The 251,327-nt window shown below is 40.8% G+C and overlaps 16 protein-coding genes and 1 long non-coding RNA gene across 48 annotated transcripts; 7 read left to right on the top strand and 10 right to left on the bottom strand.

Moving 5' to 3' along the window:
* Nucleotides 1–1,546: 1,546 nt before the first annotated feature.
* ndufa9a (NADH:ubiquinone oxidoreductase subunit A9a) lies at nt 1,547–6,706 on the top strand. Its single transcript, XM_044193445.1, has 11 exons — nt 1,547–1,701; nt 2,822–2,995; nt 3,484–3,581; nt 3,686–3,777; nt 3,961–4,102; nt 4,273–4,375; nt 4,722–4,792; nt 5,334–5,410; nt 5,810–5,905; nt 6,209–6,275; nt 6,427–6,706. The coding sequence occupies exons 1-11, from the start codon at nt 1,647–1,649 to the stop codon at nt 6,595–6,597; spliced, it is 1,146 nt and encodes a 381-aa protein (XP_044049380.1). The 5' UTR covers nt 1,547–1,646; the 3' UTR covers nt 6,598–6,706.
* A 2,459-nt stretch (nt 6,707–9,165) lies between these two features.
* Nucleotides 9,166–21,184, top strand: LOC122874909 (probable polypeptide N-acetylgalactosaminyltransferase 8). Of its 3 annotated transcripts, none has more exons than XM_044193432.1 (11): nt 9,166–9,368; nt 13,929–14,277; nt 14,474–14,640; nt 15,437–15,623; nt 16,917–17,114; nt 17,312–17,426; nt 18,594–18,779; nt 18,967–19,104; nt 19,269–19,361; nt 19,502–19,672; nt 20,655–21,184. In XM_044193432.1, the coding sequence occupies exons 1-11, from the start codon at nt 9,179–9,181 to the stop codon at nt 20,772–20,774; spliced, it is 1,914 nt and encodes a 637-aa protein (XP_044049367.1). In that variant the 5' UTR covers nt 9,166–9,178; the 3' UTR covers nt 20,775–21,184. The 3 variants fall into 3 exon arrangements, with proteins under 3 accessions (XP_044049367.1, XP_044049368.1, XP_044049369.1); XM_044193433.1 differs by lacking the exon at nt 9,166–9,368 and adding an exon at nt 12,654–13,136; XM_044193434.1 differs by lacking the exon at nt 9,166–9,368 and adding an exon at nt 13,181–13,361.
* Nucleotides 21,185–22,862: 1,678 nt separating this feature from the next.
* Nucleotides 22,863–26,291, bottom strand: LOC122874919. Its single transcript, XR_006377706.1, has 2 exons — nt 26,154–26,291; nt 22,863–23,980 (listed from the first exon to the last, which is right to left on the bottom strand). It is a non-coding gene; the product is annotated as an uncharacterized LOC122874919 (long non-coding RNA).
* Nucleotides 24,565–26,960, top strand: ribc2 (RIB43A domain with coiled-coils 2). Its single transcript, XM_044193446.1, has 7 exons — nt 24,565–24,980; nt 25,102–25,183; nt 25,467–25,787; nt 25,885–26,003; nt 26,181–26,390; nt 26,508–26,674; nt 26,786–26,960. The coding sequence occupies exons 1-7, from the start codon at nt 24,864–24,866 to the stop codon at nt 26,853–26,855; spliced, it is 1,086 nt and encodes a 361-aa protein (XP_044049381.1). The 5' UTR covers nt 24,565–24,863; the 3' UTR covers nt 26,856–26,960.
* Nucleotides 26,959–33,040, bottom strand: ada2a (adenosine deaminase 2a). Of its 3 annotated transcripts, none has more exons than XM_044193442.1 (10): nt 32,697–33,040; nt 32,053–32,376; nt 31,160–31,379; nt 29,620–29,833; nt 29,400–29,527; nt 29,207–29,297; nt 28,904–29,012; nt 28,252–28,409; nt 27,896–28,098; nt 26,959–27,786 (listed from the first exon to the last, which is right to left on the bottom strand). In XM_044193442.1, the coding sequence occupies exons 2-10, from the start codon at nt 32,354–32,356 to the stop codon at nt 27,696–27,698; spliced, it is 1,518 nt and encodes a 505-aa protein (XP_044049377.1). In that variant the 5' UTR covers nt 32,357–32,376; nt 32,697–33,040; the 3' UTR covers nt 26,959–27,695. The 3 variants fall into 3 exon arrangements, with proteins under 3 accessions (XP_044049377.1, XP_044049376.1, XP_044049378.1); XM_044193441.1 differs by having other exon boundaries at nt 32,053–32,380; nt 32,702–33,040; XM_044193443.1 differs by having other exon boundaries at nt 32,053–32,380; nt 32,746–33,040.
* A 2,036-nt stretch (nt 33,041–35,076) lies between these two features.
* LOC122874907 (cat eye syndrome critical region protein 2) lies at nt 35,077–72,912 on the bottom strand. 4 transcript variants are annotated; one of them, XM_044193423.1, is made up of 19 exons: nt 72,598–72,912; nt 55,852–55,946; nt 52,585–52,768; nt 51,610–51,737; nt 51,277–51,360; nt 50,421–50,488; nt 50,116–50,276; nt 46,606–46,695; nt 46,245–46,395; nt 45,157–45,286; nt 45,023–45,060; nt 44,839–44,930; nt 44,542–44,668; nt 43,376–43,749; nt 43,067–43,216; nt 42,040–42,844; nt 39,545–41,450; nt 38,213–38,280; nt 35,077–37,931 (listed from the first exon to the last, which is right to left on the bottom strand). In XM_044193423.1, exons 1-18 carry the CDS (start codon nt 72,715–72,717, stop codon nt 38,229–38,231), a joined length of 4,755 nt encoding a protein of 1,584 aa, XP_044049358.1. In that variant the 5' UTR covers nt 72,718–72,912; the 3' UTR covers nt 35,077–37,931; nt 38,213–38,228. The 4 variants fall into 4 exon arrangements, with proteins under 4 accessions (XP_044049358.1, XP_044049359.1, XP_044049361.1 ...); XM_044193424.1 differs by lacking the exon at nt 72,598–72,912 and adding an exon at nt 70,349–70,368; XM_044193426.1 differs by lacking the exon at nt 72,598–72,912 and adding an exon at nt 58,829–58,864.
* Nucleotides 72,913–78,878: 5,966 nt separating this feature from the next.
* Nucleotides 78,879–86,815, top strand: slc25a18 (solute carrier family 25 member 18). 3 transcript variants are annotated; one of them, XM_044193449.1, is made up of 11 exons: nt 78,880–79,036; nt 79,776–79,818; nt 80,132–80,447; nt 80,702–80,827; nt 82,009–82,064; nt 82,302–82,392; nt 82,973–83,088; nt 83,520–83,706; nt 84,301–84,464; nt 85,203–85,278; nt 85,386–86,815. In XM_044193449.1, the coding sequence occupies exons 3-11, from the start codon at nt 80,428–80,430 to the stop codon at nt 85,525–85,527; spliced, it is 978 nt and encodes a 325-aa protein (XP_044049384.1). In that variant the 5' UTR covers nt 78,880–79,036; nt 79,776–79,818; nt 80,132–80,427; the 3' UTR covers nt 85,528–86,815. The 3 variants fall into 3 exon arrangements, with proteins under 3 accessions (XP_044049385.1, XP_044049384.1, XP_044049383.1); XM_044193450.1 differs by lacking the exon at nt 79,776–79,818 and having other exon boundaries at nt 78,879–79,036; nt 80,705–80,827; XM_044193448.1 differs by lacking the exon at nt 79,776–79,818.
* On the bottom strand, nt 86,670–91,265 carry atp6v1e1a (ATPase H+ transporting V1 subunit E1a). Of its 2 annotated transcripts, XM_044193452.1 has the most exons (10): nt 91,074–91,265; nt 90,509–90,574; nt 90,312–90,421; nt 89,591–89,657; nt 89,052–89,141; nt 88,881–88,949; nt 88,633–88,727; nt 88,370–88,457; nt 87,362–87,472; nt 86,670–87,321 (listed from the first exon to the last, which is right to left on the bottom strand). In XM_044193452.1, the coding sequence occupies exons 1-9, from the start codon at nt 91,104–91,106 to the stop codon at nt 87,410–87,412; spliced, it is 681 nt and encodes a 226-aa protein (XP_044049387.1). In that variant the 5' UTR covers nt 91,107–91,265; the 3' UTR covers nt 86,670–87,321; nt 87,362–87,409. The 2 variants fall into 2 exon arrangements, with proteins under 2 accessions (XP_044049387.1, XP_044049386.1); XM_044193451.1 differs by having other exon boundaries at nt 86,670–87,472.
* Nucleotides 91,266–91,596: 331 nt separating this feature from the next.
* On the top strand, nt 91,597–107,071 carry bcl2l13 (BCL2 like 13). Of its 2 annotated transcripts, XM_044193435.1 has the most exons (8): nt 91,597–91,663; nt 91,921–92,063; nt 93,154–93,358; nt 95,144–95,233; nt 95,924–96,080; nt 97,156–97,228; nt 97,413–97,541; nt 103,911–107,071. In XM_044193435.1, exons 1-8 carry the CDS (start codon nt 91,612–91,614, stop codon nt 104,946–104,948), a joined length of 1,887 nt encoding a protein of 628 aa, XP_044049370.1. In that variant the 5' UTR covers nt 91,597–91,611; the 3' UTR covers nt 104,949–107,071. The 2 variants fall into 2 exon arrangements, with proteins under 2 accessions (XP_044049370.1, XP_044049371.1); XM_044193436.1 differs by lacking the exons at nt 91,597–91,663; nt 91,921–92,063 and adding an exon at nt 92,442–92,586.
* Nucleotides 107,072–107,205: 134 nt separating this feature from the next.
* bida (BH3 interacting domain death agonist) lies at nt 107,206–110,186 on the bottom strand. The gene is made up of 4 exons (XM_044193453.1): nt 110,025–110,186; nt 109,284–109,565; nt 108,926–109,059; nt 107,206–107,794 (listed from the first exon to the last, which is right to left on the bottom strand). The coding sequence occupies exons 2-4, from the start codon at nt 109,546–109,548 to the stop codon at nt 107,597–107,599; spliced, it is 597 nt and encodes a 198-aa protein (XP_044049388.1). The 5' UTR covers nt 109,549–109,565; nt 110,025–110,186; the 3' UTR covers nt 107,206–107,596.
* A 708-nt stretch (nt 110,187–110,894) lies between these two features.
* wee2 (WEE2 oocyte meiosis inhibiting kinase) lies at nt 110,895–115,248 on the bottom strand. 3 transcript variants are annotated; one of them, XM_044193437.1, is made up of 12 exons: nt 115,103–115,248; nt 114,383–114,661; nt 114,045–114,247; nt 113,621–113,678; nt 113,086–113,255; nt 112,844–112,965; nt 112,572–112,718; nt 112,373–112,477; nt 112,200–112,285; nt 111,870–112,040; nt 111,540–111,688; nt 110,895–111,391 (listed from the first exon to the last, which is right to left on the bottom strand). In XM_044193437.1, the coding sequence occupies exons 2-12, from the start codon at nt 114,650–114,652 to the stop codon at nt 111,226–111,228; spliced, it is 1,647 nt and encodes a 548-aa protein (XP_044049372.1). In that variant the 5' UTR covers nt 114,653–114,661; nt 115,103–115,248; the 3' UTR covers nt 110,895–111,225. The 3 variants fall into 3 exon arrangements, with proteins under 3 accessions (XP_044049372.1, XP_044049374.1, XP_044049375.1); XM_044193439.1 differs by lacking the exon at nt 115,103–115,248 and adding an exon at nt 115,047–115,063; XM_044193440.1 differs by lacking the exon at nt 115,103–115,248 and adding an exon at nt 114,972–114,988.
* Nucleotides 115,249–115,394: 146 nt separating this feature from the next.
* On the top strand, nt 115,395–122,154 carry dennd11 (DENN domain containing 11). The gene is made up of 9 exons (XM_044193444.1): nt 115,395–116,216; nt 116,877–116,976; nt 117,110–117,268; nt 117,980–118,133; nt 118,255–118,393; nt 118,578–118,709; nt 118,802–118,952; nt 119,158–119,226; nt 119,380–122,154. Exons 1-9 carry the CDS (start codon nt 115,781–115,783, stop codon nt 119,573–119,575), a joined length of 1,536 nt encoding a protein of 511 aa, XP_044049379.1. The 5' UTR covers nt 115,395–115,780; the 3' UTR covers nt 119,576–122,154.
* Nucleotides 122,155–124,064: 1,910 nt separating this feature from the next.
* agk (acylglycerol kinase) lies at nt 124,065–128,041 on the bottom strand. The gene is made up of 14 exons (XM_044193422.1): nt 127,789–128,041; nt 127,623–127,662; nt 127,436–127,515; nt 127,268–127,343; nt 127,053–127,178; nt 126,822–126,916; nt 126,580–126,649; nt 126,246–126,325; nt 126,094–126,151; nt 125,341–125,488; nt 125,126–125,223; nt 124,916–124,986; nt 124,712–124,796; nt 124,065–124,557 (listed from the first exon to the last, which is right to left on the bottom strand). The coding sequence occupies exons 1-14, from the start codon at nt 127,896–127,898 to the stop codon at nt 124,423–124,425; spliced, it is 1,272 nt and encodes a 423-aa protein (XP_044049357.1). The 5' UTR covers nt 127,899–128,041; the 3' UTR covers nt 124,065–124,422.
* A 316-nt stretch (nt 128,042–128,357) lies between these two features.
* On the top strand, nt 128,358–144,951 carry nup205 (nucleoporin 205). 2 transcript variants are annotated; one of them, XM_044193409.1, is made up of 42 exons: nt 128,358–128,529; nt 129,594–129,736; nt 129,881–130,052; nt 130,281–130,425; nt 130,581–130,740; nt 130,926–131,154; nt 131,299–131,463; nt 131,612–131,787; nt 131,921–132,037; nt 132,293–132,430; nt 132,571–132,721; nt 133,022–133,227; nt 133,371–133,553; nt 133,865–133,915; nt 134,264–134,473; nt 134,598–134,835; nt 134,926–135,115; nt 135,371–135,491; nt 136,033–136,114; nt 136,251–136,415; nt 136,562–136,686; nt 136,891–137,005; nt 137,340–137,489; nt 137,673–137,747; nt 137,939–138,096; nt 138,205–138,285; nt 138,551–138,742; nt 139,007–139,208; nt 139,325–139,423; nt 139,551–139,696; nt 140,010–140,201; nt 140,359–140,480; nt 140,920–141,052; nt 141,438–141,564; nt 141,684–141,757; nt 141,895–142,023; nt 142,315–142,441; nt 143,003–143,178; nt 143,397–143,526; nt 143,749–143,877; nt 144,132–144,208; nt 144,422–144,951. In XM_044193409.1, exons 1-42 carry the CDS (start codon nt 128,502–128,504, stop codon nt 144,572–144,574), a joined length of 5,982 nt encoding a protein of 1,993 aa, XP_044049344.1. In that variant the 5' UTR covers nt 128,358–128,501; the 3' UTR covers nt 144,575–144,951. The 2 variants fall into 2 exon arrangements, with proteins under 2 accessions (XP_044049344.1, XP_044049343.1); XM_044193408.1 differs by having other exon boundaries at nt 139,548–139,696.
* Nucleotides 144,952–145,456: 505 nt separating this feature from the next.
* fgd4a (FYVE, RhoGEF and PH domain containing 4a) lies at nt 145,457–204,815 on the bottom strand. 11 transcript variants are annotated; one of them, XM_044193412.1, is made up of 19 exons: nt 199,436–199,717; nt 199,220–199,309; nt 172,393–172,476; nt 160,605–160,757; nt 158,550–158,796; nt 155,635–156,052; nt 152,388–152,474; nt 152,024–152,169; nt 151,683–151,839; nt 151,308–151,446; nt 151,162–151,220; nt 150,914–151,060; nt 149,615–149,787; nt 149,257–149,287; nt 149,066–149,146; nt 148,852–148,977; nt 148,242–148,379; nt 147,944–148,084; nt 145,457–147,841 (listed from the first exon to the last, which is right to left on the bottom strand). In XM_044193412.1, exons 1-19 carry the CDS (start codon nt 199,488–199,490, stop codon nt 147,572–147,574), a joined length of 2,742 nt encoding a protein of 913 aa, XP_044049347.1. In that variant the 5' UTR covers nt 199,491–199,717; the 3' UTR covers nt 145,457–147,571. The 11 variants fall into 11 exon arrangements, with proteins under 11 accessions (XP_044049347.1, XP_044049345.1, XP_044049346.1 ...); XM_044193410.1 differs by having other exon boundaries at nt 152,388–152,477; nt 199,436–199,711; XM_044193411.1 differs by having other exon boundaries at nt 152,388–152,477; nt 155,635–156,049; nt 199,436–199,695.
* Nucleotides 204,816–205,885: 1,070 nt separating this feature from the next.
* On the bottom strand, nt 205,886–243,162 carry bicd1a (bicaudal D homolog 1a). Of its 8 annotated transcripts, none has more exons than XM_044193749.1 (11): nt 242,578–243,158; nt 240,193–240,537; nt 219,548–219,760; nt 216,305–216,457; nt 215,018–215,515; nt 213,510–213,902; nt 212,602–213,363; nt 212,290–212,441; nt 211,934–212,144; nt 209,760–209,845; nt 205,886–207,979 (listed from the first exon to the last, which is right to left on the bottom strand). In XM_044193749.1, exons 1-11 carry the CDS (start codon nt 242,608–242,610, stop codon nt 207,862–207,864), a joined length of 2,964 nt encoding a protein of 987 aa, XP_044049684.1. In that variant the 5' UTR covers nt 242,611–243,158; the 3' UTR covers nt 205,886–207,861. The 8 variants fall into 8 exon arrangements, with proteins under 8 accessions (XP_044049684.1, XP_044049685.1, XP_044049690.1 ...); XM_044193750.1 differs by having other exon boundaries at nt 212,602–213,360; nt 242,578–243,154; XM_044193751.1 differs by having other exon boundaries at nt 207,844–207,979; nt 209,760–209,835; nt 242,578–243,157.
* Nucleotides 243,163–243,742: 580 nt separating this feature from the next.
* LOC122875040 (homeobox protein aristaless-like 4) lies at nt 243,743–246,476 on the bottom strand. Its single transcript, XM_044193746.1, has 5 exons — nt 246,082–246,476; nt 245,919–245,975; nt 245,671–245,819; nt 244,956–245,069; nt 243,743–244,385 (listed from the first exon to the last, which is right to left on the bottom strand). The coding sequence occupies exons 1-5, from the start codon at nt 246,299–246,301 to the stop codon at nt 244,215–244,217; spliced, it is 711 nt and encodes a 236-aa protein (XP_044049681.1). The 5' UTR covers nt 246,302–246,476; the 3' UTR covers nt 243,743–244,214.
* Nucleotides 246,477–251,327: the final 4,851 nt, after the last annotated feature.

Here is a 251,327-nt window from a genome sequence, read left to right as displayed (position 1 = left end):
AATTTATCTTTATAATATTACATCTCACAATAAATGCATATCTTACTTTAACATTTTCAGTTTTCACTGCTCTCCATAATAAAGATATGTAAGCCACCCTCAGAACAGCAATATGGCCAGCTGCTACATGCATGTGCTGCACAGTGCTGCACAGTGCTGCCACCTTCTGCTGTGTTGTGTCATTGAGCCATTAAGAAAGTGTGGCCTGGACATAAAATGCAGTGAAATAACCTAAATAAAACAGCAAAGTGGCAATCCATGAGACACTTAGAATCGATTGAAATACATTTTAAGCTATTGTTTATTAATAAAAGGTAAAAACAAAAATGTATAACCCCCTCAACACTGATTAAGAAATGTATTTCAATGCTTAGCACAGTTTTTCTCAGTTGTTTACAGACCTTTTCTGAAAGCATACCTCATATTCTCAGAACTCTACACACAAATCACACAAAACACACACACAAAAGGCGAAACTCCATAAATCTCCTGCAAAATGAAACTCTGCATTCAAAACAATGTCTTCTCAAAATGCTATTTTGTGTTCAAATGATATACACACACACACACACACACACCATCATATGAATAGACATTTCTACGAACTAATTGAACACTGATGTGCTCAATGTAAAACACTACTATGAATGGAAAACACTAGTATGAATGCATTATCAGGAGACTTGTGCATGTTGCATGTTCAGTAACACTTACTACATATGTACAGTAGTCTGTTATAAATGTTTTTGTATAATGTTTTTATAGGTCATAGACCTTCCATCTCCAGGCCATAATCTGCTGCCTGGAGCAGCTCTCCTTGGTCTTGGTCTTGCTCTTCCTCTTCCTCTTCCTTGTCATCCTCCACTCTGTACTCCTCCTCTTAGTCTCGCTTCTGGCATCCATTGCTCCAAAACAGAGCTCACCGTTGCCCCTTTTATTGCTAAAGCTCTGTTTGCTAATTGAACAATTGTGCAAGATTTTATTCATGAAGATTGTGCCAAATGTAGAGAATTGTGTGTAATGTTTTGAAAAAAGTGTGGTTTAGACCTGCAATCTGCATGTAAAGCAGCAAATGTGCTTGTATTTTAGCAGAATTGGTTCAGGGGGTTGGCACATTAGTTACAGGCTGTGGTCACTGTGTCTCAAGTACCAGTGTCAGTGTGTAATCAACTGAGAAAAACTGTAATTTATATATCCGTGCCCTCAGTGGCAGAATCAAAACAGTCAGACAGCAGTAAAAACATCATGCAAACAAATGTCAAATCATAACATAATTATTTTTTGATCATGACAATTTGTTTTAATGGTCATAGCAGAATAAAACTAGATATGTCTCTGCCATGAAAAAAATAATTAATGTGATCACAAAAACTCAATTTCACACATGGCCTCTCAAATGCATGTTACCCTTTGACTATAATGTTGCCAGAGACATTTTCATTTCAAAGTGTTTTTAAAAAAACATTTCAAAGACTTATGTCTGCATGTTGACGTACACATGTTGGATACGTTTTGTATTGTTAGGACCATCTTTCAATTCAATGAGTTTTGCCTTGTGTGTGCGCGTTACGCTACAGCTGACGTTACTACTGTCGAGAATTGACGTGCACGTATTTTGGCCCACACGGTATGCTGTAGTCGGAAAGATGGCGACCGTGGCCCTGGTTAGCCGTCCTGCGAGTGTCCTTCCAAAGATTTCAAGTGAGTAATGTCTAAACAGTAGGCATTTGCTAATGATATAAACATCTGAGAGTATAATGTTGTGATTTCAGATCTTTACACGTATGTCATCCCAACACAGGCTCATAGTTAGACCACACACTCGGCTCGAGTGACCTTGCTAACAGGCTCGGCTAGTCACCTGCTAGCAAGGGTTTTAGCTAGCTAGTAGCTCACTTTGGACCTTTCAATAATTCTGTCATCAGCTACCTGACCATGTTACCACCCGCGTCGCTTTGTGCATTAGCGTTAGTAAATGAAGGATAATACGTTAAGTTAGGCTGCGCTTCAGCCATTATCCCTTCCAGCGGGCTACCTTGACGTGACTTATGTTATAATAGCTCAAACCACCTTGATGTTTTTATAAACACAAATTAACGCCACGATAGGTTGTTACTCTGGAAATACAACAACAGTTTTAGATGTCTCATTCTCATTTGTTGTTTTACAGTGACAAGCGTTGTAAATAACGATGATGACAAGAATATGCGTTTTGTACAGTGACACTGAGCTAGCATTAGGTCCTGTCTGCTCTATGGTATCAACTGATTTTCTTCATTATATAATGCCATATTCATCCACTCGCACAGTCGTATGGTTCCTGTTAAGAATTGTATTATTCGTAAGGAAGCATCCAGACTTTTAAGATGCCTTCTTGCTCATGTGTTGTTGATTTTCGTCCTGTCAGTGCATACAGCTGTTAACCATTTCTTCACCATAAGTCTACAGCTGGTTTGTAGTGTGTGGAGGTAGAGTAAAACACAATGTAATCATATAAAGGAATAGTGACATGCAATACCACTACAGTGCAATGCTCAGTGTCACATAGTAAGCATTAATAATATACAGTTTTAGAGGTGTTTCTATCTGTCCACCACATTTCTATCAACAAGGTTAAATTACAGTAAGCATTAGAAACACCTCTCAGTAAGTTTAATGCCATGCAATTTTAGAGCACCTCTATAAAATAACATTATACCTCCACGAAGGAAGGATTTATTGCTTAATTAGTTTCAGCAAGGTGTTCCTAATAAAGTGGCAAGTGAGTGTATGTTACCTCTTCATGCAGATCAAATTGCCTGTGTTCCTCTCCTCTCTACAGGTAGCTGCTCCCCTGCTGTGTTGTCAGCTGCCTCCGTCTCCACAGTCCAGCAGAGGAAGCTGCACCATGCTGTCATCCCCAAAGGGAAAGGAGGACGCTCCTCCTCCAGTGGAATAGCGGCAACGGTGTTTGGTGCCACAGGTTTTCTGGGTCGATATGTGGTCAATAGGCTGGGTGAGTTAAAAAATATATAGCGTAAATACTGATGCTAACTTCTATGCTCACTAATATTAGCTTTATATTCAGTGTTTCCTTTTATGAGCTAGTGCTTGTAAATGTCATATCCTGTGTCCAAATATCCCAGATAATATCTCATCACAGCTATGAGAACAGTTTTATATAGTATTGTTGTCTGAGATGCAACATTTTGTCCAATTAAAGAGGTCTTACTCTAACATTGTTTGAATGGTAGTCAGTACCACAGCAGGGATTTGTTGAACCTCAATGCCATAAAATTGTAAGAAAGTAGATTTCTACACAGTGTTGGACAAGTGAAGTGGCTGTGCAGTAGTGAGGTTGTGATATGGCATTGTCATTAGCTTACTTGGATTTGTATTGTGTAAATTATGGTTATTTATGGGTACACAGATACAATGATATTTGAGAGCATGTTAGCCAAGGTGAATCTGAACAGCCTGTTTTTATTTATTGATGATATGCAGGTCGGATTGGCTCTCAGATTATAATACCTCACCGCAGTGATCAGTATGACATCATGTACTTCAGGCCCATGGGCGATCTTGGACAAATCATTTTCATGGTAAGACACATACAGACACACAGGCACCTTGCAGAAATGTTGTAACTACATTTAGAGCCTTAAATGAAATGCAAATGTGTTGTCTCTGTTCTTTCTTGCTGCAGGAGTGGGATGCCAGGAACAAAGACTCCATCAAACGGGCTTTGGAGCACTCTAATGTTGTTATCAACCTAGTGGGTAGAGAGTGGGAGACAAGGTATACATGTAGGCTGGGAAAATGTCTTAAAGCATCTGATTTATGTTATATTATGTTGTTCACATGAAATAGAATTGTAATTTTAAGATGATGTAGGTATAGGTGAATGTTGGAGAACATTGCGGAATAGGCGTGTGAATTGTAGGTAAGCATTCACAGCATTTCTCCTCTTTTTGTGTAAAGGAACTATCGCTTTGAGGATGTCTTCGTCACCATCCCTCAGCAGATTGCCAAGGCAGCCAGAGAGGCCGGCATCACAAAGTTGGTCCACATGTCTCACCTCAACGCTGACATACGCAGCCCGTCCAAATACCTGAGGAACAAGGTAGGGCTGTTTCTCCACATACTGCACATCTCTCTCGCTCAGTCAAACTAGTGTGTCTATGTTTCTGTTGTACAGTATATACATGTTTAAGCCAGTGTATATTAAAGGGTAACGAAGGTTAGTCTGCATAAATGTAGTTGATCATTGTGTTTAATGTTCCTTTACCATAGGCTGTTGGAGAGACGGCAGTGAGAGATGAGTTTCCTGACGCCATCATCATGAAGCCCTCTGAGATCTTTGGGAGGGAGGACAGATTCTTCAACTATTATGCAAGTAAGACAGTCATTTGTGTGTGTGAAACAGACTGTGAAAGCAGCCACCGACTGTGATCTGCCAGTGTGCCGACGTCAATCTCTGAGTGATGGGAATGTGACACATAAGGTCATGTTTGTGAATGTTGTTATGCATTTAGTGCTCTGCCGTGGACACTCCAGCTTCACTTGTGCTGCATATTGACTGCATTGTTGTCGCCTCATCAACTTGTACAAGCACAAGTGGAATTTCCTGAATTTCTTTTGACCACTTCAGTGTTCCACAGTGTTAAAAATGTTCCCTTTGGTACTAACAGTTAGGCAGCTAACAAGTGAAAATTTCATGTGTGGCTCTAATCCTTTTTCAGACATGCGCTGGTTTGGCAATGCTATTCCACTCATATCCATGGGGAAGAAGACTGTGAAGCAGCCTGTTCATGTAAGTTTGTTGAAAAAGAAGCAGCTATTCTAATATTTCCTTTTTATAATGAATTCAAACTTCCAGAAATAATTTCTCAAATTTTAATAGGAGTGTGGCTGGTAGTAATTACATTCCATCACTTTGTGTGGTTGTTTACAATTAAGCCATCCGTGCCAGTACAACAGAAACCAATTATTAAGCAGCTCCACAGGGCTGATTCTGTGTTAGGTGCCTAACTGAAGGTTACGTTGGAAATGTTGACTTCAAGTGCCAACGTTTTTTGGACTTGTGCCTGCAAAAAAAAACCTGACTCTAAAACGTGCTTGCTTGCAACAGATTCATAGTTCATGGTTGTGACACCATCCAAGTTATATTGGTTACAGCAAATATTGTCCAGTCACAATGTACTTTGAAACAAACTGATTGTCTGATTAACTGTGGTTTCCAGTATTTCCACTTGTCCCATTTTGTCTAAAGTAAACAATACACACCTCACGTAATCACTCAGCTCACTGAATGTGACTATCAAATGAATCCAACTAACCCCACTCTCCCTCAGGTGGTGGATGTGGCCAAGGCCATTATCAATGCTGTCAGAGACCCTGATGCTAATGGAAAGACATATGCATTAGTTGGGTAGGTGGTCAGCACTTAAATAGCTTTGTTTGAAAACTGGGCCTCAGCAAATACTGACATAATTTTCCAATAATTTAGAGATTTAGATTTATAGCAAACACTGTCATAATTACCATAGTATGTACTGAGCAAGACAGTGAACTGTCGTACAGTGTGCAGTGCCATGGGTGCAATTTACAGAATTTTGCTTTTTCAGGCTTATCAGATATAAAAACTGCACACACACTAGATGTGTATTTTTTTTAAGTTAACTTACAAGAGTATGTGTGTACAGAAACCTTGTGTCAGCATGTGTTGGTCTGTGGTTCATGCCCTGGATTTGTATCACTTGTGAGCATAGATTTACATGATGAGAACTCTCCTAAATAACTTGTTTTTGTCCTGCTTTCTCTTGTCTAGTCCTAATCGTTACCTCCTTCATGACCTGGTAGAGTACATCTACGCAGTGGCACACAGACCTTTTGTGCCCTACCCCCTGCCCCGCCCACTTTATCAGTAAGTGCTTTATACATGTTTTTCAACATTCAGAGTCATCTTCTTTGTAACTGACTCAATCATTCAACTACACCGAAGACATGTTACAAAACAAAACAAAGGGGATGTTTCTCATAGATCCTATTTCACATTACCCCATGTTTGTGGTGTACATGTGTTGATTGAACACGTTATACAATCAAAACTCATCGAAATATCCCCCCACAGAGTCACTAGTAATCAAAAACTCTACAGGGCTCTGTTGGGTGCACTTGTTATATACTACTGTGCAATCAAGTGATAGTTTCTGTTTTTTATTTTCAGCCTTGCTGCTCAGTTTTTCGCAATGAACCCATTTGAGCCCTGGACAACCCCAGACAAAGTCGAAAGGGTAAGAACAACAAGGTTTTGGTATAACTTTAAACTTGTACCACCAACTGTGGAGCCTCTACAGTCAACACTAATTAGCAATTGTGCTTTTTCCAGATATTCAATAAGCAAATAATATAAGAAATAATTCTGTGCTGCGCTTTTATTTCCAGTTTCACGCAACAGACATGAAGTACCCAGGACTTCCTGGTCTGGAGGATCTTGGCATCACTCCTTCCACTGTAGAACAAAAGGCTATTGAGATTCTGCGTCGCCACCGTCGATTCCGTTACCTGGAAGCTGACCTGGATGAGACAAAGCCAGCCAAGACTGTCAGCTATTAAACTACCTTACAACTTCCCAACATCACTGGGGCAGTCAGAGGATTTCAGTACCTCCGATTACTTGGTCTTTAACTATATTCTGTACATAAATTAAAAAAATACCCTCGAAGGGTTTTCTTGTTTGTTGCATATTGTTTTCATTAGATATGACGTTACCATTACAGAGAGTATTCACCTCTTCTTCATGTTCACCCCATTGGACTTTTACATTTTATTGTTTTACTACACTTGAATCATGGTTGGTAATGAATCAGCAGAAACACGCCATCATGCTGTGACGATGCTAAACCATGCTGCAGTGTGCAAGAAAACTGCCATGTGGGAGAAGGTTTATTATATATTGGAGCTATTTAGCAGAGTTTCAGGAGCAGGACCACACCTCAATCACGCCACTTTCGGCATTCCCATAAATACCCACCCAACCCATCTCCAAACTGTAAGCCCAAAGCACATACACTGCTCCCAAATGAAAAAACACCTTTCGTGTATGCAGAGTTTTGCCTCACTTAGATTAATTAGGTGCTGGTCTTTTTCCCCTTCTAATCCCAATGAAGCACCTTAAAACAGCATGTAACAGTATGAGTAAACAAATGATATTGCCTGGAAATCATTATGTCCCAGCTTTTAGTACACCTTGGCAACAAACTGCAAATATCCTTGCAGCAACCTAGCTACATCTTAGAAACACACTTAGGTTGATATATATCTTACAAGCCAGATAATCTTTCAATGCAACATAACCAATATGTATTTTGGAGCTCAGTATCAGAATCAGAAATAATAAAATCTGATAAAAATCAGTAGCCAAAACATCATGCCATCTTGGTTATTTGCATCACTTTTCATTGTTGTGCACTTAATAAGATAATATGAAATGCAAATAGTGCACATGCGGTTTATTTATCAGGCCAGTCTAACATTAGCGTTTATTGATATAGGTGTAGATGTACTCAAGAGAAAGCAAATATTTTAACTTCTAACTGCTAAACAAACACTACCTGGAAATGCTCTCTTATGCCTGCCAGGTGCTTGCTAGGATTATACCAGTTTATTGTTAATGTAACCCCTGTAGTCTGCATTGTGATCACAGGGCAGGGAAATTAATATTGGACCAGTGTCTAGAGTCGCTAGTGATCCGGAGAGACGCTGTTGGCAGAAGAGCCGCAGCATGCATGGGAATGAAGCACCATATTATAATTGACTATATTTCTCGCCTTTTCACTGACGGTCTGAATAAGTCGCTAAATTTGTCGCTAGTCGCTTTTTAGAAATAAAGGCTCTAAGTTGGCAACACTGCGCGTACGTAGTGTCGAAAGTGCTTTCGGGATGGGGCGGGACTTAACTTAATTCCTCCAATAGATAACTTTCACTCCGCAATCTAACCAATAAAAGACCAAATGTAAACCAAATAAGTCTGTCAGGCAGATAGATCAGTAAACTATTCTTTTTGTCTTTAAAAAAACAATAAAACAACAGAAAATAATGTAACAGTATGTAACATTTTCTCTACTTGGTTATATTAACAAAAATTAAACCTGGGTCACTAATTAGGTAACCAGATGCACAAATATCATTTTATTTTCTCAGTAGGTTATTAGGTCTACTGACCTTTAGTTTGATTCCTGGTGTGAGGACTTTTAGGCTATATGATGAGACGTAGCTACTCCCCTAGTTTTTGATATGTATCTTATTGTGAGGATATTCATGTATTTTGGACTTTATTATATTTATGGTGTCTTCTGTATCTGCTCATTCTCTGTGGTGTTGGAGGTGGAGTAGCCAGTTTTGTACATTGGCATTGATATTGGTGTATCTCATTTTATGGAGACAGATGTGTAGTGTTTATATCTGATGTTATGTGGTGTAATTGTAGTTGCCTGTTGTTGACTTTTTGAAGTGTGTTTGTACTGAGGAGTATGAACCTGTTGGGCTCTCTGCTGATCAGCACCTGCTTATTTAACGGCACACCTTATGGCAATTAAACATAGAGTCAGTCTGATGAAGCAACATGCAAAACACATAGTTTGCTCCTTAATATGATTTATTAATAAAATAGTGTTAATCCTAGTATCCTGGTGTGCGCTGGAATATTTATTTTTTGGTTTACAGTAATATAATGTACTTTAGTAGTGCAATAGAGACTGAGCCACATAGAATCAAGGCTGTCCTTGATGCCGTGATACTATAGTAAAACAATAAATGTATATGGTTTGTAGGCACAGTAAACACTGAAGTGCACGTTGAAACCTCCATTAACTTGATAGTGTCAAATCAGTCCGCCTCTCCACCCTCAAATCAGTGAGGTACTATAAAGTTATATCTAGGTATTGTAGTTTATTTTAAAAGCAGTGTTTAAAAGCAGTGTATTGACTCCGTGTTCCTATGTCTGCCTCAGTAAATTACACTCTTTTGACTAGGCATTAAACAACTGTAAACTGAAATAGTAACTTAAGGTGCATAGGGTAGGAAAATGTTATCTTTAAGATAAGATGTTTATTGTACCTGAGCTGAGAGCTGAGCTGTAAAGTGTGGAGTGAAGAGGACCGAATTACATTGATTTGATCTTTCGTGAGAAACCACAATGAAGAAATATCTGAAGGCATATCTGCGAAGAGCCGGAATTATTGGATCCTGTTTATTCTTAATATACATCATCATCATCTACATGATTGTGAGTTGGAGATCAGGAAAATCTTTACCAGAAGGATTCACAGATCAAGAGGTTGTGAGGAGGAAGCTGGTCGGGATTGAACAGACCCTACACAAGCTGGGTGAGTACCAATTCAGAAGTAACCTTAAAAAGACATAAAGGTTGAGTGTAAAGTTCTGGCTTTGTAATCTTATTACAATGGATTAGGAATGACGTAAACCTATTACAGTATATTACCAAATATCTGATGTTTACGGGTAACAAGTAATTGAACAGGAGGACATTTCCATTGATAACTCCTGCACAAGCAAGAGTCATGCTAGCTGAAAGACATTGCTGAGCTTAAATAAATGAGATCCACATAGTAAATTCAGTTAACTGCAAGTAAATCACCTTAAAAATAAAGAAATTATAGATCTTTTCCATCTAGTTGTTACCATTTACAGCAATTTAACAGCTACTACATGTGTTGAGAGTCTTTATTTATAAAAAGGAGTAGTACCCATGGACTGTATATAAAGATGGTCGACATGACAGGTCCCCAAAAGTGAAGCCAAAACATCTCGATTGCCCCGCCCCCTGGTGGCTGGCAGCAGTATAGGTCATAAACCCCACTCCCTCCGTGTATGGAACATGAGCCAAACTAAAAACTCAAAGTACATGTCAAGTACATTTTTCCCAAAGATGGTTTCTGTCATTTTTTAGGTAGTTCTTATCACGCTGATGTATGCTCAAGTGTTCATTTTTTTGATAAGTTTGGTTTTAATTAGTTATCTAATGCTATAAAATGGAGGTTTCACGTCATGATTGACAGCTGCGGCCGACTTCAAAAAGAAATAAAATACTCTTTTTCAGAATAGAACTGTACAAACTGAAAATAAAACTCACACTGTTTAGTCTTCCCAGTCATTCAAATCAGGCCAAAGATTTTCATTCACACCACACGCACAGTAATATTCTCTCCGGGCTGACAAATCCAACTTAATGACGATGCAGTGAGACATGACATGGAGAACTCCATGTGACCTGAACACTGCATTGGAAAAGTTTACATTGCCAGACTGAAAAAAAATAAATCCTCACTGTCGATCAGGAATGCAAAGTATGGTGGAAGACCTACGTCTCACAGCTGCATTTCCTACACAATAAATGAGCCAACACGACATAAACAACAATGTTGACACCATTGTGTGATTTTGTTATAATAATAAATAAAACTTTATTTATAGAGCACTTATCAAAACAAAGTGCAAAGTGCTTCACAACAAGAGAAATAAAATATCACAGTGAATGATGAAATATAAAGAAATAAAATACATAAAATACACAAAAGCAATAAAATAAACAGCCAGTTCAGGTAAAATCAGGATATGCTTTCAGATAAAAATGTGTTTTGAGAAGAGACTTAAATAGGCAAGTTCTTCCAGAGCCTCGGGGCCCTGATGGCAAAAGCTCTGTCCCCCTTTGTTTTCATCCTGGACTCAGAAACAGACAGAAGACCCCTGCCTGAAGATCTCAAATTACACGATCGTTCATAAGGGATTAAAAAGTCTAAAATATAATCTGGAGCCAGCCCATGAAGAGCCTTAAAAGTAATCAATATGATCTTAAAATAAATCCTAAAATCCTAAAAGGGAGTCAATGTAAAGAGGCTAAAACATGTGATCATACCTCTTGATCCTGGTTAAAAGCCTAGCAGCTGAGTTCTGTACAGTCTGTAGTTGTTTCAAAGTTTTTTGATTAAGACAAATGAACAGGCTGTTACAGTAATCAAGGCGCGAAGAGATAAAAGCATGTACAACAGTTTCTGCATCACTAAGATTTAAAATAGATTGTATTTTTGCAGGTGATAAAACCATAATTGGACAAGCTTAGTGATATGTTGCTCAAAACATAAATTGCTATCAAAGAGGACACCAAGATTTCTTGCAACAGGCTTGATATGTTGTGACAGGAAACCAGTAGATGGCTGTATTTGTTTAGTGATGTGTTGGGGCCCAATAACAAGGATTTCAGTTTTATTTAAGTTGAGCTGTAGAAAATGTAAAAAATGTTATATGGAACATTTGTAGAACACACGCACATTTCAGCATACATTTACTTGTTTGCAAACTGCTTTTGTTGGGTGTGCCACCTATTATCAAAAACTGGCATTATTGTTTCTAATAATGGAGAACCAGACTGAAATATCCCAACAGCTATTGGACGGAATGCCTTTGACATTCATGGTCTCCAGAGGATGAATCTGACTGACTTTAGTGACCCACTGACTTTTGTTATTTGATGAAAAGTCTTGACAACCATTGGATGGATTGCCATTAAATCTGGTTCAGATATTTGTGGTACCCAGAGGATGAATCCTAATGACTTAAGTGATCCTCTGACTTTTCCTCTAGCGTGCTAATAAGCAAATGATAGCATGCTGACTAAGACAGCTGACATGGTAAACATTATACCTGCTACATATTAGCATGTTAGCATTGTCATTGCGAACGTGTTAGCATGCCTACGTTAGCATTTAGCTCAAAGCACTGCTGAGTTTTGACAACTGTCAGCGCGTTCGTTTATTTGCAAAAGAAAAGTCTGGAGAGAAGCTATTCCTTAATTTGGCATTTATTAAAGAATTGGAGGATCAAAAGCATCTTGTACAAGGATCTTTTCTATTCAGAAAACCACAGTCAGCAAGCTGTTAATCTGTAGCCATCATCCTAAAAAAGAATGCTATTCTTAACATTACACAGAGTTTTAAATGAAAATGTACAACTATCTGATAGGTTTCTACAGAGGTGGGGAGGAGCTGTGGTTTAGACTTAGCTCTCCCTGCGGTGGTGCACAGGCTGGTCCCAGCCTCTTGGCACACGATTCCACCCTTCGTGTGGAGACAGCACTCTAGTGGAGGAATCCTACACTTCCTCTGTTTGTAAGTTGCTAAAGTCTCTGCTTCGTTCCCCAAAACTGATACTTTTCCTCTCATGGTTATTACAATACATACTGTCCTCAGTGCATGATGTTCTTTCTGATATCCCTGTTTCTTTGTATAAATGTAGCCTGTTTGCAACAGCTAATCAACTTTTCCCTGCAGTCAGCAAGTCTGCAGGACAACACTTTGTTAATTGTTAAGCCTCATGCCCTGTGTGTGTGTATATATGTGTACAAAAGTTTCAACATGGTATTAATATAATAGGCAAGCAACCTTCATTAAAAAATTTTATTCTCACACAACCAATAACATGACTACATGAACATGCATTTACTGTCTAATGTACTGTGTTGTTAATGTCACCTGTTACATTAATTCTATTTCTAAACGGACACAAAAGCTTACCTTTTGTCTCTGTTCTCACAGCTCTCCCTAAAAAGTTGTCTTTATATTACCATTTCAATTTCTTGTAAGAATTTAGTTTTCTCCTTTTTCAGTGTTGGGGGTAGCCTACTGCGCAGGTCACGACGTCACGAAGACCACTAATTACGAACACCTGCCCCTTAAAAAAAAAAAATGGAACACCTGCGCCAAATATGGAACGCGGCAGAGGAAGGACAGGTCTCACCACACGTGTTCGCTCGCTTTTAAACTAATGAACATAACAATCCGAAAATAGCGTCATGTACAGGCTGGTTGAACCCGTCAGTCCGGTAACGTCCATCTAAGTGTGTGCCAGAGCCGTCTGAGGTTTTAGTTTCTTGCTGGGGGTCAGTAGGTGCGTTATCAATATGAGAGCAACGTGGTTAAAGCGGCCAGTCCTCTCATTAGGGGGGATTGGGCTCGTCTTCTGCATAGGCATGTATCTAAAGAGTGGATATGAGCACGCGACGGGGAATGACAAAGAGCTGGACACACCGCATATAGTCAGGAGTTTATCTGACCTGGAGGCAAGCGTCAGCAATCTCCGTGAGTTGAGACAATCATTCATCTTTCTCCTGTACTGGATGTGTACAAGTTACTCTTGATTGATTGGCACTTTTTTTTCTTCATCATCGTGTTCAGCCAATTCTTCACTACAAATGAAAATGACGAAATTGAAAGAAAATTAGGTTCAGTCCGGTTTAACTTCCCAGTGTAGGAAGTAAGTGGAGGGATTCAATCTCAGTTCACTACCAAACAAGTTCCTCAAAGGTAGGCTATTGTATGCTAATCTCATCTGCGTGTTTGGGGAAAAAAATACGACAAATGAGAATATTAGTGTGTCAGGAGTTTTATTCGTTTAGAGACAGAGGGAGGAAATGCTTGTTCGTGCAGGCTCCCTGATGTTGTAATATTAGATGAATGGCTTCTAATGGAACTTTTTTCTTATAGTTTGCTCCATTAAATTTGCTAAAATTTCAACAGAAGTGCAACATTTGAGTTATTAAATGAAAACAAGTCATCTATCTATATAATTTTATATTTAATAATAATTTAAAAAACAAACAATATAATCTATCTGGTTTGTCTGTTGTGCTGCTGTAACACCTAATTTCCACCTGGGTATAAATAAAATGTTATCTTTATGTAGAATCAATCATTCATCGCATGGAAAATGCTTAATTTTAATTTAGAAAACAATTCCTTGATTATTTTTTATTTTAATTTTAAACTTTTTTTTTTTACATCTAGTCCAGTATTTTCTTTGCAAAAAGTGATCATGTCTCTGGCTCATTTTGCCCTCTCCCTGTCATCCTTTTTTATCTCAAATTTGTCAAGACAATGTACTCCGAGCTTTTGAGCAAAAGCAGGATGCCATGCAGAAAATTCTCGAAGAGGACCGAGGCAGACAGAGAAAAGCTGCAGAGGTCGAACAGCCACCGGTCATGAAGCAGCCAGAGCAGAAAGAGCAACCTGAAGCAAAGATCCAGGACCAAAAGGAGCCCCCCAAAGAGAAAATGTCCAATAAACTGTTCCCTGACTCTGCCCTGTTCAAGGAGTGGGGGGAGAATCTGTCTGAGGATGACCAAAGAGAAGCACAGGGTTTGTTTGTGAAGTATGGATACAACGTTTTTCTCAGCGATCGCCTTCCTCTAGATCGAGTTCTTCCTGATACCAGAGATCCAAGGTGCAGCTTTCCCTTGATGTCAGACCTGTTACTCCACTTCATACACTCATTCAGAAATTGTCCCCTATAGACTACACCCAGTTCATTGTTTGCTGATAATTCTGTTGTCATGGCTTGTCTTTAGATAAAGCCTTTACGCACCTTACTGATGCAAAAGACATTGATTTTAGTTAAAAATCCTTCTGTTTCTGAATAGGTGTGCAAAAAAGAGTTACCCAAAGGACCTGCCTAGTCTCGGAGTGGTGCTGATCTACCTGAATGAAGCCCTGTCTATCATCAAAAGAGCCCTGCGTAGCATCATAGACCGCACACCTAAAAATCTGCTGAAGGAGATAATAATGGTGGATGACCACAGCTCTAATGGTTAGTTGGTTCCGAAAGTATCAGATTGTGCAAACAGACGCGTGACTCACAAAAGCAGTTACACAGATTACAGGGAGGCAGGCAGGGCTGTTAAAACCTGTTTTCATTGTGCAAATGCTACTGCCGCCCATATTGCCCAAGTTTTTGTTCAAAACAAAAACACTACAGTCTCCAGTCTCCTTTTGAAGGAGATAATGGCTAGCTTTAAAGCAATAGTTTGACATTGTACACATTTAATAAACGAGATAATGTATTCATTAGTGAGCTCTTGAGGTGCTAGTAGGCAGATTTTGTTACCTTTTGGACAGAGCCAGGCTAGCTGTTTCCCTCTATTTCTACTCTTTATGCCTAGCTAAGCTAACCAGGTGCTGGCGGTAGTCTTATATTTGAGACACACATTATAGTGATAACGATGTATTTCTCATTTGTTCTGTCCAGCCTAACTTGCATACATGGGTGAATAAAACATTAGAAACACATTTCAGTATAATGCAATGAGTACATCATCACTAACTACGACTTCAAATCAGACAATCGCAACATAAACTGAACATTTCACAAAAGTATTTATCACAGGACCATTGTATTGAAATGCATACTGTGAGGCATGTCTATGATCAGAACTGTGGCTCTTCTCAAAATTCAACATGCTTTGTGTCTGCTTTGCATTCTGGGTAATAAATGTGGAAACTGGTATCACTGCCTCATCTAAACTTGCTATAGTAAAAACTATATCTGTCAAGCTTGTATCTCCCCAAATCTCAAAATATATGCCCACATTCTCCTTTCAATACAGAAGACCTGATGGGGGACCTTGACATGTACGTGAAGTCGCTTGAGCAGCAGAACCCAAGTCTCCGTATTACAAGAGTGAAGCACAATGAGCAGAAGGGCCTTGCTTACGCCAGGGCTTCTGGGTGGAGGGCTGCTACTGCTGACGTGGTGGCCATCCTGGATGCACACATCGAAGTCCATGACATGTGGTAAGAACATGGCAAAAACAAAGCCTTTTTACACGCTGGTTTATGTGTAATACTTGATTACACTTTCAAAGGTGATGTACAGTAAGTTGAAGTCTTGTATAACGTTATATATTAGTTGCAGCCATGCTAACTCGTGTCTTCCTAAAGTTCAGGCTTTTTTCAGATGTTTTACTGAGATTAAAATCTTCAAGTTTACCACCAGCACTGACATTGCAATGTTTAGTGTATCTACAGAGTTATTACATTTTTACAAAAGTTCTACAGAAGTACAAACTGACTCTGGTGAGGTGATGCCAAAGTTAGCCTGCCTCACATTTTAGCCTTTGTTTAACCAGTATAGTTTTCCTGAGAGTAATAGTCTTTTTCAGGAACGCCCTGACACATTTTTTTGACACATTTTCCCAGTACAACCACGGTGGTGGTGTTTGTTATTATTATAAAAACTTTTTATTTTTAGAGCACTTATCAAAACAAAGTACAAAGTGCTTCACAACAAGAGAAATAAAATACCACAGTGAATGACGAAATATAAAGAAATAAAATACATAAAAGCAATAAAATAAACAGCCAGTTCAGGTAAAATCAGGATATGCTTTCAGATAAAAATGTGTTTTGAGAAGAGACTTAAACGAAGACACTGACTCAGACAACCTAATTTCTTCGGGCAAGTATGATCCCAGTACAACCACAGTATGATCTACTGCCCACTGAGGAGCTCCACTGGAGCAATCAGGGCTTAAAGGCCTTGCACAACGGCACTGCAGTGGTGGTAATGAGGGAAGGGCGAGTGCTGCTCAGACTGGCAACCGTCTAGTCAAAGACTCATTTGTAAAGGAGCGACCAAGTGCAATAGTGTGGCAAGCTGACTTGTAATTCTGCTTGAGAAAAATGAAAAACTGGCTTATGTGGGTAGTCTGAAGCTCCCTCCACCTTTTTTAAATGCCGCACCAAGCTTCACTTGGGTTGTGTAAAAATTAAACTTAAGTGCATGTGAGTTTAAGGCATTCAAAACAAACAGGCTTGGTGTGCTCTACCTGTTTGTGTAAGATTAATCTTAACAGCCACTGAGGTAATAAAGAAGTGACTGGCACTGATCCGCAACACAAGCCAGCTCTTATTCATAAGTTAGTCATTTTCCGCAAAGAGAGAAATATTGAATCAGCAGGCTCACTGGTAATTGTTCAGGAAAGGACAATGACACGTTGTGAGACACACAAACTGTGTGGAGCTTTAAATACAGGAAGTGTGTTGCAGTGATGTGTGAAGGCCCTCTCCTCCCTTCCCCTCATGCAGGGCTGAACCCCTGCTGACACAGATCAAAGCTGACCGAACAGTGGTGGTGTCCCCAGTGTTTGACAGAGTCAACTTTGACGACCTCAAGGTTATTGAATACCTTCCAGCATCACACGCCTTCGACTGGGCTTTATGGTGCATGTATGAGAGTTTTACGCCAGAGTATTACAAACTCAACGACAGCTCATTACCTGGAAAGTAAGTTAAAGTGAAATCAGTCATGTCTTGTTCTCATTTACATATGTCAAACAAATATAATGCTATGGTCTTTTCTAAATTGTATCTTGGATGAGGCATTGTTGATGATTTAACAGTTTTACTTTCATGGTAATGCTGATGTACTCTGTACAAGTTTGAAATTATACAGTCGTAACAGTTGTCGTCTTTCACTTCAGGAGTCCATCTGTCATGGGGATCTTTGTTGCTGACAGGAAGTTTCTAGGTGAAATTGGAGTCCTCGATGAAGGAATGAAAGTGTACGGTGGAGAAAACGTTGAGCTGGGAATTCGTGTAAGTAAGCCACACCTATCTAATATCAAATCCTACACCTGATGACGCAGTCCCAGGCCAACTTGCACCAGTACAGATCCTTGTTTCAGTACAATTACCCCTCTCACTTTGTTTACCTATTAAACACTGTGCAGTGTTTGCCATCTGAAACCCATGGATTACTCAAATGGACCTTCCAGGATTGTAATTTGTCTTGTCAGCGGTACCTGAAGTGGTGTTGCCTAATGCACACACTGTAACATAACCAAAACAAAGCATATATTCTAAATGATCATGGCTAATTCAATGTTCAGTGCCATTTGTCACACTCTGCAGCAGCTCACTGCTGCCACGGTGTCGGATGCTTCTCGTCACCAGCTCCCATTGAAAATGAATGACAGCCAGCCACTCTTGTAGTTCATGAAGCTTCTGGTGTGGGCGTACACACAGTGTAAACAGACTTTACTGCTGTCAGATCAGAGCCTGATGGATCTCAAAGCACCGGAGCACTGTAGTCTGAGCTAGCCTCTGCTAGAGCTGTTTGAAAGCCATACTCCCACAAAAGGAAAATGGGGGACTAATGTCCCTTTTTAAAGAAATAGTTTTAGAAATATGCTTATTCACTTTCTTGCTGACAGTTAGATGTGAAGATTGATACCACTTTGATGTCTGTATAGTAAGTATGAATCTACAGCTAGCAGTCAGTTAGCTTACTGGAAACGGGGAAAACAGCTAGCCCGGCTCTGTCCAAAGGTAACACAATCTGCCGGAACCATTAAAGTTAACTAATTTAACACATTATATCTACTTTGTTTATATCCATATTATAAACAACACATAATGGTTTTACAGAGGGTTATGTGCTGGACTATTTCTGTGAGAAGTAACTTCCTAAAGTTGGTAGCCTGGAAAATGATATATTGTAATTAACTTTTTTTTTTTTTTTAAATATAGTAATTTATGGGGCAGCCGCAGGGGTCTCCTAAGAAGAGATGGGGCCCTGCAAACAATGTGTCAAATGCGTATATGAAGTTCCCACAGATCTAAGTAGCTCTTAGCTACATTTGTTTTTACTCATGTTTTGCAATTGCACAGTTATCATTAGTGACTGATCAATGATTCAGTTTTATTGAGTAGTATAAAGTAAAGTGTGCTTTTTTTTTTTTTTTTTTTTTTTTTTGCTCACAGGTGTGGACATGTGGAGGCAGTGTTGAAGTAGTACCATGCTCCAAGATCGCCCACATCGAGAGATTCCACAAGCCCTACATGCCTGACCTGAGCCCGGCCATGAAGAGAAACTCCCTGAGGGTAGCAGAAATCTGGATGGATGAATACAAACACAACATCAACTTGGCTTGGAACTTGCCATTTGAGGTATTTAAAATGTAGTCAAGAACACAGGATGCAGGATGAACATTCAAGGCCTCACAATTAAGCTTTTCTTATGAGTAGATATTTAGTTATGAATGTATTTCTGTCTCTTAGCTCTTAAAACTAAAGTGGAGTTATTTGAATGGCAGAATATCACAAACAAATCATGGCAGTTTCTTTGCCTCTGCAGAATCACGGAATTGACATTGGGGATATCTCGGAGAGGAAAAAACTCAGGGAAAGGTTGAACTGTAAACCTTTCAAATGGTATCTGGAAAATGTGTATCCCAAGCTGGATCCCTGGGACAACCTACTTGCCTATGGAGGAGTAAGTTTCATTTTATCTAGTGCTTTGTATGTGTGGTAGAGGAAGTACTGCAGGGTGTGTGCAACATGCATTGACACATTTAATTGACTGACTCTTACCTGCCATAGTGTTTGATACATTTTCACTGGGTTTGATAAAATGATTGATTAACTCACCTCTTACAGATGAAGAATCTCGATGCTGACATGTGCATAGACCAAGGCCCAGTACCAGGTCACACACCCATCGCTTACAATTGCTACTACTATGGACCTCAAGTAAGTAAAGCAGCTAAATGCAGTTGTCAAGATTAATGATTAGTCTCTGAAAGTTAAAGGCCGTAATCGGAAATGTTGTTTGTTGCTGTCGGCTTATTTAACTGCCCCATCTGCTTGCCGAACTTTTTTTATATTTTTAGTTCACTTATTACCGCAAAAATGGTGAGCTCTACATCGGCGGCATCAAGTCCCACAAGTACAACGACAACCGGTGTTTGACTGACGTTGGCAAAAAAGAAGCTGACCCTGGCCTTTACAACTGCAAAGAAGCTATGCAGAAAGGAATGGGGATTTACTGGGACTTCACTCAGGTACTACTAAGAAACTATTATGAAAACAAGTATATGAAAGTCGGGGAAGAAATGTCGCTGGTTAGTAAAAGTTAGTGTGTCTCACCTTTTTTGGAAATTAGAGGGTGGATGAGTTTAGGGTAACTCATAGCTTAAAGTGGTCATATTGCTCATTTTCAGGTTCCAAATTTTTATTTTGGGGTTGTACCAGAATAGGCTTACATGGTTTAATTTAAAAAATAATAATAATAATAATTTTTTTTTTCTCATACTGCACATTGCTGCATCACCTCTTTTCACCATGTGTCTTGAACGCTCCGTTTTAGCTACCGAGTGAGGCATCTCACTTCTATTCGATCTTTGTTGGGAGTTGCACATGCACAGTGCCTAGGTAAGGACTACTAGCCAATCAGAAGCAGAGTAGGGCAGGTCCTGACGAGCAATGTAGTGTGATCCAAAACAAAGCCGGTAACTATGGCTTTGGTTCAGCCGTACATGTTCCAACAACATGAACCAGCTTCACAACTGAGACTGGAGCACGACATTTCAGAGTGATAAGATATTCATTTGTAACTAATTTATTTTTCATAGGTAACATTGTAACTGTGCATTGTCTCTACATCAGTCACAGCTTTGTCAATTGACTGCCTGGAGGGTATCTAACGTTATTTTAATCTCATATTTAGGTCTACTTGTGGAAACTGCTCAATTTGTGCATTATGACGCGCGTGACAGTGACGTAGATACGTTACGGAAGTGAAGGCCGGACTACAATCGAGCTGTTTTTTAGGCAGTTCAGGAGCAGTGTTTTCTGTGGGAGAGGGCAACTCCCTTTGGGCTTTTTCACTTGCAAACTTTATTACATGCACAAAAAAGATATCTAACACAAAGAAAAGGGGGGGGGGAGCATAATATGACCACTTTAAAATATTGACTGCAGTTGTCTGAATATTATGATGACATACCGTGCATCAGCATTTTTGACACTTATTCTCTTTTCTAGGGCAAAGAACTAAAGAACAGACAGACGAAAAGATGTTTGGAGATTAAAAATGGCAAACTTCGAATACAGGACTGCTCTGGCCAAAGATGGGAAATCCAAAACATAATCAAAGCCTTTTGAAGAGTGCGTGTGTGTGTGTGTGTGTGTGTCTTGCCAACAAGAAGTGTACTTCTCAGTCAGTGGATCATAACACCTGAATGTGTAAAATGTAAAAAGAAAAGTCAATGAAATCTGACTACTGCTATGACTCATAAAGAAAAAGTGAGTAACTGTTTTTGTAAATCTTATATGAAATGTATTGACTTTACCTTTTTAAAAACAGAATTTTGGAAATTTGCTCAACATCTTATGAATTGACTTTAAGGCTTTAATTATTTTTACCATTTATTAATCTGCAAATTATCAGCTGCTTGGTCCAAGTTATTTAGACGCATGCTAACCATACTAAACTGAAGTGTTAAAATTGATTTTTGGACCAGTTGTCAAAAAATACCAAGGCTTTCAATTTAAAGAGAGAATTGTGCAAATCACATATTATTTCAGTCTATTTCTTTCATGTTTCAAGATCCAAATTTGACTGTGTACCTACTGTGCTGTGCTTAAATATATAAAAGGGTTACTCGCAAGGTTATTTGATCATCTAACAATTTGGGAATAACAATCAGATCAGTGGATGTTACTAAAAACTTCTCTAAAACCCAGGAGACTGCTTCTCTTACATCATTTAATTAATCCATGCTAGTAATACTTGTGTTAGTTATTTTACAAATATTTATTCAGCAAACTTGGTTGGATTGACTTGTCAGGTTTTGTTACCTTGGATACAAACTCGATCCTGTTGTGAAACAAAAGTAGGTTTAGTGGAATTGATGCTGTAATGAGCGTTACTCTGGTTGGTGCTATGCACGCTGTTTCCCTGTATGTCTATATTACAGGTATTGTGTGGAAAAGAGCATTACTGGAGCCACACAGCATCTTACCTGCTTATAAAGGACATACCCGCCATTACGTAATTTAGTAAATGCAAGTTAATACTACTTCCTCCTTTCAATCTCTTCACTCCAGGATGCCAAATATATTTCTATATCATTAAAAGCTAATGCACATGTATGGATTTTCTTCATATTAAAACCTTCGGTATAGCAAAAATTAGGAGTTTAAGCTTTGCCTTGTTTTGATGTTTAAATGAAGTTTTGGCTATACTGACTTTTCACCATGGCAGCAGCTGCCATACAACAGTAAATACTGAGATCCAATTGCAATGACTGTCAAGCATTCAGATGGCTTTTGGGGAGAGGTCAGTGTAAGCTGAATGACAAATGAAGGTTTTAGTTCTATAACAATTTTGCAGCTATTACAAATGCTGCTACATTTAGAAACATTTTATGCAATACTTTTGGTGCTGTTGGGTGAATATCAGGTTTGTTATAAATGTTATACAAGTTATTGAGTCCCCTACTTCTACATGACTTTATTGTGCATTATCTGTTAGAGAAGTACCCTCCATGTAGAGAAATGCAGTAAGGCAAAAACAAATCATGTAGCAAGTAAATATGAGGAAAAAATGAGATTTCATAGGAGTCTAAACATCAGCATGCCTGAAGTGACATTCGACAGTACAGAGGTGTAACCAGTGTGCAGTGCAGAGCTCACTGGATTGAGTCGTGTAGAAGTGGATAACTAAAGCCCCCTTCTACAAAGACATTTGTCCTTTAGTTTTTTTTAAATGCTACTGTTTTAAACAGGATCGTTCAGACTTTTGTAAGAGTTAACTTGTTCTAAGGTAAATTAAGTTGTTTGTCCATTAGCACTATCAATTTAAAATGTAGAAATGCCTTTGTCATTAGTTCTTTTATGTTACAACAAGACCTCTAACCATTAGAGGTCTTGTAACATAACAAGTAAAGGTCATTGTTGTACAATTGACTAATATTTTGCAAAACAACACAATTGTACTTCAAGTACTTAACTCAGTGGTTATATAAAATGTATTGAGGTATCTATAAAAAAATATGTATTGTCTTTGTTCTTTCTCTTTGATCTGAAGTTTGAGAATCTGCACTACTTAAATAATTATTACTCTTGAAAATGTCACATAATTGTAAGAGGTGTGGCTGGGTGTTTTTAAACAGTGTCCTAATATCAATGGAGGTCCTATTTATGCAGAATTGGAAGTACCTTTTGAGGTACTATGTTAATTTGTGAGTGTATGCTGTGTATTTAATTTGTGTGTGTGTGTATATATAGGATTTTGGTGCTTCTAAAGACTTGTTAAATGATATAATAATCTATAGCCTTAATCTCTTGGAGAACCTTGGCACCTCTGTCAAGAAAAGGGTTAACCAAATTTGGGACTTAGTTCATGGATTTACAGACTATGGCGGTGGGCGGTTAGGTTAGTTCACAAGTATTCATTTACAGCACACCTCAATGGAGGCCAACAGTTTTGTTGTGCTGAGACAGAGGCCTATGTTTGAAATACTTTCAAATATTTAACAATGTGTTTTTTTGTTTTTTTTTTTATCCATTTTGACATAAAACAGTTAAAAAAAAAAACTGGTTGTGTGTTCCTTGGAAGTTTGAGAAGTTTGAGAAGAGATACCTGCACTGATCACCCTTGCAGGTTTTACCACCATAAAAAACACACTTTCAGGGTGTGAGGAATCATTTAGGAAAGGTCTAGTTTTTGATCTGGCTTTCTGGGCAGACATAGGAGACAGATAAGCCCTTTAAATCAGTGAGTGAGTGAAGTTCTAAACTGTATGATGTTAGGAGGGGGGTGCATAAAGCAAACAACGGCACGTTTCCCAGCAGCTTTTAAGGAATCCTCATACCTAAAGATGAAGGGCAATGTGCAGGAGAATTTTCATACACTAATCCTGATCAGGTTATAAATCTTTTCCAAGAGAGTAAGATCCACACTGTAGCTCACCACCTTTGCATTATGGCAATGAATGACCTTGAGTCATGTGTTGCTTTTGTTGGCCAGTTGTCCAGTTTCTTGAATGCTGGTGAAAAAACTGGATGCCTTTTGTTAGAAGCTTGGGCTGTTCCTATGAAATATGTGAAATAAGGTTCTATTTTGTTGTTCTTCAAGCCAATAATGTGGCTAAAAGTCAACATTAAGTCCTAAGGGTGAGCTAAAGGAAAAGCCAATGGAGCCATTTAAATTAAAACATGTAGAGCATGAATGTGGTCAGCTTATTTCATTGCAATTAATTCAGTTGACCACAACAGATTAGAAATATTTTGTGTGGAAACTTTTTTTCACCATACCTGGTAAAATCTCATGGAGTCTCAAATGGAAATGTGGCCTGATGTTGGCCCTATAGGAAAGGTCAGAAGTCACAAAGATGCACAGTCACTAAAAGTGGAAATTTTCACTTGACTATCAGGGGTTCACCAAAATCACTTAAGAATCCTTATATCAACGTTGCAGTAAAGAAATGCTAAAGATAGGTAACTTAAACCTGTTCACCAGAGAGCACTTGTAAGTTTTTAATGAAAAATTAGTACTGTACTAAGAACTTATCTTGGTCAGAATTTTTTAATTGCAAAATTGAAGGGATGCCAATCAAAAATGTCATCAAAATGTTGGACAAACCACCAATATCTCTATGTATGATAAAGGTTATCATGTTCTTATTTGCTTGTTATAGATCTTCTTCACAGCAGACATTTTGACTTGTATTCAACATTAAGATGCTCAGGTACATTAAGTGTCTCAGTAAGCTACTACAGTGAGCCAGCAAGCACAAAACCTGGCACCTCCTCTAAGTGGAATGCAGCCATAGATATTAACCACGCCTTTGCTTTTCCTGCAACATGTCAAGATGCTTGCCATGCCCTGCTCATGTTGAAGGTAGATAAAGCCATGGAATGATAAAGGGTTAATTGTCTCTTTTTTTGATAAATGTGTTTCAAAGCAGCAACCTTTTTTTACATTGCAAAGCAGAACCATGGCAGGTTTATTCAACTTTTGGTGTCAGGTATGTTTTTAATTGGCTATTTTACAGGGCGTCAATGTCATTCAGCCAATCCGAGACGTTTGGGTCGAATAACCCGGAAAAAGGCGACATCTTTCGAAGGCTCGCGACACTGGTTTCTTAGCAACCAGTGTGTTTGAAAGTTTCTCGGAGTAGTGGTCCGTTTTAACACGGCTGCATTGACAATTGTATAACTTATTTACAATACAAATTTTCAGTCAAAATGGACAATGTGGAATTACTTTCAGACCGCATTGCTAGGACAAGTCTACAGAGGCGTCGCAACAGAGAGACTAAAAGACAAGAAAGGATTTTTAATGACAAAGTGAGGACGATTGGGGTAAGTGGTGACTGTCTCTGTCTGTGGTCTGTAGCAGAGGATGCTAACCGCATGATGCTAATGCATAATGTAGCTCTAAATAAGCATTTGATGCCACGACCGTGGCCTGTTTTATAATTAGGTTGATAAGGAAGCCCTAGACATGCAGGTGAAGGAAAAGAAGAAACAAGCAGAAGCAGAAAAAGAGAAACAAAACGCACGCGGTGAGTTAAAGGTCGTTCCCTAATGTTACCTGACTCCAATGATTTTTATCAGTGAGCGTTAGGACAATGTATCATATAAAATAGCCTAGCAGTTAACAAAAATAAATGAAATATCATTCACTGATAGAAAACAGCACTACATGACACCTACATGAGGTCTTCACTTTGAACACCCATCATTATTGCCACTATGTCGTATATTATAATACTTGTCCACATTCATAATTTCTGATGAAGTGCATTGTGATGTCTGTGTGTGGGGGGTGATGTGTTCCCTATCTAGATGCCAATGTGCTCCATAATAGCAAAGTAGCTTGCCTTCTCCATAGCAGACAAGTGAAGGAGAAGTGTGCGATGGAAAAGGCCACTGTCAACTACCGGCATCAGCACCAGCAGCCTTGGAGCCAGCGGGAGTTTGACCTGAATGACCCAGACCGCTGTAGAAAAACAGACCTAGGTGATGTACAGGTGATGCTCCCTGGCCTGGTGGGCGAGGACCCGGACAGTAAAAGCAGACGGCAGAGACAGAGGGAGCAGCTCAGAGAGTGGCTCATCCAGCAGCAGAGTGAGCAAGCAGCAGAAAGGCATCAACGAAAACTGGAAGGTCGGTTTGTCTGATTCCATACAGGATACACATGCTGAGTTCACACACACAGACACAAGAAACACAAGCTCTCTACATCTTCTCTACTGTTCTTCAGAGCAGCGCTATGACCAAAGCAGAGTAGAAATGGATAACAAAGCTCTGCAGCTTCAGAGCCTTGACATGGAGAGGAGAAAAGCAGCAGCTATTGCCACTAAAGAGTACAATCTGGCCAAGGTAAGACTTTCTGGTATTTGCTCAGACTTCACCACCAGCCTTTGATAAAAAGTAAAAACATCATACATGTTTGTTTGTGTTTATAAGTCTTGTGGTGTTAAATATAACTCAACTATGAGGTGCAGTAATGACACTTTCTATCACCCTCACCTTTTTGCTTGGTCTGGATGGGCAAAGATTGAAGAGACGCGTCGCCAGGATGGGGAACGTAATGATGAGGACAATCGAGCAGACACCATGCAAGGACGGCTGACAGGTATAGATGCCGAACCCACCCTGGGCATGGTGAGGGTGCCTGGTCTTTGTCCCAGCACTGATAGGAGAGCCCCTCCGGAGAGCCTGCAGGAGATCATCCAGTTCCAGAAATATCAAATAGAAGAGAAAAAGGTAAAACAGGGAACAAATGACACTCAAAACACATGCTCTTTTTGATGATTCGATGAGCAGTGCTTGGGAAGCTGTTCACTAATGGCGTGTCTTTCTGTGTTATCTGTGCATGTGTAGAGGATGGAATTGGAGAAAAAGCAAGAAGAGGAGCAACATGATCGCATCCGCTTGGACTCTGCTCGTACAGCTCTGTTAATAGAGAGGCAGCAGGCAAGACTGAACAAGCAGCTGAGACGACACCTGGACAGCACCAACATCAAACTGGCCGAAACACACAAACAACAGTCAGTAACATTAAGAACACAGAACTCTTCACTCAGTTCTAGCACACATTACAGTCAAGTAAATAAAAAAACTTTTGTCTCACTCTGTTTCTAAACTGGTGTCATTTTAAGGAAACCAGACATTGAAAGAGGATGCATTGACGACAGCTTCTTCTCCAAATTCAACACCTGCAGCAGATGATGGATGACATGCTGCAGTGATGACTGGCTCATTACAGTGGCTAAGTACTGATAATAGTGCTACGTGAGAAGAACACTGAATAAACTGAACTACAAAGTAAATCAACAGTTTGTAATTATGTCAAATTTAATTTCTGCAGTTCACAACATTTATACATGTCTGGATGATGCTGACAATTGTTCATATGAATCTATTGCTTCAAAAAGTAGCCTAAGGAGGACATTTCAGTTTTTTCATAGATTACATAAAATGTGCCTGCATGAGCAAAGGTTAACTATGCCCTTTTATATATCCATGACAGCTAAAAAGCAAAAAAGTTAATTCAAGTAATAAACCTATAAAGCTGTCTACTACAGTCCACCCATTTTAACAAGCTACCTGTTACACTCTTACAAAGCACAAGCAAACCACAAACACACTACAAAAAGAAATCAAACAGCATTAACAATTATGACTGGCACTGTTACTGTTCCCCAAAACATAGGCAAACCTGAATCTTAAAGCGCAAATACATAAAAAAAATCCTTAATAAAATTAGACATTATAAGGTGCCTCTGACTGAAGCTATTTCATATGTGTAGTTCCAGTAATAGCCCTAAATTTTATGGGACATAGATCAGGTCGGTTTCACTCTGGCCAATTTATCTACTGGATACAGCCAACTCCACTTTGTGGCAACATGGAGCAATAGGTCTTTCTTTTTCACAGCAGACACAACTTGTTATAGTAGAAAAGACAGTTTTCCCATTCCCATTTATAATTTTCCTATTCTTTCTCAAAGGAAGCATGAAGGCATTTGAAGATTGCCCTACAGGTAATGTTAGAATTGCTAGTTTCTTTCTAAAAAGCATTTTCAGAGACAAACTTAGCCCATCTTATCTTCCACAGATCCAGGGCTTCCACCTTTTTCTTTGGAGTCAAAGAACTATACCTGAAAGATAGACAGGGAAATGTCAGTGAGCGGTTGAAGCATGTGAACACTCACACACATTTCAATTGTAATTTGTAAATCACATCTCGTCATCTCAGCTGAACCTCACCTAATAGAATTCATGGCCAGCTCTTTGATGGAGCCTATATGGGATTTAATCCCACCAAAACCCACAAAAGCTTCATAGAAGTCATAAGAGAGTCCAGAGGCACCAAACATGGCAGGGTCATCAGAACTGATGACCACTGGGTGGTTCTCTGATATCAGTGCAGCTGCCGGATGGTTTCGCATATCATTAACTAGCTTCAACACCTGAATGAGGGTAGGAAAAGAGATATTTGTGTACAAGATGCAAGATCAATTAAATTACAGCCTTGTTTCGTGGGATTTTAAGTAGTACAATCTAGTAGCTGGAAAACTTAAGTATTTTTATTGTATAGTATGGTTTACAGGATGAGAGAGTACCTGGTTGGAGATGGGGCACACCTCCACAGCCACCCCTCTCTTCCTGGATAGAGCTTTGGCCACTGGGTGGCGAAGCAGAGCAAATCCATGGCCAATACGAGAAGTGTTCAACAAAAGAGCATCCAACAAGTTCTGGTCCACCTCTGTGCCTTCAAGATCTAAATGTTGTAGAGAGAAATCAAAATGCATGTTATTCTGGGATGTTTTTATAACACAGTGTGTGTGATGGTTCTTAAATGACTTCCTCTCCCTGAATTCCACTCTTGGTACTACAAAGCATGGTAATCCTCAAAAACTACTGTGTAATAAACCATTCAAACACTAAAATTGATTCCATGAACTCTTTAACAAAGGAACTTTTCGACTATAAACAAACATTTATCTGATGATATATGTAACATTCCTATAGTAGCCTGTTTGTGTTAAGAACTTACCCGTTACACATTAACATGTGTTCACACGCAAGGAATGACAACCAGACAGTACTTATTTTACACACATTTATCTGGACAAAGTTGAATATCCCTAAACCTCATCCGTTTTACAGCATGTATGGAACTTCTGAGTCACATACTGCAGTATATAATGTGTAATACTGTAGCTGTACAAACTGAATGCTTAACTGTTATACATCAGGCACTGATGAGCTCACCAGTCTCTCCAGCATGGAAAAAGAAGGGAAGCGTCACCCCTCTCTCTACTGGCAGTGACAAGGCATCTCTGAAGTACCACAGGGGTCTGCCTCTGTCCTCGCGGCCCACCTGTACATGCAGAGAGAAAGTAAAAACGCTATAACATTAGACATGTTTGCTTTCACTGATTCAAAACAGTTATCCGCTGTTTATCAGCCTATCCGCAGTGTAAGTGAACTTAAAAATCAGTCCGAACAAACTATTCCCACTGTCACGTCTATTGGTGCTCAACTCTATTCATACAGTATGCTGTTGCCTCTCACCAAGTCAAAACCAGCCATGATATCTGGGAAGTCTCTCTGTAGCAACATAGCCTCCTCCACAGCTCCAGTCATCACGGATGTATTTACTCCCCTGAAACACAGTGTTGAAGTGTGATCAGTGTATATCAACAGTGAGCCAATGAGCAGTATGCACTTCCTACTAATAAGTAAAATCCATTGTGAGGGTGGTCACCTATGGACTGTGAAGATGATTCTTGTTCCAAAGAAGTCTGGGTGCTCTGCTTTGAACTGTCTGGTGACCTCCTGGTAGGTCTTCAGAGTCAAGGCTGTGTCATGAGTGCTGCCGTCCAACTCGTATATCTGAGTACCCCAAAAAACAACAACAAATGAATAATAATGATAAATTAAGACAAGTGAATGCACTGAACACACTAGGCACGACATGAGTGTACCTTTGGAAGTAAAGCCCGCAGTTCCAGATACATGACGTTGTCCATGTAGAATTGGGTGAGGCCTTGGTAGTAATAGTCTCTGAACACAGGAGCGTATGTGACCAGACCCCACACTGCAAGGAAGGCCTGTTCAAACCTATCCCATACCACATCCTGACTGGGGTACACTGTTTCTGGATCCTGATCAGTGAAGAGCGTCAGGTTGCCCATGATGCTGAGAGTGTAAATATGAAGACATGGTTGTGATCCGATTATCTGTGTCATTTTGGGTCCATTTATCACAGTTGACAACATTTATGTTAGAATAAACTGTACAGAAGTTATCACATTTTTATGTTTTATTCCTAGTAGCCTTTAAAGTTCACAGCAATGCAGTGTGTGTGTTATTAAACTTGTGTCTGTGAGAATAACAGGAACGGCACCCTGCTATCTCATGACTGGCAGGGCAGGCTGACACCGCACCAGATGGTCTCAAGAGTAGTGGCTGCTCCCAAGGCCGCTCTCACGAGATAGACCAGTCTCAATATGTCTTGTTGTTTATGAAGCATTATACACCTCCCTCACCCCTTAGAAAGCTATGTAACAGGGAATCTCCTTAAACTGAATAAAGAGAGGCAGCTGCATAGATGCACTTCAGAGTAAGTAGGAGATGTAACTGAATGCATCTATGCTTGCTCTCCTCATGAGTAAAACCAAATTAATGCCTTTGTCTTTCTTTCCTTGTATATGATTTAAATGTTCTAGGTGTTTGAACCTGACAATTTATTTCTTAACATTTCTGTGTAGAAGACCTTGACCTCGTGCTGTCCTAGTGGGTTTAACCAAAAAGTACAACCAATAAAGTAATCAAAAATGTTTTTAACAACCCAACCTTTCCCCGTCCTATCAAATCAAGATTTTGATATCCTGCCCCAACACCACATCATATTAAGGGAGTAACAGTATCACTTTATGTTAAACCTAGCTCCAAATTAAACTGCCATCCTGGCAAACAAAGATGTTCTAAACAGAGATTAATATAACAATAAAGTCAGTTTGGAGCCATTCAGACATTATTTCCTATAAGATACTTCCTCTTTTCCCTGTGGGTTTCGGGTAACTGACAGTAGTAGCAGGCAACAAGATACGGATAGAACAAAAAGCAATAAAAGATATGAAGGCATCAGTAGCAGGAAATGAATTCTTCATAAAGGAGGAAAACAAGCCCTGATATCTCTAACTACTTACTTTGTGTGGACATAATGATAAATTATAGGTGCACTTGAGGTCATTGGCACAAACTTAAAAGAAAACACTGATAATGTGCAATGCATTTTATAGTACAATACATCAGCTTGTGCTGTTAAACATTGACATAACACACACAGGACAGCATGTACAAATGCAAAAAAAATAAAAATAAAAAAAAAATAAAAAATTTCCTATATGGAGCTTCAAAGAAGAATGAAGAGCTGAATCATCGGGATGTGACGACATAAAAGAAAAAATATACAGTGTTGTGTGGCCTATTTTTCTTAAACTGCATCCTAGAGTAAGTCACCTGTTGTCTAGATCTGTGGTGTTGACCATCTTGGCCCTGAGGTTTTCCAGCAGGGTCCAGGGAGAGCAGTGCGGCAGAGCTTTGGGCCATCGGGAGGAGAAGATGAATCTGATGGACTGGTTGTCAGTGAAGCACATGTAGCAGTGGGGCCGGTACGTCACGTTCTTCACTAGCCACTCCACATCTACCATGGAGAAGTCGTGGACATGGAGAGCTCCCCCTGAAACAGTGAATTACAGAATTATAAAGAAATAAAGAACTGGGATACTTCATACAAATCTGATTCTGTGTTCATTTAAAAAAAGAAAATTCCTGAAAGAAGATATCCAAATTTTGTGATTTTCCAGCATCTTTTGAGAACACTGTGAAAGTAGAAACCTGCACCAGCATGACTGTCCTCTCCACACCCTTCTCCACTGAAACGAGATTAGGGCTGCAACTAATGATTGTTTTCTTAATCTGCCAATATTTGTCTCGATTAACTGATTCAATGTTTAGCCTATAAAATGTTGGCGATTATTTTTCTGTCAATCAACTTTTCGACTAGGAATATTCCTTCATTTCAAAAGAAGGGATTTCTGATTGATAAATAAGCCACCAAATCCGCTGCAATTTGATACTGAAAACAGATCATTTTTATTTTTATAGACGATGCCTAGAATTTTCAGAGAATAACATCATGACCAGGTTATTATGTTAAAAATCAAGCTCAACTGTGTCCTTTCATATATCCATGGCAGCTAAAATGTGGCAAATCATAAAGGTTTTGCAATTCAAAAAGCTACAGGTTATAACACACAGCTCTCGTGCAAACAACCAACACTCTACAAAGAGAACGGCAGATGTGTATAAACTTGTTATAAACACACTTTGAAGTGTGAGACTGAACACACCTTTAGGCATCTTCTGCAGCAGGCTGAAGATGGGGCTGGTCCTGATGAGGGGTCTGGCCTTGAAGAAGTGCATGGCTGGAGGAAAGTCTGCTCTCACTACCTCCTCCTGCTTCATTTTAAACAGTTTAGCGTCCAGCCGCTGCTCGGCATCGGTCAACACTATCTGCCCACCTGTCTGCATGCAGGCCTCCAGCTGTATAAGGGCCTCTCTCTGCCTGGGGTCTGGGATGGACAGGCCACCGCTCAAGCAGTACAAGAGCAGACAGGTGACAGCCGCGTGGAGGCGCTGTAGCACGGCTGCCATGGTCCGGAGAGTGTGTGGAGCTGGCTTTGAGGGAAAACATTAACAGGGATTAAAGCCTACCTCACAGAGAAGTCAGAAAAGCTTGTTCCGAGAACCTAAAACAGCTGAGGTAAAAATAAACCTTCAACCTCCAGCATCAGATGGAAGAGAAAAAAAGTGACCAGGTGTTTGTTCGTCAGCAGCCACTTCCACTATATTTACAAATTAACTACCGAGTGAAAAGAGAAGCACTGTTAACGTTAAGTAGCGTTAAGCTTTTTGTCTTATTTTGTTTTTAATACAATAAACAGACATTACAACAAGAAAGACAAGTAACGAAAAACGGTTGGAGTTACGTTACCTTACTTTAATCTTAGCTGTGTACAGTCTCATGAATGTATAATACTAACTAGAGCTGTATCTTTACGACTGGTTAGTGCACAGTAGGTAGCTGGTGCCTCGACAGCTGACGACGATTGTGTAAACAGTCCAGTTTAAAAACAGCGAAACAGCGACACAGGGAAAACTTGCTCGACGGTGTGCGCTGGAAATACGTGTATGCTTTTGTGAAATAGCTTGCTTTCTTTAATGCGACAGTGTCACAAAAATAAACAAGCTAGCAAAAAAACAGCGCTAAAGCTACGGTGGGTTACAGTGGGGTCCCTCTCTCCACTGTCTCCGAGTGCCTCCAAGACCCGCCCCCGTCCCGCTATGATTGCCTGAAATTGAACCCAGATAACATTTGATTGGTGGAGTGTGGAGATATAAATTACAATCTGCAAAACAGAGATTAGGGAATACGTTTCCAAATCTGCGATTCTATCTAGGACCATACTGCTTTAAGGCGCTTTTTTTGGCACTCTTTGCATCACTATTACACGTTCATCAAATAATAAAAATCTTAAAAAATACTGAGCTTTAGCAGTAATTTTCAAAAAAATGCAAATAGAAATAGATCATTTTTGGCATGGCATACTACATTTATCAACAAACAAATGATAATTAAGCATGTTTCTTTTTGAGACATGCACATATATTTAACTAGAGATTAAGATAAAGCATGATCTATAACCATCGTAGAAAAGGTTTCAGTCGTAGTCATCTGGACAACAGAGCAGAGAAGACACAGAGCAGAGAAGATTTGGAGAAGAAACCTGACCCAGATGCTTAGTGAAAGGATCGGGGAAAACATCTTAAGAATAGACAATTTGAAGAACAGAATAGAATTTTTGCAGAAGAAGTTAACTGTTCAGATGACTACGACTGAAACCTTTTCTACGATAGAACACTCCTGGACGAATGAGGGACTACACCATCATGATCTATAACCTATAAAGATATACATCTCTCCATTCACTCACGGTGATACATAGAGGCTCACCTGTTACCCATTGTTACAAATTGAAGGGACACTGCTAAGTATTCCACTCATGGAGGACCAACTATTAAACTTTAGATCTTAATGGAATAAACTAGCCTAATTCATATTAACAGACATGTGAAATATTTTAGATGGGATAATTCAGTGTTCAGTGTTTTGTTTCATCCAAATAAAACAGATTCATATGATAGAAGGCTGGATACAGAATACTTGACAAAGACTCAAATGAAGACATCCGTCAACAAATATTTTCAGTTGTTGGATGAGTATGCATATGGCACCTCCTGATAAACGTTTCCCTTACATGGAAACTAGCACCTTTCTTTTTGGTTTGATTTTGTTTTAATCATTCTAATACCTTTATAAAATACAAACATATTTTTGTCATTATCTTTCCACAGAAATGTAAGATTCTTACAGGTAAAGAGCATGAGTTGAATGCTGCATTAAAAAAATTGTAATAATTTAAATTTTAGTATATACTTTTTACTTTTAAGCAGTTTGTTTACAGCAGTGTTAATTAAAGAACGATTGTTACCTGAGAGAAAAATCCACTGATCTGTCGTTATGTGTTCTAGTAATGAAAGGTAAATTTAAAATATCATATCATTAGGGGGAAAAAAGACAATGTTAAAACTAACTCTTTCCACAGAAATGTAAGATTCTTACAGGTAAAGAGCATGAGTTGAATGCTGCATTAAAACAAATTGTAATAATTTAAATTTTAGTACATACTTTTTACTTTTAAGCAGTTTGTTTACTGATACATTGTCTTGTTTTCCCACTTTCAGAATTTAGTTATACAACTGGCTTACTTAGGCTCAATTAAAGTGCCTTAATTACATGCTTCATCTGCATTTTTCACTGCCAGGTTTGTCCTGAACAAAAGAATGTATTACATGGTTTACAAGGAGCTCCTTGAAGGAAGTCTGAGGAGCCACGCTGCTTCCTCTCACACTGACGTCACATCACATCACTCCTGCAGACATGAGGAGCGTCAAACGAAGCAGAATACAATCTGTGGAAGGTGTTCGTCAAGAGGATGAGCACTAATTGAAAGCGATGGTGTGAGGCGCTCCAGTAGATTAATGCATTGTCTTGTATTGGCCCTCTTATTTTGTCTTTTTGCATTTCATTACTTTTGGCCTTTCAGTTTCTTCCATGGATTATAAATACATGCCCGATTACTATGGAATGGCACGGTCTTGTTATATGTCTATTAATTCACAGCAGTGTTAATTAAAGAACGATTGTTACCTGAGAGAAAAATCCACTGATCTGTTGTTATGTGTTCTAGTAATGAAAGGTAAATTTAAAAAATCATATCATTAGGGGGAAAAAAGACAATGTTAAAACTAACTCTTGTTCAAGAAAGGTTATTTATTTCTAAGAAATGTACAGTATAGAAAATACTCCATTCCATTTCCAAAATAATCTATGTCAGTCAGATAAGAACTTGTAAACTTCACTTAAAATTGAAACGTACAGGTCTTTTTTCCCCCAATGCTACTGAGGTAAAAGACAACTGCTTAAAAACAACAAAAATGACGTCAAGAAAAAAAGAAACATACACCACATTTATATTAAAACAAGTCCAAAAATGTACAAAAATTCTTAGAAGAGCAAATAAATATGATTCACATTTGATCACGTCTAAATGGTTTTCACTAGTGCAGAGAGATGACAGCAGAGTAAAAGTGAGAGTTGAATGCAAACTTCCGATCATCTGGTGCCAATTCTACACACCAGAAACAAACACACACACACACACACACTATACGACAGTATCACAACCTCAGACCTTTAAAATCAATACTGTCCTTCATACATTAGACAGCACAAGTGTACAGACTACCTCCAAAGTGGTCCTGATAGGCCCACTAAATATTGAGACAATTCCCTATTTTGACAAAATAGCAAGTCATCCATGACAAGTCTTGCGTGACACATTTAGAAAATTGTCTCACAGCTTCTAGCACTTAACTATTCCATCATCCTTCCTCAAATATTTCCTTACAATGCCTTAGATACCTATTACTAAGAAACATAGTAAACCCATAATGCTGCCAAACTCTATGCAGTCTATTACAGACCCTAGGCTGGAATACTGCCTACTTTGTCTAGTTTCAACAATCTTTAGGCAGGAAGGCATGCAATCTGTACAACTAAAGAGACCAATTTACAGAGTCCCATTTCAGACATGTGATGTAATATTGTCCATCATACTCCAATGATGATGTTAAAAAAAAAAAAACAAAGAATGAAAGTGCTGTCCCATTAAAAAGATATAGTACACTTCCAAGGATTGTTTCTTTTATAGAACTTCTGTCAATGTCAAACTGACAGCATCTTGTTGAGACAGTCAGTCAGCACTATCACTTGACACAGCAACCTGACACATAAGCTAAGGTATTGTAAGGCCATTTTATTATCAGTTCTGTAAGCCTAAAAACTAAAAGTGGTGCTAAAATCATCAGCTGGTCATAAAATGTTGACCCACAGGAGGGAGTGGAGGGACTCTGTAGATGCCATTGACTGGTTCGATGAGGTAGATTGTGATCGTAATTGTGATGGCAAACAGTCTGACATCAGATTAACAGGAATGTAGAAAAACTCAAATTTTGATCCATCTCACTTCTAATCAACTTTGATAAAAATGAGAAAGGACGGAGTTTTGTCCAGGTTGGCAGTGTGCTAAGCCAACTATTATTAAGGACAATGAATACAGACCCTTTAAAGTTAAGTTCTTCACATGAGCTGGATTTATTTGCCACAGTTGCAGTCCCGTTTCCCTTATGCTGCTCCTCCTTCAAACAATGCAGAAAAATACCCGTATATAGAAACTGTACACCCTGAGGATACGTTTAGTATTGATATGGGAAAGAGAGGACGCACTCAAAGAAGCAACCATGCAAAGGACAGGGCCGTGAATGAACAAAGAACTAAAGCTACAAACTTGTAGGTGGACTGCAACAAATGTCACACTTAAAGAAATAAACAACAGCAGGATGTGATGTGTATGTGTTTGTTCTGTGTATGTGCATATACCAGCTAGAAGGACATGTCACCGTCTGAGAATTTTAGAATTCCCTCATCTGGGACAAGAGGTAAGGATATATTTTCATACATATATGTGTTTGACTAAAAATAAGACTATCCAAGGCCACTCAATTCCAGGATGTCTTGACCAACAAAATCCATAGTGCATAACAAGAGAGTTAGGTACAGTCGGTTAGAAATTGCACCATCTTTGCTAGTCACTCTCTGCTAGTCAAAGACATTCTTAACAATGAAGGCCGCTTTGAAAGATGCATATACTGTGTGTTTACTCCAGAACTAGAGAAACACTGTTAGAGTTGGGGTGCAAATAGACAGTAACTGGGCCTTTTTCAGGACAGTTTTTGCTTCAGACAAATGATCAGGGTCTTTTCACATGCAGCTAATCTGCTACACACACCTTATCGTCTACATATTCACTCATACATTCACAAAAGGAAACCAAGGCAATTGCAAGGGGCCTGTGAGTTGACTGGGAAAGGGTGACCGTCTCATAGTACCTCCTTTTCTACACCTGAGATTAAAGATATGGTTGGAACAGAAAATAGCAGTAAAAACAACAGTCCCTCTCGCCTTCATCACAGTCCTCCTCAGTTCTGTCAGTAGATTAACAGCTCCATCAAATACTACAGTCAATGAACAAGATAGGCAGGCTGCATTCAGTGGCCTTTAATCCATTCATATTTCGATTGTTCAAAGAGGAGAGAGCTGTCCAGTGGTCTTGAAGGCAGTGCCCCCTGTGTTTGGCAGGTTGGCTCAGTGGTTAAAAAGGATGTCCTGCTGAAGGATCATTGTTCAAACGCTCATTTTGGGAAGCAACCATTCTGGTGAAGTGTCCTTGAGCAAGTCAGTGAATTCCTACCAGCTCCATAGAGCTGTTCTGTAACTGACCCTGTGCTAAAAGAGAATTGTTCTCCAGGGCTCAATAACATTTCATAGTATTATTATCTTAGTAATACCAGCTGCCTGGTTGGATCTTCAAGTCCAGTGGTGGACAAAACAGAGCCAAAGGTTTTTTGTCCAGTGTAAGAAATTCAGTAAGAGATGTATGTGCAGCAAAGTGTCCCTTCTACAGTCTCTGTCAGCCCAGTCAGCGTGCCCACATGTTCTTACTTATGGCTCATGGATTTGTCCAGACGTTCTTTGATAATAACATGCCTGAAAGGAGAAGAAGAACAATTAGTTAAGCATCTACAATTTGAGCACATTTACGACTGACACGCAACACCAACATGGCTTGACTGCGTCATGGTATAATTACTGTATTTTGGTCCCTTCGGAGATGTATGAATGCATTTTGACAGCATGCTCATGTTCTTAGGAATAGATAACTAAAGTACTGTAAGTATCTACGGAAGGATGATGAAATAGGAAATTGCTAGAAGCTGTGAAAAAAGGTATTAATATAGTGTTAAGTGTCAAAAGTTATTTTTACTCACTCTGATATGGTACTTGTCACACTCCTTGTTTACTGCTAGGGCCGCCTGGAGCAGCCATCATTTGTTGCCTGTGACCACAAAGAAAGACAAAAACAATAAATAACATTAACACTTAAAAAGTCACCTTAAAGGTCAGGAGCTTCATAAAGGCTGTGTTACTGTTGTCAAATTTGATAAGAATTGCCAGTTTATGCACTTTGACTCTGCAAAGAACAATTATTTCTATTATTACTTAACATGAGTAATAATGAGAGCCCAAGGTGACATCTTCAAATTGTTTTAATACGGTACAACATTGACAAGAGGCAAATTATCACATTTAAGAAGCTGCAAATGTTTGGCATTTTCGCTTGATAAATTACTTAAATTAATTAATCAGGTGTCAAAATTGCTGTTGATTGAGCTCCTGTCAATCAATAAATCATATCAACACTACATGGGTTGAAGAAGAAACTTACAGCTAATCACATGACAACTACAGGTCACAGTGTATTAGGTGGGGATGATGAACAATGGTTCACTGGCTACAAATAGAAAAACCTTTCTCCAAAAACCTAGGCGTTATTTTTGACTACCAGCTGTAATTTGATAAACACATTATCCATGCTTTTGTGTCCTCTCGCTTAGACTCCTGTAATGCTCTGTATTCCTGTCAAGATGCAGTTGCCAGGTTACAGTTAGTCCAAAACTCAGCAGCTAGATTACTCACCAAGACCTCATATCGCTCTCACATCACACCGGTTCTGATGTCACTACATTGGCTTCTGATTAAATTTAGGATTTCAGTTCAAGATCCTCCTCCTCATTTATAAGGCTGTGAATAATCTTGCACCAGAGTCTATTAGTAAAGTACTAATGCCTTATATCCCTGAGGCCTCTCAGGTCCTCTGAACGAGGCCTGCTGGTTGGACCTTGACAAAACAAGGTGCTTGGGTCATGTACCCTATTCTGTTTTATGTGTGTTATTTTCTTTTAACCTTTTATCCTGTTGTAAAGCAATTTGTAACCTAAGTTTTGAAAGGTGCTACATAGATAAAAATTTTACTTACTTACGAGGCAGTGCAAAAAGTTTGACACATGTGGCTAGCCAAAATTAAGCCAAATGCTGTGCCTTTTTGGACATTGGACTTTGTTTGAAGGTTATTGCAAGCCTTACTTTCACTACAATGTCCCTTTTCAAAGAAATAAATACTAGTTGTAAATTATTGTCAGTTGGATTGATAGGTATTTTGACCATGAAACAGACAAAAGTAAGTGTATAAAAAGTATATAGCTCAAATAGAAAAATACTGACTAACTATAAACTACACTGGACTGGATTAATCATTTTACCCTGGGTGTAGGAAGTGTTCTGGTACCAGGCCTCTCTGCTGAATCATCATGCCCTGGAAGTGCCCTGCAGGCCGGGGGTGTCTGTACATGGCCATGCGTGTTTGACCTGGGGAGTAGGGTAGCTGCTGGGGCCGCTGCAGAGCCTCCATCAGGTGTGGGTGAGGTCTTTGGGCAGCATAGTGTCCTGGATCTGGGTATGGCTGGCCAGGGTAAGGGGCTCTATTGCCATTTCCACAGGCCTGAGACATCATGTGGGGTGGAGGAACGCCGCCTTGCTGCATGCCAGGGTGCACAGCACGAGGGTCGTACATGAAGCCAGACACAATGTGTGCAGCAGAGGCAGGAGGGTGTTGTCGTTGAGGTGGCTGGGTGCCACGGTGGCGAGCAGCAGCATTATGGCTGTCAAGGTCCAGGATTTCTTTAGGGCTTTCAGGTCGCTCTGAGCTCTCTGTACGAGCCTGCTTTGCTGGGCTGCCACCACTGCTGCTGCCTCCACTGGCCTGCTCCCTGCTTTCACACTTCCCCTCCTCTGGGCCTCCAGGGTGTGGCCCTACTTCAGGCACACGGCCAGGGGACACCAAACTAGCACCACTGGAGCCCTCAGAACCCAGTGGTGACACACTGCTCTCCTTCAAATGACCATTGCCTCTGGCACTAGCTACAGGTAGGTAGGCACTGGGCGGCATCGGTTGGCGAGGCTGATAATGAGACCGATGCCACTCCTCTGGAGGATAACTCCCTCTACTGTTGGCCTGGTTATGGGGCTGAGCTTGGGGATGGGGTTGGGAATAGTAGTGTTGCTGCTGGTACTGATGAGGTGGGTACATGTTGGGGTGGGCCTGAGGGTGCTGTTGGCCTGGCATGTGATAGGAGTAGGCAGTCCCTCCCTGCTGGTGGTAGGTGGGGTGGTGGGCAGGATTGTGGAGGGGGTTAATGGCCTGGTTGTGATAAGGGTGGTGAGCAGGCGGAGGCATGGGCCTGGTCATGTTTGTCTGGCTGTAGTGTGGATGTGGATGGTTCCCCATACCATATGGACCCATGGCTCCATTAGCCTGGCCTTGGGAGTGAGGAGGCATGGCTGGATTGAGAGCAGGTGCTGGCCCTCTCTGAGCCTGCATACCTGGGTTATTACCCACGAGCTGGGTTTGATGGCGATTGGGGCTGAAAGCCTGGTGTTTATAAATACCATTTGGAGTCCCAGATTTCATCATGGTGTGCTGTGAAGGAACGGCAGTGCCTTCTGTGTCCGGTCTACTTGTAGGCTCACTAGGTCTTTGATCTCCACGGTCTGCTGGGCTAGGCTGGGAGGGTAATAGTGGGGTAGGATGACTAGGTGGCAAAGAGGTGAGAGGGGCTGGCTGAGGGGGTGCAGGCTGGGCTCCTTGTGTGGCTCTCTGTGGCATCCCATGAATGGGGCTGTTCTGTGTAAGACGTAGTGGAGAGATATTTTGGGGGACATGATGAGGAGATAGCATGGAATTTTGTTGCTGTGTGTTCTGGGTCATCTGCTGGGGAGAGCCCTGAGGGTGGCATTGAGGAGGGGTACTCTGGGTTGCCTGAGGTTGCTGCTGCTGGTGTTCACTTTGCTGATGTGCATTCTGCATGTGTGGCAAGTTGTTCTCTGACATTTGTTGAGTGGAATTCGGAGATGCTGCAACATGCAGGGGCGGTACATTGTGGTGAATAAGTGCAGGGCTCTGAGCTTTTTGCTGTGGACTGTTCTGTGTATGCTGAGGGTGGTTGGGATCAGTGAAGCTGTTGCTCTGCATTCCCTCTGCTGCCCCAGTGTGGTGTCCTGTGGGGCTAGGGATGGACAGGTGCTCTTGGTTCATTGAAACAGTGTTTTTGTGTGATGAAGCTTCACTGGAAATGTTGTTGGCAGCCATCTTGTTCTCTGATGTTGAGTCTGTACAGAATAATGAAACAAAAGTTAGCATGAAAAGACTAATGAAAGGGAGGTTAGCATTCAAGATGAATTAACTATTATTACAAAAACATGGTTATGAGTAAATACTACTGCATTATGCTGTGTATTGTGTCAAGTAACATAAAAAAAAGATTAAATAGACAAGGCAACAATTAATGTTTGTGTCAATGTTACTGTTTATCCAAACCAATACAAAACTAGCAAATTAAAAAATTACCCATGTCCTGATCCATTCCTTTTAAGTGAGAATGCATACACATTTGTAAGCTTGCTAGAGAGACTTGCCATGACTTGCCATCTCTTTTGTACCCCTCAAAGCAACCAGTGAGAAATTTCACTAAACTAATGAATATTCAATTTGCCACTTACTGTGAAAAATAATTAAAATGAAATTGCAAAAAGCACTTGACACAGAGGAAGGGCAAAGATGGGGGCTGTGCTGATTGACAAATTCAGACACCAACGTCTAGAAAGAACATTTCTGTAGAAAAAGGTTAGACTATGCTTTGGTTCCTTTATGCAGAATACAGACAGCTGGTGAAATACTGAGAGAGAAGGTCAGGTCTACCTTTGGGCTGCATGTCTGTCTGTTGGGAAGGCTGTCTGTCTGGCCCATTGTCTCTAGCAGGACGCAGCAGCTGAACCTCAGGAGCAGGGGGAGGCTGTGGAGAGGGGTGAGCTGGGACGCTGCCAATTCCTGATGGGGGCCCAGGCTGCTGAAAGTTGTCCATGTGCTGATGAGGGGCACCAGCAGGGGGTACAGAAGAGGCTGACAGCTGCTGCAGGGCCAGCATCTCTGGGCTTTCCAGCATGGAGGCCAAGCGTGTCCTGCCAGAGGCGTCTGGGTGGGGAACAGGGGGACGTGAGGATATGGGCCCGGAGGAGCTGACCGCTGCAGACATTTGATACTGGGCATTGGGAGAAGGATGGGGGTATCCAGCAACTTCTGGCCATGGTTTATGCCCCACTGGAGGAGGGACTCCACCGTAACTAAAGTTGCGCTGGTTCACCATGTTGGGATCTTGCATGCGCATCCCATTGGGTCTCTCCTGGTGATTCATACCAGTCCACATGTTGGATAGGCCCATACCAGGAGGCCTCAAGCCTGGGTAGTTGTGCTGAGGTGGTCCTTCCAGCCTTGAGAATCTGTTGCCCATGGGGTGCACGTTGTGGCCCTCTGGACCATGGTGGGATGGGTACATACTAGCTTCTGGAGGAGGTCCTGGTTGGAGGGCCATGGGACGTGGGCCTAGAGACGGGCCATGAGTCGGACCCATGTAGGGGTGCTGCTGCTGGTGTGGAGGCTGCTGCTGGTTAGGATCTGGGCCGACTGGATACCTAGGACCCATGTGATGTCCTTCAACCATGCGATGCTGGGAAAAAAAGAAAAACAGAATCAAGTTAGGGGTTTTGATCAGTATACCTGTATTTCAGTCTGTTTTACCAGCATCAAGATACAAATTTGACCGGCCAAATTTCAGTAGACCACACACACATACACACACAATAAGGTGATCCTTTGGTAAAAAAACAGTAACTTAAACATTGTTACATTTACAATTACATTTATAAAAGGTGTAATTGGGTCTGTATACCTGCATGTTAAAGTTGTGGGGCAAGCGGTTCAAACTGGGGTCTCCATGCCTGGGAATGTGAGCTGGGTAAGCGAAGCGGGGATCCATGGCCATTCTTTGGGCATACATGTGTGGACCATGAGGACCAAGGGGACCAGGTGGACGACGGAGCTGGTAAGAAAATAGACACAATTCAATACTGCACTATTGAAGTTTTTCCTCCTACATTTCAGACAGAAATCAAGTGAACCCCAACCCCCCAAAAGATTACGGTGTTCATTTAAATAGCAGAGGAACTTTGACAAACAAGAAAAGTTATCCTGTGGATACCTGTTGCCCTGGGTGGTACATGCCCCTGATGTCTCCTTCATGGATGCGCTGCTGGCTTGGCAGGCTGTGGGGGTGAGGGGGGCCATTGGCCCAATGATGGGGAGGTGGTCGTGTTGGTTTGCAGTCCTCTTCCTCTGAGGGTGTGCTACCCTTGCCCCCCTGAGAGTTTCGCTTACGTTGGACTTGTTCAGTGGCCTTGATCAGACTTTCAGGTCCCAAATATTTACTGCCACGATTGCGCTTTTTGTCCTTGCGCTCCTTGTCTTCACTGTTGATGTGGAATTCCTCATCTGTGTCGCCATCCTCTGATGGAAAGTGTTTTAATAAGGCCCGGCTAAAACACCGTTCTAGAGACTCCGCCATGATAGTGTACTCTGGAGAAAAGCAGACATAAACATCAGCTATGTTCATATGATAAAACACATAAACGTATTATACAACCACATCTTCTGCACCCACATAAACACAGCCATACATATAAAAACACATACCTGTAGCACATCCACTCATGTACACTCAAATAATAGCTTTTCATCTGCATGCTGCAAGTCATTCCCTCCCTTTCACATGCACAATCACACACACTCCACAAACAACACCTCATTCCATCTCTCAGTCATTCCCTTACAATCAAACCAATATGGATGCCATGTACCCATAGACACACACTCGTTCCTCTGTTCTCAGCCCAGCACTGGCCGACTGACCAGGTCAGAGGGCATAGGTTGACCCCTGCTCCTCCAACCCCTTCCTCCTCCTCCACCCTGGGCCCTCTTACCACTCTCCTCCCCCCCTGCCCCTAGGAAGAGTATTCAGTTGGATGGATGGCTCCAGACAGGGGGCTTAAGGGCTGGAATGTTTCTCTGGCACTGCAGGGCTCAGATCCCCCTGAGCACTGGAGCACAGCTCAATCACTCCTCATTAATCACTGTCAAGGCTGCCCTGGCCCCGGCCCCAACACAGCACTAAGTCCGGCCCCCTTTCTTTTGCTCTCACTCCCACTCTCAACCCAAAAATTCACATATGCACTTCTTTCTCACAACATACATACACTAACTGAAATGGATTTTGATGCATTAGTCTTATACTGAGGGCAAATTCTTAATTGAGGAAGCAGGATTTTTGGGGTGGAGCTGATTTGTGTTTGTGCAACCGTGTTCATTTACCACTGTCTTCCCCATTGTACTCAAAGCAGTTTTCAAACATGAGCTTCACGTCGGTAACAAACTCCTCCTTAGCAACGTACTCCCCATCATTAAGCTTCTTTTCAATGGTGGACAGGTCCATGGGAGTCTGAGGGGATTGGAAGAACATAAAACAAAAACAATTAAAAATCTTGAGTAATACAATATTTGTGATTGAATACATTGGTTTGTATGTGTGCGATACACATCCTAACACAATATTACACAAACACCATTAACACTATTGCATGCCAGCTATTATTGTATTGTCTTTTGCACCTTGATTATCTCATGGTAATTGGGGGCATAGGAGTCATCCACAGGCTCCAAGAAAGGCCAAGCATCTTTATGGGCTTTCAAGGCCTCAAGCACTGTAGAAGAGAAATCAGATCAGACATTAGAACAAATATGAATGCTGATCGAGATAAAGCAACAGCCATGAGTAATTGCTCAGTAAGCATACCTTTGTATAGAGCAGTGTAGTCGTCATCAATTTCATAGCTGAAATGTCAAACATACAACAAGTTACAAATGATCAACCTTGAGTCATTCAAGTAGAAAAGTGAAATCTGAAGTCCAATTTACAAAGCCTCTTACAATTCTTTATTCTTGCGTGTTCTGTGAACAGGAGAGGAAGGCTCCAGATTCAGGAGTTCAGGTGGCAGGTCTTTTCCTTGAGACAGTAACCAGGCCCGTTCCTCTCGCATCTTCCGCCTCTTTGCTCGCTCTGAGAGAGAAGGATGAACACAGGTGGCAATTAGAGGCATAAACAATAAAAAACACCAGTCTCAGGAGGCTTCAGGCAAACAATGTTTTAATTGCTTTTTCAGGCTCTTGAGTTACAGTTTAAATTGCACTTGCTGCCAGTTGAGGCTGTCAGGGGAGTCAATGAAAACCAGGCCTTGCCCATCAGCGACAGCAGCAGCTCAGATAAGTAGAAACAGAATGATTTGTCAGCCATCTTTTCTTAGGCCCAGTTGATCAAAAGAGCAGAACAGAGCATAGAGAGTGCATATGTATCGATGCTTTATCTTTTAACTTGAGAGGTCTGTCAGCCCCCCTACTGTGTGGATTAAAGAGGTTTGAGGGAGGATTCCACATATGCAATCCACACAGAGAGCAGGCCAGGTCCTGCTGTTCATCTATAATACATTAATGAGGCTCCTCCACTGAAGCACAATCAGCAGTTCATTAACCCTTGACAGATGACATCAGAGGTAGGGAGAAAAGGAGAAGCGATCCTGTGATTAAAGGCCCTGCACATTCCCTCTCACAGTCTCTGTGTACTATACATAAATCACAAGGCTTCGAGTGCTGCTATGCTACTGCAGATTTTTGAACCATTAAGAGCCAATCCACAGCAATGGGGATGTGAAAGTCTGTGTGTGGGGTGCCCTTTACAATCCATTCTGCCCCTGATCCCTGAGTTGGAAGAAGAGTAGAAGAGCCCCATACCTGCTGCTGACAGGTCGCAGATGAAAGAATGTGAAATCATCGCTGCTCCTTGATAGTTGACTTTTGGCACTAGGCTTTATTTTTATTTTTTAACCTTTCTGCATATACTAGCAGATTTATGTCGGATATTAAGTATGTGCGCTTGCTGCAGTACTGCAAGGATATTATTTAGATCGGAAAATAAGGGTTCTTTCCATTTGTGTTCCATCCATCTACTTCATCTATCTTACCCTCCACAGCTTTGATCTTCTCCATCTTTTCTCTCTGTTGTTCTTCCTGCAGAAGCCTTTCCTCTTCTCGTCGCTGCTCGGCCAGCAGGACCTGCCTGTCCAGCTCTTCATCTTTCTTCTTCTCCTCCTCTGCTATGGCCTTCAGATTGTCCTGAGTAACATACACATAAGCCCATTAGTCTACTCTGGACTCATGGAAGGACAGATTGTAATGAATGTGTGGAGTTGAAAGTTGGATATCTTCTAACTATATCAATCACCTAAACACCTAATAGAACCAGAATGCATTACAGTAGCTAAAAACACATTAAATGCACAATATTTTGTGGAAAGAAGTATGTACACAGACAAACACACACACCTCCTCATCTTGGTTAATGTGTTTTTCAGAGAACCGTTGTGATGCGCGAACTGGGGTTGGGTCCATTAGCTTCTGTTTCTGCTCCCGCTCCTGAAGAAAGAAAAAAAAAAAGATGAATTTCAGCTTTGCTCCCTATAGCTGTTAAAAGGCACAATCTGTGATCCAAATGTAAACAAAAGTGAAATCATTAGAGGATTTTTTCTGATAATGATATATATCTTCAATTATTCTCATTTTTCATCTACAATTCCAACTTTTATTTACACTTTAGAATTACACATGTGGATATGTCTGTAATTCATATGGTGAACAAATTACTAATTGAGTCTTCAAGACAGAAAGATAGACAACCAAACATAAGCCACCACAATGACGTGCCCTGGGGATGTGTGGAGGAGCAGTGAGTATTGAGAGGTCACTAGCTCTGCTCGCCCCTCCCCGAAGTCACCCTCTCTTCTGCTGCCTGCATTCCCCCACCTTTCCCTAGGGGTGACAGCTAAACTTAGTCAATAAATAAATAGATAAATAAATCAAACCCAGTGTGTCTCCCATGATTCTACTAATCATATGTAATGATTAGCTCCACAAAAGAAACAGAGGAGGTAGTGTAAAGGCATGCTGTCCAGTTTGACAAATGCACTATACAGCAATAAGACGCCAGATAGCCAATCCTGCAACTTCTGAGCACGATATTTTCAATCCTTCAACATGCATCTTGAAAACACAGTCTACAATCCACATTTGAATCAACATCAATGACATATCAGTGATCCAGATATAGTACACAGTAAAAGGAGGGAAACACCAGCCAACAGAGAGCTCTTAGCAGATCCCTTGAAAGCCTGTCTATATCAGGGACTGGCCTCTGCAGCTCATGTCAGAGTTCATCAGGGAAGCCAGACTGTGAATAACTGTCAGCCTGGCGCAGCCAATATCACTGAGAGGTGTCACAGTCAGGCTTCTGGCCATCCATTAAACAACCACGGGAGGCCTAAAAATACATCACCAGCTGTATGAAGCCTGTGTATGTGGGCTGGTAAGGAGGCAAAAGGGGAAGGAAGATGTGGGTGGGGAATAAGATGAGAAAAAGACAGATGTTCATGATCTGATCTATAGTGCCCTCCACAACTCTTCTGTCCCCACTCCATCTCTGTCTTGTCTTTGTGTGAAGCACTGGCATATCCCGGGGCTCCACAATTCCTCCCTACATTACCACCAGCACTAAACCCTCCCCTCCATCCAACACACACAAGACAGAGTGCCTCTGGTGTCGACACTTTGAGAGGTCGAGAGAATCCTGCAGCGCAGTAGAGCTGTCATTCAAGAGGCTCCATCCTGCCTCAAGGTAAGCTCCCGCCTGCTGTCAGTGCCCAATGAAATGGCTGGTGACAGCAGCCTGAAACACGTGGAGGGAAGGATTCAGGAGGCTACACGCACTGTGTATTTGACACGCTTGTATGCACACACCCACATAAAGACAGATATATTTACGTAAAGTATACACACATGCTATGCTACACTATGACGAATTTGAAATTGATGATGAATTTTGGTAACTGTTAAATAGTTGAAGTCGTTGCTAAAATGCTAAAATAATCTTTAATGTGGGGAGTGGCTGCTTTTCTCTTTTCCATATTATTGTAAATTTAATAGTTTGAGCTTTTGGACTATTGGTGAAAAAAATCCAGCAATTTGAAGAAGTAGTTATCACTTCACAGCAGGAATATAAATTGGAGGATTATGGGAGGTTTAAAGTAGTTGAAAATAATGTCTTTATATTAATTAGACACAACTCAATAATGAACAGAAAAAAAGATAACTATGTTTTATAGAGCCCAGGTGTTAAGACTTAAGTGTTTCTCTTCTGGTTGCCTAAGATAAATTTAAGCAGCAAATCAAGGACAGACTCTGTACAGTACCACGGTGATGGTACTGTGGTGATGTAATGTACATATAATTAATACGCAGGATATTTCAATCTCCTGCTGTATGACATCAGTGGAATTTTTTTGCATATAAGATGAACAGGAGAATGCACTTCCCTTTAACTGAGTCTGTTCTTTGAGCAAAGTATAATTAAGCACATTTTTGTTTTCTCCACTGTGATCATGTCTGATAGAGACCATGTAAAGTGGAAAGAGCTGTTTTACATAAATCTGTCTCTTAAGGTCCAACGTGCTGTAGTGGAATTTCATGCTTTCAAAAATCAATGCAGATTAAATACAAAAACAAACAAACACATAAATCCTCCAAGATGCTCCTTTACTGACCAGCCCAAACCAAAAACAACATGTAGTCATACTTATTCTGCCACTTTCATTACAAAACCACCAGAATGCTTCACTAATATTCTGCATTGAGAAAAGCTATAGAGAGTCTTTTTGAATGCCATATATAATGCGAGTATGAGTATCACAGCTGAGTGTACAGTCGAAGGACAAGACCACATTCATCCACTGACCCACTGTGATAAGTGACTGACCGCTCTGCCAACATCAAACTGCCAGCAGGATTCTTTACTTCACTGTTGACGATGATGGAGAAAGGCTGAAAGGGTTTCTATAGCAACAGTCAGTGCTGGTTATTATATATATATATATATATATATATATATATATATCTATCTATCTCACACAGGAGTGGAAAGAGCCCAACCATCTTTATACAAACAGGTAGGATAAAACAGGGACCTACTTTAGTTTTGACTAGCTGTAGCATTTAAATGACTGAAATTAATTCCATTGCAAACTATTGAAATAAGTTGGAAGGGAAATTGAGTGGGTAGTGTTGCATTTGACTCATGCTTGCTATGAACAGGGCAAGAAGTATGTCTATATTCTCCCCCTGAGGTACTCCACACACATTCCAAGGAAGATACGATAGACAAATGAGCGTGACCTCAAGTATAGCCAAGCCCAGTAAAGCTGACTACAGAACGTGTGCCTTCATTCTACCAAACTAGCATGACAACATAGTTCTCCACAGCCAGGCTCAAGTTAAAGGCCTGGGGCAAACTTCATTACCCAGTTGGAGTAGAGAATTAAGGGCAAGCACAGACCGGCTTTCCTTCACTTCACCTGTCTTGCAGCTGGCCCAGCTAAAGTGTCTAGGATCATGAATAAATCTCCTGGAGGAGGACGGTGATCTGTGTCAGAACATAAAAGCACCTGAATGGAGATTGGGCTCAATCAATTATATTAACACTGAACCAAATGACTACATGTAAAGTGAAAAGGGGTTGCTTGTGGTGGACAAACCCCACAGAAAAGTATCACCCAGCACTTTAACACACTAACACATTAGCCCTGACATGGTGGTTTGAAACCCTGGGGGTCAGATTTTCAAGAATAGGGAGCAAAAATTCCATTCCCATTTTTAGATGTTAACACTGGCACATCTACCATGGTTGGACTTGTCGTTTATGAGCTGGTATTCGGTCATATTGCTCTGAATAGTAGCGGACTGCTGTAATGGGGGATTAATAGCAGTAGTGTCTCTTTGGTATCTGACCTTGTGCTCAATCATGCTGCTGATCTCAGGCAGGAAGTTCTGGCTGATGACACGGTAGAGGTGACGGTCCTGTGGGGAGGTTTTGTCCTTGATGCTTTCTGCCAGACAGACCCACTGTTCCTCTGTATCACACACAAGGGACCAAGTGCCTCGCTTACGGCCTGGTGGAAGCAAAGAGGAGAAACATTGGCTTATTGGTTCTAGGGAAAATATGTACAGACAATTACATCAGTGAAACTGGTCAAAGCTTCCTCGATGTAGTCAACATGAAAATGAAATTGCATATATTCATGAGATCCTCCCACCTGTGCTAGGGTGGAGATCTTCCAGCCCATTTTCTGTCTTCACTTCTGTCACTTCACTTTCCACCTCACTGAAAGGTAAAAAACATTGGAGAATAATAGATCCAAAACATTCCTACAAAGAACAGAGTGATTAAAACTAGCTGCAGATGCAATGGTTCTAATCTAAGAACCATCCCGCACTTTATGAATTAATTTTAGTTTCCATAACTAACAGGCTTTTTGGACATAGCTTAGACTCTTATGAATGTACAACTGGAGACATACATCTCAGTAAGATCAGGAGTTATATTGTGAAAGTGCCTTCTGCTAATCTTTCAGCTTCCTTTCACCTAAAGCCACATCTAAACTGTACAGTATACAGTAGCGAAGATGACAGGGTAGATTTAGGAATACAAAAACACATATTTATGCGACTGCTCTTCTATATCCATGATATTTTCCATGATCAACATGTTTTTCCCACAGAGCCAATTAAAATACAAGGGGTCTACAGTTGTGGTAAGAATGTGGTTGGAGAGTATGTGGCCAATAAATACTTTAATCATTTATTACATTTCAGATCTAGCAGTAGGCTACAGGTCAGTCAACAACTGATTGAGTGGAAAGGAAATGATAACACAAATGTAGCTTGTACAACTTTTAGTTTTTTGGGGTTTCTACATGATTGTACAAACCCTCACTAACACCTATGCACTGAAAGATGACATGGCAAATAGCCATGGCATCTGCTGTGACAGTTAAATGCATGCTTTTTTTAACATAACCAGTACATCTGTGCAACACAACTACACATGTCAGTATTTCTCTGCAATATGCAGTTGGAACTGACTACAAACAAAAATGTTTTTCTTCTCACCTTAGCTGAGGGTCTTCCAGTTTTTTCTTCTTTGGTGGTCTTCCCCTTTTCTTTTTCTCTGGTAATGTTAGTTCAGTTGTTTCACTGTTGGAAAAACAACATGAAGTAGAAGAGAACTCTTTAAAATTACAGCCTTTTAACAAGTGTAATTAGCAAAGGGAGACCTCTATAATTAACCCTTAACAGGCCTGTAAACAAATGTCAAACTACTGTTGCAATTACACACTTACCACATGACCTAGTTAACCACAGAATACATAACCAGTGACATAACATTAATTTTTGGTGTAGTGAACAGAGAAAGAAGATAAACAAGTGTCCAGTAGTATTTACCTGGTCATCTCTGCCTTCCTCTTGACTGGCTCTTCTTTGTACATACGAGTGCCATAAAAGTACCAGTAGAGGGCTCCATTTCCATCCTGCCCCAGCGGTTCCACCCTCAGGCTGTCTGCATCAAGCCCCTGGGTGGGGATGGGTGACATTACATTTATTAAATCATGTGTAGGACGGTGTTTTTAAATCATCAGTCATTAGTGGGTGATGTCATTCAGTCCTTTGAGCCTACACAGCTGTGAATCATACACAGACATGAAACGCTTTCAGTATCTTACTGAGTGCATTCATAAATTGAATCGGATAAATTATTTTAAAAAATCTTATCTCATGAGAAAACAATAAAATATATTAGAGGAAAAAGATTAACTGACAGACAGCATGGAGGTTAAACTGTCAGGTTATTAGTTGCACCTTAGTTAAAGCCAGGATTTACGTTGAGCCTCTGTCCAAGAGACTATCTTTGTCAGGTATAATAAAAAGCTACATTACTTGTAAATTCAGTTTGACTGCTAGCATTCTGTCACAAATGTAAGTGTTAATGTGAATAAAAATTTTACAGCTCCGCTTCAGACCACACTCTAGTAGTGTTGCCAAATGAATAAAAGAATAAAAATTCTTATGGTGCTTTAAAATTCACCAACCATTTTTGGGTTAGAGTGCACTCATGGGCTTTCACCTGTTCAAAAACCATCATGTTCTAAAATCAGGAACCTCCTCATGTATTACACACACACACACACACACACACACACACACTATCCATTAAAAGTACTTTCATTTAGTTTTTCATGTGCTAACCATAAGGTGTTGATGGGATACAATGCTTAAATGCTAGGTACCATCGCTAAACCTTGAACCTCAGTATTACTGCCCACAACCTCACGGCTTTGATTTCAATTCAGTTGCGGGAAAAAATAATGCATAAAAACAAATGTGTCCAGATTGTTTTAGCTGATCATAGTGGATGCGTACCTTAAGCAGGTCAAAGACATCAGCAGCATCCAGACGGTAGTCGCACAGCCGGTGCAGCAGTTCCACCTGAGTGCGAGGAGGGAGATTCTCAAAGGGGCCCTCTCGGAGAGGGTTGGGCTTCCCTTCTTCCAGTTCCCACCGGTAGCTGATGATGTCTTCCAGGTAACTACTAAATGCCTGGGGGCTAAAGGGCAAAGCAAAAGAACAGAAGAGAAACAGAGAGTGAGAGAGGCAAGCGCTATATGTTTATCAAGACCACATAAATGCATAACTTTCAATAGTATGAAAACATTTTCAACACCAGATCAAATCTCTGAAAATAAAAATATTGATAGATTATTTAGGCGTACATGGCAGCAGCATAAATTCATTAGAAATATTTAAAAAAGCCTTTGCACCCTCTCAGTCTTAACACAAGCACTATACCTATATATGAACCAGCAACTGACATTCTTGTGGCTGATGTACCATTAAATTATCACAAATACCTTGCGGTTGTCTCAATGTCATTGTGTCTGTTACTGTTCTATTCTACTGTTTAGTCTTTGCAGTATCTGCACAATTAGCCTCTGGTACAGAATCACTCTTTTATTCCTGCCACCTTAGACTTCCTTTAGCTTACTTTAGCTCCCAAGAAAGGTTAGTGATTAGTTAAACCTGCTGACATTTTTGATTCATTTATGTTAGATTCATTATTTTGTTGTGACTTGTTACAAAAGTTTACAAGACCATGAAGTTATAAAGAACATAATTATGTATCAAATACAAATAAAGATGTTTACAAACTCTCATGTGATGCTTATTATAACAAATAATACAAAACAAACCAGACAGAAGGTTTTTTTTGGTCCGCTGAGATCTGTCAGTATAGATAAATGTAACCAATTCAATTGCAAATGCTGTGTGCACATTGTAAAGCAAACATACCATGTTTCAATATCAACTAGCGTCCTTTTGTAATACATAGCTAAGGAAACAAACAAAGTTCAAACTACCCTTGTAGCTGGTGAGATGGAGGAGGTGGGCCTGAGAAAAAAAAAAAAAAACCTAGTTTCTTTGAATGGGAGAGGGGTTGTATCTCTGCTATGAGTGGGAGCTGGTAAATAAATGTTGGTTCCGGTTCAGGTCTAGCCGATTAATCTGTACCTTTCAGTTCCAACTCAGATGACCAGAACAAGGGCTTGGGGCAGGGGTAAGCATCTTTGCAACGGCACAGAGAAAGAGAGACAGAAAAAATGGCTTATCTTGAAAGAGCAGTGTGCACTTTTCACACAGCTGCAGGCTCCCCCCTCCTCACTACCCCATCTCTCTCCTACTTTCTGTCCTTCGTTCTCTCCAACATCCTCCCTCCCTCCTTTCCCCCGCTCCGGCATAGCGTTTAACGCGTGCGGATGAAAAGGGCAGCCCTGTGAAAGGCCAGTGCTGAGCAGCCACCCCCAGGATGCCAGCGCCTGTCCAGTCCAATAAAGCAGGTTGTCCTCCTGTTCCTGGTTGCCTGGGTGGAAAAACAGGATCATTCCTGCCTCTCTGCTTATCGGTTCACTGGTACCACTAAGCTACTTTCTAATGATGGGCTACAGCAGAAGGTGTATGAAGGGGGAAGCCCCGTGAGAGATTAAACATATCTGGGGATTTGAATAACTACCTCTGCTACATACTCACTTTCTCCCATCATTTGATCACAGGGGAGAGAAAAGTTTCAGTGGCTTTGCTGTTTTTATATATTGCGGTAATAGTAGAGCATGATTTCACCACAGACCTTAAATCACCATATGGTGAGAAAATTCTGACTTCTCAGCAAGTCATTGCACGGATGACTCAGAGTTCCTATGATGGCTTCTGGGTGCGATGACTAATTTGAAGTTGATGGAAATACTGGTTTTATTTTGACAACTACAAATCAAACTGGAAAAAAAACAAGGTTTTAGGTTGTTTTCCCACTGTGCCCCAAAGTCTGTAAAACCTAATTCAACAATACATTCTTTTATGAAAGCACTCTAACAAAGCCAAAACAGTGCCATACTATTTTTTTCAGTTGTTTTATGATAGAGGTGAGCATAATATAAAAAGCTAGTACAGCAACAAACTACATACAGTGAAAAACACTTTGAGAAACAATGACTATAGAGGTGTGTTGAAGAGTAGGGCTGGACCTTCTCAATACTTCTTTGCTGACTGAAATGTATGAAACTTTTAACTACTCAAAGCTAGCATTTAATTTCTAGTCAGATTCATAATCCATCCATCCATTTTCTACCGCTTGGTCCCGTTAGGGGTCGCGGGTGACTGGAGCCTATCCCAGTGACTTTGGGCCTTAGGCAGGGTACACCCTGGACAGTGGCCAACTCGTCGCAGGGCTAACACAGACACAGACAAGGACAGACAACCATTCACTCTCACATTCATTCAATACGGGCAATTTAGAGTAATCAATTAACCTACACATGCATGTCTTTGGACGGTGGGAGGAAGCCGGAGAGATTGTGTGATGTTAGTCTGGTCCGGGAATCGATCCCACGAACCCACGATCTCCTTATTGGGAGGCAGGAGCTTTAGCCGCTCTGCCACCGTGCACCCCTGAGAGATTCATAATCTTCCTTACTTATTATTTTATCAAATATTTTAAATTAGATTTAGATTAAAATGTTCCTAATTTAAGCTGTTTTACTTAAGCAAAGTTGTTCTATGGCTGCTTATGTTTAGACAACATTTAGAACTTTAGCTTCCTTTGTTAAATGACAAAGAGATTTTGTAGAGAAAGAAAGTGTATATTTCTCAAAGTAAGATATTAATAAAATACTTTTCTGTTATTGCAACCAAAAAGAAGGCATCATATTGGTATCTTATCACAAAATTTCAAATGATTCCCAGCACTATTAGAGAGAACACACAATGCTTGAATCCTGCTTCTTTTAGCTTACTGACGATATGCATCAGGAATTATGGCCCATGAGCCACTATTTAGTGGTGACACTTTTTTTTTTTTTTTTTTTAAAGGAAATTTCCTGACCGTGATCCCCAAAACCCAGGTATGTATAGATTGAATTATGAACTGCGTATCTCTATAACACTAGACTTCAGTGTCATTTGCAACTGGTCACATGTCATAGTTGCATTTTTTAACTACCAGTTTACAACAACTTTTCCCTCTCCCACCTCATCCACCTGTGGTGGATGCCATTAAACAAAAAGACATTAAGTTGCAGTGACATTAGTTTCAACAGCCTTTGCCAATATACCAGATTATTTTTTTCATTCTATACTTACGTGATGTCAGTGCGCTGGTAGCATCCCTGCAACAGGCAAGCAACGAGGTCCCCGAGGAAGTCCAAGTCTTGCTCTGACAGGGCTTTCTCCAGCTCCTGGACACACACACATGACACAGGAAACAGTAGGGTCAATGCATGCACGAAGAACTCTGCAAGTACTTTTACTTAACAGACCAGAGATATCGGTGCAAAGGTACAAATTTACATATATTACAGATATAACACCTTACTAAATGTTGCCACAGCTCAGCTGCATAATGATGGAACCAGAGGAATAAGAAAAAGACATAGTGAGCTTTCAGCATACATGTTTGACAGTGTTGTATCAGTGTAAGGTAAGCTGGCAGGAGTAGACAGCAGGAGGGATGGTTGGAATTTGCAAGCTGTCTGATTCAGGCTTCTTGGTTTGCCAGTGGTTGTTTGGCTGGAGCCCGGGTTCAAGTTCAGCCGTGACCCCTCTCCTGCCTGGCATTGTGTTTCAGCCATTGAGGTTTTATGAAGCGGCAGTAACCGGCAGAGCAAACTCTAAAAGACCTGAAAGCACCAAGGAGAGATGGCAGGCAGCAGGGGCCTAGAGTTGCAACACAGCCATGCCCCTTCCTCTCCTCTGCTGACCAACAAAGACACAGCACCCCACATGGCTTCCCAGCATGCACTGCTCTCCCCAACGATACCCAAAGGCTCTGGAGTAGAACAGGAGGGGAGAGAGAGAGGGAATAGGAGGCTGAGAGGGCAGAAATGCAAATGCAAAGTGCTCCGTCAGCCAAGTGTCCATTTCACTTAAAGCCCCCTTTTGCAGGATGCACAGTAGCCCCTTCAGGCTGAAAGCCAACCAGTCGCTCTTCAGAAAAAGAACATGACTGCTTGCAGCTGACCACTCCTCACTCCTCCTGGATATTCCTCTCTTGCAACAGATCCAAACTCTTTCTCTGTGTCACTCTTCCTCTCTCTCATAAACATGAACTGCAGGTTCAAGAGGAAAAAAAAAAGGTCCACAATTATCTCAAGGACGAGGAGGTGCTTTTAATTATCATGCACTCACTCGTCTCTTCTCAGTCTGCGTCTCTCTAGAGGAACCTGGTTGAGCTCAGGGGTCACCAAAGGTCAGCGAACACACCTCCCGGCCATGAAGAATGACGGAAGCCAGGAGCCAACAAGTCAGCGCGATGAAAAACAGAAGAGGAGGGGAGAGGCAGAAACGAGGTTGAGAAAGAAGTTGAAAAACCGGATAAGATTAATGTTTCTGCTTGAGGTTTTAAAAGAAAAGACTACAATGGAAAACTCAAGACAGCCTGCTCCTGCTTCTGATAGAAACGTACCAGGAGAGCAAGTTTGATGACCAGAGATAAAAATCAGCTATGTCTCATGACTCAAAAGGAGGAACAGTTCATTACATTTCACGAGGACATTCGATTGACCAATTTAAAAGCCTACAGATCAACATGCTCACAGTGGCAAATGAGACAGATTCTAATGGATTTAAAGAATAATTCAACTACAAGACTTAAACAGAAGGACCCTAAGGTTATGGAATTTGTGTGTGTGTGTGAGAGGAAGGCCAGGAGCACACCTGATGTCTTAAGGTCTTAAGGTTGCAGGGCATCTCATATTTACCAAACACAATTCCTGTCTTGCCATGGAACTGTCATGCCCTGTCAGACAATAGCACAGCAACTGGCTGAAAGGTTTGTGCCTTCATACATTCAGAGAAAACAGAGACTTTGGGCGTGCTGACGGTTGAGTGGTCAATACACTTTTAGATACCACTGATTTAGATTCAGACTACAGCTGCACTATTGCTTGTGCACACCCTGACAAGTGTGACAAATCACCTGGTTCAACATCTCACACTACAAGAGCAACATTGAATACAAACACAAACACACACACATTCTGGATCTGGACATCCCACACTGGAAAGAGAGAAGATAACAGAAATTTCCAGGTGTGTGCTGTCCTTCCTCACACTAATGTGAGCAGCAATGCTACTAAGGACACTGGTATTGTGCAGTTTTCCCTCAAATGTTGAGAATTTGGTTGGCACACCTACCTAAACTGTGATGCTATATAGTGTACATCTAACCATTAAGGAGGCAGAGCTTTGACAACAAAGAGACAGTTGTTCAAGAAAGCACGTGTCATGGCTTGTTCACATGTATGTATGCTATCCAGCTGCAGAACTCATAGCCATGAACTCTGATCATTAAAAGGATAGGAAGATAGTGTGTGTGTGTGTGTGTGTGTGTATGTATCTCTGTGTGTACAAGCACATGTGCATAGGATGCAGAGAGATCCTGTGTCACGCTCCCTCCACTTCCTGGTCCCCAGTCAGGCAGCCTCTGGGCCACAGTGAGCCCATCCATCAGAGACAGACTGCACTTTGATCACACTTCGAAAAAGCTGGGGGCCAGGGCCGGGGGAAGAGTGGAGAGTTGAGTACAGCACAGCAGAGTGGAGGGCTGCTACAGCGCCTGGATTAACACCACCCTGCTCCACCTTTGAAGTGCCACACGGCATCTCAGATGGCAGAGGGAAGGGGAATTAATGTGGTGTGCGTGCCCTTTCTTCAGCCATCCATCCAGCCAACCAATCCCTCTGTGGCCTGGTGCTAACAAACACTCAGCTTGATGAAGGGCTGCGAGGGACACTCTTCTGCAGCTGGACATGTCCTGTGGGAACCTTTCCCCTTGATAACCACAGACACACAAAAAGTAGTGACCAAACTAATACACTACAAGGACACAACCCACAACCTTTGCCAAACATAGTCAACAACAGAAACACACGCTTTTACCGACAGTCATTCATACACGTGTCTCAACAGAATAAACATAGTGCAGTACTTTGGTTGCTTCATATTAATGATCAATGGGAATCGAAAAGAGAGCTGGATAAGCAATAAAGAGTATAAATCATAGACCTAAACGTTCAGATTTATCACTAAGCTACTGCAGTGAACAAAACAAGCTACTCACATTCACGCTGAGACAAAGATTGGAGGGTGAGTCAAGGCTTAGTCAAAAGGTGTGTCATCACCACAGCCCCTCTGTAGGCCTGGCTTGCAATCAGCAATTCACCCTGAAGGTATTTGCCACTTCTCTCACCCCACTCCCCTGCTGTTTCTCTCTCTGCTTCTCTCACTGGCTTAACCTCTTATTCCTCTCTTCCACACCATTTTCCTCCCCCTGTCCTGCTGCCTGGTGTCTTTGAGGGCCTCTGAGGCATTCTATTATTCCCCTGACAACACCCTTGCTCCACTCTCCACCCCACTCTTTTCCCCTCTCTGTCTTCCTTATCTCTCCTCTCCTTTCTCTCATTGTTCCCCTCCAGCCAGTTGCTGGCACCACTGTAGCTGAGGACAGTGCAGACTCTTTATAGTAAAGGAGAATGTGATTTGCAGCAATTCTCCCAAAATTATTCATTGGCATGGTGGGAAAAACAAAGCAACATCCAGACTGAAAGTCTCCAGTCAAAAACAACTGTTTAAGGCACTGTCTCACCTATCCATCTATTCAACAGAATGGCAAACAGTTCAAGAAGTAACACCTGTGGTGTCAAAAAACTTGCCACTGGGCCTTTTCTCTTTCCCACAAGGCCCTGTCACACCTAATGTACCTTCACTAACATTAACAGAATAAAATGCCTGAACTTTCCCATTATGGATACTGGCTTTTGTCATTCACACAAGCAATGCCTTAATATTATTTTAACCCTATGTGACCATTCACACACACACACACACACACACACACACTAATGTATGTAATACTAAAACATAGTAGTATGGAACTTGAGCTGGATTTATACTTGACGCAAAGGGTTAACTGGAGTCTGGAGTAGCTGCAGCGTAGGTTTTTATTTATAGTTTTAAGTAGTATTTTACCAGTTGATGGTAACCCTGCAACACTAAACGGGTGTATCGTACATTATTGGGCTGTATCATGCTTTAATTATATTCCCCACAGTAACTGTGTTTACATTGTTTCTTTCAATTGTTAAATAAGCGCCATTGGGAACTATTGAACTATTCTGTACAGTTGCTGAATTTACGTTGTTTTATTCACTGTGATAGAGAGCAGCAAGCAGAAGGTTTACAGTGGAAATGGCTTTGCTAGATGTGTGTTGCTGAAAAGGAGAAGACTGCAGAGTATTTTTTCAACTTCCTTCATATTGTCTTCACCCTAAACAATCTCTACTGGCATCGAAAACTTGTAGGGAAAAACAAAAGCAGCCATTGCTTACCAATCACAGTTCTTGCGGTCCCCATATGTTATCTCAGTAGCCGCAGTAGCCCCGACATGTAGTAACTTCAGTGCCTACACACGCAACCACTACAGGTATGGTGTAACCCCTTGAAGAAGTAAAAACTAACTTCAAGCAGTAATGTAATGTAACTACTGCTGCCATTGTGATATTGGCTCTATTTTTACACATGACCCCTTTATGGTAAACTACTTGCAAAATTCCAGCCAAGCCCGCAGGTATAAAATGCACCTGTTTTCTCTTACCAGACCCCTCATCATGTAATATGCCATGGATATGTTCTGTTATGGGTGTAAAAAAATCTAAAGCCAACCACATGCAGATACACTTGAAAAGGCATCTTTTTTGTACCTTTTTTTTGTACCTCTAGCTACACTGAGCTGGCATTGATGACCTACCTAAAAAAGGTAATCAAATGGCTGTCTAGGATTGTTGTGAGGATGGGAAAAAAGAGCTTTCTGAAAAAGTATGACCGCTAAAAGCATTATTGTCATGTGACTTCAGGTGTCTCAAGGTCAAATTCAAGGTCATTGGGGGGCGAATTAAAACCACTCCTACTCAGCTATGCTTAGGCTGAACCCATGGTAAACGTTACAAAAACAAAAATGACAAGCAAAAATAACCTAAGTTGTCAAATTAAATTACTGTTCTGGTACCTCTCACATGATGTCGACAAGGGCAAGCCTCATATAGCCTCAGTATCTTATAGGTGTAGGTAAAATAGCAAATGGTTTCATTGGAGAAAACTGTATTTGTTTTACTGTTTGTAAAATGTGTGTGCATGAAACAATTCATATTTCAACAGCCCATGGAGACAATGAAAAGGTGGAGTTGTGCAGAGTCCCCTACTATCCAGTCCACAAACTACACACATGAAGTTTGTCAAATCAGGTAGGCTTGAAGCTGTCAAAAGAACTTGATCAGAATCAGAAATACTTTATTGATCCCCGAGGAGAAACTCTTTTGTTTCAGCAGCTCACTATCACGTCAGTGCACACAGGAATAGAAGTACTAAACAAAAAATATAATGACTAGAATGACTTCCGGATGGGAGCCGAAATGTCTTGATTCTGAAAACAGTGTCTAGATGACTACGACTGAAACCTTTTCTATGATAAAAAATATAATACACTATAATACACTATAACACAGGTCAGAAAAAAAATTAAGTACCAAGTGGGTATAAGTATAAAATTAAAATAGGTGTGAAGTACAAAGTGGGTTTACCGGTTGATGATAATAAAGCGGAGAGAAATAGAAAATGTGCACAGCAAGCAAGAGGAACATGCGTATGGACAAAAGAAAAGACGTGAAACTGAAACAACTTTTATTTAGTACTGATCCAATGTTATTCTGCTATTACATGATTTACCAGGGAAATGTATGGCACTACACAGCAGACGGGAGTCTCAAGTTAACAACCAGAGATTAACCTGTGACAGCTGTCTCATAAGCATGTGTCCAACATGGGTTGAACGTGCATTCAGAAAACCTGCATCATGCACACATCTGCTGTAAGAAAGGGGTTTAGCTGTACCAAGCTAAAGAGGAGTTTCCCCTTCGAGTACAAAACTCTAGGTCTCTGTTTGACATGAGAACCAGAACGGTAAATGTTATGAGACATGAATCAGCTGAGGGGAGGAGAGGCTTTTTAAAATAAAGGATCAAGGCTAAAGAAATCAAGGCTAAACTGACTTCAAGGCAGAACAGACTATCTGCATTTCAAGATAAAAATGAAATGTGCTTTTCTCAGCGGACACTAATGGCCCCATCATGTGTCCCAATTCATATCTGTAGAAAGAGAGGAAAAACTGAGATAAAATGAGTGTGTGTGTCTGGCCAATGCAAGCTGCAATTGAGAGAAAGAGAGAAAAGGGGTTGTGATAAGCAGAGCGGCAGCGTTTGTATCAGCAGCTCCAAGGTTGTGGCAGATCCACAGAGCCTGTAGTATCAGGGGGTTGGCCTCTCTGGCTACCCTCACAGCAGACACTTTCCATGCCACTGCTGTTAACAGCTCCTCTGGGGTCCATATCACCAACAGTTGGAGGACGTGTGCACAGCTAGCTGGAGGGGGAAGGGAGGCCTGTTTGTTGTGTAAAGGCTCCTCTCTTCCTCTCCTTTGCTTCTTTCTTTATTTTCTCCTCCCCCACTCCCCTCCCACTTTCAACTCACACTGTTCCTCCAGGAGCCATCATCTGACAACACCCTCCACCCCCACACGTAACCACCTCCTGCCACATGACAAACATGCACACACAGCCATAACACCGCAGGAAAACGCCCTCACATCCTCAGGATGTACCGTTCATCTGATCAGAGGAAAGCAACATCTTTGAGTTGCTGCCAGACACATCTGACTGATGCATCACAACAAGAACTCGTTGGCTAATTTGCCTGCGTAGTCAGTCTTGATTTACAACATGTCTGTTCGAGCCAGAGTGAAAAGTTGTGTCCTCCACACCTGCCTTAGCCAGCGTTTTGACTCATTCAAACAATTAGAGCCTCCAGGCGACGACACCATTTGTTCACGAAAATATGTGAACAGGAAGAACGACTACAGGTTGTTCTAAATGAGCTGCACTCCCACGTGGGAACAGTGACGAATATAGCTCTTGCACAACACAACTGTGAGGTCAGTTTCAACTTTCAACTGAGGTTTATTATAGCGTCAATGTTGGGGCCAGGTGGGCCAGGTGACTGGGCTGTATCGGGAGGGGGGCTGTGCCTTACTCGCAGGCTGTGTGGGAGAAGATCATTAAGCACAGGGGATAGGAGGCCACCCAGTGCAGCCCAGCGCCTCTCATACTTCCATTGCCTGCTCTGAAGAAACCACATCATCAACTTCCCTATATAAAATGGAGCTTCCTGCTTCAGCGGACATCCCTGTGGTCCAATTCTCTGACTACACAAACATGCATCAGCATATACGTGCACATGCACACACAAATAGCTCGTTAAAATTCAGCCTACTGGCCCTGAGAAGAAAAAAATAGTCCCCGACCAGTGTGGCTGTGGACGGCGGAGGGAGGAGTCTTGAAATGGAGAAAACAACATGAAGCAGATGGCTTGCAGCCTTGGAATTAAAACACACAGACATGAGGATAAACTGCTACTTGACAGGAGAGGAAAAATAGCCAAACAAAAGTAGCCTTTAGAGATTTTTTTTTATTCTGACATGTTAAGTGGCACACTGAGAACAGAAATGTATCACTTTCCAAAATTTAAGTGACATTTTGGAGACACTGCTCAGTGACAGAGACTCCTAAATATTGTGAACAGGTGGTGCAGAGGCAGCAACACCTCTGACTTTGTAGTGCTTTCCAACAAACAACTGGCTGTGTTTGCACGTGGAAAACCTGCACTAGTGACTAATACATATATCAGAGGAAGATGGAGAGTGTATACTGTTTGACTAGCTGTTCAGCCTACTGAATCAGTGATTATATTCTGAGAAATGGTTGTAGTCTTTGCACTGTGTTTAAATGCAACATTTAACAGAAGACGTGAGTACTCAACCAATCAGAAATGTTCAGTGCTGCAAGCCCCACGCCAAAGTTCCGGTACTTCTGAGCAGGGAGGTCCCTGCTCGGGGGGTAGTACAGGGGTACGGGGGTGCCAATGCAGAGGAATCCAGCAAAAATAAATAAATAAAATCATCCGGCAAAAAAGTAGAACCTGGCTCAACTTTGCTGGAACACAATGCAACATCATCTGGTAAGGCGCTGCGTTGGCTAATTAAATACATTCAAACATACATACATTCCAGGTTGATTACTTTGTAACATGTATTTCTACCATTTACTAGGCAATCACTGGATGCAAGATATAATCATTGTAACCTGCAAAATATAATGATTGTCACCTTGATAACTTTTTAAACGCAGGTCTAGCCTAACATTTCCAAATGACAGTGTAGGTCCGACAGTAACAGCAACAGGTGAGGAATAGCCTACATATTTTAGCAGTAGTTAATATTTTGAAAACAAACTGTGTAAAGAGATACATTGCGGTTGACAACACTCAGAGTGTGCCAACCAGAAATCTCTATTTCAGCCTGTGGCCTCCTGCTATCCACATAGTCAGCCAAGTGTGTGCCAGTCTGCACCCCACTAAAGCCTCACAGGTCCACTCCTATGTGTCCCCTTGTGCCAGCTCTCAGACAACTCTAGTCAGCATCCTCACTGTTTTCTATAGGAACAAACAGAAACAACAAACATGTTCCAGAATACAGAAACAGACACAAACAAACACTAACACAACACAAAACGCTGTTTCTCGGCAGGCTAAACACATATATTAACTAGTGACTCCAGTATGTTTTCCAGGGCTCCCACTGGCTGAGACCTGGTTTAGTGAACTTCTCATCACTTTGTTCCTCTCACTCTTCTCATCTCTGCTTCACAACCAGCCGCAAAGGCACAGAATGAGAAAGCAACACTGGAGGGACGCCGCCCCAGACTGGAGACAGAAAGAGGGAACCATGGGGAGCTGCAACAATGGAGCTGGCTGAAACAAACCCCGGTGTATGTGCTCCTCTAACTCCCCCTCTGTGCACACACTCCCCATGTGAAACCATCTGATGCATGTACTGCTGCTCTCACTTGTCAATCACAACTGGGGGAGGGGCAGCAGCCTCTTACAAAGCCCCCCCTCACAGTGCATGCAAGGGAGGGTATTAAAAAAGACATGAAAAAGGGTTCTTGATCTTTGAGGGGTACTGACAAAGTGTGAAAAAGTTTTGAAGGCTTTATGTGTAGCCTGATCTGGAAAGGAAAGTGTCAGAGGTTGGTGTCTGTGAGGCTGTAAGAAGGGCTGAGCTGGGGATGTGTCAGTGGGTGGTACAGAGGGAAAGAAAGAGATGCGAGGGATGAGTGAACAGTATCTGGGATGAGAACGGATCATTGTTGTTGTATGGGGGGCTCCAATCTCTTCTCTGGAATTGACAAAGGAGGTAAAGCAGCCCAAGGTTGAAGGTAAACATATTATCAATGATTTAAGTCACCAACCACTGATCCCTGATGATGATGGTGCCGATATCACACCCTCTTGGGTGCAGTGAAGATATAGAAAAAGAAAAATCACCAAATACCAATCTCAAAGCCCCCTAAATGAGGCGAGACTGGCAAGACTGATATCAGCAGTTATAATCCACAAAAACTGGGAATCAGCAAGAGTGTGTGTCTGTCTGAAGTTGGGCCACGATGGAGCAACACTTACGCCTAAGCCTTGATCCTGTTCTCCCTGTTAATCCATTTGCTTTCTAGACAACAGAAACAAGGACGTGCTCACAGGCAGCCTGCTCTCACTTATTTACCAGATCTAATAGGACTAAATCTTCTTTTACAATCACACTGGGAGCTTTACGAAAATAGGAGCCCCCTCCCTAGAAGGGCTGCAGAAGCAGCAGCAGCAGCTAGCACCCAGTCAGAGTGAAGAGCCTCCACCCTCCAGGGGGAAGGGAAAGAAAAAACCACCATCTGGGGTTTAGTCATGGTGATGCCAGGGGCAGGGGCTCAGGGGCAGGGGCTCAGGGACAGGGAGACTGCTGGGGCTCAAGAAGGGGACGGGATAGAAGGACTGCGATACAAGGACTGCTAATCGATATGGGGTAGTGGGACAAGTGATGGCAATGAGGATGGGGCTTGGGGAGGGGTTGCTGTAGATAAAGCTGGGTTCAGGAGCGAGAAGAATCAAGGACAGTCTGTACGCAAAAACTGTCTTGAGAGGTCGAATCAGGCAACGTAAATGAAAACACCTGTGTGGGGCGACTACTTAAAAGTTCAACAGATACTGAGGATCTGAGTCTGTCCACAACTTTAACAGGCTGCTTAATAGAATCAAGGTATGGTTGTGACCAAAACAACATAGGGATAGGAATAAAGGGATACATAAAAAAAAAAAAACTCAAACTGGCTATTAAAACTTGGTGCCATATGGACCAATGGTTAGACAGAGAAAAATGATTCTGTACCCAGTGTAGAGACAGAAGACAATTTTCTAAAGAGTTAGTTTCTGCTTGTTAAGTCTTTGTAGCAGGTATGACAACGACAATGGGAGGAAAAAACATACCATTGCAGTACACTGCACTTTATTAGCTCAGCTCTTTGCCTGATGCCATCATTCAAACATCACAAGTGATACAACAATCACACAAAATAAAGAGTTAGTGTTCCCAACACAGGCCAGGACAAATATTTCATGAGTTCCAACTAACCAGTCATGGTATCATTAATCAGACAATGGCAACCAGGTGGAAATAAAGACACAAATAATCCAATTAACCAATCACAAAAACATCCTTTGAAACATTAATATTGCCTACAACAACACAACTTAAATCTACAACATCACACTGAGAATAATAAATCGTTTAAGTTAACCGCCACTGGAGGTACAGTCATTTTCGTAAATACTGCTTTCCGTTTCCAAGTTGAACTTTAGGATGGGAATTTAATATGGGAAAAAAACCCTACAAAGCAAGAGAGATAATGTACATGTATGAATGAGATAGAGATAGCATTACATTACTTTATTTGGTCCCTTTGTCATTGTGGTTACTTACTAAAATAAAAATAGCTGCACGTACAATTCTCAGGATCCGTCATTCAGGTAACAGTACTGGTGACAGACGCTGCTGAAATTTCATTGACCAGAGTGAAACGATGAGCAAGATGTCTTATAAATATCAAGCATATTTAATATAGATGGAATGTGGCACTTAGGAACAGTGGGTTAGAAGACTTTAAGGTCAACCCCAGACCCAGCTTTTAAGTTTTAACATTTGAAACCTATGAATTCATGATCATATCAATCACAGAAACAAGCTACAGTTTTTTCCTACGATAAATCAGAGTAAAACTGAGAAGCACAGAGGTTGTTAATATTCAAGTAAGACTAAAAGTTGCACCTTAAGAGTCTACAGCCATGCTAGCAGCTCTGTGAGGCTGTTGGGCGTGGTGCTTTGACCTAAATGCTAACACCAGCATGCTAACATGCTCACAATGACATGCTGATGTTTTGCAGGTATTATGTTTACCATAATTACTGTTTAGTTTAGCGCGTTAGCATGCTAACATTTGCTAATTAGCATTAAACACAAAATACAGCTGAGGATGATGGAAATGTCCTGACTTTTGCGGGTATTTGGTCATAAGTATTGGAGAAATTAAACATTTTGCGTGCCGGTAGCGCTAGAGAAAAAGTCTGGGTCTCACCATAGTCATTAGGGTTCCATCCAATATTTGCTGAGATATTTATGAGATATATCTGGACCAAAGTGGTCGACAGAACAACAGACATCGCCATCTATAGAGCCACGTTGCCAGCATGGCTAAAAAGCTATTCCCTCTTTTTATGCCAATACTAGCCAGAACAAAAAGAGTCCCTTCAGTGTACAGTAGAAGTAGAAGTTTAACCTTGTTTCGCTAGGTGTCTCTTCATTTCCTGACCCAAACAAGGATGGCAATGGCTCTCATCTTGGTATGGGACAAGAAAGATTCTATCTCTAGCTTTGTCAGCCCACTACTGTGTAATTTCAGTTTTTCTTATCATTCTTGTCAAATTAAAAGTATAAACTAACCAATGTGTTTGTCGAAGTCTGAAGACTATCATGGGGGCTTTCACACCAACAATTTGTACAGGAAAAAATTAAATACAAACCACAAGTCCAATTTGAAGGCTTATAAATTTCCCATGTCTCTTAGCTCATCACTAGTTCGATAATGAACATCTCCAAAGAGGAGGCCAATTTAAGTCAGAGTTCACAACATAGATGATGACAGGCAGCTGATGAAGATACATAGAATAAATGCATGACGATGTGCCCAACAGGCTGCCAGCAGAGCATGGAGGGAAGATGGCAGGGACAGAGGTCCTTGGCATGAAGGGCTATGTCTGGCAATGAAGGGCACATTATTGAGGATCCAGCAACAGGGGCCTGCAGCGTCTGTTGGCTGTGGGATTTCAGGCATCACTTCACAGATACTGTATATAGCCAAGAAATCAAGCATACGCCACAGAGACAAAAAGCCAGCCAAAAGAGACAGGCATGTTGACCCTGGGCCTCCTTCCTGCAGATCACTCTCTCATTCTTTCATACTAATGTGCTTTTCATTTCCTCGCTTACTTGCTCTCCGTCTCTAGGACAATTTTCTCCACTTCCCCTCTTTCCCCTTCCCTCCCACCCACTCTTTCTTTCTTTCTTTCTTTCTTTCCTCTCCATCTCACCCACTCAACTCTCTCGTCCACACACACACACACACAGTTTTCCCAGTTCGCTGCCTGCAGTCTGAGGAAAGTGGAAACCAGCGACAGTGAAGTGTATCATCCAAAGAACAATGTGCAAGGGGCTGTTTTGTAAGGCTAGCCAAAGAGATTGGGGGGAGAGTACGTTATCACTGACCAGCACCGTATAAAGAAAAGAGCTGCGCCAACAGTACCACAGCAGTACTGTCAGTCTGAATCGTAGAGTTTGTCAATATCCACCCTGGCAGCAGTTTCACAGGGTACAAAACAGTGTGGTCTCATATATGGCAGTCATTATAAAAGTCTCCATTAAAGAGAAAAAGAAACAGGTGTTTCAGTGACATTATTACAGTAGACATTTAGTCAGTTGTCTCTGCCATGTTGAGTTCTCCATAATTATTATACCTCAGCTTGCACAGACCACTCCCCCCCACCAAAAAAATAACATACTCTACTTAACTACTAACTAGTTCGTAATGTTTTTAATGTGATGAAATAAGTAACAACACCTCAGACTAGTCACTCTTAACAATTGAGCTCCACAACAAACTAATACTGTGGAAGTATGCATCCCCACAGCCTTCTTACTCATCTTCCAAAGCTCACACCAGAGAGCAAAACAACAATAGATGTCTAATAAAAAAATACATAGAAATATTGTGATATGCAGAGTTGGTTGAGGCCCCCAGCAGTCACAATACTGACCCCTGGACAGGGTGGCAAAGACTGAAACGAAGACGACAGCAGCCAATATAAGACGCTATGTCCAAGGAAGGACTGATGGTATGTCAGAGAATGTTGACACTAAAGCCCAAGACAGCATGACATCACTCGACGCCACCCACTCTGTCATGACCAATGACAGCCACTTCCTGCCCCCTCTTCTACCCCTGATTCTTGAGTAATTCAACCCACACATCCAGAGATAGAATTGCCATTGGAGCTGACTGACATTACCCACATTATGCAAAAGCATCTCTTTTAATAGATGAACTTCGAGATGAAAGACTTGTGACTGTGAGCTGTCAGATTTATATTGATTGACTATTACATACAAGTGGCTCATCAGTTTTCATCAACCTTAACTATACAAGTCAAGACAAAGGCAACAGTAAATGAGAGTCAGGCCAAAGTGCTACACTCGTGACAGTGACCAGGCCAGCTTGTCTTGCTGGTTGCTGGTATGTGGCATTAAGCAAAACAAACTGCCTGACAGTTTCCTCTTATTTCTACAACACAAAGTCCTCACAAAGTAAACAGATTGGATCCAAGTGTCCAGACTCTGGAACAAGACTTTGCTGACTACTGTTTTACATTACCATGAGTGACAGAAGTTAGTGTGAATATTTGAGTTTGCAAAGCCACAGAGCAGCAAGAACTGGACTAAAAAGACAGGACTGTCAGCAGATATCTTAATATCATATCATAATGTCATATGTAAAGTGCACTAATTTATGTAGAGTCTTCCTGGTATTTGCGATCTAGAAGACAGAAGGTCAGACTAAGGTTGTCATGCAATTTATATAATTTCCTGACACTGAAATCTGTCTAAAAGCTTGCTTTACGCACCAAATGGCATGATGCACACAGGTGTAAAAGCAGAGCTCCAAACACTCTGCACAGTTGTTGCCAGGATAAGAGGTGATGCTTTCTGTGAAAAAACACACCACCTATGAAGGTACAATTTGGCATTTCAGCATTTTATACAATCTTGCCTGAAAGACCATATAGCTACATCTTAAGGCCACATTCAGACTCTCTCTCTCACACACACACACACACACACACACACACACTGGAGAACCATACATCACACACGCTTTAGTTGGTGACAATTTGTTACCTATATCTATTCAAATCTATTGATGTAAGACACACAACACTGGTTCAGTTCATTCAAACTTTTGCTATTAAATATAAAAAACATTGTCTGAGCTGAAAATAATAAAATAACAGCTAATCTATGTTTTTGAGTATCAAACACTCACCATGAGTAGGCTTAAAAAGGTTTTTTAAGGTTTTTTCGTTTGCTCTTGCACACAGAATTGCTGTAGTCCGCCTGGATTCACAACAGTTATAATGGATTCCACTGGTGTCGTCACTGCATAAAAAGGAGTATTCCATCCGAAAGCTTAGTTTCACTCACACACACACACACACACGTTAACCAAAATATGGTCACTTTTCAAGCCCAGAAGTGAGAATCTGACATTCAAATAATAGATTTGGGGTAGAGTATCACAAAATAGGATCCAAGAATGTCACATAGCCATTTTGATATCATTCAGAGTCATCCCATGTCCCAGTAGACCAACGTCAAAGTTCATTCAGTGAATTGGACTGAGTTCTGATATCATATGTAACAAGATGAGATTAACTCAGTGCCATGCACTCTAGTTTTCCCACCCAAAACAGTGTAATGTAGAGTGGAGATTTCAGCACTGACACTACATATGACAATATATACAATATTTCTTAAAGAAATGTAGGCCTACTTTCCACTGGTTTTCAATCAAAGACCTAAAGCAGTATACTTCTATTGCCATTTACTACCTAGCTATTATTGTAACTGCAACTGCAGATAATTGAGAACCAAAGAAGGTATGACCTTGAACACTTGTGTGTCTGATTGAGATGTCAAAGTATAAGACTACTACATCAATCTCAATATTTCCTCGAAATCCAGCTGGGGGGGTGTATCTGCACATGTGATCTGCTTAGTGATGCGGTTAAAGAAAAATAGATCATTTGCACTGGGCAGCAGCAGAAAGACCCGAGTGTTAAACTGAACGGCTCAAATCATGCTTAGTCTGCAGAAGCATTTGTTAAGAAACTCAAATGATCAGTTCTTTGCAACTGGATAACTCAGATATTACTCATATATAAGTCAGTTTAAGCTTCAACAATGTGTTCAATAATGTGTTTTTCGCGTAAATCCAAACCCATCTTAAGGAGAAACGCAACGGCACAAGACCCTCAACTTTCATGTAAACTAGGCGCAATGTGATCCCCCATCTGGCTTGCGCCTCGTTTAATAACAAAGCAATGTCTGCGTGTGTTTCTCTCCCGAAGGGGGTGGGGATGAATGACTGATGGAGACTGTTGATGCGTGATGTTGACCTTACCATTTTTTTAGGTGCAATCATTCCTCGATGGATTAAACAATCTCCATTAACTCTGATGTAATACTTGAATAGATACATGTTGGAATTAGCTGTTCTGTGAACTATACAATACATTTCAATGAACACGGGGGGTCGAATCGAGTGATAAAGTTGAATTATGTAATCGCAGTGTAATACATTTCGTTTATTCTGAGATAGAACAGAGAGCGGGCGGACGATCTTACCTCTATAACTTATCGTACTCAATTTATATCGGAAACAAACGTTTAAACCATCAAAAAACGGCACTTGGGGGAGCAAACAATGCCTGAACAGCATCTGCGTCCCTATGGCTACCCAAGCCAGATGGCTTGCAACTGCAAGACAATAAACCTGACGCCATGAACTTAACTTTATCTGACAGAAAAATAAACAAAACACAGCAGCATAGTCCACTCAGTAAGCAGGACAACAATTCAAGTTAGTGCGCGACTTTTCGCTCTATAAATATATTTCTACAGTGGCACAAATATCACGTACAAAAGGTAACCACTTAAATGTTCGCAAGTTTCGTATCGATTTGTCACTTTTTTCCTCCAAGCATATTCTCATCATCTTCTCACATTTACTTTTTGTTTAAATGACCTGGACTAAGGTCGCTCTTCAACATAAACACGAGGCTCTGGCTAAATGAAAACAAACGAGTGGCACATGGTTCTGTGAACGTTACAAGAGCACTTCTACCGAAAGTTACTCAGGAACAACCGGCCATCCTTGGATATAAAAGAAACACGTAACGTTACTATGGACATGTGACCATAAAACTGTATCATGAATGCTATACTTAGCTGACGCCTCTTATGACATTTTTCAACTTTGAGGACCAGCAATTAGCAATTAAAGCTAGCTTTTAGCTGTGCTAACGAGCTGGCTAGCTCGTTACCAAACAGGATCACCTTAGTAACGTTAACGAATGAGAAGTTCAGAGAACACTGCTAAGCTGGTTAACCAGATAGCTACATATACAAAAGCGCTCGACAGACCACATAGACAAAATAGCTGACACAAACAACTTTTCATTTCCGTAATTCAAGACATTCATAATACTGCAAGCAACTACAATTCTAATTTACCTCTATTTCAAAGTCAGGAAGGTTGAACGCTGTCCTGAACAGCGAGCAGAAGTGGGCTATGGCGGGGACTTCCCACCAAGATTGGATCTCTTCCACAGAAACTGTACATCCCTGGGACATTTTCGGACCGGATATATTGTGTAACGTTTGTTTCTCACATTAGAAAGTAGTTTCTTAAGCGACTTATAATGTCTCCGTAACATTACAAATACGACAAAAGTTGCTGCTGCCGTCCTGTCCGGACAGTTGCCATTGCGACCCGCGGAGCGCTACAATCTGTTTCAACCAGCGTCTCACCGGAGCTGAACAGATGGGAAGGGCGATACCACCGCACTGCGAGGAGGGTGGGGCGATTACTTAGCTCTATATGTTAAGCTGTATTTGAGCATAAGTAGTGTTTATAGTGTCGAGCATGGTGTTCTCTAACGATAATAACTTGTAATTGTTAACCATGTTTGCAATAGGATTTGTCTGTTCGTTATAGTAGCAAAAGTCTATAGTAATTAGTACCCCATCGGCTTGATAGTGCGGCCGCCGTTTAAAGGGAATACTTGTGAATGGTGAATGAATAAAAAACTAAAAAGTTAAAGCAGGTATGCGCCAGGTAACTTGTTTTAAGTCACATCAGTGTGCTTTTCGTGTGTGCGGAGCTAAGATTTTAGTTCCCATTATCTGTCATATTTTGTTATATTTTCTTTCATTTCCTATTTTTCAGTCAGCGTTTTTACATAGGCTACCATCCTTTTGATTTACTTACAGCAGCAACAGTTTTCAAACAATCCTAAATCTTTAAGGCTCGCTCAGCTGTTCATTACGTCGCGTACAGTACATTGCCAGTTACATTTAGTTTTTGTAAACAACGTCGGGAAGGAAGGTTTGGGCAATACACTACACAGGGGCTCCCCCCATCGCAATATGTGAAAAGTGCATGCTATGAGACAGCTGTGGCGCTCAGTGACAGAGTGACAAGCGGCCACTCTTTTATGCGGAAGCTCAATGCATTTACTTGAGAAAAAAACTATCTGCTCTGTTTTTGATGAAAACCTGATAATTATCTCAGAATTACGAGATAAGTTTTCATGGAAAAAGGATACCTCAAAATCCCAAGCGAAGCTCTCGTTTAGTTCGATTTCATGGACGCAGACATGTCCCGCCTGTTTAATTTAATCCCGGTTTATTTTGGTTTGAGTTTCAGACATTGGGAGATACTCTTGCCTTTAGGTAATATAGATGGAAGTGTTATCAGTTTGTCGACTTTGCACCTCAGGACTTCTGCCCTCTGCTGGACATTGCGGTGTTTTTCCAGGATCAGTTGAACCGATATGGCATGCTTCACGGATATAAGATGGTGCATCTGAAATGCATTCAGGCTGGCTACGTGGTGACTCAAGAGACAATCAGGCAATTGCTGAGAATACTGGATCCCCACGGAGTACACGTTTGTGTCTGAACCCAGGCTCGAACTTTTTATGGCATGTCGCATAAACTCAAATCATATGGGATCTGCACCAGTGGTGCAATAGACGGGTTTTCACGAATGGTGATACGGCTACATGCATACTCTACAGGTAGTGACCCCAAGGTGATCGCTGGACACCTTATTGATGAGGTGTTATCAAGGAATGGGACTGCTACCAGAATTCGATCAGACCTGGGGACAGAGAACTGTTATGTGGAGCAGATTGATTTATTAGGTCTAACTGTTCCATAACAGGAGAAAATGCCCTGGAAAGTGTCTTGATAAGATCCGACAGCTTCACAGTTACACAAATGGGAATCATTTTGCTGTAAGCTACTGACAAACAGTGGGCAATATGAGGGGGGATGCCACCCCCCTTGTTAGCAAAATTACCAAAATGAATCCCCTTAAGCCTGCCCCCCCCCCTCAATCCCAGAGAGAGAGCAGGGGAAGAGGGGTTGTTCAGTTGAATGTGTTAGTCTATTCTGCCGGACTCAGTGATGCCTTATCTTACTGAGGCTTGTGCGAGTAAGAATCTATGGCCCCGACCGCGGCTCTGAAATATCAGTAGTAGGCTATGTGTATTGATAAATCCACGGCGCTGTCCATGGTGCTGAAGACGGATTTGGACTTTTTCCTCTCAGTTCCGCCCTTCTGTCCGTTTTGTCTTGGATCTACAATATTCTCTAAACTATGTACTAAAATACTCAATTCTATACTATATTGTAGCCTATATACTCTATAAAGCAGTGTCACCTTCATGAGCAAAGTGATAAGTTAAAAATAAAAATTAAGCTAACATTTCGCGACTGCTGTTCAATTGCTGTATCCATGGCATTGGCAGGTAAGGTTAATTGTTGAATTTAAATCTTTGCAAGTTCTACCCACGCCTCTTTCTTGTTCAGGTTGTTGTTGAGCAAAATAAGTCAGCTCCCACTCTGCAAGATGGTTCCCGTTTTTACAATGTTCTTAAGTACTGTGGTTACAATTTAAAGGTACTTGTACTTTACTTGACTTACTTCCATTTTCTGCTGCTTTTTACTTGTACTCCACTACATTTTGGAGGTAAATATTGTACTTTTTACTCCACTACATTTATTTGACAACATTATCTACTTTGTAGATTCAGATTATTAATACAAAATATAAATCAACCAATACCTTTTGATATATTATTATGGATTAAGGTACCCAGTAGTATATAAAGTATTTAAATTTAGCCCCATCTTTACCATCTGGAACATCAGTGATGTACACATTAATGCATCACAAATTATAATCCAGTGATATATATTATTCTGATATGGGTCATTCTGCATAATGAGTACTTGTACTTTTGGTACTTTAAGTATATTTTGATGGTCTATAGTATCATACCGCCATACAAGGGCCATAAGCATTTACTCTGCCTGCAGTTGGTATTGCTACAGTGTGAACAAATTTTCTCACTTTCCCACCCTTTGTCTTTATATTTAAATATTTCTACAGCTGCAAAAGTTTTTTTTTTACACGTGCAAATTATATCTGTGTGCACAAAATGTTTCCTTTTTATAAAACACTGCTCATATACCTTGTATCGATTCAAAAACTTAGTATAATGTATGCATTTAAATGACAATTTCAACCTAAATAAATAAAGAAATATAAAAGCTCGACAAACTGTCTTATGCAAATATGAAGACTTAAAGTAAAAAACCCATTCAAGGGACCCTAGAAGCTGCAGTTTTATTTCACCCAATGATATTTGACCCAGTAGTTGGAATAGAGGAAAGGCCATGGGCTCCTTTAGATCAAAATGTTTTAATCTTCTTGGAAGCACGAGTGTGATCAGCAAATTTAATGGCATTAAATTAAATTATTAGATTTATGAGAAGTCCTGTGTGCAAGTTGACATTTTGCCTTAAGGTGGTGCAAGAGGAAAGCTCATGAATTCTCCAAAAGGTTAATTGTCTTGAGAGGCTAATATATACATATACTATACTTATATTATACTTATATTATTATATATACTGTATATATTATACATATACATACTGTATATTATACAATATGTACTGAGTAACTTCAGTGGTAATAATTTGCCACAAACACACACAAAGCACAATCTGATTTACTTGTCCTGTCAGTCCACTAGTTCAAACCCATCACTGTTTGAAAGAGAAGCATTATAAATGCTTGTTGCTGTAGCAGTGTTTGCTGGCAACAATTAAACCTGGACCCAAGCTGTTTCCATGGTAACACAATTCCAAAGAAACACCGTTGCATTTTAAGAAATGGTGGGTTTGAATTACAACACAGACAAACTATGTTGTGTAGACTTTAAAAGGTCAACATTTAAAAAAAAAAATCAATGAACAGCAGCTTTCATGTTTCCTGACAATTCCGATCACATTTACACCCTTGTAATACAGATGGGTGATAAATAAACATTTTAGTTTCAGTGCACCTTGGCATATATTCTACAAGACTCTGAACTCTGCTGGACGGGTGAACACCATTCTTCCAAAAGATATTCATTTGGTGTTTGATGATAGTGGTGGAAAGCGCTGTCTAACAGGTTGGTCAAAGATCTTCTACGGGTGTTCAGCTGGGCTGAGACGTGGTGACCAAGCAGACAGGTCAATCAATCAATCAATGTTTGCTTCTAAAGTGGATTTGATGGCATTATAGTAGTTCTAGAGGAAAGGTCATAGGATCAAATATAGTAGGCTTCATTCTCAGGTGACCATGAATACCCACAGCAAATATCATGACATTCTGAGATATTATGCTGTAGACCAAATAATATGTTGTAGTCTTTAGTTAAATTGTAAACCTGCACACTCTTAGCCTTCCATGGTCTACGGTGCTATAAGGTGACAGCAGTTGTCAGTGGGGCAGGGCAGTGGAGGTCAGCCATTACAGTGCTGTCAGTGCAGTGACAGCACACTCTTTGGGTCCCTTGGGAACATCAGGCCCATGTAAGGTTGTGATATTGCTGGGTAACAGAGCAATCCAGTGACTGTTAGTAAAACTGAGCTACATGCTACATGCTCAAACTCAAAACTCAGTGAGTCGGTAGCTGGGAAGAAATTTGGGACCCCAAAGAAGAACACAGGGAACCACCCCGGTCATTCCCAATTACAATTAATGATGCTCGAGGCTCCAGTAGACTGTACTTAAGTACAATATTGATGTACTTGTACTTTATTTCAGTATTTCCGTTTCATGCTATTTTATACATATAAAATATAAGATCACTTTATAAAGTATGATGCACTAATATTGATTATACTGGCAAACAGTGTAATAAGTCGTTATGTACAGCTACAACATCAAAATGCTGCTTATACTTTGATGCATCAGTAGTAACATATCGATGATATATAAAAATATAACATCAACAGGTTCCAGTGTGTATAACGAGTACTTTTACTTTTGATATCTTAAGTACATTTTTGTTATAATACTTCTGTACTTTTACCTACGCAAAATTTTCAATGCAGGACTTTTATTTTTGTACTTTGGTATTGCTACTTTTACTTAAGTAAAGCATCTGAATACTACTTCTATCACTTCAGGACACTTTTTATTTTGCAATAGAGCCACTCATGCCAAAAGTGTGCTATCATGGTATTGTAACACATTGAATACAATCATCAATGAAAAAGTATATGTGTATGCACACGTGACTGGGCAAGTTGGTCTATCTATCTGTTATGCTTTTCATTATATATTAACTTAGAGGCCACATTTTACCTAATAAAATTAATTTAAAAAAATCCTTTTGTTTCCTTACTTGGGATATTTAAATAGGCTGAGGTACTGTATAATGAGAGGAGATAACTGGTATCTCTGAACCACATATTAATATGTAGTGTAGAAGAGTTAGAGTTGTAGTGTAGTTATGTTTTATGTTTAAGAGTTTCCCCTTGGGGATCAATAAAGTATTTCTGTATTTCTGATTCATTTTTAAACAATTTCTCACTTTATACTCTAATAAAGAATTCTTTTCTTTATCCTCAGTCCAAATCTTAAGAATAGTCATCTGTTGCAAAAGAGGTAATCCTGTGCTGGCTGCTGACTCTCTTGGTTGGAAACAGAGACAGCCACTCTTTCACCAATGCTGCATAGTGATATAGAGGTCACAAGCAGTTTTCTATTTTCACCTCAAATAACTTTTTTAACGATATGGTGTAACAGCACTTGGGTACACCATTGTGTATGGTGTAACCAAGTGCTTTAAATGTGAAAGTCAACCTAGGAAATATCATCTTTAATCAAAGATTTTCCCTGCTGATGAGTTAAATGATCACTGACAGTAATTCTTTTTCCATTAACAGGAATCAATACATCAATCAATGCTTATGAAGAAATAGTTTAGGGGCAGTGAGTAGTTGCTGTGGTAGTCACATGCTCTTTTTCATGATGTCCTTACATAACCTTCTTGTCCTTTACTTACCTCCTTTTACTTATTCACCAATAATAAAAGTCCCAAAGAGTAATAATTGTGTTGGTATATCACTGTTACTTGGTAGTAGTCTGTGAACATTTGTGGAATTCCATGTGCCTAGCAGTATTATGTAATACCGGGACTGTTGAATAGAGAGCTCATTACTGATGGGCAGCCTTTTTTGTTGCTGTTCATGTTGTGCATATATATGTATATATATTCTGGGAAACAAGACACACTGAGTTATAATTGTGGGTATTTGTCCCTGCCGTGTCTGTTGCGTGTGTGCTGTGACAGCAGCTCCACAGGCATGAGTTTATGTCGAGTTGTGTTAGTGCAGAGCTGTGTTGCTGGGGCTGTGTCACACAGGGAGTCACCACAAGAGGGAGGGACTTAGGCAGCAGGACAATGCTGGTGTTTGTGCAACGGACCCTGAGTGGCGGCTGGCTCTCTCAGATCGCTCTCGCTTGACTACCATTGCTGCACACATTGTTGAAGTGAAAGGAAAGTGGACAGCTTGATCCTGTCTGTGGGATGCACCGACAGAGGTAAGACCCTCATTCCCCCATTGCTACGTCTCTGTGATGGAAGAAAATGAAGTTTTTTTGAAAGCTGTCTCGTGGGGCTTGTGCTGAGTGAACTGTGTGAGAGGGGAGTTCCAGTGCAGTTTTTAGGGGAAACAGAGGTCTGGGAGCTCGAGGTTGGCTTGGGGTGAGGCACCCTTGTCTGTGTTTTGGCAGGGTCACTACTGTGTGTGAATGGAACTGAGCTGAAAGAAAGTTTCACAGAAAGAGGCTCTGTGAAAGGCATGTGTAGAATGTGACTAGGATCCAGCAATGGAAAAGACAAGAGTATGAAGGGGACAGAAATAGATAAAATATTTGGACATGAAAAAGTTGAGGTGATGACATCAGAAGATACAAATTAAGATGAGAGGATGAACAAAGCAAAAACTGGTTGTTTCCGTCCACACAGGCGAGGATAGAGTGAAGGTTTACAGTGGTAAAAATAGAGGCGGAATGGAGGTGGAGAGATTAAGAGAGATTAATTAGGGAGCTGAAGGAAGGGGGAAGTCAGGAGGGGAAAAGGCAGAAAAAGATTGAAAGAAACAGAGAACATAGTATAGGAAAGCAAGCTGTGAACCCCAGATAAGGTTTCAACAGCATTTCTATTATCTGCGAAACACACTTCTTAGGCTACACTACAAACTATTGTACTTCCAAAACAAAAAAAAGAATAAACCTTGTCAAACAAATTTCCCACCTTCAATTCAAGTCTCCTTTTCAGTCCTTTGTAAATGCTGGATTCCAAATGCCGTAAAAGAATACTGGTAAGCCCCTCATTTTCAGTTCTGCCCTCCTTGCTAGATCAAATACTCTTATCCCTTTTAGCTGGCAGATTAGAGAGACTCAAGATGTTCTGTCTCAGTGGTAGTCCTGGGATATGCCGCTATTCACATTTATGAATGACTAAACCTGATTTTTATAGACCCTGAGGTGTGTAAATCCTCCATCACATCTATACGCTCCTACCAATTTACAAAGTCATCACAAAGAGAAAGACAATACCTATGTGTCATGTAGAATAAAGAAACATTGGTCTCACTTGAATCCATATTACCTGCATGTGTTTTGTGTTTCCAGACAGTGGGGGAGAGATTGGGTTTTGAAAAGGGTATCCACCCCTGCCGTACCAGGGAGAAGAAGAAGGCGGTCCAGTGCTGCCCCATTAAAAGAAGCAGCGAGCTGCTTTTGTGGCGTGGGTGGGCAGGTGAGGGTTAAGCTGTGGTGACAACTTTGGGCTGTGTGCCGAAGTGTGGGAGGGAAGAGGAAGAGGAAAAGGAAGACGAAGAGGAGGAGTAGGTGGTGGAGGAGGAGGAGGAGGAGGAGGAGGAGGAGAGGAGTAGCGGGCCTGGGCCTGGAGCCCAAACACAAGCAGGATGGCAGAGAAGAAAGTCAGGTAAGTTATCTTTACCTTGTTCGTTTAGCTCAATGAAGACTAAATGTATTCACTAAAAGGGGCAGCAGCAGCTGTGTTAATGTTTGTCTTTTGCACTCTCTCTGTGTGTGTGTGTCTGGTTGGGGAAACTCTGTATGGCCGCTTTATTTGCATCTTTGTCCACGAATGGATGCGCCATTTTCATGTCTTGTGTTGGTGACTACGTTTACATGGGTCTGTGCATGCATGTGTGCGTGTGTCTGTTGATCCCTTAGCAGCCTCCCTGCTAAGCTGATTAATGGGGGCGTGGCAGGCCTGGTTGGTGTGACATGTGTATTTCCTATTGACCTGGCTAAGACCCGCCTACAGAACCAGCAGGGCGTCCAAGTCTACAAAGGAATGTGAGTAGGGCTCCCCTGACTCAAAGTAACCCGACACTCATTGATCTGCCACATACTGTTCAAAGATAAGGGCTTTCACATTACTGCAATATTTTTGTCTTAGCATCCCTGATTGATTTTTTTTCTTCTTTTAAATAGTTTTTATTGAGAAAAGGCCTCTATATTCATCTTTATCTTTGAAGTTAAAAAATGCTACAGACATGCATGCAAATATAAACAATACCGAAAGTCTAAACTGTAAAACCTTTTCAAAACATCTGCTGGTGATGAATGGTGGTAAATGTGCTTTCTAGTTAACAGCACTCTTTAATTTGAGCTACAAACAAGCCAGAGTAATTTAGCTTATTCCAACTCACATACTTTTCCACTGAATCTCAAAGGGTGGAGCAGCACAGCTAAACACAACTCTTCCCATATTTGGTCCAGTTTTTTTGTTTTTGTTTTTTTTTTTCATCATGGGACTCATGGGACCATATTAGGAATGGCTGTATACAGCGTGTGTTTTGATGGACTGCCGTGATAACTTTGAATGGTGGATTGTATTCACTAATTTATCTAAAACCTGACAAATGTTCAAACAAATGCTCTAAAAACTATTTCACATTCCATTACCTCAGTTTGTGATGAAGTTTTAATCAAAAACAAAATCAAGAGATGCAGAGAAAAAGACAGTGTCCTTAAAAGACACACCAACCCTGAATTTTTAACTGCGCACATCTGGTGGGCATCAATACTGCTGGCTGACTGGGCGTGGCCATCCTGTGTTCACCAGCAGAGACATTTTAGACTGCTTTCCACTGTGAGTCAGAAATGGAAAAATAGCTTGGATGACTCCCCTCAAGGCCCAGTGAGGAGGTTGGATTTTTTCTGTTCTTTGCAAAGAAAAAAAAAGAGAGAATTTCGACAGAACTGCTCATACACTTCATTGACACCACTGGTCTCTGTCCAGTTTGTTGTTGTGACAGGATATAGGGTGATGGTATATTTGGGTAAAGGCCAGGCCGGTGATGACGCTTATAAATGAAGCATAATACTACTAATTTGACCTAAATGTCAGTGGAGTTAATGGTGAAAGATATGAACATTATTATGGTGTATTCTAGGACCTAATTACTTCACACAATATCCTATATATGAAAAACAGACAAAATGTCAATTGTTTTCTTTTTTGTCTTTAAAAGGCTGGACTGCCTGGCAAAGACGGTACGCTCAGAAGGCTATTTTGGATGTTATAGAGGTATTCTTTGCATTTCTAATCCCTGTGACAAGCGACACTTTAACTGTGCTTTACTATAAGCTTAATCTGGCCACCTACGCTGTTGTTTCTCCCATGAGATTTTTATCATGATAAACAGTGTCTACTGCTATAAGTCCACGGTGGTGAGCCATAAGCTGCTGTTTAGGTTTGTTCTGTTTGTGTACCTCAGTGGAAACTGTTGTGTGTCACTGTCATCAGCCTGTTTGTGTTTTCCAGGTGCAGCAGTGAACCTCACTCTTGTTACACCAGAAAAAGCCATCAAGCTGGCTGCCAATGACGTCTTCAGACAGAAGCTCTCTAAGGATGGGTACATTGATTTTCGTCCTTCAGTGATACATCATGACACATACAGTAATGAAGCTACAGAAAAATCACCTCAAGCTACGTTATATGTCAAACACAAATTAGATTAATTTTATGTTATGTTAAATAATATTGGTTTTGAAAAATTGGCCAAGGTTATTATAGTAAATTAAAACTACATTAATTAGTTAAAATAAGTAAAGAATTTGTTTTGTTTTAGAGACTTTTTGGTCACTTTTGCTGAATGCCATCACAGTGAGATGGTGCTTTCATGTTAAATGAAAAATATGTTTTTTCATTTGGAATTCTTTTAGCTAACTGGTACTAATTAAAATTGCTGTTGCATCTGTATTTTATTTGTGCAGCATGAAACCAAGCATGTCAATCTTTAACCTAGTTTTAAATAATCTAGTGTTAACTTTAGACCTGTAGACTGATTAGTGTAATTTACAAAATAAAATTGAAAGAGAATATAGGAATCCAGGAATTGTAAAAGTCAATAAATGGACACGTGGCCTGTTATCACAGAACCTTACTCTTGTTAATGCTGTATATCTGTTACCGACACTTTATTGTGTTTCCAGGCATTTGCCCCTGTGGGGGGAGATACTGGCAGGGTGTGGGGCTGGGACCTGTCAGGTGGTAGTCACCACTCCCATGGAGATGCTTAAGATCCAGCTGCAGGATGCAGGAAGGCTCGGTGAGTTGGTCACTGGATTCAATGCTTTTTTCCAAAGAGTTTTTTTCCCCTTTGTACAAATACCAAGATGCAGTGTGTCAAAATTAATGTCAGTGTAAAAGGATGCAATGCACTGGAATCTTGGAAATCCTACTCAGGAAGTAAATCGACTCCGAAAATTGCATTTTTTCTGATATGTATACTAAGATTGATTTGGTGTAAGTCTAGTCATATACTGTGGTTCACAATAAACAAGACCCAATGTGAGTGTTCACATATTGTTTATAAATGTGGCATCCATCTTTTGGCATGCTTCCCATTTACTTTTTTTGTCAAAAATGGGAAAACCAAAGGTTGGTAGCCCATCCTGTTCAGTAACAAAGTGATATCTGCAGGATTCCATTAGCCTGCATGTCTTTTCTAACCTGAGACAGTGTGTGTTTGACTATCAGCTGCCCAGAGGCCTGTTCCAACTCCAGCTCAGGCTGCTGCTCCTGGTCCAGCTCCATCGTTGGTGGCCCCCCCACCAGCGCAACAGAGCCTTCCACCACGGCCCTCAGCCACCGGCATCACTGTAGAGTTGTTGAAGACTCGTGGACTGGGAGGCCTCTACAGGGGGGCAGGAGCGACCTTAATGAGGTCATACACACAAAGACATAAACACACACACTCACTCACTTACTCACTATACATGAAATTTGTTTTACTTGTCTCTTTTTTACTTTTAATGAACATGTATGTAATTAATTACTATTTCACAACTAAAGTAAAAAGCCAGCCTGAGACAGAGGCCAACCATAGTTACATACTCTTAACATAAATACATAGCAGGAGAAAAGCACACTGTCAGTCATTTCCCATAATTTTGATTTGATGTTGGAAACCTTTAAAAATGTCACATAAACGACCATTCACAGTGTTCTCCAGCTCTGTCTCTCCTCTCATTCAACTCTGTCATCACTGCTTTAATGAGTTGACTTTACATTGCATAACGCACACTGCGTTTGTTGTATTTCCTGACACCTCTGTCAATCAACACTGATCAATAGAGTCCTGCAGCTATGTCTGGCTGCTATACTGCAGTTGGATGGGGCCATGTCTCTTTCTCTCTCCCTGCTTCTCACCCAATCCCATTTCTTTCTCCATGCCTTAACCTGTAATACAGACTCTCTCTCTCTCACTTTCCTTTTGTCTCATTTCATCTAACCCATTTTTTAAAATCATATTTTTCAGGGATGTCCCCTTCTCAATGATCTACTTCCCTCTGTTTGCCAACCTAAACGCGCTGGGCCGGGAAAGCCAGGGTGATGTGCAGGGCCGGGCGCCATTCTGGCAGTCCTTTTTGGCAGGCTGCACCGCAGGCTCAGTGGCAGCTGTGGCTGTAACGCCACTGGATGGTGAGTGGGAGAAAGAAACAAACAGAGAGATGGTAGGAGAGGAGGTGGGGTGTGAATGAGGACTTAAGCCTCTGCAACTCACAAAGATAGCAGGTGTATGTACAAGACCAACTTCCCTTTAATTAAAATTTTTAAAGCAAAACTATGTAACTTTTGAAAGATGAAATAACACAATCTTCCTCTTACAAATGAAAAGTTGAATTCATCAGCAATAAAACGCAACTCAAAGGTTTTGTCTCTATAGCCTCACTTGGTCTGGTATGACCAGTAGCTTATGGTCGCTAAGGTTAGCAAACTGTAGATAGATATTGGCTCTGTCCGAAATCACTCCCTTGTTCACTCATTCTCGGACACTTTGCGTCACCAATGATAATTTTCGAATCTATAAAATTCAATGCATTGCATCGTGGGATTATTCGCAGAAAGCAGCGTGCATGCCATGGACGCTGCTTTTTCTGTTGCATTGTGGAATTCAATATCAGAGAACAATATCGTGAATAAATGCCCTATAGTAAATAGGGAGTGATTTCAGACAGTCATTGTGTGTAAGTAACATTACTGAGTCAGTTCACTGAGTTTTTGACTTCTCTACTTGTGTTTCTGTTACACCCCGTTAGCCTTTATCATTATGATTATTGTTATTTGTGGCCACAGTGGCTGCTGTTTGCTTTAACTGACACTCAGTTATCTTTGAGTTGATGTAATGATGGCATTTCTGTGTTTTAAATCCCTGTACAGTCATAAAGACTCGTCTGCAGACCCTGCAAAAAGGTGTTGGTGAGGACACATACAGAGGAATTGTTGACTGCACACAGTAAGAGTTTAGTCTATGATTAAACATTTGTTGCCTTAATATTCATAAATGTAAAGAGTCTTGTAACATCTTCTTTCATTGTTTTTCTCCCGCCTGTACTTTTGCAGGCGCATCATGAGTCGGGAGGGCCCCGCAGCATTCCTGAAGGGCGCAACGTGTCGTGCTCTAGTCATCGCTCCTCTTTTCGGCATTGCGCAGGGTGTCTACTTTCTTGGGGTAGGGGAGACGGTGCTAGGTTTGCTGGGATAGCGGTGTTTGGCATTGGTGGCGGTGGTTGTTTTGTCTCTGTACAGATAATTTGCTGCTTTAATCTGCAGTGAATGCGGTGAATACAGACAGGGGGAAATACGGCCACTAACCAAAGGAAGAGGAATGGTCTGAGATATGAAGAGGCTCTATTTACTAATATGTGGACCAATGGGTTCACACTAATCATGTTTCTCTAGGTTTTTACATGCTGTCAACAGGATTCCGTAGGTTAAACACGGTCCTGTGAATGTGTATGACTAATCTGAGGGTATGTTCCCCAAGTTGTCTGGGTTATGCCTGTGTGCTTGTTGCAATATATCTGGGGCTTTTCCTTTCACCTGGGAGAGATTACTCTGTCTGGTTTGTTAAGAGAGAGCTGCTGCATGATGTTTGAGGCTGTTAACTAAAATGCCTACCAATCTGAACATTTGTACAGTCATGATGAAGAACTGTGCATCATCCAATGTTAAGGGACAAATTCCCCTTTCAATCTTTATCAAAAGCTAATACTGCATAGCGTTTGATGTCAGAGTCTGAAGTGGCTTGACTTCAGGAACTTGATCTCCTTCTGCCTACCCTGTTATGTGTCCCTCCCACTCCATCCGTGAAGTCTGAGTTGTAATCTTGGATTCCGTCACTGGATTGGGAGGTGCTGCCTGCCAGTGTCTCTAAAGTCATTTGTTAATCTGATGGTAATGATTTAATCCCTGTATTAGCATACAATATACCCAAACACACAGCTAACTCGCTGCCTAAAGGCCACAGGTTAGACTGTTTGGCCGCTGTCTCATAGCCTTGACTTCCTCTTCTCCACAGCTTGGAAGGATTTAAATAAAACCCGTAAGAAGCCTAGGGCTGATTTTACTGCTTAGTTACACATAAAAATATGTTGCTTCAAATGATGCGTGCACAATAACTAAAATAAAAGCAATTAAAGCCTTATCATTGCTGCTAGTTTCTAAAGTATCCAAACTATAAGTTTTAAATGAATTCAGTGGAATTGGCAGTGTCGAACCATTGATTTGGTACTCGAGTCTGATATAGCGAGGACAATTATATTTGTTGGACCCATGGAGGGAGTATGGCACCATGTCTTGCCAACTGTTTGCCATTACTTAAGTCCACTGGGTGGCACTAAAAGCTTTTTTTTTTTTTTTTTTTACATTTTTAATGCAACACACATTTTGATGTGGCTAGTGTACCTAGGCTACTACATTTTCCTCACTGTAGAATGAACATAGCCTGAGTAAACTGTTTGCTGTAAATAAAAATATCTCATACATGCTGATTTCTCTGTGTCACACACATTTATTTCTTTGGTTTTTGTATGTCAAGTGCTTCAGAACAATGGTAAATATGCTTTCTCTGCCCGCCCGCATGTGTGCGCGCGCGCACATGCACACACACACAGTCAAACAGTAAAGACAGTAAAAAAGTGATGTTTGGCAAACATAATCAACCTCATCATAGGCTGTAGTGTAGTCTACAGAAAATGTAGACTAAGTATGTGAAGTGAAAATGTGTATCTTTGGTGACCTAAATATGTAGCTTTGATTACTTTAATCAAGTAGTAAAGAGCAACAGATTTCCCAAAGCAACTGAAGGAAAACACATTTGTAATGCCATTGCAATTTAAAGCAGTCCTTTAGACAACCCCTGGAGAGGTAAAATAGAGGGCACTTAAACATAAGTGCATTAGTATTAGTACAAAAATAAAAAAAGATATATGAACACATCCGTAGCATCCTATTAAGTAAATCCGGGTTTTCGTTGACCCTGATGATTGGCAGGTGATTGTACAGACTCTTGATCACTATGATGATGGTCTGTGGTCACCTTATATGTTCCACCCGTGTCCGCACTGCTCTCTTCAAATCCACTGCTAATCCGTGAACCTGCGGTTGGGGTTGGCACCAAACAAGTTCACTCTGATCTCAGGCATCATCTGTCAGGTGTAAAGTCAAGATACAAATAAGTGCACACAAGAAACTACAAGGAAAAACCTGGATGATAAATTACTGAAATAATTTATCATCATCATTCATGGACATAAAGGGAAGTTAACTAACAATAGATCTAATAATAGTCTCTAATTTCCTAAAAGACAAACAAAAAAAAATACTAGGCATTTGTCAAATGTTTTGTCGATACAAACATGTTGCCTATCTACAAACAATACTGTCAACTACATTATCATGGACTGTAGTTGGCTGTACACATGGCCTTTGAGGGGCATGTGTCCTGGTTACTTCTTTGTATTTACATCTTCTATCCAAAGTTCCTTAGATTATTTCTAGTGTTAGAAGTCAAGTGCTAAAACTTAAAGACAAAAGAAAGCTTCTTGCTTGCAAATAGAGAAAAAATGTATTAAAGTTTCTGTGCATACATTTTGACAAGGATGTTTGTCTTTGCTTTGTGCACAAATAAGAACGCTTATTAAATAATTATTTTTCATAGGATTCCTATGTAGCAACAATGCTATTGCCTGAATCTGCAGCTGTGTGTAGGAAGCAGAAACCATTTGGGATGCATGCTCAAAACAAATTCCTCTGACCTCTCAGAGTTTATCTGCGACAAGAGCAGGTACTCTAAACACAAGGCTAGAATAAATAAAGTTTAATTAAGTATGGTAAATTTGTGTGTAGCATGACAGTCTTGCCTGAATGATCTAAATAATTTTTCACTTACAACTCTCCTACTCTCCTTAGGTAATTAGGCTCACTGGAAAACAAAGTGGGCTATGCTGCCCTCCACAGACAAACAGCAGAAACTACATTTAGTGTGTTATAAAAGGTCATAAATGATTATTTGGATTTTAGCTATATTATCAAAGTTACTCTACCTGATGTGCCGTAAGTTCTAGCCGGCTCTCCAAAGTGTTGGAAACCTTGATCTTCCCATTATCATTATATACTTCAACTCCGCCGCAGCTGTTAAAATAAACAGTAGAGACTTATTACAAATATGAGAGAACCAAACACAGCTTAAGTATATCTTTTCTTCACCTTTTTCAATCATATTCACAATAAGAAAAGTTAGTAACCTGACGATACATTTAAAATCAAAGAGTAGGAGCTGATGTTAAAGTACATTAAATCATCTTACAGCTGTGATGGAAGAAAACGTTCCAGGTCGATTTTGACGACTATGCTGCTCTTCACTGCCTCTTTGTAAATGGGGACACTTTTATTAACTGCAGCCTGTCAAGCAATAAAACAGACTTATTTAACACTACCAACTATCATGAATGCAACAAAAGATGCAGAGGCTCTTGCAATTAATTACCTGTGCTTTCCTAAATAACTTGTTACAATTATCATCAACATGCAACACTAAAGTGACGTCAACCTCACCTGAACCATTTCTACATCTTGCTGTCGGCAGCGAACAGTAACTTTAGGTTCCAGCAGTTGATAAAATGCCTGAAAAGTGAAATGCACAAACTCAGAAGACATAGAGAACCAACAAACCAATAAATTGTTGATTTACCTGTATCTTCCCATGAGAGCAGTTGGAGATTTTACCTGAAGCACCAGGCCCTCCAATAGGGTAGAGTACCTAGCAGGGTCCTTGGCAATCTCTCCAAGTCTTTGACGAGCCTCATTCAACAAATCCTGAGACAAGAGACACATATGTCTCATGAATGTCATGCTCATAAACACTCTTATTCAGATACTGTGGAATCAGACACATATAAAATAAAGTGTAGAGGCAGTGCTCCGTAAATGCTTGTCTGTGGTGACAGGTAAATATTATTTTTCAATGATCAGAGGACCATAAAAGAAAATCCATTCACCTTCATTGTATTAGGGTGGTGGAACCCAACTGAAATGTAGGAACTTAACTCAGGGGTGAATAGGACAAAACATAAGCACTCATGCACACTAATGGCATGTATAAATATGCACACAAAGCTAACTCATGAATGCAACCTAATAGTAGTTGTAAATAAGACACATTTTAATGTATTTTCAATATACTGAATGTAAATGTGAGAAATGTGGGTGTCAGTTGTGTAACATGAACTGAATATGTGTGTAAGATATGAGCATTGATCTCTAACCGTGATCATGTCATCACGGGCCTTCAGCACCTTCAGCCTCGCTTGGTTCATCATGTTGGACATCTGGCTGTGAGAGTGGAAGGAAAAGTCAATGAGTAAATTAGCTACTGACATAAACATGTAATACAGCATGCCTATTAAACAGCTGTTCTGCATGACACCCAGTTCTCACAACACATTGATTATAAGTCGCCTTTGCCACCGCAACTGGATTTGAAGAGGCAGATTTGGTAACGTTCGTGCTGAGAGTCTTCATGTAAAGAGTTCAGGAGCCAGGAAGGCGATGTAGTTACAAATATTTATTTACACTCAACTGTAATGAGGAACATTGAGTTTAACAAGGCAACCATAACAGGGGGGACATGAAGATAGCTCAGAAAGGAAAAACTCAGGACAAGAAGGTAACCGAGCACCAAAGTGACTGAAAGACTAATGTATCTGTTAAGAACTGATTCAATTTGTTGACGCGGCTAGTATATTAGTTCACCCGCTTGCCTCTCAATCCATCTGAAGACAAGTCAAGGCTGCCAAAGTCTCATAAAATGTAAGATTGTTAATACTCAAATCTGTATTTGAATATTATATTAAATATATTAAAATATTTGATTGAAGTGTGAGATAAACAATGACAAAAAATGACAGAAACAGACAAACCCATATGACAGCTGAGCTATAAACAAACAAACTTTCCTAAACTGCCAAAAAACGACCATCAACTCACATTTTCTTATGTTGTTCAATATGCTTTTCCTTCTTCTCATAGTATTCCATGATTTTCACCCGCTGAGTCTGCACCAGACGACCTTTCTCGATGTTGAACTCTTCCTCCGCCTGTAAACAGATGGGTATATGACATGGCCTATTACTGGTCACTGCAGCAAAAATCACAAGACTGACTGGCAGACACACTTCAATTACCTTTGCATCAATTTCCTCAACTTTCTCTTTGGCCTCTTGCTCAATGAAGGCCATCATGTGCTTGATCTGCAACAAGAGACAAACACAAAATAGTTTCTTTAAATTCAGCTGTCTCACAAAGTTCAACCTTTATGTATAACGTTATGTCAATTTTCTAAATGCAAGTACAAAGCACTTCTCAATTCATAACATAAAACAGAAACGTTAGTTTTATAAAGACTTTAAGAGATCAACATGACTATATGACAGGGGGTGTTAACGTTAACTTGTACCAATTACCGATAGTTTGTTTCAACTTTCCATGCGTGATAATGTGACACAATTCTGTCAAATGACCGAAGCCCAAACAAAATACATTTTAACTTTAGCGCGTTTAGTAACAAACTCAAAACTTAACGACAGATAGTGCGAAATAATGATTAAACAGCTACCATTACACGCAACGGTAGTTCAGGTTTTAGCCCGTTAGCTAGCGTTGATGTTTATTATGTTTAGCTATCTAAAGTTACACTGGGATAAACGTGGTTAAACTTAACAGTTACGAATCTAACATTGTCTACTTTACCTGTTTCTGAACGTCAGCATCGGTGAGCGCCATGTCTGTTCTTCAATATGTTTTGTTTATGTAAAGTCTATAAAGAAAAAACAAAACAAAGTATTCTCGACCACTTGCACAGTACAGTTAAACAGAATAACATACTTTCCCCGTTCTTGTTGGATTCACGTCGAGCTAGCGACACAAAACGGAACAGAACATCCGGTCATAACTTTCAAAATAAAACAAGTACTCACTAGGTCAAGTCCTTAAAATGGGAAGAGTGAGGAAAGGGCGCCTCTTCCCTCCCAATTTTTATATTAAATTTTCAAATAATTTAAGATATTTAACTGCAAGCAGAATACAAATAACATTATGTCAATAATGCTTATATTGAATAACTGTATTGCCAGGGCGCAGTGTATGGGGGAATCCAGGGTCAGGAAAAAGGTTAAGAGGGCGTCGCCTTCCTACTCGGACCGCACTGTTTCAGTCCGTTTTTGTGTCATTTTGACAGTCCCGTATGTCATATGTGATGGTATCTTCCATCTTTTAGGTTTATAAGCTTATGGATATTAGTGTCAAATTTCACTTTCTGGAAAGGCAATTTCAATTTTCATGTAAGCTTATAATTTTCATTTAAAATAAGTCACACGTCAACACGCCATTCTGTAGCTACAAAATTCCAAACTGCCAACCTTCAGGTGCGGTTGCTAGGATACACTGGAAAGCTTACTTAACGTTCAATCCGAGAAAATATCTTTCACTTTAATGTGAATCGTTACCTTTTCACTTGTACCTTTTCACAACTAATGAGATTATTATTTTGAAGGTTAAAACAGGAAAGTGTGCGTTGTATTCTCGCTTGCTTGTGTAGCTTCCAAAGCACACGGTGTGCTAGTGCTACTGCTGCCTGCCAGTGGTGGTCTACCCTCTCCAGCTACTCCTGCAGGGGACTGTGTCGTATATTTTACTTCAACCTGTCGTTTGTCAGCACCTGGTTGCCTTTGGACAAGGACGGTAAGAAATTAACTCCCGCTGGGCCTAACGTTAATATAAGTTCAAATTAAGTTTTGCGTCTCCGAAATAGCACCTAAAACGTGTAACGTTAAGCTAGCTATAGCTTACATGTGTGCTGAGATGTTCCAGCAACGGCTCATCTGACTATAAACGGACTTTCCAGTGTAGCAGACATTTATGTAATATGTCAGGCAATTATCTAAAGGGCTATATGTCTAGTTATTAATTGGGTATGGGCGTATAACGGTACATAGTAGTCTTTTGGAGCCATGCTGTCATTTAAAACAAAATAACCATAATGGCATTTACTTATATTCTAATTTCTATACTTGTTATGGTAATTTTATTTGAACTTTGGAACTTTGGTATTACTCGGTTTGGGAACTCCATAAGCCAGCAAGAGGTTTTATTTTGACAGTTTAAGCCGGAAGTTTTTCATCAATATCACTTTTAGTCCGCATTGTGTCACCTCATCTTTTGAGGACGATGAGTTGACAAGCTCGGACTCAAGATTTGCTGTTAAGTAAGTTTGTAAACGGTGATTTAATGTCGAGAAAACCCACAGGAGACTAAACCATGGGGTAAACAGTATAGCACGGCCATATTTAAGTGTCCTTTAAACATGTGTTGAGTGAAGGACTTTTCACGCCCCTCTGTCCACCACGTGTGTTATGTGACATAGATTGAATGGTGTCATGATGTAGTTACAAAACGTACTCATTTAAGAGATAGATATGTCTTGGGCCTATCTCCCTCTGTGTTTTCAGTTAGCAGCCATGCAGTCCCAGAGGCACCTAAAATTACATTTAATGATCACTTTTAGCCTCATCACCCATTTGCCAGATGGGAAAGTGAACATGTCCATGTCCAGTCTCATGCCCATGATGAGACTGAGTGGGACATTTGTTTTATGTCATACACCTAACTTTATAGCTTTATAGTTTGACAACAGATGTCATCATGACTTTTGTCCAGATGTGGATTCACTCATGTTTTGTTAATGGGTGTTTCTGGCCAGAATTGTACTGCAGCAATCATGATTGTCAAAATAAGAAGTTAATTTTCCTCCTCTGGCTGTCATTTTCTTCAGGTGAGACGTCCAGCTTTGACTGTAAGAGCTTATGTGCCTGAGAGTCTGACACACGTCTGTTCAATGGCTACCTTGGGCTCCACCTCTTCTGCCTTCATCACCGCCACTGTGCCTGAGGGTTTCCATTATGAAACCAAGTACATTTTGCTCAACTACCTGGGAATGCTGCCTGTTAATAGATCACAGGCACTAACCACAGCTCAAGGTGAGAAGAAAGACTTTAGATTAGTGTTCTCTGGTATTCACACGGCACACAAATAGAGTTGTGTGAAAAAAATGTTCAGGGTGTGTACGCAGGTTACCACCTGTTTACCAGCTCAATTTAGCCTTCTCTAACATTGGCGTAGAACACATCCAGAGACTGGTCTGCCCATTTAAACGTGACCGGTATGAAGTATTCAGTGCTTGTAAACAAATAAATGTCATCTGAGCCCAGCTACAATCCTTCCAATATGGTTTCCAAAGTAGCTGAAGACTGGTGTGTCTTTACAGAGGCTTTTATAGCAACCTTGTGCTACGACCTCAGGCTTGTAACATGCCTGTTTTTCATCTTATTCCCTATGTGCCTGGCATACAGAAAAACACACCGCAGTGTTTTTTCAACAGTTTTTGACCTATTTGCCACATACATATGTCACATTTGTAGTTTTTTTTATTTTTATAAATCTATGTGTGTTATGTGCTGTTAGAGAAATAATGTGTGAAACTAAACCCCACACTAACCACCAGTTTGTCTCTTACTTTACTTACTTTGCCACTACATGGCCACAGCATGTTAGTGGTGAAGGGGAGAGCGGGAGTTCTCTGTCCTCTGTCTTCCTGTCCTTCTTTATTGCTGTGTGCATGCTTGGAATGGGCGGAGAAGGGCAGAGGAGTGACTGATCCCTGGTTTACGCTTGACCCAGTCCAATTTCTGACAGCCTGTCATGTGTAATCACCGTAGGATTACTCACACGCCAACAGACCAAAGCAAAATAGTTGGCCGGCTAGCTGTCTGGCTAAATGCTGAAACAGCACCAAGCCCAGGAAAAGCCAACACTGGTCCTCAGGGCATTCATATATGAGCCGCAGGGACACAGACAGAATAGAAAAGGGGTTGACTGAGTGTCCTCTTCCTTCCTGTTAAAAAAAAGAAGTCAGTATTTGATTTCCGTCACGAAAACATCAATTGGAAGAATCCTATCACTCAGCTGTTAAATCAATGAAGAATGATATTTAAAGGTCAATTGTGTTTATTTTCTATTGGCTGCTAGTCCCCAGTCTAGCTGTGCTGTTTCAAAAAACAGAACTAATGGAGTCCACATGCAGTCATATTGAAATAAACAATGTGTTTGGGGTTGAGTGTGTGAACAGGAAAGAGTGTCACCCTGACCCTTCCTTATCAAATGACTGGTGGATGGCTTCATTCAGAATGTGATTTGTGTGAATTTGAAAACTCATGGTCATACTCCAAAGCAGCCTTTGTGTCAGTTTTGCCCCTTGCCTGGTTCATTATGCCCCCAGCAGTGTAGACTCAATCTTGTAAATAATTTACTTAAGCATGAGCTGTGTGTTGGTTCCTTGTATGCACGTGATGAGAGAGCACCATTCTCAGTTGTTTTCTTGTTTGAGTTCAGCAACATTATTTTATCCTAAATAATATAGCTGCACAGCTACATTTATATTAAAGCCCCCCCCCATTTAACCAGGTAAAAGATTTGCTGAGGTTAAAAATTTTCAAGAGAGAACTGGCCAAGAGGGCAGCATAAAAACATTGTTACAACAATAATACAAACAACATAAACAGACTAAGACAGCTGTCACACACTACAAAAGACTATACAAAATATCCAGTTAAGATGCATAAAGAGAAATTACGCTGCAAATTGCTTTTCTTTAGTGGTTTTGTGTAATATTTTGTATAGTAGTAGTATAGTGTGTGTGTGTGTGTGTGTGTGCGCGAGAAAGAGAGAGAGACTGTTGGTTCATGTCATGTGTTTATCTCTTTCAGGAGATGCCCAGAATGAGGGAGAGAGGACCACAATGATAAAAGGGCAGATAGCGGAAGAGCTGAGACAACTGGAAGATGAAATCGCTGCCTGTAAGTGGACACACATCATTATGCTGATGATACACAGATCTATTTCTCTGCCAAACCCATTAACCTAAATCAACTGTCCTCCCTCTATGATTGCTTAGCCGCCACCAAAAAATAGATGTCTCTTAATTTCCTTCACTTTGCCCCCAGTTACATTTCCGATCTTCTCATTCCACTTCCACCTCTTGTCACATTCTTTGTTCATGCAGACAGTTGGTCTGCCTGTGCAAAGGAATTCAGAAGTCAATATTTGTCAGTGTAAAACTTTAAATGTATGTTTTGAAAGAGAAACTTTGGTTTCTTTACATAACCACAGAGTAGCATGAGCGAGTGTCGCTCCATTGCTCATGTGTAGCAAGGGAGAGGCTTTTTGAATGACAGATGGTTTGGTGTAAGCCCAATTTATAAGGAGAGGATCTCTTCCCTCCCTGACAGCTTACATCCTTCAAATCCAAATCCAAAAACATCTGGATTTTATGAGTTATCACCAATATGTCTGAATATGCATTAGATTTTATGAAACGTTTTACAAATCCGGAGTCACCGCCTTCATAAAATGTGAAACGATTTTTTTTTGCCTTTCTCCAGTGTTACCGCCTTAGGTTTTCTTTTCTGGCAATGCGAAGAATTCCTAAAAATGAACTGCACTGCCTGTCTGAGATGTCATTCTGTCTCTGGTCTGTGTGTTTGCAGCCTTTTCCACAACAGGCTTCGACCGACACACATCGCTGGTGTTCAATCCGGCCAACCCAGAGACCTCTATTGAAGACTGCCTTGCTGCAGTGGGTGACCGGGTGGCCAGAGTACTTGACACACACTTGGCAGCAGCCGTACACACCCTCCTCGCAGGGTCAGTTTGCAGCTCTCTGACTTTCTTAATAGATTGTAGTTCTCATGGCAATACTGGTGTAGACTAACATGTTTATGTGAGATCCCCTTGACATCCCTTTTCAGATGGTCGCCGCTTTTCTTGGCTGCTTCCAAATGTTTAATACAAAATGTATATTTCACATGGAAACAGAATTATGGGGGTCAATACAGTAACTACACTATTCAGTGCTGATTGCTATTTTCCTTAATACACTATTTTCACACTATATATTCATACAGTATAAGGAAAATGTGTCTGGCCCCAGGGTGGGAGTTACAATCTCAAAGGAATGACAAAGTCAATATTTATATACTGCCACTTGGTTCATTTTCTCCTTAGTGAACTCCTGAACTTTAACAGTCATGCAGTCAAATTAGGGAATTGGCATAACATTGATTGAACTGTTTGCATTTAACTCTGAATGTATTAAGATTGGAAGTGTAAATTAAATTATATAAACTAAAATAGAAAACCAAGGCACACAAATTTGCGACTATAGTAAAAGCCTTTATTTTAAGCATGGCTGACATCCACATGTTAGAAAACAAACACATTTTGGTCTGTAGTACCGTATATAGCACGTAATGTAACACTAGTGAATTACAGGTGTGTGAATCTGACCTAGGAGGAAGGTGTGGCTTCACTGGCACAGAGGGGATCAGTTAGAAAACGTTGTATCAACCCAACATAGATCTGACTTCGTGAAAGCAGATAATAACAGAAATCATGGATATAAATAGAAACAATGCAACACATTCAAGAGAAGCAATAAGCCCTGGACAGCATGAACACATCTTCTATCTGACCACATTTGAAGTTTAAAACATCAGTTGTTACAGTCAAATAGGTAAGATCGAAGGCAAATCTAGTCTTGGAAACCAGATATGTTTTTTTAGCTTCTCTTGGCAGGTGAACAAAGATGTTAATGTGGAATACTGGGTATGATGTGTCTTCTTACAATACTTCTTGGATTCTAGGCACATTTTATTAGCTCCTGAACAGCTATATGTAGACCTTGTGTTTAACACCAATGATGATGTCTGTGTGTTTTTAGGCCTCTGGACTACCAGAGATTCCGAGACACAGCAGTGGATCTCTCAACACACACACAGGGAGGCTGGAACAAGGTGAGCCAGCCATGAGTTTTATTTGTCCTCTATACACTGTACAAAGGTCTGATTAAAAATATGACAGACTGCAAAGGACATGCAAAAGATGCAACATTTGATCTGCCCACTATTGCTTTTTCATACATTTGTTACCTATGCCCTCCTAATGTCTCTTACTTTTGTCTCCTCCCCTCTCTCCCAGGTGCTTGTGCCTTTGGTGCTGCTCCAGGCTTTACAAAGCGAGGGTCAGTCACTGACAACTCTGTTGCATCTGGGGTTGCGCTTCCTAGAGGAGGATGAAGCTGACTGCATCATCCAGCAAGGAGGATGGGTGAGTTTCTAAGCACGCGATGCAGGAAAACCATTATATGCTTATCCTTATGTAATGTACTCAGTCACCTAAAAGTTATTAGTTATTTATTACCTTATTAGTTATTAGTATAATCAAAGGCAGCAACTACTTGGTGCTTCTTAAATGCATTAATGACTAAATATTATACAAGGTTGTGCAGAGGTAGCATGGATGGAACACAAAGTTGGGATGTAGTACAAAGTGAACAGGAAAAATGCTTACACTGCACTGAAAATAGATGTACAGAATTCAAAATAGCCAGATGAGGGCATCAGTGAGCAACCTGTACAGATGCTTCATAACCCAAAATCCCTTCTCCTGTTCCCTACAACAACCACATTACCATACATGAGATTAAAATGTACATCATCCTGTAATAAGTATGTATGACCATAAGTCCTCAACAGATAATCTACATAAATAACTGGACAGTATTTAAGTGTAATGGCTGCATCTGTTCACAACATTCAATCATAGTATAGACCAAATGTTTAAAAGTATTTCTGTTACATAAGATGTTGCTTTTTCTTATAGAGAAAAATTAATTATTTCACAACATGAACTCTGATCATGTGAACTCTTCTGCAGGAGCCGAACAGTAATGTTGGCAGTTGCAGTTCAGCCGTGCAAGTTGTGACTGATATGTCCTCAGATGAGAACATCCTGCTATAAAGCAACTCCAGTGTGGTGTTTACTCACGCAAATGAAGGCATAGCAGGAATATGTCTTGCCATCTCAGCCATATGATTTTTTATTTTTATTTTCTCTATGCTCACACTTTCCCTGTTTTTGTATATTATCATAGACGTGCAACTTTTGCAACTACAACTTTTCTTGTGTTTTAGATTTGCATTTTTTTCCCAGTGATAACGTTGATGAGGGTTTCGTTTTCCAGTGTTGTAATAAGTGGAACACTGCGTCACAGATGGCTCCCTATGAAGGAGGTCATGCTGATGAAGGGTCACATGACTTGACACGTTAACCGCTGCTCTGGTCGCCATTACGTCATTGTCATGATGCTCTGCCTGGGTTGCGTGCAATGTAACGCGAAAATTGTGCGCTGGCTCCAAACAAAGCTACATTCTTTCTCTGCGTTATGTCACAGGGGATGAACAGATGAAAGGCTGGGCCAGGACCAGCAATGATGGGATGAAGAGAAAGGAGGAGAGAGAGATTGCACAAAGAGACTGGCCATAGGAAGGGAGGGAATACAAAGGAGGGGAGGGGTGAGAGATGAGGGAGAAAAGGGTTTGGCCATGGTGAGCCAGTGAGAGCAAAGTGAATTCTCCATTAGTTTGACAGCTGCCTGCATGCACACTTCTCTTTGACTGCCTTTCTACATCCACTCCATCTCTACGACTTGAATTTTGTCTAGGGGTTTCCAAGACTTCAGATTGAGGTAGGATGTTTTACTTGTGATGTTGAAGCAACTACAGAATGAGCTCATTGGTCTGGGTATGTGTGTGTGTGTGTGTGTGTGTGTGTGTGTGTGTATTTTTACTCTGTGAAACAGTGACTGTGCAGCAGTGACAAACTCTCGTCTTTCCTCCCTGGCAATATTTCCAATTGTTGTCATTGTTGAGTGGTTGCATGTAAACATACTGCACAGGTTGATTTTTTTATTATAGCACAATAGTCTCGTTCCTTGACACGTGAATTTTAGAAAAGAGAAGATGGAGAGTAGAAAGATGTTTTCTTAATTGTATTTATCATTTATTTATTCATCCGTTCCCACATTTTTTTTGTTGGAACGACACAAAAGAAATCTGAGATGCACAGATTTGTACCGGTCACTTTTCTGTGTTGTAAAGTAGAAGTCTCCTACTTGTCTTCTCCTCTTCCAGGACATTGGTGTGACTGTAGCGCAAGTGAGGCACCATGTTTGGGTGGCTCTCATAATGCCTTTGTTAGTTACATCAGAACACAATAAGGATTATTATGACCCTAATGTGGTGTACACTTCATTTGGCAGGAACAAAACCAGCAGCTGTCAGACAGCACACAGCCAGGGGTGGGTAGGAGGAGGACATGATTGGGGAGGGACGAGGAGGAAAGACAAAAAAAACCCAAACATGGTGTACATGGTGAAAGACATTCGAAAATATAGATGCACTACAAGCTCAAAACTGGAGAGTAGAATTTATGCTGAATAGGGATGGTTGTAGTTGAGTGCCTGTACACCAACCAACCTCTCTGCGTTGTCTCTAATAGTTTGTTCACAGCCTGTCTTCTGTCTGTCAGTCTGTATGCTTGGGTGCTTTAGTCAGTTAGACAACTGTCCTTCAGAGTTTGACTGAAAACTGCTGCATGAGACCTGAGTGTGCAAAACATCCATTTCATATTACAGTCCTACAGTGAGTGTGATGTAATGTGGTTTTAAAGCAGCAGACAATTGCACCTGACCTCTTAGCAAAGAGAAAGGGATAATGAAGACATACATTATTTTACTACAGCATATTTGATAGTAAATTGATAGTCAAAGCAGTATATCTTAAAAGGTAATAAAGCAACTTCTACAGGCCCTCAGTTTTACATTGATAATGGCTGCTGTAGCTTAGAAAAAGGGATGTTGTAGTGATGATATTTTAAAGGACAAGGTGCTGTAAGGGTCCCAGCCTGGGCAGTGTCATGTCAGGGCATGTCACGCTGCACCCTGCACAGTGTAACAGTGCTTCCTCATGTTATGTAAGCACCCTTTCACCAGTTCCAGGGTAAAATATGTGCATCACTGTGCCACTGCATCGACATGAGACTGGACTAGAGTAGAGTGCCTGTGCAGGCTGAGGAAGCCCCAAAAATAACTCTCATAATCCTCTAAAAACATCATCACCAGGGGTTTGACTGGCCCACTTGTAGGTTGCTGAAAAATGTGCTACAGCAGCAGCACACTACCAAAAACCATTACTCTGTCTTTCCGTCTATCCATCAGTCCCACTGCTGCCACAACACTGTTAATGATGACTGGCCGGCCAGAATATTTACTAATGCAAATTGTGTAGCTGCACATAATAGCAGACTTTTGCGTCAGTTTAAAAGGGAGCTTGACCAAGGCTCTCCCAAAGTTGGCAGATTCCATAAACACATTCAGTCCTCAACTTGTCTGGGCTCCTGTATGAAACTTAAGGTGATATAATGTGTCTAAACATAACGATAGAATATAAATAAATGCTATGAATTTATTTGCTATTGTTGGAGAAAGAGAATTTAATAGTTTGTTTGTATCACTTTTATTTGTGGTTTAAATAGTGAGATCGGTTGACAGTATTCTTCTATAACAAGGTGTTATCGCTTTGTTGTGGGTTGATGGAGAAACATGGGCACTCACAAGATTAAGTGTACAGTAGATATTGTAGTTAAGTATTTAAAACCTGGCCACAGCCAGCATAACCATTGTGGGTGATAAGTTAGTTTAATGACCATAGTCCAGCTAGTTTTTTAAATTTTTTTAAATTTAAATTAAAGGTATGATTAGGTGCTGATGAGCAGTCTAGCAGTCTTTCTCTGTCTGGGGTTTTACTTTACTGAGTCAGCTGTTGTGTGACTTGTGTGTGCGTTTTGTAACATCCCAGATCTAATGTTTGGATTTGCGAGTGGATGCAGCTTGTTGACAGTATGTGGCAGTCACGTGCCAATATAGCAAGTACTTGTAACTTTCACAAAAATGTGGCAGTTTTTTTTTCTTCTCCCAAAATCTCAGTGTGTTTAGGGATATTTTCCATATTTTAAGGGTCTTTCGGGCAGTGGCTATGTTACTCGGCCCTCCGATGTCAGGAATGCCTGACGGATTCAGTGTTTAATATCAGAGCAGTGTAATGTTGTGTTACAGTGAAGCACTAGCAGCTCAGTGAGAGGGAAAAGACAAAGCAATGACAGGTAGACTGTACACCCTTGGATCTACAACAGGAATGTGTACTTGCTTTATATAGTTTATGTTTGCCTTGGGGCGAGGGTGGAGAACTGTGGAACACACCTAACGAACAGAACACTTTAGTGTGTTTCCCAGCTTCAGCAGTGCTGGAGGACAACGACATGGAGCATTAAAGAAAGGATATAATAATAATAATAACAATATAAATATAGAGTGGATTCAGAGTGGATCGTCTCCTCAGGTGTGTTTTTGTCATTGTTCATTCTTTCGTGCAGGCTTAACAGTTGTTTGCAATAATTGTTGCTTATTCATAAATTTAGTTTGTTCATAAATCCTTCTGTGTTAAATTTTATTGTTATTTATACTGTCTCTGCCTTTGGACTTTACCTGGTTAGATAACGAATTTGTCCTGCGTAATTCACATACTTTAAGCTGTTTTGTATGACGACTACCACCAAACTGCATAAAAAGTTATGTAAGAAATGGTTTATGGTTGGTGCTTGTGCTCTACAGTGCAACTAAGGTTAGGACACTCAGTTGGTATTCTTTATTGACAACATAACTGTCCCTGTGGCACTCGGTCTAATTTCTTTTTGAGGTTTAAATTCAGTTTAGATTTTAGATCGGGGAGGACTTTGTAGCAGTAGAAACTTGAAACTACAAATGCAGGAGATGGATTGATTGTCATTGTTCCTGAATACAACCTTTACAACATTTTCTGTAGATTTTATACCACATGGCATCCCTGTCCTGTTCTGTCCAGCTGATTGGAAGCCTATATGCTGAGGGCGAGGGTTTTGTGAAACACTCTTGCTCTCCAACATGCAAATCAGCTTATGGAGAAAGCGAATGTTGGATAACGATGGAACGCTGTTAGATTTAATCTCTTTCCTGCCTCCCAGGATGCAGCTGCCAGGATGCAGAGTGTAAGAAAAATAACCTTCGCAGCTTGACCATGTCATTTAAAAATCAAATTTACATAGATCAGTAATAGTTTACATACTGTATGCTTCCTCAGAAGTTAAATGGTGTGTGGATCAGTGATCAGAGTCAAATTGTCGGTCAGGGTTGGTCTGTGAAGAACATAATGACATATTATCATGTTTTCAATTGAGACAGTGTTGCCGTGGGAGCTGGTCTCTGCTGTCAGAACCTTTCTGTCTGCTGCACACACACACAAACATACACCCTCCCTTTTAGACAAACACGTCTGTGCACACTGTCTGTTTGAGTCTCGTCCGTTCAGGTCACACCAATGTGACATACATAGAAATACAACAGAGAATCCTGCTTCAACCCAGTCAAGCTTGGTTAGTTATCTGTGAACCCAGATCAGTTGTTTATCATACACCTAGCCTACTTTCAGCACTTTTTTGTCTGTCATCTGCTAGATGCACCTGCTCAGACATGGCTCTGTGGATGGCAATGTTAGTCTGTTGGTATTGTAATGTGTCCAATACTTGGGTTTTTGACCAAATACCTAATTAGCAAATGTTAGCATGCTAAAACACTAAACATTATACCTGCTAAACATCAGCATGTTAGCATGCTGAAGTTAACATTCAGCTCAAAGCACTTGTCCTAAGTACAGCCAAAGATGCTCTATAACAAAAGATGACACATTACAAGCTGCACCAGTGGTATGAAATGGTATACACTTCCTGTCTCCTAGTAGGAACTATCGGTAGAAAGAAAATAGTTCCCACATGAAACTGCTCACAACAAATCTGTGGATTATCTTGAGTAACCGGGTCATGATTTCTGGAAAGAGACATTGCTGTTGAATTTTTCAGATGTATTTTTTGGTGCTTTGACCACCACCAGCCACATACTGTAGATCCTGCATCACATTACTGCACACTCAGCAAAATGTAAAGATATGGCTGGTATGGTCACTCTCTCATGCTACAATATTTCTTTGTTCTTTGCAGTTGCGTGAAATGTTGACATGGAAATCTAGCTTTGGGGGAAAAAGTTTTAATATCAGAGGTCAAATGTGTATATAGCTAAGCAGACTCCACAGTTTGATTTATCTCGACATATTTTGCTTCTGCGTCAGTCACTACCCACATGATCATACGATATGATTGTTACATAATAGGGAAGCTTTCCAGATGGCTCCTGATCTATTGGTTGTTAGTAGCTGCATACCACTAGGTGGCATACAAAGCTAACTTAAGGTGTAAAGCAGCACAGCATTATACTGTATGTATCATGTGTCCGTTTAAAATTTTTATTTTAATTTTCACTCAATGTTTTGCAGCATTGTCCTAATCAAAATTTGGTGCCAGTCTAAATTTGAACTATACTGTGATCTTGCATACTAAAAAGTGACCTGTGTGACTGAATCCACTATATATAAAATAATATTTTAACTTTTCCATCTATTACTCAGAATTCTTCAATATCACCTCGGCTTTTTTTACTCACCTAGTTTACAGAATGTTGATACCATCTCTGCCTCCATCTGTCTACCACAGGGCGAAATATTCAGCCTTGAGTCAGAGGAGGAGCGAGGTGAGACCATCGCTGAAGACAGCAACGACATTTACATCCTCTCAGGGGAGCAGCATCCTGACCAGCTCAGCCCCCCCTCCTCGCTGCTCTGCACTGGAGAAAACAGCAGTGGGCAGAGCTCCTGGCAGACGGAAAGCTTACCTGTGTCTCTGGCCGGCCACGAGTCTTGGGCACAGGTTTGTGCAATGGACCCTGAAGACGTCAAGAGCCTGGATAGCAATGAGGGCGTGGCTCTGGCTGAAGAGCGCAGCGAAAACAACTCCTCAAATTCGGACATTGTCCATGTGGAGCGCGAGGATGCTGAGCTGCTCGAGGAAGGCGGTGAAGTCGGAGCAATAGAAGAAAGCATGATGAGTGTTTTAGGCACAGAGAGCGAGCTGGCTGAGCTCAGGGAAGAATTTAGGGAACAGACTCCACTTGTTCCAGTGTCAGCTGAGGCAGACTCCACAGCCCCGACCTCCCTGCTTTCATTAGAGGAGCCAGTTGTAATAGAGACGCCTGCAATCTTGTCAGCAGAGCCTTCCCTCACCTCCTCAGAACCAGAGCTGCTTCCCCTGGTCCCAGAAGCTGCTGCTCCTGCTCCCTCTGAGCCAGAACCTGCAGCACCTTTATCTGTTCCTGCAGTAGAACCAGAGCCTGAGCCACAACCAGCTGCTGCCACTGTCCCAGTGCCTGCTGAGGTGGCACCCCCATCTCTGGCCAAGGAAACCCCAGCAGCATCAGCAAAGCCTGAAGGCACCTCAGAACCAGCTCCTGAATCAGAACAGGAACCGGAGCCTGTCACAGTGCCTCCCCAGCCAGAACCAGAGATCGTGGCAGAGTCAGAGGTCCCGCTGGCTGCACCCCCTGTCCTAGAGGCCCCTGCAGAAGCCCCAGCTGAGGAGTCCCCAGTGCAGCCAGAGCCAGAATCAGAGTTCCCAGTGCTGCTTTATGGAGGAGCTGCACTGGTGGTCCTCGCTGCTGTAATGGCATACGGTATCATAAGCTACAGGAGGAAGTAGAAAAGTATCTTTGTCAGGGGAGGAGCAAATTACAAGATGTTAAGGTAGAAATAAATGTAATATTACACAAATTGCGTTGGGTTTATCAAATGAGGCTGCATTTTTTTTGGTTTTTTTATCTGCGAAAATGGCCCCCCAGCAAACCAAAACCTCACCTCATCTACAAACTAACTGCTGGGAGTCCTGGCTGCTTCACCGCAACAGGTGCAAACACAGAAAGGGGAAAACAATGCACTCCACTGTTCTCCTTATTTTTGATGTATTTTTTTTCTCTCTCAATCCTTTTGGGTTAACTTAAAATTTTGTGTTTAAACTCCAGCCCTTTCATTGTGAAATTGTGTGGACTAACATCCCTCTTCTATCAGTTTTGGTTTCTGTAGTGTTCGTGGCTCACTGTTAGGCTTGTTTTGTGCCATTTGAGTCAGCGTAGCTCCATGGAAATTCACTGGCAACGCTCCCATAGCTAAAGTAAACCTCAAAGCCCACATTTACTGTTGCAGTGTGACTCAAGTTTTTCTAGCTGTCTCTCTTTTGCATTTATTTATATTTTTCCCCTCTGTGGTGAGTTAATCTGATACTTTCTCTGATAAACAACAAAAACATGAATTGCTGATGATATGGAAATGAAACCAGTAATTTGATTTTATGTCAGTTTGAAACTACTTCTGACACAGGCACATTAGGGTTAGATTTGTTCCATATTTCACAGGGGATTTGTATCACTGCATGTGCAGCATGTTTTAGTTTTTGTGTATTAAAACATTAAAGATTGTGCCCAAGAATGGATGAAAGTATTTAAATGTGTCCTGAGGTACAGTACTGCTGCTACATTTTGTAGAAATTATACATCAAGCATGCTGATGTACTTCAAGGTCCCGAGTCATTGTTTTTGCCATATATAAATCTGAATATACTGTGAAGGTCCAAAAAACCCAAACGGTTAAATACAGCAACATTCTTGTTGCAATGGATTTTCCCATTTTATTCATACAGTATAAGGTGTCAAGCAGTACCTTATGTATGAGTTGGCTACATTGTGTAAACTGTACTACACTGTGTTAGCATTAGCTAAACAGGAACATGTCAGCCACTGCCAAAGTGAGCAGTATTACTCCAGATAAGGAGAGTAGCAGGAATATGACTACAGCACATAAATTCAGTCATTCCTTTGATGTAAATGGATTTAATGATGTAATTTACTGAATGGGCAACAGGAACCACCTTTTCTCTGCAATTTATTTCCTGCCTTTACTTTTTCTGCCTGGTGTCTTTAGTCCCCAGTATTTTTCTCTGTACCCTTTTCTATTACTGCCCATAATGTAGTTACTCATGCCACAGCCTTCCAATGACAGTTGCAGCTGTCCCAGTGACTGTTTGTCCAGTTAGGATTTCAACTCCATACCCTCCCTGAGTAGAATGAGGTATTGAAGGCAAAAATGGGTTCTTCAGCGACAATCAATACAGTGTCAACCTGTGTGTATGGTTTCACATATGCATAGAAAGCAATGACAGTAACTGAAACTTGATAAAGATGCACTCGACCTCTTTTGTTGCTATGAAATTACATCTTTACATGAATATCATACAGCTTGCAAAATCGCCGCAGTTATTAGTGAGCCAATACACAGTGCAGAGTTCTTAAACAGAAAATGTGAACTGTTATGGGATCACGTCCAGTCTTCCCCCACATTCACTTTAGACAGAATATTTGCCTGCCCTTTGGGAATTCGTCATTGAGTCGTGTCGGACTTGATTGATTAAAAAGGTGACAAACTCTTTTTTTGCCCTCAGTGCTGCTGCCTCACCACTTAAATATTTTCTCTTTGAGAATCTAGGGATATTGTGGTAAGTTGTATCACTATGAAAATGTACGAATGGCTGTTAAAACATGGTGTTGGACAGATACCATCTTCTTTGATACAGAAAGGATGTTACCATGTATGTCAGTCGGTGTTACACGTAGTGTACTCATGGACTCAAACTACGCCTGCTTTCAAAGAGAAACTGTTAAAAGTACAGAGTAGGACAGATGTCAAAAGGCCACAAACATGACACTTTGTACCTTGAGTTTCCTACAATACACTGTTTGAGATGAGAATAATAAAATATGTTTGAGAACCTTTTCTGTGCTGGTTTGTTAAAATGCTTAAGTGTGTAAATTTCAATTTTGCATTGCCAAAGTTAAACACACTTAATGTTTAAAGAATATAAAAATACAATCTCAATATTTATTTAAGACTGAAATTAAACTCAAATCTCAGGAAAATATATTTATTTCAGTTACACAATATAATGGCCGCATAAGCCAAAAACAAAATAACTAAAAACAAAATAAATCATGTATTTCAAATATAAAATGAAAAGATACACTTTTAAGTAAAAGTAAACAATTAAGATTCAGAGTTCATAAAGTAATGAAAAAAATTCAAGTGTCACAAACTCAACCTATTTCCCATTTTCAAAATATGACCATAAACTCAAATGATTCTTTGTCACTTTCCTTTGTTTAAAAGGTGTTTTTACTACTGTTAAGTCAACGCAGCTCCTTTCACAGTCGACTGGTCATGAGGAGCAGGTGCCAGTTTCAGATTCAGCTGTCTTCCATCACACTTTCATCAGTTATTTCCTCTCAGCCTGCAGCTCAAAAGTCACCTCGCCATTGGAAGGCTGATGTACTGCAGTGCTGTGTTGAAGAGGTTTCTCAGCAGTCGTGGGGCCTGTTCGCACACTCCCTTCACCAGGGTGAGAGTGAGGGCCATGATAACTCGCTCCTGGGGTAGATGCTCCAGACCCACGCCCTGTCTAATCACCCTGTCCACCTCCCAGGTAAGGTGGTCTTTCCACTGCTGGAAAACAGAAACGATCAAAAGGATCAATAAGTACATAAAGACAATATTCTTGTTATTGCAACTGCAAAGATCGTACCTGTTAAGTAATTTTACTAAGTTGCAATGAGAGTAACACAAGCACAACTTGATGCATCTTATTACTAGAGTGTATACATCTTAGTCTCTAATATTTTGAAGTTTGATTCTGCACTTCATCATCACAAACAACATGGTGTAAACTGGATGCCAAGTGGTGTTTCTGAACAAAGAGGCTGGGAAATGTAACTGAATTCATTAATGCAGAAATCTATACACATTTTACTTCTCTTATTTTGCAGTGATAAAGCATTTGCTGTAGGCTATACATGTGGTCACTGATTTATCAAACAAATAAGGTTAGGCTATTAAGGAAATTGGTTACTGCAAACCATTTCAGTTCTTAATCTAACTAATCTCAGTATATTTGCATGTTTAAATATTACAGAACTCAAATGTGTAGTTCCTCTGACAAAAATACCATGTTCCATTTTGCACTGGACACATTTTTCCCCCAGTACCCTGGGGACGCTCGATTACTCATTTTGCATATCTTTCCCACCTAGTAGCAAGTATATCTTGCTCTGTTTTCTTGCAACAAAAACCATTAAGGAATATATCAATACCTACCAATAACACTAATAAAATATAATGCTTAGCATTAAATGAACCACTCAGGGTTTCCCATAGTGTTTTAGAGTGAAAACAAAGAATAAAGAGCAGAGTCACTATTAAACACAGTAAATGCTTACTACTTAATGAGTGTGGCCATCATCTACCAACTGACTTGATCACGAGACAAATTGTGTCAGTATACGTGGGTGGCCAGGTGACCACCTCAGCCAAACAATTTTCTTGGTGTAAACCCTGGACAAATTTAATAATAGATTAACAGTTCTAATCATTTTACCATTTTACCGCCAAAACATTGGCGAGTTATAGAATCTCAAGGTGATGATCTCCTCGTTGTATATCTCTGTACACAGTAGTTTGGGTTTGGTAATTTCAGGACATCAGTTTAGGCTAAAACTAAAGACTTTGTCCTATGTATCACAGACAATGACCATCAAAACATCAACAACTCAAAAATTCCCATGTTCAGTGCAGACTCACTTCAGAGGGGGAGTTTGATATGTTCCTGCTCAGGTTCTGGGTAGCCTGAGCCACAACATTGTGTTCAAGCTGGGCTGCAATTTCTCTCAGCCCTTCTGCAACCTGCTGAAGGGCTGCTGCCTCTGCATGGTTCCCTACAGGAAAACAAGATTGCCAGAACACCAGTACATCAGTCACCATAATGTTTGTTTCTGGATTCAACAGGAATGGACAGTGGAAGAAAAATATGTTAATATTTTATATTAATATTCTGAAATATCACACATTTGATCTCTGTAGCACATACAATTTGATGGTGTAGGATTGAAACACATACAGTAATCAAGTAAGAGATGTATGAACGAAATCAGTTACTCACAAGGCCGCTGCAGTTCCACTGAAGGCTGAATATCTTCCAAAGAAGGTGCCTTACAAATGGCCGGGTGACCATCAGTTTCAAGTTCTCCATCGTCCAGAGCGTTTTTCCTCGGGCCATTGCAACTGATGTCCCAGGTAAGATTTATTTCCTGCCCCAGGGAGAGAAGCTCCTTCCCGTACTCAGAATTTCTACAGTCCGCTTGAAGGAAGGCCAAAATGACCAGGGCGGCGTTTTGGCAACTGGTCAGATTCCCCAGGTCATCCATCGATAATCACCCTCGGCCTTTTTAATTTAGACAAGAAAAATGAGGAAAACGTTAGCAGTGCTGGCTCAATAAGGACACGTTGAAACATTGATGAATGTGATGAAACATATACTGCTAACGTTAACTCACTCAAAAAGTTACACCAAAAAAAGTGACTAAAGCAGCGCACTCGTTTGAGCCAAGAACATTTAAACAGGTAACATTATATCATGTAACTAGCTAATTACAACATAAACAACTACAAACTAGGAGAAACCAAAACAATTTCCTACATTTACGGAATTATTTCGGACAGTTGGCTGTCTAACGGGTAAGCTAGCTAAAAAGATACGCTAATGCTAACTTTGTTCAGTTAAGTTACATTAGCTCACATTAACTTTCGGGCATCAAAGTTAAAGTAAAGCAAAAGCAAAACTGACGACTATAGCTAATGTTAGCGTTAAATAACTTTCGAAAGAATGGCTCGTTTAACTCACATTCGTTTCTAAGGCCGGGTACGTCAGCTTCATACAAATAACGGTTCCTGGATCAGTGATGCGCCATAGAGCCTCATCGACCGCTGTACTGCTATGGTGGCTAGTCCAAGTCTGAGCAGCTGCAGCACAGCAGGCTCTAATAGGGCGAGTATCTGAAATTTTGGGGGTGGACCTCTAAATGCCTCATGATGCTTTCCCATACCGTCGGACATCCGTGAAGGTTGAAAATTAAATACTGTATTGGCATTTCAATGTAGCGGATAGGAAAACCGTCGTCTTGAGTCCACACAAAAAGATAAAATGCAGAAACCCCAGGACATTAGATAACCACACTGGAAACAAATTAGTCAATTGCAACAGAGATGTAACCATTAAAATTAAAATAGCCTAGTTGTCAAGACAAGGAATATTTAAAAAAAAAAAAAAAAAAAGAAGCCTACAGTGTGTTCAGTTTATCTTTGACTTATCTAGTAAGTTAATGCCTTCAACAACTTACTTTATGAATAAAACACTTATATAATTGATAGTCACTTTGGGTAGATGTGCCCTGTTGTAAAACACCTAAAATACTGCAGGTACAACCAAATACAAATGTTAAGCAAAGTATTGTCATAAACAGTGTGATCAAATGACCTGCAGAAAAAAAAAAAAAAAAAAATTACAGTATGATGGCTCATCATTCCTAAGTCCATTTCCTAGTCATTGTTCCTCATACAGTTGGCTGCAGTTATAGATAACAGGAGCAACACACCACTGGAAAGTCCCTGCTGTGGCTTTGTCCAACAGCCTTTTTTAATGTGCTTTTTGGATTACATAGTACACCATTGGGACAAGAGTTGCAGAGATAAATTAAATAAGAAAAAAAGGAAGTCCATCTGATTAAAATGTTTATTTACAGTTAAAAAAAAAAAAAAGACAAAAAACAAAAGTCCTTAATCGGTTAAGTACACTGGTCTGCAGCAGTTATAATCTGTTGAAAATCACTTGAACAGTGTTTCAATCAGATTAGTCCTTTGAAACCAATGCTGTCCAAGGCTCCCCAATCCTTCCGTTACACTGCGTCCACTTAGAAGACTCATATAGGATTCTTCATCCAGTTATTTCAAAATCAGTCCCAACAAAATCAGTGCTGTATTAGGAAAATCACATAACCACACTGCATCAGAGCAAAGGACAGGCATGTGGGCCTCACAATGTCCCATCAGACTCCATACCCTGGGCAACCAAAGCTCATGGATCGCACAGTCCTCCTACCAACAAGCCTCCTCCCTGTTCTGGGTAGAGACCCCATCTTAGCAGGGGGGTTTAGCCCAGGAGTGGGCATCTGCTTGGGTGACAAAGCTGCCTGACGAGCCTCCTGGAGCTCTCTGTGGAGAAAATGGAAATAAATGAATGCTTTTAATTGGCATCAGCATGCAAGTATTAAGCAGGACCAATTTATTAACTTGTCTTGAAGAAGACAGGGGCCTGAAACCCAGATGCTGGGTTAAATGATCCTTTCTCTTTAAATCTTACTTCTCCAGCATGGCCGTCCTGAACTTCTCAACATTGAGCTCTCTGCGTAGCTGAGCAGCCAGCCTCCCAGTCCTCTTCTCCCTTAGGACTGTGTGCTTGCAAAGCTCCCTGGCAGACGGCCGCTTCGTCAGGTCTGGATCCAGCAACAACTAAAAAAAAAAAAAAAAAAAAGGTATTTTCAACAAGCTATGCTAGTGACACGAGTGAATTTAAGTGCTTTTGTGACTACATAAAAATGCTGTGGCAGCTCAAAAATCAAATCTTTTTAATTATGTTAGATTTAAATATTCAAACACCGTAACAAAAACATCAGCCCAGAAATAACAATACCTGAAGTAGGCCTCTGAAGGGAGGTGATAGCTCCTTTGGCAGTTTGGGTAGCTGGCCCTCTCTAAGGCTGTGCCATTCATCTCCATTTTGGGGCAGAGGAGGAGCACCAGCTGCCAGCAGCACCGTGAGCCCCAGAGCAAAGATGTCTGCCTTGGGGAGGTGGCTGTAATCCTGGGGAGAGACGGCTGAAATGAACACTAGAAACGATGCAAATACAACTGGACCTCTGAATTGTTGATTTTTTTCCCTTTCAACCTACAATGAGGTGCAACCAACTCAGACCCCAAGACTACTTTTCCTTTAACACTAATGTTTACGCAACATTTTTACCTCATGCAAGACCTCACTGGCCAGAAAGCGGCTGTCCCCTTCCTCAACTTGAGGGCTGTTGGTTGATGCCACATGACCCAGATCCCCTGCAGAAAGACAACAAGAATCAGATTGGATAACCAACAAACATTTAAAAAATTTGTATAAATTTATCTAACATTTAATATTACTACCAATTTTGTAAATGACTCCTGCTGAAGTGCTTCCGTCATCTTCGTCCTCACTCTCCCCTTCACCCGCTGTATTTGTGCTGGGACGCTGGCAAATGAATATATTACCTATAAAGAGTTAAAACAAGAGGGTTTTAGGTACAAGAGACTTTGGGTTTAGACTGCACAATATAAGAAATGCAAACCACTCAATGAGACATACTTGGTTTGATGTCCAGGTGTACGAGGCCTAAGCTGTGGATGTATTTTAGCCCCATAGACACTTGTAAGAGCAGATCTTTCAACTCTGCCTCTGAAAACAGCTCACCCTGCACCTCCCTCTTCACGACGGCATCATTGAGACTTCCACCTAGCACACACACACATTTTGACGGTATTAAAGACCACATAATTAAATCTAGTTCACCTAAAGATTTCCTTTAATTCCATTTAAGTCTTCCTAAACTGTGCTTTTGATGGAAAGGGAAAACCTACCATCACAGTATTCATTCTGAATAATCATGTGGTCATCTTCTGCCCATGCTGAATAATAGCGAACAACATGTGGGTGGTGCCCAAGAACAGCATGCGCATACACTTCCTTTAGGGCCAACTGCCTGAGAGGACATAAGAAAGTGGTCACAGATACATTCGTTCAATTCATGAACAAAAAAAAACAAAACAAAAAAAAGTGGACAGATCTGTCTCTAGCAGAGAGCGACATGCTGCTGACTCACTCATTGGCAGAGCCTGCCAGGGGTCGGCGAGAGCGTTTTATGGCGTACAAGCAACCATCCAGCCTCTTCACACACTTGTAAACTGCCCCAAACTCGCCCACGCCAATGCACTCCAGCTCCAAGAACTCACTCTCATAGCGTGACAGCATTATGGCTTGGACAGCTCGCCTCTGCCAGATAAACAGACGGAGGGCCTTGTGGTAAAACCAAAGAAATTTCTAAAGAAGGAACACACGTCACAAAGCTCAGTCTTGAATTTGATTACAGCAAGGAGAACCGGGGGTTTTCTTTGATGCATCACCAAATATGGTAGTACTTCCACGAGGAAAGGGTTTTGTGAAGATTCTGACACTTTTTTTTTTGCTGGAGATTCCTTAGAGAAATCCCGGAAGTAGGACTGGCAGCATGTAATTTTGGACTCACAAGAAGTGAGGAGGCAGCCGAAGACGACAAAGCCTGATGATGAAATCATTATCAAAAGCATCTGAGAGGGAGGGTTACACCCACCAGAAAGCACCGATAAAAATAGTTGTACCTTTGGTGGGAGAAAGGCTTCATCATCCTCCTCAGATGACGTTAGGCTGTGTTTCAACCTGAAAGATGAAAAAGGGCCTTGAGACCCTTATATACTCCTGAAGAAAACTGCTTTAGTATGAGATTCAGTCAAGCCTGAAGTCAGGCCTATATTTCACCCTTAATGCACTGTGTGGGGACTCTACCAGACAACTAAGACATTCAAATGTTTGCGGTTTAAAAATAGCTCTGAAAGTGACACCTACACCATAGTAGAAGTGGACTAATTTCCCTGTGATGCAAAGAGTCATAAATTTTACATTTGGGTAGTTTTCCAAAAATTATCAAACAAATCCCCATCTGAGAGTGAAAAAGCTGAACTTACACACTGGTGTTTACAAGTCATACCCTTACAGATCTACAATACAGCATGAAGCAGTAGTTACCTGCGTCCATAATCATCATCATCATCACAACTGTTCCTCCACTGCTGCTCGTTGTTCCTGCGGACTGTGTCAGGGGTGAAAGGATTCACATTGACAGAAGGTGCATGGGTGAGGTTAGCAGCAATGGAGGAGAAACGCAGGGTCCTCTGATGGACACGTATCCTGGTGCTGGAGAAAGGCTGGGACGACTTCGATAGCAGGCTCTACAGAGAGAAAAACAGAGAAATGCAATTCATCCCACTGAAGTTAAACTAGTTTGACATTTGAGACACACTTTGACAAATCAGCCAGTACCACATGGGGCACACTAAGGACAATCAAGATAAATTATTCCACACCTTGGGCGTGCTGGGAGAGTCACAGAGCCTCAGTTTCCTCCAGGAAGCGTAAGGTATGGGGCTGGTGCACTGTAAAGGGGAAGATAAGGTGTTGCTTCTACTGCGGTGGCGTTGCACCCTGGGCGTCCTGCATGCAGAGCTGGGATTGCAGATCCTGGGACTTCGGATCCTGAACGTGCAGTCATCAGAGCTGTTGTCACTGCTGCACCCCTCCTCTCCACAGCTAGAGAAGTCCAGCTGCTGGCTGATCCCGTCAAACAACGTCACCATGCTTGGCGCCTGAGGTTTGGCAAAGGTTTCCTTTAAAATGCTTAATCCTGTATTTGACTGCCCTTAACAAAAATACTGTTTTAAATTTGGGATTGATGTTAAGCATTCGATTATTAGGCCTGCATGTAAGTCTCTTTAGGAAGATAATGAAGATATGAGGAAATAAAACATGTTGTTAATTATACTCTCAATCTCTACACCAGTAGGCCTACGTATCATATATTAATATGTCCGATAATTTAATCAATAAGTCAATATTACTTATTTTTTAAGATGTTCTGCCAACCAAATCATGTAGGACAACTGAAAAACAGCACACCAGTCAAGCTGTGACGTTATTTTCAGACTTATCTGAAAGCTCAACAGATGCTTCACATAATGGTCATAAACGTACACATCAGTTTGCCATTTAAGTTTGAGTAACTATATCTGCTTGTCATGTATACTCACGAACAAGTCGCCTTTTCCCAACACCACCACGCTTGAATTTAGCGCCTTGTATGTAAATGACTTCCTGTTTAAATGAACTATGCCACCGGGTTAACACATCTAGCGCTCTGATTGGCTGGATTGTTCATAAACCACACACCTGGCTTTAAAATGGCTGTTAATTGCATAAACAACTTTATACAGCGTTACCATAAAAACTATGAAAATCTACCCATTAAATGTATATGGGTGCATATGTATATGGATAATGTTACCATAAGAAAACTACAAATTCACATTTAAAGTAAAACTAAATAACATGAAGATACCTTAAATTAATATGTAATAGACTGGCGTACAACATGCACACTATAGCTGGATCTCTATATGAATGTTGTAAGAATATGAATTATTATGGGCAAAGTAAATAGCCCGTAAACAAAATTAGGTCACTGTATGAAATAGTAATATAGACACGTGGGCGGAAGTCAGCAACGTCATCAAAACAGTGAAGATAGGAGGAGGGAAAGCAGCCCGTCAGTGGATGTGACACGCTTACAAATACATAGAAAACAACCCAGCAAGCAGCAGGAAATCATGATCCGGCTCCAGCTCCGTGTTTAGTGTGCTTGAATCAACTGGACGCCGGAGTTTTGTAATATTTCTCTCCCTTCCCGAGTCCTCGGAGGCAGCAGCACCATGGTGAAGCAGTCGGACCGAGCCCCGCTGCTGGACTGGGAGGAGATCCCACCGCCCGATCCGAACCAGGCGGCCCAGCCGCCGCCTGCGCCGCCGCGGGAGGAAGACGCACCGCCCGAGAAAAGTTCGCATCCAGCTGGGCGGCGCACACCGACGGGCACCGCGGCTGGTACTGGGTGGAGCAGCAACAACAGCGGCACCGCCGCTACTACCACCATTACCTGCAGCCCGACGAGGAGTGTCACAGCTGTTGTTGCCAGCGGGGACAGAAGCCCGGGCCGTCCGCGAACAGAGCTCTCTGAGCACGGGTGGGATCGCCCGGAGCCTCTGGGTACAGATCGTCATGTTCCCTTCCCCGGCCTCTCGGTGAGGGATCAGTGGGAGGAAAAAGATCAGATCGTGGCTGTGTTTGTGGTTACCTTTGATACAAGATCAGGTAAGCAATCAGATTGTAGCAACAGCATCTGATCTTTTATCTCTCATGTTTTAAAATCCTCAGTTGTTGACTAGATAAACACATTTCCTGAAATTATAATCCTATGATGTCTTATCTTGGAATGTCAGTCTCCTCTGTCTGGTTGCTTTAGTGCATTTTACTGAGTCATGGCGGTGAAGGATATGTGCTATCAGCCTAGGCGGGGTTGTCAAACATTTAAAATGTCAAGACCCTACTAAATAGATTCCAAAAGAAATGAACCTCCTGGTCTGGCTTTCCAGCTTTTTGCAAGCTGTCAAACATACTGTAAACTCATGCAAGAGCTGAGTGACTGAAGCCCAAGCTGTTATAAAAGGAAAACCATCGAATTATATTTAGTATAGAATTGGATAGAAACGGATAAGATAACAAGATATACAATCAGTAGTTCATCAAACACAACAGAAAACAAGGCCAGGTTGTCAGTGCTTCACATATGGAAGAGGTCAGTTTATAGACAGTTACAGTAGCTGAGTCAGTGCTTTTCATTCTGTCTGACCTCTTGCTTCTCCATGACTGGCATAGGGGAAGTAGCCAGAATGAAAGTGGTATGTTCTAGCATGGTGGTAATTTTCTCTCTGTGTGTGTGTGTGTGTGTGTGTGTGTGTGTGTGAATGGCAGGGAATATGGTAGAGTGGTGTCTGCCTCACGACATCAACCTAGACGGAGTTGAATTCAAGTCAATAGCCAGTGGTTCCCACCGGATCACCAACGACTTCATGTACGTATTCACCCACTCACTCCCACCAATCAAGAAGCATGAAATCCACTCTTTAGAGCAACACAGGTTCAATCCCTGTCAGAAATCTGTCCCTCTGTGTTTACTCCTGATCTTTGTTTTTTCTTTCGGTTAGATATTTCCGTAAAGGCAGTTACTTCGGGCTGGCCTGTTTTGCTAACATGCCTGTGGAGAGTCAGCTGGAGCGAGGAGCGAGGATGAAGTCTGTGGGAATACTGTCTCCCTCCTACACTCTGCTTTACCGCTACATGCACTTCCTGGAGAACCAAGTCAGGTAAGACATGCTGTGTGTTGCATGCACGCGCGTGAGTCTTTGTCTTTCAGTCTTTCGTGTTTTTGTTTTCTTATTTCGTCACATTTGCACCACCCTACTTCTATTCAGTTTACCTTACTTATTTCTCACCCAACCGTGTTCGCAGGTTTCTCTTTATGTGCCCACCTCCTGTCCTTGCTCCTTTTTGTGAAAAATGTTCTCATCTATTAAACATGAACCCAGAGTCCCAGTTTTAGCTATCGTCACAAGATTCCATTTACATGCAGTTTTTGTATGAAGTCTAAACACGGAAGTGGAAGAAACCTTGACCGCCTCTCTTCTCTTCAGTAACTCTGCTCTTCTGCTTCAGTCCTCAGGAAACGCTTATCTCCTCATTGACTATGTATGAATATATGACATGGCCACAGTTTCGGGTTACAAATACAGATGGCTGAGGTTACCGCCAAATACAACCTGATCTGAATGGAGTGTGGTAATTTAGCCTCCAGTTTGGTCACTGTGGCTTTTTTACATGATAGCGGATTCAACAGAAACAGTTCCGCATCAGTGGCAGCCATCTTGGTTGTTTACAAAAATGTCTCAATGCCCAATAAGGTCGCTCTCCTCTGTACAGTCATCATATCAGATCCGCCCCATATTAGAGAAACGGTGGTGATTGGCCCGACCTGACATTATTCTTCTTTCCCTCTTCCTCCTGTCGTTGCCTTGTAGACACCAGTTGCAATGTCCAGGCCAGTACTCTCCACTGGAGGCCTTCTATGAGGATAAGAAGGCTGTCCTTCCCCCTGCTGGAAATGGTCTGGTCACCGCTTGCCCAACCTGGAGTGTTACCACCATCAACCGCTGTATGCACCCAGAAATGAAGGTCTGAAAGCAGCAGAACACACTGATATTGTCGGTGATAGCAGGGTTGCTCAGTCAGAAAACAACAACAAAAAAAACAACAAAAAAACCCAACATATTTGTCACTTTTTTGCTCCCTGCAGATCACCCACCCAGCTGGCTGCATGTCCCAGTTCATCCAGTTCTTCGGGGAGCAGATAATGGTGCTGTGGAAGTTTGCCCTGCTTAGGAAACGTCTCCTCATCTTCTCCCCTCCACCTGTGGGTGTGGTCTGCTACAGGGGTGAGAAGCTCAAACACACATGCTTGCCTTTTTAATTCCTAATTGCTGTAGTTAAGTGTTTGCCATTTGTCCTTGTTTCACTTTAACACAAACAGGTCAGGGTGAAGTAAATGTACTTAGTGTGGTCTTTTATTTTCTATTTCCATGGAGATGTTTAATTCACTGTGTTCTTGTCCACCCTCAGTGTATTGCTGCTGCTGCCTGGCCAACGTCTCTTTACCTGGAATTGGTGTCTCTGTGCCTGAATTACGGCCTTTCTTCTACATCAACATAGCCGACATTACTACCCTGGAAACAGAGATGTCATACGTGGCCTGTGAGTGAAGCTTTACTGTGCGTAAATTGACCACTATTTGTAATCTATGGAAATTAGCCCTTATATATGAGCATGTTTTCATCATTTTTAAGGCACCACGGAGAAGATTTTTGAGGAGAAGAAGGAGCTGTACGACATCTACATTGATAACCAGAATGTGAAAACGCACAGAAGCCATTTGCAGCCACTGCTCCGACTGAATGCAGCCGATAAGGAGAAGTACAGGAAACTGAGCGAACAGAGGTACGCTGCACACTGTAAAATACTGCTAAAATAGCATCATGGTAATTGCAAAATAAAAATAAATTACAGTTTAAAAATTTTATCTGATCTTCGAATGGGATACATGCACCAAAATGTTTAGAAATATCAAAAAATATGCTTCTAAATGAATAAATAATTATTTTTCAGATTTCAAAATGATAGACGGTGACTTTTTTCCCCCCAGGCAAATGTTGCTGTACTCTCAGGAGGTGGATGGAGACTGCACGTCAAACGAAGAGGATCTTTTCATTCTGTGAGTCCATTCTGTATTCACAGCTGCTAATGCACTTGAGTCATAATCACAGGCACTATGTTTAAGGAGATTAGTACTATTATGTTAGTTTTATCATTGTAATGTGATGTGGAGGGCCATGGCGTGATTCAGTTGTCTTTAATCCCATCCTAGCTTCTTCATGGAGCTGAATAACCGCATCTTCCAGACCCTGTCAGACGTAGCAGGGAGCACTGATCCCACCCTCACCACTGAGCACGTGAGAGCCATGGGGCTGGATCCCCAGGGCGATCGCTCCTTCCTGGTCGACCTGCTGGAAGTGTACGGTATTGACGTCACGCTGGTCATAGACAACCTCTGCTGCCCCTGAGCCCCCTCAGCCTGGGAAACTCAGAACGCCACTGGATATCTGTGCCTTCAAGGCACACACACACACCAAGACACTGAAGACACTGCCTCAACCCTGACTTCCATATGTTGCCTGCTGTCCCCTCCTGGGTGTCGTTTTTTTCCTCCCTCTGCGTGTGTCTCATCTGACCTGTGGAGACTGTTTCCAACCAGTGTGGATGATAAGGACACTTGGTGCACTGGTCCACAGTGGCTGATAGACAGTGCCGTTTGGCAGCAGTGTGCTCTTATAGACATTCACATCTTATGTCACTCAGTACTGTTTTGTTTTTTTTTGTCAGAAAATATTTGTTTGCTCGTGTGCTCTTCTTTGACTCTGATTCCGGCTTAAGGGGCCAGGGCTGAAGCACTGGATAAAGATATAAAAGTCTTTATTAGGTCTGATCATCACAGCAGGATGAATGGTTGTTCTCCACTGCACCAATCACAACGAAGAAGTCATTGAAACATTCACACTCCTGCAGCTTTGGTGTCCACTTATGGTTTGTCTGAAGAAAAGATTCAAGTTTTTACTGCTGGAGATGAATTTGTGTGCTTCAAATACATTTTGTAGGAGATTCTAGCTGTCATAATGTTCAACAAATGTAAACAGTACCATACTTGGATGATTGTTTCTTGTTCTGATACAGCTACTTTGGGAATTAGTAAATCAAATGCTTTTTGACCACTTTATTCGCCTTCAAAAAGGAAGCAATAGGAGTCTGTGTAGTAGTTGAAATTATCAACCTTCTTCACGTAAATGCTTTCCCCCCCATTTTTACTATTTCTTCACAACTGAAAGAAATATGTTTGTTAGTGAGTGTGATATCCTCTTTTTATAACCGGGATGGTTTATTATTACAAAGCTGACTGTGAAGGAAAAGGCTATTTCCTATACTAATACTTATCTTACTTTTTATGCACCTTCAACACGAGGTAGATCTGATAATGTCGCTGTGTTTGATCACAAGTGACGGAGGCGTTCCGGCAACTGTTTGTCGTGTTACATGTTTTACCTTCATATGTCGTGATCAGCTGAGGTCTTTGAATTGTCAATGAATGTGACTCTATAACACTAACTTATCATCAATGCTGCACCCTGTCCACCACTGGACTATTTCCTGATGCACACAGTGATCTTGCTTAACTGTACCTTTTTTTTTTTTTTTTTTTTTTTTTTTAATGCTATGTTTATGACTTACAGTCTGAGACAGTGGTTATGGAGTGGAGGGGCTTTGTGTGTGTGTGTGTGTGTGTTGTACTGTATACAGGCTTTCATTGTTTTCTTTTTTTCTACTCAAACCAGAGGCTGGTTCATCAGCGGAAGCCGATATATTTTCTGTGATGCTGTTGAATGAGGAGTCCTTGATGGGGCCATTTGTAGTTTACTTGTTGATCAGCTTCAAAGAGATTCTCTCTGCTTGTCTGTGTCCTTGACAAAGATCTCTTTGTGTTTTTGGAGATGTGCTGTCGGCCACAGTGAGGGCTGAGCAGAAGATTTAATTCCTCTTCTACAGGCAGATTCACTGAGACCCCCCTCCCCCTTCTGTTCCAGCTGAAGGTTTCTCTGTCTTTTCATCACAGTCCCATTGAGTGAATCCAGCTCTAGAGATGGGCCAACTGTGTCTTTTGAATTATCTTGGCAGACTGGTTTAGCTAATCCACCACGCTGCCAATGAGAGTGATAATTTGTTCCATGTTGGAACACATGTGGCTGATGCTCGCCTCGTTTAAATTTGGAGTAGTGATTCTCAACCTTCTCATAGCTAAAACAACAAACCATTTTTAAACATGTCTTTCTAACTCACTGGTCTACAAATATTAATTTTATTTCAGTCACATCTAGAAATGTATCTTTTGGGGGCTGATCCCCAAGCTGAGAACTGCTGTATAATAGCCTGTACTGTTTTGATATCCCCTCCAAGAAAAGTGCATTTCAAAGAGAAGGGAACTTTGTTTGAGCTTTGTTATTAAAAAGGGGCCTTAAGGAAATGTGATTTTTCTCAAACTTACTAGAGCAAAGTGGCCGCCTCATTTCTGTGCGTCAACAGTATTTGCGGAAAGATTAAGTACATTGTCCTTAACACTTCTGAATGATCTTACTGTCTCCAGTGAAACCTGTTGACTCTGACTGGTCTATTTACTTGTCAGCAGATGCGTAATGCCTCTGTCTTGCCTCTGACGGTGTTTGCTTTACAGATGTATGTTCAATGTGAAAGGGAATGTACACAACACACACCACTGTATAAAATGCCTTCTTTGTGGAGCTGTTCACATTTGTGTACCAGCATTAGCTAAATGAGTGGTTTGTACAGCGTGTCACTCTACTGAATGTCAAAGGCAGCAAAAGTATTGCACACGTGTAGCAACGCATCCAAGTAATGTTTTCTTCTTGATTGTAATGTAAATCAAGAGTATTCACAGAATAACATAAGTCTTCACCTTTACTAATGTGAAACACTGTAAGAGATGTCAGTAATGTACACATGAACTCAATAGCATGAGCAACTGTTAATTTCACTGTACTGCCATTGTAAAACAATAAAACATTCATACAGTTTAGGTGTTATCTAATCCTTTGCTTCTAACCCTGCATAACTATTTTCCTCTTATTTCTTTCATAAGCCTACTCCACCTACACCTCTCTCTTCCCTCTCTCACCAGGATCACTGCTTTCATTGCTTTCCAATACACATCTTAAGCACAAAACAACTTTCAGGACGATCTGGACAAGACAGACGTCCTCATGTTCCCTCACCATTACCCAGTGGTGTAGTATTTGGATCCTTCAAGTAAAAGCAGCAATATAACAGTGTAAAAATACTTTGTTACAAATAAAAGTCCTGTGTTCAAAATAATTCTTTAGTAAAAGTACAGAAGTGGTAGTGAAAGTACTCATTATGCAGAAAAATGCCCCCCCCACCTCCTACGAGTGTTGTATTATGTATTTTATTATTTAATATTTATTACTGATGCTTTAGCATATAAGCAGTATTTTACTTTTGTAGTTGGTTGAGGTGGTGCCAAGTTTAACTACTTTATAAACTGGTAGATTAAAGGGGCACTCCACTGCTTTTACAAATGAAGTTCAGTTTACTTGCCAAGAGGAGTACTACTTAGCCTGTGAAAACAGTTGTATTTCTTCTGTGGCTCTGGAGGAGCTTTCTAAAGTTGAAAAAAAACAAACAAAACAACCCTGATGACATCATCAGGGTTATTTTTTCTGCTTGGGCTTGAAACTTTTTAACCCAAAAAAAAAGCATCACTTCTGTTACAAACTGTGTGGGGGTTTGAAAGAAGTGACCATTAAGGGTCTAATTAAAGATGCTACCCAGTTGCATTATGGGAAATGTAGGATCCAGCACTTTTAAAGCTTGAAACATACTAGGGACTAAAAGTAAGGATATGTCGGCCTCTGCTGCTCCAATTTTGACCATTCTTTAGTTTTATATGTCTCTTGTGAATCCTCCAACTATATAGAAGTGTAATACTAAATCTCTGGGGTACCCCTATAACAGTTCACTATATTTATGTTAAAATTGAAATCAAGTTGATCATTGTACGTAGAATCTCAATATACAAAGTAACTAGTAACTAAAGCTGTCAAATAAATGTAGTGGAGTAAAAATCGTAGAAAAGGTTTCAGTCGTAGTCATCTGGACACTGTTTCAGAATCAAGACGTTTCGTGTGTGTGAATGACAATTGAGAATGACTTCCGGATGGGAGCCGAAACGTCTTGATTCTGATAACAGTGTCCAGATGACTACGACTGAAACCTTTTCTACGATAGAACACTCCTGGACGAATGAGGGACTACACCATCTTAGTGGAATAAAAAGTAAAACATGTCCCTTTAAAACGTAGTGGAGTAGAAGTACAAAGTAGCATTATAATTGTAAAGTATAAATACCTCAAAATTGTACTTAAATGTGCCACTGGAATTCCACCACGATTAACACGACCAAAATAAAACCGTGAGCCTCCCTTTGTGTTTTCCTAAACAAATATGATAAGAGGCCTGCGATGCAGCCACTTGCTTAATCCTGCAGATTTGCTATCTACACCATCTGTCAGATCAGACCCATCCTCACCACAGCCTAAATCCTGGTCCAAGATCTTAGGCATTTGCAACACATTCAGAATGCTGCAGCATCCCTATATTCTACCATAGTCATTCATCTATATACCTCCAAACATATCCATACTCTTCTGAGCCCCAGTAGCTAGTCACAGCCAGCTCAAAGCACTGACGTTCACCCGAGTGAAGTAGCTACACCACAACAACATATTATCCAATCCTACACTTCAGACTGTTCTTTGTGCTTGGCTTCTATTGATTTACTGTCCTTTACCTCTCTATGACAACTTAGTGGCCCCCTCACTCCTGTACTCCTTATCTAAACCAGGCATCTGCAAATGCTATACTACTGATACTAAATGTCAAACTGGTATAAAAACACTTTGTGACGAATTGGACAAACATTATTTTTATTGACCAAGTTCAAATGTGATGACAATAGTAAACTATTCAGTAAACATAAAGACCATTTGTAAGACAACCTGTACATGGGTTACTGGCTTAAAGAAACAAAGCCATGGTCCTTTCATTTACATCAACATGTAATGTACTCCTCATAATTGTAGCAACTTCAGTAAAACAGACAAACCAATAGTACTTCACGATCATTTAAAACTGCTGGCAAAGCAGACATCCATTTTCAGATTGACCTCAAAAGTTTCATGGCACCTGGTTCTTTGCTTTTGTATTTCTCGAGTCCAGTTTTTGTCTCGCTCTTCTAGTCTCCTTTCTGATTTAATGTTCTTTTTCATCACTGCATCTGTGAGAGGAACTGCTCTCTGCGCTCTGGACTGATGTAGAAGCGCAGTTTCCGTGGCAACAGCCTTACCTCTACAGGCATGGCTTCATACTCCTCGTTGTCGATGTTGTAGAAGCCGCTGGCACCCTGCGGGGTCAGGACATTAACGTTCAATGTCAAGACAAAAATGAATATACTGAGCTTTAGAAGGTAAAATGACTAATATTGGCACAATCCTAAAATTGTTTTGATTTGACGAGACACAATGAAATAGGACCAAGTCATATAAAGGGTTTCTGACCTCTGGCAGCTGCAGCCGGCAAGCACTGGCTTCCAGGCGTGTGGAGTTTTTAGTGAATACAGTGGGGTCCTCTTCTTTTTTATTTCTATAATGAAGAACATTTACATTCTTTTGAATTTACCGAAACATGAGCTTTCATATAATGTATATTGCCTTGACGGTGTTCTGTTTGCAGCAGACTAATAAAAAACTGAAACTACTAACCCGACAGTGATGAACTCGCCCACAGTGAAGTTGTCCGGTTCTGCACAGATCATCAGGGAGTCATTTAGCCGCTGCAAGTTCAAATAAATAGAAAAAACATATTTAAAAAAATCAAAGATTAAAACAAGGCAGATGGAGTTCAATGGGATCATGTCAGCATTCAAGTACTCAGGTACAAGGATTTTTAAATACAATTATTTTTGGACTGACCCTCTCCACTGGGTTTTTGTTGTGCGTTTGAATAAACAGCTCTAACGTCGACAGCTGCTGCTCCTTCCACTCCTCTGGCTCTTCCACTTTTGGAGGCTCTGAGCAAACACACACACACAAACCAAAAATACAACTCAATACAATATTTTACCGTTGGGATTTGGTGCCATGTTGCCATGCTGTGATCCAAATATCAACACAATAACATACACTACCTTCAACAGGAGGGTTCCAGTAGTTTTTGAGTCTGCGGGCGATGCGGTGGAGCAGGTTGGGTCTGGGGGGCTTGTGGGCGGCCAGGTCAGGGGGCCGAAGGCTGGGAGCCGAGTAGGACACTGAGACCTCACGGACCAGGGGCCACTCCTGAGAGATTTTACAACAGTGTAAGATTAAAATACAACAGCAGCCACAGAATTACAACAGTCATGGGTGACAGGGGGAGCCATGAAATATAGCAATAACCTCATGATGTCTACTGTATGTTATAGACTACTGATTCGATAAGATAATGATGTGTTTTACTGAGGTTGCTGATTGCCCAGATTTTGCGTAGATATTCAATATTTTAAACTTGACTAAAATGACGCCAATATGTTTTCAGGTATTCAGTGTCTTATTGACAAATTGACAATATATTGGATGGAAAACTTTGGACAACATTTGGATCTTTATAGTATAGTAGGATTACACTGAAACCTACACTTAAGACATTTTTTTCAGGTTAACAGATGTTTAAGGCAGAGTGATAGTAGAAAATAGGCGATACATGTCATGGACACCTCCTATGAGAGAAAATGTACTTAGCAAAGTCATAACTTAAGAGTTACACAAAAGAACCCAGGGAGCAATCTTTATCACATTGGCGGTAGCTGACGTGGCTTTCCAATATCAATATTTTATAAAAGGCCAAAACTGGTTCAATATATTGTTCTAACCCAACCATGTTAAGACAAAAAATACAGCCTTACCCGAAGAGTACTAAACCAATGTGCTGCATTTGTCTTCAGTGGTCCAAGGTACCAATATCTATGGGGAAATATGGTTAATTACTCTTTTGTATGGGGAATTATGTCATGGTTTACCCAGGGTTATAATCCGAGTGCCCGTTGTGTAATCTTACTTGCTGATTGTTGCAGCCACATCTCTAAACGCACCCCAACGTAGTCCCATCAGAGCGAAGACTGGCTGCTCTGTCTCCCCCTAGAAATAAGACAAAATTTAATTTCTGTCCAAGTGCTGACATATAATATCTTACTGCACTGCAAAAACAATAAACTATCATGACCATTTCAATTAATTATCCTATTTGATGAATTATTTCACAACAAATTCCTTAAATGATCGGTTAATTTGACCTGAAAACAAATACTGACAAAAGCAACCATCTGCATTCCAGATAAACACCAAATTCATAACTTTGAGGCTTTGTAATGGAAACAGAAGCAGTTTCTCACTTTGATTTGTAGCACATCCAGAGGTACAGTTTCTCCCTTCAGAATGGACAGTGTTGCTGATGTTATGTCTCTGGAAAATATATAAAAGGTAGAAAAATTTGTTTAAGTTACTTATGAGGAAACTCATACCATACCCATATGCGTATATTTACTTTGTGAGACACATCCAATACACAGTCTATCATGGGATTGTGTGATGATAAAATCTGCATCTTTAGGTATGATAAAGATGAGATACTTACTTGACCTTGTTGTCACTGAGGAGGTGAAGACTTGGACTCAGGGAATTGTGAGAGCCCAGTGGAATGAATCCAATCGGCGTGTTACTGAGTGTGTCCTGTAGTCATTACACACCCATCAGTGACATCATTAAAAGAAAAGTTTGGATTATGTTGTCCTCATCTCGTTTTGCAAATTAGCCGTAAACCAAACCCTGATGACAGCTCAAGACAATATAACTGTGTGACACCTACCTGATCTGGCCTTCGCAGTAAGCCTGTGATGACTTCCTGCAAGGTGCCATCCCCTCCGGCCACGATCAGCATGTCTGTCTGTTCCATGAGTTCCATCAGTTTTTTTGCCTGGCCTTCATAATCTGTCTGTAGAGGAATATATAATCATGGTGTCACACAAAGGGATCCTGACTTGAGCCACTAATAGCACTAATAGGGGGAAAAGCTAATTATACCTTTACTATTGTAATCTCCACACCAGCCAGGTGTAAAATAGGAGCAGCATTCTTTTCAAACAGGTTGTTGGCTTTCCTATAGAAGATTGAGACAGAAAGTTGTAAATATTCTGAGAAAAACTTATGTCTGAAATCCAGACAAAACTGTCAGTGAGAAGGTCTTCTTACCCACTGCAAGCTGCAGGGTTCAAGATCACTGTTGCTTTCCTCAGCCGCTCCTGTGGTGCTATCTGTTGACGCCCAAATTCCTAACAGAGATTGTGATGATGATGACTAATAGGTACTTTTATGAAGGGTTTGGTTTATATGATGTCTTTGGCTGGCAATTTATGTGCAAAAATAAGTGATGTCTTACCCTGGCCATCAGACAAGCCTCTCTCCGCAGAACATTGTCACTGATAATACAAGACACATAATGTAAGATAAACGAACAGGCATGTACTCTATCTAAAACTGGCTACCATATCATTATATTATTATAATAATTAATCCGTGGAAATAGCATAACCTGAGATACTCACCAGTGTTTACCATAGAGCCAGTGGCCCCCATAAGACAGGACGCACACTGCAAATGTGGACTTCTTCCAGTGATTTCGCAGAGTCCGAAACACTTTCACAACCCGAGCCATGGTTTTGATTAAAATGTCCCCAAACCCTCTATTTTAATGCGGTGCTACATTTACGGTGGCAATGATGTTTTAAAGTCATGAATGACAAATTTCCATCCCAGCGGTCACGGACCCACAACTGTCATACTAGCATAGCATGGACAAATTGGTGTAACGTCAAAACAGTACGGAAAGACACAGGGCGGAACCAATGTTCGTTCGTGCTACATGTGGCTCATTAACGCGTTTCAGCGGAACACAAATATTGCTTTATCATTATATATAGAAAATAATATTTGAAAGAGAACGTAATTTGTAAAATAAAAAATAAAATCCACAGGAAAGCCAATTAAATTACTTCTTGAGTTAATCTGCACTAATAAACTACAATTCCCATCCAGCTAGACGGCTCCAACGATCCGAGGACCTCGCCTGAAGATATTATACAAAATTATGTCAATGTTTAAACTACTTTTACAGATTGTATTACCCAATATAGACACTGAACTAGAACAGGCGATTTTTTGTTGAACAAATATGACCAAAGAAGTTTATAGAATTCATCATTTTAAATTTCACACCGGCACAAGCCCATAAGCTTCTGTCCAATTTTCTGAGCGTATCATGGCGGCGCAGATGGCGGTAAATTCGGGTATGAACGACATTTCTTTCACTAAGTGTAACTGAATTGTGTTCATTTCTAGCGGTTGCTAGTAATTGGTATTTCACAGATAAGCACGTACATATTTGTTTTTAGTGTCAGTTTTCTCGCATGTCATACGTTTTTACCGCATGGTAATGGTTCACTCAAGTTCAGGCTCGGGCTGCTAGGCTAACCTAGCCTAGCTTGCAAGTAAACGTAGGTTAGCTAACGTTGGTTAAACTAGTAATCGGTGGGCAAACACGTTTACATCTAATGTTAGCGTTAACACATTTTCACATTAGAACCAGTTCTATAGTTATGATTTCTCAGACGCAACACTCGACTGATGGGTCAGCAGACGAGTTTAACTACTTATTTGGATGTAAAACTCAAACAAACTGACTTGGCACAAGCAAATGTTTGGCATCACTACCTGGCACACTGCTGTCAGTGTCAATTGTTTACTGGTGACGTTGGTCAGATTTATTTGTACAGGCCTGATTGATGTTGCTTAGTGACAGCTAAGCATCCTGGGGGGTTTGTAATACGATAATCAGTAAACACTGTGTAATTGAATAATGAGGCTAAAGCTACAATAACAAACGTAGAAGGTAAAACACTTATATTAAAGAAGAATGTAAGTAATGTAATATTTAGGTAAGTTCACTGTATTGCCATTTACTGTCAATAACAGGACCATCTTTTAGCAGTCTTTATAAAACTGTAGGGTGTTTATACATCAGCATCATATTTGTACTTTATTACTCTTTGTTCACAATGTGAACAGCATGAAAAAAGTCACTTCCCAACATCGGTTTGTCTTTTACGTCAGATTATACAGGACTATTGCATAAAAGATGATTCACTGACATTATGTTGCCAGAATAGAATTTGACTCTTGCCAAAATCCAAGTGTGAGTGCAGTCATATGGGATACACAAAATGCATAAAGCAAGAGATACCAACGCTAGGTATGGTTTTGAAGAAGAAATTGGCACAGTAGGAGTGATATAAATCAGTTCTGTGCATGTGTGATGAGACAAGACCTTTTGAAAGCCTGTTTACCTACCTAGGAGCCAGTCTGTGGGGGCCGCTGAAGGAGTTGTGGGAAACAGTGGATGGGGCAGTGTTGAGGAGACAGCCAGAGAGCGTCCACCTCCTGGACCTGCAGTTGAAGAAACACAAAGCACACTTTCTCTCACTCTTTAGGAACCCGGTGAGACACATCCTTTGTAATGACTGTCATATCACTTTTGAATGTTACAATTGTATTCTTCCTGTGTAGTCTGCATTTTTTTATATGCAGTGTGTCTTCTGAGACTGTAATGATAATAACGCCAGGTCTTCTCTTAATTTTCAGCCAAAAAGTGCAGAACAGAGAGAGAAGGTGCGTAAAGCCAGCACAGAAGGCATCGCCATCCAAGGTCAGCAGGGGTCACGGCTCCTTCCAGAGCAGCTTCTCAAAGAGGCCTTCATCCTCAGTGATTTGTTTGATATTGGAGAGTTGGCAGCTTTGGAGCTTCTGTTAGCAGGTAAAGTGGACATAAGAAAAAGACTTGACTTGTAAGCAAATTTATATAGACAGTTATGTAGGAAGTTTGGTGACCGTGTATTATGTTGTATTTTGTGTTTATAAATACAGCACTCACACAATCCTTATCAAATCCATGGTTTGGAGACAAAGCCTTGCATAACTTTCAGTAGTAAAGACATTGACATTTCACACAATTGATTCTCTGAATATATTTTTCTTTGTCCAGGTGAGCACCAGCAGCCCCATTTTCCAGGTCTGACACGAGGTCTAGTAGCTGTGCTGCTCTACTGGGATGGAAAGCTTTGTGTGGCGAACTCCCTGCGCACACTTATCCAGTCACGCCATGGCAAGACCTTCACCCTGGATCTGAGGTAATAATGCTATCTACAAGTAGTACATTCAAATATTGACAGGTGCTTTTAAAGGTCCATGATGAGCATGTTATGGTCCTGTTGTTGTTGTTTTTTATCTTAATACTCGTGTGTTCTTGCTATTCACCTGTGCTGTTGTTGGTTTTCTCACTCAGTGGAGAGCTGGTGGCTTTGACGACGCGTTTTACAGATGACCTGATGAACCAGGGTCTGACCAAACGCATCCTAATCTTGGTGTCAGAGATAAGTGTGACGCGTGAGTTTGAACGGCTGCAGAAGGAGCGTGGACTGGGCAATGAAAAGCACAGGAAAGAGGTGGGAGCAAATTTTAAAAAGTTTATTTGAAATACAGAAAATCATTTTCGCAATATATTAATTTTCTATCATACTTGATTCGTGCAAAGCCAGTAGCTTTCTGTTGTAGCTGAAGTGGAAACATGGAGTGCAGGAATATACAGGGAGGAATACGGACAGCGTTTAACTCCCTTTCTCGTCCCCAGGTTTCTGACCTCATCAAAGAATCCCGACAGGCTCTGGCAGACAGCCTGTTTTCATGGACCTGCCAATCACCTTTGACTAAAGATGACACTCTGGCTCTTATTGGCCACCTGGAGACAGTGACAGCTCAAGCTGATGGCTCATTGGACAGTGTGAACCTGGCTCTGGTCATGGCACTGCTCTACTGCTTGGATGTCAGCTTCGTGGAACAGGGAACAGAAGATAGAGAAGGTGAGAACATGTTAAATACTTATGTCTATAATTTTAACTTTGATTGAACTTACTATGTGTTGCAATGCATAAGATTGCTATTAGTTTCAGTGTTTTGCTTTTACAGCTAGTGAAGGATTGTCTCTGTGTGTTGTGTTCTTCTAGATCTGCTCCAGACACTGCCGTTGCTGACTGAGAGGCAGTATGTGTCCGCAGTGCACAGTCGTCTGATGGACGGCCAGCCGTGGAAGCTTCCAGGCCTGCAGGCTGTGTGCCGATTGACCTGGGCTCTGTCTCTCAGGGTCCTTTCTCAGCTACCACAGGGATGTGGTAAGGGCCCCATTTCTTGCATGCATTAAATATGCCTTCTGGCTGTTTGAAGAATTTTTTTTGAAGGAATATGAGTTCTCAAAAATAGTAGCTTAAAGATAGTATCCATTTAAATGTAGTAATTTTTTTTTGTGTGTGTGTTTTGCAGCCCTGGTTGAGTTCACCGAGGCAGATGAGGCTCTGGCTGACCAGGCTCTACTCGGAGATGTCTTCCTGTTTATGAAGGAGGGCATGCTGGGATGTGAGAGTTTTGCCCAGGAAGAATTTTACATCCGCCGGCTCCATTCACTCATCACAGACTTCCTGGCACTCATGCCAATGAAGGTGAGAGAAGCCACAGGTGTCCACTACCAATGTTTATAGTTAAATAAGAGGCAGATTTGTATGGATATCATGTTTTAGTGTCAGCCTGTCAGGATTAGACATTTGATTAACATCTTTTTTGCTGTCTTTGTAGGTGAAACAGCTTCGTAACCGTGCTGATGAGGATGCCCGTCTGGTGCACATGTCCCTACAGATGGACAGTGAGCTTCCATCATCGTTACGCAAGGACTTAGACCACCTCATGATCCTCGTCAGTCTTTTTCACAAACACATGCACACATACATACACATATCAGCTAACATCACCTTTTTACATTTTTAGGGTTTAACTGATAATGTTTTGCAAAATGGAGGTACTGACAGAAGGAGTAGAATAAGCTTCAGTTCCTATATGAGCAACATTGAAAGCAAACAGTAGCAAAAGTGTGTGAGGAAAGTGTGTGCAGTGGCCTCACACTACAGGTATAAGTTTGTCACAGTGTTGGTTACTTCTTTGTCTTTCCAGATAGGAGAGTTTTACAGTAAGGACTCATTTGGGCTGGAGTTGGGTCTGGAGTTCTGGTGTCCCACAGAGTCTCTCCAACACACCTCCCTGCAGGGATCCTACCTGGGAATGGCACTGCAAAGGCCTCCACATAAACAGGTAAGAGCTGTATTTTCTGGACACTGGTTGCACAAAAAATCTGATTCTCCTCATGCCAAGAATTAAAGTGACTGGTACAGAAAAATTACAATTCCATTGACTTCTTTCTGTTGATCTTCTTTTCGTATGCTTTGTTGCAGGTGGTTCTGTCCAAGTTTGTGCGTCAGATGGGAGACCTTCTTCCCTCCACCCTATATATCTCCTATCTCCGTATGCTAAAAGGCCTCGCAAATGGTCCTCAGTGTGCCCACTACTGCTTCAGCCTGCTTAAAACCAACGGAGCTACACACAGTAAGAGCACATTCAGATTGATATCTGAAATTGAAACTGTTGAACATTTGACATGCAATTTGGCCTTTTGGCAAGGACAAATTGATTGGCTTTTGTGGTAATCTGGATTGGGAATTTCTGTCATTAGAATATTGAATGTTTTCCAGTAGTGAAAATGAAAAGAATGACGTAGAGACTGTCAAATCCTAATTCATTTAACTTTAAATTTAGGTGATATGAACATCAGACTCTAAAAGCCTATTGCTTTAGTTTAATACATATCCAAATGAATACCAACAAACTTCATGTACATATATGCAGGTGACAACATCCAGGGAGTTTCAGGAAGCCCGGTGTCTTGGGAACATTTTTTTCACTCCCTTATGCTCTACCATGAGAACCTGCGACGAGACTTTCCAAATCCAGATGCAGCACACTACCGCCAGCTACCACTAAGGGGCATCACCCAAAGAGAGCTGGACGGACTCACCTCATTTTTGCAGTTGCTCACCACCATCATTACATGGGTATGGATGATACAACATTTACTAGAAGGGTGGGAATTTTTGTTTACGTGCTAATATTACGTGGATTATAAAACAACATTAAGGTTGAGATTGTGTGATCAATTTATTTGGATTCCTTATATTGTTTTTGGGGCCCCCCCTAGAGTGAAAATGCACGACTGGCGTTGTGTGAGCATCCCCAGTGGACCCCAGTTGTAGTGATGTTGGGGTTGCTACAGTGCAGCGTACCTCCCGTCCTGAAGGCTGAGCTCATGTACTGCCTGGCAGCCTTTGGGAAGTCACCAGAGATCGCTGCTTCACTCTGGCAGTCACTGGAATACACACAGGTTAGCCATTATAAATGAATTGAACAAATTTAGTTGATGATTTTATAAGAAGGAGTTACTTCTGTCATATGAAGTATGAACATAATTACTGAACATTCGTCATTTGATATTTATATAAAGCTCAGGATTGAGTCTGTGAAGTGGTCTTATTTTGTCAATAATACCAGACTAACAACAACTGTAAACTGTCAGTCATCTTTATCTAAAACAATGTGTTATGACATTGTTTTGAGTTTTGCAGCTTGCTATCTTGTCAGATATTTTTTTTAATCAGATTTCAAGTTTTGTAACTTCTTGTTCTTTTCCTACAGATCCTTCAGACAGTACGAGCCCCAGGACAGAGGCAGGCAGCTGGAATTGAGGTGAGTCTTTTGTGGTTAGTGAATGTGATGCTGGATTTTTACTACTCAACCCAATCTGTCTCTCTCAACTTCAAGACAGGCAAATAAGATGTTTCATTAGTTGGTACAGAAGGATCGTTTTTAATTTGTCTGCATTAAGACATTTGACTGATGCCCAAAGGGAATGTTTTTCAGACCCAAATATGTTGTTGTGAAGCAAAATAGTGCAGACAGGAAGTGAGTGATGTCTTATCCTTAAATGTTATGTATGTCATCAGAGTAAAAAACATCTTGTTCAACTGTTATATAACCTGTAAGGTGATGCACATTTGGGTGGCAAACTTTCTGATTTGTTTTTTGGGCTCTCAGGTGGAGCTGAACGAGATCGAGTCAAGCTGTGAGGAGTATCCCCTGACACGAGGCTTCTGTCATCTGACCAGCACATTGGTCGAGAGCAGCCTGCCTGTTAATTTAGGTGCGGGGCTACGCGTGCCAGGCTTTCAGCCCTACCTGAACTTCTTGCGTGATGCTGTGTTCCTCCCCTTCCCCACCAGAGCATATCGGCGTCCAGCTGAGAAGGTAAAGAGCTGTGTAGTTCTCTCCCGGTGTCTTTACAAGGTGAAGACATGTACCTGCAACACGCATGTGTGCTCTTTGAACCACACATATATCTGTTCATATGTTTTCCTTTGCCATCTCTCAGTGGGAGGTTGCTGATGCTGTCCTGGAAGTGTTCCACAAGCTGCTGCGGGACTATGAGCCTCAGCCGTCAGACTTTGTCCAGGAGATGGTGGAGCTGCAGGGTGAGCAGGTCCCGGCCCACAAGCCCCCCGGCCACAGCATCGTGTTCCACCTGCTCAACGACTCGCCCATGCTGGCGCTCTGCCTCAGCCTGCTGGAAGAGGGTGTACGCCAGCTGGACAGCTATGCACCCTTCCCTGGTGAGAGAACATACGCTGCTGCTCTCAGGGAAAGAGAGATCGCTTGCGTGTATGTGTTTGTTCTTATTCTCTGTTACTCCTCCCCTACAGGTAAGAAGCACTTGGAGTCGGCAGTGCTGCACTGCCTGTGCCTGCTGGACTTAGCTCTGCAGAAGGAGGTGGTGTTCATGGACCTCCTCAGGGAGAGCCAGGCCTCCCTGCTGGTTTCGCCCTTGGAGCAGCTCCTCCAGGGGGTTAGTCCTCAAACTCGAAGGGCTGATCACATTGTCAATATTGCCAGGTAAGGGCATCCAGGTTCTCATACAAACTCTGGTATACAACAACCCCAATGGTTGTGATTTTTGTTGAGTCTGTTCTTGTTGAACTTGTCTGCCTTTCCTGTATCTCTCCATGCTTTACTAGTTAGTAGAGTTGTAATGTTGTAAAACCTCATCAGAAGTCATCATAGGTTATATTTAAGAAAAACTATTCTTTAAAGGGCTAATTTGTTCAGAATAGGTATAACTTCATGGTGACCTATGTTTGTCCCTTGCAGGTATCTGTACCACAGCAGCTCCAACCCAGAGGCTGCCTTCCAGAGTGCCAAGATCCTGCGTCGTATTGCCAACTACCCCAACATTCAGAATAGGCTGGTGGGAGATTTCACACACGACCAGGTATATAAGTCTCAAGTCTTAACAAATGAAATATACTACAATCATAATACTTTTCCCACAAATCTTCAGGATATTTCACAAAAATGATAAGCAGTAAGCAAAAGAAAAAGGTAATGAGAAAACACAAATATTGTACAGTAGTTTTATATATTATTTTAAGTAGAATATAATTAAATTCTGGAAGTCATTCTACTTTTTATTTAGACCTTTCAATGTGGATTACATAAACCCAAAATGTACTTTTATGAAAACTTTTTTTTCCTGAGACATAATTTGAATTTTAGTCTAAAACTGTAGCTATGTGTTAAGTCAAACATAAATACTGCCACTTGTTTTTGTTTCTAAAAAATGTATTGGTACATTATGCTAGTGTACCAATAATGTATAGTATAACATTATCTAAATTATAATGTAAAGCTATCTGATTGTGTTTTTAACTTGATTCATTGAAGTGCATCTGTGTTCGTTATTTTCACTGTGGTAATGTGTGAACCTTTTGTTCTGTTTGAAGTTGAGAACACTGTTTGTCTCCGTCTCTCAGGCTGTGAGTGACAAGCTTATGGCAGGCTTTGTGGAGTGTCTGGACAATGAAGAGGCAGAGGAGGGAACAGAGAAAGAAGATGGTGAGAGAGACGTCCTTTTGTCTGCAAAATCTTTCATCAGCCTAAAATTTTAATTTAAATCCTGCTGTTTTAATACTGTGAAAGCTAAACCTGTGTATCATAACTGTCACCTACTTTATTACCCTCAAACATCCAGACTCTGACCCACAAAAGAAGGTTGCAAGAATCCGACATGAAACACAGATCCATATCCTGAACCTGCTCATCACCTCCTTGGAGCTGAAGACGCCCAATCTGGCCCTGTATCTTTTGGGCTATGAAGTCAAGAAGCCCGTGTCCTCCACCAACCTCCAGGACCCAGGTCAGACCACAGCTTTAGCTGTTGGCATGTTCATTTTGGTGGCTATTGTGATTTTAGCAATATTAATGGGGTTCTGGTTTGGATGTAAAAGGGATCAGATGTCCTGAGTGTTATCTATTAGTTGACGGTACATTCGTGTGTTACAGGTGTGTTGGGATGTCCGCGGAGCTGCTTGCACGCCATCCTGAGTCTGCTGCAGAGAGGCACTGAGAAGAGATCAGGACCTGTACTCACACAGCAGGCCCCACACCTAGCTGAGCTTTGCTACCAGGTACTCTTCATCCTCTACTCAAAATGCCCAGAAATGAGGCACTTGGACGTGGAGATCAGTCTCTGTGGTGAGAGATGTAGCACAGTAGCACCTCCATTTTTGCATTTTATGCCAAGTAGGTTGAATGTATTTGTGTGTGGGCTGACTGGCTGATTAATCAGAATTATTCTTGCTTGTGTGTCTGTCATTGTCTCCCTCTCTCAGGTGATCTACCAGCTGTGTGCCTGCCCAGACACATCAGGACCCACCATGCGTTATTTGAGGACCAGCCAGGACTTCCTGTTCTCTCACCTGCAGCACCTACCCTTCATCCTGCCTAGTGAGTACAGGACCCCTGCGGATCTCCTTTCCCTAAAATATATAATAACAAAAGCATTAGGGATGTGATAAATGAAAAGCATGAAACAAAGAGACAGGAAATAGGAAAGCAGGAAATGTAGAACATTAATAGAAATTAGTGGTTGTTTTGTATTGCTGATGAAAGGAAACGATTGAATGATTTAATAATTTTTAAATTACTTTTATTAATATTACAAAGCTATCTACAGTATGTCAGATAAAATGTGAATGTGGGTGTGTGTTGATTTAAAGTACAATCAACGTACATTGTCTTTTCTTTTCATTGCCTCTATTCTACTTTCTGCTCTCATCAGGTAATCAGATCGCTGCCCTCTCCCAGATGTCTTGGCTCATGAAAACAGCTGCAATTGAGCTGAGAGTGACGTCACTAAACCGCCAGCGTTCACACACACAACACCTTGTCAGCCTCCTGTTGGATGACCAGCCACACACTCAGCATACAGGTATATCTGTCATCTGTTTTTGTAGGTCTAAAAGTCTTTAAATTCTCCAAATATTATGCCTCAATAGCTATTTTTGTGACAAATTATAATGCTCAAATTTCAATTTGCCAAAGCCAGCTGATACTCTGATAAATATACAAAAGTAATGATCACACAAACTCACATGCATGCGTGTCTTTTTAGCTGATGGGGAATCAGGCATGGAGCAAGAAACCAGATCAGTCAGCAGTTTCCTGCATTTTGACACAGTTTCTAAAGGTTTGTGCCACCATAGTACACATTTAAATCAAATATTGTTGGCTAAATACAATCAAAATTTATGGACTCTTAACACACTTAATGTTTTGAGTAATTTATTCAAGCTGTCATTTAAGGCTCTTGTTCTTTTACAATTATAACAGATTGGTTTTGACTTTTACTCTCATCTTGTCCTCCTTTCATGCCATCAGTGCGAAGGAAGTTGCTGAGTGTGCTGGATGCCATCGACTTCAGTCAGGACATGCCTGAGCTGCTGCAGCTGGACTTCTTCGAGCGCACTCAGATAGAACAGGTGATCTCCAACTGTGAGCATGTCAATGAGCAAGGACACACTGTGTGCAACGTTAAGGTGAGTCAACAGGTTGAACGTGTAATCTTCTCTGTTGTGTTGTTTCAACTATGTTTTGTGTTTGATCTTCCACTGTTGTGTCATATTTTGTTTTAATTGTCCTCACAGTTGCTACATAGAGTGCTGGTCGCTGAGGTAAATGCACTGCAAGGAATGGCAGCCATTGGACAGAGGCCCCTGTTAATGGAGGTGAGTGAACTAAAACTAATGGGACTTTTGTGTAATTTAGCGACATGTTGTGGGGCAGGAATAACCAAAAGTTACAGTCCACTGCTTGATGGCTCCTCTTTGAAATGTGGTTTCCAACTATTATTAAAATTTTAAAATTACTCCCTTTGACCAATGCTGTGATTGAAAATGCTCCAGCATTTCCCATCGCTAATGCTGTGAATTTTTTTAGAGATAAAAAATGTTTTGCCCACATTCATTTTTGTCCCTTGGTGTATTCTTCTAGGAGGTGAACTCCATCCTGCAGCAGGTGGTGGAACGCAATCGCGTCCGTAGGAGTTTGAGTGCAAAGCGACATGCGCTGCGGTCCTGGAGGAGCCTGGTAGAGACACTGTTGACCGCCTGTCCTTCTGATCTCATACCTGCTGATGACAGGCAGCTCATCATCAGAGACCTGCTGCTAGACCTGCATGATAAGGTCAGTGAGGGTGTTTGTCACATGGAAGGTGAAAGTAGTGTAGCAGTAATATCCAAAAAAGGTTTGGCTAGGACAATTTTAATCATCCCATATTAAGGAACATCTTCAATGTTGTCATGGCTTTAATCCAGTGCTCATCATTACATATGTATTGAATGAATCGAAGAGAAAAACCTGAAAAATTGCTAATTAGTTCCTGTGAGAGCTGACAAATCTCCAGGCTGTCATAACAACTAAATGTAAACGTTGCCACCCCTTGTCCAGGTGTTATCTGAGGATGCAGCAGGAGAACTGATGCCCATTGTTGCTGGGGCAGTCTTCACGCTGACAGCCCACCTCAGCCAATCAGTCCTGTCTGAGCAGCAGCAGGGGGTGGGATTAGAAGCATCCTCCGGCTTTGCCTCCATCGCCAACTCCGCCCTGCACCTGATTCTCCGCAAGCTGCTGGACTTCATCCTTTGTACTGGTTAGTGAGGACTTAAAACTGCTTTCACTCATAAATCCACATTTCTCACATGGGATTTGTTTCATGATAACCCTTGGTCAGGTTAGATTTTATAATATTGTCTTTTACTCTTTAAGGAGGTGGATACCAACGTCTGCGTGCTCACTTGTATGGCTCTCTGCTGTACTACCTTCAAATCGCCCAGAAACCTGAAGAACCAGACACTCTGCAGTCAGGTACAACACAGAAACATGAACACAGATAGTCTGGAAGTAAGTCCCTTATCTGGTATTATTTGAAAAGGACAATGTACAGAAGTTGTCTGGTTATCTGAGAAAATCTCCCTCTTCATCCCTCCAGCAGGAAAGGCAATGTGGGAGCGCCTCACAGCCCCTGAAGATGGTTTCTCCAAACTGCAAAGAGAGAACCTCGCTATCATTGAGAGTTATGGCAAGTCTCTCATGGAGGTGGTGTGTCGGGATGCCTGTGACGGCCATGAAATTAGCAGGGTAAGACAATAACAACCAAACAACAACAATATGACTCATGTACTTACTCTGACATTTTCAGCATCATACTGACATGATGTTAACACGGTGTAGTTGGATTCCAAAAATGTAGTAAAATAAACTTTTGAAACTGAAGGACTAAAATAAACTTTAATGCATGTGAAATTACAGAGGTCTGTTCAGAGGCTAAATATACATGAGAGAAATTCAGTCTAAATAGCTGAGACAAATACCTCTATATTTTATAGCCAGTCTCTTTGATTTATTCCTAGTGCTTGCTTTGTCATCCTTATCTCCTCTCCATGTCTGTCAGATGTTGGCTCTGGCGGTGCTGGACCGGATCCTGTCCATAGACCGTCAGAATCAGTGGCTGGTTTACGTCTGCAACAGTGGCTACCTGCGGTCACTAGTGGAGAGCCTGAGACAGGATGATGTCGCCCTGCAGAGCCTGCTCACACCTCAGCCACCCCTCCTCAAACCACTCTACATCTATGAGAGCAAGATGGTGAGGAGATGTGCACTTCAAGAGACACACAATGTTTTTGCACTGGTTTTTCCAAAGTCTGACTCCACAAGCCCCATAGGACCAGTAGCCTCTGCCTGAAGCATGTGGAAGTGCAGCATTATGAAGGTACAAACTCTGTTGCGCTTTGTGTTTTCAGGCTCTGCTGACTCGTGTGGCTAAGACAGGTCAGGGAGCTGTGGAGCTTCTGCGCTGTGGGCTCGTGGCACAGCTGATAGAGTGTCAGGTGTTTGACATGATACCTGACAGCGATGCACACAGGTACAGATGTGGAAGGGGAAGGAAAGAGGTGGTGGAGTGACTTCCAAGTTTGTTTGTATTATTATGAAATTGTGATATCATTGTGATATCGTTTTTGAATTGGTCATTTTGAATGAAATATACTCAGATGTCAATTTCTTACACTCAGACCTGACTTCTCAATTGATTGATTTTACCTAATTAGTGTAAAGAATTAGATACTGTGTTGGGATGGTAATTCCTCACTAAAGCAACACAATTAAAAGCTTCTGAGTTTAAAGTAGAAAAGTCAGGCATTTTTAGAATTGAACAGGTTGTTACAGTGAATCAGCAATTTTTCAAGGAGAATCTTGAATTTGATTTTTTTATTTAGCTTTCTCTCTTGTCCAAATGACCTCTGTTCTAAAGGTGTTTTATTATATTATTACCTAAGTCTGTGTCTGTTCCCCGTGGTCTGCAGGGGGATGAGGGACCCATCAGGCTTCATCCCCAGCCCTATGGACCGCTACAGGCAGATTCTCTTACCGACCTTGAGGCTCTTTCAGGTGATCCTGACCTCTACCACCATGAATCACCAGCAGGGGGCGGCACAGGTAAGCACACAACTAGTGATATTCCATACAGCTCTTATTTTTGGTGGATTTTTTTTATCTTACTTTGAAAATCCTAAAAGTCAGTATGTTATTAATGAGTCCGTTATGTCATAAATTGTTGTGCCTGTACTGACTCTGTAGACCTTAGTTGGGGGTTAATGCATCAGATATTTATCTGTGATCAGCTGGATAGCAAATAGAAAGCAGGACTTGAAATGAGTGTATCTTGGACACTTCATCTTGAATTTGCACTGCATCAGAGTGCCAAGAAAAACATTTCAGTGTGTGCAAATTACTATTTTGTTAAACATCATGGTAGTGTTTGTGAAAATTACAGCTTTATAAACATTACACTTACATTCTAACTTTCTCTTTGTGTGTCTAGGTTCTCCAGTGGCTGATAGTCCACGCAGACACCATTCAGTCCCTGTTGCGCTGTCAGGAACTCAGTATGGGAGCTTTGCAGGAGCTCTCTTTGCTTACTGGCATCATCAGTAAGACGGCTCTGCCAGGTACAATAATAAACAATCTATCTTCTGTGTTTTTTTTCCCATTTTCACTGTGCAAACCACATACTCACATATCAGAGGCTCAGTGAATGGTGGTGTTCATGTACTGCTTGGTCTCTCAGGTGCCCTTGAGATGGGTGGGGAGGTCAACAGTGCTGCTCTTCTGGAGTTCCAGGGTCACATCAACAGATTCCAGGTTAGATAGCTGTTATTGTTTTTATCATGTATAGTATTTATGTGTTTTTGTTGTCGTCTTGTGTGTCCCTGCTAATGCACATCTTTTCCAATGTGTGAATTGTACAGTTGGTAATATGTCTCTTCTGTTCTTTTTAGCGTCTCTGTCTGTCCCTGCTTGGCCATCTGGCGGGGAGCGAGCGGGAGAGGTTGCTAAAGCAGGCGGAGATTGCTTCACCTGGAGACTCAGCAGAAAGACGAGAGGAGATGGAGGTTGCCATGCAACAGGTCTGACAAAAAGCATTCTATAAATGGAGTAGTAAGAGATATGGTCAGGGTGGTGATGCTTGTGAATACTTGGTATTTTGTAATTTCTACAGCAGTGTAGTTTATAAGAGCTTGTCTCCCTGAAATGTAAGTAGTGTTTTCCTGGTAAGTTATCAAGAATACTTTTCACATATTCTATTAGGGATAAAAATTACACTGAAACAATGTGCATGGAGGCTTGTATCCATAGTCATGATTATTCATTAGTACTCCATTGTCAGTGACCTGAGAGGTGCTGTCCTTTGTACCCAGGTGTGTGCTAACATCATGGAGTACTGCCAAACCCTGCTGCTGCAGAGCTCAACCCAGGCCCAGTTCAGCATCTGTCTCTTCAGCCCGTCAGGCAGCGAGCCAGCTGGCAGGGACGGAGGACGCACAGGTCAGTTATATTCTGCCCATACTCAAGAAGAGGAAAAAGAGATTTGACTCATGTCACTGTATACTGTATGAACAAGCCATACTTTCTACTTTTTTACAGTATTAGTCCTTTTCAGTGTCTGATGGGCAGCAAGATATGCCTGTCTCCTTCTCCTAGGAGTATTTTTAATTTTGAGGTCATTTAGCGCTTGTTGAGTTGAACTTGTTAAAGTAAATGTTCCTTATTCCAGTGAATGTTTACATTGTAGGAGGAAGTGCATCTCCATCTCAATCTCATCTGTCGAACAATGACCACATATTCTGTTTTCTTTTGGTTGGTCTTCCTTTTTCGATTGCCAGTTTGTGGTCACTGAGCCTGTACTTGGTTAGGATCTGTCTCTGCTTTCTATCTCTGACAGTAGATGCCAATTCAAAATCTCTTTTTAGGGCCAGATAATTTAGAAATCCAGAATCTCTTGAGGCCCTTTTAGCTTTTACCAGCTAGCTTAAGTTAGCTTTTAATTTTCAGTAGCACTTATCCATTTTCAAGTATGAGACTGAACTGTGGCTCTTATTTTTTAAGATCTGCCATCATCCACTCTGCCATCAATGGCTTACTCCCGGGCCCCGAGCCTGGGTCTGGTCATGTACCTGCTGAAGAACAGTGCTGCAGAATTCTTCCGGTTCCACCAGAGTCACAGACAAAGCCTGGGCAAGCTGCAGAGCCTGGATCAGCTGCCTCCCGAGGAGCTCAAGGAGGTAACCAATGGAGAGGATGGACCAATACACTAATTTGTCTCACACTCACCACACTGCTGTACACATTGAGCAAACTGTTCATTTCCCTTTATGAATAGTTCATTTTAAAAGCTCAGGTAAACCAAGGTTTGAATAAAAAGTAACTATTCTTTATTTTATGCACCTTATTGGCTCCAGCATGCATTGTCTTCAGTTCTAACCACAGATCTTCTCTGTAGTTGTGCCAAGGCCTGGTGTCAGGCCCAGGAGGGGTGGAGAAAATCTCATCAGTCCAGAGAAGCTTGCTGGCCAAGAGACGACTGGTCCAGCTTATCAACAACAGAGCCAAGCTGCTGGCCCTGAGCTCCTGTATCCTTGGGCCCCTTGCAGGCACAGTTGTAGTCAGAGGACTTCAGCATTAAACTAAGAGTTTTTCTGCACACCAGAATTAAAAATCAACTCACATACTCTCCATCACTAGGTTATTGTATATTTGTCTTTGGGAGTTCTCTTTAGTAAGTTGGAATAACACCATATAGAAATGCCACATAATGAGTTGCTGTGAAATCCCTTGACCTGCCTCTTCCTCAGATGTTATCGAGACCTGTTTGTTTGTGTTGTGGCGCCACCTTGAGTACTACCTGTTGCACTGTACACCCACAGACCCCAAGGACTCCCTGTTGCCTGGAGCCAGTTTGTATAGATCACGCCTCACAGACGGTGAGAAAAGATGTAACAGATATGTGCACATTTAAGCCATGGTTGGATTCAGTATTAATTAGGAAGCAAATTAAAAACAAAAACATTTATTACATTTTTATTTTATTTTTTTTAAAGCAGACCTGACAGTTACCAGTTTGCAGACCTAGTTAGGAAAACTCACCTGAAAAGCTATTGTTTCTATTCCCTGGGTGTGGAATTAAGTGAATGTAGCTTGATTGCAATCAATTAATTTAAATATTTATTTTCTTCAGACTCGTTTGGCGGACTGCAGGCAAGTGGAGGTCGTGGCCTTGGTCTGTCCCGAGTCAGCCAGCAAGACCTAGACCAGGTAAGAAATGGCTTGTAAGCTGGCAACCAGCTGCGGACATGTACATGTCGCACACATGGGCATGAGCATAATGTTCTTTACACTCTGAATGCTGCTCTGATAAACATCATGTTGTGCCAATGTCCGTTGTACCTGCTTACATATACTGTGGGTATGTTACCACCTACATCATTCCTGATCCCTCTGTCTTGTCTTCTGTTTGTGTGAGTGCAGCTGAAGAGCGACATGGCCGCAGGTTTCGGAGAGGCTCTGCAGAGGAAGCTGCTGGAGGTGGAGGGTTTGTACAGCCAGGTCCGCTCCCGCTACACCTTCATCCAGGCCCTGGTTCGCAGGATCCGTGGCCTGCTCAGACAGCCCAAAAGCTGAGATAGAGGCACACAAATACAAAGACTGGCCAAGACCCAAATTCTCAGTTTCTTATTGAATGAAAACCTCTGCCAAGCAACACCAGAAAACTACCAAGGACTCCAATTTTCTGTCTGTTTGTCTTTTCACCGACCTGTTGCAGCGCCTTTCTTGAGTGTTGTGGGATGTTAATACCATCACAACACGTGGTGAATTCTGTGTGACCAATCCTAATTATGTTTGGCTAACGCTGTGCAAGGAGCGTTCCTTAAAGAAGAGAGAAAAAGTAACTTGCACAAAACAATTTTTACTCATTAAGAGAATTTGATATTCTTTTGGTTGTTCTGATTTCTCTCTTTTTCCTTTTGTGAAAATAAACTTTTTCTAAATCTGTGAAATATTTGTATAGTTCACACACACATCACCCAACAAAGCACTTAAACCACACCAGTAATTAGCAAAATTAATTTTGTTGGTAATGGCAAACTGGAGTCGCTCTGCTAACATGCATTCTGGTGTGTATGAATAGTAAAGTGTTTACAGTGATTCTTTGTTTCAGTGACATTCTCACTTTGCTGGTACTTTTCAGACAAAGCTACAGATGTCACTTTTTTTTTTTTTTTTTGGGCTTCACTTATCACATACATCTTCAGACTCACTTCTGACAAACCGCAAGTACTGACTTCACCTATTTTTACATTCATGGGTGACTCATTGTGGAAGAACTCGTTATCAGGAGAAGCAAAACAAGGAACCAAAACTGGACGTTTCTTTGTGAAAGTAGCATCACAATGACTGATGTGACCATAAGTGTCAGACTGGTTTGAATTGCGATGATAACACATTGTAGGTCAAGTCATTCAAGCATAATATAACATTACAAAAAAGCTAGATCCACATCAATCCTACTTAATCTCATTTTATTTTTCTTTTAAGGTACACTTTATAAGTCTGTAAAGTGCGTAGATTCTCAAACCTTTGGGGAGACGACACATAAAAATCTGGATATACATCAGATCTTACAGACATGGAAGTTTTGTGCTCTTGTTTTTTATTTGAATACTGATGAGGGGTGAGACTCAGGTGAGCACCAGCATCGAGCACAGGGGGGAACTCCGCAACATAGAACCATGTGAATGAGCACAGTCCGTCCAGCGCTATGACCGGTCGCTGTCACACTGAAGAACCGAGGTGACAACGTTTGATGAGTTAGTGGAAAAACATCTGCTCTCAAGGAAAAAAAATAGCATACTTACTGCACTTCTTAGTTGACAGTGAGGGAACGACTGTGCTACTTTTATCAGATCATGCTTTGTCATACTCTATAAATTACATTAAATAATACAATTAATTACAGTATTAAAAACACATTTACATTTCTCACAGCAGCTTGCTATATCTGTGATTGTGCTGCATTTGAAATTTTAAATAGAAAACCCTGCCACAAAAAGACAACGATGATCACTCACCATCTCGCTCCACACGAATTAAGGTCAATGACTGTCCTGTAGTTAAACATGTATTTACCACTCAGTTTTGCACATGAATGACTATCATCCATCAGTTATTATGCCTGCAGTGTGCCATTTTAATACAAACAGCACTGTCCGGGCCATAGGGTTGGGTGATGTATGACGATATATATTGTGAGACCCTAGAGATTTGTGACCCTTTGAAATTGTTTTTACCAATGTGGCTATACATTTAAAGGGGAACTCCACTCATTTTACACATAAAGGTCAGTTTACTTGGAGAGTGAAAACAGTTGTGTGGCTCTAAAGCTTGAGAAAATAACCCTGATGATGTCGTAGTGATGTCATCAGGGTTTTGAGTCAGGCTTGAGACTTCAAATACTTGACAGAAAACCTGTGGATTTCACAGGCAGGGAAGGTCTAATGTAAGTCGTTACTGAGTTGCATCAAGGGAAATGTAGGATCCAGCGTTTTTTTTAAGCTTGGCCATTTTTAAACATTCACATTTGGTTATTTTATCTATAAATGGTTTCTCAACTGTTTTTTTGGAAAATGTACTATATCACAACATGTATTGCCATTACAATATATAAAATAACATACTGTGAGAAGATTTTATCCATATCGCCCACCCATATAGTGCCACATGATGCTGGTATTTTAGACTCAACCAACTCTATTTCTCCTATGGTCAGCCCAGCCGTCTATATATTTAAAACTGGTTTGATTTGAGTATAGGACAGGTGCAACCAGTTGCAAAGCAGACAGATCAGCTGACGTGCATCCAGAGTTTGATTAGATTATTGATGAATGTTCTCTGAGGGATGAGGGAGTGAGATAAAACCATCATTATCCAACCACATGATGGTTTTCCCAGTTTTGGAACCATCTTCTCAAGCAAAGGCAAGGGGGATTACCGTAAATACTTTATATCATACTTAGATATTTTCTATGTTATCAAAACAAAGTTTGGGATTGATTTCTGTACATAAAAACACAAATGTTCCTTTTTGAAAAAAACAAACAAAAAAAACCCCATTTATACTGTACAGGTTGTGTACCTGTACAGAGAGAGAAAGTTGAGTTACAGCACCAGCAGACTTAGTTTGGGCTGTCCTTTAGCTTTAATTCACATCCTGTACAGGACTGTGGTAGTCCACTGGCTCAAGAGGAGTTCACACAGGTTAAGAGTCCATGAAAACTGACTGAGCTGTTTTACTAGTGCCTGTTTGAGGGAAGTCAATCAGTCCTGAGGCCCCCCTGCTCTAGTGTTGATTGTACCAGACATGTTCTTTAGTAATCCAGCACAGCTCTAGCAGTGAATCAAAAGTTCTTGTGTGGGTTTATGAGAGAAAGAAACTGAGAGACAGCAGAGTGGCAAGGAAAGGCAGCTTATCCAGCACTGAGTTTTCCACTTTGTCTTTAAGATTTAGATTCAAGGACAGCATGGAGAGTGTGCATTTGTATTTTGTGCATGCAGTACACATGTGTACGTCCTGTCTTTCTTGAGCAATCCAACAGCGGTTTGCTTATAGAAAACATACCCTTATGTGCTATCAGTACCCGCGTCTTGTGTGTTGTTGTTGTCCATCATGTTAGCATTGCTGCCGTTGGTCTGAGGGCATTCTGGCATCTCACCCGTCACTGCTACCCGAATCACTTTCAGCCAGCGCTGCTTAAGCTCATCGGTTTCAGCAGCGAAATTGTGGATAGACTTGGACTGAGAGAGGCGGAAGCTGGCCGGGGGGTCTGTGGGCCGGGCGCTGTCATCCACAGAATAGCCCAGGAGAGGGATAGTACACTGGGCCTTCACGTCCTGAGGAGAGTGGTCAGGGGAAGAAGAGAATGTAATCTGTATGGATGGATTTTAAATGAATATGGGAGATCAAAGTTTTGCTTCATGTTCTTGGTGTTTTACCTGCGGAGCTCCGTACAGATAGAGCACCAGACACTCTTTCTCGGGGATGATGCACCACACCTTCTGCCAAGGTTTGTTCTTCTCACAGTACTGCAGGAAGCCACACATGATGCTGCTGCCTGTGAACTGAGCTGCCTCGATCTGCACGGGGGAAGACGACCGCAAATTAGTGCAAATACAATAAAGCAACGCTAGTTCGCCTCGTCTGTATTTCTATGGCAATTATCTCTTTATTTAGAAAATCCTAATGGGGATCCCAGAATGTGTATGTATTTATGTATCAATACATTCTCTTCACCTCCAGGATGCCCTTCTTCTTGCCTTCGGCTATCCTTTCTCCAGTCAGGATGGAGTAGCAGTCTTTGCAGACTTTGTTCGTCTTGTTGCCATCATACTCAAGCGCCACCTTATTGTCTGAACATTTCCAGCACACCACCTGTAAGAGCGAGGAAGAGAAGATCTTCGTCACTCTCACAGTTAATATCCTAATATATCACATTTTTACCAAAACTATCACTACTTTTCAAAAGTTAGAATCTTTGAGCACCATTTAGTTATTCAAGAACTATTTTAAGCCACTAGGCACTATTATTATTTCATTATATATTAAAGTATATTTTGGGGGCATTTTGTTGTTGATTGGTAGCAGACAGTTGGGTGTGTCATTCAAGGGTGAAAAGGGGTTGGTAAAAAGTAATCAGGGTAGAAAAATATGAGTGTACAGTGTTTATTTCACTGACATCATATAATTTCTTGATGTTTAAAATCAACATTTTCTCACATTTGAACAGCATTTGTGAGCTCTGAATGTGTCCCCGTTGCACTAAGCTATCCTTATGGATGCTCTCTCTCTCATCCACCTACTGTACATGCATTATGCATGACATGACATCATTAAGATTACTCACGTAGCCGCAGGCTCTGCAGTGGTGTCTCCGCCGTGTCAGAGCATTGAAAGGCTCTTTACACTTCATACACATTGTCACTTCATTGTCGCGGATCCAGCGAGGGGCACGCTTCCCCAGCTCCGCATTCTATATGAAAATAAAAACACACTCAGTGTGACGGGGCAGAAAGGTGTCAACAGTCTAACTGTGTGAACAACTCTGATGTGACACTGACCGACACTTCCTCCACATCTTTCAGTGCATTCTTGAATGACTCATTTTTTTGCTGGAAGATCTCAATGGTCTCCTGGAAAGCCTGAAGGGTAAAAAAACAAAACAGCATTAAATGTGGGACTCACGCTACATTACATTCAAACACATATAATCAAATAAGAAAATAATCTGAAAATGATTGCCATTGTGTACCTTAATCCAGCCTGCCTTGTCCTGCTCTGAGCTGAGGAGGAAAAATAAAGCCAGAATAAGCATTAAATGAAAATGTATAACCATAACTTCCTGTTCCTTTTATAACACCAACATAGCAGTTAGCTGAGTTTATTTAGAGATTTACAGGATTTAAATATGGAGCTTGGGTGTGCTCATTTAGGTAGTCTTCCACATATATATGTGAAATTACACTGTATGGGGTACAAATTACATATAATTATATACTTCAATGTGGGAGGAGCTGGGATCTTTTTGCACCTTTTTACAGGGTTTGCAAAAAGGAGTTTTTTTAAATGACCTCATCGTATTATGTGTGATATTTCTGCATAAAATGTACCTGGCCTGTAGCTCTAGTGTCCTCTCCTTCCCTGACACCTGGAAGGTATGAGGGTAGTCCTCGTTGGACGTTTCCAGGACCTTCATGCCGTCGATGCCGATCCGCGTCCTCACTATGTACTTAGGCCCTCCCAGACTGAATTTGGGCACGCAGTACAACAGCATGTTGTTGAACTGGCAGAAGAAGAAACACAAAACGTTGCACTGATGGCAGAGTATGGATCAGCGCTATTCTAGTTTAGGTTTCTGGCATCGTTTTCTTCCAAAAGGGGGCCGTTTTAAAAACTGCAGGTAACCTGAATTATACAGATGGGAGACATTCACCCTGAAGTTAATAAGAAACAGCCAGAACATAATCACATCATCTGGCAATCTCAGTAATTGAGAGATTTGTTCATGTGCCCCCGATGTAATAATAATAATAATAATAATAATACAACTTTATTTATAGAGCACTTATCAAAACAAATTACAAAGTGCTTCACAACAAGAGAAATAAAATACCACAGTGAATGATGAAATATAAAGAAATATAATACATAAAATACACAAAAGCAATAAAATAAACAGCCAGTTCAGGTAAAATCAGGATATGCTTTCTGATAAAAATGTGTTTTGAGAAGAGACATAAACAAAGACACTGACTCAGATAACCTAATTTCTTCGGGCAAGTTCTTCCAGAGCCTCGGGGCCCTGATGGCAAAAGCTCTGTCCCCCTTAGTTTTCATCCTGGACTCAGAAACAGACAGAAGACCCCTGCCTGAAGATCTCAAACTACATGAAGGTTCATAAGGGATTACAAGGTCTAAAATGTAATCTGGAACCAGGCCATGAAGAGCCTTAAAAATAATCAACAAGATCTTAAAATCAATCCTGAAACAAACAGGGAGCCAATGTAAAGAGGCTAAAACAGGTGTGATGTGGTCATTCTTCTTGGTGCTGGTTAAAAGCCTAGCAGCTGAGTTCTGTACAGTCTGCAATCGTGTCAAAGTTTTTTGATTTCGACAAGTGAACAGGCTGTTACAATAATCGAGGCGTGAGGAGATAAAAGCATGTACAACAGTTTCTGCATCAGTAAGATTTAAAATAGATTTTTCAGATTTTTGCAATGTTTCTGAGGTGATAGAAACATGATTGGACAAGCTTTGGGATATGTTGCTCAAAACATAAATTGCTCACACAAGAGAGGATCCTGGCTTGAAATGATTCACTAGTTTCAATTGACTTGAGTCTGGCCTCGGCATATTTCCCTGCAGTGCCCTTCATTAGATAAGAAGATGTGCTCGACGGTTTCTCTCACCAGGTAGAGGTATCGCTCCATGGCCGAGGTGTTCCGGGCTGCCAGCTTCAAGATGTGGCCCTCTTTGATGAACTCGTTAGAGGGGTTAACAATGTCCTCCTCCTCTCCCAGCATCTCGTATATCTCCATCAGTTTCTTCAGATTCTCCTAAATGAGGATGGGATATTTATTTTAGTTGGATGTTGATGCGTCGGACAGATTGTGTCTTATTAAGTCTAAAGAAAAGCGTTTAAAACATCCGAACTTACAGATTTTCGTATGGCACTGTTGGAGTGAGTAGCTGCTGTGGCGATAATTTCTAATGATTCTGAAAAAAAAGATGGGTTACCTTAATATAGCTGAAGTGAAATAAAAATGACTCCTTGGTGTGGGAATTTTAGGTATTTCGACTTACTTTCTGCATTTTGTCGGTCAGGGTCGTCCTGAGGCAGCTTCTTCAGATAGTCTTTAAGCAGCATCTCGTAGCGAGGGACTCTCTGCACGGGCTCCAACATGTGATGCTGAAGCGTCAGGCAGCCACAGGCCTCTTGACTCTGTCCACAAATAACCAAACAAACATCAACAAAAAACACTTGAATTTTACATCACTTTCTATGTTTTGCAGCATATTTGTGTGTGTGAAATATGCTTATCCAAAGCTTATTAGATGTTGACTAATGCTTTTCACATTAGTACAACACTTCAGCACGAGTCTGTGTTCTTTCAGTAACTCGATCCTCTTTCGAAAATAAAAGCGCTTTTTCTCGGACTGGATTTTGGTTGGCAGTACCTGTATCTCCTGAATGATGGCCTTGAATTGAGGTGAACGATCGGTCCACTGTTTCAGCAGCTCCATGGCCTTGTCAAAATTCTTCACATACTCTGCGTACATCTTGAGGAAGGGTGTGAGTTTCTGCAGGATGTCTCCGATGCGAGGTGTGGACGCCCTGCAGGGAGGGAGAGAACAAGGTAAGTATATATATATATATATATATAAATAGAGTAAATTTACAGGTAAAGAAGTCTGGCACCGCCTCCTGTAGTTTGCATTTGTTGTGCCATTTATTTTTATTAGGCCTGATACAGAGCCATACTGCATTTATTATCATTTCATTGCAGACTGAAGCTCACCATTCTCCCATGCGTTTCTCCAGATCTGGCAGCAGAAACTGGCTGTGAAAGGCGTTGATGGAGGAGATGTTGGAGAAGATGTTCTTCACTACGTCCACAGGGAATGTCCCTTTATTTGCCTCCTCCATTAGCTTAGCACAGAAAACCTGAAGAGCCGCATACAACATAGAACTGATAAGTGACAAATAACTGAAAAGTGAAAAAGTACATTTAGTCTCACTTGAAGGCATTTCAAATCCATTTGTAAACTTAACCTGCCTTGCCGTTTTAACATCAAGGTTTCTCTACTGTGTACTGTAAACCCTTTACTATGTGACATGGTCAAAAAACAGAAGTGACCTGGAGCTTTCACTGAGTTCCTCACCTGGTCCAGCAGGTTAAGTCGCGCTACGTAGGCCTTCTCCGTATGCAAGAGCTCGCTGGCGATCTTAAACAGCTTCTGTTCATTTGTCTCCTGAAAACAGAGGGTACACTAATGCATGGTGATCTTAAATAACTTCTGATCATTAATGAATTAGCGAAGTGTGACGATCTTATTCTGTTGAGCTAGAAAGTCAATTGCACGGCCATACAGTTCGTCTTCTGCACAATGACCGTTTCAGTCTAACGCTTCTCTAATGATGAGTAATGTCACTATCATCTAAGGCTTAAAGGAAAATGGGGCCTTATAAGCTTTTCAACAGAGCGCGTTAATCTGAGCTGACTGAAAATAATGCAGAAGTGTGAGACAAATTGTCTGTAGCTCATGAATTCAGTTCTACTCAATATTCATTCCCACATCATTGTCATTTGCAAGTGTAGTTCCTGCTTGGTTCTGGTCTCTGATTTCATTTTAAGGCTGGATTCACGCTACATAAACAGCCGTCAGAGAGTGAACAGCCGAGGAACTACATGTTGCATTTTCTCCATTTCATTGCACATCGTGTATTTTTTGCACTGATTCAGGTTTAGCGCCTCAGTGACTCGTCTGCCGTTCGAGTGCAGCCTTGTGTTATTAAATGCTGCATACAGCGGCATGTTGCACCGGTGTGTGTGTGTCCTTAACACTGGGCTGATGGTGGGCTGGGCTGTGGTGTAGCAGGGGCCCTCAGAACAGGAAATGAAAATATGGAAGACAGGAAATGACACCAAATCAAACAAAGACACAAAATGTCCAACAGAGCTTTGTGTGAGAGGCCAAAAAGTGTGACAAACAATAATTGTAGCCTCAATATGTGCTCAACAAAACATCCCACACGCATACTGATACGATGAAATGTTGCATGCCAGGACAGATTACCCTCACAAAGACCATGGCGGCAAAATATTTCACACAATGCATAACCACAAGGAAGCAGTATCTTCCTCTCAAGTGTTGGACTGAGTGGCCCGAGAGCAATCAGCCTCACATTTCCATATAATTCATTTGTCTAGATTTCCACAATGTAGCTAATTCTTTGGTGAGTTTCTGAGAAATATTTTTTCTCGAGGTGAAGCTCTTTCATGTTATTGAATTTGTTTTCCAAGCGTACTATGCTTCAGAGTAAGATGAATTCAATTCATTATGTTTTTCAAATAGACACTGGTCAATGGAGAATTATGTGGAATGCATTTGAGTGCACAAAAGACCAGTCAAGTACTGTACTTACGCAAAATTATGTGGCACTTATACTTATTTAAGTAATTAAGGGAAATATTGTACTTTTTGCTCCACTACTATTTGTTGGACAGCTATTAGTTGCCAGTTTCAGATTAAGATTTGAATAAAACAGCAACATATGATAAGCAATGCATCTTTAAAGATTAAACCAGTTGTGTCCGTTTAGAGAAAAGCAGTGTGTAACTGGGGCCCCTTGTCACGTTTCAGATGTCTATGAGCTGTTAGCAGTTCCACCAAAGAGTGAAACTTCTTACATGGTTTCATTTAAATAACTACTCGAGGCCAAAGAGGTAAAACTTTTCAGTAGTTCACAAAATTGCAAATATTCCGAAAAAATACCAAATAAGTAAAATAAACTGTAGCAGAGCTTTGTTTTTTCTTCTCTCCACTCAGATTAATCATCTCACGACCCCCCAGATTTATCTTATCTTCCTTGTGTTAGGAACCACTGGACAAAAATACCTAACAGGATATAAAGTAGTTAAAATGAGCTCCGCCTTGACCAGCTACAGCAGTAAAATGCTACTTACAGTACGCACTAATGCATCAGCATTAACAATTAGATAATGTTATATATCGCTCACTGGGGCCATTTGTCTGCAGAACACATAATTTTACTTTTGATACTTTAAAAAGGGAACTCAACTGATTCATCTAAGTCTGTTTATAGTCATGAGGGTACTACTGCATGTGTGAAAAGAAAAGTTGTTCAGAGTCTTTTGTGGCTCCAGAGGGAGCTGAGTGAAGTCTGATCAATTGCCTCACGTGATGTCACTCGAGTCAGCATTGGCTGGATCTGAAGACTACAAAAAAAATTACGTTTCGAGGCCAAACAGTCGGCGGTTGGGTTTAATTTTGGGTAATGTAGGCACCAAGTTTTGGCAAGGAAGAAGACTGCATGGAATAAAAAAGACTGATATGTGTGGTTCTGCTGCATCGATTATTTTTAACTGAGTCTGACAATGTTATAGTAGTGCAATGATAAATCAGTGGAGAGCTCTTTTAAGTACATTTTGCTGCTAATACTTCAGTGCTTTTACTGAAGTAAAATTTTGAATGCAGGGCTTCTACTTGTAGTGGAGTTTTTTTTTTATGGTTTTATCGGTTCTTTTACTGAAAAAAATCTGAGTACACATAAAGGCCAATAACCTGGCTGAATGGAAGTATTTAAAGTGTGGTTTTGTACCAACCAACACAAAGAGAAGCTATACTGTATGTTAGCTCAAGATAATTCCACATTCAGCACAAACAAATCTGATTAGAAATCCAATAATTAGAACAAAGCCACTCAAAACTGAATCCAGATTGAACTGAGCCTTGACTGGCTACATTTGACTAGAGAACATACAACGGCTCAAGTCCAAACAGAAGAATCGAGTCCGTCACCAAAGTTAAGTTTCAAATTGACAAAGCTCTCTCTCAGGTCAAAAACACCAGTAAAAATATGCGTTGTTTTGACTGTGGCCGTGGAGCGATTGATAGCACACATGACTATTGTTTTGGCGCTGCTCCTGGCTCTTCCTCTCACATACCAGCGAGACTGCGTGGTTGTTTTCAGCAGTGAGAAGACAGAGATCGATCTGAACCTGAGATATTTTGAATCTGTAGACAACAACAGGCATCATAAGGGGGAGGTCGCTGAGGCATGAACTCAGCTGCTCAAGCCTTTGACATCTGTTCGGCCTTCGCAGAAAATAACCCCTCTAGACACACACACACACACACACACACACACACACTCCCTTGTAACTCTACCCTTACAATGTTAAAGTATCCTGGAGCTGAATTAGTTCAGAAGATTTATTTGTCCTGAAAGCCCAGAACATAAATAAATGCTGACGGTTTTCCTATTAGAGACTGCAGAGTCAGAGCAACCAGACAGGCTGTAAATACATGACACAAAGGATGTAAATACTTGGGTGCAAGGGCAACAAAGTAAACGGGAAAAATCAACCAGCAGATAGGCACGTACCTTATGGTCTGTGCTCACTTCTTCAATCCTGTGCTCACTCTCTGTTGTAGTCCCACTGTCCTCATTCTCAGTGTGGCTTTCTGTGCCAGTCCTGTCTATGTGTGGAGGTGAATGATCATCACTCTGTTCCGTGCTCCCGTCCCCCTTATCTCCGTTTACCAGCCCGGCAGTCTCTATGCTCACACTTTCATTGTTCCTTTCCTGTTTGTCCTCCTTCTCCTTGTCCTGCTCCATCTGCGCTAGCACCCCGTTAGCCGCCGGTATGTGGGCATCCTGCGGTGAGGCCGGTACGGAGGAGTGCTTCTCCTGAGTCCCGCCGGTCTCCGTCTGCCTCTGGTGTTCGTGGTGAGCTGGGCTGCAGTTGGATGACTTTGTGATCTGTTTGAGTGGCGAGCCGTCTCTCTTATTCTCTGTGCTGCTGGAGGAACAGATGAAAAGGCAAAAGAGGAAGTTGGTCAGTCCGGTATCCACACAGAAAGAGAGAGAGAAAGAGAAAAAAGAGGAGAGGAAAAGGGGGGGAGAAGAAGAATGATTACAAGAGTCTGTTCAGTAGCTGCTCAAGTCGTTGATCAGGGAGTGTGGGACACGACGGTAAGCTTTTTGCTTGTGAGTGTGAGAGTTAAAAATAAAACTGTGGTGATGCACAAACTTCCTTCTGTCTTATGAGGCTGCTGAGAGCTGGTGTGATGCAGAGGAAGTGTATGTGTGTAAGAGAGCAAAGGAAGAATGGAGGTATAGTAATGAGGAGGACAGGAGGAGGGGGAGAGGTACAACACTACTCCCCAGAGATAGATGCTGTTCTACTTCCAAGGAGAACCCACATTATATATTGTCTCTTTCATTCTTTGCTTGAACATGAATGAAATGGAAAAAAAAAATCTGACAATTTGAAATACAGCGCAGGAATGAAAGCTAGATTAGCACAGAAACACACACACACACACACACACGCACGCACGCATGCTTGTACAAAGTCACCATTCATCTGCTTGACATCCTGTACCGGCAGTCAGTCCAGCTGTTTTCCTGTAAAATACCCTCCAGACTTCTGGTCTTACAGCAAGCAGCAACCTACAGTAGCTACTGTATCTTTGCTCAATTTTGCTGATCTTACTTCTGTTGTAGAACTGGCCACAAATCAGATCTAGGAAAAACTGCTCGCACTTAGAGCATCACCATTTCTAGCAGAAAAGAAACAAGAGATATTATGTCTGTAATCTAACCTTTACTGATGCAAAAAAACAGGTGATTTTTAGTCTTCACGGCTGCGCTGAATTTCACTGTCCGGTAGGAACAGGAAGTGTGTATAAATAGAGGAACAACAACAGGCTGTTGAAACACTCACATCACACACATCACTTATGGGTTGTCGGCCACCTGAGGTGTTCGTAGGTGAAACAATATCGTCCATACCCTTCCGAGGAACACTGAATAATACCACGATTAGCTGGTGAGAGATACTGTTTCAGACTGTTTTCAGAAAAAAAACACACAGCTTCAGTTTGTAGTGTGATGGTGTACACAGCAGTTCCTTGTTGCATATAAATAGCACAGTAAGTCTTCCAGTACATGACAGTGTTTTGAAACAGGCTGAACTAGACCAGAATTAAGAACAGCTTCACTTTCCATGTGGTAGTCCTTTAAGGTGCCTTTAAGGCAGCCAAGTGCCATGTGAACCAGATTAGTATATTAGTAGGCTAATTCTGTTCTCAGAAGCTGCAGGCTTCTTTCTCTTCTTTCTGTTCCAGGGCCACTAGAGGGCTAATCCCCACAGCCCCACAGAGTCTGAATGAAAAAGATACACCCGATCACTCCGATTAACCTCACTTCAACACTAGAAAATGTGATGAAAGGTGTGGAGAAAGCCTGGGATTCTGCTTAGATTTCGTAATTCTGTTTTCAGAGATCCAGGCCAGAGATGCGTTGGAATATGAGGCTACAGAGTGAAATCTTAGTGGGCATGCTACTGCTGCAGACTGAATATTTTTGGGCTCTACTGTATGAGAAGATTGGACAAGGGCACCATTGTTGTGCCTCTCACCACTTTCAATGGGCCTCCCTCACATAGACAAGGCTACAGCTACAATCCAAACTTGCATGACTTGTAATAAAAGATTATTACAAAACGAGATTTAATGGGCAAAAAAAAAAGGGGGGGGGGGGGCATTGGTAAGCCGTGTAGATACTTTTCACTTATTCCTGCTTTAGAACTGGTAAATTCAGCTGGTAAGAGTTTGTGTAAAAGCACAGCCAACAGAATACTTAAATCAGCATGTAACTATGAGGCAACAAGATCAGAGTAGAGACATTAAAGTTGAGATAGTTGAACAGATCCTACCTCATTCTCCTGGGCTTCATCTCGCAATGCTGAGTCCTGTCCTACAACTGAATGAGGAGCTGTGTTTCCCCTCGCCTGTACAAATCTCCTTTCATCCCCTTGCTAACGCTTGGCTTGTGAGGCATGGGCTAATCTCTGCTTGTTCTGTCTACGGCCCTCGCCTGTGCTACTATCAGTGAGTCAGGCTGAAGACTTTAATCGAGGGACTTCTGCTTTTCATCCTTGAAATAATCAGGGTAGGAAGTGTTAGGAAAGACAAAGTTTTCCGTCACTGTGATTACAACAGCCCGAATGAGGTCGTTTTGTTACAAGAGCTATTAAGTGACGTAGATGGAATTATTCATCCGGAAAACAATGTATCATCGTAAGAAAGTGCTATGCCGGTCACAGACTGTGTGATAAATTCTCAAGTGAGAGCAATATTGAAGAGCTGCTTTCACTGAATGATATTACACAATAGATTGGCATCGGATGAAATGAGCAATTCCTCACACAAATCCTCCTGTCCCATACTCTCTCTCATATTCTCTCTGTGAAGGGAAACTACACACAACACCAGAGAGTACAGAGCCCCTACCTGTTCTCCTCAAAGTGGCTGATGAGGTCTGAGACTTTGGAGTGTTTCTCCCTGGCTCTCTCCCGGTTCACAGCCCCTCTTCCTCCTCCTCCTCCTCCTCCTCCTCCTCCGCCTCCTCCTCCTCCTCCTCCTCCTCCTCCTCCTCCTCCCTCCTCCATGCCCGGTCTAAGTGGTAGTTTCTGGATGTGGCCCAGCGGGGACGAGAGCACCGTCACCGGGCTCTGGAGATGTGGTGGCTTTGGAGGCACTGGAGAGAAGACAGAGGAAACATTTGAACATTAGTGACTATCTTGGATGCTGGTAGATGAGATTTTTCTCACCAGGGAATATGTCACTGCAATGTCGATTTGGACCTGAAGGGGGCAGTATAGGCTATCCCAATGATAAACTGTATAATGATCCCAACTGACACGCACACAGGACCCTGTATTAAACATCCTAAATGTAACAAAAACATAACCCAGCTCAGTGTAACTGAACAGTTTAATGTTTCTCACAAATGATGTGTTAGGAATCAATTTCCTTTATGATTTACAGCGGCAGAAAGAGTGGAGCTCTGTCTCTTGTCTTATCTGAGTATGATGATTAACTCAAGCTCAAATAAAAGAGGAACAAGGCTCAGGGTTCACTGATCTCAGGCCAACTAACATAACTCTATTCCTGTTTTCACTGTTTCCCTGCGGTGACCTGAGCATGTGTAGAGCCATATACTGCAGTGGTGGAATGTAACTTTTACATTTACTCAAGTACTGTAATTAAGTACAAATTTGAGATACTTGTCTTGTGTGAGTCTTTTCTTTTCATGCCACTTCTACTATACTACAATTTAGAGGGAAATATTGTACTTTTTTCTCCACTTCAATTATTATTATTATTATTAATTATTAGTTATTACCTAAGTATTATCAGAATCAGAATCAGAAATACTTTATTGATCCCCGTAGGGAAACTCTTTGTTACAGTAGCTCGTCTTTACGTCAGTGCACACAGGAGAAAGTACTAGAAAAAATAAACACTATAAAACAGGTCAGAAATAAATTAAGTATCCTGTCGGTATAAGTATAAGATAAACTAAGTGTCAAGTACCAAGTGGGTTTACTGGTTGGTGATGAAAGTACAGTTTAAAATACAATGTAACTCCATAAGGAGTTACATTGTATAATATTTGACAGCTTTAGTTGCCAGTTACTTTACAAATTAAGATTTGTGCATACAAAACATACAATGAGCTTATAAAATATGTTTTGTTATAAATGAAACTACCCAATAGTTTATACAAGTACAGCTGAAATGATAAGTCGACTAATCAATGAGTCGATTGACAGAAAATTTATTATTATTATTACTATTTTGATTATCGTTTAAGTCATTTTTAATGCAAAGATGCCAAACATTTCATGGTACCAGGTCCTCAAATGTGAGGATTTGCTACTTTTCCTTTTAATAATTTTAATTTATTTTATCTATTGGTTGAACAAAACATTGTGAAGGGGTCACTTTGGGCTCTGGGTAATTGGCATTTCTCACTATTTTCCAAATTTTTACAAACCAAACAATCAATCGATTAATTGAAAAATAATCAGCAGACTAATCCATAATGAAAACAATCATTAGTTGCAGTTCTATACAACATGGTTAAACATTAGCTCAACCTCACCCAACTACAACAGTACTACTGCTTAATGTATGAGTAATAATAATACAATGATATAATATATAATAGTATAACAGTCAGCTGAGACATTTTTCTGCATTGAGCACTTTTACTTTCAATACTTAAAGTACATTTTCCTGATTATACTTTTACTTAAGTAACATTTTCAATGCAGGACTTGTACTTGTACCAGAGTAAGTCTAGTGTTTCTAGAGAATTACACAGCAAACAAGCATAGAGGACAGTACTAAAGCAGGAGAAAGGTCACTCTGAGACATTTAGCGTGTGCGTGTCAATACTTTCTCACTGACTTCACATGTGGATCATAGACCGATAAAATTATGTCAGTTGACCCCTGCCACTCTGCAGTGTTTGGCTGAATTGTTGTGATGATTATGTACCTTGCGGTTTAGACTGCAGCCGAGGCCTGCTGCCAGGGCCTCTTCCATTGACCCCTCCCCTGCTCTTGTCAGTCGTCCCAGCGCTCGCCCGATTCAGACACGCCTGCACACTGGGTGGGTTGCTGTGCTTGCACGCCGGGCTACTGCCTTGACCTGAAGGACACAGAGACAGAGAGACAGAGAGAAAGCATGTCCATTAAAACAAGAACATCTCAACATCTACTGTTCACAGTCAATGAAATGAGAGTGATGATACAGATTGGTAAAACAAAAACTAAATGTAATGCTTCATGTAAATGTTGACAACATTCTTTTTTCCCCTTTAGACTGAAGACAGTATAGAGGTGGCAGGAAATGAAAGGAGAGAGATGAATGACACGCAAATGCAATGCAAAAATAAAGGTCCCCTGTCGGACTCAAACCAGGACCACCCAGACACCCAACAACATTCACTTTAACCACAAAATACTTTGGCAGATCCATCGTTACAGACGCCTGTGTCACAATTGACAGTACTGATATACTGAAGCCTCTTGATGAATTCAGTGCTACAATTTAGAACTTTACTTTGAAAGCTATGAATTGTTATCAGAAACTTTCAGAGCCTTGTTTTGCTTTATTAAAATTCAAAACAGGTCGAAACATTTCAAGGCCTTAGGGATCACTGTAGCTTTCCAAAAACAAACTAGCCATCACACTCTACCATAAGCCTCAGTGTGTCCCATACACTGAGAGATAATTCCTCCCATACCACATCCCATACTGACAATCACAGGATATTTATACACAGGGCATACTGTATATATTCATTGCTGCAAATACGTTTATGATAAACAGCTGCAGGCTAAATATTAGAGAGTGTCAGACAGTTCAGTTGATTATCCAGCTAATGATCCAGTTGATGATCAGCTCCATCGAGGCTTTTACCCAACCAGCTGGCCACAGATGGCACAGCATCAGTGTTTAGATAGAGAAGACCAACTGATTTAATGGAGCGACAGACAGAGACTGACAGTGTTTACAGTAGTCTAAATCTACCTCTCTCTGACCTCACACAGCACACACACACACACACACACACACACACACACACACACACACACACACACGGAACACGTGTAGCCTAGTAAGGCAAATGCCCATATATGGTACTACATTTCCAGGAGCCAGTAGGTGCTCTCAATATTTTAAAAGCTATTAGTCCATTAGTTTCCATTTAAGGTGGTCACTTAAATGGGTACGTGTGATTTAAGACTGATGTATGGGTTGGATGCAGAAATCAATGTAGCTTTGCGCTTGGCTAACTTGTATGGATAAACGGTGTGTGTAGTGGAGCTTAAAGGATACAGACTTACACTTTCGCAAACTAGAACTTCTGACTACTTTTACTTGTATCTGTTCTGTTTTCACTCATGAAAGTCTACAGTACACATACAGAAAACTCGTGCCCTGGTAGCTCACCTGGTAGAACGCGCACCATGTATCAAGGCTGAGTCCTTACCGCAGTGGCCTGGGCTCACGCCAAAAAAATCATCTTTAAAAAAAAAAAAAAGTCTGGTCCTCTTCAGGGTCTCACTGATACTGAGAAGAGAAATTTTTCATCCCTGTGATATAATTCATTGACTTGAGGTCTTTCTTAGAAGAATACATAATCTTTCAGAAAATTATCTTCCACCCTGCTTGATAAATACATAATACGAGCTGAAATGATTGGTCGATTGACAGAAAATTCATCTGCAACTATTCTCATGATTGATTAATTGTTTAAGCCATTTTTTCAAGCAACACCACAGGGGTCCACAGTCTACAGCCATGCTAGCAGCTCGGTGGTACTTTATCTAAACGCTAACATCAGCATGCTAACATGCTCACAGTGACGCTAACATGTTGATGTTTAGCAGGTAATAATAAGTAGCAGGTTCACCATTTAAGTTTATCCTGTTAGCATACTAAAATTTGATAATTAGCACTAAACTGAAAGTACAGCTGAGGCTGATGGGAATGTCATTAGTTTTGCAGGTATTTGGTCATGAACCAAAGTATTGCACAATTTTTGACCTGATGGTGGCGCTAGATGAAAAGTCAGTAGGTTTTATCCTCTGGGGACCATGAATGTCTGCACAAAATTTCATGACAATGCATCAAGTAGTTTTTGAGATATTTCAGTCTGAATTTAAGTGATGGACCAACGAATAAAAATGGAAAACATTACCAAGGTCCGGCCTCTCAATTGTGCTGCTTTTCTTTGTCTTATGTGATAGTAAATTGATAGTTTGGGGGTTTTGGACTGTTGGATGACTATTTGAAGATGCCACCTTGGGTTAATTGGGAAAATAAACGGTAGTTTAATTGACAATGAAATATTTGTTAGTTGCAGCCCTAAAGTATATGAACATCTGGTATTAGAGTGAAAAACGTATGTACTACATATGTGGTGTACCCTTCCAGATGCAGTTTGTTTACAAAAATGCTGTGCCAAAATGTTGCTTTGGGCCCTTATTACCTTTCCTACAGTGATCTATATCTTACTAATCCTAAAGCAGAAAGAGAAAAAAAACCCCCACAGAATCATATAGTCACAGTTTCTATTTTTACAGCCTGACCATAATTAAAGACAACAGCTCAAGCAACTGTCTGGCTGGAAATACTCCCACGCTGTGTTTGGGAGAGCAAACTTTCTAAACATGGCCCCAAAATTACCAATCAATTCTGAAAGCGGCCCCAGGAATTTCTCTTGATTATGCGCTTGGCTTCCCCTCGTGACCACATTAAGAGATCATAAGAAAACATCCAGCAATAAGTTATGCAGCATATTATACATGTATGGCTCAAAATTAAGTCTCTGCCTGCAGATTGTACTCCACATATGGCATTTATCCTGGAAGATTGCAGGGGGTCCACTCTCCACAGCCTGGCTCTGTCTCCTAGGGATGTTATTAACTGTGTCAAACACCAGTCCCTCAGCTGTAAATCACCTCTGTGCTGTAGGCTTTTACTGAACCCGAACATGTTGTGCAGGTATTTTTAATGTACAAGATAAGACAAGAGCGATGTAAATATATGTCTGGAAATACAAACATATCTGGATTGGACATGAATACCAATTCTACTGTCAATTGCGTAGAAAACGATTTCAAGTTAGGATTACATCAACATCTGAAACATTAGGGCAATGAAACACAGACAGTTCTGTTACAGTAAAAATAGGATGAACTCTACTTCCTTTCTCAGAAACGGAGTGCTTGGCAGAAACTGCTGCTCCTGGTAACACACTCATTCTGGCATCTTCTCATTAAAGCTGGGCTCGCTCAAGTGACAGACCAACATGCACAGTAAATTAGTAGCAGCCAGACACCACCCGAAACACTTTGATTCTCCTCCTCCATGTGTGTGACGGGGGAAGGAGCCCCGATGTCTGGATCTGACACTAACAAAAGAGGAACTGTTGGACAAGGACTCAGCTAAGTGAGTTTTGTAACACCAAAGCGGTACTATATGCAATGTCATGTAATTTCTTTGTATCCTAACTGGTGGTATGACAACTGCTTTTACTCTACATAGGTAACCTGCTTTGCATAGAAACACACTTGGAGCACTGCTGTAATACAGGAAGTGAGGAGTTGACAAGTCAAACTGAGACTCGACCCTTGCCTCTGTCCTTGGTGGAGGATGGTGAGACTTGCTGCCATGGCAACTAGCCTGTTACCTTCTGAAGATGCAACATTTATTTCACTACAGAGTTGACTGAGCCTGAAGGCATCTGCTTCTATCTCAATAAATCCAAAACTGCTCAGCGAGTGCGAGAAATGAAATGCTCTCATAAAAGGTCAGGTGTCAGTAGCAGTGTAGATGAGAAAGAACAACTTGTGCTGGTTTGCAATAACACCCAGTGTCTTTTGCTTTCATTGATATCCTCTACACTTATCTAAAAACAGCTTTTTTTTCCCTATAGTGTGTGAGTCTATCAGTAAGACGGAGCTATGTCACATCTCTCCAATAACTCGTTTTTCAAAGAGAATGAGTAGACATAATCTACTTTCTGAGGTTTACCTGAGTTCAGTGGGTTATGTGCAGATATGTATGTGTGTGGTCAATGTTGTGGTGGCACTACATAATTAAGGACATCACTCCTCCCCTCCACACACACAAACATAACAGCAGCAGAGGAATGAGTTTACTGCAAGCCAGCAAAGGAGGCTGAAGGAATGTATCACTCCGACACAAATATCTTTCTCTGCAACAAAAAAACAAACAGTGGCCGAAAATAGTGAACCATCCTAAATAGTACCTAAAATAGTTTGGCTCTAGGGATGGCAAGGTCTGTTGGTTTGTTGGTCAAACACTTTGGTCCTGAGAAAAACAACTATTGGGTGGATTGCCATGATATTTTGTACAATCTTGTGCAATCATAGTGACCAGAAGATGACTTTTGAACTTCAGTTCCTACACCTACTGTATGATAATTAGGCTGATTCTATTAGCCTGATTTAGAGAAAGTTATTTGAATACAGACGGTGTAGCCCCTCATTCGTTCAGGAGTGTTCTATTGTAGAAAAGGTTTCAGTCGTAGTCATCTGGACACTGTTTTCAGAATCAAGACGTTTCGGCTCCCATCCGGAAGTCATTCTCAATTGTGAAAAAATGGGACGGAAACTAGAAATTTAAGCTATTCTGTGTTACATAAGCCCTGACCTCAGGAAGGAGTCTACCTGAGTATCTGTTGATTAGCTAGTTTTTCCTGAAACTGACCTAATTGTTTCCATGATGGCCCAGTAATCAGTAATCAAACCTATTGTTTTCTGGCTGCACCTACCTCATCACTGTTAAGTACCTGATTAGCATATGATTGGCGTGACCAAGGTGCTAATACACTGTGATAGACTTTGGGCAGATTGAATCTCAGACCGCCATTTCTGTTCGAAGAGGGATTTTCTTTTTTCACAAAAATGGCTTTGAGATGACAGATGACAGAAACTCGTTCACCCTAAGGACAAGATGCCCACACAAAAACAGAGCAATGTAGTTTACTCCATTCAATGCAGTGAGGAAAACTGCAAAGAACGGTACATAGGTGAGACCAAACAGCCACTTCACAAGACTTTATCAGCACAGACGACATGCTAACTCAGGGTTACAGAGCGCTGTGCATTTGCATCTAAAAGCTACAAACCACACATTTGAAGACAGCGAGGTGAAGATTTTATGTAGAGAGAAGAGTTGGTTTGAATGGGGCGTCAAGGAAGCCATTTTTGTGAAAACAGAAAACCCCTCTTTGAACAGAAATGGTGGTCTGAGATTCAATCTGCCCAAAGTCTATCACAGTGTATTAGCACCTTGGTTACGCCAATCGTATGCTAATCACGTATTTAACAGTGATGAGGTAGGTGCAGCCAGAAAACAATAGGCCTGATTACTGATTACTGGGCCATCATGGAAACAATTACGTCAGTTTCAGGTGAAACTAGCTAATCAACAGATACTCAGGTATATTCCTTCCTGAGGGCAGGGCTTATGTAACACAGAATAGCTTAAATTTCTAGTTCCCGTCCCATTTTTTCACAATTGAGAATGACTTCCGGATGGGAGCCGAAACATCTTGATTCTGAAAACAGTGTCCAGATGACTATGACTGAAACCTTTTCTACGTTATTTGAATACACATTTAAGAAATTTGAGGCAACAAATGAATCACTTGCAGCTAGACTACCTGTAACAATTTAAAGATGACTAAGAGTCTACAGTCATGCTAGAGGCTCTGTGGGGCTGTACGTATGCACAGCTTTGAGCAGAATGCTAACGTCAGCATGCTAACATGCTCACAGTGACAATGCTAACATGCTAATGTTATGCAGGTACCATGTTTACCATCTTAGTTTAGCACGTTAGCTTGCTAACATTTGCTGATTAGCACTAAACACAAAGTACAGCTGATGCTGATGGGAATGTCATTAGTTTTGCAGGTATTTGGTCAAGTACTGAACAAATTAAATAAATATCATGAATATCTGTAATCCATCCATTATTTGTCAAGACATTTCATTAAAAACAAAAAATGTTATCCTCATGGTGGTGCTAGGGGAAAAGTCAGTAGGATCTGGGGACCATGAATGTCTGTACAAAATTTTATGGCAATCCATCTTATAGTTGTTGAGTGGTGGACCGACAGACCGACATTGCTAAAAACATTGCTAATGCACTTAAAAACAGCACCATGAGACCAGTGCATGCAGCTAAGTCTGAGATACTTTCTTGTCCTTTAAGCACAGAAACAAACTGCGATCCTCGTGGCTTTGCAGGTGGGCAGGTGTGCCAGTCGGTTAATCTCCACTCAGCCTCTAAGTCAAACACTATTAAGAGAATGTTCAAGATATTTCTACCATGCGCTCATCATGTCACCACCTCCCTGAAGCGTTGTCACCTGACAGTAAGCCTGCCTGACCTGTCTTTTATGTGTCTCACTCTTTCTGGCCCCCCTGCCAAACCCCCACTGGCAAAATGAGTGCCGATACTTCAGTGTGAGAGCTCCTAGGTTAAAAAAACAAACAAAAGGCACACCTGTGTGTGTGATGCAGTGTGTTCCCTCCTGCCAGCAGCTAAAGACACCAGGCAAAGGAGTGTCACAGCTTGAAACTAAGGCTTTGTCTTCTCGCCTCATGGCCCCAAGGGTACACCATTCATTTAAAAAGCAATGTCTGAGAGGACTTTTATTTATTTATTTATTTTTTTTTTTACAAATTCTGCTTCTTCTTAATGAATGGGTTGCATGTTAAACATCGTCTGGGTGGTTTCTACACAGCTACAGCAACGTCAGGAAACATGAGAGAAAAAGATGGATAGAAGAAATATGAGTGAGTTGAAGTAGACAGCCCTTTCCAGAATATCTTCTCAAAAATCCTTCACATACACGTCTTCAGCTGGCCATAAATCAGCTTGCAACTGTTAGATTTTGGTTGAAGTACAAAACGGTGGAAATTATGGAGTGCAGTGATCTGTCTGAGCCTGTTTACATATGTAAGCTATTTATTATATCAAAAGCTCAGCCAGTTTTAGAGTGTAAACATTGTGCAAATATTGTCACATTCTCATAAATCAGCAGATAAACGAGCAGATCAACATGACAGCATGCATGTTTGTTCTAGCCATGTGACCGTGTGATCTAAAATCAAAGGTTAAAAGTACATCTAACAAGTAGCGAGAGAACCACACAGGAGAGACAATCCAAGAGGAATCCAACAGAGAGATTAGAAATAAAATATTCTGTCAAGTTAAAAATCCCAGTCAATGAACTCACCCTATGCTTGAGACAGAAGAGGAAAACAGTCGTTGTAGAGTGTATTCTCAGTGAGGGACCATGCTGTGTGTGTGAGAGATTTTTTTGTCCCTGAAGAGCACTAAGTTTAGGTTAGTTGCAATCTTCCCAGTGACTCAGTTTAGAGAAGTACAAGGCTCCTCCTTCACTCATGCTCACACACCCACTATTTAAGTGGCTTTAAAAAAATACAGAGGAACACAAACTGAGACACACACAAGTACACGAGTACACACACACACACACACACACACACACACAGGTTCACAACACACAACTCTGCAACTCTGAACAGACAGGATCTGCACATTCAGACTTCTACAAACAGCACCATTGAAAGTCAGTACTAAATCAATGAAAGAATATGAAATTTGGATTTCTGGCAAATTAAATTTAGCATGCACAGCCCTTGTGGGTACAACATATTTAAAGTGCTCTCCAGCGTGATCTCACTTGCTGGTCTCATTTGTTTTAATCTGATCCTAAAAGAAGCAAACAAATAAAGCCTATTGCCGAGAGTGTTGGTGTGAAACAGGACAACTAGTAGAGAACAGGTCTGCTTGTATAACAGCCAGAGCACTTCTCGTTCTGTGTGCGCCAGGCATCAGTCAGTTAGTCTGATCAATGATTAACAAACACCACAGTAAAGCAGCCTGGAGCGCCACGCACCAGTTCTCTCAACTGAATCTAAATGAAGCCCAAAGCCTCTAATGTATTATTTCTAACCACCATCCCGTCAACTACTCCTCCTCAGGCACATGCCTTGTGCAAATATTTAAGACATAAAAACAAGACAACTGAGAAAAACCAGTCAACAAACTGAGCGAACGACACAAACGAGTCTAACGTAAAATGCGGATCTGGTAAAATCCACTAACAGCATATGAGTTTTAATCTAGATGAACATATATGAAAATGAAAGAAAGATCCCAGGAGCAGGCTTCTTATTACCATGAACGAGATGTACCTTTTGCAGAAGTCAGCACAGGGAACTGCGACTCGAGCTTCTCCATGTTCTGTATCTATCCTGTGTGCAGAGCTGCTCTCTGGTGTCTGTAACAGTACTTGCTCTTTTGAGAAATTGCTGAGCTAAAGTGTTATATATCAACTTTGAGCCATCACATGGTCACCAAAAAACCAAACACAGGAAGCCTTAATTTAAGTCATGCTAACGGCTATGACATGGCATAAATAAGTCTTATTTTGCTATCCATGAAGATGTGAAATATGTGTGTGTGTGTGCTTATTTTGCATATATATATATATATATATATATATATGTGTGCGTTATGTGTCAGCAGATTAGAAGGAATGACAGTAAACCAGTTTAAACAGTAGAAATTCCCTCTAAATTACTTTTACTCTACTTACACTTACACTGCAGTAGTTCAGGCACAGCCTGTATATGATCAAAATCTTAACATTTCATTTAAATGAAGCAAACATCTATGTTTTAAGTGCTAAACATTAATCTTCCCACCCTGAATAATTGTGCAATAGTGACCAAAACTGCACTCTCATGCTCACATCTCAGTGGTGCAACCATAAGTTGGTGCCAAATACTTGATGCAGCCAACCTCTGCAGTCTCACACAGGCAGGATTGACTGCTGTCAGTAGAGATGCTGCCAATGAGTGATTTTCAGATATTTGATGCTGAATTGGTTATAGTTGGTTAAATTTCACCATTAACCATCTGTTTAGCTGCAGAATTGGCTTATTTAGTCTAATTCATTTTAGCGGGACTTTGGATTCATCTATGTTAGACACAAGAACACATCGTTTCTTTTTCACATTTTCCTTTCCTCCCTCTGTTCTGTTGTTACAGTGATACTTTCCCTGTCTGAATTCTTCATCATGAACATGCACAACTGTGAAAATGCATACATGGAAAAAGATATCAGGTTTCTCCAGCAGTGTTAACCTGGTTATCTCACCTCAATTAAGGACACCTGGTTTCTCATTGACATTAAGTTTAAGAAATGAGGTTATTGCCAAAAGACAGGAAAAAACAGGTTACTCAAGAGATGTAAACACACTAAATGTTAACGTTTTAAATGTATGTTTCAGTGGTATGTTTTATGCTTTGATGTTGTGGATTTATCCCACAATATATTTGCTTTTCTATATTTCATCTGTCAAATACAGAAAAATAAGGTTTCTGTAGATTCCCTACATTTAAATGCTTTGCTGACACAGTAAAAGTGGGAAACATACTTTCTGAGGCACATGCAAGATACCGAGACAAAGTGACACTAACTGCTGCTTCCCACCTTCACACACAAGGACCACATGAACCCAGTTTCTAACAATTTCTGGTGCCCTACATCACTCAGTGAGATTAGAGTGTGTAGTTACAGTATGTGTCTGGCTCTATTCTGGTACACGAAGTGTTTATTGTGTCCATCATGCTGTCACGCTGTGCGTGTGTGTGTGTGTGTGTGTGTCTGTGTGTGTGAGCCTGTGCGACAGACAGGGTGACAGATAACCATTACCACCAGGCATGGAGGATTAACTGTTTCTGTTCAACTACCCAGACTTTCTTCAGATTAACCCTGCCTCATTCCCTAATCCAAGAGCCAGTTTGAGATTAGAACCACAGTCTGCTCTGAACCAGGAGGTCTGGGGGGACAAAACTGTCTGTGTCTGTGGGGGGGTTGTGATGAAAAAGAGGAGGAGAGTGGGGAGGTGAAAGAGATGGGGAAAAAAAGAGGTGGAGACTGAGAATCGGAGAGAGAACTGGACACAGTGGTATTATTTCAAAGGGTGCACATGATGACAGAAAGGCAAAAAGGTGAGGAAAAAGCTTCAGCAGTGCTGAAGAAAAATAGGATGAAACAGACAGGATGGAAGGAAGAGTGAGGGCATGATGAAAATAGACAAGCAGAGAGAAGATGGACAGATGAAAAGCCAGATGGAAGCGGGGTGAAAGGATAGAAGGATTTACGGGAGAGAATGAGATGGTACACATGAAAAAAAGAGAAAATGAGAAAAAGTGAAAAATAGGAACACACTGGGGGCTGGAGGAAAGCACCCATTCATCACACAGACTGAGAGCCACACACACACGTTTGATATAAAAATAGAGCAGAGACCAGCAGCTTTCTTCACACCCATGCATAGCTGTGAGCTGCAGGGAGGAGTGTTCATACTGCCCTTCACAGCATCACCCTGCACCCACTCTCTGCATATCAACCTGGTCTCACGTCACTGCAGCCAACTTGCTTAAAAGAAGTAAAACATCTTGTTAGATTTGGTCGAGTTTAGAAAGGACTCAAAGCCTTGAAACTCTCTCTATGTGATATTGATTTCAAATGCAAACATGTGCAGCCCTCCTGCTGTGAATCAGAGGTGGTGACTGACAAGTAACAAAGCTTTGCATCTTAATTCGGCTTGCGGCAGCACTACCTCCCACACATCACAAGATGATGATCAAGAAGAGGTAAAAAAAATAAATAATCAACACTAGCACAAATACAGACTGGAAACCACAGGAAATGAACATCATCACATCTATGCACAAGTGAGCTAAATAGCTATACATAGACACACATATTATATGTATATATATATATATATATATATATATATATATATATATATATATATATAGAGTGGTGTGAAAAAGTGTTTGCCCCTTCCTGATTTCTTATTTTTTTGCATGTTTGTCACACTTAAATGTTTCAGATCATCAAACAAATTAAAAAATTTGTCAGAGATAACACAAGTAAACACAAGATGCAGTTTTTAAATGAAGGTTGTTATTATTAAAGGAAAACAAAATCCAAACCTACATGGCCCTGTGTGAAATAGTGATTGCCCCCTAAACCTAATAACTTGTTGGGCCACCCTTAGCAGCAACAACTGCAATCAAGCGTTTGCAATAACTTTGCACTCTTCGTCTTTTACAGCGCTGTGGAGGAATTTTGGCCCACTCATCTTTGCAGAATTGTTGTAATTCAGCCACATTGGAGCGTTTTCGAGCATGAATTGCCTTTTTAAGGTCATGCCACAGCATCTCAATGGGATTCAGGTCAGGACTTTGACTTTGACTTTGCCACTCCAAAATCTTCATTTTGTTCTTCTTCTGCAATTCAGAGACCCCACAACAACATCCAAAGAACTGCAGTCCTCACTTGCCTCAGTTAAGGTCAGTATTCATAACTCCACCATAATAATAAAAACCTTCATTTAAAAACTGCATTTTGTATTCACTTGTGTTATCTTTGACTAATATTTAAATTTGTTTGATGATCTGAAACATTTAAGTGTGACAAACATGCAAAAAATAAGTAATCAGGCAAACACTTTTTCACACCACTATATATATATATATATATATATATATATATATATATATATATATATATATATATATATATATATATATATATAAGCCAGAGGAGCTTTCTGCAACAAAGTCATCAAAAAAGCTACATTCAAAAGAAAGTTGTGTGAAGAGTGAAGGTGATGCTGACTACCTCTGGAGTGTTCGATTTTCACTGCAACGCAGGCCTCCTCATCAGCGTTCTTGGACCGGAAACAGTCAGCTTTGCCTTTCTTCTCTGCAACAACAAAACACATGGTTCACTATAAAAAGAAATACGAGCAAACTAGGGAACAGGAGGATATTTTAATACTAGATATTTTAATCTGAGGCAGGAGCTTCAAGCTGTTCCAGGCAATGCCATGTTTTATTTAAGAGGAGCACCGACTGGGTAGTACAGTGAGAGGACATGAAAATGAGGAATAGAGGAAGAAGAGGCAGGAGGACGAAGCATGCCACACTATTTTATATTTTCCAACAGGCTTTCTGGATTAAACAGCAGCTGAGACAATAAGCTGGACATGCATGGAAGTGAAGATATTCAAATTTGGGGCAAAAGCTGCAAGAGTTTTAGAGCGCTCTTCTGGTAGCTGCATTTATCAAGATCAGGAGTAGACTTGTGTTTGTTTTGAGAATGAAAAGGAATACACCGCCCCTTGGAGATAGAAACCCTAATTAGTCTGTCTGTGATATGTAGGGCATCGTCTGTGGGGAGAGCTAACACTCTTTCAACACAGCCGTTTAATATGCACATAAAAGATTAAAGAGAAAATAGCAACGGTCGTAAAAACAATGATGGGCTCACATGAGTATTAGTAAGCCCCCTCCAAACACACACACACACAGACACACACACGCATATAACTCAGGCACATGTATGCTCAAGACATGCTCTGTCTGATCTAATATGAAGCATCAAAGCTACGGGATGATCAGTGCAGTTGTTGACATGCAGCAACATGTGCAAGTGACACAAGTGAACAGCTGTACAACAGAACAAATTAAAGTTGAGCGGACTTCATCCAACTTTTTTGTCACTCAATCTGCTGGCAGTGACATCGCAGTGATGATGACACCTACCAATCACAACAACGAGAAACACCAGCTGACCAATACACCTGCAGGACAATATAATCAGCTGATATTGGGTTATCACAGATATATCGGCAACATCTGTATGTTGATCGATATGCAAAATTAAATTGCAGAATTTTTTTCTCAATTATATTTAATATTATATATTTATATTATTTATATATTTAAGATTTCAATGACATTTACTGTTAAAAAATGTACTGTAAATGTTATCTTATTTTTAGCCATGCTACTGGCAGTCGGTCCACCACTTTGGTCCAGACTGAAATATCTCAATTATTATAACTGACTGCCATGAACATTGGTACAATGATTCATGGTCCCCAGAGGATGAATCTCAAAGACTTTGAGACATTTTTATGTTGTGTTTTTTTACATCAAAATCAGACATATCTTTATCACAAAATGTGTGTACTGTATTTGTGAAACAAAAACATTTTCAGAGTATCAGATTATTCAAATGCTTACTTTTCTCAATTATCAAAAATCCAGTCATGCTATAATGTTTTCACAATGTAAGGAAACAATATGCATAACAATTCATACAGATCCCATACAGAAGAAAGCATGACAGGGTAATTCTATGAGTCTAGTCACACACATTTTCATCTGAATTCATCTTTTAATAGAATGTACACACATCACTTGTCATTTTTTCCCTTCATGCACCAAACTATATTTATTAATTACAGCTGCTCACTATTGACGTGATAGTGATATTGAGTGAGTATTTCTGATTTCTGATTTAGCACAGTATCCATTGGGATAATATCAACACAACAGACCTTTACTGAGACCGACATAATGGAGTGTGGATAATGTTACGTAAAAAGAAAAGTGGACAAACTCAGTGTGGGGGCGTGCAAACAGTCAAGAGGAGGTACAAATGACTGTGTGTGTGTGTGTGTGTGTGTGTGTGTGTGTGTGTGTGTGTGTGTGTGTGTGTGTGTGTGTGAAGGGGGGTATAATGTCCTGGCTCAGGGATTAAAGAAGGGCTTTCTCCACCCACCATCTGGACTCCTCATGACAGGCCTGCCTGCTGTTCACACACACACACACACACACACACACACTCACACACACATATAACCTGTAAAGTTCATATGTGTGTCTGTACAGTACATACAGTAAACTGAACCCCAATCTGTTATATAAGTTCCCTATTCAGAATACAACGCACGTAAGCAGCTTATGAAAAGCATTACATAAATATCAGACACATCTCTATAGAGACAACCCACCGACTCAACTGTGACCCCCCTCCAGAAGTCTCTCGGCCATGTGACATCAGAGTCATCATACGCCCATTGTTTTCTGAAGTGGGGGATGTGTTACTATGTCAGCACTGAAAACACAAACACATACTCGGAACAAGAAAATGTCACACGCTCTGCCAGAACACAAGTGACAACGTCCATAAAGGATATAAAGGTTTCTGATATTTGAGATGTGGGTGTGATGAAAAGCTACTGATGTATGATGGGATGATTATATTGGTCCAGCTTCTGGCCTGACTCAAAACTTCCTCTTCCTGTCTATCAACTTCCTGTTTTTCATATTCTGCAATTGCAAATTGCATACCAATACTGACCATGACACAAAAGAGAAACTGCAAGAAATAACATGCACATATCGGCACGCACAGTGGAAAATGGTTATTGCTCAGGCAGGATTTTGGAAGTGATGTAAAACAAAGTTCACAATAAGGTCTGAATACTGAAAATGAAACTCTGCAGCTGCATCCATCCTTGAAGCAGCGATAATGACACATTTTTGAAAGTGACCGACAAGAGACTCTTGCAAAAGATGCCTCAAACTTTGTGACCTACAGTAACTGTGAAAAAAATGAGCCCAAACGAAATTACTGATCCTTTAAGAGAAATTGAGGAACTGAGAAAGCTGGGCTGTTTTTCTTCATTGATGTCTGCATGTTTTACCAGCTTAGTGTCAGTTACAGTAAACACAAAATGCACAGGTGAAAGTGAATATGAAGGTATTAACGCATTTCTGTCTGGTCAGATTTATACTGAACACAACCAGCCAACTAAGAAAAAAATATTACATCTGCCTGAATGCCTTCTGTATGTCTTCGGGCTTCAGTTCCTTCGAATTAGCATCATGAATTAAACACGCACCAACGCAGGTGGCAAACTGCAGCAAATTCTTCAATGATGGCAGTCAAGGAAAATAAAAATCTGATTTAGCAGTTACATTCACAGCAATCCAATCAGCTCTCCGAATGAAAGCTTTTGCTTCTCCTGAAACAACCTGAATATTACATAAGCCATGATTCCAATACCACTATGAATTGGTGTTTTTTTTTTTATATAAAGCTGTAATGATAGCAGTTGATCAAAAGTACAGTGGTGACTTCTCTTTGGCAGATTTATCAAATCTGTGTGTGTGTATAAGCAGTATCTCACTATCAACAAGTGGCGTAAACAAACCTATTATCACATAAATCGATCCCTCAGCTGTTGACAGCAGCTCTGTCTCTGTTTTCATTAACCTGCTCTGTAGCAACAAGAAGACTCTAACAGACGACTGCGGTGTCGAACACTGAATGAGTTATGAACCAAGTCTGACCTTCAGTCAACACACAAAATGACATCCTAGTCTCTCGCTGCCACTGCTCGCAATCTCTCTACTCTTCAACCTCAGAAAATGTGGAGTTGGTAGGTAGACAGACAGGTACTGTAGGTGAGGCTTATTACAGGCCTGTGACAGCCACAGATACCGGATTTTTTTCATTCCTCCCCGAGAATTTGATTTATGGATTCCTGTCGGGATGTAAAAAGAATTTCAACAATTATAACAAAACAATACTTCTGAAATACATTACCTACGCTAGCTTTAACCATAGAAAAAAACCCCACGAGAAACATAACTTATCTGAACTAAACTCAAACATATTGTAAAAGATAAGGCTGATTTTTCTTGTAGTCAACAAATAGTCCCCAACAAATGCACTATTTACTCCTGTTTGAGTAACATTTGTTAAAAAGTACAGTGCCCAGCTGTTTTAGGAAATTATTTAGCATTTAAAAAATGTAACTACACATTTGTTACACGTTTTTAAAGATTTATATCTTCAGAAGGAACAAGTGGGCAATACTTAGTTAGTAGGATCAATTCATTGCTGGTTATGGTCTTTTCATAAGATTTGTTGACAGTAAAAAATTGAGCATAACGTGGAAACGAAAACTAAACGCATACAAAAAAAGAATTTCCAAAATGAAGCATTTTTAAACATTAAACAGAAAGAACAAATCATTGTCTATTCCAACCAAAGGATAATTTTCCCAAATGTAAAAAATACCAGTTTACCAGTACACTATGTGCAGATAGCATATTCGCATATGGTACTTTAACATGTCACACAGGCTGATATAAAAATAGTTGTAGTTGTAGTCACCAGGTCTTTAAAATAGACTCTGTTCAATTCACCTTTCAACAAGTCATGACTAATTATCTACATGGTTTCCCCACAAGAGACAACCTACGTACTTAAAATGTTTGGAATGTGACTGCACCCACGCTGATGTATCCACTTGTCTGGCAGCACCTGTGTGTGGGTTTCTGTGTTAAAACCAGCACTTCCTCCAGTTTTTTTCACAGTGGTTCACTGACGGCTCATCTCTAATCTCTTTACTGAAACCAACACAAACTGTATTATACTACTGTTTTTGAACTGACAGGCTGTTTAACGGAACAAAACATGTCTACAGTACCTTTGAGCACTCCTCTCCAGTACAGCTGGGTTTTCCCCGTCCTGTCAACCACCCAATGTTTATCCATCTCAGAATGTCTCTTTAACTCAGTTTTATTAGCATCTATAAGGAAATTACTGTCCTTTCTTCAGACACAAGTTTCCCCGTCAGCTGGTTACTTCATGTGTGTATACCCTTCAAACCTTCAGAGTACCTGCCTCGTTACTGTACAAACCGGTTCTCTAGGAAACTAGAGTCACCAGGTGTGGAAGAGAATGGGAGGAGTCCTTCAAGAGGTTAGTAATGTTTATTTTTTTAAAGATTATTTTTGGGGGCTTTTAGCCTTTATTTGATAGGAACAGACAAGAAATATGGGAGAGAGAGAGTGGATGACATGCAGCAAAGTGCCGCGGGCTGAATTCGAACCCGGGATGCTGCGGTGCGCACTCTACCATGCGAGCTACCGGGGCGCCCCAGTAGTAATGTTTTGAGGGTTAGCCAGCACTCAAGGACAAAGTCACCCCAGGGTGGGAGGAGCGAACGGGAAAAGATGAGAAACCAAAGGAGGGGGTGGAAACACTGTAAATCACTGGTGAGGAAAGGTGAAGGAAGGAGGGAGAGGAATGGAAACGTGAGAAAGATGAAAATGAACCAGTCGTAACAGTTAATATTTAACCATCTGCAGTCAAGCCAAATAATCTAACTGTATTTTTCACATGCTAACTGTATTACACAAATCTGACTGCGCAAACCCCCCCAAAGCCCAATTTTAACCTAATCTCAGCCCTCATATACTGCAGCAGAAATGAATGTTACACACAAAGATTCTGAAATTAAATTCTGCACTTATCATCCAATAATGATGAGAAATAGATACTATTAAATATAAAAAAAGACAGTTTCCGACCATAAGGACACAAGAATGCAAAATAACCTCAGCTTCATTTGCATGGCTGCCCTAGATTGAGATAACTACCATTCAAATATAACTCATAAATAATGGAAAAGAAGAACGTATTAATATGCTAAGTCACACCCCTTTAATCATAGTGAGGTTCATGCTGGTGATAATGTGTGTGTCTCTGCGTGTGTGTGTGAGCACATGTCTGAGGTCTTCATGCTTGACACAGAAGAGATTGGCTATTGAATGGGACCAGATGCGTCTGTCTCCCTTCTGTCCTGTGCCTCCATAATGGACAATTACGAAAGAGTTATGGTTTTCTGCCACAAACATAATAGAGTGAAAATTAAAAGGCCTTGTAAAGCCTTTATGTGGTCAAGGCAACCAGATGAGACCACCATCTACAGCACAGGGAGCAAACATGGAAATATGATGTAGTTTACTCTCCATATAAGCCAATCAGCAAAGTCTTATGGTGATCTACTTCAGTGGTTCCCACCTGGCAAATATAAGTCCAATATTTACTCTCTTTTTAGCTTTGTTTTGGTCTCCACTAACTCCAGAGGGAAATATCTGGCTCTTTCGCTGCTTAATGCTTTACTATGTTCATCAGCTAGTCGCTAACTTTGTGTGTCTGCTGTTTGGTAGTGGGTAGGTAGCGTACAGTGGGTTGTTAGAGCTTTTTAGCTGAAAACAGCTGCCTGCTGTGGCTGAAAACGATGCAAGAGTTCCGTAAGTGTGAACCAAAATATTAAAGTTGTGCACCGGAATATGCAAACAATAATCTGCAGAGTCAGATAATAATTGTCTGTGGCTTCATCACTACGACCAACCCCTTTTGCATACTAGTAGCCATGTGATCCGTTGATAATAAAAAATATTGATTGTAGTCGCTTCAAAGCAGAAGTAATTGATTTTTTTGCCACTTGGGGGCAGCACAACAAGCTTGAAATATTATCACACTGCAAATTGCCTAACAGTTGCCTATTTACACATGCCGCAAACACGGAGCAAGAATAGCATTGTGGGCAAGTCCAATATTCACTTTCTTTGTAGCTCTGTTTTGGTCTGTACCAACTCCCAATGGAAATAGCTGGGTCTTTAGCTGCTAAATGCTCCACCATGTTCACCAGCTAGTGGCTCACTGTGTCTGTCTGCCGTTTGATGCTTTAACTCCTTTTCAGGCCTCTAATGATCTTTTGAAGAATGCTCTCAGTTCATCTCCACATTAAGGCCACAACTTGTAATGAGTAGTCACAAGCCTATAAGGTTGGAAACCACTGATCTAGTGGTATGGTATTGTGTAAACTGCAGATCTAATTAGTTGTTAGTAAATTTGAGCAGTGGATTGTGGGTCTTCCTGAGCAAATACAACAGAGTGTCTTTCAGAAACTCTTTCTTTTCAGCTACAGAATTGTCTGTACACTTTCCCTCCCTCACATTCCACTAACTTAAACATGTGCCTCATAAAATTCATACATCGTCTGCTGACGCTCCATCTACTTTCTGGTTCCCAGCATGCTCCCTACATGGCCCCAGCATGTGAAGATAAGCTTTTAGCATGATCTGAACATGCTCTCTGGCCCATGTCTAATGAGGGCTGGCCAAGTGGGCAAATGGGCGTGCTGTGATCCTGAACCTGAATGGCGCCCCCCCTGTTTAACACTTCCTGTCCTTACTTTAAAGAGAACACATACAGAAAGTAGGAGAGGGAAAGAAAGACTGATGTTTTTTGGTTGCCACTGCAGTGATAATCATCATCCAGAGAAGGATGACCATAAGTGAATATTTAAACATGCTCTGGATATCAGATGGCAGACACATTAAGTTCCATAACTGTTCTAAGCAGGTATGAAACCTTGAGTGAATTTGTACAAAAAATAGAGATAGTAGCAGAGAGAAAGAGCTTGATCAGAGTCCCATGACTGAGATCCAAACAACAATGTAGAGATAGTGGACTCTGATCACTGGGTACTGAGAAAGGGATCGATTGTTGGAACTGGAGTATGCGATAACATCGACAGGCAACAGTCATTCTCTCTTCCACTATCTCTCTTACTTCCTCCCTTTCACTGTACCTCTTTTCAGCCTGTTGTCTCTTTCTCTATCACCTTCTACTCCCTCCATCTCCTCCTCCAAACCCTTGTGACCTGCCTGTCTACCTTGGAAAACAGATCACAGCTGCTGGGCAGGAGCTCCCAAATGTGTCAATCAATATCTTGTCCACCCAATCACCACGTCTGACTGGGCCCCAGCAGACCAGCCTGTTCATAAATGGACAACAGTGCTTATTCACAGCATGCACTTTTATGATAAGACTAAACCAAATGGGTTTGAAATGTCTTACAGATTAAGCGCAGATATGTGAAAGTGACCTATATCCAGCATAAAAGACCATTACTCTGTGTGTAAAGAACACACAAAAAAGCAAACAGAATGTGTCTATAAAAAGCAATATACTATAGTAAACTCAAGCACACCAGCTGCACTCTGATATTTGTATTAATTCAGTGAAGTTGAACCCTGCAGAGCCACATGCCCCGAGGGTATTTTTTCCTACAATCTAGCTATGTTTTCATTAGATGTTCATGCAACCCATTTTAAGCAAAACGTTTACAAATAACCATTAAAATTTCCATCTGCTCGGCAAAAGTAAATGACTTCCTGAACTTAAAAGTACAGCTCCATTTCCAAAAATAAACCCATGAGAAATTCTCACAAACTGATGCTAATGAGTAAGTTGTTATTACTCATCTGATGACGGCTACAACTCATGCTGTCCGATGATGAAAACAAAGACATGCACTAGGCAATATTCTTATGCACTGAGTAAGAGGCATAGAGACACAACAGAAGGAGTGTACACATGAGGAGTGGCAGCACATGACATTTTGTGAAAGGTCGTGGTGGACAGATATTTTGTATTTTAAAGCTGATTTCTGTTATACAGTGACTGAATCATTTGCAGGGATGATTATGCCTAGAGTATTTTACTGTTTACCCTGAAAAACAGCAAAAACTTTGACTGAATCTGTTCTGTTATAAAACTTTAACCTAACTGACCTTTCGCTAAGCCCCTCCCCCGAACAATGATTGTCCAATCATGGCTTAGCAACGATAACTAGACCTGTTAAACTCTGGATTTCTGCACGTTGAGCAAAAGTGTACGAAATGGATTAAGCAGTATGTTTATCAGCTCTAATGTAAGCTGCAAATGTTAGCGTGTCCTGCTAACTAGCTTACTACCAACAATTGTAACTCAGCGTCACTTCAAGACCAAGGAGTATTTCATATTTTGTGTGGTTAGAGGTTACATAAAAATAAATAAAAGCTCAGTTCACGATAGCACATCCCGTTTGTAGTATTTCCCACTGTGTGGAAATTGCTACTATATTAGAGTTTTGGGTAATGTTAGCAACTCTGTCCTGCTCTTTATTTTGGGAAGTGTATAATCCAGCAACTCCAGCAAAACTTGTTATCCAAGGTAGTGTTACATTCGCCAAACACATTGGTTTTGGTTGTATAGTCCTCATCCTAACAGACTTTTGTAACATTAAAATTGAAACATACTGTTTGAAAAAACAAACAATGAAGACTACATCTAATCTAGTAGCCTATGCTAAGCATTCAAACAGAGCTATGTTAGACCACTCTTCAGCCCTGTCGTGATTTTGTGTGAAACCAACTGCATACCGGCCATTGGAACCATGCCTCTGGTGACCTTCCCAAAAGAGGACATGTATGCCAGTGTGATATATCGCATGGTGTGTTATTGCGTCTTTCACCAACCAAATAGGCAGGGCGTTTGTTGTTTATTATAAGCTTTAAAGGACCGGTGTGTGGGATTTAGTGGCATCTAGTGGAAATTGCCATTTGCAACCATTTGAATACCGCTCTCCTCACCCTCTCCTTCCGGCCGTGTAGGAGAAACTAAGGTGGCTGTGAAGCTCGTGTAAAAACGTGTAAGGTCCTATCTAGAGCCAGTGTTTGGTTTGTCCATTCTGGGCAACTGTAGAAACATGGCGGTGCAACATGGTGGGACCCGCACCTATGTAGATAAAAACGGCTTATTCTAAGGTAAAGAAAAAGACAACAATTCTTATTTTCAGGTGATTATACACTAATGAAAACATACTTATGAATATTATCACTATATTCTGCAAATAGAGCCCCATAAATCTTACACACTGGTCCTTTGAAGCACTGTTACGTTTGTTGCCATGGGTCTTAATTTTCATCTTGACCACCAATGGCCTTTATGTTGTTTTTGTATCTGCCCATATGCAGCCTCTGAAGTACTTAATAAAGTGAAAAGAAATGTATTGAGATTCATTTCTTTCTTTAAGCAAGCCAATCTCATTTCCAGTAGTAGTACAAGTACATTTATCTTACTATCTTACTTATCTACTTATTTTAAGCACAACATGCTATTTTTCTCTGTAAATTCCAGGGTATATAGCCTTATTTCAGGATGATTGCAATTGCACTGGAGGCTAAATTTAAGCACATTTTCCTACATATAGAGAAAATAATTCTTAAATATTTTCTTTGTATCTAGACAAATGTACTTGTTTTTATTGTAACTGTACTGGTTTTAAAATATATTTCCTAAACATATAGATTTATTTCAAGACGATGGCACTAGTATTTGCTAAATTTAAGCACATTTTCTTACATATTGAGAAAATGATTCTTAAACCTTTTCTTTCTTTAACAAATGTACTTGTTTTTAGTCTGGCCACACTAGTTTTAAGATATCTGTGGGTTCTTTGAGACTAGATATTTTTACTTGTTTTAAAAATCTTGGCAAGTGAAATTTTCCTGTTCTGTTGGCAGATAATTTTGCTTATTTTAAGTAATATTTCCCCCATTTTATTGCTTTTTTTCTTGTTTCTTGTCATAATACTAGGACTAACTACACTGCAAAACAAAAACAAAGCTCTTTCTTTATTGCTCTTTCTTTATTTCCATGTCTTCTTACATGGATCATCAGCTGGTGAGGATGCTGACTTTTTCCCTCGCACATGCAGCTTTATCCTCAGTCTTTTAGCTCGATATCATGTGTGTAGCCATCAAATGCATATTTACAGGGATCTTGTTTTAAAATGAATCACCTTGAAACATTAAAAAGTCAGCCGGAGATGATGTTTTCAACCATGGAGCTAGTGTTAGCTTAATTAGCTAACTAGCAACAACTGATTAAATCTGCAAGGGACAGTGTTATTTCAATCTGCAAATCCCATGGTTACCAGCTAGAAATGAGAAGCTTGCTTTTATCTATCTCTTTCTGAAATCAAGGACCCAAAAGGTTAAAAAATTACTATTAATTTTGAGTGGTAAATCTGCCACTGTTATTATTGTAAAATGCATATGTGCCATCCGAGAATGAAAAGCTTGACAGGCATGGCAACAATAACAAAGGCAGGTGTTGCTTAGTGAACAGTCAATTAATTTAACACATAGTTCAAATTAAAATACTTCTGATGAATTCTTTATTTCAATGTCCTCTCTGTTTATCTCCTATTGATTCCAATGCATTGAGGAAACAGTAAGCAACAGAGATTCATTAATGCTAAGCAGATTTGACTCAATGCATTATGGATGAAGTAAATAGATGCTGAATATAATGCCAATCAAACAGCATGGGTAAAAACTTGTGGCTCAAACAGGATCATTGTGCTCAGTATGAATGAGCCCCTCTGACTGGAGGCACTGGAGCCCATATTCTCATATGCACAGAAAACCCTGCAATCCTGAAAGCAAGCCTGCAGGCAAGCCTGAAGCCAAGGCTGAGGCACTAATGAGGCAGAAAGAACAAGAGACAAACATTGACAAACTTCCTCTTTAACTGATCATACTTAAGGTGAAATGATGTTGTCTCTTCCTCATTTTTGACACAAATCTTCTCTTCCACCAGATCAGCACAGTCCATATTTAAACCCACAGTGTAGATGAACTGAGTCACCTGCTACACACACACACACACACGTACAGCACTTAATCTGACATGTGCCAAACAGTATCAGCATTTCTGGTCTGTGTCATGGGAGACTCAGCAGAAAGTCAAACCACTGTACACAAAGAGGACAAAACGACAAGATGATTGGCTGCCACAAACTGAACCATTGAAGCCTGTGCAGGGAAATGACACTGCGTTTTTACTTTAGCATTTAGAGAAAGAGAAGATGAAGAAATACACAAAATAATCCAAGAAGTAAAGGGGAGAGAAAGGAAGCAGGGAAGATGAGGAGTACGAATCCCACGATGATGCAGCTGCTGACTGAGCATGGCACGGCGGGACTTATGTACACTCGTACACACTCATACACAGATACTGCTAAAAAATGCAAGAACAAGCCATAATGTGAGGATATGGGTTTTTTTTAGAAGCAGACTGTAAAGATTGTGTCCTTCTGTGTACATTAGTATTCACTGTGAAAAGCACTACTTCCTCCTTTTAGCTTCTCTTTAGAAACAACACGCTCTCTCTCCTTTTTAATTCCTTGTTTGGTCACATCACATACCTGTACCCTGCTGCCTACACAACAGGTTCTCTTCCCCATGATCAGTGATACTGCAAGCTAAGATGTAAACTCTGTATCTCAGATATTTATCACATTTCCACTACATTCGACATTATAAGGTAGAAGATGACGAGGATAGGACATGTTGTAGATCATTAAACCTACAAATCTGCATAGATAGATAATAGATAAGTACAATATAATGCAATACCAAACCCCAGCGCCCCATGACAACTTTTACAGTGACAACAACAAGTCTCTCCTTAAAATGCTCCTTACTGATTAATATTTGAGCCACAGAAGCCTCTCCTAACCACCCTTTGTCTCCACCTGAGATCTTGTATTTGTTGCAGGGACTTCCTTGATCCTGGAGGAACCCCCTCAGTGGGATCACACACAGACCCAGCGTTGTTAGAATAAGAGCCGCTGATGGTTACCTCCATGGCAGCACAAACAGCAGGATCTGATAACACCTTGCCACTGCCTGCCTGTATGAGAAGCCAGGCTTAGAGAGTATAGGAAGCACTACAGAAAATATATTGCTGCAGATAAAGTTAATGGTTTCAACTGCAGAGATAGCTAGACAAATGAGTTACAGTGAGTGCACACAGCAGGGAGTGGGGAGATTGAGCTGAAACAGAAAAAAAGCATGAGGCATATTTTCTCTTTCATTTGTCGGATAATAAAAAAAATAATTATTGCAACAATTTATTATGTTATAAATAATATTTACAAACCCATTTTTCTTTGTTGATGTTAGGAATCAAGACAGAGTGCAGCAACTGCGAGCAGTTAGGATTACATATATCATCAAGAGATTGATGAGATTTATTTCAGCCGTAATGACAAAGTGACTTAAAATAGTTTTCTTTGCAGAAGGTTCAGGAACAGCAAGCCACAATATACAGATACATGCACACACACATACAAGCATCCACACACACACAGACTTGCATATTTTCCCACAGCTCACTGTGGACAGCTGAGACACATTATGCCAATCATGGCAGAGTTAAGTCAGTAGCAGTAGCCTCTACTTGCACAAGCATGTGTGTGTGTGTGCGCGCACATATGTGATTTGCAGATCTGTAGTGCATATCTTGAGACAGCCTGCAGCTGAGAGGCTCAGTAAATAATGCCTTAAAGAAAATTAATAGTCCCCTCCATTCAATATAGCTCCCACTGCTTAGAGTACCCACAGCTCCCTCACATACACACACACACACACACCCACACGCACACACACACACAAAATCACCGTTACGATACTTAGCTACAGCACCAGAGGAACATCCTGTGGTGAGATCTAGGGTTTATCTTTTGCGATGTGTGCTCCCCCCTTTGTTAACCATCAGCCTCAGCAGGCGACAACGTGTGTCTGTGTGTGTAGAATAGCAAACAGCGTTTCAGTTTCTCTGTGGTCATGAACCACCCACATTTTGTCTATCAGTTCTCTTAACCCAACGCCCCAAGGCTGCATTGTGCCCTGGATGGATAGGGCACTCCGGTGCTGGTTGGTAAACCAGTCTAAAAAGAGAGAAGCACTAACCTGAGTGGAGGTTGTGTCCTGTGAGAGCAGCGAGGTGGAGTCCAGTGAAGAAATTAAAATCCACTGCCAGACTGAAGTGAAAAGACCTCTCCCTCCTCTCTCTCTGCGCTCTGTCGCTCGCACTGGTAGGTTCAGGCTCGAGTGAAAACCTTGCTGCATTGATTGCAACCTCCCTTCCTTCCCTCTCTCGCTCTCTCTCTCATACATACACACACATACACACACACACACACACACACACACACACACTTGCAGTGACAGACTGATTCGCCCCTTTCACTCAACCTCCCGTCTTATCTTCTCTGATGCTTCTCTCTTCTTTTACCCTGTCCTCATTCCTCTCTATGGCTAGTGAAGATAATCACATTCCAGCGGAGATGGGGCATATGGCGGGGGAGCGGCACTCAGCCCCAGAGTAAAGCCCCCTCTGTGTGTGTGCCTGTGTGTGTCGCATGGACAATCAGTCCCATTGTGTTGGATGAGGGGAGGGCCAGTGAGAGGGGAAGAAGCCAATGGTTGTACTCATCTGCTGTCCCTGCTGCTGCTGGTGGCTACAGCAGATATATAGGTGCTGAGCGTGACACAAAACAACCCCCTCCAGGAAGAGAGATGAGGGGGTGACACAAGAAAGACAAGGCATCTGGAGAGAGAGAGAGATGATGAAGAATTGATCCGTGTGTAATAAAGTACAAGCCTAAAGTAAAGGTTTATAGAATCTCAGTTAACATTTGTGATCTTCAGTGTCTCTCAGTGGCTCGTGTGATGTGTTTTGGACTCCTTCCTTCCAGGGTTCGCACAGAGTAGCACAATGTAGGTTGGAGGTAGTGGGAGAAGTGGCCACCCACTCTTTTCCCTTGACAACCAAATCAGTGGTTACACACTCCAAAGAGGAAGTACATGGATAAATATTTACAAAAAGAACAAAAAAATGTAGATATTCTTTATGTCCAATTCCATGTTGTGAAAACTAAAGCTGTCTATAGAGGTCTTTTGGGGCAAGTCCAAGTCAATTCCCAAGTCAATCCAAGTCAAGTCTTAGTCAAGTCTAAGTGTTATCAAAACAAGTCTCAAGTCCTTAAAGAGTAACTAAGACCCCAAACCACTTTTTTTCAGCTGAAACCCAATATAAATCTTGACATTTTAGTGCAAAGTATTTGAATTCTATATATTGTGTTATAAATGTGCATAGCGACTGCCCCCTACAGGTTGAAACCTGGCTAATGCAATTGAATTTTGCTATTGGCTGATCTGGAGGCTGGTGACGTATAGTGGTAGCTTTCGTCACCAACCAACCCCCCCATCTATTTGAAAAGTCACGTCACACGTTTCGCTGCTCTGATTGGTTGTAGGTCTGCGCTTGCGTCCAGTCTGCAAGTCTGTCCACCAGGCTCACGAAACATAGATCAAACTGTCAAACTAGGCAGTGCTGATCAAATATGAATTAGGATTCTGTTACTGCATTGCCTATTTCCCTCCTCAAATGTTTGTGACCAGGCCGCCATTTTTTTCCTGCTTTAAAAACGGACCAAGCACCGACTCGTCGCTCAGAGCTACGTAACGTCACATGTTTTGTTGCTCTGATTGGTTGTAGATCTATCCAACTGTGCCCCCTCCCAGCGCTGCCCATGTCGATACTTTTGTTCATGTTCTAGAGACATTTTTTCAGGGTAGAGGCACTTCAGCCAAAACTTTGGGGTTTAGTTAAATAACATGTCTTCATAGGCCAATTACGACTCATTGTTAAATCTTTTAGATTTTTGAAAACATGAAAACATGAAAGCAGCATGGCTCTATGGATGGTCCCCTGACTTTTCCTCTAGCGCCACCATGAGGTTGACATTTTTGGTTTTGAGTAAAATGTCATCACAACTGTTAAATGGATTTCCATGAATATATAATATTTCACTTTTCTGAACATGAATGTTTCTGTCATGAAACATGAAAGTCTCACAGCAGTCAAGTCCCATCTCAAGCCTGAAGTATTGTATGAGTCAAGTTCAAATGTACAGTTTACAGCTCTTGTGAAATGTCTCCATTTCAGGAACTAACACATTTTTTTTAGCTTGATGACAATGCGTGTTTTTAAAATTTGGGTTTTTTATCTGATTTCATAAGCCTAAGTAGTCAGATAATGTCACCAACCCATAGAGAACCACTTAAAGGTTTTATTGATAACATTTTTATGTAGACAAATGTAAAAAAAACAAAACATCCACAGATCTGTTAGAAAGGTGCTGAATAAAAGTATCACTTTTCCTAAAAAAAAATTATGATCACAACACTGTGACTGAGTCTGTCTGAGTCTCACTCCACTCGACCATGAAATATGCAGGTTGTGCAACGAACTGGCAACCACTGGAAAATAATGGAAGGGGGGAGGGGGACTGCGTCATCTAGTGGCTGAATGTTATCAGTAGCACCTTTAAGGCTCCAGCTGAGGTGAAAGAATAAGAAAATACCAAAAATGAATTTCACGTAAATACCTTGTTGAGACTGCTAGAGCGCCTTTTCATAAATAGATGCAGTAGATGTATTGCTGTTTTTTTTTGCTTTTGTGTCTTCTACCTTATTAGTCCACTGTCACTCACAACTGTGCTCATCAGCAGAATACAGCAGACTACAGAGCAGGCAGATCTCTGTTGTGGTTGGCTGGAGTGTTGACATGGTGAGACAGTTGTTCTAATATTGTCAGACCTGTCTGCGAAAATGATCTACAGGCACAGGTAAGTGTTACAGTGGCACATAGAGAGAAGTGTTGCTTTCACAAGTTGTGTGAAGAAACATGCTTTTGGTTGAATACGAAGCACACACAGTCACACCTCGGGCATTCAACTGAGAAGAAACTGTCAGAGTTTCACTTTGTCCTTCTTTTCTAATTCAGACTGGCAGCCATCACAGTCCTGATCTCCTTTCTATTCTCCTCTGTCATTGCATCTATCTTTCCCCCCTTTCTTTTTCTCCTTTTAACCTTACCTTATACTTTCATCATCCCTTTTTTTAAGCCAGTTCTTCCTAACTGATCTCCTTCTCTCACTTTTTCATCTCACTTCCCAATTTCTAATGTTTCACCACAGCTGGAAATTCAGCCTGGGGCTGTATAATGACTCAATGCACCCTTTATTGTTAACCCTTTATAACCAGTGCCGGACATGGATGCTCATTAAAACGAAATCCTTTTAGCAGTTACATGAAATGACCTGCCGCAGCCAACACATATATACATATACACACACATATAAAAAACTTTGTCCTTCACCCTCCGCGGGTGGTCTCATCCTTCGAGCTCGGGTCCTCTACCAGAGGCCTGGGAGCTTGAGGGTTCTGCGCAGTATCTTTGCTGTTCCTAGTACTGCACTCTTTTGGACCAAGATGTCTGGTGTTCTTCCAGGGATCTGCTGTAGCCACTCCTCCAGTTTGGGGGTCACTGCCCTGAGTGCTCCGATGACCACGGGCACCACTATTGCCTTCACCTTCCAGGCCTTCTCCAGCTCTTCTCTGAGCCCTTGGTATTTCTCTAGTTTCTCATGTTCCTTTTTCCTGATGTTGCCATCACTTGGTATTGTCACGTCAACCACAACGGCTTTCCTCTGCTTTTTGTCCACCACCACGATGTCAGTTTGTTTCGCCATTACCATTCTGTCAGTCTGTATCTGGAAGTCCCACAGGATCTTGGACCGGTCATTCTCTACCACCTTTGGAGGTGTTTCCCACTTTGACCTCAGGGTTTCCAGTCTATACTCAGTGCAGATGTTCCTGTACACTATGCCAGCCACTTGGTTGTAGCCAAGCTACAGCTGCCAGCTTGCAGCCATGCATGCACACATGCACACTCTGAGGCTATAGGGTCCATCTAGCTCATTTTTAGGACCTATAACAGCAACAGTTAAAAACCTGACATTAATAAGCAACAGGAGAGTAAAGGAATTCAAACAAAAGGCAGAAAAATCTAAAAGACTCCTTGCTGGACTGAGTTAGTCAGTCAGAGTTTCTTCAGTATTAGAAGACAAGGTGCAGCTATCAATTTGATTCCATGGTAAACACAGACATGACATGCAGCACTTCTGTTGCGTTTTAATGAGTGGTGTAATAGTGTTAGGAAAGTTACTTGAGAAACTTGTAATAAAGGATTAATTACATATTTCTCATTAACTCATTTGACTTTACTAATTACTCAACAGCAAAAGTAAACTTGTTTGTCACATATTTAACACATGTAGAAATAGAAAACAAGACATTCTGATTTAACATAGCCGGCAGCCTATGGTTAGGAGGTATTTACTGACCGTCAACAGCTAACGTTAGCTTAGCCATGCAGGACTTTAAAAGTCCTGAAGGCGCACCAACTGAATGTATAGCAAAGCTACCAGTGACTAGCTGGAAGCTAAGATGACACAACATGTAACAAATAAGACAGCATTTGAGTTACCGGGAGGCACATTTTTCCTCTTCTGGTAGAGGATAAAAGTCTCTCCACACCTCCAGCCCCAAGCTTACTCGTCCAGCAGCAGTCTGTCCTGGAACGCACAAACTCCCAGTAAGACAGCAGACAAGCCACGCCCAAATTAACTGTGCTTTTCCTGGGATTAGTATGTGTAATATAATTACAGAATTTCACCATTTATTACTAACAAAAGTAATCACATAGCACTGCGTTACTGTAGAACACTGGTCAGGGTACGCAGATACGTCATAAACCGTTAAGGAATGTTTGGTCAGGAACACAATTGGTTTCATTTTAATAAACCCTACGGACCAAATAATGACATTCTTATTCATTTAGTACTGTGTAGTTAAAGTCTAAATCTAGCTATGTGCGAAAAATACAAAAGTGCAAGTTCCAAAAAGAAAATTTTAGAAGTATGCCATGTAAATCATGCTAGTCAGATTAGCAAATTTATGCAGCTTAGTCATCATTATGGAGAACACAAACGAAAAGAATGAGCCCCTGATGCCATGTTTGGGATCATATGGTTTCCCAGTAAATTGCAACATTGGATGAAGAGTAATAGATCAGATGAAAATTGTATCTAAAAACTGTTCAACCGAAGTCGGGTAATGTAACGTCTCTGGAAATATCTACATCACACACTAACTAATTTTCAACAGCATCACCTGAGTGTTTCTGTTACTAGAGGTAGGCTAAAACACACTAAGGTGCAAGTCCTTCATGTGGCCAAAACAACAACCTACATGTGTAGACACAGATATGTGATGATATTCTTGAGCCCTGCTATAATGTTCCTGTAAGTGCACATAGTTTTGTAATAAAGTTTGAGCGACACTGATATTGCTTTTGTTTTCTTTTAGATTACGTACTGTCTCTATGCAAAAGTTTGACTGCCTTGATAATTACAAGCAGGAATTATTGCCAATATCTAGATCCAGTATTAATGCTTTTCAAATTAAATGAAAAATGAATGTATCTTTTGTTTTCTTTACCCAAAACAGATCAAACCAAACTGTGAATGTTTTGTAGCATTACAGCGACAGATCTCTTTAAATAATTTTAAGTATCCAGTTTTACATGGTTGTTTGCATGCATAGAATTTTGCTGGCTCCATAAAAGTAATTTTAAGAGAATAATCAGAGGGTTCAAGAGGTTAGGCGAACATAAACTTAAAACTGGAGGAAATCTATGAATGTAATATGGTGATGTTAGCATCTAAGGCTAGACACAGTGGTTTGGGACCTAGATAAGGAATGCAGTTACTGTCCTAACCAAAAGTGACAATTTGGGATATAAAAGAAACCTGCTCACAAACTCAGTGTTACATTTAGTCTAATGTACTGTCCCTGTCAGCTTTCAACCTAATTGGTGCTAACTCTGTTAAAAACTTGCAGGATTTGTGTAACTTTAGTGAGACTGTTGCACAGTAGGAGCTGAGAGTAAATGTGACAGCACATGACCCAGCAATGTTCAGCCTCATTTTGGTTATTTGGGAAAAAAATGTTAATAATGTGACGGTATGTAGAGAAATATCACAACTGATGTGAAAATTACAGACTTACATCTGGCTTTTTTTGACAGTGGTTGCACGTGGAGAGCTGAGCACTATGTAACTAGGAAATGACTCTCATAAGAATGTCAGGCATCTGGGGTGTGGTGAACATTTGAACATTATATTAGCCAGTCAAACCACTTCTGAGCCAACACATTCATTGATTATTATCAGCAGGATGGCAGAGGTATTGTCACACTCTGCTTCTTAGTTCCCCTCGGGCCCTGTCTCCATCCCCTGCTCACTTCTCCCAGGCAATGTTTTCATCTAGATGTCCACCAGATGTCCTCAGACTTTCCCTCCTTTTCTCATTACCTCCACATACCTGTTCTGATTTCTCATCAGCCATGCAGTCACCTGAGCTTTCGCACTTATCTCCCCACCTGCACCTCATTCCCTAATGACCCTTCACTACATATACCAGTTCCCTTCCTTTGTTCCTTGCCAGTTTGTAACGTTATGTTGCCGTGTGCTTCATGTCTTGGTTCTCTGTTTCTCCCTGCTTTATCTGCGTTTTGACCCTTTGCCTGTTTATTGGACTTTCAAATCCAGTAAGGCGCAGGATTTGTTTGCTTGTATTTGACTGCTCTATGGATTTGACGTTTGCCTGCCTCACCATCCTGTAAGCTTTTGTACCGTTTTGTGTGAATAAAATCACTGAACCGCACTAGTTTGGCCTCTGGCGTCTACATTTGGGTCCCATCCCCTGTGTTCCTTTTACCTTGCTAGCGCCAGCAGTGACAAATATTGGTTTTTCAGACAGTAAGCAATGGGCCTGCTTAAGTATTCTCTATACAATATGCAATCTGAAATGAGTGCACAGGCATATATACGGGCATTACCGTCATGATGACAACCCACAAATACATAGATTTTATTTACACTAGGTTCATGCACAAAGCGTGTACACACACACGCACACGCACACACACACACACACACACACACACACACACACACACACACACACACACGAGAAGGCAGACAAATGAATGCGGAAAAAGGCACTAACTCTCAAATACACACCGCTTGGTATGAGAAATGCAATCAAACACTTGCACAATGCACACTCTGCTTGGTGGTAGATAAGCCCTTCCTTGCTGCTTTGCAACCACAGATGAATCTGTTGTCACACACTGAACGTCAAAGAACGTTAAAGAATCCTTTCTGTATCTCTCCACACACATGCACAAACTCATTTAAACTCCCTCTGTTGGTAGCCAGTTAAAATTCAAAAGTAATGAAACACATCATGTAAGACCACCGTGTCGGACATTTTGTGCACCTTATTTCCCCCAGAATCAAACTCTCCTCTTCACACTTGGGTGACCCTGAAGCTCTTACATGCCCCCACATGCAGACATCATTAAACGAGAAACAGTCCAATAAATTGTGTAAATTGAGTCTCATTGTGGGATCAAGCTTGAGGGACAACGTAATAGCAGTTATTTAATTGAGACTTATGGTCTCTTTTCTACCTCCCTCTCTCTCACACTCAAGTGTTTTTATTATTTCCACACAAGTTCATTTTCAATGGCTTCCACCTATTGATTTAATACTGTATTGTACACATATACTTAATAATGGAGGTGTAATAAGTCAAAACAATATTGCTTCAATTCTGTTTGTACTGCGCTGATATTGGCTTTCATAACGTTAAGGAGTTAATACAATTAGCTGATTCTTTAAGTAGATTCTGTGCATCAAATCTCACATTGTGCCCACAATCCATTTAAATAAAATCTGATTATTGCTAAAAGTATTACAATTCTAAAAAGGTAAACTCTAAAAAGGAACAAAACAACAACACCCAACACACAACTGCAGCTGCATTCATTGATTTGTTTTGGCCACTTGGGGGCAGTGGACCAAGCTGTAAACACAACATTGACATATTATCACTGAATAAAGTTGATATGGCGAATGTGTCTGTAAAATTTGCCTGATTGCAGATCCAGCAGAAGCAGAGCAACATTAGTGTGAATTTGGAGTTGTGTTTCTACGCATTCAATGAACCTAAATCCAATATTTACTCTGCTTTTAGCTCTGATTTGCTCTCCATCAAGACAAAATATTTGGCTCTTTAGTAGGTAAATGCTCCACTATGCTCACCAGCTAGTTGCTGACTTTGTCTGTCTGCTGTTTAGTGCTGTGCAGGTAGCATTCAGCTTTTTTGCTGAAAACATCTGCCTGCCACAGCTGAACGGGGATGAGAATACTTAAAGTGAACCAAAACACTAAAGTTGTGGGCCGGAAAACCAAAACAACAAGCTGACAGGCACTAAAATGCTCCATAGAGATAAGGGCAACTGCAGGGTAGGGTGATGGCTTCATCACTATGAGCAACCCCTTTAACACAAAATAATTTGATCCATTTTTAGTATAAAAATAATTAGTGCAGCTTTAAGGCACTAGTCCAAAGAATGACTTTTATTTTCAAGTGAAAACTAAAGCCTCAAATGACAACAGCTCAGTGTGTGTATGTAAGATTTTTTGAGAATTTCCTCCGGGATACACTCTTTCCTCCTGTTTGGCTCTGCAGAATGGAGAGCACATCAACATTTTTTGACATTCAACTTGTCAAAACCACTCAGCTTTTTAAATATTTCTTAGCTGTGTCTGTAGGGTTTAAATGAAAAGAACAGTCTTCAGTTCATTTTGAGTTTGAAGGATTCAAATTTGATTGATTCAGTTAGCTTTTAAACCTCATCTCGATGCATTGCAAATGGTCTATTTTATTTTTGTAAACCCACTTTCAAGCATGTAACATGATATATGTGCATATATTTTCCTCTTTCCTTTCCTTCCTTATGCCTCACTACCTTCCTCCCACTCATCACAGACATACACACTGCCCACCTCATACTTCTCTCTACCTTCTTTACACTGCAGCTGGCATTTCCCTCCCCCCTCGCAAACTCCCCTGCCTCTGTATCACATCCACCTACCACTCTAGTCCACCTCTCTTTCCACCATCCATCTTTCTTCTCTCTTTGGCCTTAGAAGAGAGGAGAAGGGAGGAGAGCAGCATGGCTCCGGGCGGGCCATTACCCACCACATCTCTTAAAGCACAGAACCATGGGCCTCACACACACACATCATTAATTAAACCCCCATCATTTAAAATGCATGCACAAGTGCATGTTCACCAGCAAACACACACACACACACACACACACACACATACATTTGCCATGCACACACTGCATTTGAACCCTCGCTGTTTTCATTGACTCTCTCCTCCTGTACCACGCACATTATGAAGGTCAATGATGAATGATGGGTATTGTCTGCAGACACACACACACACACACACACACACACACACACACACACACACACACACACACAAGAACAAAAGCTACAAAACAAGGTACAGAGGCTAAATCTCCATCTCTACAGCAGCAGGGCACATACGTCATGAGGGCATGGCAGGCAACGGGTCAGCATCTGCCCCCACATCACAGGAACAACCCACCTTGGATTGGCTCCCATAATCAGCCTGGCACACACACCATCGTGCCATCCCTGCTGTCAATCTGCCCCTGAAAAAACCCAACAACCTGCTAAAATCAATGCTGACTGTGCAGAGTCTGTCCTGAGCAGCGCTGCGAGATGTATAATAACACGGCCAGACAACAGTGTTTATCTGAAGACCAAATTGATTAAACAATTAGTTTACTGAGAGTGTTTGAAAACCATCTTAGCATAGAAGATGCTTGGTTGCTTTCATTATCCACCTTATCTTTCTCATCTTTCCTCGCAGTAAACACAGAATAAATCCCACTATAATCCACCCTGAATTAACAATAAGAGTTGAGAGAGATCACTGAGAGTGATAAGTACTTTATTATTTTCATGTGACAGTATCTGTGTGTCTGTGAGCATGTGAGCACAGCACACACACACACACACACACGAAGGATCAAAGGATTTTAGCAAGATGACGTTATTTTAATACTGTTTTTGCTGACCTTATCAGAGACTGGTTTATCAAGTCAAGTGCCATAGCAATCATGTAGATTATGACAATTATCTATTATTGATTCACCTGTGTTGGTCAAAAAAGTGCACTGGTAAAATACTGTACTGTGTAAAGATTGCTACCTCCCTCTGCCTGCTTGAATGAATATTCTACGCAGGCTTTACAAATCACAGCTAACAGCATTGACTACCATCCCCTTTACATCATGTAACTCTCTAACAGGGCAATCTCACTTCAGCAGACCGGGCTGATCAGGTGCTTGGTTCTGACTGATAACAGGCAACGTCGGAGTCTTAGATTTAATTTATGTACTGACTGAAGCCACAACATTATGAACCAGCAAGTCATACATTTGTACTCCACTGACCATGGCTTTCATAATGTTAGGGAGTTAATACAGTTACCTGGTAAGCGTTGATAATTTGCAGTATCATTACTTGCTGTACTGAGACACTCATTTAGCATTTGATAGTTGGAACAACAAGAAAGCACACTGTTCTGGTGGCTCATGGGTGCCTTTGATCAGCTGATAAACATGTTGACTGCAAGCCCTCAGGTGGCCACAGTCGAAAATTATAGGTCACATGATGACCAGAGAGCCCTTTTTTTCTTTCAATGTCCTATACATCATACAATGGTAAATTGTCATCAATTTTAATTGCTAAATTATTTATAGATATAATAACCAGGTGGCAATGTCTGCCTCTGGCTAATCCAGTGAATTAAATACCTGAGAAATCGAGGTACGTCCACACATTGTTATACACAATGGCCAAATACAACCTGAGATATTAAAGGGATAGCTGCATCGGCATGAATGGTATGGTAATATCTTATATGGTTGACAAATATCTATTGTCTCCCAGTATGGTCATATTTTCTAAACCTATATCCAATATATATTTAAAAAACAACAACATTTCCATATAACATTTGTGTTGTGTCAGGCAGAGCCAGAGAAAGAATCCAATTTGAATGCCATCTAAAGTATGCCTATAAACCTTTTTTGGTGTATGCACTGGGTGAGTATGTTTCATTGGAATGAACAGGCTGCCATCTTAGAACACTATGCCCAGCTCTTACAGTACATCCATTGCTAACATTCCACACATCTGGTCAATTTTTCTGATCGCTCAGCTCTGTAGGAAATGAATGAGCTCTGGTGACTTCTCTTTGCTTGCAGAGAAGTTCACCATATTAATGCAATGCATTTGTCCTCTCACTGCACAATAACACTATGTGTTGTTATTCATTTGTATGTTAGTCTGGAATGTCAATAGTTCGTAAATCTTTTCTTGGATGTGTATGGTTGCACATACAGGAGACGTTTTGCCTGCTTATGTGTTAGAAAATATAAATATATGATATATGCATGAACGTATGTCGTAAGTGTATCTCTGTGACAAATACAGTTCTTAAGAATCATTTCTTCAAAAATCTGAGCATGTCAGGATTCAGGCATGCCAGGAGGAATGTGGATCAATGTAGAGGGAGAAAGTCCTGAGGCACTGCAGCTAGCAGAGAAAACATATAGAATATCTAAAAGTATTGTGGTCATTAGTAGTAAAGAATTACAAATAATAAGAGACAGTCCATTATTTTGATTAAATATTGTATGAAAGCACAAATAGTTAAAATATTCTCAGAGTATAATTATTGTATAATATACGGTATACATATATATAAAGAGATGATATATATATATATATATATATATATATATATATATATATATATATATATAAATTCGTTTTTTTAAATAATCTGTGTTTTCTGTCAGTGCTCTCTGGTGGACAAACTATGTAATAGTGACAGTTTCAACACAACCTCAATCATATCTTTGGCATTTCTGCACTGCAATTCCTTGTTATTTATTGGCTGATATATACATATCTGAGATAAGCTAATATTGATTGATTATTGGTAAAGCTCTAATTGTGTTATTCTATTTTGTCAGTGCTTATTACTGCTAACAGAAGCTATTAACCCCCCATACTGACCATAATCCATTTTAAAGGAACAAAATTAAAATTAAATCATTATCTGCAAGACCACCAAACACTCTCAACCTTTTCCCAAACTGATGAAACTACCTTTTGAAGGCTTATATAAAACTACACAAAAACCTAATCCAAACATATAAGTGTTTACGCGCTGTCACTGACAAGTTGCGTAACTATTGCTTGTGGCACCCTCTCCCACGTTGAAACAATGAGTGTGGGGAAAGGACCCTTGCCTGCTGTTGTTCCCAGCCTTTTCCTTCCTGCCAATCAGAATAAAAGCAGTATGCCTCACAGTGTTTCCTCTCCTCCGCTATTAAATATGGGTGACTCACCCCAGCTCACCAACAATACACACCACCATAGGAAAGGTGCGTAATTGAGGGGTTGCAATCTTACAACACAAACATACACTTTCATTGCCTTACTATGCTGCATAGAAACACACCAAACAACACAAACGCAGTTGGGTAATGGGCCATCAGGGACGTTGCCAAAAGGCCAGAGTGGTTGGAAGAGGGGTCTTAAGAGGGGGAAACGGTTCCCAGGCCTCTGAGAACAAAACTGTCTTTTTTTCCAGCATGGTAAATTTAAATGCTCCCTCACACTCTGTTGTATTGCTCCACAGCAGCAGGCCGGTCCACATGGAGACCAATGCTGCAGCTCAGTGAATCAACACGCTCACTCCAAGTATGTTCACTGTCTGACAAGTAATACTGAAACAAATTGGCAGTTACCAAACACTCAAGTTGGTAAACCACTGTGTGCTAACAAAACCTGATCAAAATAAGATTTACAGATGTACGTATACTGCAGACAGGAGGAACCTTTTCAGATAATTTATTCTTGTTTTGTGCAGCCGGAGCATATCTAGAAACCACATTGTCAGAGGGAACAGCAACACATCAGCAGAGTGGAAAATAAATGGTCTATGTGAGAGAGCAGCCACATGATAATATTTTGAAAATGGATCCTGCTCACCAGTAGAAAACAGATTAGTTAAATGCCAGTCAAAAAAGGATAAGAGAGCAGCAGGGATGAAACAAGTCAAGGCAATGTTTTATGGTAATAAGAGATGAGTCACAGATGATGTTTGTGAAAGGATTGGCAGAAAACAATACACTTTTCTTCACTTATTCACAATCATTTTCCACATTTAACATAAACTTGTCCTTGAGTTTTCAGTGTAAAGCCAAATATGGAGTCGCCAAATCTTACCATAACAGCAGAGCAGACACATCTTTGCGTTTTTACCTTTCCGGCTCCAAAACCAGTATTTGCGTCGTCGTTTCATTGTCAGTCCAGTGTCTTTTATTTTGAAAAAGAAAAAAATCAAATAACAACCCAAGATCTCCTCCTAACAAATACTGTATATTCAACTAATGATAGTGTTCATCCTCACTGTGTTGTCTAACCTGTAAGGATATCACCTACCCGAGGCAACATGTCTGAGACGGGACCTCCAGTAACCAGCAATCAGGCGGTCCATACTGTGTCCGAGCCAGTGTAGGGGGAGAAAGTGAGGTGTATGAAAAGATGAGGTCAAGCACAAGTATTAACAACTAGCTCTAAAGTTTCACGTCCTATGTGGAAACGGTAAAATACACCTCTATTTAGCACTTTCTCCCCTTCCTTCCTCTACCTCTGCCAGTGACAGGACGCTATGCTGAGACCTACGGTACTCTACTGCTTAAGAATAGACAGACAGCTCTGCAGAGGAAGACGAGTCATCCAACCACCAACACCTTCACATCTCTCTGTCCTCTTGCAAGTGGGATGTCCTTAATTTCGCAAAGGTGAGGAAAAAAAGTTGGGTTGCACAATTGCCTCACATCTTCCTCTCTGTAAAGTTACTTCCTCAAAGTCCCTCTTGGTCCCTTAGTTTGCTGCGGGTCTGAATTCGCCTATTCTGAGCTCAGACTGAGCTTGTAAGGTAACAGAGAGTACAGTAGGTTCCTGGGAAGAACCACACAGGCTAACAATGCCAGTCAGGAGGGGGAAATGACACACACTGCAGTCAGGAAGCCCTGGCTGGGCCATGGATAGAAAAACAGTGTGTCTTGCCTGAAACAGAGCAGATCTTTAGGCTCATATTGACTAGGCATATTGGGATTCAGACTACTAAGCACAGACCGTGTTTCATGTTTGCCCTGACTCAGTGTATCAAACCCAGCTGATAAGGTTTGGATGAAACCTAAAAACAATGTCCTGAGAGTGGCACTAAAGCAGAAATTTTAAGGATTTTCCCCCTTGGGTGCATGAATGCCCTCAACAAATTACTGCATATTGCCTCATGAGATATATTAAGTTTTTGTTCATTTTGGCCTGAATACAGTGCAAGAGGAAATCTCATGGAAAGAGTTACAGTAAATTAAAGATTCCATTAGAGAACAATCTGGCCTTGGATGGTGTGTGACACATAAAGGTGCACACGCACAAACATGGTTACTAATAAAGGAAGTGTCAACAGACTTGGTTCTTATGCACACATTTTTTCTAGAGACATGTGTAAACATTTCTCTAAAAGCAGTCTAAAAGTAGCTCATTGTTAGTTTCCTCTCTCCAACTCATTGTTTTTCCTGCAGGCCATCTGTGAGAAACCCTGGGAGCAGTATCATGTATCATGCCAGGATATAGTGTGTACGGATGGTTGCTTTGTAAAGGTGACTCTGCGTGTGTCCTCATCACACACTGCAGCTGCTGGTTGGTGGGTGAAACATTTCTGAGCATTTACCTCCACCTACTGGAACATTTGCAAACTAGAGTACCTCAAACTTGATCCTACAGTAAACGTTTGTGAGTGCATGTGTGTGCAACTGCTGAGGAATATTACACAAACACACACATGTATTAGCCCTTTCCTGCTGAGTGCAGCCCACACCCACTGTAATTATCAACTGAGCAAACCAATAACCTCCTCCACACCTCCACAAAAAATCATGTCCAGTCTGAGACCTCTCTACCAGACACAGAATAAACTCAGGGAAAATACTTAAATCAGGAAATGAATTGATTCTGCATTAATGCAATAAGAAATTATGTATTAACAAAGATTGATATCTACTAAGGTGAAGTGTTGAATTTTTCGTTATGGCCTTTGCCTTTGTGCACCTGAAGATAGAAAAAAATACTTTGACAACTACATTAGTCAACTTGGAAAATTCCCAGGCACATATGACAACAATATACACCATGATCATTTATGATATGTCATAAAGTGAGGAAGATCAATACACTGATAGCTTCACTTGAAGCCCATTGACTTCTTCTCACAGTCTCATGTCTGGATCAATGTGCAAAGAACAAAGAGAGAACAGGATCTTGTAGGAAAACACGGCTAACAGGAAACAAAAAGCTTTCAAAAACAAATCTGTACAAAAATGGAATTCCTGAGGCACAGTTTAAGAAATACATAAACCTGAATGCAATATTGAATTGAAGCTTTAACTGTAATTTCAAAGACAACATTCTTAAATAAGACTGAGCTGTTTGAGACACAGCCAGGGGCTTGAAACTCTAGCATGTTGTTTCAGTTTATCTAATTTTCCATTGTTCTTTCACAAGCAAAAAAGAGCCAAGAAGACCAAGAGCATTTCCATATAACTTCTACTCTGAGAAGATGAACCTTCTGTTCTGTTCATTGGTTATTTACAAGACTGTAACTCTGGTATAACCACAAAGCAAGGTGAAAAGGAAATACTTTCCAATTGACCTTTTAGAATTCAAATACCAATCACACATGAAGCAATGCCTCTACATACCCAGAGTTGTGATTTATGGGTTTCATATTGATGCGGTACAACGATGCACAGCATATAAAAAGTAATCATCCTTAAGCCATCATGAACTTAGCTGCACTAATAGGGAACATGAGCTGGGTTTAGACCGCCGTGAGACAGGTTAGTTTTACCCTACTGATGATGTGTTGCTGCAGTAGTAATTCTGCTATCTACCATTAATCTGTAGAGTAAAATTAGCATTCAAGTCAAACAGGGATCTTGCATGATCTGTGGAGCAGTAAAACATCCTTAAAATTGTTTCTATTGCCTGTCGTGAGTTAAAGCCAGTAGAGGACAGTGAGAGGGTTCAGTTCAGGATGACAGGGCATCAGTGCAGCAAAACAATACCAAAAGCAGTAGGCTAGCAGGCCACACAGCATCTGATTCATACAGTCCCACTGCGTCTATCTTAGCAGACAGAAAACAAACGGCTTCATTGTTGGAGACTGATACAGCTGCCTTCACAGTAGCACCAGCTCAAACCTACATGTCCCCAAGCTGTTTGTGCTTTAAACACAAAATAAATTTCACTCCAGGTGTGAGCTATAATAAGACAGATACTTGGGCACTGCGAGAGACACATAAACAAACAGACTGCTTTGAAGTGTATGATGGTATCCAAAGAGAGCATAGCGTTGATATTCATATGGCACATTTGTGCAGCCCAACTCTGTTACACAAGAGCTGACAGGATAACAATGTATTGCAGCTAACATTCAACGATGACTGGGCTGAAAGGACAACAAACTTAAAAACTTAATGATTTGCTACTTCCTAACCATTTGTCCAGGAGGAATGGATCAAAACAGACAAATGATAACAAATCATCTTCTTCAGCATTAATAGGATGGCCTAAAATCTTCTAAAACAGATCCAGACATATAGAGTCCAAAATAACAGAGCATGATAGATCATTGTAAGTTTAATACTGTCTCTCCATTAAAATCTTATCCGTGGTCCAAGAAATGCGTGATTGGCCAGCCACAATAAAACTGCTGGATCATTAAAAGTTATATTGAACCAAGTCAAATGGAAGAAATTTAACTGTAGCAGGGGATATCAACCACAGTTCATGTCAAGGTCAGTGGAATCTCTACAAAAACAGCATGACAGATATGTTTACAATAGCTCAGTAATGAGACAGTGGGACTACCATTAAGACTGGGAAGCAAAAACAAAGGGATGACAAGAGGAAATGGTTTCTGTGAGGAAGGTAGAAGCTGTACATCTATGATAGAAAACACAAATCTAATGGTTAATGGTGAATGGACTGTACTTGTATAACTCCTTTCTAGTCTTCCGACCACTCAAAGCGCTTTGCGCTACATGTCACATTCACCCCATTCACACACTGATGGCACAGCCTTCAGGAGCAATTTGTCTTGGATTTAGTGCTGCATACTTTCTTTTTATCTATTAGCCAAAGCAGATGTGTATAAAGCATAATGCATTCAATATATTGTAGAGTATAATAACCAAACTGGTAACATTGTGCAATACTGGGGGCAGATGATGATGAACAGAATGTATATAAATCTGACTCAAGATTTGCTAACACACAGTGATTCACTCACTGACAGATAATATCTGTGGGTATTCTAGTATTCACCTCACTTCCTGACATACAGCTCATTACCTGAGACTTGTGACTGGGGGCTGACTGCTGACAGACAAACTATGAGCTGAAGACACCTTGCCTGATCTTAACAGTGGCACTATCAACCACAGAGTAAAGTTCACATTAAACTGCAAGTACACACAGTATCCTCAGCTGCATGTTTGCACAAGCACTCCGCAGAGTTGCAAGATAAGATGAAGCCATGTGAGTGCCTCCTGTCTGAGTGGCTCATGCCCAGACAGTGCACACTGCATGAGCACAGACATGTATTTGGATCCCAGTTTTCTGAGAAATACAGACTGCTTTATCGGAAACTGAAAGCAAACTTTCAGTTACAGCTGCAAAGATCCATCTGGACACCTACATGGAGACAGATCCCAAGACTTGTTTTTGGTCAGCCTTTAAAACGGAGATACAGAACTGCACAGGGACCTGTCAGATAATGTATCTTTTCATGTTCCTGAGAGTTGCATCCTGAGCAGACAAAGTTCTGGGACTTCCAATAAAGTGGTGTTCTCAATCTCCAGAATGAAAATAAATCTGCCCTCCACATTGTACATGGTTACACAACAGGCTGGGGCTTGCCTTTGAAACCTTCATACCTGCTGAGCAGCCAGCAAGTCAGCAGTGGTGTGTAAACAAGGGCTATAATGTAGGTGTGTTACAGTCTGGCCATTCCATGCTTTCTCAACTAGACTGACAAAAACACATGATGGCTAATAGAAGACCTGTAATAGTCATAACACTGAGTCACTAGCAAGCCAGTTAAAGACTTTACAACCTGTAATAATTCTTCAGATTTTGACTAATGCTCTAAGATGTAACTGCACAGGAGAGTGCACAAGGAAGTTTCCATAAGGATTCCTATAAAATATACAATAATATGTAATAACAGGGCAAATAAGTCCAGGCAAGATGTACAGTATGATTTACAAAAAAAAAAAAAAACAGCAGTTGAGAAATGATATCTTATTGGTATTAAGCACAGGGTTTTACAATAGGTTGTAAAAGGCCATTACGTGCTGTACGGGAGGATCACTTTGCAATCTCTTGCAATAGTTTTGGGACAGTTTAGTTATGTTTTCGTTGTGAAAATGGTCTCCCAGCATTCCTTAAAAACTCACCTGGCTCCACAGTGTCCATACTTGGTTGTTTCCTGCGAAAAGCGACTCTGCTAAAGCCATCCATTGTTTTGCGAGGCAACGACCGCTCCAGCATTGGGATAATAAAGTGAAACGCAAAGTGACCGCAAATGAACTGTTAAGAGTTTAAGAAACGCGGTCCCCTCCTGGCAGCAAACTCATTAGCTACCGCGTCCAGCTGCGCGCGGCGGAAGCCCATGTGCGCCTGTGCAGATCAATAATGCAAGTAACATCGCAGAAACAGCTGTACACATGTATGAGCTGGGTCGACATAGTCCGCGTTTCTCTAGACAATGTCACCTTGAAGACGGTGTTTTCTTAAACCCCGCCCTTCTGTCCCCTCAGTGAGTACTGGTGGTGCAGACCTACTTATTATTACACCCAGACAATGTCCACATTGTTGGCCATATCGCGCACACACACACACACACACACACAAAGAAAAATAAAAGACTATTTTGGATTGATGAGAATGAAAATGATTATCTTCTATAATTATGATAATGTTGTATCCTTGTACTAGCAGTTGGAGATAATAAATTAAGATTTTAAATAAAATATGACATAATCTGACTTTATGAGATACATCAATTCTTATTTATGACATTCTCAGATTAATGAGATAGTAAGCCATAATTATGATATACTAATTGGATATTGTAAGATGCTAAATACTGATGAGATACAAAATTGTGAATTACACGTAGGTATGTCTATATTATGACATACTCAGTCAAAATATTATATATTACAAGATATTAGGTCAGGAAGTTATCAAGATTATGAGATAATCATTGTGATTGGTCAAAATTATAACACTAAGAAACACTATTTATGAATAGTTGTAGTTGTCAAAAAATCTAATGAAAAGAAGTTTATATACCAATATCAATCAAAACCATGATTATGTTAATATAACTCATAATTAAGCCTAATAGTTTAGGCATTCAAGGAATGAAAAAGGACAAGGAAATTAAAGAGAGACAGAGAAGAAAACAGCCAACTTGGCCATGACTTACCAAGCATACACTACAGTCAGTAACAAAACCTTGATGACCTTCTTATTGTCAGGTGAGCTGACCATCTCTGCTGATGTCTCAAACTCCAATTACCTTATCCTCTGTCTGCAACAGATTGCTTTATTTCTCTGTATCACAGCCCTTTGCGCTTTAAAAAAAGTACTCTGTTAAGGGTGATGCAGAGAAAAATGTCTAATCTGGTGTGTATTTTATTTTTAACATTTTAACTTATTGTGTGCTGTCTACGTGAATGCAAGACGTATCAAGTTAATTCTCGTTTAGTTCATTAAAATGATGACACAGAGAAACAAACACAAAGTCACAAATCCAAGGACAGGTATTTTATTTACTTGTGAAACCAATGAAACACTGTTTTAAATGGAGGAGAAATTGTAAAACCCACTGAAGTACAGCACAGAGCTATCGTTCTTTTTAATCCAGGTTTTTTTTCTTTCATTGGATTAGTCTCTCTCCATCCACTTTGCTATATTGTGCAAACAAACCAAGAGAGTTAGGTCACCAATGAGCCTGCAGGGGTTCAGAAGCCAACACTCTGTAGTTGCTAAAGTAACAATCTACACAACAAAGACAAATCCAACAAATGTACACACAGAGAACAGAAAACGTCCACTCATTCATGGCTGATGTAACAGAAATGCTTTTATCTGTCATTACAACACTATACTGGCTATGTAGTTTCAGTTTATCCATTTCATATCAATCTGGTAAAAGTATGTATTCAGTGCAGTGAGGAGAACATTAACATTAAAGACATTATGAGACAGAGAGATGGGACTTCAATTATGCAGCAAAAACAAGATCTTGATTGTGTCAAAGGAAATTGACAGTAGTGCTGTAACTGTGTCCCCATTTTTTTGAGAAAGTTGGGGACACTACTGCTGTCTTGCCTTTCTTGTCAGCCTGCTGGTTAGTTCATCGTGACAGAAATGGTTTAAGTAAATCTTATTCTCATCAGTCTATGACTGGTGCTACCGTATTGCTATAATGCATAGTGCATAATTGTGCTTGGACAGTACTGTATACTGTTTGTAGGAAGCATAAGACAGCTAAACATGGAGATGTTACGATGACAGACAAGCGTAGCTTGGGATAGTGAAAATGTCAATTTGATTGACATTTCTGTCACTGTCATTGAAGGAGAAACTAAGGGTGATTTTCTGGGGTTGTGACCAATACAGAGAAAGAACTCACAGAGAATACTTTATGGTGAGAATACTATGATGGCATGACAGAGAGAGTAACTCTAGAAGAGGCACACCTTTGGGGAATTTACATTTCTTAACTAATGTTAAAAAGATGGAGGTCAGTTCACTCCATGGTCACTTAAACCTGTGCAATTCAAAAGGCAAAAACCCAGGCCAACAGCCCTAGTCCTGATCTCAAACACTCTTGTCTATCCCAGTCTCCGAAGAGATCTGAGCTACATAACAGACACAACCATGTCACTAGAGTCTGCTGTAAAAATAAATAAAAACAATAGGAGGTATAAAATAGTCTTTATGCACATGATTTGCAAAAAAAATCTTTGTATAAAAAAACACAAGCATCCCAAGAAAGACTAGTGACGTTAGAAAGGTAGTTGAAATCCACCCATCACCACCACAAGAAACAATTTTTTTCTGTAATAAAATGTTTACCTTCATTAGTCTGTTTGCAATGTCAAACCCAATGTACTCTCACACTCCTATGTAAAAATGCATACATATTTTTCGATTATTATACTGACAGAATCTAACATTTTAAATGCCGTATAGTATGGTTAGGTAAGTTTTTAACCTGTTAACCTGTTACTAGATCAGAAAGAACTTTTGCAATGACCAAGTTCTGCTTTTGGTTGTCTTCACCACAGCAGTGAAACACGTCTTGATTTCCATCTTGAAGAATGACTAACAAACACAGAAAAAAACATTCCAGTAATAAATATCTCATATGTAAATAAACAATCAATAGAGTAAATAAATTAGAAATAAATACTAATACGAATAAGGGAAAAGATTCCCTTGATTTGTCACTCTGGCATTTTGCGCTTCAGTTCAGTCCTTTCCAAGACACGATGTCACTTCCAGAGAAGAAGGGAGCGTCCTGCTCTTCTTCTGCTGCGACCCAGGTAACCAGCCGGACCATGTAGAGCTTGGGGAGGGGGGGACACAGAGTCCATTAAGCACCAGGTTGGACTGCTAGGTTGGGGGGAGTTAATCTGAGGGACCCCCCATCCAGAGTGTCTCTGTCTCTGCATGACTCCTACCAGGCCGAGGCCAGGGCCTGGGCTGGAACAGCTAGGTTAGGTGCCGGGGGGCTGGGGTTGCTGGGCCAGACAGTTATGAGGGTCGCAGGGGGAGAGGCTACTGCTGCTGGACAGGAGAGTTTGGTGTTCCTGGAGGTCTGCCAAAAATTTAGCACTGTAGGAATGCAGAAAGACAGGAGAAGAGAATAAATAACAGTGAGAAAAGCTGGTAATTTAAGGGCTACAAACAGTTGTTGGAAGAATAAGGTTACACCAAATCAACAAACAAAAATGCAACATGTGACAAGGGCAAAAATACTGACATGGTTTTAAGTTAAACCTTTTGGGAAAAACACTTATTTGCTTTATTGCTGGTTGAAATGGGAAGATTGATACCACTCTTATGTCTGTACGCTAAAAATAAAGCTATTGTGAGCAGCCAGTTAGCTTAGCTTAGCACAAAGACTGGAAACAGGGGGATACAGCTAGCCACAACTTCATCAAAAGGTAATAAAAAGTTCACCTCCTCCTGTAGTCTTGTCGTCATTGTGAGACCCCAGGAAGTTACTGCGCCCAGAAATATTCCAGCATATAACCCCCATAAAACCACACTGCATCGTTTTTACACTTTGGTTTTGTACAGACTACCCAATCCAGATATAATGTGTTAATTAGTGAACTTTTGAGGTGCTGGTAGGTGGATTTTGTTATCTTTGGACAGAGTTGTCGTAGCTGTTAGCCTCAGTTTCCAATCTTTGTGCGAAGCTAAGCTAACCAGCTGCTAGCAGCAGCTTCATATTTAGCGTACAGATATGAGAGTGGTATCAATCTCCCCATCTAATGCTTGTCAAGAAAGCATACAAGTAAACATATTTCTCAAAAAGGCAAACTATTCCTTTAAAACCACCCTAGAGACAAGGGAAGGTCTGTTCATATATTCATACTTCAAGACAAAGCATTTGATGAGAACATCTACAGAATAAAACAGGGTTGGAGAGAAAGGCTAACCAGCACAACCAAAAATGGCCAAGCTCTATCAGCAGTTTCCTAGTTGCCTTGTATAAATGTCTCAGTTCATTGACAAAAATAAAGATGCACAACTTGTTGCCCAGTCTGTTGGTAAACTCACACTTTATTGGCAACATGTTAGTGACTGAATGCAGTGCTTAAAGGTAATAGATCTTCTTCACAGTGGACGTCTTGACTTGTCAAACACATTTGTAACTAAGGATGCTAATTATCACTACTGGCTAACTGGCATGACTTCATGTGACACTTCCATCGTTATTAATCACACCTGTGCTTTTCCTTCTATGGGAAGTCAAAATGTCTACCAACGTCTACAAGAGAGAAAACAGTGCACATCCAAAGTTTTTAAATTACAAGTACAAAAAGGAAAATCGACATTAAATATATGAAGTATATACAATATATACAAACATGTATATATATGCATACAAAACCGCCATGCAAAACTGTACATGCAAAGTGAAAAACAATTCCTTCACTCCCTCGTCCCATGAGAAGTGTTAATTATTTATGCAATACAAGGGTCTCAGCCATAGCCTGTTCATAACTACTGTAGTTAATGTAAAGTGTGAAAACTGAGAGCATGCAGGATCATTTGTACAGATGCAGATACTATAAAACGATCTAAGATAAAGATATAAAAAGTCTATGTGCATTAAATAGAATGTGTTTGGCTGCAACTGAGATCTTGTAGTGTGTAATAAATATAATAATAATAATAATAATAATAATAATAATAAATAGACAGACAGACAGACAGACAGATAGATAGATAGATAGATAGATAGATAGATAGATAGATAGATAGATAGATAGATAGATAGATAGATAGATAGATAGATAGATAGATAGATAGATAGATAGATAGATAGATAGATAGATAGATGTCAATGAGCCGACTACTAGCAGGTTCTACAGCTGGTTACCTGCGGGCTAGGGAGACTCTCCCTCGCCTTAGTTGTGGGGAGAGTGATGGTACTGAGGCAGCAGGCTGCTGACAATCTACAAGAAACTGATAAATTAGACAGATATACAGAGTGGTGACACTCAGGGTTAGACAATAGGACAGAGAAAACACGGAGGACAAGACAGGCGAAGGCCTTGTCAGAGACAAAGAGACTACTACTGGCTTTGATTTCTATACTGTTGAACCAGTCTGACCCTGGTCTATATACAGCTGTTCTCATGACACTGCTATAGCACAATGCTATTTATTTACATAATAACTTATTATTTTTCATAATGTTGGGGATAATCATCCTCTTGCAGTTTGACCTGAATTTGTTTTTCTTAGCTTGGAAATCCCTGTTTCACAATGTAAATGAATGGAAAAAGCCCCCAGAGAAAAGTGAGCAAGGGGAGAGATATGAGCAGAAGAAGCAGAAGAAAATACTTGAAGCCAGGCTGAGTATAACCTAAGTGACTGCTTCCACTGGAGTATATGCTTGCATGGTGTGATTGTAACTAATACTGTAAACCAGTCTCATCTGACTGGATCAGCAATGGAGGTAGAAAACACAGAACACCCTAAGAGACAGAGACATGGACACAATTTACACACACACACACACTTCCAAATCCAATATTGTATTGATTTGTACAGCACAAAAATGGGGAAGGGCAGACACAGTGGGGCTAATGCTGAACAATCCAATCCTGCTCAACTCCAGAATACCTGCTGCTAATGGCTCAGTTATATTCATGAACTTCATTTTAAGTCCACACCAGCCATGCATGTCCATTTCACTTAAAAGTTGTTTGTTTATAGGATGTCTTATCTTAAAATTGTGTTTAAGCCGTTTCACTTATGATATATACTGTATATGATTATCTGAGGTAAGATCACGGAAGAGCGAGAGAGAGAGAGGGAGAGTGCTCAAACAGCATTTGACAGGAAAGAGAGTGGAAATGTGTTCAGACACTGCCATCTGGTGGAAGAAACTGGGAGTACTGAGAGCGAGGTTTGTCAAGACATTGGCCATCAGTGGGGGAATACATGTATTTAGTTTACTACATGTCGGGTAAGAGTAGAGGAGAAGTGAACTGAAGACAATCAAATAGGAGGTTGAGGCACAGAGAGGAGGTCTGACTGGTTTCCATACTACTCTGGACAACACATTAACCAAGTAACACACTTTAAGCCTGTCAAATGCTTTTTGACATATCTATAAATAAAGAAATATCATTTTACAACATATAATAGTTTAAAAAATATCATAGGCTTAATAGAATAGATTAGATGAATTACATTTAATAAAAATGCAAAAAAACAATTCTAACATGTAATTCATGGAGTCTGGCACAGGGAGGTGCTCTGAGTCACTGTATGAAAAAAACAAATCCTGCAGCCATTTTTTGTTTGGTTTTCACTTTGAAACACCTCTCAGTACTCCATGAGAGTGATACACAATGTCACATTTTATGGTAGCAGCTATTCAGATGCCAAGAAAGATGCCTGATGTCAAATTGTTAAGGATGTTTCTATGCAGTCCAACTTTCACTCAACCTTAACAATAACAAAAAGGCTGTTCAGTGCTGTTTTGAAGGCGTTTTGAAGATGGAGCGAGCTGTCGGGGGCTCCTTCTTCCTGAGTGTCGCTTCATGTTCAAACCATAGACATGTGAAACCAGTTTTTCCTCCTCTCTGTATCCCACTAATCTTGAGGCTTCTGGGAACTGTGTACATAGTGGATATTGGTGCTGGCTGCGGAGATGATGATGAATCATCGCCTTCGCCGAAGGTGAGGAGATACTGTGGCCGGGCTACTGGTGCTGTTAGATGGGGACAGTTGACTTTTGTCTTGTCTTGAATAAATGAGTCGTCTGCACTCTAAGGTTAGCCACTCAGGGTCTATAATGATGGGCTGGGTGCCCAGAGACCAATTAGGGTAACGGATGTTAGGCGGAGTTGAAGTTGAGGTGTGGATTGTTTCAGAAAGTGTGTCTGAGGTCCATGCAGACATGGACAGACAGGTGGTTAGCTCTACAGAGCGAGGATTACTGAGGGTCAGGGAGGTGTTCAGGGTGTGGGTGGGGATAATGGAGGGGTTGAGGAGCCTGGTGGGGCTGGAGGGAGCTGTGAAGGCGCCTCTGCGACTTACTTTGGGCGGGCTGCTTTTTATCTTGGGCACTTTAGCGCCTCGGCCACGGTGGCTCTGCTCGTGGTCAAACTCCAGATCCTCCAGGCGTTGGGTCAAGGCCAGTTTCTGCTGGATGGCCATACGGAGGAGGGAGTTCAACGTCTTTTTCTCATCCTCTGCTGCCGCGAGCTGCCTCTGCATCTCATCCAGCTGGGTAACATACTCATCACATCTACAGAGAGAGAGGTAAAAGGACAGAGGGAAGAAACAAAGATTTAGTGGGAGATTTCTGTAACACAAGCAAATTCTATTTATTTTTTAAACAAAGTTAAAATTGTCACTTTCCCATCTTAGTGGCCTCATATTTCCCCTCTCACCTTGTGGCAAACATGGCCCTAAGAGACGAGAAGGTGGCGGCATCTTCTTTCAAAGCCTTCAGCTCGTTCCTCAGCTTCATCATGGTCTCTGTCACCATCGCCTTTTCATTCTCGTACTTGCTCTTCAAATTTGCCAGTGCAACCTCTGCTGTCTGCAATGTGGATAATTTAACATTTGATTACAACATGTAGGTCTAATTCGGATAGTGTCTGGATTGTATCTCCAACACAAAAAGGACAAATGATTTTCTTTCAGTTCGCATGGATATATTTTTCATGGTATAGTACGTACAAAGAAAAATCCTTTTTCACCTGTTTATTGGCTTTCAGCACCAGCCTGAGTGTGGCTATCTGCTCTCTCTTGGTACTGAGCAGGGACTTCAGCTTGAGTATCTCCTCCATGCACAACTCCTTGTCCTTGTCAAGCATAGGCGCCAGCTCCCTGGCTGCAGCCCTCTGCCTGGACAGCTGCAGTGAGCGGTCAACAGCCCTCTGGAGGTGTTTGATCTGGTCTCTGATGATGGCGTTCAGGTTGTAGATATTCATGGGCTCCTTCCGCAGGTCCCCACCTGCCTCTGAGGGCACTGGTGATGGGCAAGGAGAGATGCTGATGACTGGGGAGCCCGTGGGGTTGCGGGTGGGGCTGCTATGGCAGGATGGAGAGTCCATTGTGTTGGCTGTTGTCTCACCATGATGGGGGTCTTTGGATGGGGAATCCAAGGGACTGCGCAGGGACTCGGAGGAGCAGGCTGCAGATGCTGCAGCGAGGCGTCGTGCCAGACGAGGCGAGAGCAAAGCTCGAGGGTCATCTGAGCCTTTCAGGCTGCCACTGCGTGTGACGCGGCTCTGGCGGTAGTAGTCCAGCATGACGCGGTTGGGTGTCTCGTTGTTGCACAGACAGACGTGGTGGTAGAGCTGCGCCAGTTCCTCACTGAAGGTTACCAGCTCATCCTGTGCTGCATTCAGCATGCCCTGGCTCTCTGTGGCTGTGCTCGCGGCTGCTCGAAGCTCTGCCTCCAGGCTCGCCACCCTCTCCCGGCTCTCACGATAACTACGCTCCAAATGAGTTACCTGCTTGGAAGAAATCATGACAGGATGCAAAATAGAATTGAGTGAAGTTAATATTGTCCAATAAAAAAGATATTTGTTTGCAAAAGTCAAGGTTACAATTGATGTGGCAATAAAAACATAAATATACGCTGCATGCAACAATGACAAACCTGTTCACTCAATGCCTGGACCCTGTCGTCACTGTGGCCGTCTCCCTGCCCCTCCACAGCCTGGTTGTACTTCTCCTTCAGCGCTTTGAGCTCTGCTTTCAGGTCGATCACCTCCGTCACCGCTACCTTGTACTTACACTCCAGGATCTCAAACCCATGGATATCGGGATCATGGTGACCATTGGTTGGTGGTGATAAGGAGCCACCGTCGGGTTTCTCACTCTCCTGTGGGTCGTCAAGCTCTTTGTCTCCATTGAGACATTTCATGGCATTGACGTGCTCCGTGAGGCGATGGACTCGCTCATTCTGCTCAGTCAGGGCGCCCTGTGTGTGCTGCAGCTGGGTCTGTGACTCCTGCAGGTTCATGAGCAGCGCTGCCTTCTCACGCTCCACCTGCAGGACGGGAGGATACACTACCACATGAGAGGCAAGACAGTGAGGGAAAATGCTGCATATGTGTTTAATGATATATATATTCATAAAACCCTGGACAGTGTTTAAAGTTCAAGGCCTTTAACTTGTATCACATTATATATTTGTATTAAATACTCTGCATGGATGTGTTACGCCATGTTAACAGATAATAAATGTGTGACTTCCAAGTTCTGACAACCAACTACTGGCAAACATAATTTAACCTATGAATGTAGGGCATTTTCCAACAATAATATTAACATAGAAATAGCAGCAATATTCAGAGGCAGCTAATGAAAGCTACATTATAGCAGGCTAAGTTTCGCAAATGCATAATCAGTATGACCTGCACAACGCCATAACATTAAGGGGCTAATAAAGATAAAAACAATGCAACCGTCATCACTAAGCAGCAAGTGAACACAAGAACATCATGGACAGCAACGTGTCATATCAGTTGACCTGTATTTCTGACTGTACAAAGGTGTATAATGACATGTGGTGCAGCTTGCTTGTCTCAAAACCTGTTGTTAAGGACAATGGGAATTGAAATTAAGTGCTGTTCAATTGCTTCTCTTGACAATCGCTGAAGGAAGCTAAAGAAATAGACACATCTAAAAAATGTAAATGATAATTAATGCCTTGGTGATACCTAAAATGAAATTGCAAATGTTTTTTAACAGTGTCCATACTGAGAAAGACAAAATAGATTTTACAAAATTCTACTGGCAATTAGAAGCCCGGTGCTGCTGGCGTTTACATCTTTCCCAGAATAATCAACTCAAAAGAGAAAATTGATTAGTGAGTAATTGTGTTTACAGAGAAAGGCACACTGCTAATATAGCAGCCACTGATCTAATTTTCTATTTCCCTGAGGAGCTCAGCTAGGGCAAAAATGTGCAGTAATGACTTAACTAGATTTTAGCATGAATCTAATCTACCTGTGATTTCAAGCCGTTCAACATACTGTATGTATTCCTCCTGTAAGGGCTTTCTAGCAGCTGCAAGTCAACACTGGTGTTTTACTTGGGTTATTATGGGTATTTACTGTGGGATTTACTGACCCTGCTATAAGGCCTTTTCTTATGACCCACCTGTAGCAGCTGCTGTTTGAGCTTCTGCATCTCTGACAGGTTGAGCTCACTGAACAGGTCCGGCACAGGGTGCAGGCCTTCTCCTTTCCGCCCTGGTCGGTAATCCCCATTCATCTTAGCCAATCCGGTGCCTGCGTGAAGGTGGCCGTTACGGCGGTTGCTGTCCTCATTGTTGCCATTAGCAGCAGGGATGGCGCTGCCGTTGGTGCCGTTTGTTCCATTGGTCTCCTCAGGGAACTTGAGGCCCTCAACGCCAGTGACAGTGAGCGCCAGATGGGCCCCTGCTCCATAGACACTGTCACTCAGGCTGATGTGGTGGGCCAGCTCCTTTCTCAGAGTGTTCTTCTGCTCACGCTCACTCTTGAGGGCATCCAGGGCCTCCTCCAACTGACCCTCAGAAATTTCCTTCAGACGTAGTGCATCTTCCAGCTGACTGTTGAGAAGAACAGTCTCCTCCTCGAGTACCTTGATTTCATGTTTCAGTCCCTCATACTCCACCTGAGGAGAAGCAGAAAGGACAGGCGGGAACAGGAAAATTAAGGAGTAGAAAACATTTAATTACTTAATTAGATTCTAAAAAAATGCTAATCCTATTTGTTAAGGATTGGGTGGCCCAATCCCAGGTCAAAATAGAGAGGACATAAGGAAGGTGTGAGTAAAACAAAAAAATACCAGCAGACAAGTTAAGAAAAAGCACACTTTAGACATGAATGTTTTCCCCTTTGATCTTTGATGCTTTCATTCACTATTTATTCGAACAATACGCCAGGATGATGTGGTAAAAAAAAAGCCTTAGTCATTTGGATTTGATTACAAAGCAGGTAAAGACATTCATTTTTATTTCACTTCAAAAGAATTCACTGTGACGTAACCTTTACAGTAAGACCGGCAATAGTCTTACATCACACAAGAGTGATTTCATGTTTATTTATGACCTTAATCTATTCCAGCCCAGCACAGGTATTAGAAATTGTCCAGTGTCCAGTTGTGTAATTGGACAGGGGATACTGTAGCTTCTTTAGGGAAATAAAGGAGGATGAGTAACTAGATGAGAGCACTGTTTGATCCAGTGCATCCTGGAACTGATACTGAAAACATAAAGGAGTGTGAGTCATCATCTCAACTGGTGTCATTAAAAGCAATGACAAATCTGTATGGGACAAAATTAGATGGTGAGTGATGTAACTGAGAAATTAGCTGATTGAGTAAATGTGTGAGTGAAATGTTCCATTGTAATAATGTTCACATTTATTAAGGTACTTAAATGGTGAAGGCCTTCACACTGACCTGGCTCTGCTTGAGCGTAGACACTAGTTTCTGCAGCGTGATGTTCTCCTCCTCCAGCTCTGTGTAATCCTGGAGCAGCCTGGTCTCTCTGAACTTGTACTCTTTGATCTCTTCCCTCATCCTGCTCCTTTGTAGCTCCAGTGTCTCGTTACTCTGGAGCAGAGGAAAAAAAAAAGATATGAGAGAGAAAGATGGGAGCAATGAGGAGAGGAGGAGAAGGGAATTCAGTTCCTAACCTAAATCCATGCCAGACAATATTTCAAACTCTCCCGTCATCTTACAATTGGATGATATGCACAGTCTCATAATGCTGATCAATGTAACTGACACGACTTTGAACGCAGGAAGTAATATTAGTAATACATACTTATTTTCGACACTCTCAGACTCATGCTGGATGAGAAAGTTTATCAGACACTTTCATTACCTTAAATGCAATGAGTCAGCACCATCAGACTCCCAGACAGATCATTATTTCAGGTCACCTGCTGTGCACTGCTAAAAACATGAGCATATGCTGGACCAGAAAAAACTGTCGATGAGAAAAATGCACCAGATACAAAAGTCATAACTCTAAGTACAGTAGACGGCAATATATTGAGACCTCAGCAAAATCCTACTACTACTACTAATGGTAAATTTTATTCCAAAGAATACTTGGACTGTTACTTGTTATTTTTTAGTTACTTGTTGGTAGTGGTGGTATAAGACGGGTAATTTCTTGCTCAGTCCAGGCCACTTAAAATGCATTACTTTGTTTGTAGACAGTAGCAGACAGTAAACAATTGTTCTCCTGTATTTCCCAAAGATTAACTACACAGTATTTTCAAGTCAGAAATGACAAGCAGAATAGGAATGAGGTTCTCATCTTTAAACACAGGCATATAGTGCAGTGCAACTACTACTGGACTGAAGCATTTGATTAACTATGGAATACAAAATAATAATGAACAGTTTACAGTATATGTGCGTATGCGTGTACTTCTCTCACTGCAGAGCTGCCTGCAGCTCCCCTGCAGCTCTCTGTGCATATGGCAGAAGTGCTGACCCAGAGACAGTGTCAGGAGTGGGTGGGTACACACACAGGAGGAAGAAACTCAGAGAACTGCGACACATATGGCCTCTTAAGTGCTTTGAATCTCCAGAACCTCAGTATATGTGTGTGTGTGTTTAGGGGTGGATGACAATGGTGCTTTTAGAACTGGCAACTGGACTGAAACTAAAGACCATCATGATACACTGAACCTTTTGATTTGTACAGTGGCTGACAGCAGCTCCTATACTCTTGAAGCTAATGGAGCATCAACTGCAAATTACATAGAAGTACAGTAGGACTGCTTTTGCAGCTGCACTGAAAATACTAATATACTAATCCAGGAAAAGATAACAGAAACCAAATGACCTTTTAAGAACAAACCGTATTACCATAAATAACGAATCATACAATAACACATTTTTGGATGCGTATTATTGATTATAATGACCTTTCCTTGGTACATGCTGTCCAATTACATATTCATGACAACGCGGGGAATTACACTGAGCTGGATATGAAGTGCACAGGATTAGAGGCCAATTATCAGTTAGTGAGGCTCTACAGAAGCGTAGCTGATCAGGGGCTATAGTGGCCAGGGTCAGGGACAGTGTGGCACACAACACTGCCAATTAGCCCACCACAGGGCAGAGCTGGGCAACTCACCCCTGATATGGAGTTCACAGCACAGACTGCGACTGTGACAGCTTTATTGGATTCATGATACAATGGCCAATATGGCAGAAGTTCAGCTATCTTGTATTCATTCATCATTCCCACCACTGTTGCTATAGTAATGGGGAATAAATACAAAATGTTAACAAGGATGGAGAATAAGTATACAGTAATGTGACTTTTTTTTGGAAAGTTTAGACATTTTTTGTAAGTTTAGGCAGAAGTCAAGATAAGCTGTAGGTGACTGTCTTCTACATTGGGGGAAGTGGGGTGCTGTGAATTCATAAAAATACACTATTGAAATTGAAATTTCCTGTTTGTATGAAAAGAGATACACTGTGATTTCCACCCATTTCTTAATTATTTCATGTTCTGATTTACAACTGCAGACTAAAAACAGCAAAAGCAAACTTTATCTGGCTAAAGTAAACTTTTCCCATAAGTTTTTTTTCTTTATGAATCTGCACGTTAATAGTGTTTGTGAAAGGTTTCTTGGAACCTGCAAAAACCTTTTGATTTGACGCGACTTGTGAATGAAGCCGCCCCAGTGTGGCTACAACACCTGCCTCTCATGATGAAAAGGTGACTCCTCCTCCTCATTAATGGGCATCACACATGCAAATGAGGATTTCAAAGAGAGCCAAAAGCCATTTGATGAACGCATCATCAAAGAGCCACAACCATGATGCAAACACATAACAGGGGTTTATGTGAAGAGTAACAACTCATCGTGAATATATCAGGTAGTCAGCTTCCCAATCTGAAATATTGATTTTGTTCAATATGCTCCATAATGTGGAATATCTGGACTAATTGACTTGTTGTGTATGACTTTACTCTGCTTACATTCACACTGAGATATGACATATTTGTCATTGTCTGAGACATGTTCAGAAAATAACACAGAGCGTAACAACTCACAACACTCCCTGATGAATATAGTGAATGAGAGTGTGTGTGCCCTGTTAGTATAGTGCTGCTGTGTGATGAGAGCAGCGTGGCTCACTCTGTCCCTCCACATGTGCCGAGCTCAGGGCATTTCACTTATTCCCCAGCTTAGCACCGGATTTGCCCCCCACAATGGGGTCGTGGCCACGGCGTCTGACCCCAGCTTGAACTCTTACGCTGCCCGACACAGTGGCTGCAGACATGTATGAATGCGTAAACGCACGCTTTACACGTACGCACATGCATATTGCTTTCTCTGTGTGAGTTTTATACTTTTCTCACAATCCTGAGTTACCTTTATCCACAGTTTTTTCCCATTTCAGTTGAAGTCTTCCCAAGGGATTTTACAATTTTTCTTTATTACTATTTCTACAAAAAACATCTTAATTAATACAAGTAAAAAACATGAAAGTATGAGAGAATTTTATAGTATTACTTAAATGAGTATATATCCAAAAGCACGAGTTCTACTGTCAGGTAATGCGATGCTGTTTCCTCACATATATCCTGATTTCCTGGGTAGTCCTTCTCTAGCATGAAATGATAAATCACCTGTTTGCAGCCTCTGTAACTGTTGACCAGCTCACCTCTCGTAGCTCCTGCACGACTGCGTTGAGCCTCTCGTTCTCAGCCTGGGCGTTGGACGCCACAGAACGGCTTAGCGTCACATCCGTCTGCAGCCCCAACAGACGGCCCATGTAGTAGGCCTCCTTAGAGGCTGACTCCTGCAGCAACGTCTCCTCATTGGTCTCCCCATCCTCTGCCACCTTACGCTGGTTGGTGTAAGCCTGGCCGAACGCCTGGTGAGGAAGAAAAGGAGGGATGGTCAGAGGAAAGAGGACAGAGTAAAAGCAATGCAATGCAAAAATAATAACAATAATACATATAAAACAAGATTAAAACAACAAACAACTTTTGCGAAGTCAAAATTTAAGTGACACTGATCCAAATCCTGTCATATAACATCCTAATCCATGTGAGGGATTTGCACCCACTGGCATGTAGAGTAAATCTAACACATCTTTCACTCCTATGGCCACTAGGCATACTCCTGATGTACTTTTGACCACAGACAGCACTGACAGCATGCATGCAGGGGCTGTCCCTCAAGGATACCTGCTTTCTGTCTATGTGGGATGATGTTTCATTGTGATCAATAGACACACTGTTCCCATTTTCCTGACACAGGTTTTCACGGCACTGAGAGCTGACTTGTCGTGATAAAGGAGCCAAGGCTTGATTGAGAAAATTAAAGCATGAATCAACAATAAAACAGGCCTACCATACTAGACCTACTGTACCAACCTAGTGCTGTAACAAATGCACCAAAGCTCAGTAGACTGCATGGACCAACAACATTTTTGCCAAAGTGAAATTTAGAGATATATAGTTACTTTGTGCAAGGTTAAGGGAATAACATATTTATATTCTATGAACATAAAATCCTGCACTATTTCCCTGACAAGGCTGCCTGAATGTAGACTTAATTTCATGACTTGTAACTGCACACTCCTCGACACACATGCAGCAGCTGCATTAGTGGTTCAATAAATACTATGAACCGTCTTTCACATTCTCAGCATATCAGCAGGAAAAATGGGTTTGTTGCCTGCAGTGGCCTCTATGAGAGACAATGGATCAATATGGAAAAATATTTTATGGTTTACAATTGCCACACGAAACTGTAAACAATACAGCACGTAGAGTTATTGCAGTCTTCAGGATGCAGTTCGTGGACAGAGTTACCTGCGAAATTGACAACGCAGCCTAAATCATAAGGGAGCCATCTTGGACTAGAGTATTAATAATTCACAGAGTCTTCCCAATCCCAACATTTTCTGTGTTTGGTACGAGCATTCATTATTTGGAGACATGAGCTCCAGTATGCAGCTGTTTTTTCTTCCCACCGCACTGGTCATTTTTCATTTTTATATTTACTTCATGAGCTAACAGGTTAAGTAAGCAGTGTGCAGTGTGCTGAGGTCCTACTGTTAGACAAGTGCAATTTATTACAGTCAGAAATCTACTTTAGTACAGATCTTGGAGTATATAGAGCACTGGCACAGAAAGGAGTGGTTGTCTTGTAGATGTTGGTATAAGTTATGAGTTCCCACTGCTGTGAAATTGGTGTGTAGTTGCATGTGAGTGAATGAGAAGAGCCAATTTACTGGCAGAGAGATTTGAATGTCACCTAATTAACTTAATTGACTCCCTGTGTCACATCTAACCTGCTGTTTGAATACTCATCACCAGCCAGCAGAGCAACGGTAAACGCTGGTTAAACAAAAGATCCAGTCACTGTCAACACTGTCCTGCCATAATGATTGCAGTCATGGCCAAACAGCTCAAAATAAATTTAAATGATACACACACTTTTCCATTTCTGTCAATATAAACTCACAATTCATCAACGGTACATGCTGCCAATCAGGTCAATAAAGCACTATTCATTCAGAAAGGCACTGATTCCCTCGGTAGGCATATTTATTCTAATTCAATTGACCCTTTTGTTTTCCCTGTGATTTACAAATGTAACAGTTAGCATATGAATAAAAGCCAGTAATAATCAGTCCAGTAAAATGTCTGTAAATACACAGAACATTTAGCCACTCAACCACAAAAACTGCCCTCAAGGATTTGCTTTGTAGTGACCAGAAAAAACTCATGCAAAAAATACTGTATTATAACTTTCTCTCATTTTCCCTCTAAATCTCACACTGCACCTATTTTATTTCTCGCTCTTTTTCACACTCTCTTGTTCACTTGCCCTCGTGCCCTCTCTTGCTCTCTGGGGAGGCACGGTGTGATTGTAGTGAATGATTAAGAGGGAGGGCCTCAGGAACAAAACAGCTGATTAATTCTAAGCACAGTGTGACTGAATGAGCTGGCATTCTCGCTTCAGAGGAGAGGCTGTCAATTTCCGAGCAGGCCTCACAGCAACAGCTGAGGACGAGCAAAAACTCTGGACCCGCTGTTGGACTTCTGGTATCATGAAGTCAAAGGGAGAGAGCAATTATATGTCTTAAAGCAATAGTTCAACATGTTGGGAAATTTCTTTCTTTCTTTCTTGCCGAGAGTTAGATGAGAAGATTGATACCACGCTAAATATGAAGCTTCAGTCAGCAGACAGTTAGCTTAGCTTAGCATAAAAACTGGAAGCAGGGGAAAACAGCTAGCCTGGCTCTGTCCAAAGGTAACAAAATACACCTACCAGCACCTCTAAAGCTCACTCATTAACATGTTAAATCTTGTGTGTTTAATCCGTACAAAAACCAAAGTGTATGTGTGGGATTATTTCTTTGCTGGCAGGAATGACTTCCTGAAGTGAGTTTGCCAGTTACAGGCGGAGACTTCATGAAGTTACTGCTCCTGACCAAGAAATAGTCTGGCACATAACCCTCTGTAAAATCAGAACTTCTTGTTTTTACACTTTGGTTTTTGTACAGAGTAAACAAATGTTTAGTGTTGCCTTAGGACAGAGCCAAGCTAGCTGTTTCCCCCGTTTCCTCGTTTAACTAAGTTAAGCTAACTGGCCGCTGACTGTAGCCTTACATTTAACGGACAGATATGAGAGTGACATCGAATCTCTCATCTAATTCTCGGCGAAAAAGCAAATAAGTGTATTTCCCAAAATCTCGTAGTAGATTATAGTTTTAACAGAAGCAGCTGTACAAAAACTTTGCCTGAATAAAATATATTAAAAAAAGCCTTAATGTATGACTTAGATCAGGAAATATTTTATCAAAGAATAAGTGAAGGACAATCTGGTCAAGCACTTTATGTCAACTTTCGATACTTACGCCTAATAAACATGCCAACATGTTGCAGGCAGTGATTCAGCAGCAACTCATCCACGGAGAATTGGTGGGTCTTGGATGCGTAACTAGAGACAGATGGTTTCATAAGAACCCTCCTTCATGGGCTTCACGTGCTCCTCGAAGTCCGCCCGCTCCATCTGCCTACTGCTCCTCTTAAAGGAAATGACACTGATGGCTGAGGCTCAACATTTACACATAAAGGAGCACAGTATGCTCCTGCCCTCCTGATGCTGTTGCACCTGGTGGGCTAAAAATAACACTGTGAAAGCTCTGTATCTTTCAGGCTAATTACATGTGGGTCTCTGACAATACTGCATGCTGTATCATTACAGTGATGGATTAGGAGGGGCCCTGTATCTGTGTCCTAATTGGCAAACATAACAGTTATTCAAGCCAGATAACATGTGAAGAACAGTGTGGAAGATTAATGTTTGATACCAGTTCCTCAGGATGATATTTATATGGAGACACTGATTGTCAGCCTGTTCGGTTTTGTGTACTGAAAACCCCATAATGCATTCAGCCTTGAGGCTCCTCGGCCTTCTGGGCCTCAGTGGATAAAGTCCAGACAATAGAGTCCCTTTCTATAGATATTCATCCCTGGGGCCATGGAAAGAGGAGCAGACAGAGGGAACAAACCAACCACTGCACCAGTGTGAGAGGAGGAGCGTGTGCAACCTTAAAACCCTTCCCTGTCTGTTGCAACCTCTAATGAGGAGTCAGGGGAGGACCTGTGGGTGTGTGATTTTGTATGTGTGTGTATATTCTATTTTTACACCCAGGAGAAGAGTAAACTAGAGAATTTCTACAACAGCAATTAATTAATTGCCACCAAACTTTCATGCCTCAGTGGACGTATACAGCATACACTGTAAAACCAAGTTTATTTATAGACAGTAATGTAAAAATAGCAATCTAATCTAGACTTGATTACATTTTCAAGGTCACAGAGCAAAGCTTAGAGCTAAATGCACATGCTACAAACTGGAGTTTAACAGTGCAGAAATATGGACACAGGAAAGAATAACAACCATTTTTAAAAATCTATTAATGTGTCCTTGTGTATTTAAACTCGAATTAATGTGGATTTTAATTCGATGATCTGGATTACCTAATATATTAATAATGACGGTGACACATCCTTAATGAATGGTTAATCACTGTACAGTCAGAAATTAATTGATGCATGATGTGACAAAGCGAAAATAAAATAAGGTTGAGGATTTAAACTGTACCATGATAGATGTAGATTAAAGATTAAAATAAATTAGTTGTACTAACCCATTTATATTTTATGAGAGTACAAGATGAGAAATGTACCACTTTTATTGCTCAATCTGAGACAGGACAGCCTTAAATTTGAATCACGAGAATAATTTAAAATTTGTATCAACCAAAAGACAGCTTGTTGAGCTCTAATCTCTGTCTGCCTACTACAACATGTGGATAAGTTATGAGGAAGCAGAAATCAGGGTATTAGACAACTCATAAGAAGGAAAATTCTTAGGAATAACGCACACACACTTATAGACATATACACAGAAAGAGACACACACACACACACACGTTGTTGTGTCCTGTCCAGATGGTTGGCCCAGCCAACCACATCAGGGATTTCAGTACCATGGAGAGAGACATGCAGGACTGCTGCTGAGAAAACACGCAGCTGTCGGCATCATGAAGAGAACTGTGTGTGTGGAATGTGTGTGTGTGTGTGTGTGTGTGTGTGTGTGTGTGTGTGTGTGTGTGTGTGAGAGAGAGAGAGAGTGAGATCAGACAGAGTGAGATAGATAGATAAAGAGAGAGAGAGAGAGAGAGAGAGAGAGAGAGAGAGAAAGAGAGAGAGAGATTATTTCTTGCTGCAACATGTGTACCTGGAAATTTGTGGGTTCATTTATTTATATTTATCAGTTGTAAGAGTGTTTGAGACAAGAAAAAAAGACAAGCAGGAACAAAACAACTGCTCAAAATCTCATAAATCACAGAAGAACAGCATCGAGAGCATAACAAATGGAAGAGACTTAAGTCAGAAGCAGCATGCAATGTGTCAACCTCCAGTCACAACAAGACAACACACACAAACACACATAAGCCTCAGGTGAGTGAACAGAACACAAACAACAAGATTTATTCGTGACTCACTCAGTCCTTTTGACAAATGCATGTTTGACTGCAGTACACGCGTCTGAGGAGGTAAACAGCACAGGAGAACGGGAAGAAAAAGTTTCCACTTCACAAATTGCTGAGTGTCTCTATGAAACTGATGATGCAGTTTCCCCAGTTTGGTTAATTAACAACCCTTTACATAATTTTGCAAACTTTAGTTATGTCAATGGCTCTAAACAGTACTTTACTTTTGCATGATTATTCATAGAAATATTCACTCCATATTGGTAATCTAGAACTTCAATTTCACTGCTGCTGTTGCTCTGACTAAGAACAGCTTCAAGGCATTATCCAGCGATTTAGAATTGCACGTCACTAAAGTTGGGGGACTCACCAGAGACAGATTAAAAAAAGAACGGTCAAAATCAAAGCAACAGAGACCGACATATCCTGAACTTTAGTCTCTAGTATGGGTGAAACAAACAAAAAAAACCCCACTGGATCCTACATTTTCCATAATGCAACCCAATAGCAAAAGCCCACTTTTTAAAAACAACACACCTCCTGTGTGTAACTCAGGCTTTCTGTTAAAAATGTTCTCAAGCCCAAGCTGAGATAACCCTGATGACATTACAATGACATCACCAGGGTCATTTTTTTCAAATCTTAGAAAGTTCCCTTCTTGGCCAGAGAAGACATTACACAACTGTTTGCACAGGTTGAGTAGTACTCTTCATGACGAGTAAACTCGATGTGTAAAATCTGAGGAGTGCCCCTTTAAATGGAAGTTATTAAGCATCACACAAAAGTTAGGCAGACACCCACTCAGTGAGGCTAAAGAAAGTTTAATACATACAATTTCTTTTCAGTTTAGTTTGGTATCCTAAAAAAACTCTGATGTACTTAAAACCCATATTCATGATGAGCCACTGGAGTAGATTTATGGGACCCAGCATACTTCGCCCTTTAACAAGGACACAGACGCGTACCCATGTGCATCTCAGCCACAGGGAAAAGTGCCAAGTCAAGAGATCTGTCATCTATAAAAACACACAAGCACATTTTCACAAGCGAGGGGAAGCTGGGTAATCACAGCCCAGCAAGAATGGAGGTCAGTCACACTAACAAAATGAACAAATAAAACAAGATGATTAGAAGTAATTACGTTATTAAGCGTATTGTCCTTTGTGAAGTTGAAATTACATAATGATCACTAGATACTGTAATGCATACAATTAGCCTACTAAAAGTAAAGTTTAAAAGTGGAAGCTACAGTACAGGAATTGCTTTGGGTGTGTTTTTGTGCTTTAAGCCACCAGGAGTCCTCTGAATTAACAGGGATGTTTATAGTTTATTATTATCATGCTAAGTGCCTAGGCATGCTCTGCTGCACCATTTAAGCATTGTAAGCAGGGTAAATGTGAATCACCCTGCTTTCTGCTCCTCCCTACTGAAATGCTATTTAGTGCAGTGAGGCCTATTATTCATCTGATAACAATATGCTATTATGCTGACCCTTGAATAAAAAAAAATATCTATAATGCAGGATAACAGCTGAAAGAAATGCCTTAATGTGCTTTATAGTGGAAAATCCCTGCCAGTTACATTAAATCCACGATAGTGTCACATCTGTCGCTTTCTCACCAACACAATGTGCGCAGTACGTGCTATGTGAAGCTTAAAAGTCTGCCAGAGGACAGGCTGTGTTTAGTTAAAGAGATGCAGTTTGTTAAAGTGATTCAATTTGGCTCAAGTCTGCTCATGATAAGAAAGATGCCTGGATTATTTCCCAGACTGCCTATCACTTGGTGTATGTGTGCTCAGTGTGGGGCTGGCTGAACGGACATTGAACTGGTAGACAGAGAGGCAGCTGGGCGTAAGATTTGTTTGCTGGATCCCAAATGACTCTTTATTTCCTATTCTTTCTCCTCAAATCCATCCTTACATTCTCCTCTCCTCTCCTCCTGTTGCCATTGCTGCGTCGATGACAAGCCATTATGTCTTCTACGATGTTAATTTTTTTCTGCATCTGATCTAAAAGACATTTTGTAAGATAGGGGTCACAATATAAAAAGGATTTTATGCTTTACCAATAAAAAGGAAGCTCTGTTCAATGTGAGCAGAGATAAAAACAAACAAACATTAGAGCACTAACAAACTGTGCCAGCTGTAACTGTGTCATATGTAGCTTTCTCCCTGCTTTGTAATGTGCCCTGCAGGAGTTCCTGAGCAAGTCAACCACAAAAACACATGGCCTACCCTTTAGGCCATTCCAGCACACAAATACATATTCAAAAAACATGGCTACAGGCACACTTGAACATGCACTTCACTGGTATTACGACTCCTGCCATTCATTTGTAGAGAGAACAAGTGCCACCAGGCTGGAATGGAAAATAAAAAACGCACTGAGAGGGAGGAGACGAGGATTTAATGCAGAGTGCCCTGTGAGTGTTGTGACACAGACAGACAGAAGGAAGGAAGAAATAAAAGAAAGAAACAAAGAAGGAAAGACAGACAGAAAGCAAGCAAGAAAGAAAGACTTGATTAATTAATCAGAATCAGCTTTATTGCCAAGTAGGTTTACACATACAAGGAATTTGCTTTGGTATTTTGGTGCAAAACGATAAACATAGCAGAAATATAAAAGACAGATAAAGCAAAGTACTGCAGGTCAAGAAATGTTTCCCAAACCCCGTGTTGACATATTTGAATGTCTTGTTTAGTCTGATTAATATTTCAAAACCCAAAAATATCCAGTTTACTATAGGATATAGATATAATCTACCCATTGTTTTTACATGAGCTGAAAAGGAAAATCAGCTTCCAAAGTTCAGCCTAACTGTGAGAGATACAGCATCTGATGTGCATCGTCCTCTACTTTACACTCTCAGCCACACATACTTTAACATTTACTGTCAGTGTGTCCTCAGTGTTACAGCCTTTCACGCTATCTCATGGCAGGTGTGCTGCAGCCAAATAACAATTTAAAGACACTGCAGCCCAGAGTGGGTATTTTTGTGTCTGAAGGTGTGTAACTATATGAGTGAGTAAATGTGCCTCTGCAATACGGTAAAGCTGTGTCCCAGACATATTCTCTCCCTCAGGGTACAACCTGATAAACACAGTGATTCACTGAGGCTCACAGATCTGAACACTAAATTAACTGAACAAACAAGGCTAAGTGAAAGATTTCAGTGATCATGATCCCTTAGGTCTAACATAGCAGTACAAATGGCCTATTTTACTATTTTAGTAACTTCCTCTATTCTTGAATCTTTTCCTATTTATTTCTGCTCTTTCTACTAATCTCTCAAAGGTCAAATGTTTTCATTTTTATCCATCTGTGTCCAGAATCCTTTAAGTGGTTTCTCCCTCTATCATAATCCTCCTAAATGACAATAGACCATTTCCATTCTGATCCTTAACTATGCTCTGAGTTTCCTCAGTCAGTCAAGTGTTCAGGGACTTGCCTGGGGTGAAGAAGAATTAGAGCGCTAATGTAGGAAGTGTGGAGCTCAACCCACTCACCTCCCTCCCTCCCTCCCTCCCTCCTTCCTCTAGTCCTCCATCCCTTTGTTTGACTAAGTGGGAGAAGTATTCCATGGGACAAGGAATTTAAGATTAAAGAAAAAAATTCATGAGGGACACTGAGCTTGGACGAGTGTAATGAGGAAGGCACTGATTAATAAAAAGACAGAGGTGTTTGAAAGCTCACAGGCTGATTGGTATTCTGAGGCACACGAGAGAGAGAGAGAGAGAGGGAGAGAGAGGAGACAGATTCAACTGATAACATTGTCTCCCCTCTCTGTTGTGGGTCTCTGCTGATAAAGAGGACTTAGCCACACCAGACAAACACAGGCTACAATGGAAAGGCTAGCCAGCACGCAGTGACCCTCTTGGTATTGACACATGGGGCCCCTGGGTGACTCAGTGCTTTTGTGCAGCCACAGGACAGCCTCCATGCCAAGCCCGCAGACCTGTGGGAATCTTTGTACAGTATACTGCCGGGCAAACTGCCGTTGAAACAGGCTACTAATAAGGCAACGTCAGCGGTAGCACTTCATCAGGCACATGGAAGTCTTTACTATGCTCTCTCCTCTCTGTTTTTATCCTTTTTTTTATGTCCAAACGTTTTTGTTCCTTCTCATCATACTTTTTCTCTAGCTCTAGCTCTTCTCTAGCTAGAATTCTAAGTATTTCTTCTCAAAAGAAATGATGTTGTTTAAGTCATTTATCAAACAACAAGACTGAGAGTCTACACCTATGCTAGTGGTTCTGTGAGACTGTACTTAGGCACAGTGGTGCGTTGAGCTAAATGGTAACATCAGTATGTTAACATGCTCAAAATGACAATATGAACTTATTAACTGATGTTTAAAAGGTATAATGTTTACCATGTTCACCATCTTAGTTCAGCATGTTAGCATGCTAACATTTGCTAATTAGGTGGTGCTAGAGTCAGGGGATTAGGAAATACATTAGGATTCAACCTCTGGGGACCATGAATATCTGTACAAAATGCCATGGCAACCCATATAATAATTGTTGAGATATTTTCATCTGGACCAAACTGGTGGACTGAACAACCGAACGACCGACAGACCTACATTGCTATCCCTCTCAGCGTGGCTAAACATTTGCCGATTCCAACTCTCAAATCTGAGGATTTGCTGCATTTCTGTCTTATATTATTGTAAATTGAATATATGTGGGCTCTGGGACATAGTAATGGAAAATTTCTCTATTTTCTTGCTTCTTTTTTCTTTTATAGAATAAAAGATTAATTGATAAATAAAAGAAAAAATAATTGACTAAGTGATAATGAAATTAATTGCTCTGTGGATCATACAACAAAAATGACAGGCCCCTTTGTCACTTTAATTCTCTGGTCTATTACATTCTTTTTCAGCATTTTTCAGAAACTTCTAGGCCCACAACAACATATATATATATATATATATATATATATATATATATATATATATATATATATATATATGATGAGGAAGGCACTGATTAATAAAAAGACAGAGTATATATATATATATATATATGTGTGTGTGTCCCCACTGCTGTTCTGCATAGGTCTGAACCCCCTCAGCCAAATAATCAACAAGACTGGCTATGGATACCGACTCAGGAACGGGGCCACCATCAGTCACCTCCTCTACATGGATGACATCAAGCTATACGCTAAGAGCGAGCGGGACATCAACTCACTGATCCACACCACCAGGATCTACAGCTCTGACATTGGGATGTCATTCGGGCTTGAGAAGTGCAGTCGAATGGTGACAAAGAGAGGGAAGGTAGTCCACACAGAAGGGGTCTCACTCCCAGAAGGAACAATAGCAGACATTGAGGACGGTTACAAGTACCTTGGAATACCACAGGCAAATGGCAACCTCGAAGAGGCAACAAGGAAGACGGCAACGGCCAAATACCTCCAACGAGTAAGGCAAGTCCTAAGAAGTCAGCTCAATGGCAAGAACAAGGCCCAGGCAATAAACAGCTACGCCCTGCCAGTGATCAGATACCCTGCGGGAATAATAAGGTGGCCAAAGGAAGAGATACAGACCACAGACGTTAAGACGCAAAGCTCCTCACCATGCATGGAGGGTTCCATCCCAAATCCAGCACCCTGAGACTGTGCGCTAGCCGTAAGGAAAGCGGCCGTGGACTAGTGAGTGTGAGAGCCACTATCCAGGATGAAACATCCAAGATCCACAAGTACATCCAAGATAAGGCCCCAACAGATGCCGTGCTCAGGGAATGTCTCAGGCAATGGGGAACAGAGGAAGACGTGCTGGAGGAAGGACCATCATGGGAGGACAAACCCTACACGGGATGTACCACCGGAACATAACTGAAGTGGCTGATATCAAGAAGTCCTACCAATGGCTAGAGCGGGCTGGATTGAAGGACAGCACAGAGGCACTCATCATGGCTGCACAGGAGCAGGCCCTGAGAGGCCCAGATCTACCACACCAGACAAGACCCAAGGTGTAGGCTGTGCAAAGAGGCCCCTGAGACAATCCAGCACATAACTGCAGGGTGTAAGATGCTGGCAGGAAAAGCATACATGGAGCGCCATAACCAAGTAGCTGGCATAGTGTACAGGAACATCTGCACTGGGTATGGACTGGAAACCCCAAGGTCAAAGTGGGAAACACCTCCAAAGGTGGTAGAGAATGACAGAGCCAAAATCCTGTGGGACTTCCAGATCCAGACTGACAGAATGGTAATGGCGAACCAGCCTGACATCGTGGTGGTTGACAAACAGCAGAGGAAAGCTGTTGTGGTTGACGTGGCGATACCAAGTGATGGCAACATCAGGAAAAAGGAACATGAGAAATTAGAGAAGTACCAAGGGCTCAGAGAAGAGCTGGAGAAGGCCTGAAAGGTGAAGGCAACAGTGGTACCCGTGGTCATCGGAGCACTCGGGGCAGTGACCCCCAAACTGGAGGAGTGGCTACAGCAGATCCCTGGAAGAACACCAGACATCTCGGTCCAGAAGAGCGCAGTACTGGGAACAGCAAAGATACTGCGCAGAACCCTCAAGCTCCCAGGCCTCTGGTAGAGGACCCGAGCTCGAAGGATGAGACCACCCGGAGGGTGAAGGGCGAAGTTTTTTTTTTTTTTTTTATGTAGTTAGTAATATAATATATATAGTTTCATGACCTAACTTGACATCAGCTCTCTTGTGATGGAGGATAGGGTTAATTAAGTGGGTTAACTAGGGGATGATTTAATACCTGCCTAATCCTATGCATCCCCCAACAGAGTAGAAGTGACAAAGACAGATCCTCTGACCCTGATTCTGTGTTACACAGCCATTATAAGTGCATGTTTGGGTGTACACATGCTCATGAATGCCAGTGAGTATGTGCACTGTAATTGTGATGAGGGGGGGGATAGGCAGGAACTTCAGAAGATCATGCTCGTTCTTGCTCTACATCGTTACTGGATATGATGGCCTCTGGTCATCTAGATAGGAGGCTTCTCTTGCCCTGGCATGCAGAGATGATAAGCATGAGAGAAGACTGGAGCTGAAACTAAATTGCTCTGTCTAGACACAACCAAGGCAGAAAAACTGAAGTCAGTGATGCTTTAAAATACTGATTTGTGAGAAAAAAATCAATTCATGTGAACAGTAACAATAAATATAGACAGCAAATGGCACAACCATAGTTCTTAAATTCACACAAGGAAGACATTTGGGTTGTAAAAACTAAAGTTTTCCTTGTGAGAGGACAGGCTGCTTCTTTTGCTATGCTTTCAGTGTTTGCAGCACACACAGCTAAAGTAGACGACTAATCAATATAGCAGCCTGCAGGCAGGGGAGTCCTGTTCCCTCTTCCCTCTCACCAACTACTGTATTTCACTGCAGCAAAAAGGAGCTTTCTGAAAAACAGAATCTATGCAGGGCTGGGCTGGCCTGAAGGGTCTATGCAGAGAGAACAGCTTCATTAAGTTCTGTTCTCTTTCATGAGAGGATCATGAGGTTTCACAAACAGGGACAAAAGAAAAGAATAAGGCTCATATTTAAATTACTTGGCCAAATCATGTAGTCTTTTTCTGTTGACACATTCTAAATCATTCTATATACAGAGACCATTCCCCACTTTCCCTCTTCCTTCTCTCTTCTCCAACAAATCAACACGACCATAAAAACCTGAAACAATAAAGAGACCATCCTGCCGCCCCTCTCTCTCTGGTCTCAATCACAACATCGGCACACCCAACCCCCCCGCCAAACCTCCCCTGCTACACATACAGACACAGGAGACAGATGCAGGAAAAGTGGTCCTGATGTGTGACTCAACTACAAAGACAAATGACCTTCGCTTCAGGTCAAAAACACACAAATATCAACCACCCCCATATAAAACACCAGAGGCCAATCACAAGGGCAGGCAGGTCCTTATCTATATGCTCGACTGCATCCATGAGCCTTTTGCTGGGGTCACAGGTCAACACCACCAAACCTACAGCGTGAAATGTATTATGATCATCAGCAGAGCATACGTTCTTTCCTCCAAACACCAATATCATTTAAACTGAAGGAACAATACATTAATTAATGGCTACACTCCAGATGACACAACAAAGACACCATTCTTTCATTTTCGTTTCTTATAAAAGCTTTGTACGTGACTGATTCAACAGCTGTTCTGTATGATCCACTTTGAAGAAATGACATGGAATCTGTCAGATGTGTTTCACCAACATGCACGGATTTCCACAAAGCACACTACAGTACACACAATAGTGCGCAGTGTTGCTCAGACATGATACATTTTCACCACACAGAGCAGCAATCGATGCATAAGGCCCACTTCACTCCAGGAAGTGATCATGAGGGGGAGCGCAACAGGAGATGAGGAGGGGGATGGTGAGCTCATGGTGTAGAGCACAACCGAAAGAAGGGAACAACACCATCTCATGAGCTATTGATTCAGCCACTCCATCCATGTTTACTGCCCTTCCTCGAACCCCAGCTCATGTAAAAGAGGAGCAAAAAGGAGGGGAAGGAGGAGGAGAGGGGAGAGAAACCTGTAAAGTGTTCTTTCTCCCAACTCAGGACAGATTGATTTACAACCACAGCTGCTCTCTTTCGTGAACATTGTCCCTGAATCGGACACCCGGTCAAACACACCAGGGAGCTTTTTTAAAGAAGTTAATAAGTATTCAAGTTTTGCTAATCCTTATATTCAATGTTGATTCACCACCTCAAAGAAAAAACGCCAGATGTGTCCTGCCTAACACCTAACATTAGCAACTGTGCTGCTTCATAGTCTTGTGTGCTACAATTCACTAGTAATGTAACTGCAGCAGTTAACAGTTGGTGAGGAAAATATGTTAAACACTTTTGAAAATGTAATGCCTCATCTCTAATATATTCTGGTTGTGCTGCTCCTTGTTGTATGAGACACAGAAGGTTTGTGAACCAGTGTGACTTTGCACAGGTCCTTCACTGGTCTTCATAATTCATTCTGAAGGAGGATTGTCATGGTTTTGGGCTTGTGTTCTGTTATTTCCTGTTTTATTTTGAACCTTGCCTGTCTGTGGATTTTGGATTTTGCCTGCTCACCGTTGGACTTGTGTTTCTGTTTTGGACTGCTTACCTGCTGAGAGTTGCTTTTGCCTGCCAATTCAGTGTAAGGCTTCTTTTGTTAATAAAATTACTGATCTACACCAGCTCTACCTGCTAATCTTCGTTTGAGTCATATTCCATTGAATTTTCCTGTTTGACACACCATAACAAGGATAAGTCAAGCAACAGCTTCACACCCTCATCACTGGTCCCTGATGACCGAGCAGTCGCATGATATCAGCTTGACTTATGCAGATAGTTACTGTGGAGGAAATCCCAGAGGGAATGGACTGACAGCAAATCAATCACCTACAGTAATTTAAGTGTGTGTGAATTTGACAGCTGGCCCTTGAGAATAATGCACTATTATAACATACTTACATGCCACATGAGAAAATATGTTATTTTGACAACGCACCAGGACCAGACCAGGCTTTCCAAAAGCAAAGAACACTTGCAGTGTCATCTGTTTCAAGTTTTTAAGAAATAATTTTTAACATAAAGTTTGTGTTGGTGACACAATCGTAATATTGTCCTTGTTATTATTGTCCTGGCTAAGGAAGGTACCCTTAAAGTATGACATTTTGGGAATATGCTTTTTAGAGTCATATGAGAAGATTGATGCTACTCTCATGTTTGTACGCTAAACATGACGCTAGAGGCAGCAGGGGTAAGCTTAGCTTAGCATAAAGACTGGAAGCAGGGGGAAACAGCTAGCCTGGTTCTGTCTAAACGTACAAAAATCCACCTCACAGAACCTCTAAAGCTCACTAAGTAACACATCTTATTTGTTGTGTAAGTGACTCCAAGAAGTCATTCCTCACGCCTGAGAAAGTCTTTATGCTAAGCTAAGCTAACATGCTGCTGGCTCTAGCTTCAAATTTAGCAAAAAGACATGAAAGTGGTTTCAATCTTCTCACCTAACTCTCAGCAAGAAAGCGAATGAGTGTATTTCCTAAAGTGCCAAACTATTCCTTTAACATAAAGACAATAATGTTTGTAAAACTCACTTTGAGGGATTACAGTATTTCCTGTCAGAGGCATCCATTTCTCCCTATGGGTGTCAAGTGATTGACCATAAGCAGAGCGTAACAATGTGTGCTCTTGTGCTTTGCACAGCAGACACACTAAATAAAACCAAATCTCTGACAAAACCAAAAAATGTTTTATGTTTACTGCAATTTTCAAGTTCAATGGCAGCAAATACTCTAAGTCATACATGGTGAATGCCTGCAGACACTGCCAAGAATAGTGTAAAGGAGAGGGATGACTACACAGCTGCAAGAAACATAGAAACGCAGTCTTGAAGCTGAAGATTTCATGCTAACCTGATGAATCATGAGTGAATCTTTCTTTTTAGGTATTTCAAGTTGCCATGTGAAGAATCTGATGTAGATTTATTTTGGCATCTTTCACAGACTAAAGCCTTGAGAACAGAACTGACCTGAGAATTGCCTGTTCACATCTTATCCCAAATGTCAATTCTTCTGCAGACTTGTAATTTAAAAGAGCTGAAAGGATGAGTTATGACAGTAGCTGAAATGACTTAACCTATTTTTCACTCTCCTCCTCAGACCTATGAGTTGCAGAGATGTTCAAAGTGAAAAGATTTTTTTCTTTGTATGAATGACTCAAGAGACTAACTTCCAAATTAGTGGGTACAGGGTCATTTTCAGAAAAATAATCAAATCATTTAATTGAACAAAAATAATGGGAATGGCATAAAATGACTTTATCCAGTGCTCTTAATCTACAGTCGATTTCAAGTCTTCAAGTTGACAGTGTGATGAAAACATCACTGTAAGCCATATGAACACACTGCTCTTCCCACTCTACAGTGGTGGCATCCTCCTCCTTTCGCCTCTTCCTGTGTCCTATCTGAGGTGGATCTGCCCAGAGACAGCACTAACAAGCCAGAACCATGGGGTAATGGTGTCTCCGTCACTGCTTGGGCAGCTGTCCAGAGATACAGTACATGCACAGGCAGGGGTACAAAGAAGGAGAGAGTGATCGGGCCAGCAGGCAGAGAGAAAGGCGGGGAAGGGAAAATACATAGGAGAGAAAGGGACAAGCAAACACTTCTTGCTTTCAGAGCCAAAACACGCTTTTAGCATCCAATTTCTGCTGGGGCCCTGCAGACAGCAAAGAGATGCATGCAGCTTTTTCTGAAGAATGTACTGTGCAAATAATAAGAGAAACACTGCACTGATGACCAGCACCAACTTTGAATTTACTTGCAAAAGCTTTAAGATCAACAGAAAACCATTTCATGTCAAGGAAATATTAGTTTGCCATGTTTTTTTTTCATTTATGAATTGAGAATACTACCAAAGAGGCCATGAGGAATTTTTAGACACATCTTTGTCTGTATTTTAGATTTGCAGTGCCATATTTCCACTAGAGCTGAAACAATTAGTTGATTATTCGATTAGTTGATTAACAGAAAATTATTCGACAACTATTTTAATAATCGATTAATAGTTTAAGTAATTTTTCATGCAAGAATGCCAAAAAAATTCAAGTGGGAGAATTTGCAGAAATGAATCTCAATGGGTTTTGGGCAGCTGGTCGAACAAAATAAGCTATTTGAAAATGTCACCTTAGGTTCTGGGAAATTGTGAGAGGAGAAAATAATCGGAGGATTAATCAATAATGAAAATAACCGTTAGTTGCAGCCCAAATTTCCACTGGAGGATGTTGGTCTGTTTGCTCTTATAATCATCATCATGGCCTTGTGTTTTCATTGTGGCTGCTATTAAATATAGCCAGATACAAATGTGCCAAATTTGGTACAGCAAGATTAAATTAGTCCAGTATTACAGCCGCTGAGGCACCAGTATCTTGCATGGATTTTGTGTGTAGTCTGTGAGTTGTGTGTGAGAGAGTGTGTAGTACAAGCAGTGCTTTAGTCAGTTGTTCTCCACCAGCTGGGACTTGGACTGAGGGCAGACAACCCGTGCATATGTGTCACCACAGAACATATGCAAACACGCATTGCAAATCTGGCCAGTTTGCACATAACACACCTGCACACACAATGGCATATACTCAATGTAATCTCTATATGGTCTGTTGTCTGTTATGAGCATATAGATATAAGTCAATATCAGTTGAAAGCTTTTGAAAACTGAACACTGACTGGATGAAACAGAAGATAAAATCTATTCTCAAAAAAAAAAAGGATGGTGAGACTGTGTAATGGATTTTTGGTCTTTCATAAGAATAAACAACCGCTATGAGATAGTTAGGCCACTCAGTCCCAGAAGCAATGATGTGATGTGATGTTATTGTAGTGGCAGGTTTGCACTCACTCGGTCTCATATTCATAGGGGTGTGCGACCGACAGATAGGAACCGGGACGTGTTTTTCTGTGGAAGCAATATTACCTCCGGAAAATGTTCCCTTTGTCAGGCGAGAGCAGAGACAGACAGACAGGCAGGCAGGTAGGGAAGCAGAGAATACGATGGATGCAGATGTGAACGGTTGACAGATCAATACAAAGATTAGCTGACATTTTTAGCAATATGAAAATCTGAGTTTTACTACACAGGATTTACAAATGATGCAATGGTAAGTGGGCTGTTAACAAAGAGGCACAAACACAAAAGCACCATATTGCCTGTTAATTGACTACATGATCCTCTGATACTGAGAAATAACCAGAAACTGTTATAGCAAGCACATCCACCCTTCTGGTAATTGTGTAATAGGCCTATTGTGTCTTAAAGTTTAGAAGGAATATGAGACTGTAAAGCGCTCTTCAAAGTCTGACTCTTTGCTCTTTGTCTTTGTTTCCTGTTCTGGCGTCTAAATACTTTGTTTTCATTCGACTAATATCTCTCACTTTCATTGTCTTCCTTCCCTCTGCTCTCTCCAACTCATCCCTTCCACCTGATCCCCTCTCCTACACAGCCAACATTTCTATCTCTCTGCTTCTTTCTCTTTGTCTCGTCATATTCTCCGCCACATCACCCACCATCCAATAATACATAAGTGCGAGATATCAGCTGGACGGCGCTCTGCTGCCGGCTGCATCGGGCTGTCTCTTCATTTTAACTTTCTGCTGTAATCTGCACAAAGATTATTCGGGTTCTGCATGCAAGTCAAAACAAAATGCTCAACTAGTCAAGCAGTGGAATAAAAGGGCACTGGGAAGAAAGTGGGAGATGTAAATACATTATATAACCATGCATGCATAACGAGTTCTGCCAGTCATATAGGCAGAGCGATGGTTTCATTATTTTTTTATTTGACTATATATATATATGATGAGCCACCTGTACAAGAAATGCCCACTTATGGAGTCTAATTTTACATCTCTGACATGACTGTTTTCAATGCTCCTATTTCCTGCATCTGTCTTTTTATGTTTTTTTCATCTTATTGTGTTGTAATTTTTGCATAAAATGTGCTATATAAGTTAAATATAAGTTTTATTTGTATTTCTGTTATTATTAATATTATTGTTATTATGACTTACAGACTAAGATAGGGATTAATCGTTTCCCCTGGATAAATTGGTATGTTTTTCCACTTTCACGCAGATGTAATGTAATTCGTATATACAGTATGGGGAAAATGTGCTTAGATTGCTCTACATGTGAGCCAGAGTTAACACAGGTCTTAACTGTCTGATCTAGCAGGTAACCGATAATCCTGATACCCTGATAATACTTGACATAAAGTATGACTATACTTTCTAAATTCAGTTGACAGAGGTAATGAAGCTAGTCATTTGGATTTTATAACATGGATTTCACACATTTTGAGGTATTGATAAGGACAACAGACACTGTATAAAGGGCTTTTTTTCTTGATTAATCGATAATCAGTGATCATCACAATATCCTAAAGCCCAATGTAACATCATCAAGTCTTTTTTTTTGTCGGATGAACAGTCCAAAACCCATAAATATTTCATTTACTGTAATGTAAGACCAGGAAAATCTGCAAATTCTTATATTTGAGAACCTAGAACCATAAAATATTTGGCATTTTTGGCTTAAACGATAAATCAATTGCAAAAATAGTTGCCAATTAATTTTCATGTAGATCGACTAATCGACCGAATTGTTGCAGTTCTAATTTACTTTATACTTTCTTAAGCATTTTCTTCTGACTGCGCGACTTTGATCTTAGACCAAACTGTCTGGTGTACTCATGATTAGAGATGACACTGTTTAAATAATGACCAGGCTTTCTAAGTTGGCAGCAAAGAGCTAACATCCCTCTTCTTTGTCTCTCACACGCACCTGCACATAAACATAGCCTTCAGCTCCTCCGCTGGCTCCCTAGCATCTCCATAAGCGACCTTGAGCAGTGAAGCCTTGTCAGCATCTGCTTCTTTTTGCTATATGCATGTATGCATTAATGACTAAATGTATGAACACAGTCAGCATTCATTATTCAGTCTGGTTCACACAGCACTTCTCTCCACTTTAAATCTTTGGAATGTGGACTTTTTAAGTCCAAGAAACGTGAACAATAACAACAAAGCATTTTGTGTGTGTGTGTGTGTGTGTGTGTGTGTGTGATCTAAGAACTGAGCATCTTCACAGTAAGTCTTGATGTCCTTGTATCTTTGCACATTCTTTATGAGATCCTTATCTTGACATTTAGATCAATGGACAACTGATCAACCACACAAACTGTAGTGGACAACTCTGAAGATCCAATTAGGCTACTGGGGGATTTCTGAGACAAAATCATAGCAAAAAAAAAAAAAAAAAGACTGTTGCTATGCAGGGGAGGAATCTTGAAACAATGAACTACAGTGGTGTGGGAGGTGGAGTGGGATGTTATTGTGTGCAATGTCCAGTAGTCATTCACTGCACAGAAACAGCATCAATTATTCACATTTTCAGATTATAACTTATTCATACAGGATGGAACCTTTAGCATTATGGAAATAGACACTGTTATATGTCTCAAAATTGGAGGATTTTCAATTAAATAAAATTGTATGTGATGGCAAACTAGTCCTCATTTTGCCCTGGAGACCACATAACGACCCCTGCTGGTTCCTACTCCCCTCTGGTTGGCAATCGAGTCCACAGAACCGCTGAATGCATATTAACACCAACAAACAAGACATCACTCATATTAACGTTAGGTGGAGCGATGCAGCTGATCACACACACACACACACACACCTGACTGCAGTGCGTTTGCCACGGTGTCAGAAAGCAACAGAAGCCTCTTCGCCTACCTCCTGTAATTGTTCCAACTCCTTCCTGAGAGTCTCTTGCTCGTTCTCCAGGTCTACATACTTCTGCTTCAGCGCCTGGTTCTCCTCCAGGACGACCAGACCGCACTCAGCAGCCCTGATCTTCTCCCGGTTCGCCTCAGCCAGTTCCTGGGTGAGCCGCTCCAACTCGGCCCGGTACTGATCCACCGATTCCCCGCATCCTCCATCGGCGGCCATCGCCCCTCTCTCTCCGTGTCTCTGTCTGTCCCCCTTTCGGTCTGCGGTTCCCACCGTGTCTCCACCGCTTTGGACAGAGCCACAGAGGCGGGCGGAGGCTGCGAGATTCTCAATATCCGGCCCCCTCTCCTGAGAGCCAGTGCAGGCAGGCAATGGAAATATAAAACGAAATAAAGAATATTTACATTTACCTCAACGGCACCTAACAGCAGGTAAATAACACTGAAACGAGCATAATGGCTGATAGATAGAAGCCTTGCGTTTTAAAACCAGGTCAGTGTTGCCTTCTGTGTGACACTCAGCAAAACATCATTTCTGCTTATTCATGGGTGCAAGGGCGCCATCTGTCCGCTGCTTAGAGGCACAGCTTCTTTCTGTCTATGCAAATTGTACACGTCTCAAAATCCTAGTTGCAGCCAATCACATCCTATTGAATGAACACAGACTTTTGCACATCCTTTAATAGTAGCACACCCGCATCTGTACAAGATAAATGCTCTTGCTGAGACATGTGAAGGAACTGCTTTTACTTCGCATGCACAGTTTTCACACAGTAGACTCTGCTTGCAGGCCTCCATGCTGTTACTGTATATATTTACAGTCCACTTTCCTTTTCGTTCTTGCAGTTTAAAAAAACATGCACAGTATATTAGTAAAGTATGTCTTTCACAGCAAACACTGACTTGTGATAACAGGAAAAACACAGGTGTTCAGGTGTTACTAATAACAGTAACAACTGCTAAATGGAATGCAGCTATAATAAATGTTACTAGTTACACCTGTGTCTGACAAGGCAAGATGTTAGTCATGAGAAAGGTCTACTGAGTTCAGGGTGTAATCTCCATGTTGTCTACTGTAGCCATCTAGCTCTGTTTGTTGTACTGAATATATTTGGTACAATAAACAGACAGTATATGTTGAAATAAACAGACATAGACACACAGTCATATTGCAAATTTCTGCTAGCAATCGAAAAAGAAAAACAGAAAGAAAACCTAAACTCAAAATTAGAATAATGGTGGTGACATCAGTCCAACATTACTCCTGTTTGTAAATGTATGGCTTTTGTACAGCTCAGTAATGCATTTTAAAACGTTATTGTCTGTGATATAGTTTTTTAAAAAACTGTTAGATTTATAATTCCATATTTTGACCTACCAAGTGACAACTGAGACTGCTTTGACATTCATTTGGTCACACTAGTTTTAAGAAACTGATATTCTAATTGAATTTAATCATTTTGAGTTTATAAGTTAATCCTTTTTTTGATGTTCACAAATGGATGATGGGGAGCTTTAGTTGCTCACCTGTTGGCGAATACCTAAGGTCATCTCTGCCTAGTTTAATTCTGAATATATTTTCAACTGATATGTTAGAAAAACAAATGTGTTGAGAAACTTAAAGTGGTTATAATCAATATTTTTACAATAACAATGTATCACATAAAAATGTGAAAACAGTGTGAAAGGGGTCGCTCTGAACCTACAGAGAATAATCAACTGAATCTGCAGCTCCCTTCATCTATATGGAGCTTTACAGTGAGTTTCAGCTCTTTGTTTAGCTGCCTGGCCCACAACTTTGTTTTGGTTTGCTCTCACCGCTCTCATAGTGTCGTTTTCAGCAAAAAAAGCTCTAAAAACCCTCTGTACACTACCTGCTCAGCACCAAATGGCAGACAGACAGAGTTAATATTTAGCAGCTAAAGAGCCAGATATTTTTTCTCAGGAGCTGGTGGAGACCAAAAACAGAGCTAAAAGAGAGTAAATATTGGACTTAATATTCACCAGGTGGCCAGAAACACAACTCCAAATGAAGGCGAATGTTGCTCCATAACTGCTGGATGTGTAAATAAGCAACTGTTCACCATATCAACTTAAAAGGAGATGATAATATTGTGTTCCCAACTTGTTTCCGCTGCCCCCAAGTGGACAAACCCCCCACAGACAAACCTGTGCTTCATATACTTTTAAAGATAAAAGTATATGAAGCACTCAAACAAAACATCTTATTCATCCAGTATGTGAGTCAACTTTCTATGTCAGACTACAACATTAGAAAACAATCTGTATATACTTATTTTATACTGTATTTCCATCATTATCATTAGTAAAATATCTAAATGCATTACTGACCACTAGAAATACAGACATAAAATAACAACAGACTTACTCTTGAGGTAGTATTTACTCTGCAGAAGTCCATTACTGATCTCTGTGAATCTTTTATATTCAAATTGAGCTCATATTAGCACAGCTCAATGAGGTGCTCGTTGTTTCACTGTCATGGCATCAACATGCTTTTCATACGTGAAGAGAGTCCTGTCAATGTGAGTTCCTCTTTCACTCTCAAAGCCAGTCCGGTACTTAACATAATGTAACTTACATTATGATAAAATGATGGTTACACAAGCGTGGTCAAGGTTTTTTGTTTGATGCTCTCCACCAACTATTTTTGTCCTTTAACCCCGCCCCTGCAGCCAAGCTTAAGATAAAGTATCTCACAGCAAACAGATGCAATAAAAGAACATATGACCGGGGTGAGAAGTTTACTCAGAGGCTTGTTAAATTTAATCAGTTATGGTGTTGATAGTGAAGGCGATGCTGTGTTATCTTTTGTATAATTGCTAATTATTTGAAAAATTACCTATATAACACTTCTTGGAAAGAAGGGGATGTGAGCGGTTCATGTCATTGTTTGAGCCTTTTCACAGAACAATATCACTATTTAAGGTGAATGGAAGCAACAGAAACAGTTAAAGTACGTAAAGTGGCAACATTATTACAGAGAAGGTTGTGAAATACATTTACAGTAGCCTAATGTGTAATATCAGTTTAACAAAATAAATAAAGAAGAATAAAGACATCCATATACACGTGGTATTTTGTACGTTTTTCATTTAAGTCACAATTATTTACATATATCTACAGTAATTGTCTATACCTTCAGCTGGTATTTCCACTTTGATCCTATATAACATGTGCTCTAAATTTCCCCGGCTGACCTGCCAATAACCCCGACTTACGAGGCTAAATTAAGGACAGGTTGTCAGAAAGTCAAACAGATGAACAGTCTATGGCAGCTGTGTATCTTATCTCTGACAAGGAAGTGTGGTGTCATGAAAAAATCCAAATGCTCTCCTGCACAATAACACAGCACAAACACAGCTCTTGTATACCGCAGTACCGTGTGCCCTCAAACCTTGGTTTGTACAAATACATCAGTACAGACTTATCACAATGGCTTTTATTACAAAGAAAGCCAACTGAATGCTTTCAGTAGCCAGCCTGGATATTCATTTTGAAGGTCAACTTTATTGGTAAATGAAAAAAAATTGTTCAGTTGTTAACATGCAAACTTTATTTCAGGGTGACAACACAGTATATACAACACATCTGACAACTTATTTCTTTATCGTTTATTTAGCAGGGATAATGCTATCTGCTATCTGTAGTCCCTGGGCGGAGGCCACTAGTGCTGCGCATGTTACAGAGATAAAAGATCAGTAAATCAAAACCTTCCACTTCCAAAAAATAACATATGAAAAACTAAGAAACAAAACAAAAAATAGCAACAATACTAAATTCCCTCTAGGGAGCACCCCATCAGCAATCCCAACACCATTAAAAACACAGTTCATCGGAACATTAAAGTATATCGGTATACTAAAGCAAACATGTCAATTAAACAGTTATTAGTTTATATATTACATAGTAGTTTTGTGTATCACCAGAAACTCATTATGATCTTTGTCCAATTTAAAAAACTTTAACACAATAGTGTTATCATTTGTAAGAATACTGAAGGTGCTATCTGTCTGTCCCCAGTGGGTCAAAATACAGAGTCCTGTGATCTGGGGGATGCATGTCGGTCAGCGAGGCTGGTGGTGATGTCGCTCTGAGGAACAGCCTTGATTGAAGGGGTTCAGGTGAGCAGCATGGCAGCCAGGACACTGCCTGCAGCTGGGGCTTCTGTAAGACCTGGGAGAGAGAAGTTATGTCAAAGAAACAACAAAGAAATCCCTGATTTAACCTGTGATGGCCATACAGTATGATCACTTTTGATTAGATACCTGCTTTAGCCACTTTTCCAGTGTCCAAACATATTGTTTTATTTGATGTATTGCAATACAAAATGTCAACTATCTTTTTAAATGTTTTTATTTTTTATATATGATTATGCACTCTACTGGTTTACAGTTATTAAGTTGAGGATGATGGTAAAAGTGGTCATGGTAATGATTAGTGCTGTTGTTGCTGTTATACACACACATTTATTATTACTGTTTTACTTTAATTAAAACATTTTTATTTTATTGTATTTTATTTTTTAAACTGTTCTTATTGTTTTACGTCATTCCTCTTTTTAAAAGTATTTGCGTATTTGTACTGCTGTTGAAATTGTTAGCTCTCTAAAGCACTTTTCGCTGCATTTTGTGTTTGAAAGATGCTATATTGGACTATAATGGAGATGAACAAATATATGGTGCATTTAAACAAATTATTCTTATATCATATGTACTATTTACAAAGTGAATGGTCTTGTATTACCTCATAATAAAGCAGGGGATGACTGGCTGACTGTATGTGCTGACTGGTCATCAGCTCTATATCCTTCAGTGTTTCAGCCTTCCTCCATTTGGCTCTGCGGTTCTGGAACCAAATCTAAAGCACAAACAACACGTGAAACAAATCAATATTACACACTTTTATCCTGTACTGTGTCATTTATCATTTGGGAGGTCATGCCTTTTGTAAGCCAAAGACCATTCCTATTGTTCCACTGATGACTATTTAGTATAATTTAGTCTATTGTTCGAGGACATTCACTGAATTGTTAGTAACCCCAGTTTTTACAATTAAATAGCAATGTCAGCAATAAATTAGGTGTGTGGTCAGTGTTTGTTGATTTGACCAAAGTTCATCATAAAAGGAATAAAATGATGATGCAGGTTTGACAAGGAAAACTAAATTGTTACTGTTGTATCACAATAATATCACATAAATATTGCTTAATTTTAATATGCTGAAAATTGCAACATTTAAACAAACCAACCATTAATGTGTTATTGAATATTGCCATGATAGTTCTTGGTAAAATCATATAAACAAAAATTGTCACTCATTGACACCAGTGTGCATACGTGCTCATTTCTAAAGTCTGGCAAACAACTGCAGACAAGTCAAACAAATACACTCAAACCACCAATTGTCATTATCATTATTAATTATCATAAATGACAAATGATCGCTGCATGTGTCCTACCTGTATTCGGCCCTCAGTGAGGTGCAGGCGAGAGGCTAACTGGTCTCTGGAGTTGGCGTCTGGATAGTGAGTCTGCTGGAAGACTTTCTCCATCTCCTGCACCTGGAACTGTGTGAAAGTGACCCTCGTTTGCCTCTTCTTCCTCTGACCTGTGAACAAATGACTGTCACTGTCATCTTCATCATCAGCATCATTTAAACATGCACCTAAACAACTCTTCCTTCTATTTTCTAAATTATAATACTCACTCATGCAGTCTGCGGTGGCTTTTGGAGACTCTTCAAGTGGTCTGATTTGTGGAGTTTCTTTTGGTGGAGAGAAAATTCCAACATTAACAGGAATATTTTTATGATAACTGTGTTGTAGCAACTCCTCTTGGGAGAATAAAAAAAGAGTAATAAAAAAACATACCCGCACATGAAAGCTGATTAGATATTCTGGTGTTTTCCTTGATAACAGACCAGTTATGATGAAGTCTTTTCTGTTTTCTGACACATGTGGGCCTCCTCAGTATTTCTTCAATCGAATGGGCTAATTTATTGCGTGGCTGAGATTCCCTTTCTTGATCCATGCAGGACTTTTTCTCTGTGTCTCCTCTATTCCACATTTCCAGTAGTTTATCCCCCACCATCCGATGTCTCTTTATAGTACAGACATTATTCACCAGGAGTTCAAAATATGCCAAACTCCTCTTACGCACACTTCTCAGGCTAACAGTTGTTCTCTGACTTCTCCTCTCAGGTATCTTTGTTGCACTCTACTCTCTGCAAGGTGAGGAAGGTAAGGTTGTCCTCCCTCTCCTGTCAGCCTGTGTTTAACCTGCATCACATGGTCATTATTAGGGAGGAGCGACTGACAGTCTGTAACTGCATACTTCTAGGAAAAGCAATCAGCATCCATTGATGTCAACGTTTTTTTGTTCAGTGTCCCTAAAGAACTTTTAATTTAAGGCGTGCTCATTGTAAATGTGTAAAGTTTTACTCCTGATATTATTATCTGCCCTTATCACTCTTTCACACACACCATTTAAAGAACTGAGTTGTTACATTTACTCTGAGCTTTTATTGCCTTCAATGTAACCAGCATAAAAACAAATTCTTGCATTGTAGGGCCAAGCTCCGACAAAATCTCTGTGGTTCTGCAGTTTGATTAACACCTAGATAATAGTCAACTATAAAACATATTTAAATTTTTGCTTCTCTTTCTTATCACCAGATTTATTGGAAGGCTAATCTTTATCACCTTGGCCTCATTATGACCTCTCAAACTTCAGTTCACCTTTCAGAAACACTGGGAACACAAGCCGTTAGTGACTCCTTGAGGTGTGTGGGAGATCATGTCTATGTGTTCAGTAGCCTGTGTCTTCATCTAGTGGTGTTGGCGCTTCAGCGCATTCATTTTTGATTCTCTGACAATTAGAATGTACCATTATGATAGTGGTGGAGGAAGTATTCAGATCCTTTACTTAAACAAAAGTACTAATACCACACTGTAAAAATACTCTGTTACAAGAAAAAGTCATGCATTGAAAATGTTACTTGAGTAAAAGTATGCAAGTAAAATCAGGAAAAGGTACTTAAAATATTAAAAGTATTAAAAGTAAGCTGACTTCGACAATTAATTCATCTAAGCCATCAACCTGTCTCTTAGACCCCATTCCAACTAGACTGCTTAAAGACGTTTTACCCTTAATTAGCACTTCTTTACTGGATATGATCAATCTGTCATTATTAACAGGCTATGTACCACAATCTTTTAAAGTAGCTGTAATTAAACCGCTTCTTAAAAAGCCCACTCTTGATCCTGGGGTTTTAGCCAACTATAGACCTATATCTAACCTTCCCTTTCTTTCTAAGATCCTTGAGAAAGCAGTCACCAATCAGTCGAGTGACTTTCTAAATAACAATAGTTTATTTGAGAATTTTCACTCAAGAGGTTTAGAGTGCATCATAGCACAGAGACAGTACTGGTGAAAATTACAAATTACCTTTTAACTGCTTGTAATATTATATGACCAAAGCCGTCATGTCTGAAAGCAGGGTTAATCTTTCGAGTACACTTGAGTTTTATTTCTATTCAGCAGCAATGGTGTATTTTCAAATATGGAAATAAAAATGAAAATGTGACTTTTTTAAATTTTGTCACACACAATGCATGGACAGCTATAGATGCAGTCATGTAATAATTTATCAATTTTCCCTCTCTGATCCAGTATGGTTTGTAACAGGAATGTGAGCCCTGTAGGTGGTGCTGTTTTCTACCTCTTCAGTCACTTGTGAGTCACAAAATGTGACCCACACGCCTCTTGTGGACTGTAGGTTGATCTAGTGTGCAGAATGTCGAGTCAGACAAAACATAGAACAGAATTCATAACTTCTGTTATGAATTGGCGCTATAGAAATAAAATTGAATTGAAGTGAATTGAAAACCTGCAGTCTTTGTAAAATTAGCAGGGTTACGGGATGCAATGAGACACTGGATTGCATACTCCTCCAGTTCATCAGTGAGAAACAATACTATACCTCTAAGGTCAGACTGATTCTTTATGCTGTGAAAAATATAGAATTTTCTTTCTTTAAGTAGACTCAAGACAATGCCATCTAATTAGCTCAGTAATACTGTAGCAGAATCTTCTCATATCTCATCCAAAGCAACCAATGTATCCTTTTATAATGAGAGTCTGAGAAGTTTCTGGTATCATAAATTAAAATGATCTGTTATGGCAAAATACACCTCTTCTTAAAATAAATAAGTTGATATTTAGTAATACTGTAAATAATATCTTGTTATAATGAAAATAAAAATTCTGTTTCTGGGGAATATTGTAGAGACAACCTTCATCTATCATTACCAAAATATTGGTTTATATGCTCTAATATTCCAGATGTTAACAGTGATCAAAACTTAAGAATTTTTTATCCAATGCTCACAGAAGCTGAAAACTAATCTTGAGATGGAGAAAATGCTTTTCAGTCTGTCCTTGTTTTTTAGCTTTCAGTTCACATTTGAATTTGACATTAGATCTTTAAATGAAAACAATATTCATTATCTACTTTTAACTTGCAACACATTATTCCCTGTCCACTCAACGATGAATTGCACACTGCCCCTACCCAGTTTGATTATGGAACAGTCTCTCAGACACACATTTAAAAAGTGCACGGTCTCTGTGGCTTGATGTGATCATGTGCCTCTGATGCAAAAACTCATGTGAATGACACAAACAACAGAAGTTTTTGGTTCAATCCAGATAGCAAAAAAGAAAGATCTTCCGCCTTTCTTCACAAAATTGGCTGTGCTTTGGTGATAGGACATGCATTCACAAAAGATGAGTCATGTTAAGGTAGTCAGAGCATTGATTAGCAAGCTCTAATGAGCAGATAGAATAGCTTAGCTGCTTATTACTCTCAATTCAACCACTAGCTGTGAGACTGAATTACATTTAATACCATGGCTCACATTTAACATACACATTTATAATATGATTCTGGCTTAATTCGACCTTCATAAAAGTAACTTCAAAGAACAGTGGTGCCTTCATTTCCTGACATGTGATGGAGCCTTACTGCACACAGTCACATGCACACAGAGCAGAAGACCTCATGATGTCCCAGCACTGCTTCTCTCAGTGCTTTGCAAGTTTCATGTGCACATGGGGAAAAAAGAGCTTTCTAGTATGAAGTCTTGAAGGCAAACTATCCCTGTGACTTTCATGTGAGCTCAATTTCCTTCAGCTATTCTTATTTGGTGCGTTTTTTTCAAGCCCCCATTCCTACTATTTGAACAGTTCGTAACAGTTAAGACAAAAGTTCTCTCATCATACTCTGTAACTTGCCTGCTTTTTGAATCCTGCTCACTTTTGGAGAGCATTAAATTATCAGATGTTACAGATAATTATCAGTTCCAATTTCCTACAGTATGAAGGTCTCATATGCAGGTTATTTGCTGGTTTTCTGTCAGTTTTTTTCCACTATGCTAGCAGCATGGTTCTACGGATGGCTGTTGGTTGCCTGGTTGGTCCACCTGTCGAGTTCAGTGCCGAGAAAGGGAAAAAGAGAAAACGATGGAGTGGACCCAATTGCAGACACAGGAGGCAGAGGTAGTACTGGTACAGTGCAATGGTTTAATAAAGTCAGTGAACAAAGGCTTGCAAAGGGTGGTCAAACAGGCAGAGATCAGGCAAAATCAGGAAACAACAGTCCAAACACACACAACAAATCCAATGAGGAGCAGGCAGAAAAATCCAAAGACACAGGTGACTCTAATTAGGTTGGGGCAAACAATCAAAACTGGAGGGAAAAGCAAACAATGACAGGAAGTAAAACTGCACAAGACACGTGAAGCAAAATAAAACAGGAAACAACAAAACCCAAGACCCAAAAGCATGACACCACCACTTTGGTCCAGACTGAAATATCTTGATAACTACTGGATGGGTTGCCATGAAATGTTGTACCAACATTCATGGTCCCCAGGCCATGAAGCCTGCTGACTCTGGTGATCCACTGACTTTTCCTTCAGTGCCACCATGAGGTTGACATTTGTGGTTTTGAGTGAAAAACAATTAAATGGATTGCCATGACATACAGGCATGTCCACCTCAGGATGAATCGTAATCAGGTCAGTACTTTGGTTTATGACTAAATTTGGAAACCTAAAGGCATTTCCATCAGCCTCAGCTGCACTTTGTGCCAGAAATAATGGACATGCTAAACATTATAGCATATCTGCTTAACATTAGCATGTTAGCACGCTGACTCTCAGAGCTGCTAGCCTGGCAGCTGACTCTAGTCTTGTTTTACACACAATCCTCAGCAGTCTTAATAGGTTTACAAGGTATGATTTGCTGCAAAAAATTATGTTGCTAGAATTTTGCATATTGTGCTAGTTCTACCACAAATTCTACTATGGAAAGTAAGTGCCGTAAAAACACATTTTTAAAGAATGAAGTTTATTGACCCATGACAATGTGACATACTGTACTAGCAAATATTATAAAGTAGCAATTCTGTATTTCCTGAAACTGATGAAAAACAATGACATTCATGAAACGTTTATCATACTAACGACATAGTATTACATACATTACATACATAGTTACATTTCTTGTAACGCCAGATGCTGAAAATTGGTGTAATGTAGGTGTAATGTATGCACTTTTAATATATGAAAGTATTAAAAAAGCATCCAATAAATTGTGTCTAGACATTATGTGAGATAGGCATGTGTCTGGGAATAAGCTGCTGAGGTGTTCCTTTGAGGAGTTTTGTTCTTGAATAGCCTATTGCTTGCTTTTTCTTCCTCCTGAAACAAGAAGAGCAGATGAAAAATCCTGTGACAGAGGATGTAAAAATACACCCACATATGGATTCCAACAGTGTGAGAATCTGAGCTTCCTCTGCTGGCATATAATAAACGCCCTTTTTTGAACCTTCTTAATTAAGCAGATGTGGGCTGCAATCAAACTCTTAATTTAGACTAATAATCTCATTTAATATAATATAATTTTAGGGGAAATAGAGCTGTACGGTAAATTAGGAAATTAAGTTAAGATTTACTTCACAATTAGGCCTACCCATCATCAATAACAGCTTTGTACTATGTGATAGTTTGGCAACATGTGATAGTTATGAAGGTTTGCCCTCCCAAAACAAATA

Source organism: Siniperca chuatsi, linkage group LG4 (assembly GCF_020085105.1).
Source record: "Siniperca chuatsi isolate FFG_IHB_CAS linkage group LG4, ASM2008510v1, whole genome shotgun sequence".
Lineage (NCBI taxonomy): Eukaryota > Metazoa > Chordata > Actinopteri > Centrarchiformes > Sinipercidae > Siniperca > Siniperca chuatsi.
This window is presented reverse-complemented; position numbering and strand designations above follow the sequence as displayed.

Excerpts from the sequence above, each read along its gene's own strand:
- ndufa9a (XM_044193445.1), top strand. The coding sequence starts at position 1,647 with ATGGCGACCGTGGCCCTGGTTAGCCGTCCTGCGAGTGTCCTTCCAAAG. Across the intron at positions 3,778-3,960 it reads GGTAGAGAGTGGGAGACAAG|GAACTATCGCTTTGAGGATG; the intron begins GTATACATGTAG and ends TTTTGTGTAAAG. Across the intron at positions 4,793-5,333 it reads CTGTGAAGCAGCCTGTTCAT|GTGGTGGATGTGGCCAAGGC; the intron begins GTAAGTTTGTTG and ends ACTCTCCCTCAG.
- LOC122874909 (XM_044193432.1), top strand. The coding sequence starts at position 9,179 with ATGAAGAAATATCTGAAGGCATATCTGCGAAGAGCCGGAATTATTGGA. Across the intron at positions 14,278-14,473 it reads CCTGATACCAGAGATCCAAG|GTGTGCAAAAAAGAGTTACC; the intron begins GTGCAGCTTTCC and ends GTTTCTGAATAG. Across the intron at positions 15,624-16,916 it reads ATCGAAGTCCATGACATGTG|GGCTGAACCCCTGCTGACAC; the intron begins GTAAGAACATGG and ends CCCCTCATGCAG.
- ribc2 (XM_044193446.1), top strand. The coding sequence starts at position 24,864 with ATGGACAATGTGGAATTACTTTCAGACCGCATTGCTAGGACAAGTCTA. Across the intron at positions 24,981-25,101 it reads ACAAAGTGAGGACGATTGGG|GTTGATAAGGAAGCCCTAGA; the intron begins GTAAGTGGTGAC and ends TTTTATAATTAG. Across the intron at positions 26,391-26,507 it reads ATCAAATAGAAGAGAAAAAG|AGGATGGAATTGGAGAAAAA; the intron begins GTAAAACAGGGA and ends GTGCATGTGTAG.
- ada2a (XM_044193441.1), bottom strand. The coding sequence starts at position 32,728 with ATGAGACTGTACACAGCTAAGATTAAA. Across the intron at positions 31,380-32,052 it reads GCTGCAGAAGATGCCTAAAG|GGGGAGCTCTCCATGTCCAC; the intron begins GTGTGTTCAGTC and ends TCACTGTTTCAG. Across the intron at positions 29,013-29,206 it reads TCATGGCTGGTTTTGACTTG|GTGGGCCGCGAGGACAGAGG; the intron begins GTGAGAGGCAAC and ends CTGCATGTACAG.
- LOC122874907 (XM_044193423.1), bottom strand. The coding sequence starts at position 72,717 with ATGTCCCAGGGATGTACAGTTTCTGTGGAAGAGATCCAATCTTGGTGG. Across the intron at positions 46,696-50,115 it reads GCAGCATGATTGAGCACAAG|GAGCGGGAGCAGAAACAGAA; the intron begins GTCAGATACCAA and ends TTCTTTCTTCAG. Across the intron at positions 38,281-39,544 it reads GAACACTTCCTACACCCAGG|GCAACAAATGATGGCTGCTC; the intron begins GTAAAATGATTA and ends TTGTGGTCACAG.
- slc25a18 (XM_044193448.1), top strand. The coding sequence starts at position 80,428 with ATGGCAGAGAAGAAAGTCAG. Across the intron at positions 80,448-80,701 it reads ATGGCAGAGAAGAAAGTCAG|CAGCCTCCCTGCTAAGCTGA; the intron begins GTAAGTTATCTT and ends TTGATCCCTTAG. Across the intron at positions 85,279-85,385 it reads GGAATTGTTGACTGCACACA|GCGCATCATGAGTCGGGAGG; the intron begins GTAAGAGTTTAG and ends GTACTTTTGCAG.
- atp6v1e1a (XM_044193451.1), bottom strand. The coding sequence starts at position 91,106 with ATGGCGCTCACCGATGCTGACGTTCAGAAACAG. Across the intron at positions 90,422-90,508 it reads TTGAGGAAATTGATGCAAAG|GCGGAGGAAGAGTTCAACAT; the intron begins GTAATTGAAGTG and ends ATCTGTTTACAG. Across the intron at positions 88,728-88,880 it reads AAGATGTAGAAATGGTTCAG|GCTGCAGTTAATAAAAGTGT; the intron begins GTGAGGTTGACG and ends ATTGCTTGACAG.
- bcl2l13 (XM_044193435.1), top strand. The coding sequence starts at position 91,612 with ATGGATATTAGTGTCAAATTTCACTTTCTGGAAAGGCAATTTCAATTT. Across the intron at positions 91,664-91,920 it reads AAGGCAATTTCAATTTTCAT|CTTCCAAAGCACACGGTGTG; the intron begins GTAAGCTTATAA and ends TTGCTTGTGTAG. Across the intron at positions 97,229-97,412 it reads CACAGGGAGGCTGGAACAAG|GTGCTTGTGCCTTTGGTGCT; the intron begins GTGAGCCAGCCA and ends CCTCTCTCCCAG.
- bida (XM_044193453.1), bottom strand. The coding sequence starts at position 109,548 with ATGGATGACCTGGGGAATCTGACCAGTTGCCAAAACGCCGCCCTGGTC. Across the intron at positions 109,060-109,283 it reads AGTGGAACTGCAGCGGCCTT|GGAACCATGCAGAGGCAGCA; the intron begins GTGAGTAACTGA and ends GTTTTCCTGTAG. Across the intron at positions 107,795-108,925 it reads TATCAAACTCCCCCTCTGAA|CAGTGGAAAGACCACCTTAC; the intron begins GTGAGTCTGCAC and ends TCTGTTTTCCAG.
- wee2 (XM_044193437.1), bottom strand. The coding sequence starts at position 114,652 with ATGGTGACGTTGTTTGACGGGATCAGCCAGCAGCTGGACTTCTCTAGC. Across the intron at positions 113,679-114,044 it reads GATGATGATTATGGACGCAG|GTTGAAACACAGCCTAACGT; the intron begins GTAACTACTGCT and ends TTCATCTTTCAG. Across the intron at positions 111,392-111,539 it reads AGGACGGCCATGCTGGAGAA|AGAGCTCCAGGAGGCTCGTC; the intron begins GTAAGATTTAAA and ends TTTTCTCCACAG.
- dennd11 (XM_044193444.1), top strand. The coding sequence starts at position 115,781 with ATGGTGAAGCAGTCGGACCGAGCCCCGCTGCTGGACTGGGAGGAGATC. Across the intron at positions 118,134-118,254 it reads GTATGCACCCAGAAATGAAG|ATCACCCACCCAGCTGGCTG; the intron begins GTCTGAAAGCAG and ends TGCTCCCTGCAG. Across the intron at positions 118,394-118,577 it reads GGGTGTGGTCTGCTACAGGG|TGTATTGCTGCTGCTGCCTG; the intron begins GTGAGAAGCTCA and ends GTCCACCCTCAG.
- agk (XM_044193422.1), bottom strand. The coding sequence starts at position 127,898 with ATGGCTCGGGTTGTGAAAGTGTTTCGGACTCTGCGAAATCACTGGAAG. Across the intron at positions 125,489-126,093 it reads ATTGGTTTAGTACTCTTCGG|GAGTGGCCCCTGGTCCGTGA; the intron begins GTAAGGCTGTAT and ends AAAATCTCTCAG. Across the intron at positions 125,224-125,340 it reads CTGGAACCCTCCTGTTGAAG|AGCCTCCAAAAGTGGAAGAG; the intron begins GTAGTGTATGTT and ends GTGTTTGCTCAG.
- nup205 (XM_044193408.1), top strand. The coding sequence starts at position 128,502 with ATGGCGGCGCAGATGGCGGTAAATTCGG. Across the intron at positions 131,464-131,611 it reads TCAGCTACCACAGGGATGTG|CCCTGGTTGAGTTCACCGAG; the intron begins GTAAGGGCCCCA and ends TGTGTTTTGCAG. Across the intron at positions 141,758-141,894 it reads GTCACATCAACAGATTCCAG|CGTCTCTGTCTGTCCCTGCT; the intron begins GTTAGATAGCTG and ends TGTTCTTTTTAG.
- fgd4a (XM_044193410.1), bottom strand. The coding sequence starts at position 199,490 with ATGGACCGCCTGATTGCTGGTTACTGGAGGTCCCGTCTCAGACATGTT. Across the intron at positions 151,061-151,161 it reads ACAGTGCCATACGAAAATCT|GAGAATCTGAAGAAACTGAT; the intron begins GTAAGTTCGGAT and ends ATCCTCATTTAG. Across the intron at positions 148,085-148,241 it reads AGAAGAAGGGCATCCTGGAG|ATCGAGGCAGCTCAGTTCAC; the intron begins GTGAAGAGAATG and ends TCCCCCGTGCAG.
- bicd1a (XM_044193747.1), bottom strand. The coding sequence starts at position 242,610 with ATGGACTTCTGCAGAGTAAATACTACCTCAAGA. Across the intron at positions 240,538-242,577 it reads GAGTAAATACTACCTCAAGA|GAGAGGGGGCCGGATATTGA; the intron begins GTAAGTCTGTTG and ends ACTGGCTCTCAG. Across the intron at positions 216,458-219,547 it reads TCGTGCAGGAGCTACGAGAG|AGTAACGAGACACTGGAGCT; the intron begins GTGAGCTGGTCA and ends CCTCTGCTCCAG.
- LOC122875040 (XM_044193746.1), bottom strand. The coding sequence starts at position 246,301 with ATGGTGGGGGATAAACTACTGGAAATGTGGAATAGAGGAGACACAGAG. Across the intron at positions 245,976-246,081 it reads TAATCAGCTTTCATGTGCGG|AAACTCCACAAATCAGACCA; the intron begins GTATGTTTTTTT and ends CTCCACCAAAAG. Across the intron at positions 244,386-244,955 it reads ATCCCCTGCTTTATTATGAG|GTCTTACAGAAGCCCCAGCT; the intron begins GTAATACAAGAC and ends TCTCTCTCCCAG.